The following is a 235,375-nucleotide window of genomic DNA, read 5'->3' as shown; positions in this document are numbered from 1 at the left end:
TTAAATTAAATTATGGGGTTTTACGTCCCGAAACCACTTTCTGAGGCACGCCGTAGTGGAGGACTCCGCAAATTTTGACCACCTGGGGTTGTTTAACCTGCACCTAAACACACGGGTGTTTTGGCATTTCGTCCCTATCGAAATGCGGCCGCCGTGGCCGGGATTCGATCCCGCGACCTCGTGCTCAGCAGCCCAACACCATAGCCACTGAGCAACCACGGCGGGTGAAATTATTTTTTAAATTTTTTGTTCAAATGCAAAAGCTGTAATAAGATAAACGGGAAATGAAAAATGGAGGGAACAACTTGCTGCCGCTGGGAGCCGAACCCACACCCTTCGCATTAACTCGGCAAAATAGGTGTTTTTCTAGACTGTGCCAGATTTTTCTTTCTGAAAGAACTGCTGCACTCAATATTTTATGTAATACATTAACAAAAAGCACAATGAAGGCACTTGTCACGCATAATGGTTTCATTAACGAAATGTATGTAAAAAAAAAGAAGATATAAATTGCCAGAATCAAGATTGAGGCATAAGATTGAACAAGGTTTGTAAAGACACGCTTGTGTCCACTAATAAAGATATGTAAAAAATTATTAGATATACAAAATGCATTGCCAATAGGCACCATCTCTGAAAAAAAATCATTTTTTTCGTTGAACAGGTAGGTATTCCGCTACAAAAATTTAGCTCCAAGAGCTGCAGTTGGGCGTGCCGGGCTGAGGCCGCCGATGTTCTAGGTGACTTGTGTCGTCGTCGCTCTCAAAGTCCGACGAAAAGGCCGCATCCTCGGACTCGCTGCTGCGCGATCCGTCGATAAAATCAGCCGCAGACCCAGCGTAATCACGAGATCTGCGATCTTCCGAAGCGCGCACGCGCCGGTTCCTGAGGTGGCTATTTTGTTTCTACTTTGACGATCGCTAGATCTGATTTGACGCCTCCTATAGCTCATCACGCGGCAAGTGTGTCCTAGAGCATCACCAAAAGCGCTAATATTGATGAACTTGACAATGGCAAAGTTGGTTGCTGTACACTCGGACGAGTGATGAAACATGAGTCGCTCGGCATCCCTATAACGGCCGGTGTCAGCAACGCTGGAATGCCAAAGCACCGCAACGCGTCCTCCTTCTGGCGCGAAGATGCACGTTCGCCTCCGCATTAATAAGCAACGATTTGAGTGATTGACGTTCTTTCTCGCTTACATGGTGCCTCAGGCAGCGATAAAAATCAGATTGTGGTGAACGTATTGCCGCGCGAAAAATGCGATGGGCAAGATCGGAGCCGCCTATTCACTCTGGAAGATGGCTTGACCCGAAACCACGGTGGAAGATATCTGCCACCGTGCCCGAAATTAACTAGCTCCCATTCAAGGCATTAAAAAAAACATATATTTATTTCATAGGATCAATCCATACCGGTTAACTTCATACTTCTTTTTTTCACTCTATCTTTATTATTATTATTTTATGTATAATTTCTTTTACCAGGGCATTTTATTACGGAGTAGGTTAGGCAAAGGTCGAATACGTTTCAGGTAATGCCGGGCCGCCGGTATGGCAGAAGTTGTCGGAAATTGAAGTGCATGACTCAACGCAGCTGGTGTTCATGACGCTGTGGAGCACGTGTTATCAGGCGTGCGTGCTGAGCGTATGTACTGGCATGCGCATCTAAACTAGCGCAGCATGTGTTGGAGTGACGCGCGCAGTCAGCTTGTGCGAGTCTGTGCAGACGTGAAAACAAGGATGGAGCCTCAGCCAAACTTTCCGCCGGTGTTCGAAGGTATGTCGAAAACAATCCATTTGGTCCAGGCGCTGGCACCGCAAGTCCACCGCTGCTTTATGCCTATAGTTTTACGAAGCGTTCTTTTTCTCTCTCTATCTCTCTCTATTCGGCTTACCTCCAGTTCCAGGTTGGTTCTATAGCTGTAACGAAAGCAACAGGACAGTGAGAACATTTCGAGTATATATAAGCTATATTTAGAGCACGCTGCGCCGACCACGAAAAAAAATAAATCGAGTAAGGCGACAGTTTGAATGAAGTGACTTCTTCGCAACGAATTTCAAAGCGAGGTACGAGGGGAGCCTGAAAAGTTCGTAGCCCGCCCGTGAAATATTTTTCGCGTGGTCTTGTTTCGAAATGCAGTATGTTATTCAATTATTTGAATGGTTTCATGAGCAACCTGGATTTATTTTGATTTTGTTATTTCAAGTACACCGGTTTAAAGCAAGGTCGAGAAGCTGAAATATGAAAATAGAGAAAGTCGCAAAGCGAGCAGTCATTCAATACCTTTTGAAGAAAGGACTGACACCACCAGAAATTCACAAGGACATGCTGCAGACATTAGGGGACAATGCTCCTTCTTATGCTATGGTGAAAAAGTGTGTTGCCGATTTCAAGCGAGGCCAGACATCAATTGAAGATGCTCCGCGCAGTGGTCGTCCCTCGAAAGCATGCACAGAAGAAGTGTCCAAAAAGTGCAAGCCATTTTAATGGCTGATCGACGTAACACACAGCGGCACATTGCAGAATGTGTGGGCATATCAGTGGAAGGGGTTGGCCATATCCAACACATCTCCTGAACATGCACAAAGTTTCGGCCCAATGGGTGCCCAGACTTTTGACATTTGAGAACAGACGTCTGAGAGAACTTCACTCTGCAAAAAATCTGCAACCGTTTGAAGCTGATATTATTGTTTTTTTTTTCTGTAGAGATTTGTTACAATGGATGAAACTTGGGTGCATTGCTTTCGTCCTGAGTCAAAAGGAGCCTTGAAACTGGGGAAAGATCCCAACTCAAAAATGCAAAAGTGTATCCATCCGCTGGCAAGGTTATCGCATCAGTGTTCTGGGATTGCAAAGCTGTCATTCTCCTGGAATTTCTCCCGAAAGGTCAAACCATCAACGGGGTATACCATGCAGCTCAGATTCGTCGTCTAAGGTCGGCGATTAAGGAAAAACGGCGGGGGATGCTCCGGAAAGGGGAGTTGTTTCACCAGGACAATGCGCCAGTTCACACATCGGCTGTTGCGGTGGCTGCAATTCCCTATTGTGGTTTCCAACTACTTCACCACCCGCCCTACTCTCCTGATTTGGGTCCCTCGGACTACCACCTATTCCCACAGATGAAAAAAAGTACCTTGGTTGAAATCGTTTTTCTTCCGATGCTCTCACGGACGCCGTATAAAAGACTTTTTGGAGGAGCAGGACTAAACGTTCCACCAAAGTGGAATAATGAAACTCCAAGAGCGATGGCATACATGTGTGGCCCTCAAGGGGGACTATGTAGAGAACTGACAGCAAAATTTCGACCCGCGGTCACTACGTCCGGGTCAGGCCACTGTTTGGGATCGCGACACTGGAGCGATCGGATGGGAACTCGGCGCTGACGCCCGTGGTTGTACCTGGGTCGCAAGCCCCAAGGGTAGCGTTGGCCTGGCGGCCTGGGGTACAACTGCAAGCCTCCGAAGGTCCCGGCAAAGCATGAGTCGACAGGTAACAACGAAACAACTTGTTTATTTTAACATCGCAAAGAGTTGGCGGTCAGGTTTGACCGAAGTAGAGAGACGGGAGAGCACTTCACTCAACGGAAGAAATCGGAGCCCTCCTCTGGCGTCCGGGGGCAGCTGTTTTTATACTCTCGCAGTTGAGGGCAAGAAGGAACCCCTCAAAAGACGAGCACGTGAATGTACAATGGGCTAATGGTGACGCACACTGTCGTAGCGACGCCGTAGCACCATGTCGTGGCGCTGCGCACGATCTCGTAGCACCTGGTCGTGGCGCTGCGCAGCACACTGTCGTGGCGCTGCCGGTCGGACACAATGACTGTAACGAGAAGATGGTCCCTGCTTTGGCATCGCCTGTTTCGGGCACAATGACTGGAACGAGATCCCTGCTTTGGCATCGCCTGTTTCGGGCCCAATAACTGGAAGGAGATCCCTGCTTTGGCCTCGCCTGTTTCGGGCACAATGACTGGAACGAAATCCCTAGGCGGTCGCATCGCCGCAGACGCGCCTGGAAACACCTGGCGATGAGTGTTGCGGTGACGACGATCGGGCCAAAATGTCCGCCGCCCCGCCGCCGTCGCGCCGGCAAAACCACGTGTCGCAGGCGAAACGCAACAGACCGCCCCGCCGGGGAAAGGAGATCCCGATGGACAGGGGACTGCATCCGCTGTCCGGAGGGATGTCGCTCGATGATGCTCATAACCGAAGTCGGGCGTCCCTTGACGTTTCTTGAGCGCAGCGCACAGAGAAGGCCTCGTTCTCTCGTTCAGGTTCGCACGGGACACTGCAAAGTGACTTCGGGAGAGTTCACATTTTTGTTCTCGTTCCCGGCAAGCGTTAGAACTACGCTGAAAACTCAACCGCTCAGTCAGCAAGCACGGCACAACCCTCACTAAGCCCTGCCAGGCTCTTTCCCCTTTTTATACCACTGCCTAGTTCCTTACAGTAGTCTAGCATCACTCAGAACGCGTCCACAAATTGAAAAATTGCACTAGAAAGCATATCATCACTTTGAAACACTAAACAAAAGCAATATGTTAAAAAAAATCCTGCCTCAGGAAGAAAAACATCAGTAACAAACAATTTTGAGGCTGATTCCTACGTTAGGGGCTTCGACTTAAGCCATCGGCGTTACCGTTGAGACTCCCCTTTTTGTAACGCACCTCAAAGGAATATTGTTGTAAAGCGAGGCTCCAGCGCAGGAGGCGGCCATTTTTGGGAGAGATGGTCTGCAGCCATTGGAGAGGGCAGTGATCTGTCTCAATGATAAACCTCGAGCCGGCTAGATAGCATGACAATTTCTGAACGGCCCACACGAGACATGCACACTCTTTCTCGGTGGCGCTATACGCCTGCTCACGACTGGTCAGCTTACGACTAGCATACAGGACGGGGTGTTCTACTTCTCCATTTTCCCGTTGGCACAGTACAACGCCCATGCCTCGCTCACTAGCATCGCACTGAACAATGAACCCTTTTGTATAGTCTGGCGATCGTAGCACAGGCTGGCTTGTTAGGGCACTCTTTAGGGCGCTAAAAGCTCTTTCCTTTGTCTCGTCCCAGACGACTGTATGAGGCTCTGTCTTTCTTAGAGCATCCGTCAGGGGAGCCGCGATATCAGAGTACCTAGGGATGTACCTCTGATAGTAGCCGGCGACACCTAAGAACGACCGAATATCGGTCTTTGTGCGCGGTTGCGGAAAGTCTCGCACAGCGGCCACTTTTATTTCAGAGGGGCGGCGACGACCCTGACCAATCACGTGACCGAGGTAGACAACCTCGGCCTGTGCTAACTGGCACTTAGGAGCCTTTACTGTCAAGCCTGCTTCGCGCAGGCGGGTTAGCACTGCCCGCAAGTGTGTCATATGCTCAGACCAGGATGCGGAGAATATCGCTACGTCGTCTAGATACGGTAAAGCGAATTCTTGCTGTCCCCGCAACACTTTATCCATGAGACTTGAAAAACAGTATGGCGCGTTCTTCAAACCAAAACTCAACACTTTAGGACGGAATGTTCCCATTGGTGAAATGAACGCCGCATACCTACTAGCCTCTTCTGTAAGTGGAACCTGCCAATAACCCCTGACAAGATCTAGGGTGGAAATAAACTGAGCGCTACTAACTTTCTCAAGGCGCTCCTCGATGTTAGGGATCGGATAAATTTGATCCTTAGTGATGGAATTAAGCCTGCGGTAGTCGACGCAAGGACGAGGTTCCTTGCCCGGTACCTCAACTAAAATCAAAGGGGAGGTATAATCACTCTCACCTGCCTCAATAACACCGAGCTGTAGCATTTTCTTTGCCTCAGCCTCCATAATATCGCTCTGGCGGGGTGACACCCGATACGCCTTGGATCGTACTGGCTCTGTGGAGGTAAGTTCTATATCATGAGTAAGTACAGAAGTCCTACCAGGCCTCTCAGAGAACAGACCTTGAAACTCTTGTAATAGCTGGTGTAGTTCGGTTTTCTGCTCAGGCGACAGCGGTGCTTTACTGATAAGGTCACTAATGACTTGACCGGTGTCTTCCCTGTTCGTCACTGAGCCTAGTCCCGGAAGCTCGACCGGAAGCTCTTCAGGAACGTTTACCATCATGCACACCACTGCTTCCCTTTGTCTATAAGGTTTGAGCAGATTACAGTGGTAAACTTGCTGTGCTTTCCGCTTTTCTGGCAGACTTACCACGTAGTTAACGTCCGACAGTTTCTGAACAATTCGCGCTGGGCCCTCCCCCTGCACGTCTAGTTTGTTGTTTAGCGATGTGCGCAATATCATGACCTCATCGCCAACCTCAAAACGACGGGCCCTGGCTGTCCGATCATAATAAACCTTGGCCCTCTGCTGGGCCTTTGTCATTGCTTCACCTGACAACTCCTGTGCCCTTCTTAAGCGTTCGAGGAGCTTAAGCACGTACTCCACCACGACTGGGTCGTCGCCCCTACCTTCCCATGATTCTCGAAGCATGCGAAGCGGAGATCGAAGCGAGCGACCGTACACCAGTTCAGCTGGCGAAAACCCCGTAGCCGCATGCGGCGCGGTCCTTAAAGCAAACATCACCCCAGGCAGACACAGCTCCCAGTCAGTTTGATGTTCAAAACACAAGGCTCTCAACACGCGCTTCATGACGGAGTGGAGCTTCTCAACGGAATTCGACTGTGGGTGGTACACTGAGCTGTGTAGCAGCTTTACCCCACACCTTTCGAGAAAAGTTGTCGTCAAAGCGCTAGTAAACACTGTGCCCTGATCTGATTGAATTTCTGCAGGAAAACCAACTCGCGCAAATATGGACAGTAGTGCATTAACTATCTCAACTGAGCTGAGTTCTTTAAGCGGCACTGCTTCAGGGAACTTTGTCGCTGGGCAGATCACAGTCAAAATGTGTCTGTACCCCGTGGCTGTTACCGGCAGAGGCCCCACTGTATCAATAACGAGCCGTCTAAAAGGCTCCGTAATGATAGGTACCAATTTCAACGGCGCCCTCGATTTGTCCCCTGGTTTGCCCACCCGCTGACAAGTGTCACATGTCCTCACGAAATGGTCTGCGTCCCGAAAACACCCTGGCCAATAGTACTCTTGCAAGAGACGGTCCTTAGTTTTCTTAACTCCTAGGTGTCCGGACCACGAACCCCCATGTGACAAGCGCAACAGATCCTGACGATAGCATTGAGGCACGACCAGCTGATCGAACTCCACTCCTCGGCGGTCTAGATACTTCCGGTACAGGACTCCACCTCTTTCCACAAAACGCGCAGTTTTCCTGGCGATACCTTCTTTGACATTGCAGCGCACGTTTTCCAGGCTGCCATCCTTTTTTTGCTCGGCTATCAAAGCCGACCGGCTGACTTTTAGCAACCTATCAAGTCCGTCTGACGTAGGCGCGATGAGCAAATCAGTAGATAGCTCTTCTAACTTTCCCGCGTCGGGATTTTCCTCTCCAGTATCTGGCGCCTTCAACGCTACAGACTCAATTTTATTCTGTTCGGGCGTGCTCTGAATATCAGCTTGCTGCGCCTCTGACCCTTTTTCGTTGTTTGATAACGTCGGCCCCGCAACTACCGCCTTTGCAGCGAGCTCCCGAACCTTCGATCTGGTTAAGGCCTGAACACTAGCTTCACCAAACAAAAGCCCCTTCTCGCGCAGGAGGTGATCGGACCTGTTTGAAAATAGGTACGGGTACTGGGGTGGCAGCATAGATGACACTGCCGCCTCTGTCTCAAGCGCTCCGAAAGGTCCTTCAATAAGCACCTTTGCTACTGGCAGACACACGCTATGAGCTTCCACGGCTTGCTTGATCCATGCGCACTCGCCCGTGAACATATGGGGTTCTACGTAAGACGGGTGAACTACATCCATCGTAGCTGCGGAATCGCGAAGCACTCGGCACTCTTTCCCGTTTACGAGGAGGTCTCGCATGTAAGGCTCAAGAAGCTTCATGTTCTCGTCAGTGCTGCCTATTGAAAAAAACACAACTTTTGGTGTTGTTTCCGGACACTGCGCCGAAAAGTGACCCGGCTTCTGGCACGTATAACACAAGCGCGCTCGCCTCATCTCGAACCGCTTTCTGCGTTTGGCTGCCGCCGTCTCTTTACGTTTGGTCGGATTGCTTTCACTCGCATCCTCACTACGCGTGTCCCCCTTAAATCTCATGGGCGTGAACCTTGGCCTCTCAGACTTGGAGCCAAATTCACCCTTTTGACCGTCCTTAGCTCCGCGAGCTCGACGCGTCACAAACTCCTCGGCTAGCTCAGCGGCTCTAGCCACCGTACTCACGTCTGGCCTATCCAAGACCCAGTATCGCACGTTCTCCGGTAACCGACTATAAAACTGTTCTAGCCCGAAACACTGCAGAACTTTATCGTGGTCACCAAACGCTTTCTCTTCTTTGAGCCACTCCTGCATGTTCGACATAAGCCTATACGCAAACTCTGTATATGACTCACTTCTGCCTTTCTCATTTTCCCGAAACTTCCGACGGAACGCCTCCGCAGACAGCCGGTACTTTTTTAGCAGACTCGATTTTACTTTGTCGAAATCCTCTGCTTCCTCTCTATCCAAGCGAGCGACTACGTCGGCCGCCTCGCCGGGTAACAAAGTGAGCAAGCGCTGTGGCCACGTTTCCCGAGAGAACCCCTGCTTCTCGCACGTTCGCTCAAAGTTAACCAGGAACAAACCAATGTCCTCTCCAAGCTTAAACGGCCGCATCAGGTCAGTCATTTTGAACAATACGCGTTCTCCTGCACCGTGTGCCTGACTTCCATTACGAGCGCGTTCCATCTCTACCTCGAGACGCTTCATTTCCAAAGCGTGTTCGCGCTCTTCTTTTTCTTTCTGCTCTTTAAGTTCGCGCTCCTGTCTTTTTGACCTCTCCTCAATAGTCTCAAGGCATTCCGACAGCTCGTCATCCTCAGCCTCTAACTCAAGAATAGCCGTTATCAGTTCCGGTTTTCTTAGTTTGTCTGAGACATCCAGACCCAACTCTCTTGCAAGCTCCAACAATTTCGGTTTGCGCAACGACTTCAAATCCATGGCTGCTCTGAATGCTGCTTTCTCTACTGCTTACTATTGTCTTGCCGCAAACTAACCCGGCAGCAACGACAACCACAATTACCAGCTCTGTTTCTGACACTAACAAAAAGCCTGGCAAAGCTCAGTAGAAGAAAGTCCCGCACTCACCAAACCTCGCAGGCAGGAATTCCGCGCAGTCGTTCCGCTGCAGGCAACCAGTCGTCACACAGGGCTCGTTGCACTGCTCCCGGATCGTCGTTGAGCTGCTCAGCATACTGTCAACTGCATCGCTTTGCTGCTGGCCTCCGTTGTCGCTGTCTCACCGCTGGCAGACAGATGTTTGAAGTCGTAGGCGATCTCACCGCTGGCAACCAGATGTTTGGGATCGCGACACTGGAGCGATCGGATGGGAACTCGGCGCTGACGCCCGTGGTTGTACCTGGGTCGCAAGCCCCAAGGGTAGCGTTGGCCTGGCGGCCTGGGGTACAACTGCAAGCCTCCGAAGGTCCCGGCAAAGCATGAGTCGACAGGTAACAACGAAACAACTTGTTTATTTTAACATCGCAAAGAGTTGGCGGTCAGGTTTGACCGAAGTAGAGAGACGGGAGAGCACTTCACTCAACGGAAGAAATCGGAGCCCTCCTCTGGCGTCCGGGGGCAGCTGTTTTTATACTCTCGCAGTTGAGGGCAAGAAGGAACCCCTCAAAAGACGAGCACGTGAATGTACAATGGGCTAATGGTGACGCACACTGTCGTAGCGACGCCGTAGCACCATGTCGTGGCGCTGCGCACGATCTCGTAGCACCTGGTCGTGGCGCTGCGCAGCACACTGTCGTGGCGCTGCCGGTCGGACACAATGACTGTAACGAGAAGATGGTCCCTGCTTTGGCATCGCCTGTTTCGGGCACAATGACTGGAACGAGATCCCTGCTTTGGCATCGCCTGTTTCGGGCCCAATAACTGGAAGGAGATCCCTGCTTTGGCCTCGCCTGTTTCGGGCACAATGACTGGAACGAAATCCCTAGGCGGTCGCATCGCCGCAGACGCGCCTGGAAACACCTGGCGATGAGTGTTGCGGTGACGACGATCGGGCCAAAATGTCCGCCGCCCCGCCGCCGTCGCGCCGGCAAAACCACGTGTCGCAGGCGAAACGCAACACCACGAACTTTTCAGGCACCCCTCGTACCAGCCGCACGCACACACGCACACTCGCAGAAGCATGCACGAAAAGGAGAGACGGGAATGGAGTAGTCTAGGCTTTTGATCAAGCCACTTGTAAGGGTAAAGTTGTGTTCACGCGGCTCAACGGATGGTAAATAGGAACTCGAAATAAGTCTATAGCCTGCTAGATTTATTTATTTCAAAACTTCATCCGCATTACTTTCGGGCGAAATTGCGTACATTGGCCGAGAGAATAAAAGGCCAAAGTTCACCTTCGTGAAAAAAAGAAAATACAGCATGGGGTTTTACATGCCAATACCACGATCTGATTAAGATGCACGCCGTAGAGGGGGACCCTGAATTAATTTTGACCAACCGGGGTTCTTTAACGTGCACCTAAATCTAAGCACACGAGTGTTCTTGCATTTCGCCCCCTTCGAAATGCGGCCGCCGTGGCCGGGATTTGATCCTGCGACCTCGTGCTTCGCAGCGCAACACCTTCTTGAATATTACGTCCAAAGGCGGAGCCGACGACGTCTGTCTGACATCAGTGAATTTCAAGGCGTATCCGGGACTCCTTTTGCGCAGGTAAGTCCAAGAAATGTATCAGGTTGAGCCTTTGTTCACACATTAGAACGTACTTCTTTGATTAGCAAACAATTTTCTATCTGCCTTTCATCAACTGCCAAAATTTACGACGTCACGGTTGTGATGATTTCAATGTCGCGTCGCCACTTTATGTTTAGCGTTTCTTTCTGGCTTTACCAAGCTTCTGCTAGCTTAACCACAATTACAGGAATTCCATTCATAGCAATATGGCTGAGCTCAATATTTCTGTTTAGTGTCCCCTAAGGCAATATATACATCGCATACGCTGAACAGAGAAAGCCGACGTGGGCCCTATTGGAGAGGGCAGCTTAGTTTTGTGAACCACCTTCACAAGTATGCCTCGACTCTGCCACCTCCTCCCCTATTTGGTGCGTTTGTTCGATGAATTTCAAGACACGTCATACGTTTTGTGCGTATGTTTGGCGTTCAATGCCGGAAGTCTATCGGCAACGGACTTGTATTCGACTATCTTGACATTTACTTTATGGATTTACGGAAGGGAATGATGCAGAAATATGCTTAACGTATACACAGCTACTCTCGTAAGCGGAGAGGCGGTGAGCAACAGATGGCCATGCCACATGCATGCCCGCGAAGTCGACGGCGAAAACTAATAACTCTTTCGCCTGACGACGACAACAACGAACGCACAGATCGGCGCGCAGTTTGTTTTCTTGCGTAATAGGCGGCCGTGACACCTCTCTCCGCGAGGTATATACGCCGGCTACGTATAGGTATAATATGCGCGCGGTGCCAAGGCGGTCTTCTTTCCGGAAATCGCCACGGAGGAAGCGCGAAAAGCTCGTGGCGAAGAAAAAAAAAAAACAAAACAAACAAAGCACGGCTTTCTCGCGTAAGAAACGAGACAGCGCCGTGATGATGGACGAGCGCTGTTGTTGACGCTTTGGTCCGCGATCGACGTATCATTGGCGCCACGCGCACAACCGCGATGACTCGCACACGCTCTTCATCGCGTCCCGCTGAGAGTATATGTAGAGGCATGCAGGCGCATCGTCTCGGCCGTGACGGAAAGTCTGTTGACGCCGATAACTTCCGATCTTATCTATTTTATTTTTTTTTATTTAGTACATACTGCGCACCTTTGGGTCCAAGCAGAGGGGCAATAGAATGCATACAAACAAAAGAGAACAAATTAGGAACAAGCAAATACAAATTTATACAATTTTTAGTTACACTGTGTCTGTAAACTGTCGTTCCAGTCTGATATTGTTCTGGGAAAAAAAGAAAATTTAAACGTGTCAGTTCGAGCGTAATAGGGTGTTAGTGAGTCCGGATGATGCTGTCTTGTGTGCCGTGTTATTGCAGGCATTATGTAAGTCTATGGTTTAATTTCAAGCCTGTTGTTGAGAAGGGAAAGGAATTCAAGCCTTAGCAGCTATCGGCGTGATTCAAGAGTGGGCATGGAATTTTCTGTCATAATTTTGGAGGGAGAGTCCAGTCTTGCGAATTTGTTAAATATAGAACTAACTGCATTTCTTTGTATTTTTTCAAGACGCACGATATTTGATTTAATGTAAGGATCCCATGATATGCATGCATACTCTAACTTTGGTCTAATAAATGTAAAACAATACAGTAATTTCCCATTAGGAGGGGCATTTTTCTGTTTGTGTCTTAGCAAACAGAGTTTGCGGAAAGCAGAAGAACAAATATCATTAATCTGCTTGTTCCATGACAATGTGGAAGTCAAAGTAACACCTAAGTATATGTAATTGTTAGTTTCACGCATAGCTGAAGAACCTAGCGTATAAGAAAAAGTTAGTGGGTTTTTTTACGAGTAATACGAAGAAATACGGATTTATCAGCGTTAATAAACATACCCCATTCATTACACCACTTCAATATATTATTTCAATTCTTTTCGAGGACATTCTGATCATTCTGACAAGTTATATCACTGTAAAAAATACAATCATCGGCAACCAGTCTAATTTGCACACCAGGAGTTATGGTTTTAACACTGTCATTTATATACATTAAAAACAGTAAAGGCCCCAAGACACTACCTTGGGGCACCCCTGATGTGACTGGGAGAGGGGCCGAGCTGTGTTCACCACTTGTAACGGACTGAGTGCGTTTGCTCAGCTAAGCGATAATCCAGTTTATCAAAATGTCAGGTATGCCAATAATTCTAAGTTTGAAGATTAATTTGTCGTGCGGAACCTTATCGAAGGCTTTTCTGAAATCTAAAAATATTACATCTATTTGGCCATTATTGTCTAGATATAAAGCAAACGAATGAACCACTGATACCAATTGCGTTACAGTCGAATAACCCTTTCTGAAGCCATGATGAAACTCCGTGAGCACATTGTTTTCAGCCAAGAATTTTTTTATATAGTTTGCCACGATGTGCTTCAAGAGCTTGCAGCATTGTGATGTCAGAGAAATGGGACGATCATTTTGTAATCCTAATCGATCTCCTTTTTTTAAATATTGGAACAACTCGGGCCATTCTCCATTCATCGGGCAGTTGTGCCGACAGCACAGAATCAGAAAAAATTCGTACAAGAATGCTGGCAATAAGTTCAGGATAACGTTTTAGAAAGATGTTTAGAATTTCGTCAGGGCCACAAGAAGCTTTGGTTTTCAGGTTTACCAACATGTTGACAATTCCAGCATAAGAAATAGACTCCACACCATTTCAGGGCATCAAGGCCAATCGCAGTGACGCAGGCCACCATGTACCTTGAGGGTATGTTTAGTAATTTACGTGATATACTGTTTGTCGTTCGGTAACATGCGGGTCGCCGGTGCTTTAGGAGCTTGGGGAAGCATTTCGGTTCAGAGACCGAGCTGTCGCTGAGTAAAGCAGCTACATATATGGCAGCGATAAACTGTACGGCTCGAGCTCTCCTATATACAATCGATGCCTGGAGGATGAATCTGGCTATATAGGAGACAGATTATGCTGATTCAGAAGAGACGGAGATCGATAACCAACTCCCGTTGCATGCATGCCCTGACAGCTTGAATTGCCAAGACTGGCCTAGTCGAATCAAATCGAGGGTCTGACAATAAAGCCTTAAGTTCTCGCTTACGATATTAGGAAATTAGTAGGGCGGGAAAGGAGGGCGAACGGGTCATGCTTTTTCGCAAGTGAAATGACAAAAGTCGGCCCACATCTTCACCACCTACGAATAGGCTATATGGCAGAACTGTGGCGTAATTTTGTATTTGCATTTCCGTTCAGCCCAAGCAGTTTCGCTGATTATGCGCCAAACGTCTGTCCGTCGCCGTGTTATCACGCTAGGAGCGAACCAAGCTTCGTACTTACTAGCTGAAAGTCAAAACTATCAATTTTACCCTGTTGGCCGGCAGCAAACCGACCAGAAAATAAAGTGCATCGGTCGAGCTGGTTGTCGAGTACTCAACATTATACTTTGTGGGGATCTCAACCGTACTCTTGGGACAAAGGAACGACGATACAGTAGTGCAAAAAATCACAAGGAAATTTATGGTACTTTTCATACACTAATGCTTGCTAGCCGATTCACAACGCACAGAACATGCCGATTGGCGCGCGACAAATCTATGAAGTCCGACTCACCGCGACCGGACAGCGAGCGAATTTGTTCGCCCCGAGCTGGATACCAACGGCTGGTCGCTCGCATGCACGGTCGCGAGTGCTGGCGCGTTCGAACGATCATGTTCGTCCATTCCGGTGTAGGCCTCGCAAAACGGTCTCACAGAAGCACACGCGAGGAACGTCCGCGCCGCTTGCCGAGCCCGAGCCCGAGGGAAGCGTCTACTCCCTGTCGCGCCCAACTAACCCCGCCGGTAGGTGGCGTTGGGGGTGACTAGTGACAAAGACTTGTGTCACAAGTCACAAGCAAGAGGAAAATATGAAATCAGGAAAGAAACAATTTATGATAACTCAGAGGGAAGCTCATTACTTTTCGAAAGGAGATCGGTATGCCTTAGAACACGCACCTATAAAGCGAGATATAAGAAGGAAGAAGAAGCATGTGCTTGCTGCGGGGAAGCTAGGGAAACTATGGAGCATGTTTTATGTGAAGACGTCTACCCAGTGGTCGATTTAGGCACCACTGGCCTCCTTGAAGCCCTTGGGTTCAGGGAGAGCAGTGGAAAAGTAAACATGTCTGCAATAGGGATTAGTTAGAGGCGATTGGAGGACTGGTGGAAGAAAAGTAGGGAAACGACAAAAAAAAAAACGGAGACGTGCAAAAGCATAGTTCGCAATAGGGGATCAGAAAATTTGGGTGTGGTAGTTCGTAGTGTTTTCTTTTTTTATTGGTTAACCCAGGTAGGACATTAGGCAGTATAATAGCAAGAGCTTGGTGGCGCAACCCACCGCCCCGTTCCAAAGAGGACGCTCATGACATCCATCCATCCATCCATCCATCCATCCTCCTCTCCCGCAGCCGCCACAGGGGGAGAGCGCGGTGAGGGAAGAGCAAGGCGTTCCATCCCGGGCGCTCCAATTCAGCATTAAACCCCATAGCACTCGCGCGAAAGCACGCTCCCTTTGCATAGGCGCCTTCGTATCGGCGGTGAAAATGCGACCACCGACCACGGGAACGGACGAAAGTCAAAGAAAGCTCGTCGCGTAAAAAAAAAGAAAAAAAAGAACGACAGAATTATTTCACGTCAGTATACTCCTTTAATTCCCTCACTCATAATCACTGCTCACTTTCGTCTACTGTGCCCTCCCCGCAAGTTTTTGCCCGAGAGCGGGTTAGCACGTCACTGTGCCTGCCGACGCGTCAATGCAGAGGAGCTGATAAAGCAGAAAGGGCGCACGAGAAGTCACCAAAAGCCGTGACGTATTCTATACCTTTGAAATGTGGGAAAAAGTATATAGGGGAAACTGGAAGATGCACAAACGAAAGACAAAAAGAACATACACTTAACGTCGAGCAGGCGAGCAGGAATTTAGGCACCCACGTCAGTAGTAGTAGTATAAGCTTTTATTAAAAAAAAAGAAAATCACACTCAGGTCCAGTGGGTGGGTCCCTCAGTCCCAGGGCCCCACTGGCGATCGCGGCACGCCGGGCTTGGTCAAGAAGGGCCAGTTGGTCCTCCCGCTCCGTGCTGGCTAGCCACACCTCCCACTGCCTACTGTTGGAGTTTTGCCCCATAAGGGGTGATTGGATTTCTTGTGGCCGACTCTGGCACGACCATGTGATATGGTCAAGAGATGGCCGCCCTCCGCACCAAGGGCAAGTGTTGGGATACCGGGTGGGGTGTATGTGGTGTAGTAGGAGTAGGTGTGGGTATGTACGTCAGGGATTGCCCTTCCAAAGCTTGTGCCGCAGAATTCAAAGGCTGTGAAGTGCTGGGAAAACACAATGACCAGCTGGTTCGGGAGATTATTGAGGCAGCCGAGATTGCCAGACTTCGTGACCAATTTGTTAGCACGCCGTCCTTGTTGTCAACAACAACAACAACAACAACAACAACAAACTTTTGCACGTGCAATAACTTTCTTGGGTGCGCAGAAGTGCGTTTGTCACGTGGTGTGCAATGACGTGTCTGTCACACGTGTGATTCCTGTGGGCAAATGTACAAGATGCCGTGTTTCTTTCAAATAAGCGTTGTTGAAAGTCAGCGCTCGTGATGTCGCCTTCTCGTTTCGTGTCCCCGTCTACGTTTTGCGCTGTCAACACCAGGTCCGAGTGCTGCGCCTTCCCCGGCGTATCACTTCGCCCGTTCTCTTCCGGTTTCCCTTCCTCTTTCGTTCGTATACACGTCAGAGGTATCGGACGGACAGCTCGTCTGTTCCGCGTTGCGCCTCTTTCCCGTGGCACGCCATCCCTCCTCCTTTTCCTCCACCATGTGACGCCCGCCTCTCTCGTTTCCTTCCCCCCTTTTCCTTTTGTTTTCACCGGAGCCAAGTTTAGAGCCTCGAGAGAGGCATACTGAGGGCCTGGGCTCCCATCAGAAATAGTTCTCCCCGCGCACACACACGAGGCAGAGCTGCTCGCGTGTGTTGCGTTTATTGCTCGGCCGCGAACGGCTCGCGCGCGCGTTCGCGCTGTCGCACTGCGACGGCCTCGCACGCGGACTGGCGCGGTCTAGATCACGAACTAGGCAACGGGTTACTGCACCACGGATTAGACCACTCCACTGACCCACGGCGGTGGCACCATGGCCGGCATCTACGCCGTGAGTGGCCATCCCGAACAATCCATGTCGTAATTGAGCTGTGTCTTTAGCGTGTGCCTTGCCGAGAACGCCACTGAGCGTTCCTGCTTTTGTTTCGACGCATCTGGTGCTCTTTTTCTAGACTACAGATATTTTTTTCTTTAACCATCACCTTTGACAGGTACCTACTCCTTCAACTCAATTACTCGAATATTCGCGCATTACTTGCACGAGAAATCGAAGTGCATGATTGAATGATTACCGAGATTTCTCTAGGTTTCGATCTAATGGCCTTACGGCAGACATTGCAATCCACGAATTGTAGCCGGTGAGTACGAGTGCCGTATCCACTGTGAATGAATTCTGAGGATGGCGCGAGTTTCGAGATATTCGTTCCCAAAGTGTGCGACGAAATACATCGGCGTTCCAGTAAACGAGAAGAAAAGGGTTTAACCTATGGGGGCCCGATTTTTATCGGTCATATCATAAGAAGCCAACAAGCTCTCACTGCGAAGGTGCGAAGGTGTGATGCGAAGGTTATGGGATCGTACCCCACCTGCGGCAAGTTGTTTCTTCATCCACTTTCATTTCCATTAATTTATCGTTTCTCTATTTCATTTATTAAGCTCAAGTAATTTCCACTATGTTGTCCTTGGTGTCAGTGTTTGTTGGCTTCTTATGATTGGCGTTCCAGACATTTTAGTGCTTACTACTGCCATACGGAGCTGTTCCTTCCGTCAACCAGTAGTTGCTGCTTACAGCGGGCTGTGTCGCGCCAATATGGCGCACCCGCGTATGGTTAGAACACCGTCCGAGGAGTTCGAGCATAACGTTAAACCCTTGCTATCGTTGTCAATGCTTCGCCCTTCGGGCGAAACTGCCAATTTATTAAAACTTATTTTGCTGATAGGTTAGCTTTGAAATCCCCCGAAACGATGTGTTCGGTTAGTTAATTAGTGACCTTTACGTATTTCTTTATGCACATCGCCGTTAAATATACAATATCGGAAAATAAAGAGGAAACACTATTATGCCATGCGCTACACCATCGTCAAAAAAAATTGCTATTCCTTCTTCGAGCAGTTATATATATATATATATATATATATATATATATATATATATATATATATATATATATATATATATATATAGTCTAAAGGAATTGGAAATCCCACAGGTAACGCCGGAAGAAGTAAAGAAAGCCTTGGGAGCTATGCAAAGGGGGAAGGCAGCTGGGGAGGATCAGGTAACAGCAGATTTGTTGAAGAAACTAGCCACCCTGTATACGCAATGCCTCATGACTTCGAGCGTACCGGAATCTTGGAAAAACGCTAACATAATCCTAATCCATAAGAAAGGGGACTCCAAAGACTTGAAAAATTATAGACCGATCAGCTTACTGTCCGTTGCCTACAAAGTATTTACTAAGGTAATTGCAAATAGAATCAGGAACACTTTAGACTTCCGTCAACCAAAGGACCAGGCAGGATTCCGTAAAGGCTACTCAACAATAGACCATATTCACACTATCAATCAGGTGATAGAATAGTGTGCGGAATATAACCAACCTTTATATATAGCTTTCATTGATTACGAGAAAGCGTTTGATTCAGTCGAAACCTCAGCAGTCATGGAGGCATTGCGGAATCAGGGTGTAGACGAGCCGTATGCAAAAATACTGAAAGATATCTATAGCGGCTCCACAGCCACCGTAGTCCTACATAAAGAAAGCAACAAAATCCCAATAAAGAAAGGCGTCAGGCAGGGAGACACGTTCTCTCCTATGCTATTCACAGCGTGTTTACAGGAGGTATTCAGAGACCTGGATTGGAGAGAATTGGGGATAAGAGTTAATGGAGAATACCTTAGTAACTTGTGATTCGCTGATGATATTGCCTTGCTTAGTAACTCAGGGGACCAACTGCAATGCATGCTCACTGACCTGGAGAGGCAAAGCCGAAGAGTGGGTCTAAAAATTAATCTGCAGAAAATTAAAGTAATGTTTAACAGACTCGGAAGAGAACAGCAGTTTACGACAGGTAGCGAGGCACTGGAAGTGGTAAGGGAATACATCTACTTAGGGCAGGTAGTGACCGCGGGTCCGGATCATGAGACTGAAATAATCAGAAGAATAAGAATGGGCTAAGGTGCGTTTGGCAGACATTCTCAGATCATGAACAGCAGATTGCCATTGTCCCTCAAGACAAAAGGGCATAACAGCTGTATCTTACCAGTGCTCACGTACGGGGCAGAAACCTGGATGCTTACGAAAAGGGTTCTACTTAAATTGAGGACGACGCAACGAGCTATGGAAGGAAGAATGATGGGTGTAACGTTAAGGGATAATAAAAATGCAGATTGGGTGAGGGAACAAACACGAGTTACTGACATCTTAGTTGAAATCAAGAAAAATAAATGGGCATGGACAGGACATGTAATGAGGAGGGAAGATAACCGATGGTCATTAAGGGTTACGGACGGGATTCCAAGGGAAGGGAAGCGTAGCAGGGGGCGGCAGAAAGTTGGGTGGGCGGATGAGATTAAGAAGTTTGCAGGGACAACATGGTCACAGTTAGTACATGACCGGGGTAGTTGGAGAAGTATGGGAGAGGCCTTTGCCCTGCAGTGGGTGTGACCAGGCTGATTATTATTATTATTATTATTATTATTATTATTATTATTATTATTATTATTATTATTATTATTATTATTATTATTATTATTATTATTATTATTATTATTATTATTATTATTATTATTATAGGGAGAGAAACTTTATTTGCCAGAAAGAGATTTTAAGGAGTGTGGTCGGAGCCCCCCCCCCCCCCGCTCCCCCCATGTCCAGGGCCCCACTGGCCTCTGCCGCCTGCCTGAGCTGGCTAATTAAAGACTTTTGTCCGGCCAAGTCGGAACGAGCGAGTTGTGCCTGCCATTGCTCCACTGTGCCGTTGATATTTAGCCTATGAGGGTGCTTAGTGCACTCCCAGGTTACATGTATTATAGGGTGGGTGTGCTCCGCACCAAGGGCAGTTGGCCCTATCCCGAGTGGGGCACATGGCGTTTAGCAATTTTAGATGGGGGAGTATACCCCAGTCTGTATTTGGCGCCAATCGGCGGCCTCTTCCCCGCTAAGTTGTGGGTGAGGCGGCGGATATGTTCTCTGGATTCCGCGCTCATGAGCTTAGGATGTCTTTGGCATTTAAATTAATGGGATTTTGAGAGGGATTGTGCGAGTGGTTGGGGTTAGAAGAGGCTGCCATCGCTGGGTTAGCACACCCTCGGGCTAACGCGTTAGCCTGTCCGTTCCCTTGTACCCCGGCGTGTTCCGGACACCAGAGTGGGCGATGACGGTGGTTGAAATATTTGGCAATTATCGCGAAGCTAGCCGCAATCACGTGCCCCTTGAGAAACCTGTGACATGTCTCCCTGGAGTCCGTGGCCACAACCGTGTCGCTTTGCGAACGCTCTGCGTGAGCGAGGGCGATCGCCACTGCTGAGATTTCGGCCGAAGTGGGGGAACCCGCCGTGGCCGACGCGGTTATTTGCTGCTGGCAGATCGCGTTCACGACTGCCAGGGCGTGCCTTTTTATAATTTCAGTAGAATGGACTCTGCTTCCCTAGAAGTACTATACTTAGCAAGCATACTAGGTCCTTTATCTTCTTCAAAGTAACGTCTAGGTTGAAGTTGTTTTCCACGTTAATTAATTAATTAATTAATTAATTAATTAATTAATTTAAAATACCCTCAAGATCAAAATGCATTAGAGACCGGTGCGGTTACAGAAAATATTTACTGAAGTTTACAGAAAACGTTTCAGAATTTTTGTTAAACATACATGGCTTAATTCAATACTGCTCGCCTATTGTTTCGCAATTGCAACATATGGCCTAAAGTGAATATTTAAGTATTTATTTATTAAATATTGTGTCTACATAACTGCCAGCTGCGATTCCTCATGCAGGTGTACGTTTAGCCTCTTCCAGAAATACACCTGAAAAGTTCGAAAAACGCTGTCACAGGTGGCTAAAGAAACAAAAAAGTGTGGTATTTTTTTAATACATATACGATATTCAATGTATCGCGTGACTATGTCAGTCGGCGTAGGTGCGCGCCCGCGTACGTGTGCTGTTGTGTGTTAAAAAAAGAAAAAAAATTACATTTCTGTTTTCTGGCTGGACAGGATTTAAAATGTGCACCGCAAAACACACTGCAGGACCATCACAGGTCCTCTGGTTTAGGCTCTCTGTGTCATCTATTTTCAATTAATCTGGCGTGTCTCAGTTTTACATCAAGATGATATAAGCCGCCCAAGTTTAGTGGTTGCCGCTTTATTTTCAGCGAGAACGCCAGAAGTGAGGTCCATGAAGGGTTTCGCGAAGTAAACGAATAAATAAAAGGACGCAGTGATTCCTATATATATGCCGCTGCCATGACGAGGCGTGAGAGCGCGATAACCCCTCCCCCCCCTACCTTTGAGCGTTATGAAACCACAGTTGCACGAAGCGAAGTACGCGGGGTTTTTTCCTGTTTGCTTTTCACCATGCATGCACGTCTTATTGCGACAGCGTGTTAGAGGCGGTCCACGTACTTCTCGTTCCTTTCAATACTCCACTTCGTCTTTACACCCTTTCTTCAATTTCTTAGTACGCGTGTTACGGTTACGACTGCGACTTGACTCTAGCCTTTACCCGGCCGTGCAGTAGCTGTCGGCGAGGTCGCGTGGGGCTTCGTGTCGACTTCGTGACGTTACGAGTTTATTTTCCCGGGGATTATCTCTCGCGACGGTCGCGGTATGATTACCGAAATGTGCCACCGCAACGTCGGCATCATTCTAATTTCAAAAAGTGGAGAGCTATAGCAGTGGCGATATAAGTGTATTTTGTGACCAGACCTCTCTAGCTGGAAATCTAACTTCTTAGGGGAATGTTATAGTGACTGTTTGCAGCCACTTTCTGGCAAATGATCTTGTTGCCTGGCCAAGGTTCTTCTTGCAGGGCTTTTCGAGAGCAACCGAGACACTGTTGTGGCATTGCGACAGATTACTTCATGTAGGAGAGAGCCCCGCCCTGTTACCTACCTCGAGCAGCAACGAAGGCGTATTCACGGCGGCCCCATCTCGGTGGGGGAGAAATGCAAAAACAACCGTATATTTAGATTTAGGTGCACGTTAAAGAACCCCAGGTGGTCAAAATTTCCAGAGTCCCCCACTACGGCGTGCCTCATAATGAGATCGTGGTTTTGGCACGTAAAACCCCATAACTTAATTTTTTAACCAAGGCGTATTCTTATCAACGCAGTGATGATTTGTGCATTATTCATAATCATCATCATCATCAGCCTGGTTACGCCCACTGCAGGGCAAAGGCCTCTCCCATACTTCTCCTACACTTCTCCAACTACCCGGTCATGTACTAACTGTGACTATGTTGTCCCTGCAAACTTCTTAATCTCATCCGCCCACCTAACTTTCTGCCGCCCCCTGCTACGCTTCCCTTCCCTTGGAATCCCGTCCGTAACCCTTAATGACCATCGGTTATCTTCCCTCCTCATTACATGTCCTGCCCATGCCCATTTATTTTTCTGGATTTCAACTAAGATGTCATTAAGTCGCATTTGTTCCCTCACCCAATCTGCTCTTATCCCTTAACGTTACACCCACCATTCTTCTTTCCATAGCTCATTGCATTAATAATAATAATAATAATAATATTTGGGGTTTTACGTGCCAAAACCACTTTCTGATTATGAGGCACGCCGTAGTGGAGGACTCCGGAAATTTTGACTAATTGGGGTTCTTTAACGCGCACCTAAATCGAAGTACACGGGTGTTTTCGCATTTCGTCCCCATCGAAATGCGGCCGCCGTGGCCGGGATTCCATCTCGAGCCCTCATGCTTAGCAGCGCAACACCATAGCCACTAAGCAACCACGGCGGTTGAAATATCGTTTGAACAGGTTGTTTTAGTTGTAAACTACCATCGCATGTATGAAGAATGTAGATATCCATAAAAACGGAGTTCTCATTGAGCTCCAGAATTACGGCTATTACTGGAAACTCAATTTACTTGTATAACTCCCCAGTAATATCTTATTATCAGAAAAGGCGTAGTTGTTGATATTCAAGCCAGAGAGAAGTTGACAGGACGATGAAGGTTGGAATTAAGTGGTCTACAGTGGTCGAATAAGGAACGTCGCTGGACCCAACGTTTAGACAAGTGAACTTGCCATCGTTAGGGCAGCAGCTCTTTGAAGTTGTTGATGTAGTCACATGATAGAAAAATATAGTCGAGGAAGGAACCTGATTTTCTTGTAAGTATGCTTCCTGTTTTCAGCGTATTATTGTAACATAAGTACCGGTGATGCAGAATTTTCTACCTCGTGCTGTAGCATAGAGCGAGCCTTTAGGGAAACAAACATTTAAGGAGAGCTTCGGGGCGGTGCCGCCTCAGGCTTTGCGCGAGATTATGTGCCGGTACTTTGAATTTCCCGCTCAAGCGATCATTGCACCTTCTCCAAACACTCGCAAAAGCTCGAGCTACCATCTCCCACGCGTTGTACGAGTGCAGTCGGCCGTTGTGTAGTAGCACGCTCCATCTCTTCAACAGCAGCGTCAGGCACGCCTGAGCTGTTCTACGACTTTACAAGGAATTTTTGAGCGAAAAAGGCAAAAAAAAAAGCGGTGCCTACGCGCGCGCACCATCCGACCGGAGGATCGCAGACGACGCCGCGAACAGCAGGACGCGCGACGCGCCGCTTCGTACGAGCCGTCTCCGGATTGGCGATGCCGGCTTCCCGGAAGTGACGACCCCGGCGTACCGGCTTCCCGTTCTCAGCTGACAAGCAACAGCGGGCAACAGCGCGGCGCGCGCCTCGCGCTCGGCTCTCACACAGTCGGTGGTCGAGCTTACGCGGAGGACGTATGTGTGCGTGCAACGTGTGTGTGGTCTCTGTGGTGAAGTTGACAGTGTCTGCTTTGTCGGCGGCCTGTTCCTGAGCCGCCTCGCCCGTGCGAACAAGTGAACGGCACCGATGTGACCTCCCGTCTCCCTCTTTTTTTTTATTTCGTGGAGGACCCGATACCGGAGGTGGCGAACATGCGAGCCGAAGACATCATGGCCGAGGAACAGCTCCTCAACGGCCGAAGCATGCTCGGATTTGAACACACTCTTGTAAGTAAACCAGTTCCAAATCCCCGCGATGCGGCGGCTGTCCTGCCTGCCTTGTTCGTTGTTGAGCAGAACGAGCGCAATACCTCTCGGAATGGAAACCTACAGGCGAGGGAGTTTTCTTTGATGCCAACCGCGTTTGGAAGTTAGTCGAAGAGAAATATCTTTCCTTGTGCGCGTCGCTGGGTGCCTGATATGTCTGTAGTGTGACGCTATCAACTTTCGAAAATAAGATAAGAGCAACCTCGGTTACGCAAGCGGCGTTCCTTGAGGCGTGCGCGATGATCACGATGTCCGGTTGTGTGCCGGCGACTTTCGTTGAAAGTGCGGAGGGCCCTGGACGGTTGCTTTCAACGCACGTGCTTGCACGGATTTGACGGCGGTGCTTATTATGGGCAATGCTTCTTTTCTTTTTTTTTTTTTTTTGCGGCAGCGCAGATCGCCGAAGTTTCGTCGATCAGCTGTCGCGTTACCTGACTCGGGTATTGTGTCTCAAATAGGAAGGCGACGCTCGGCGAGCTGCGATCGGCCAATGGATCGGCACATGAAACGGTACTGCTCGTATTGTGTATGAGTGCCTACCTTTGCTGGCGTCGATATTTGACAACCCTTCATTACAGGAGCGCTCGGTTCCCGTTGATAACGGCGATATATGGGTCAGAACTGGATTAGTGTTCGGCGGATTACTTTAGAGCAGCGGCATGCGTTCGTTGTTTTCTTTTTCATTTGCTTCTTCTGGCCGTGCGAGATTCGAACGATTTGACAGTGTACGCAAAATAATGGGTCTGACAGTCGAATGACTTCCTTTTCGCCACACTGCAGAAAGTTTACGAGCAGGCTCGCGTTTGTTCCTTTTCAGGCCAAAATAGAAAAAAAAAATGGAACGGGTTATCTTTAAACTGGGCGCGTTGCTGTTTTGGTGGTACTGTACTGTGTCATTAGCGTTATCCACAAGCAACTCGCATGAGAAGTCATGGTGCTGTCGGTTGGAATGGACATCAGAATGAAATGGTGTACTTATTTGGTTCAATACATGTATTGCCATGCGCGATAAAGGTAGATGGGAGGGTCCCACATGGTTCCTTCTGTAATATTGATATATCTGTCAAAGAAAATAATGCGTTAAATGTCCATTAGTTCTGCCATCCGTAGCTGTCACTTAGGCGAGCGGTCAAACTAATGCCGCGATATAGGTGGAAAACTGAGCGGCTTAATTGCATAACGCATACCTTGCGTTTCATCAGCGCCACGGACAGCAGTGGTGGAGTTGTGGAACTCGCAACATCATCTATACCTATAAGGCAGTTGTTCCTTTCCCGGCTTCCTTTCCGAAGATATTTTTGTCGCGCAACTGCTTTGTTTATCCAGAGTACACGATGGGGGCCTGCAGCGTGCCGTAGCGTTTTTTGCTATTTTAGAAACTGTCGCGGACTGCTTGGTATTCTGACTGCGTAGAAATGCCTGCCAATGCGGCTCAGTTGTACATACGTGTGGCTTGCGCAAGTGACGCACTCTCTCTCGGCAGCACTAATTTTTGCACTCGCGGTGGACAGTATTTTTTTTTTCGACCAGCGCTGGAATATTGCTCTAGCTATGACGTATAGTACGGCATCCGTCAGAACTCGATTTATTTATTTTGCCCTCGCGCTACATACGTATGCATTATACAGATTGGAGGGGCGATAAGATATGCATACACAAAATGAAACAGGTAAGTTGTTACTTAACGTGGTAACATGGGAATAAACAATCAATATGAAGGAAATATACAGAATGATACACGGACAACCGAAAAATGCAGCCGAAAAGAAAAAGAAAGACGCTGCACGATAGTTACAGACCAGCTAATCAAAAAGAGAGTTAATAGTGCATTCTTGAAGCGAATTGGGTCACCGATGGCTAGGCACAGACCCTGGAACCTTGTTCTAATCTTTCGAGGTCATCGGTAAAAATGACAGTGAGTGTGTAACCGTGTAACTTTTGTGTGCATGTGCTGACATTCTGAGGATGATTAAGACGGGCAGACATAAACAGTGTGGGACAAATACACACGGAAGACAGGTAAGGGTTGGGGTAGCATAGCTTGTGGTAAAGGCATATGCGAGAGTGTATTGAATTTTTTTTCTTTAAAAAAATGCAATCGCAAATTTTTGCGGCCGAGCAACCTTCAGCGCCCCAACAAGCAGGGATCTGCAGTGTGTTGTACAGACAAGTGGAAGGGGCATTATTGAATGTAAATGCACGGATAATTGACAGGGCGACGAATCTGCGTCGTTATGTCCAGCCCCTATCATTTATTTCGTAAACAGCACGAACTTGAAGAAAGCGAGTTTCAAACGGTTTTGTTTTCGCAGGACTCCTCATCTGCGCGTGGTGCGCTGGGACGTACATTCTTCCTTGAAGCTTTCCTTGGAGTGTGCTGATAGATAGATATAGAAAAAAAGGAAATCTTTGTTCGCTAGTGGTATATTGCCAGGTCTGAAACTCCTCTTGCACTTAATGACCTACAGGAAACGTTAAGAACGTGCGATGAATGCTGCGAATTCCTCGTCTGTAGGCGTATTTTCGCAGTTATGTGATTAAGCAGGTGACTCGTAATTAGCGTTTTGTATCGGACATTGTAGAATCAATTTTTACGAACTCATCTACGCTTTGCCGCGCCTCTTCAGTCTTCCGTATGTACAGGAGCGATATTAAAAGACCCGCGCAGTCGAGAGAATACAGATAGGTTAAAACCTTGCAGGTAGGGAGTATAGACCTGCAATATGTTACTAACCGGACCCTTAAACGTTGCATTAACAAAATTTGTTCCTGGGATAGTTAGTTCATGCTTAGCAACTGAATACTGGTAAGCGCAATTTCAAGACGGAACACAAGATAGACACAGAAACACAGGACAAGCGCTAACAAGCAACTAAACTTTATTCTGAAGACTTCGCTTACTTAAGTACACAGTAGACCAGGATTGCAGACCTAATACTGCAAGGAAAAGGACTAATGCCTTTTACAAGCGGATAAAGACGTCGAATTTGTGGTAACGGGGGGGGGGGGGGGGGGCAACAGCTACGTTTGTCAAAAAAGCTGCTGAGGCTTTAAGCAAGAATTTCGCACCTGCAAGAGCGAGTATGTCCAAGGTGAAGACAAAAGTTGTTTCCTTGTGTCAGCATATGGAACTTTGTAGGTTGGCGAAGTCTGTTATCGACTGTAAGCCTTCGTCACTTACTCTATTTTTTCAGCCTTAAAACGCATAAATTGGATACGCATTTTAGGAGCATTGTAAGTGAGATGGGTACCTGGCGGCAGCAGCTCAGCCATTTTTTGTTAAAACACCTAAATGCTCTTGTCATTGATGACCCATACGATATTAGAAATTCTACAGAAGTATCAATTTTTTTTGTTCACTTGATTCTTGTAGGTTCGCGTTCTCCATAGATATTAAAGACCTGTTTTACTCAGTACTACATGCGGTCTTGTTGCCTGCGGTGCGGTCTTGGATAAAAGAAAATGATGAGATGGCTTTTAAAAATTCTGCAGGGATTTCTGTTGTAAATTTTGCAGTTTTACTGGTTTTTTGCCTATGCTCAACTTTTGCTTCTTTTGACAACGATGTGTATATCTAGCGGAAGGGCATTTGTATTGGATCGTGTGTTGCCCCTGTTCTTTGTAATATTGTTTTAGCTTCCATTGACCGCGACTTGAATAACCTTTTAGACACCGAGAAGGTACTACGAGTTTTTAGATATGTAGATGACTTTCTCGTGATTTTAAACACTAATACCTTCCACACGAGTACCTGCACTGCTGACGAAATTTTAAGCCTCTTTAGACTGCGTGGAAAAGTCTTTACTCACGAGCTTCTTGACAATGACACCTTGCACTTTTTAGATATTAACATGTTTTTTTAGTGTGCTTCACATTTGCTGGAAATACTCTCCGCGAGATCTTAGAGAACTCTTGCCCTTTTATTCATCACATAGTAAGGGGATAAAACGAGCTATCGCAACACAATGTCTTGGGTCGGTGCTGGCGAAGTCTTGTGCTGACTTGACTCAGGATAGCTTCAATTTCCAGATTGAGCGCCTACAGGCGGCTGGCTTCCCTCGTTCAGTTTTGACAGCTGTGTCCTAGACCCTACTTCAGAAACTGAAGGGTAGAAAAATGCCTTGGGGGGTGGGGGGGGGCCGGTTATACGAACAAGAAAGCCGGAAGTGGTGCACTACGCTCACAGGGTTGCGCACAACCAGTAGAATGGGTCAAAAAAGGTACGTCGTGCCTATTGTGTTTCCTGCGCCACGAAAATTTGCTGGGTTGTGTCCACGCATTTCGGAACCTCAAAGGAAACCGGCCTGTGGAAAGAAGGATACCATGCCATACGTCACATGCGCCATTGGCGTTGTGCACGAGATCCCGCTAGAGTGCGGAAAGGTATATGTCGGACAAACCGGCCGCTGCGTCGACGATCGGGTGCGGGAACATGAGCACTCTGTAGCTAACAAAGCTTCTTTTCATTCGCCTATGCATTGTAGGTCCTGTCCCTATGAGCCAATTCTTTTCGGTATTCGAATTCTAGGCAGGAGTGGCAATGCTTTTGCCGGAGAAATCATGGAGGCATATCATATAAGAAAGAAAAAAAAAGTGCCTGTACTACCGATACGTCGGTTGTTTTGCGTAGCAAAGAAAAGCAGTCTTTAGAAATGGTGCTGTAATCTATACGCTCCTTGATATGATGAGTTGGTTGGCTTCATGGGCAGTGCGCTTGTGCGATCCTGGCCTGCTGTGTACTTAAGTAGACGAAGTCTTCAGAATAAGATGTCGTTGCGAGTTCTTGTCCTGTGCTTCTGTGTTTACCTTCTGTGCCGTCTTGGAATTGCGCTTACCAGTGTTCAGTTGATAAGCTTAAACGTTGCGTTGTGAAATCCTAAAGCCCACGATTAACGAAGTTGTATGGAACCTTGGATTGAGTTAGGAAATTTTGAGGGGTCGTTGAGTGAGATATTCTCAAGACGCTGTTCTTGGTGTACCCGTATGCCTACTGATAGTTCGCGCATCATCTGGTCGTTTTTTTTTTTTAATTTCAATCATAGCTGCATCTTTTATGGCATGGTCACTGTGGCTATATATACATACAATGGTGTGCCGCTGAACAGACGGTAGTGCGCGAACTTTCCGGGCACGTTCTGGAGGCGTCCTCGCGGTTCCTCTTCCGCTATTTCGACCCTTCCATCCCGGTCGTTGCAGCTCTTCCACATGCTCTCCTTGAACCGCGCGACTCGTGCGAGTTTGAGCGCCTATCAGTCATCGCACGCGGTGATTGTCTCAGCGGATATCAGTGCAGCGCGTCATCGTTCATGGGCTGTCGTCAGTTTCAGAGCAAACCCGATGGCCTTCGTTTCCAGCGGCGGATCATCTTGGCCGCGAAGGGCTGCTGGCCTTGCGTTTGCGATATGTGTGTGCGTATTTGTAACTTTTTGTGATGATTTGACGAGAATAGCGCGATAGAAGGAGAAAAAAAAAAAGACGGAGAGTGGAGGGAGTCAGCGGATGGATAAATCAATGGCCGTTTGTCAGTGGAGAAATTAGAGCATGCAAAAAAAAAAAAAAAAATGTGATAGGCGTCTTACATGCCAAAACCAAGATATGATTATGAGGCATGCTTTAGTGGGGGACTCGATAGTAATTTTGACCACCTGGGGTTCTTTGACGTGCACCCGACGCACGGTACACGGGCGTTCTTGCATTTCGCCCCCGTCGAAAAAAAATTAGGGCGTGGTTGCTTTCGCGGCATTCGCGTTGTCGTGCACTGCAGGGGAGCGGGTAAACTTAAAAATAAAAATAAAATCCTGAGATGGACGGGGGAGAGGGAGTCACGTCTTTACATGACAGTAAGAGCACGGAAAAGGCTATCGGATGTAGTAAATTGTGTTTATATTGACATCATGCCCTGTCTGATGATAGTCAACATATGCGTTTCGATGTTGAAGGCTCCTACTCCTACGATGTTGAATGCTCCTACTTAACGACGGATGTGTTTGACGTCGCAGATGTATAGAAGTGGCCTATAGTGACGCACACCTTTAATTTGTATCGTGGCCGAATATCTGTATGCCAGTGTCAAAACTGCAAAAAAAAGGGGGAAAGAAAGCTTATTTGATGCTTCGACTTTATTCGATGCGCCGGTAAGTGCGCCTACAAGTATTTCCTGCGGCCAGACGCAATATTTTGCGACATGGTCCTTTATCGAGATTTCTTTCTTTCTTTTGGGATTTCTTCATATTGCATTACATTTATTTATTTATTTATTTATTTATTTAATACTGCCAGGCGCCATTTGGTAGCCAAGGCAGGAGTGGGGTTTTGGGTTTTCGGGTTTTGGATTTGTTGGGGTTGCGAGGTATACTCCACGCTCTCTCGGTAATGAACGGCTTCAGCTGCGTCGTGCTCCAAAAGCAGCGTTTGACATTTCCATCCTACGGAACGATAAAACGAAAAAGAAAAGTAAGCAGAAAGAAGAAAAAGACAAGAAAAAGAGGGAGGCGAGTACGACGAGATAGCGAGAGAGCAGCCGCACACGAGGACGATACGCTCCACTTACACGGATTCTGTCTGTCCCGCGTGCTCCGCCGACCCCCGTTTCGCGAGCTCTTTCTGCACGGGCACTGCTTCTCTAGATGCGTGCATGTGCTTTACATATCGCGCTGTCGTCTGCGGACGTCTGCTTTTTAGGCCTAATCGAGCTTCGCATTCGCGCGTGTGCGGATAATTTTTTTGCTTTCCTCCTTGTGCAGTATGCGAACATACACGCAAAGTATAGGAGAACGAGGTGCAAAGTCGGCAGAGTTGGCTAAGTATCGCAATGAAAGATAGCGCGACGCAGCCATACAGGGTGTTTTTGATTAGCGTTTTTTTTTTTTAGATTATACATATTCTTTTTTTTTTTTTTTTTTTTACAGGAAGAGTGTGAGCATAGCGAACGTGTCGTTTTTGCAGGGGAGTTCGTAGGCGAGTCGAACATACCTTGCGTGTAATACCGCGAGTTTCAGAGGAAGAATAAACAAAAATTTGTTAAATCACATTTCTTTTTGTTAGAGTCTAAGGGGAAGTTGTTTATAGGGAAAAAATGGAGGCAGTTACGTTTTAGTCCACCCCATTTTTTTATTTTATATTTTAATCTTGAATATCGCCCCGAATTCCAAGCATTTATCATTGGATTTCGTCGCTCCATCCTGGCAATATCGAAACCGTGCGCGCCCCTCTCCCATATACGTCATGTACTGAAACGCGCCGTGACGAAGTTTGAATGATGACATGTCGCGGCAAATTCCGATACGACACGTCGCGGTACATGCTTGCCACACAAGACGTGCCCCTTCAGCCGCGACTGGCCTCGACGTTGTCGTGCTCGCCGTTCCGGCTTGTTTCCGTCTGAAATGACACCGGGCCTGCCTTTCCTGCAGCGCACCCGGCGTGCTCGGTTCCGTTACTTGCCTGAATTGAGCGTTGAAGTTTGATGATGGATATCTCGAATTAGGTGCGATTTTCAATATTTTCAGAAAATTGGGATGCATTAAAATGTGAATGCCTCCAAATTTGCCATATATGCCCACAAGGTACTAAAGGAAAAGTTAATTCACGAGTTTCTGTTACTTATTTTTCTGGAACTCGCGTTGTTAGCGGCAAAGTATGTACCCCTCGCCAATCAACTTCTCTGTAATATATATATATATATATATATATATATATATATATATATATATTACAGAGAAGTTGATTGGCGAGGGGGACATACTTTGCATATATGTATACGACAGAAAAGCTGAGAGGTTGGCCTGAACTACTGTTTTCAAACCTGGTACTCAGCGTTGGGGAAGGGGAACAAAAGGAACAGGAGAAAGTGAATATGGTGATGATATGATATGAAAAGGCACAATAAAAGTTCGGTGTCTAGAAAAACCCACAATGGGCTTCATGTTTTGATAAAGGGGTATTTTGGCCCTGGGCCTAAAAACAGGCCTTCATGAAAGTGGCCGGTTGTCGATGCTTGCCAAATATTTCTCCACTGATTGTCTTTCTCGCGAATACTGTGATATATGGCTACTGATAAAGCACGCGGTCTGTATAGTCTCCGGCACGCGCACTTCTCACAATCCAGCCTGACCGCACGGCCAATAAGATGACAATAACGTCGTGTAAAGGCCACTTTCGCTGCATTCATAGACTTTCATTAAGAATGTATATATTGTAAGAAAACAAAAGAAAAAAAATGAGGGAAAGAAAAGTTGTATACCCAGCCTCAAGAAACTATAGCGCAGACACGAAATTTCTCGCGTATGCATCTGCATAGTCGCCCTTTGCGTTACATGCTTTCTGGTCATAGCACGTCTGCTCGTTTCTTCAATTCAGTTCAAGAAACTTGGGACGGGGAGTGGCGGATTTCTTTTCGAGACAAACCTGACCTAAACCGTGGAGCGTGTGTGTCATTTGTTGATTAGAGATTTCAGTATAATTGCAGTCGCTGATCAAATATTGATGGGTTGGTTGACACGCCGAAACCTCGTATGCCAGTAACGCCGTGGTTATACAGGTGAGCACGCGGGTTCGCGCGCAATTGATACGCATAGTTCGTTTCTTGACAAGCCACTAAACTTATAGGGCTAAGAAGAGGCCTGCACGATTTTGAGCCGTGACGTCATGCGTGAAGGCCAAAAGTCCATTTAAAGCTATTGAAATTACAACAAAAGCTACGCCCACAAAACCGCGCTATACTTGCCCTCTACGACTCCGATGTTGAAGGAAGTTCATTGTTACCGTGAGGCCGCAGTATTAAATGAGCGAACGACCTTGCAGGCGCATCTGTACAAATTCGCTAAGTTGGACGAAGGTATACGTTTGCCACTGCATTCGTTGGTTGTCGCCGAATGTATCAAGAGAGAGGGACCGCGCTGAGTGTCGGTCGCCGTCGATGCCCCATGTTCGAGGCAACGCGGCCTCGGAACATATTGGCTGGCGCTATTCCAGCGTGCCGTCGACCATGTCGTGCCGAATGCTCTGGGTCTCGTCAGATCACCGAAACCTAGCAAGTGTTGATAAAACTCCATCAGTCCTTGCGTGAAGACACCGCCTGGGAAATCGGATGGTTCAGGCATATTGCGCTCTGGCCAGAAGGACGCGTTGCGGCTGTTTCAACGTCAAGTGCTGTGGTTACCATGCACTTGGACGTCGACGGCAAAAAAAGAGAAAATAAAGAAAATAAAGCAAAAATAAAGATTTTGAACAGCAACAGACGCGCGCTGGTGTCATGGCTTGCATGCTTCAACTTGAGAGGCGTAGCCTTGCCGGATTCAGGGCAGCGTTCGAGCGCGTACGGCATGCGCGCGGGTGAACGCTTATAACGTCTCCTATACATGAACAGGTTCCACCACTCGCTATATAGGCAATGTAGTCTGGTGTTGCTGTCTGGAGGGCAAGCTTGAGCGCGTGGTGACGAATACATAAATCATCATCATCATCATCATCATCATCATCATCATCATCATCAGCCTAGTTACGCCCACTGCAGGGCAAAGGCCTCTCCCATACTTCTCCAACTACCCCGGTCATGTACTAATTGTGGCCATATTGTCCCTGCAAACGTCTTAATGTCATCCGCCCGCCTAACTTTCTGCCGCCCCCTGCTACGCATCCCTTCCCTTGGAATCCAGTCCGTAACCCTTAGTGACCATCGGTTATCTTCCCTCCTCATTACATGTCCGGCCCATGCCCATTTCTTTTTCTTGATTTCAACTAAGATGTCGTTTACCCGCGTTTGTTGCCTCACCCAATCTGCTCTTTTCTTATCCCTTAACGTTACACCCATCATTCTTCTTTCCATAGCTCGTTGCGTTCAGGCACGCTTTATACTCTAGGAGTTCGTTTCGCTCCCATTCCTTTCTTATCTCCGTCCAATCACTGCTGGCCGATCCCGGTGGTAACGCGTAGCTGGAGTACACTGCGCCTCCCGGACCGCTGACAAAGCGCGAAAAGGAATGGCAATGGGATAGATCGTTACATTATCCCGGTCCAGCGGTACGATCCTATAACGGCTCGCAAAGCGAATCGATCGCTTGCCCTCGCGCGCTGTGCATATAGGTAAGAACCGCATTTTTGCTGGCGAAAACCCCATCCTGACGAATTATGCGCTAGGCCAAGCGAACGGTTCGCTTTCCGAATCGTAATAAGATCGCGCTACTCACTCGTCCGCTTCGAGCGAGGTAGCCGTGGCGGGAGCATGCTTCCATTCATACGAGCAAACACGAGCGCATTCCGGCGTGACGTCATTGCTCAGAGCGCTTGGCAGAGCGCAGTGCGGGTCAACACCTCGCGAGGCACGAACGCGAGCTGAAGCGGTTCGGTTCCACGTGGTTGAGCGGAACAAGAATCCGCGGAGACGTATAAGCGTGTTCTTCCGCTGCAGCCACAGGATCGGCATGCGTGTACTCGAGCAAAAAAAAAGCACGGTTCCCCAACTGCGTGCTGCTCAAACTTTTTTTTTTTGTTCCTTGTTCTTCGGAGTCGGCCGAGCCGTTCAGCGCGCTCGCGAACCCGTGGCGCGTTTTCCTTTGTGGGCAACAAACATCGGTTTGTCGTCCGCGTAACGAGCCCGTCAGCCGCCGCTTTCGGTCGCTGGCACGTCGCCATGCTGTCTATGAGCGCCGCATACCGGCACCGTCGCCCGGCTTCCTTTTCGTCTGTCTGACAGCGCAGGCTGCGCCGCCATGCAAATGAAAGCTCGTCTCCTTGCCCCTCGAAGGTGCGCTGTACCAAAGAACTGTGCCTGTCTTCACATAGACGCTTATAATATAGTGTTTGCGCTTTTTAACGGTTCGTAAAAGCAAGCGCCGGTCAAACGCTTTAGCGAACATGTAAGTGCGGCAATGAAGGCAGCCGGCCGGCTAACGACAGAAACTCTTCGCGGACGATATAATCTTTGTGAGCTCTGCCTCTGACTTGTCCGCGCTTGGCATTACTTGGCCGTGTGCTGTCTTGCGATGACGAGGGACCACTCCAGCCGTACCGTCTGGTTTGCGTCTTCTATACTCAAGTTTTCGTCGTTGTATATTTTCGTTATCTTGCTGTTTCTCTTTCTAAATAATTTTTTTTTGTTCCTCGAGTGCCCTTATTGCTTCTTTTCCTATTTTGAAGTTAGCTTTAAGCTCTACCGCCATAGCTAAGTTGGAGCGAGCGCTCTTAATCCGCACTCATTCCGGTAAGGTTACTTGTTCTGCACACGGAACCTTCATGTCGCGTGCATATTCTTTGTTATGCGGAAACTAAAGAGAAATAGTTAATTACTTGAATATTCGATCGAATTTACTGCAAACTTTACATTCTTACTGCGAGCGGAGGCTCATGAGCTGCAGCAAGGACGTGTAAAGCCAATCATTGATTCAACCAAGTAACCATCAGTCAATAATTCGATCGATGAAGCGAATAATGAATGGCCCCGAGGTCCCCACCTAGAAGTTCTGCACTAGCTCTACGTGAAGTTACCGATATTGGCCTCATGTGATCGAAGCAAGCTAACTGTTTATGGATGAGATATGAACAATAATTCCACCTGCCGACTTCCGTTTGTTCCGGCCCTCTTGCCCCTGAAGAAAAAAGAAAATTAAAAAAATAAAAGAACGACAGAGAGACAGAATTTGGTCCGGATGCGCTAAATTACCATGAAATCCTTTAAGACACTGCGACGACGCCATAGCCCTCTCAGTTCTGGGCATCAAAGCGGAAAGGCGACGTTTGACTTTAGTTTTCACGGCTGATAACAAGCTACTTCGTGTTAAATAAACGCAGAAAAATAACTTCCAAAGGTAATCTGCCAGTTTCGACCGAACACTTCTCTTTACCTTTTTTTCGTATTTGAAAGGAAACAAACGAATGGGATTCAGTACTATTCGTCTTTGTTTTACTTTAGCGTTGAACTACAAAAAATTATGCCGGAGTAGACCATTCAGCTGGAGAACAGCTTCGCTATTATCATTATGCGAAGTTCGTACTGACACAATCGTAGTAACCGCTGACTCGGATATCGGTGAGATAGATATATGTCTAGAGAGCATCTTAAGGGATCCTCAAGATGTCTGCTTGGCGGCACGCCTATAGCACGCTACCCATGATGCATAGGATGAAATGAGAAGCACAGAGCACGTCATAAGTGCACCGCACACACAGAACACGTCACAGCACTTAACATACAAACTAACGTATCTCGTTCATACCAGTGTCTCCAAGGAAGGTCCAATTGTGCCTTCGTTGCCCGAGATGCGGGGCCGGTCCTTGGCTAACCGATATATATATATATATATATATATATATATATATATATATATATATATATATATATATATATATATATATATTATTGCGTCTCTGCCGTGTACAATGTTTCCCTCGTCTAAAGCGGGGAAGGCGTAGAAAAAAATAAAAACTAAACCAGAGAGAAATCGAAGGTAAATAGATACACTAAGGTAGACACATTATTAATTTATCGGAAGGCACGCACGACGTATACGTTGTCAAAGCTGAGGGGTCGTTATGAGCCGCTTCGCCAAACAGGCGTGGATCGCGACAGGCGTGACGGACAAGTACGTAGGCGTGGCTGCTTAGGCGTTATATCCCATCACCTGCCGAACGAAGGGCTGCCAAGCGTCACCTGTGGAGACAATTTAATTTGAGACCCATGAGAGGGGGTACATCGCTTCACGCCCCTGTATCGCACGTGCTCTAAAGACGTGTCATATTTAGCTTGCGTAACTTATTGTACGGTCTAAAAAACGTCGTCATGTACGGAAATCAGGGTAAACGAAAAATGAAACGCAAGCGCGGACTACGACAGATCGAAATTCAGCGGTCCTAGTTCGGTAATTAGGTTAAATCTAGAAGTTCGCTTGAACGGAGCTCAATAAACTGTTCGCTCAAATGAAAGTTCAGTTAAGAGAAACTAAATGCGCCTGGCATCACCACTAAGATGCTATACTCACATAATTTCTGACAGAAAAGAGCCGCAATATCTTTTTTTTTTTGCGTACATTACATTACAGTTTGATGATTTGGATAGTTCGCTGAGGCGACGTTCGATGTAGTAGTACTTCACTATACATGTGCACATATGCAAGTTTGATGGTCTAGATGTTCGCAGGCGCGCCTCTGCGCGTGAGTTCTGCTGGCCTTTTCTTATAGCCTCGAACGCCTTCCGTGACCTCTTTGCCACATTCGTATTTCCGAAGTGCAAATTCAGATTTATTTATTTATTTATTTATTTATTTATTTATTTATTTATTTATTTATTTATCACTTGATTAAAGTACTGAAATACCTGCAACGATCAAATGCTCAACGCTTTCGCATGTACGGTATACTCGATTTTCGATCCGTCTTTTGGGACAAAGACCATTGGCAAGTTTCGAAGGCTGACGATTTACCTTCAGCCGTGGCAGGTAAGTTCAGGTGTTCACCACGAGCAAGACGGCTACGCTGTCCGCGACAGAAGCTGCACCCCACCTCCTCGTCATTTTTATTAACGTTGTCCAGTATAGGCCAGTGAATGGAGAGGGGGACATGGGGCGTAACATAGAACGACACAGCGGCGCGTAATATAGCGCTCTGCTAGTATTTTCAATTCGTATTCCTAAATAAGAGCTAATTTAGGGCCGTCGCGAGAAACGTGGCGCGCGGTACGGGCGTCTTGTGCAGCACCTATACAGCCACGAACGAAAGCTCTCCGAACGATGGCGAGACCGATACAAGCGCGTATGCACTTCAGTCAGTATACGGGCCCGATGGTGGCGTCACAGTACTCTACTACTAGATAGCTTTAGAGTAGGGGACGCAAGCGGCTTGCGTGGGTCTGCGCATGCGCAGCACCATCGCTTCTAGTTCTTGCGTACGCAAGCCGCTTGCGTCCCCTACTCTAAAGCTATAGTGCGTCCCTGCGCGCGCGCGCGTATATTGTGCGTGTTGCCCTGATGCCTGCGCAGTTTCGCTGGGATCGCCTTGGAACAGGTTTCGTTTTTTCTTTTTTCTTTCCTTGCCCATCTCCTTTCGCTTTCCCCGCCTTCGTGCCGTTTCCTCGGGCCGTAACGGCCGCGCCGGGCGCCTTGAGTGACCGACGCAGGCTCGAGTACATTGACGAGCGAACGATGGGAGTCCCGCTCAGTTCCGTCGGTGCGCCTTCGTATGCATGCGCTGTAATGTTCGCAGCAGTGCATCCGCGCCGTGCAGCCAGGGACTTTCACTCTCTCTACGGCGACGGAAATCGAGGGCGCCCGTTGGTGACGGCGATCGCCGCCTATTTTCCGTCTCTGCTATGTTGGTGTGTCTGCTTGTGGGTTTGCGTGCGCGCAGTCTGCATTATGGCGTTGGAGGGAATGTCGTTAGGGATGCGGACGGCAGCAATGACTGGAGGCCAAGGACCGTCATTCCAGAAAGACGGAGGGAGAAAAGAAAATATGTTAGTGTTTCCTTTTTTTGCTCACCGTGACGTATGCATATATATGCTCCGATAGAGCACTTCTCGCTTAAGAGGAATATCCTGGATTCGTCACCTAGCGCTGTTTATATATGTATAGTTCAAGTCTCGATCGAAGACGGCGTGATGTTTTTCAGCTGAAGTCTCCGCACGTGCAGTTCTAATTTGCAAATTGTTAATGCTGTAGCAACTTTTGTAGATTGTCGTGGCAGGTTGTGTTTTACAAGCACTACAACATCCGTGAACGTTTTCATGCACATTACATGCAAAGGCCAGTACGTTGTGGCGAGTGGCGGATGGGGGGATCGAATTGAATATAGGAGGCGCGGACGTGCACTTCATCACCAGCCTGTTCTTATGTCCACGTATAGGACGAAGGCCTCTCCCAGAGATTTTCCGATTACCCCTGTCTTGCGCTAGCCGATTCTAACTTGCGCCTGCAAACTTCCTAATTTCTCTTGCGCTATGACTCTGGTTTGCATGATTTAGTTTCCATGGCTGCGTTGTTTGACTCGCGTGCGCTTTGTGCGCGTTTTGCGAGCACCTCGCGTTCCCCAGCTCACTGCAGTGTCGCCGAGCTCAGCAGGCGTCTTTCGATATATACTGTATAGTCACTCAGCGCTCTACTGGTCTTCGAAGATCACTCGATCCCTCTCAAAGCTGGGATCCAGCGCACGCTGACAGCGACAACGTGCAGTTCGAAGAGAGACAGCAGGTCTACATAGCATGCGCATTGGCACTAGCTGGCGTGGGAAGCGCAATGCTTCCCGCAGTCGTCGGGCCAGAGGACTAAACGGCAGTATTCTTTTCCGGCGTCACATCGCCGCAGTCGTCGGGGTGTTCATTTCACATCGCACGATAACACGATCTCTCTCTCTCTCTCTCTCTCTCTCTCTCTCTCTCTCTCTCTCTCTCTCTCTCTCTCTCTCTCTCTCTCTCTCTCTCTCTCTCTCTCTCTCTCTCTCTCTCTCTCTCATGTATATATATATATATATATATATACACACACACACACACACACACACACACACACACACACACACACACACACACACACACACACACACACACACACACACACAAGGGTAAAAAGGGACGCCGACCAAAAACATTAAACGAAAAGAAACCAAGACGTTTCGGCTCCCATGCGGAGGCCTTGTATAGTTCAAGTCTCGAAGATGGCGTTCCACGTGTTTGGCGCGTTACTCCTCCGGTACTCGTGTACGCAAATGCGACTGCGCGCAATATATAATAGTGCGTGTATGCACGCGATTCGCGGTTGGCTACACCACTACGCCCGCGCGCCGGGAGCGTAACACGATCGCGCGCTAGCTCGGCATCGGCGTGGCGGCGGCACCGTGCTCTTCGCCGCCGCCTCCCCCCGTCGTTGGGCAGGAGCGAGAGCTCTCGCATTGCCGGCCGTGCAGCGTCGAGCGTCGCACGTACAGTCCTGTATATAGGACAGAGTAGCATGCCAGCGGTTATATAGGCGCCGGCAAAATTCTCTGTTTTTCTAATAAAGAGCCCTCTCTCTCTCTCTGTATATAGGCGCGCGCATTACGGTGCTTCGCGCGAGTGCTTATATACGCACTCACCTCCACTGCTTACTCAACGGGCACTTCGTCGTCGGGGTTTGTTGGACGCGGCGTCTTTCTCCTCCTTTCTGTCTCCGCATAAATTGAAGCGATCGTCGTTAAAAACAAGGCGGCCTTGGCAATGGGATACACAGTTCAAGAAGGGCGTGTATAGAGCGCATGAAAAGAAAAGTGAAGAAAAAATGAAATAATGTTAATGAGAAGTGCACTTCGAATTCTAAATCATCTTATGCCGTGGTGGTTCGTTATGCCGATCGATGCTTTACATCATTTGCTATGTATGTTTGGTAATATTTGGGACTGAAATGGAGATGGGGATATTTTCATGGGCATTGTTCATTTGTTTATTTAGTTAGAAGAAGAAAAGAAGGGAGAACTGTGTGATGCATAGTTGTGCTGCTAAGGTCGAATTATCCCAAAGGCCTGATTAACTAACGGCGGAAAAATGAACGAATTCACATCTCTTTTATTGCTCGAGGTAGTCTTCACGCTGCCTGTTTGCTTCTTGCTCTGGAATCGCGACGCAACCAGCTAGCAACCGGTGAAGACCTGAACGAAAGTCACGCGGCGCTGTATAGTTGCCCCGCGTAAAGTGTTCTGCTGAGTATGGGGTCGTGACACGACACGAAAACGGCGGGATTGAATGGCTTCGCGAGTGGACGCTCGGAGCTATCGCAGTAAAAACTAAAAAGAAATCATTTTCAATTTCATTTAAGGCACTTGCGCCTTCTGAATAGCTTCTGTTTTCAAGATTTGAGTAACAGTTGTGCGCAAAATCAATTGGCGCCGGTGGGGGTCAAATGTGGTCTAACCAACCAAAGCAACCTGCTTTCGCGTTCGAACCAGATCAGTTTTCCTTCCATACCATAGTATGGTTTCTCGCCGGGACTTTTCAGCGTGTCCGAAGTAAGCGGGAAGTCGAGTTAACCGAGATTTGATAAATGAGCCTAGCTGTGCAGTAAAATTCAGACGTCCTACAGTTTCTGAGAAACACAGCAACCAGTAGACTGGAAACTGTACTTTCGAGTTTGTCAGTTTTTGAGTTCATCTTCTGGCCATTGCCAGGATCGGGCCCTCATCGGCACGGATGGTACGAAATCGATAGAATCGCACGAAAAGAACCATTACAAAACGTTCACCTTGATACGATTTTTTTTAAAGGTTGTGTTGTTTCGTTTCGCTCTGGCAAGGCGCCCTCCGTGGCCCTGTTTTCGCGTGGACGCGCTCCTCAGAAATCTGCGTTTAGTGCTGGCTAAGCGTTGCCATAAAAGCTGCGTGTTTGTGCGCGGGGCGGGCAAGACTTTGGCACACAGAGACGTCACTGTTATTCGAGAAGCTCGTAACCCCGCGCTGTTGCGTCTCTCCGTAATCGTATATCGCGGGCGATCTTGCCGCCGAGGAAAGGGCGAAGGCCTGGCATGCGCGACTGCGTGCCGCGCATCGCTACAGCGCGCCGCTCCCTTTTTTTGTTTCTCGCCTTGCAGTCCGGACGCGCACGGTTGCGACAGCCTGCGAAACAGATCACGGCCGGGAACGCGACCGGAAGCACGTGCGTGTATTAAAGCGAAAGCTTCACTGGCCGCGAACTTGCGATTTTGCCGTGGCCGTGCTCCGAGGAGGCACGTGACGTCACGCTGAGTTCCTCGTCGTTGCGTTCGCCTCCGCTCGCTTCGCCAGCTGCGTCGCATGCCTGATAGCATGTCGGAGGATTGAAACGGAGAGCTCGCGTGCGCCGCAACCACAGTTGAGCTGGCAGTATGGACGGCGACAATTCTGATAAGCAGGAGGAGGCCTGGAATCGACATCGGAACGAGATAAGAGGAAACGAATCGCCCAGGAAACAGACGAACAGAGCGCCGAACGAGTGGCTAAACGCCGCAACATAGCTAGACAACCAGACTAACCTGGACTTGCAATCAAGATTAACCAAGGCTACCCATGCTATGCCTTGGCTTTCGCAACGCATATCCTGGCATAGCCGAGCTAAGCCACTGCACAATGCGGGTTACATAGCGGCAATCGCGGTTGGGGAGACGCGTGGCTTCCACGAAATGCGGCTGATAGTGAGGCCGCGTGTTCGCAGATACTGCGGCAACCGCGAATTCGATGCAATATGTGCGAAATGACTGAATATTGCCGTGCACGTGGCAGGCGCTCCCAAACGTCTCTAGTGCAGCAAAGGCTGTCGCGTCAGCCAATTAACACGACGATAGCTGGCTGCGCGCTTCTGAAGAAAGTGGGAGGACGACTGTGCGCCGTTGGTCCTGCCGTGAAGCTTCCACTCGGTCGATGTCGCGCAAAGGGTGATCAGCAGTGAGCAGTGGATGAGCGCTCACATAGCTAAATCTCAGTTCTGGTTTGGCTGAAGCAACCCGCATCTTTCGTTGATCTGCGTGGAGTTGCGGAGATGGAGCATATTTGGTACACGTTGGCTCTCGAGGCGACGCAAACGACGAGGCAACACACAAATTTTGATTTGGTATAACGTAAAATATTGGGCTATGTAGTTGCACAGTTCTGCGTGATTTGGTTCCGCAGTGCTGGTTCCTGTCTGTTCTTCGGCTTTATCCTCGTCGCGAAATTACGCTGTTATACTTCAAAATAAATTCTGCACCAGGACGTATGTGTATACCAGTACAAATACTTTAAAAAAGCAAACGTGGTCGCTAGTAACACACCATGGTTATTTCATGGTTTATTAATGCGAAAGCAATATACGTCCCTCGAGGCAGAAAAGCCGGCGTTGTCAGCAGCAAGTGGTACCAAGAATAAAACAAGTAGTAATTATGGGTAACTTATGCGATTTAAGTGAACTATAGTGAAGTAAGGTGAATTAAAGTAATATCAATTTAGAGTAAAGTGAATTAAGGTGAAGTAAAGTGAATGAAGGTGACCTATAAGAAGAGTCCAAGGTGGATTAGGGTTGGTATATAATAGAGCTGGGTGGATTAAGGTGCATTAAGATTAACTGAGAGTTGTGAAGGAAACGTGACAAGGTATATGCCACGTATCATGGACGTAACTAATTATTTAGAGAAGTCTTTATGCTTTCGCATTCAAATCACGTAAGGACACTTAATTAAGTGACTGTCATTTCTTTTTTTTTATGCCCACGCTTTATTTCTCGTTCCACTCTTTGTTCTAGCCGCTCACTATACAGTGAAGCCCCGCACCGAGTCTAATTGAACGGGTCATAAAGGATGAATAGTAAGCAAGGTGACAGTGGTGACGCGTATTCTAAGGCGTTGTGGTTGGCGTCGTAGCGAATGACGGCCGTCTTTACTATAACGCGCGGAGCTAGCTCTCTGTGGTGTTATGGACGTCTGCGGTCACATTTTCAGGCGCCCCCGTTCACGATGGTTTCACATATCACCTCTGCTTAGGAGGACACACGATACCGTCCACCGTTCGCGTAACAATAGCCGTCAGCTCCAAGAAAAAAAAAAGTAATAAAGACGCGTTTTGCATTACAACGCGACGACGGCGTTCATTGTTACGCGATGGCCTTGAATGTTAGGTTTATTACAGCGTATAACGTGGCAGAGGAATGCGTAGGAAGGAATGAGATCGCGTTACGGTTGGTGCCTTTTGTTTTTACTTTACACTGTCAGCACAGGCGCCAGTGCCAGTCGCGTCGAAGGTGAGTGCTTTCCAGTTCAATTTGAGAAGTGCATAGGCGCAGAACGGCTGCCGGCCTGTGGCCTTCTACACCCACTGGCTGAAATGGACGAAAAAGACAACGTAATTTGGTCTAGCGAAGATGCTGCATTTTGGTGCCGTGCATTCAGAGATACACACAGTGTGTGTGTGTGTGTGTGTGTGTGTGTGTGTGTGTGTGTGTGTGTGTGTGTGTGTGTGTGTGTGTGTGTGTGTGTGTGTGTGTGTGTGTGTGTGTGTGTGTGTGTGTGTGTGTGTGTGTGTGTGTGTGTGTGTGTGTGTGTGTGTGTGTGTGTGTGTGTGTGTGTGTGTGTGTGTGTTTAGCTGCACCAATATTTTGAAAGATTGCCTATGGCAGATAGCCTCGAGCGTACCGGAATCTTGGAATAACGCTAACATAATCCTAATCCATAAGAAAGGGGACGCCAAAGACTTGAAAAAATTATAGACCGATCAGCTTACTGCCCGTTGCCTACAAAGTATTTGCTAAGGTAATCGCAAATATAATCAGGAATACCTTAGACTTCTGTCAACCAAAGGACCAGGCAGGATTCCGTAAACGCTACTCAACAATAGACAATATTCACACTATCAATCAGGTGATAGTGAAATGTGCGGAATATAGCTTTCATTGATTATAAGAAAGCGTTTGATTCAGTCGAAACCTCAGCAGTCATGGAGGCATTACGGAATCAGGGTGTAGACGAGGCATATGTAAAAATACTGAAAGATATCTATAGCGGCTCCATAGCCACCGTAGTCCTCCATAAAGAAAGCAACAAAATCCCAATGAAGAAAGGCGTCAGGCAGGGAGATACGATCTCTCCGATGCTATTCACAGCGTGTTTACAGAATGTATTCAGAGACCTGCATTGGGAAGAATTGGGGATAAGAGTTAATGGAGAATACCATAGTAACTTACGGTTCGCTGATGATATTGGCTTGCTTAGTAACTCAGGGGATCAATTGCACTGCATGCTCACTGACCTGGACATGCGAAGCAGAAGGGTGGGTCTAACAATTAATCTGCAGAAAACTAAAGTAATGTTTAACAGTCTCTGAAGGGAACAGCAGTTTACGATAGGTAGCGAGGCACTGGAAGTGGTAAGGGAAAACATCTACTTAGGGCAGGTAGTGACCACGGATCCGGATCATGAGACTGAAATAATCAGAAGAATAAGAATGGGCTAAGGTGCGTTTGACAGACATTCTCAGATCATGAACAGCAGATTGCCATTGTCCCTCAAAACAAAAGTGTATAACATCTGTGTCTTACCAGTGCTCACGTACGGGGCAGGAACCTGGAGGCTTACGAAAAGTGTTCTACTTAAATTGAGGACGACGCAACGAGCTATGGAAAGAAGAATGATGGGTGTAACGTTAAGGGATAAGAAAAGAGCAGATTGGGTGAGGGAACAAACGCGAGTTAATGACATCTTAGTTGAAATCAAGAAAAAGAAATGGGCATGGGCAGGACATGTAATGAGGAGGGAAGATAACCGATGGTCATTAAGGGTTACGGACTGGATTCCAAGAGAAGGAAAGCGTAGCAGGGGGCGGCAGAAAGTTAGGTGGGCGGATGATATTAAGTTTGCAGGGACAACATGGCCACAATTAGTACATGATCGGGGTAGTTGGAGAAGTATGGGAGAGGCCTTTGCCTTGCAGTGGGCGTAACCAGGCTAATGATGATGATGATGATGATGATGATGGTGATGGCAGACAGCACAATTCTAATCCTTGATCTAAATTACTCGGTGAAGCGGCCATTACTTCTACGAGACACCACGATGTTGAATTGAATAATTAACGTAATTACGCAAATCAAATTTTCATTGATTAATTTACACCACATATTTCCATCTACGAATTATAGCCGCTGAGTTCGCACGGCGTATCCACTTGGAACGAATTCTTTGGATAGCACCAGTTCCGAGATATTAATTTTCAAAGTGTCCGTCGAAATGCATTGGTGTATGGATCGGGCAGCTAGCATACCAGACAGCGTTCGCCAGACACTGGAGATTAGCCCCCTACCGAGAAACATGGACCCGAATCTCCACGCCGCCAGAAGGCAGGCACGAACAGATTGCGTGGAACGAAACCTAGCCACACTAGAAAATACAGTATACACAGGCGCGCCCGTATACCCATGGGATTGCAACACTAGAATGTTTAGAGTCGCGGTAGCAGTGGTAGACTGGACTACAAGGGAGAACCAATTAGCTGCGCGACCCTGAGAAACTGCACGGTAACGGAGGGGGGAAAAGTCGCCGTAGCTCTAGCGGCGGCTGAAGGTTACCGCAGGAACAAATCTCTGATAATTCTAACAGACTCCAAAGCAACATGTAGGAACTACATACAAGGCAGAGTTAGTAAGGAAGCACTGAGAATCCTCCTCGAAACAGAGCCTCCTAACAAAAACATCAAACATAGGATCTTCTGGATACCGGAACACACCGGGATAGAGGGCAACTCAAGGGTGGACAGCATAGTTCGCAAACTCACGCACCGAGCAGGGCAGTCGGAAACCCTAGAGGCCCCCTTAACGATGGAGCCGGCGTATGCAGAAATACTTAACCACTACAGAGGAAGGCGACTTAAATACCCCCCACCCTACACATCGCTCACACAACACAAGGCAGTCAGCTGGCGAAGACTGCAAGCAGGTACGTTCTTCAACCTGCACACACTACACAAAATGTTCCCTACCCAGTACAGGGATACATGTCCGTGGTGCGGTGCAACCCCCACGTTATACCACATCACGTGGGAATGCAAGCGTAATTTCGCATTCCATAAAGTAAATAACCCAAGTGCGGAACAATGGGAGGGTCTGCTCACCAGCAGCGAGCTCGCAGCCCAACGGGCAATTTGTGCAGCACGCCTGCGAGGCAGCAAGACTCAGCGGTGCCCTGGAATAGGGGCGCCGACCTTGTGAAGCGGCCAGGACTCAAGACATGAAGACACCGGCCCACCGCCAATCTCTCTGAGATATAGAGCAATAAAGTTTTTCCATTCCATTCCATTCACTTACTTTTGTGCTTCAATACATAAAATAGCGGTGCTATCTGCCATAGGCAATCTTTAAAAAAATTGGTGCAGCTAAAAGAAAATAATAATAAACACCCTGTATAATATCGAGCTGGAATCACATGGATCTTATTCCATGCGTATTTCATGTGCGACGATGGGCACTCACTCTGCAGGGGTCGGGAACTGCACAGTCATGAGGCGAGAAAGGTGTGCGCTGGCGTTGGCGCCGAAGATGCGTCGGAAACACGTTCCCGTCCTCATGGTGTAGGCCGCAGCTACGCGCAACGTACTTTCGACGCATCTTCACCCTGACCTATACGTCGGTCGTCGCTGACGCGTCCATTTCGCTCTGCGCGACGCGTAATTTCGGCAGCAACGTCCGTCGCGGGCGCGGTTACTAGCTAAGAACGCTAACTAACGGCGCGCCATTAAGAGCGCGGTCATCTGGCAGCGTGAAACGGGCGTCCGACGCTACGACGCCACGCCGTAAAGACGTCGGAAATACGCCTAATGTGGTTGCTGCGTTGTACTTTACGGCGTGCATCACTGGCAGCAGTCACGAGGCGCCAAGTGAAGCTGAGTCGATCAAAGGAAAGTAACACGAATTCAGAAGTAGCGAAAGAAAAGAAACTAATTATATTAATACCTTAGGTCACACGCCATACGTACATATTTAGTGATATCAGGAAAAATGAAGCAAACAGAACACGTCTTGCGCATCGTCTACGTCGCAAGTGCGCAGCGTAATCGTTGCTGCGTATTCGGTCGCTAAACTTCATGGCAAATCTTTCCGTAGTTCCAAAGCTGAGTCGTCATGCCAGTTATGTATACGCACTGGCGAACGCATAGGCGCACGCCGTAGGCATTGTTTCGTTTTGGCTTGTTCGCGTTTTCATTCAGTTTATATGCCCGATACTATGTGTATACCCCGTTGCTTGTATGCGCGCGCAAATTGGTTGTAGCGCGATTTCTGCAAGCGCTGATCGCGGCTGGAATAATGTATGGGCGAGGAAATGGCGCCGGCTGCCAAACTCGTGTGCTGCGGCGCTTGCCATTCAGCGGCTGCAGTCCACGAGCAGCGCGCCTGTTTTTCCTCGTCCGTCTTTGTCCGGTGGTTTTTAGTCGGCTGCGCTTCTTCGTTTTTTGATTCCTATTGCCCGGCGATGGCCCGTTCGTATGCGCGCCCGTCTGCTGCGTGGCCTTGATCAAAAAGAAGTTCGCTTTTCCTCTGCCACTCTGTGAAACCGCGTCTTGCGGCGTCTTGTTGTGATGCAGCTTGCATATGCGCGGTATCTATGCTGTACGGTTTACCTTTACGATTTAGGTGTCTCTGGCGAGATTTGGTTTTCCCGGGATCTAGTCGTTTAATAAACATTGAGAAACTACATTTAGAGGGACACGGAAGAGCAACAGTAGATCAAAATTCATCCTCAAGGTATTACTTAAGAACTATGCATTTCTTTCTTTTACTTTTTTTGCGTAAGAAATTTTCGTTACGGAGGGAGACCATAGAAGTTGAAGTTTTCCTCTTTAAATTTGCATCCGTATCGCTCGGCTGGTTGCGCGAAACGTCACGGATTTCGACGTATTTTACGGTATCCGCGGGCTGTTCTTGTGCAAAAAACATTCTTAGAATTGGCCACGCCAGTTTGTGGTGAACGGCGCTGACGGCAGTACAAGGAGGACAGAACGCACGAGTGACAGGAACCATTTGCTCGGTTGATTATTTCTTTTCTTTTGTTTTTAAATACCTCGGTGTAATTCTCGTTTATCGAGAAACATTATGTAGTTCCGGAGCAGGGTTGGTAAGGCTGTCAAAATTCGTGGCGACGTGGTGACCTGTGTATATAGTTCGGGAACATTAAAATGGCGTCGCCACCTGCCTTGCGTATTTGTTTTTTTTTTCCCGGTCTACCGAACCTCCTCTCGCGCTAAGACTGACTTATTTTAGTATTCAAATTACGTCATTTACCTAGGCATGCCTGACTTATTATTCCTTTTAAGTGCCTCTTTAACATGTGAATTGCATGCCGGCACGGTTCTCCTTAAGGTTCATGCGTGGCTTTTTGTTGAACGAGCAAAGTGTGCGAGGTTCACGAAAGCGTTGCAAGTGAGAGGAGCCAAAGGAAAAAGGAAGAGGGCTGTGCACTTCGACTTTAGGCTGCTTATCTCCAACCTCGCAGTATAGTTAGCATGCAGTCGACGTCACTTTACGGCGCGCGTGTTTCTTGGCTTTCCGAGGCACGTGCTCAATGGATAGCGTCTATAAGTGCGGTGAAGTTATTCGCGTATCATCCATCATCGACCTATTTTAAGCCCAGTGCAGGACGAAGGCACCTTCCAGCGATCTCCACTTACTCCTATCCTGCGCGTTAAACTATTAACCCATCCTACACGGTCGAACTTCCTTATCGCGCTCCACCTGCATAATATTAATTCGGCCGCCCTCGGAACGTTCGTTTTCCTTCCCCTGGCATTTATTTTGCGGCTCGAATGCGCTACCGATTGTCTGTTGCGTACATCGCGTAACTTGTTCAACTCCGATTTTTCCTCTTAATCTCGCATTATCCACCTATAATCACTAATCAGTACCATCTCCCTATGCGCGGTTCCGACAGAACCGAGACATCCGCGTGGTGTTTTGGAGCTTCTTTTCCTCGTGTTACTACACAGGCGCCCACTGGCACGCTTGCGTGCCGTGATCTGGTAAGCAGCTTGCGGCATGCAGGCCTCCCCAAAGACACTCCGTTTCAGACCGTGACGTCGCCGCGGAGCGTGAAGCCTCGCGTACGCAGTTTCAGCTGCAACGTTACTACTTAGTCTAGTAGCGTTGGTTCAGCTTGCTCGCAATTCGCCTCGGCGACTCCGTCTCATGCCGAGGCGGAGTGCGGTTACATTGATCGCCGATGCGAAGTGAGACTTTGGAATAACATCATGCTAAGCGGAGCGAAATGGCAATTGGGGACGCGTGTTGTATCCTATGCCGTTAAGTTCAACGCTGCGCAATTTTTCAACACAGGACAGTTACTTTTCGGGCTTGTTCGTACACGGTAACTATTTGGAACGAAAAACAGCGTAATGCTGATGCACCAACGGGACAGCAAAGGATTGCGTAATGCGGATGCAGCAACGGGAGCAAAGGACAGCAAAGCAGTTGCTGCTTTCTTGTCCCGTTCACGTGCTCTGTTTCCATTCTCTAGTGGTTGTGGGTTAGTGCTCCTTTGAGAAGGAGCTTGGTAAAGTCTATAGCACGTCGCGAAGAGCTGTTCTGCGCAGGCGATCAAGACGCCGACGGGCATATAGTGTAACGCGCGCCGCACGCACTATCTGTTTTCTTCGCGAAAAGGCTTTTCGGGCTAAGTCGAGTGGCACGCGCATCTCTTCAGCCCCGTTTCCTGCGGCCCGTCTAAGACCTTCTTATCGGTGCCACTGTGCCTACAAACCTATTTGTTTGCGCTTGCCTGCGTGCCTGCTCGCGCATAGATAGCGCCCGTTCCTTCTCCTTTCCGGTGGTCCTCTGTGCTGCGAGTGTTGACCAGCCACAACAAAAACAACGGCAAAGACTCTTCAGCGCTCGGCCTCGTGCGCGACGTCACTGCAGCTGCGGTGGCTGCAGCAGGGCTTCTCTGGTTCCCACTGCGCGAGGTCGACGGGGCGTCTCTTTGTCGTTGTTGTTGTTGTGTCGTCGTCGTCTGTGCGGGCTAGATGCAGACCCACCGCGAACGTGGGTCTGGTTGACCTCCCTACCTTTCTTTCCTTCTTTTCCTCCTCCTCCAACTTACCGCGGTAGCTTAGCGACTATATATGGCACTGAGCCGCTAAGCTCGACGCGTCACGGGTTCGATCGCGGACGCGGCGGCCGGATTTTGATGGGATCGAAATGCAAAAACCGTCGTGTCCTGTTGTGCCCGGCGGCCGTTCAGAGGAGGGGGAGCGGGAAGTGGGGGAGGGGGGCTGCCACCGCGGCGACATGCAGTTGTCACGCTTCATGCTACGATTCTTCACACCTCTCAGCCGCACAGACTGGCACGACCACGCCGGAATCGGTGTCAGCGGACGTTCCCCCTCTTTCCCTGTTTGCGCCGAGTGAGTTGAGGGTGTTTCCGACCAAGTTCCCTTCGGAGGAAAAGGGCAGCCGACCTCCTGACGCCATCGGTGGCCCGACGCCGCGGGATTGGTCTCCTGACGCCGGATTGGTGGAAACCATAAACAATGATGACGCAGGCATAAAAAGTGGATCCAGACGGCACTGAGGGGGAGGAGGACGCTCGCAAACAATGTGACATTTGGACATGCTAAGAGGCTACCATAGTGCGCTCCGATAGTTAGAGCCGTTTTGTAAATCTCAACCATGTATACCTTTGTTGAATATATTCCGTTTTCTTCATTCTCTTGAACGTCGCTCGGAACCATTTCTCCCGGCTCCTGGCACGGCACCATCCATAGAAGCTTCTTTGGCCGCACGGAACCCCGACTTCACAACAGTGATAGGCAGCGGTGAGATTGACCTCACAGAACTTGGGACATGCAAACCTCACAACAGTGCCTTGATATAGGTGCACGTTAAAGAACCCCAGATGTTCAAAACTAATTGAAAGTCCCGCTGTACGACGTGCTTCATAAATCAGATCGTGATAGTGGCATGCAACGCCCCAGAATTTTACTTAGCTTTTATTAAATTGCGCCTAACTATAGTGCGCAATTTGCTAGACTTTCCCTCTTCCCCAAGTTTACTGTAATTGTACTGCCCTCGATTTTCTTTAATATACTTTTTTATCTGTTTCGATCTCATGTATGATTGCTAGGATCGACGTCAGCCCTACGCATGCCTGTCTGTCTGCTACCAAGGGAAAGCACCATGTCGTCATCGCCATCTTCATCATTATCATCATCATCGCCACCATCATCCTCTCCATCACGTATCGCGTTGGCTGAAGCTGCCGTAGGCGCGTAGATCAAGGGGCGTTATATAGTGTAATCGGCATTGTTCTTCCCTCGACTGCTACAGCGGCGGCATGTTACCACCGCATTGCGCATCGTCGGGGTCAGTGACATCATTTCCTCTCGGCGGCTTGACGAGTCATTCCGTGCGCCTTGCTTGCGTTTCCCCCTCCGGTTTGTTTACGTCTTCCTGAGTCATTATTCTGGTGGTCCGAGATGCCGTGCAGCATAAGTGCGCCTGCGGAGAGCTGGAAGCGGGCTTCATGTGAGGTTACCATGCGGGATGAGGATGATGGGATCGTGGTGGGAACCAAGGCGGGAACCAAGGCTCCGCTTTATGCAAGGTCTCTCTCTCTCTCTCTCTCTCTCTCTCTCTCTCTCTCTCTCTCTCTCTATATATATATATATATATATATATATATATATATATATATATATATATATATATATATATATATATATATATATCACACACTGCAGTTGCTCCCATTTCTTCCGCTCTGTATATATAGCCAGCCAACAAGGTCAAGCAAGCCAACAAAGTCTGTATGCACGATCTGATTAACGAGAATGCGCGCGTTGCTGGCGAGCAAGGCGCTTTGTGTAAGAAATAAATAAACAGCCTTGTAAAACGAGGCGGTCTCGTCCGTCGTTCGAGTATTGCGCGCAGCACGCGGGCAGCTTTTCTTTTGTCGTATTTGTCTCCTCTCGCACTGCGAGCTACGCGATCACCTGACGTTTCCGTCGCTCTGAAACTGAAGCCCCCCCCCCCACGGCGACAGTCGAGCAGTGGCGAGGAAGTGGCCCGGCTCTGCGTACGCCAGAGCTGCTCTTCCGTTGTCACGCTCCGGTCGTGACGTAAACAGGAGTGCGGAGTCACGGCGCGAGGTTGTGCTTGGCACAGCGTGAAGTTTGGGCGAATCATCATGTTTTTCCAGTTTCGTTTTCTTTCTTTATTCCTTTTTTTTTTAATGTGCAGAAAACCCTTGCGTGAGGTGCGTAGCTGGCCTTGCGTGGGGAGACCGGGAGAAAAAAAAATACCTGAAAGGCAATGCATGCGCAGTAACTGACGAAAAAGAAACGCACGTGGCTGGTGCGACGTGCATTCCGTTAATTATACGTTATAAACCTTGGAAAAAAAAGATGAGAAAAAAAAAATGTCTAGTCGAGTTCAGGTTTCGCGCTTGCGCAGTGTCGCAGTCCCTGTACTCTTTGGTAGCACCGATGCGTTCTTGCGTTTGCCTGTAGTGACCATGGCGATGTCTACTGTCAAGGACGAGAGAGAGAGAGAGAGAGAGAGAGAGAGAGAGAGAGAGAGAGGACATTTTGCACCGTCCGGCGCTCGCCTGTGGTCGGTCAGCTCCTCACCGAACACATTTCTAACGTGTTTAGTGAGCACCGGCAGGAGGATGCCAGTTACATGCATGGTGTGTTGGAGTGAGCCTGTCCGTTCATGATCGCGGCTGGATGTTGGGGGTATGATGGAGGGTGCTGACTGCAGTGTTGGGATGAAGAGGGGGGGAGCATTGCCTTGGGTATGGACCGGTAATCTTGATACGTCGCTGCCCGACCCGCCATGGTGGCGTAGTGGCTTTGGCGTTGCGCTGCTAATCGCGCGGCCGCGGAATACCGTGCATTGGGTGCAAGTTAAAGAACCCCTAGTGGTCATTAAGTTAACCCGGTGCCCCCTCAGTCCCCCCCTCGCCCCATCCCATCTCTTCCACTGCGGTGTGCCTCGTTGTATACCATATTGTCAAAGTGTTAATAACAGGGTACGCAAGAAGGGAGAGGTCGAACTCGGTGGGAGGTTTTATCTTGGGAGCAGCCAGAACTGGCCCTGTATACGTAAACGCTGGTGATGCGCTGGTGGCGCGCCTGGCCGACCGGCACTTCTTCCTCGTTGTACGCTGGAGATTCGCATGGCTGACCGGTGGTTCTCCTTCGCCACAATATTGTCATGGTTTTGGCACGGAAAGAAACACACAATCTTTTATACTTCGCTAAGGGCTTTGTGATGTTCGCCCGGTGCCGTTGGCACAGGTCCCCGTGGCGTTCTTTTCACACAACTCCCGTGGGCGCGCCAGATCCCCTGAAAGAGGCTGATTGCCACCGACATTAGCGCGCGAAGCCGCCGGGTGAAATATGACGCTTCGTGTCCACGTGTGGTATCTGGGGTTTCCCGCCGCTAACAGATTATTTCTTTCATCGTCGCCGGTGTGTGGGCGGTATAGCAGTGCCGCAAGAGGCAGCGGCGTCGGCGAGCGGCCGCAGAAAGCCCGCTCGTTAATGTGCTCGCCGAAGCGTTAAGCTTGCGCCGTACGCTTTCACTCGTTGAGGAGCTCTTTTACAGCCTCGGCGGGGAACTTTCTATAACGGGCCTCTGTGTTGCAGAGAAGCTGGCCACTTTCGGTTAACACGAGCGTGTCACGTGCCCTTCACAACGAAAGCGGACCGAGTTGAACATCTTGTCGTCAGAGGGCTGCGCGTCTCATCCTATGTGTACAGCCATTTTTTAGACAGCGCTCTCAGACTTATCGGGTAGTCGAAAGCTATACAAGCCGCGTGGGTTCTCACATTGAGGCACTGAAGTATTTCCTATCAGAAAAGAGCCTCACAATGTCCGCTGAAGCGCAATACGGTAACGTGGCAAACGACGCAGGTTCCCTTTTGCGTGATTTTGTGATAATGCCGACTATCTGCCGGTCCTTCTTGTCCGGTCTAGACTGCTTTGAGCCGGCTGTGCATGGCCTCTGTTGGCGTCGTCACCATCAGTACCCGCTTCCGTATTTCGCGCCTTACTGGCGTGAAGCGAAACTTACTCATTCGTATGTGCGAGTGTGTTGCTCAGTGCGCAGGCACACGAAGTCGGGAAGTCTGCTGTCTGAGCAGTGTGGTGCAACGAGCAGTTTACGTATATTCGCTGTTAAGTGTTCTGTGTCTACTAGGTCCGGGAAAAATGTATCGATTCTATTCGAACGCTATTTGTTGTTTTTTTCCGCTATTCGTCGCTGCGTGCCGCTCACGTTATCACCGCGATCGGCCGGCTGTGAACGATGAACGATAAGAAAAACACACACACACACACACACAATCGAGCAAAAGGAATCCTTACACTATACCAGCCTATATTTTCGGTGGCTGAAAAATAGCGTAACAAAGTAGGTTTCGAACCACTTGTTAGGGCTGTTGCGAACTTTTGTTGCCATTGATTTTATTGTTTGTTTATATTGTTCCGTGTCTCTTCTCTTTCTTTTTTGACTCACATCCCATCCAATTCTTTAGCAAGGAGTTCAACTGCCTCTCAGGAGTCGTATGATTCGCTAGTTGTAAGCATTCGATTCTGGCACCAAAAAATTTGCGGATGACCGTGGCGCCACTTCTTGACCTCTCCCTCTTTCTGCTTTGCCGGATGTTTGCGCGCTAACGCCGCTTGCATACATATACGGCGGTACGTATGCGAGTGAGTTTCGGAAAGGGGCCTCTGGGCCGTGCTACGCTGGTAGCGGCGGCGGCGGCACATCTCGAAGCACTATACTTTCGATCGCCTCGCGTATTCACCATACGCCCCGAGCCGTCGAAGACCGCCCCCTTATCGCCGGCATTGGAGGGCGAGCGCCCGCGGCAATCACGCCAGCATGGGCAAGGACGAAAACACGCTGGCTTGCGCGGGCTCCACGCGCGCGTGTCCTTTTCTTTCTTTCGTATTTATGTTGCATTGCGTATACAGGGACCACTTAGTTGCCCATGGAAAGTGCGAGTGCCAGTCGCCCCACTCTAATGGACTTTCATGGTAGGGAGCGTGGCAAATAAAGCGCGTCTCTCGCATTTCGCGCGCCTCAGTAATGTACTATACGTGAAGAGAAGACCCTTTTGTGTCTTCGCTCCGTCGTTAGTACCTTGGGACTTCGTGATTCGATAGCAAGGAGTGTCCATTGGAAGTAGCGTAGGGTGTTTTCGAGACGATTTATAGTTCAGTAAGCGGCCCCTTCTGCCGTGTTTTCGACGTGGCGCTTTTTCGCCTTTGTCTGCGTTACTGGCGGTTTTATCCACTTTCTATAGTGCCGGCATACGTACAGGGTCGTCCACTCTTGTAGGCTGAACACGGCTCAGCGTGGCATCGCTCCGCGGAGCGCCATTTCGTCCGGCGCGGCCGACGGATGGTAACTCATCGTGGCCGCGTTCGACCGACACGCGGGCCGGCGGCTTCCCCACGACGGCACCATCATGCCTTGTCCGCGGCCAGCGTTCCCTTGCCGGTATTCATAGTTAGGTTTTACCACTCAGCCTAACCTCCCCCTTCGCCCTAAAAAAAAGAAAGGAAAACCATAAATCAGTTCTTCATACGCACCAAATTTATCCGCTGCCCATATCTATGGCGTAATGCCAAGACCATGTGTCGCTTTCGGACGTGTATCCCTCAGTTAACAAGATATTATATTTTAGCGAGAATATGCATAAGACCTTCTCAGAAAAAAAGGCGAGCAGACAGACATCAATACAAGTTTATTTAGACAACGAAAATATAGTTGTCAAGGTAATTGACGAAAACGCAAACCAATGACTGACAGAGCGTAAAAAACCCTTCCCACCAGCTGACACACCACTCAGTTCCTTTCACAGGCAGGTTACAGGAACTGGAAGCGAAGAACCACTTAATTAGCCGGCAAGCCGTGATGTAAGCTAAATAGACACGTCGATTATTATTTTTGAATTTTAACCACCGATTCAAAATGGACAGAGACGACATTCGGATTCTGCGTGCATGGACTCCAGGGAATTAAAAAAAGAAGAAAGAAGAAGAAGACGTCCGCGCCACCTATTTTAAATCAGCTTATCAATGTTATCAAAGGATTGATCGACTACTCATTTAAATCAGAATGCGACTTCCCGCGACACGTATATGCGACAATGGCTGACACCGCTTCCGCAATTTTGCATAAAGTAGGACAAAAAGAAAATGAGTTGCATCTTTTTATTTGACGTAGAAAGATGAAAATGGCACGTAAGATTACTCCCAAATCAGCTGCTATGCCGGAGAGAGCAGTTCCCTACATCACTTAAAGTGATCCGTGCGCAGTTACGAGCGACAACAACACGATAATAAGAGAGCCGCGGAGCAGCGGATGTCACTCTTTCGTTGTACTCTTTTTTGCCCTCCTTAATGATAGTATCGATGACAAACATGAGCAAGTGTACATGCACGACTGAACAATCCCTGTCCAATTTTCAGTGGAATTTATGACGTGCGTCGGCCATTTTCTTAAGTCAGTCAACCTGTTTCGTTTAGCATCAAGAGATGCGCGAAACGGTGCGCTAGGCTCATCACGTCATCACACCAATCGTGAAAAGCGCTACTGATGGGTTTCTCCGGGTGCACTGCTGTGACAGCTGTGACGGTAAAATAATATGGCCCCAGCCTAATAAAGAGCGCGCGAAAGATAACTTTGTTTTGTTACCCTCATCACTTAGAAGGAAAAAAAAAACAGTGCGAAGTCGTTTATGCGCCGAGAAGCTTGTTTCTATCCATGCAAATTGCCTAAGCAAGCTGTTCGCAAGCTGTAGACAAAACCAGTCGGAAAATACTTCAGTGAGTGAAGCGCGCTTTTTCGTGAAGCCACCCCAGTCGCCTGCGTTTGGTAAAGTATGCTCTCAGCAGAGCTAGAGCGGCGCGCTCCAGCGCTGTAGCAGACGACGCGAAGCGCCCTTAGCTGCACAGAACCATCTGTGAATCTAAGAATAAGAAGAAGTAGAAGAAAAGACGCCTGCCTTGGGCGAGCTAGCAGATACCACTACCCAAATTCGAACCAAGTTTGCCATGCTACAGCCCCACGTCATTCTCAAGACTATATAGTATCCACGCCACCGCGTCAGGTTGAGCCACAACCTCGCCTTGGCCTCCTTGCTGTAGCCTGGAAGTGTTATTTTGGTTCAATCGGAACCGGTTCCTGAACCGGAACTGCCGGAACCATGTTTTCTTCGTCGACATTTTGCTCATACGTTTGGTGCGGTCGCTCGGCGCGAACGTTTTTAGCTGCACCGACAATCGGGTACAACTTTAGAAGGCATTTGCCCCTCAAATGCGGATGCCCACGAGCCTCCACCAATGGGCGCGCACTCTAGACTGACGTCATGAGCCGGACAGCCGGTGACGCCGCCAACGGAGAACATGGTAACCCACGCTTTGAGCTGGGCCGAGTCGCGTATGCTGGACTATTTCTTTAGTCGCGGAGGCAATCGGCTATATACCGCTCTTTGATCATCTGGGCGGGGCCTGTCCTGCCTTCTTAAGTTGCACCCGACTGTAGTCGCCCTAACAGCTTCAATGTAGAAGACGTGGAGTTTCACTTCTTCGTGTTGCTCGTTTGATTGTTCGTTTCCGACTTTTTATTGCTTTTCAAGTCTGTCGCGCACGCTCTCTATTCCGAGACGAAAACGCGTGCTATTACTGGAGAAGTGCGCAGTTAAGAACTACTTGCGGATTCAAGGAACTCATTCTCTTTAAGCTTAACTGCTTCGAGCGTCGCGCGATTACTTTTGTCTATCGATTTGGTCTCTCGCTGCCGTCGGCTAGCGTTTTGGCTACCGCAGCTGGTAGAGTGTCAGCCCCGGACAGAGACGATAATCCCAGGCTCGTCTTCCGGAACTAGTACGAATTATTTGACAACGAAGTACCAAGTCTTGGTGTTCCTTTTTCGAGGTGAACGATTGCTCTCTCTGTAGCATTGCGCTACACTGGGAGCCACGTGCCAATGTTTTTGCTTTTGTTTCTTTCTCGCGAATTGCAGTAGTGTTGAGTAAGTTGTAGGCGCCACCTTGCGCGGCCGTTGTGTAGTGAAGCGAACTCTTTTACGCGAGCGCCCTATGTTGTAACGGAAGCGCGTGAAAGCTGACACGATACGGCGCCACGGATCACTGCTCTATCTGTGTTTCGCCTGCGGGACACAGGCTGTATCTCTTCATTTCGCAGTTAGCTGTCTCTTTAGCGCCGTCAACACATTTGCTACCCGTGACACAGCTCAGGCTCAACATCGCGGAAAGCGCCAAGTGTGCTGTGGAGGCGCTCAGGCCTTCTGTCGAGCGGTTGTGTGACGACAAGCGGCGTAAAATTAATGCTCGAGTTAGTATACGTTCTTGCAGTGCCGATCGTAGCACATCATTGATTGATTTAGTAAAATTGTGTGAGCGAGTGAAGTAAGAAAGGAACAAATGAATCAGCGACTTCTTAGTAAATAAATAGATAAATCAATAAGCAGCTAACCAACGGATCACGATGATATTATGCGAATCGAATAGCATAAGCGAGACGTTAAGGAAATAAGAAGGAAGCAAGGGGGCCTTCTGTCTTGTCTTTAGCGACTCTGTTAATTGACTTGTTCGTCACGGAGAAGCGCGACACCCGTGGCGACACCCGTCCTTCTGCTCCTGCCGTCGCTAATTGAATGGGAGGACGTCGCCTTTGCCGCTATGTTGTGGGGAGGCTATCGGGCGCTACACACTGCACTCGCACGCATCGTGTCGAGGGCACGAATACCTCAACGAGTGCCGTCTCTGCTCGTACGGTGTGTGTGCTTCTTTCTCGCTGAAGCAGTTACCGAGGTGAGGAGGCACCTCGATCGAGGCTTTGTTGATCGACGGGAGTACGTTGCCGCGCAGCCGAGTGAGCTGTCCGTTATCTCCCGAGCGGAAGGCTGGCTGCGCTTGCACGGAGCGGAAGTGACTCCTATACCCGCTGCTGCCTGTGCCGCTTCCGTCGACATACATCGTGCAACGGGCGCGTACCGTTGCCAGGAAGGTGCGACAACGTTCGGCTCCGAGTTCGGTAGACAATGCGAGCGAATCGCGAGATAAGCGGAATACCGCAAAGGACGTCTCCGTGTCTAGAAATGGTGGCGAAACGCGCCCGCGGTTACCCCCGTCCACACACCGCGATTCTCGAGAATTAGCGAAGCGAAAGACTGTTCTTCCCGTTTTCCGTCATCTTGTGTACGGATCACCACGATCCACTCTTCGAGATGAGTGACTCGGATGAAATGGTAGTGCGATAAATAAGCGCGGTATAGCGGATGTGGCACCCTATATAATGCTTACAACAGGGTGGAACAGCCGCCGTTTTGGAGAAACTGCCCGATCGAGAACGCTGTCACGGAAATGCGCGCAGCCCTATATACGCTGTCAGGATTGGGGGCTCAATCCCATCGCTCGTGATCCGTTGTCAAGATTGGAATCCGGCATGAATTCGAAGGTAGCTGGCCCATGCCGTCGTCTAAATTATCCACGCTGAGGACGTTGATGAAGGGAAGGACTGCTTCTCATCGAGAACAATGAATATGGGTTTATTTAGAGTATTTACATGCAGTTCATCAGTCTAGCATGACTGCGAGAGAAAGTACGTCAGTCTAACACGACTGCTTGAGAGAGTATCTCAGTCTAACATGACTGCTTAAGAAAGTGTGTCGAACATCCGCACAACAGCAGTTTTTAAACACTCGGTCCTCCCGCGATACAAGGTGACGCGAACATTCGTTTAGTCCTCGTGAACTAGCCGCCTCTCCGCGGGACGGTTTACCCACACACATGCACACACACACGTGTTCACGGTCCGAAACCGACACCACACGAATTTCGTAGAACTCGGAGCCCCCCGAGTAGCGTGCCCGGGTAGCACATTGTCTTGCGTCTTGGTCGGCGCGTGGGAAGGAGCCCACGATGACGTTCCCGCGGCAACTCCCCCGCCCGTAGCAGATCAGGTCCGCGTTGTCGTGTTGAGCACAAAGCCTGCTTCGTCAAACTCCTTCAGTCACAACGGCGACGAGGCTAGAGCGTAACGGTGGCAGTTTCAGCACAAAGCCTGCTTCGTCAAACGCATCCTAGCTGAAGCGACGGAGAGTGGAGGACGTGCGTATTGTTCCCGACACAAAGTCGACTTATTCACGCCGTGGCTAGAGGTTGGCGGCGGCATTCCAAGATGAGGTTGCCACCGCTGGTGTAAATGGCTGGCAAACTTGCACTGCAGCTGGCCGTTCTTAACAACGGTCGTGCATTCGCTCGGCCACTTCAGGGCCTCTGCGTTACAGCGTCGTTCGTCTTCTCAGCCTTTCATACCGCAGAAGCGCGAAGTGGACTAGTCGGTCGATGTTACTAGCGAAGGCAAATAAGTACAAGAGAAGCCATAGAGTGAGAAGAACAAAGAAACACAGGGCGAGCGCTTTCAGTGTCGCATTATCCTGAAAGACTGTATGCAGTCGATCGTGAGCGGCGAATTGTCTGCGGTGATCATCTGCCTCGACAAGTACGCAGTTGTACGGTCCTCGTTTCGCTGAGGCCTTTGATCTTTACGGGCGTCATTTACCCTTCGGCTCACGTTTCCCACTCGGCGCGCCATGGTATACCACGTGAAATCGTCCAAGAGTACTTCCGAGGTCGTCACCAAATATGCATCCGTCAAAGTGGCAGCATGTCCGGAAAGGGGGGGGGGGGTGTTGGAGAAAGAAAGAAAGGCGAAGCCAGACAACTGAGCGGGCCTCGACAGGCACTCGGAGCCGACGTAGCTCCACTCTGTGTTCGCCCGATGCGCTGCGCACATCTTTCGCCGCCATTACCTAATGAGCTGGGGTTTTCAATGACGGCACTGTCTAGATACCAGTGTCGCCCCATCTGTCATCGGCTGTCTCAAGCAGCACCAAGTTGCAAAATTGGCGGCAGCCGAGCGTCTGCCTTTCGGAGAGCGTCACCTAGTCTTACTTTTCTCTTTTAATCACCCTTAGTGCCTTCGTGTGCTGCAGATACAAGCGTAGTAGTTTTTCTTCTTTCTTACCGGAAAGAGGTAAACAGACACGCGTTGCCTGTTGTTTGGAAGGTATTGTTCTCCTCGTTGCTTTGCGTTTCATCGTCGAGCATATACCCTCTCTTGCCGTATACGGTTGGCTTCGGATCTCCTGCCTGTCTTTTTCATCCAATCAACTTATCACAGATGTATACTGGTTTCGGATGTGCTGCCTATGGAACTTTGTTGCAGTTTTCGGATGCTTTCGACGGACCTTTTTTTCTTTCTTTAATTCAGCTCCAGGAACGCGACCAGTCGCAGGTAGCCTGACGCTATAGTCACTGTGCAGTATGCAGTAGCAAGGTTGATCTTACTCCATCCGCCATAGATTTTTCTCAGCAGCAATAATTCGCCAAGAAAACCACGGCTCTAGCTCTTGAGCCACGGCAAGCTCAACTCCTCCTTGCCTGCTGGGCTGAGGAGGACAGCGTTATATGTAGGCACGGCAAACGACGAGAAAGTGCAGGGCACAACGTCCCGTCATGTCTCGCGCTGTTTGCGTCGTCATTGTACGATAGCCCGAATTTCAAGTTCTAGTTCCGCTAACCCCGCTTGGTGGCGTGCCTCTCCTAACACGCAAGTGCAGCTGGACTGCGGATCCCTGCAAACCGAGCAGAGACACCAACAAAGTATAGGGGTTTTGGCGACATGGGGCTGCATTTTCACGGTTCACCGGGGTCCAGGGCTTTCAATTCGGGACACTCAAATTGCGGCGTATTGTCGGATTCGCCATCCGTAGTCATCTCCGACTGACTCAAAAACGTCGACGGGCCGGAATTCGACGCCCCGGCGTGGTCTTGGCTCCTCACTTGTCTTCGTCGTGCAAGTGCTTTCTCCGTGACCGTGGCCAAAGTAGGATCTGTAGGAGCTGCGGTCCGGCACCCCCCGTCCAGGGGCTGTGCTCGCCTGCCCCCGCGGCGGAGCCTCCGGCGGTGGTTCCATGCGGCAGCGGACGCCGCCGTCGCGTTCAACGCGCGGTCCGCGAGCGCCCCGCTGTGGGTCTTCCCTTGGCGGCGGCGGCGGCGGGGGGTGCGCGCGGAGGAAACTGGTTTTTCCTGCAGTGTTGTCGCCGCCGTCTGGCTCCCCCTGCCCCCGCGGCGCGCAGCCCTTGGCAGCGGGCGGGCTCCCGCCGGCTGCTCGGTCAAAGCCGCCGGTCTTTTGTCTCGCTGTCCGACTGCGCCGGTCGGCCGTGCCGTTGACGCCGTCGCTGCGAACACTTTCGCTCTCGCCCCGCTGGCACGCGAGATGTGGCGCGCGGGCGCACGCGATGCTTCGATTCGCGAGGAGGAGGACGCCGGTTGTTCGTCTTTTGACGCCCGCGCGAACTGCGCCCCACTGCTCATCGCTACGGCTCGGTGTCGATAGCTGTCGTTGTCGGGGGACGCCGCGTGCCTTGTACTTTGGTTTGTAGTCGGTCGATCGTAGCTCACGACTGCCTGCTTGCAGGTTTGGCGCCCACGAATGCGTCCCTGTGGTAAATGTGTTAAAGGTCGAAGCTCGGAGTGAGCGCGCCGTGCGTGTTGGTGATTGCGAGTGTGCTTCAATTGACTATACCCAGTATAGGAAAAGCTTCCCCGTTTAAATCTTTATGTGCGCAAACCAACATTCTCGCGTGCGCTCGATATTTCCAGGTGTACCTCTATCTTTACTTTATTTTATCTTTCTAGTAATCTGACCATCTTCTTCCTGGGCCTGACTTCTCCCTTCGGCCTATACCTTACAAAATAACGTCTAGAAGACTATACGCTGGCTGAAGTCTCTGTTTTCCAATAAAATGCTATCTCCCTCTTTTATCGTACGCAATTGCGCGGAATTCATGCGCAGTCCGTGTCATTTTCGTACCTTACAGAATTGTTGGAATCCGGATCGTAGCACCAGTGCAGCTATACTTGTTGCAACCCCGTTCACATCTAAAACGCACCTGTGCGTGTATATTCTACCACGTCCGTTGGACTGAACAAGTGAACTAGATTATGCTACACAGCCACTGGAGCTACGCTGGGACGGTAGCTGCGCTCATATGTGGCCTTTCGCCTGATCCGTAAAGATATAGCCGAGCTTCGTCCCGCACCTGCAGGAGCGAACATAAACGAGCTGTTGCTGCTGCTGGTGGTTCCTCATTTGCGTACACGGCAAAAGCTCACGCTTGAGCTCTGTGCGGTGAGCGCGGAGAGGATACCCAAAAACAAGCCGCTTGGTTTATTCCCTTTTCGGCGACGTACTTAGTGGTCCATCAACTGTAGCTCACGCCTGGCACTCTCTTTTTGGACCATGCATATTACACAATTGAGGTTCCAGGAATTTATACGGTATTCGTCCACGCGACCAAGAAGGCACGTCATCATCTAGGATAAGCGTGGTAGTGAGGTAGCAAATTTGTACAGACCGTACGTCTATATACCTATAGCGCCTGTGTAGCTCTAAGACGATCGATCAATCAATCAATCAATCAATCAATCAATCAATCAATCAATCAATCAATCAATCAATCAATCGCGGCAACGTAGCCTTCATTGGAGCCTTAATTTGTGCGACTCTAGTCTGACTGACTTTTGACCGTTGCCTTCCATCACTCTGCAAGGAACACGTGTCGGGAGCGCCCGCTGAGACCACCGCCGCCAAGCCCTCTTGCGTCACCGCACGTACGCGGTCCTCCCCCTCCATCCAGGGAATTACGCCACGGCTGACGACGTTCTTAGGCGCGCGTAAAAGTGCGCAAGCGCGCTGCCACGTCTCCGCCGCCGCCGCCGCAACGCTATAGCGTGCACGCTGACGCTCTTTTTTTCTTCTGGGAAGCGGCTGCCGCAAGACGTGGGGGGTGCGTACCGTGCACCTTGGCGAAAGAGGATTGCGCCGAAGGCCTTGTCGTGCGTGCCTATTCGTCCGACGATGCCGTCTTGCACGCCGTGGTGGAAGCCTTTTCGGAACGGTCTCATCTCTGCAGTCGCGCACGCACGCCGGTGATCCACCGTGCCACAGACGCCACAATGTCGTCTTGATCACGAGTGTTGCGAGGTATCTTGGTGGGTGTACTCTCCCCCTTTACACAATGCCTATAGGGGCGTGTAAGGTGTCCTTAAATAAGTAAATAAATAAATAAATATACAATGGGCGGCGGCTGAACAGCATTTGTTGATGACGAATGGTTAGGCTCCACTCACACTGCGAGTAGCGCAAAAGACGGACGAGCTGTAGAAGACGACACGGACAGCGTCTGGAATGTGTAGTCCTTTTGGTCAGCCTTGTGTCGGCATGCTTTTAGCAGTGTGGAATTTCCGAACCCTTTTTACATGTTGCCAATTTTGACAGGTGGGCCCAAGGATGCGCCTGATGAGTTTATGGGGCTGGGCCATGATGACCCGTCTCTCAAGGGTGACCGCCTTGTATACGTATGCAGCTTCTGGTGAGGATCGGAATGTGGTAGCGCAATGATTATGCACGCTATTCTTGTTGCTGCAAAGCTTAAAGGGATACAGAATAAAAATCGAAGAATATAGAGAAAGCCCCACAATTGGATTCCTAAGACACGATTGCTACAGTATATAGTCATTATTCGGGTTATTTTTGAGCGGATGGCTTTATTTTTGACGCTCTATGAGCGGCCACCGCGTCACTCGAAAAGCGCTCCCGACAGCAAGCCGGCGGATCTGACGTCACACCTACCCTCAGCAGCCGCGGAGCGAACTGACCGGCTGCGCAGTTTTGTATCCTCGCGCTGCGCAGTGCAAAATGCAAAGTTCAAGTGAGAGTGAAAGAACGAGTGGAGATTATGACTCCGACTTGGATGAGCGGCCTACAGAACGACCACGAACGATAAAGGCGTATGCCTACGATCCGTCCGCGTCGTCAAGCGAAATTGACGACGACCCGTCGCAGCAGTCCCCCTCCGCGGTGCCAGGGGAGTCTGGACAGTGGTGTTTACACTGTGCATGCCATGTACACGCGTTCGCCTCGAGAGATTAGGGGCGGCATCATAGGTGGAAACCAGCAGATATAAACACGGTTCCTGCGGCTCGGATCGCAAGCTCGCACCTGTCACGAATGAGTTAGCGAGACGAGATGCGCATGCCTCATTGACAGTGTTGCATTCGTGGCGGTGCGCCCAGCGTGATTCACTCACGCAAACGCTTTGCCATGTTTGGTTTCAACAGAGCGAGGACGCTTATGCCTCAGGCTATGCAATGTCAGGCGACGTAAGGAAATTACTCTGCGTTCTGCGCAAAACGGCTTACCCCGCCCGCTTGGTTGTATATGTTATGGGTAGCTGGTAGTGCGTAAAACGTGAAAGCTACCAATGCACAATACAAGTGCCGTGAGTACACAATGTACAAAAAAAAACGCAGAAATTGTTGAATATTGACGCGTGTAGACCTCCCTATACCTACGCCATTGGCGCAGGTGTGGCCGGCGGTCGGCTGCCGATTCTCGCGCGGCAGGTGCTTGATGCGCGTAAGTAGCTGTTATTGAGAATAGATGCGATGGAGCAACGGGTGAGGATTGAAGCCAGGCATGTGCAGTGACTGAAATGCGCCTCTGTAAGCAGGGAGCGTCTTGTTATTCACGGAGTGAACGAGTAAATGCGCAGTGGTTTCAGCGTCCCGTTGTTGCATCGCAGCAGAGCACTCTTTCCCTTCGTGCAAACGAGATGGCGCCACCAGTCTCATGGCGGCGATTTTTTTTTTGTCATCTGTTGCTTCAGACGATGCAGATTTCGATTAATTCTGGCAGAATTGACTAAACATCTGGCTCAGAACGTCGTACAAACGACTAATTACGGTCAAACGGCACCTGTGCGCAAAACTACAGCGTGAACAAGCCAGCAGTTCACGGGAGAAGCATTCATGAAAGGTACGCGAGAAAAAAAGACTACCGCTGCCTGCCGTTTTCACATGCGCACAGCACACCCTCGGCATTCTGCGGCGTTGACACGGCTGCTCCACACATCAAACCACAAATTCACGAGATGAAAGACGAGGTTTTCGAACAGCTCACACGAGGAAGCGCTGCGAATAGGACGGTCGAACAAAGAAAGCGAGTTGGCGCAAACGTCAACTCGCCTCTTCGCACGTCCAGTGCGGACGATCGCTCGCAATGGGCCTCGAGGCTGCTCGAGGTGGGTAAGCGTGACGCGATATCCGGTTTTGCCGGAGCTTTCGGAGGAGGCCGGTAGGTGCTGCGGTTTGAGAAATATTCACTAAAATAATTACTTTTCGCTCACTTCTCCTCGGAAAGAGTGTTGTTTTGGTCGCTCTCGGTGCGACAGCTATCACTGGAGACAGAAATCTCAGCGGAATATTTTTTATTCACTATCCCTTTAATGACTGAAGCGCTTCAACTCTGACGCACTCCACCCACGGACGCACACTCTTTAGTGGTTATTCCTTCCTCGGAGCACTCATGCAAGTCAACACGTCGGCGAACTTGTGACGTGAATCGAAGCTTTGTTTCAGCGATGGCTCCCCGTTTTCGTCCTGCCGTACTTGCCTGCTCAGCTGGACTTTGCGGACACTTCACCAAGGCTGCTTCTCTTTTGCTCGTCGATGTGCACTCGTGTGCCAGAATTTGTGCTTGTGTAGGAGCACATGGGTCGCCTACATTAGAAGCCGGCTGCACGTGCGTAGACGATGTATTACGCAATTACGTGGCCATCACTTACTTATACGTGGTGATAAATAAATGGGAAACCTAAATGTCTGAGGGGATCCTTTCCTGTGCTTCGGCGATAAAAGGTGGACGGTTCACCGTTATGTTTTACAAAATCAGTTCTATTTGCTGTCTAGAGTGAACAATGTTAGAAATTCAAAAGGGATATCTTCTCGGTGATTATGTTGCAGTGTCGTTGAAAAAGAGTGAACTCTACTCAGACTCGCGATAGGTCATACACTTAAAATAATATGTTCTTTAGAAAGAGCCCTTAATCGACTGACCACTGTAACCTCTTGCTGACAGAACTACATGTTTAGCATCGGTCTTGTGAATTGCTGTCTCGAAAGTTCACTAAGACAGCCAAACTACATGTTCTATACATAATCAAGAGAAACATACATACATGTTAAAATATTGTCGCTATAGCGCAGCTTTTCCCTACTTTCATTGGTATACGTGCTTCTAAATTTTGAGGCGCTACGGCTCGCGTGCTCGCCGAGTCGGACCAGTGCCCAGTCTTGGCCACCAGTCCTTTCATACTTGCGGCGCTATCTCCGATTGCTTCAGAATGCGCAAAATCTCCGTCACGACGAAAGAGTCTTTACATGAACTGCGGCGGTACACTTCCTTGTTTCTTCACGTTGCTAACAAGCTCCAGCTATTTGCAGGCGTTTGCGAATCGTCGTGGGCGCACAAAATTACCTATAGCGTCAGTGTTTTGGCGCGTTTGTCTTCGTATAATGCGTACACGCGGTCCTCGTTCTGTCAGCCGACCTGCAGATGCTGCCCTTGCGGATATGCGATTGAAAAAAAAAAAAAAAAAGCGAACTGGCTTCCTGCCATCGCGTCGTTCGCGTCACGACCGCTTGCGGCGTCCTCGAACGATCTCGCGAGCCAAAGTGCACGCCTCCGTAAGGTGAAGGATTCATTGCGCGCAGCTTTGGCAACGCCGACCGACAGTGCCTGTGTATGCAAATCAGCGCGAGCGCGTTCAAGGAAAGGGAGCGCGCCGCCGGCCTGCGGCGCCAAAGGCGCGCGCGCGCGCGCGCAGTCGGCTTTTTGACGACTGCGGCGGTTACGCGCGCGTGCGTTTAGTTGCCGCCGCGCTCCCGGTTTCGGGACGCCGCGCGGAAAAAAACGCGTGAAGAGCGGCGGGGCGCCGAGTCCTCGGCGTGGCAGAGACACGTGTCGCGCGGTGGCTTGCGTCATCACTGCTGGAGGAAGAATCCGGGTCGATTGGGCGCTTTGTATACGGCGCCGACCTGAGGCAAGTGAGCCTCGTCCCCGCTCGCGGCTCGTGCACGCTGGACCCTAGCATCCTGCACCGTGGCCTCACCCGGTGTGTCATTCGTATGTATGCGGTACTCGGCGCGGCTGAAGGTGTGCATGACGACGCAGAATGCGTGCCCGTCGCGCTCTTGTATATCAGTCTTTGATCGAGACATCGATGCTGTGGCTCCCGCAGCGTGTGCAAAGGGGCGTGCCTGCGCGAACTCGCTTTTCGTGACTGTTTGAAAGCGCTCTGCCGGAAAGTGGCCGCAGAATTCGACCAAGAAGAGAAGGTGACGCGGCTACTCGGGGCACTCCGGAAACCCCGAAGAATGAGGTTGCCCGTGCGTTGGCGACCGCGATCACGACCAGCCCTGCTCACATTTTCTCCTTCCTTGCCAAACTACGCATCGGCCATGACGGGAAAGGAAAGAGTCAACCAAGTTTCGACGCTATAGAGAAGGCAAGGTCTGACTGGCAACATGGTGGTTGAAATGATTCGATGATTAATGCTGATTATATATATCTCTATTCTGTCTCTTTTTCATGTTCTTTATTCACTCATTTCGTATCTTATTCTATCGTGTTTCACGCGCAATTACATCGGCCTTGTCCTCTTTAGCGTCAACGATTGCCCATTTTTATAGCGAAGCTGTCTATGGCTAGGATCATGTGTTTTTTTCCGCGGCGTAACGTCGATAGAAAAATATCATCATCTATGGCTCATACCCCCAAATGCAATGGCTCATACCCCTGTAAGGCAGAGGCTATAAGTACTCAGCAAAGTGAAATGAAATGTGCTTTATCGAACAGATTCGCCTACATCGAAAGGACCCTACAGCCGATGGTAGGCCACCCGACGTTTGCGCCCCTCTTCGCGCATCATCCACCCAACCAGGGAGCCCCGTACACGGCAACGCAATCATGGCCGCCAACGCAACACCAGCAGCAGCAGGTGTAACCGCGTGGCAGTGGAACTGTCGCGGCTTCGGAAGGAAGAAGGCAGTCATCCAACAGCACATCGTACATGCCGCGCGCAAGCCAGACGTTATACTACTACAAGAGACACTAACCGACGCACCGTCCCTCCCCGGCTACAGAGTGCACAAGGGACCGCCCGACGGCAGAGGCCTGTGCACCCTGGTCAGGAAGGGACTCACGTTCGTCGAACATGAGCTGCAAAGCAATCTCAAGATCGAGCACACACTGACCGAAATCATCCCTGGCAAGAAGAGAAAAGGAAGCATATTTCTGCTCAACGTCTACAGCAAGCCATCTCAGAGAAAACAGAGATTCAAGACATTACTGCACAGAGCCAGCACCGCAGCGGGCCGTAACACCCTGATCGCGTGCGGAGACTTCAACGCGATGAACCCTGCCTGGGGCTACAACAAGTACACAGCAAAGGGCCGCGACCTGTACCAAGACGCCACGGAACTCGACTTTACCCTCATCACGGACCCGACACATCCGACGAGAATCGGTAACTCCGTGTCCCGGGACACCACTCCAGACCTCACGTTCGTCAAGAACGACATCCGGGGCGCGATCACATGGAGAAACACGGGGATCGACCTAGGCAGCGACCACACCATCGTGGAAATCGGCATACCGGAACACAACGACACCAGCGTCAAAACACACAGATGGATAGACTGGGATGCCTTTCGAGACGCCAGAAGCCAGAAGAGCGACGGTGACGACGAGATCGAAGACATCGACTCGTGGACGGCCGAAATCACCAAGAGCGTACGCGACGCGACCAAAGAGATTGAAACGGGCGCGGAGATCGACAAAGTAGACAGCCGGCTTGCGCATCTCATCGAGGCCAAACAGTCGATACTAAATCGCTGGAGGAAACAACGGCTTAACCGAAGACTGAGAAAGAAGGTGGCGGAGCTGAACCGAGCGATCGAGGATCACTGCCGCGCTCTCTGCATGCAACAGTGGAACGAGATCTGCAACGCGGCAGACGGGCAGATGCAAAGCGGGAAGACGTGGAACCTACTGCGGCACCTGCTCGACGAAACGAAGACCAAGTCGCACCAAAGGGACAGACTCGCCAAGCTCATACATCGGGCGGTCTCAGCACACGGCGTCGACGAAGTCACCAGGCGCATTAACGACAAATACCTGCCGACTACACCTACCGAACAACACGCGCCGTACAGCGGCCTGCCTAACGCGAACCTCGATCGTGACATCGACGTCGAGGAGGTACGCGCGGCCCTGCACGACCTCAACAGCCGGTCGGCAGCCGGCCCGGACCTCGTCACGAACAAGGCGCTCAAGAACCTCGATGACGGCTCGATTGAAAAGCTCGCACAATACTACAAGTGCTGGAGAGCGGGAGCGCTGCCAAAGCTGTGGAAGACAGCTAAGACCATCCTGATCCCCAAGCCGGGGAAGCCGCCGGACACGGATAACCTCCGGCCCATCTCGCTCACGTCCTGCGTGGGCAAGGTGTTGGAGCACGTCCTGCTCAACAGGTGGCAAGACTACCTGGAACGAGAAGGGCTGTACCCGGCCACTTTGATCGGCTTCAGACAGCATCTCAGCACGCAGGACGCGATGCTGCAGCTCAAACACCAAATCATCGATGATGGCGGCAGCGCCCGCGACAACAAAGCCATCCTAGGGCTCGACCTGCAGAGCGCCTTCGATAAGGTGAAACACTCGGCGATTCTGTCCCAAGTCTCCAAGCTCAACATGGGGGAAAGATCCTACAACTACATCAAGGACTTCCTCACGGACAGGACTGTCGAGCTACGAGCAGGCGACCTACAGACGCAAGAGAAGAAGCTCGGGAGCACCGGAAAACCACAGGGATCGGTCATTTCGCCAATGCTGTTCAACCTGGTAATGATCGGAGTGGCCGAAAAGCTCGGGTGCATCGAAGACGTCAGGCACACCATCTACGCGGACGATATCACGATATGGGTGACCGGTGGCAGCGACGCCCACATCGAGGGCGCGCTGCAAGCCGCCGTCGACGCAATAGAAGACCAGCTGGAAGGCACCGGACTGAGATGTTCGCCGAGCAAATCGGAGCTTCTCATACTCCCACCTACCAAATACAGCAGAGGCAAGACTAGACAACGCGAAAACGAAAAAATCAGAATCGTGACCAAATCCGGCAACGTAATCCCCGAGGTCGGCAAAATTAGGATCCTAGGCATGGTCATCGAAAAGCACGGAAGGAACGGCGAAACCATCACCCGTCTCAAGGCAAAAACAGCCAACGCGATTCGACTCCTCAAACGAGTCACTTCCAGAAAGGCTGGCATGAGAGAGGAGAGCCTAATTAGGCTCGTCCAATCTTTCATCATCGGCCACGTCGCGTACGTTGCAGCCTACCACAGATGGCTGCAACACGAACGAAACAAAATCAACGTGCTCATCAGAAGAGCGTACAAGACAGCGCTGGGCCTGTTCGAGTCCACAAGCACGGCCCGCTTGTTACAACTCGGGCTACACAATACGCTCGACGAAATAGCCGAAGCGCAACGGACCTCTCAACTGGAGCGGCTGTCCATGACCAAAGCCGGGAGGAAGATACTGGACGATCTGGGAATAAGACGCTCGAACGAGGTGGAGATGAAGCTCCCCGTCCCCGAAGAGGTCCGACGCCAGACCAGAATCGACCCCATACCGAGGAACATGAATCCCGAGTTCAACAAGGGAAGAAGAGCGGCGAGGGCCAAGGCTCTCATCGACCAGCATGCCAACGACGAACACGCGCGGTACGTGGACGCGGCCGAATACCAACGGAACGCCTTCGCAGCGGTCGTCATAGAGGCGTCAACCGGCGCCACGAGGACGGCAGCGAGCGTGAGAAGCACCGAAGCGGAGCAAGCGGAGGAGGTAGCCATCGCCCTGGCCATCGCCGACGCAGACTGCCACACGGTGCTGAGTGACTCAAGACAGGCGGTGCGAAACTTCGCCAAAGGGCGAATCTGCAGGGAGGCTGAGCGCGTACTGCGAGCGGTAAAACTAGACGAACGAAAAGTACGACTCAAGTGGTTCCCGGCGCACGCGGGCGACGCGTCGGAACGCAATGAGAACCATAACGAGACGGCACACGCCGCGGCGCGAGCGCTAACCAACCGCGCCCCGGCGACAGACCGTCCGACATGGTTCGGAACCAAGGACCGCATGACGGATTACAATGAAATCACGAAGGCCTACCGCTTGGCTCGCAGGACTCTTCCACTCCCGCACCCGAGACTGAGTCGAGCGGAGGCGGTAGTACTGAGACAGCTCCAGACCGGATCGCTACCGAGCCCGAAACTGTTAAATCGCATGTACCCCGAGACATATCCGACAGATATGTGCAGAGTCTGCCGGAGGGGGACCGCAGACTACACGCACATCTTGTGGGACTGCATTAAATATCCAGAAGACGCTAACTCAAGAACACTCCCACCGCGGCTCGAGGCAGCCGCGAAGAGCTACGACCGAGACGATCAGCTCTGGGCCGTCCAGCAGGTCCTCGAGGCGCTCGAAAGGCACGGACCCAGCGAGCCGGCAACGGCGAGCGGAGACCCGCGCCGAGTAACGGCACCTTCGAGGATGACGTAGGCCCTCGTCGGGGCGCGCGAGCGCCCAACTGCAGGCATGAATAAAGTTTCTCCAATCCAATCCAATTATTGGAATCACGCGTACAACATACAGAACAGCATACGTTTCAATGAAAAACAAGCTCAAAACAAGCATCCGAACCACATAATTGATGATAAGGCGCTCCGGCGCCTACATTCAACGAGAAGCACGTAGCGCCCCCCCCCCATCCCCCCGGTAATTTTCCGGTAAATATTACTGTTGCGCAAGCTGCCGCGGCGACGGTAGCATACGAAGCAGGGAGTGACGTAACTACACTTTCGTACGTAAAAGAACAACCTGCCTAGCAACTGATTTGTGTCGTGACAGCGCTATGCGAAGGCCACATATAGTGAGGACTCCTGAAGAGCAGCGTGCATACGAGGCGCAGCGAATGTGTCTTCTCTCTGGTCCACTCTTTGTAGGTGCACGAAGTAGCGGCGCAAGCCAAGTCGCAGGCCGTCGAAACGTCTTAGGCTAATAATTAGGCTAAGTGCATATGAATGTCGCCACGTGAATAATTTAAACCCATGTCTCAATGGCTTCGCTGTCCAACTATCTTCACAGTGGGGATTGTAGGCCATTTTTTTTTTCAAGAGGCCAAGTGGGCCGATCCCCGAGATAGTGTAGTCTGTTGTACTATGTAGTTAATTTTCGATTATATTGCTGCTAATTACACCCGCACCATTGGTTGTACCTACTTTGCGACTAATTCCCGCTTCTTGTGGGCACCGCCAAAGCCGCATTTTATATATTATACGATTGGCTTGCGGTCAAGTGAACTCGCCCCATTTCCCAAAGGTGTGCCAAAAGGCGGCTTTGCCTCACCATGTATGTAATTACGGCGGTGCACCCTTTACAGGATTATGGTGCAATGTGGTTAATATTCGTGTATATTGGTACTCATTACGTCTGTACCGTTAACGTTACCTATTCTGCGACTAATTATCGCTTCTTGTTTCGTGTAGGCCTTCATTTTGATATATCTTGCGACTCGCTACGATGGTCTGGAGGCGCGATAGGGCCGTTTATTTTTTCTGGAACTGGTTACAAGATACGCGGACCCCAAATACGCCAAAGCCGTATGAAGTCAGCTAAGACCTTGTATCCGAAACGTAAGCAAGAGAGACGCAAGCAATTGCCATTCAAGATACCCTTCGACAATATCCCCCAGTACTAAAAAAAAATTCCAAGGAGTGCGCAGGTCATCGTGCAAAAAACACGCAACGGCTTCGCTTTCACGGCAGATGTGGCGCAGAAATGGCGCACATACCTAAGGAAACAAACGTATGAGACCAACGCCTATGAGGAGCCAGAAATTACAACTGAGGTCAAATCCCATCACTGCAACGCGGTAGCGGCACTCAACGTTCCACGCCCGCTCTGGACCTGCCACGGGTGGGAAGAGACGCGCCGGCGCCAAGCGGGTGCAGTGCGCTCTTTGATCGCCCCGCCAGCTGCAACGGCTTGCGCCTCACTCCGGTCGCTGTGGTTCTTCACCCTGTATGGAAGCGAATATTTATGGTAAGATCTAAGGCATCGTACCTAGAAAAGGCCCAAGGCGCCACTTTTTCTAATTAAAAAAGTTGATCAATAAATTAATACTTACCTACGTAGTGAATTATGTATACAATTAATTTGTGTCATATGTCACTTTCTAGTGGCCGTACAAGAGCACTCAGAGCTGCTATATAAGCGTGCTTTCGCGAGGGCACTTTTGAAGCAGTTCTGAGTGTTCCTGTTCGCCCACGGAAAAGCGCTGCTATACACTCTGTTGGTATAGACGTTTCCATTGGGGGGGGAGGTGATCGGTGAGAGTGAGAGCCTCCTCTCTGTACTGTTGCGCGCGAGTACAAAAGCCCGCGCTGCAGATTCTGCAGCGCTTTTGCGGGGAGCTCACGCGTAATTATAACAGTCCAGAGGGCATATTATACCGACGCACAGAGAGATCTCGATGGCTGCCGCGGAACAATTGCACGAAATCGGCGGACGCGACGGAGGCCCATGCTTGCGCCACGCCGTGGTAAGCGGCGGTCTATCTACATAGTCGAATCATCTGCAAACTGTTCCCCCAGCTCGTTGGTTATAGCGAAGAAAATTGCACAATGTGTAGTGAAGCGTTTGCATATATTTAAGGCACTGGCAAACCAGACTCGTAGGACTTGCGAAGAGTGCACTGTGTGAACTCTCCTGTACATATAGCTTCGTTGTCTTTGGTGTGTGTGTGCTTCTCGGATCGGCATTCATCTGCGAAGGCTTTTTGATGACGACGATGTTGATTTATTCGCATGTCCTTTAAAACGGGGCGGGAATCATGGCGAACGGGGCTTTTTTGGATCGGGAAATCAGTGACACCTATCGGATAAATCCACGCACCGCAGCTGTTGGTGGTGTGCGGGCTTAAATCGCTTGTGTGCGCCGCAGAAGTGCGATTTGTGCGTGCACGTATATAGCTTCTATGCGCATCTCCGTGTAGACCTCACGCACAGTGGCTTCTTCTACAAACGACTGCGGCGTCTCGCAAGGATGCCGGCGTTATATGTACGAGGCCGCGCGCATGCGCTCGCAACGGTTGCCGCGAGGACTCTCATTCACGGTCGTCCAACGCAATGTTGACAGCCAGCGACTGTGATGTTCGATGCGTCGTTCGGAGACTTTCTGAGCGAGGGAGATGGAGGTGCGTCTGGCAAGTCGACAAAACACGGGGATGCTTAATTACTCTGCTGGCACCTGTGACCCCCCCGCTCTTGCTGAAGACACGTCACGCCTCTGTGTCCGAGATAGAGGCGCTTTCTGTTATGACGAGATGAAAGAGTCTGCATTACGCCACGGGGCTTCTGTTTGCAGCGCGGCCCTCCCCTCTTCGCTTTCATTCCTCTTCGTTCGAGCTCGGTGTTGTGTTGACGGTCCCTGGCGCGTGACGCTTGTCGCGGCTGTCCGTAGTCCATGGAGCGCGGGACAGTGAGTTCTGGTAGAGACGTCGGTGCGCTGTCTCTTCTAATCTTTTTGTATACCTGTTCGAGACGCTATTCCCGTACGCGAGCGCTGAGGTCCGCTTAATTACACGACGTAGCCTAAGAGGGCGTGTGCCGTACTCGCCGCTTGCGTCGGTGGCCTTCAGTTGCCACCGTATAATTTGCTCGCAAAGTAACCCGCGCTGCGGCGTACGCATCGGGGACATTGAAGTCATTGGAGGCACCCTAGCGAGGTGTAGCCGTACACGCGCAACAATAGAGCTTTTTAGTGGCTGCATGGCCGCGGCCGCTCGATGGAAACTCACAGGTGCAGGCACGAGATCGCAGGCTCGGCTACCGGCCGCGGCGGCCATGCTACTGTCATTGTGAGCAAACGTGAATGCGAGCTGACCCGTTTGATACTCGAGGCTGGACAGATTTCGGCCTTTAGTGTACATAGCCATGCATTAGCAATCCACGTGTAGCACTGTTAAACAAGAAGCTATATTTTCTCAGTATAGGGCTGTGCGAATATTCGAAATTTCGAGTACGAATAGAATATACTCCTTGCGATTCGATTCGTATTCGAAATGAAGCCGACCATCTGTCCTAATGTCATAATGCATCGAGCGTCATGGCGTTGAAATCTTGTACAATTCGTTGCCTGTACCGTCTGATGCTTCCTGTAAACTGAAACCAAAATTGGGGGCCGAATTCACAAAGATTTTTGTTCGTAAAAGCTATTTGTCATACATTGGCTGACCGCCGTTGCTAATAATATGTCAAGCATTGTCCTTCGCTGACGTCGGTTCTTAAGAACTGTTTTAGCGTAGGAACGTTTTTGTGAAATCGGGTCTTGGTTTGTAGAAAGTAATAAACCTTATAGCAAATTATTTCGGGTGCTGTGGTGCTTGCCAGTACCTCTTTTGGGGTTTGAATGGTTTTAATCTTCAGATATACGAAAAAAAAAAAAAGAAATCGGAAACATTACCTGAGTACACATTTAACGTTCTTTGCCCGCACAGAACACTTTTGCGGCGCGGCGCCTTCGCGCTCCTGGAACCCGAAGAACGACCGTCGCAGGAAAAAAAAGAAAAGAAAAGAAAAAAAGACAGCCTCGATCCATGCGACTGCTTCCTCCGTTTGCGATCCTCTGCTGATTGCAGCGAGCGAGCAGCCATCAATTGGCCATGGATGCCGCTTGTTTGCGTCGATTAACCTTCTGCTGTGCTCGCGCTGCTGCGACGGTCGATCGTCTCGCATCTGCTGGGATGGGGGTTATAGCTTGCTCTGAAGCTGACGCATCAACGTCGTGGGCTCAGCGGACTGTTCTTCCTCCGGCCTATGCCCCACTGGCGCCGTCGCGGAAGACGACCGTCGAGGCAAGGATGAAAAAAAAAAAAAAAAGAGCGAACACCGCGGTCGTTCTGTCTGTGTTCACAGCGGGCCCGACTGGGGCGGTCGAACAGGAAAATGAACCCTTTTCACGTCTGCTGTGTACCCGCTGTTTACGTGATTACACTTCCGTCAACAGTGGCGAAAGCGAACTGCTGCTGCCGGTGGTCAGCCCCTGGAATGCGGCTGCCGGGCGCCTTCTTTCTTTCTTTCTTTCTTTCTTACTACTTTCCGTCTGTCCCTCGTTCCCTTCATGTCCACAATGCACTATAGCTTCTCCCCCGCCTCGTCCAGTAATCATGACTTCTCTCTGTGACCTGCTTGTGTTGTGTAAGCGCACCATATAATGATCGACGCAGTGAACCCTTCTCTCTCACAACTCGAAGGCACTCCGCGGCTTGGTCCGAGTCATGCGTGGTGGAAATGACGGGAAAAAATCGGGACCCATTATGGCTGAAGGCAGATTTGTTCTCGGCGGAAACCTGCTGGAAGCATCTTGGCCAAACACTTCGCGAACGCACACACCCAGCTATTCTGGCCACTTGGCGATAGCGGCGAGCGGTTTCTGCTCGCAAACACGCAGTCTATATAGCTGGCTGCGCACCAGATTTGCGAACGCGGGTAGAGGCGACGCGATGTTTGCATCGTTCGTTTGTGTTGTACTGTGGAGTACAACGCAAACACGCTTTTCACAAACACGGCACAGACTTCTCGTCAACAGTTAGTTTCCATCTACAAGATTTTCCTTTTTCATAACTTGCAAAGGTTTTTACTGGTGACTAGTAACAACCAAGCGTGTTTCAGGGCTAAATATGGTCTTGCTGCAGAGGTTGAAAGCAGCGCTCCACTTTACATGTAGAGAAAGTATAAGCTTGCTTCAAGAAATAAATGCAGCACTGGTGATCAAATAGGCTATTGTATGCTTGGTGTTGCGTGCATTTGGATGCCAAGCGTGTTGTTGAGATCATAAAGCTCTGCGCCGAACAACTCAAGGGCACGAACCTGTCTGCTCGCTTCAGTTCCTTGTTTTCCACGGGCCACCCGGCTTGCGTTTTTTTTTTTTTTGCTTCTTGTTTTCGATTAAAGCTGTCTGTTCTCGCCTCCGCCTCGTACGTTTCGTCTCTGTTTCCTGCATTCGTTGGGCTGTGACTCTCTCCGTCGACGGTTTGTGTTTTCACTCCGCCGCTCATCGCTTTACCGTTTTGTTTTCTTTCTTTCCCCTTTATTTTTTCTTTCCCCGCGCGAATGTGACGGAAGGTGACTACAAAGTACATCGCGGACTTTACTCCGGTGAATATATTCGTTTTCATTAAGAACACTACTCGAGAGGTAATCATGTTTGGAAATCACTGAAGAAGCGAAAAAGGGCAAAAAAAGTGAAATAGGGGGCCATTGTCAGGGGTGACAAGTACAAATGAAGAAGTGAGTGCACCTAACCAGTTTACATGTGCACTGTACTTCACTACACCAACCCGCACGTCACGTCAGTTCGTCATTTCTCCATTCACACATCACTGCACTTCACCGCACCGACGCTCACATCACGTAAATCGCCAAGTCTGAACAACGCGTCAATGTCAACAACAGCACCACTCACAAGGCATTGTATTCTGCGAGTGCTCGTAGAAGATTCCTTCACGCAGGAAGCTCCAAACACTATGAGCAACATGATGCGCCCAAACATGATTACCTCTCGAGTGTTCTTAACGAAAACGGCCATATTCACCAGAGTACGCGATGTCCCTCTCGTTCACCTTCCGTCACCTTCGCGCAGGGAAACAAAAAAAGAAAAAAAAAAGAAAAAAGAAAAACAAAGAAAACGAACAAAAAAAAAGCGTAACGCGATGAGCAGCGAAGTGAAAACACGGACCGTCGCTGGAGAGCCACAGCCCAACGAGCGCCGGAAACACAGACGAAACGTATGAGACAGAGGCGACAACAGACAGCCTCAATTGAAAACAACTAAAGAAAAATGCAAGCCGCATGGCCCGGAGAAAACAAAGAACTAAGGCGAGCAGACAGGTTCGTGCCCTTGAGTTTGCCCGTATGTGGTACGGGCAAAAAGACCAGGGCCCGTATTTGCAAAGAAGCTTTTATGCGAGAACTGTTTGTACATATATGACCAGTTTCCGAGCAGCTACCGATGTTGTACATATATTTAGCGAGGGCGGCGACCCAATGGCAAACGAGCCTTACGGACGAGAGGCTTTGTGAAATCGACCTTACTTGCGACTACGTTGACACTTGTGTGCTTCGCTATTCACCACTTTAACTGAGACAACACCTTTGCAAGATAACTTTTGAAAGCTTGGCCATAGACATTCACCTTGCCTCCCGAGAAAATTCGCGTCTTTAAGGTTTGCCCGTCGATTTTGCTTGCGCAGAATACAGGCCACCGCATCTTCGTTATGCGTCGCCGCGTCGCTCAGCAGCTTGTCCATATAGCGAGGCCAATCCCGAAGTGCAGTGCATTCGTAGGCCTAGGCTGATCGCGCAGGCAGTGCACGATTCAGGGCTTCTGGTGCGTATAGCGATTCTCCTATGGTATACCACGGTAAGGAAAGCACAGTGGAGAGAGAAGCTGTGCGGTGATTGTTTTACGGGTATTTTTGTGCGTTCTGCACGCGTCCTTGGGAGAGTCGTGCACGTGTCTGTATCAAACTCACGGGCCGTAAGCTGTTCACCGCGGCGTGGCATTGTTGCTGGCCTCGCCGCGTCTGGCAATAACCCTAGTGTTATACGGGGCAGCCGACGCAGATAAGCTAATGTGGACACGCGCGTATGCATGCGCCCAGCATACGGAGCTGAGTTCACAGCCTTTATTCACGCTTGTTTTTCTTTTTTTCACGGCCTTACGCTCGTCCTCCTCCATTTTTATTTCTCTTCACTCTTTTATTCCCCTTACCCCTTCCCTGTGCAGTACTACTGTTGAGGTCACCTCCTAAGCGAGAGACAGTTACGGTACTGCACTTATATTTTCTTTTTCCCACTTCAAAGTCACTTACTACTAGCCTTTACTGGCTGCTGGCTTTTAGAGGCCGCCTCAAATGGAAAGCGCGGTTTTACGTTGATGAATATGTGTCATATGTGTGTCAAAATGAGCCAGTAAGGCAGCTAATTCACCAAAGTTTCGCTAATTGTAACTCGTCAATGAAAGTTTATTCTACCTACAAGTGAGGAAATTTGAGCGATTTTTGTTGGCACACCACTACTTTCGAGGCAAAGCGAACCGTCGCCCTGTATGCATGAAATAGCTGAGCTGTTGTCGTTGTTACCGCTGCCGTTATTATTCAAAAGGCGACGAGAGGCTGCGAAAATTGGCTAGCGGCGAGCATGCTATCCCAGTGTGATAAAATAAAGACATCTGCTGATAAAGGAAAATCACAAATTAAAAATGAAAGAACAACTAAGTGTTGACGTCATGTATGTTACACACATGCATTGCAGAATTATTTGATCATAAGTATGGAGAACTGTCGAATGCATGCATATTTGTGAATGTAGTAGCTACACGTGAATGGACGGCAACGTTCTCTTTTAGTGAGCCTACTTGGGTCAAGACTCAAGAGCCGCGCATCTCTGTCATTTCCCGAATGCAACGTCGTGTCTCTCGTCAAACGAGAGGCGTGAGCTATGGTCTGGTTGATCGAGGCTTGCCTCTTGTCAACAAATATTCGAAAACTCCTTAACGTGTCGGTCGATGACTGCGCGATTGACAAAACTTAACATTAGGAAATTCAAATAAAAAAGAAACTGTGGCCGAAGGTTGTGTTAAGGTACGTTAAAAGACATATTTCTGTAAAACGAACCGAACAAAAATTTGAGTAGATGCACCGTTCCTTGCGCAAAGTGCGTGGCTGCACTGTTTTCGTCTGATGGGCCCTTATTTTGCCACGTTTTGATCACCGCTGCCATAGGAACGATTTGAGTAGCATGAGCGTAAGAAGTTTCAGCCAACGTTGCTATAAGTAACGTTGGCTTTAGCACGGCTTAGCATTAATCGCGTTCGTCGGGCATCCACCTAAGTGTATTCTTCTTTTTTTTGTTATCATCATCATCATCATCATCATCAGCCTGGTTACACCCACTGCAGGGCAAAGGCCTCTCCCATACTTCTCCGACTACCCCGGTCATGTACTAATTGTGGCCATGTTGTCCCTGCAGACTTCTTAATCTCGTCCGCTCACCTAACCTTCTGCCGCCCCCCGCTACGCTTCCCTTCCCTTGGAATCCAGTCCGTAAAGGCCGATCCACACGACGGACCAAATTGCTCTTTTGGACCGCGGTCCGCGCATCACGTGATAGGACGTCACCAGTTCGTGCGTACCGCCGTTCGCCCGCGCTAGACCGCGGCCCTCGCGGTCCAACAAATCGCCGAGGCTTTTCCCGCTTCCGTTTTGGCGGCGGACCGCATGCAAACCGCAGCGATCTTGGCTTAGCCAACGAATGTTGTCCGGCAACAGAGTGTCTTCAGCCAAATCCAATCTAGTTTTCGGCTCAGCAAAAGCCAGTCAAGCCAGTCGTTTCATGTTCGCCGTTCCGCCTACACGTTCGTGCAGCAGATATATTTTTTAAACACTGAGTCCTGTTGGAGTGACGAGGAGGTTTTTTTCATTTTGTATACCTCGTTGAGCAGTTCCCGGCTTTGTGGGACTCGAGCCGGTATGATAACAATGATAACACTCTGGCCGAGAGTGTAGCTGGTTGATCCGCTCTGCCGTCTGCTATGGCGGTCCGCCGTGTGGATGTGCTCTGCGCCGGACCGGACCGCGGTGGGCCGTGACGTCGCATCACGTGACCGAGCGGCCCGCGGACTTGGTCCGTCGTGTGGATCGGCCTTAACCCTTAATGACGATCGGTTATCTTCCCTCCTCATTACATGTCCTGCCCATGCCCGTTTATATACATTCAAGTGGGCGCTTTGCTCTTTTCATAAGTCAGAGGTGTTGCGCGCGCTACGTCGGTAGGTGTCGAAGATGACGCTTTCACGGGGGAGTAATGAGTAAGAAGAGTGTGCAGCCAAAACTTGTGAGTACTTTGGGCAAACTTGTCTCGAGCCCCTTTTGACGTATTGTCGTTAGACGGAAACTCGCATTTTCAGCCACTTTGGTGCACGCGCACGCCTTAAGGACTGGTGGCGAAAGTTGCGCCGGCGTGGCTTTAACGACATCACGACAGCATCGTCTCGCGGCGATAACCTTTGCAGTGCTACAGAAAAGGCGATGAAGCGTGTCTTTATGGACCTGTTGCACATCAGCGAACGCGCCGAGTCTTCGAGGCTAATGGCAGCCTTTTCTCTCTCGTGGGCGTATTTAATGATTCGCAAGTGGCAGTTCCGTGCCTTCATAGGCGTGTGCGTAGCGGAGATGAAGCATCGACAACGACGCCGTTGACGTGGATGGTCTTCCGCGCTCGCTCGGCTGTAGAGCGAAAGCTATTGTGATGCTGCAGCGAAGGCTATGCCCTGGTTCTGCTGTCCTTGCCGTTTTTTCTTTCTATTTTTTTTTCGGATACTCAGCGGCATGTGCATGTTATTCTGAAATTCGTGCGTCTTCTCTTTGGCCGATTTAAAAGCCATCCAAGTGAACAGGATGCGTATACTTGCGACGCTGACCGTGAAGTTTATCGTAACGGCCTGTGCACTTGTTCTCACTGCGCGCTTCTTCGAATCTCATGGCGACGCATGTATCATTCGCATTCGTATACCAATGCGGCGTATGCGAGCAAATACAAGTAGCTGACTCGGGTTGGCGTCGCATCAGCCTCGGCGCAGAGGCTTCTGGGGCGCGATTCACACCTACATGGAACCTCGTTTCCTGTGCATCATTATATGTAGTTAAACCCCGCGCTCGCGCTTGTGTATATGAGCATGGGGCCTCACGGACTTAGAACCGCACAGGGCGGGTAATACGTAAAACCCGACAAAAGCGAGTCGATCCAAGCTTGCCGGGCAGAATTACACGCGTGCAAACGCGTCAGATCGTCGGGTCGATCGAGTGTTTGTCGCGTTGGGCTGGGTCAACTCGCCTGCATATGCTAAATCGATACCGATGCTCTTGGAACATTGCGTATAATACAAAACGGCGCTGAGTTCGGTCGCGTCGGACTTCCGTTGTATCGAGGGAACCAGGCGAAGTTCCGTCCGCACGCACGTTCTTTTGTCTTGCCTCGATGCAAATTGCACCGCTTGAATTACCGACGAATTCACGCGAACAAATATTCGTGCAGGGCTGCTCCAGCCCGACCTCTGACTCGACTCGTTGGCGGAGGGGCGCAAACCTGCCTGAACTGTTGCGCGAAGCGCACGTACCTCTGCTATCGCCAGCGCTGGCAAATGGACGCTCGCGTTGCCCCTGCAGCTCTTCAGCAGAGAGCGTCACGACAACGCACGCGGGACTCTCGTTGGAAACGTGTGCATGGCTGAAGCGCGAAGAGGGTCGACGTGTCGAGTGTTTGGTCTCGCATGGCCCCCGCCGAGTGCTCGTGCGAACCCAGCCCGGGCATCGATAAACCTGCAGCGTTCGTGTGTGCAAGCGTGTAGCTCGAGCACCTTGCGGTGCTGCCGCGAATGCCCGCGGATAAAAGGAAACTGCTCTTCTAGCAGTCCGCGACTCCCGTGAGCTCGAGCGTGCACCTGCAAATCTCGAGTGGTCGTCGGCCGTACATGCAGAGGCGTGAGATATACAATGGTCTGAAGTGGGGGGGGGGGGGGGGGGGGGGTAGGCGCGACGACGACGGTGGACGAAGAAGGAACACACATACACGCACACACAGGGCGCCCTGTTTGTGTGTGTGCGTGCGTGTGTGCGTGTGTGTGCGTGTGTGTGTGTGTGTGTGTGTTATGCTTAGCCAACACGCCCAACTATCCATCCTAACGTCATACAGAATGGGGTAGGGGGAGCGAGCGATACGGACGGTGCGCTGACGCGCGATATCGCTCTGCTCCCGAGGCGCAAAAGGCGTGTCCCCTTCCTTCCTCTAGCCTTGCATGTAGCTGTCCGCGACCCCAGGGGGAAAAAGAACAAGAAAGAAAAATAGAAGAGAAGAATAGTGCGTTGCCGTGGATTATACGGAGCAGCGGCCGGTCGTTGTCGGCGCTCAACCACCGATAACGCTACACGGCGGCACCCTTGTTACAACGGCTTGTCACCGCGACGGCCGCCACCGCTCGATGCGGCATGGAGGAGCCCTCTCGAGAAGAGAGGACGTGCGGCGCGGGTTGCGGACGGCGTGCAGTGGTTTTATGGTTCCCCCCGCATCTGCGCCTCTGCCATACCGTCTCCAGCGATACGCGGTCCGCACTCTATGCATGCTGCGGACAGCGTAAACACACGCGCACACACACACACACACACACACACACACACACATATGATGTGCCGGGTCTCAAGGACGTAAGCGTCTGTCGCATCCTTCTGGAAGAAGGAATAGTAGGAGTATGCGCTATGAACCGGTAACGGGTCGGTTGCCTGTGCACGACGCGAATGACCGGCTTTCAACCAGCGTGCGGTGCGGCGGCTCTGCCTGCGTGTCGATGGCGGTTCCGTCACAGAGGTCACCCCGAGGGGAATCGCCGGGCGACCTTGGCTTCGTTTCGATGCGCGGGCGATAAAAAGGAACCCGCCCGTTTCCTAGCTCGCGCTCCCTGACGCCCGCCCCGCGTACTTCCTCGCACATTTCGCGATTTCCGCTCAGGGAGCTCACTCGTTGTGCTGCGGTGGCCCCGCGCGACGGCCCGAAGGAGATAAAGCGGCGCTGTTAACCGCTATACTGTGGACGGCGTCGCGCAGTTGTTGACCCCCTTTCTGCGCGTGAGCAGTGCGCCGCAGTGGTCGCTCTATAGCCGGCCAAATGCTCGCATCTATGTTGTTTGGCATTGCTACTGGCTTTGCTTAGCTGTGGCCATGTGTACGTGAGAGAGGGAGAACGGAGGGATAGAGCAAAGCCACTGAGTCTAGATGGCGTTGGATAGAGACGAAATAAATGAGATAGATAGATAGATAGATAGATAGATAGATAGATAGATAGATAGATAGATAGATAGATAGATAGATAGATAGATAGAGAGAGAAAACATTTGCCGTATCTTCTGAACTACAGACCGTGGTCTATATAAGGGGACGGCCTACATATATAAATTCATCTTCTAAGGCCGTGCGCCCGTGCAAATAAAAATAATTTAAAAAAGGCTTATTTGCTCGCGCCTGAACCTGTTTAGCTTGCTAAAGGACATAGTGAAATCAGGTAATGCTCTAATACATGTTGTCTAATAAAGGACTGTCTTACGGCTTACCGACTGTATACTAGCAACGTAAAATAAAAAAAAGAAGCTTAATTTTAGCCGAAGTTAGTCCTTGGAGGCCATACACAAGCGCGGACTAAGTGAGAACATTTTATTTTAACCCGAATTTTCCCATGAGGATTAGCTAGCTGCGATAGTCCAGAAACATAGCCTAGCTGTCTCTCGCGATGCTCGGTCCGTGTGTACCGTAACTATGAGGAAAGGCAGGAAAGTCAACCAAGTCATTTTTGACATGCTACACTGCGGGAGAAGACAAGTGGAGAGGTAAGGGGTTCGTAATTTTGCGAGGGAGGTGTTTTCCGCGAATTAATTGAGGCACCATCTTATCTGCGACATTACGTTCGACGGAGAATCCCGCTTGCTGAATTCCAGATGTCTACGAATGTCGTGAGCGGAATGGGACTCCAACTGATATCTTGAGCCTACAGCCTCAGCGTACGACGGGGTTCTGTAAATTTGAGTACTTTTTTCTCAGCTACTGCGGTGCCGGTCAGCTTTGAGATACCTTGCATACATTAATTTGGCGTCGGCGGTATCTCAGTGCAAACGTTCTTCACATACGTTGTTCATGTATGCTGTTACGGCGGAACGAAATGCGAACGGGAAGAAACGAGGTAGAACGCACCTCGCGCTTAGTTAATTGAAATTGGCATGTGTGGTCATAGTCTAACGGGATCCAGTAGGTGTGCTGTAGCCCAGCAACTAAGCGTCTGTGAATGAATCGCACTATAGCGTCCCACATACACCGGCGACTTTCGACAAAGACGTGTGCGCCTTCTATAGTATATTCTTCTCGTGCCCGCGTTTCATTCACCAGCGTATGTCCCGGCGTGACGGCACATATGCATATTAATTTTTTGTGCTCGTCCGCTTCTACGAGTAGACCAGCTGATCGGCTAGAATTGTGCTGTCTGCCACAGGCAATTTAAAAAAAAAAATGAAAGTGTTATTGAGACACCCTGTATATACTTCCTGTGACAGTTTAGATTCTGGAGGACCAGCGCTTAGACGAAGCGCAAAGAAGAAGAAGAAAAAAAAAGATTCCACCTCCATTCCGCTCTGTGAAAGTGGGACGTACAGAGAAGCTGGTGCAGACCACCCAAGCACCGCCACCACCACGAGCGACGCACTTCACGCGCGCACGCACGTGTGCGAAAGTGCAGTATACATCCTGGTTCTTGCCTTGTTGCCTTATTGAACCAAGGTAATGTTTAAAGGTTTATTGAGTCGGTAAATGCGTAAAGTTCGACTTACACACAAGCTGCGGACGTGATAGCTTCGGATTGTTATTTCAATACACGAGAAAACATAAATCTGTTACGCGGAAACTGAAAGACAAAGCCCTTTTCCAGCTGCCGTTCGAGGTCTGTGTGAGTGGCCGCGGCCGCTGGGTGGCTTTACCCTTAACAGCATAGTGCTAACGTGGACACAGCGTGGACACAGAATGGAGGAAGAGGTCAAGAAAGTTGGCAACCAAGTACAGGCTAATTGAAAGTGTAAATAGACAACCAGGAATCATCAGAAAGAAAGTGGGGAAAAACAGAGACAGTGAATTGTATGCAAAGAATGAAGACAAAAAAAGTCCATGGAGATTTGCAAGAGTATGAAGAAAGAAATTAGGAGAGAAAGTCTGTACGATGACACGAGCGGAAGTGCCTTGCTACTTGAGGCCCGAGCTGGTTGCCTAAGAACAAAAACATACCGGAGCAGATATTCGCAACTCGATGAGGCGTGTGTATGCTGGAGCGAAAATCCGGAGGCCACTCGGCACATCATAATGAAATGCGAAGGGATTCGCCCAGTGAGATCCGTAGGTAACGTACAGCTTCCAGAAGTGCTTGGATTTGAAATGGGCGGAAGCATCAACCAGTCAGCAGTCGTGAGAAGCAAGAGACGATTGCAGTACTGATGAAAAAAAAAAAAAAAGCAGGGAAGAGATTGATACGACCGGATCCATTACACGCATAGGCGGCGCTACAAGGTAGATAGAGTAGTTTTGAGGAAGAGAAAAAATATTAAAGAGATGTATGCAAACATGTTAGAATTAAAAGCGTGTATAGCATACCTGAGTAACGCAAGCAGGCTATGTGACCATTTGTGACCACCCTGTTTCGAAGGGGATGCCACTAAGTCATCATCATCATACATCGTCATTCTTGTACTCCCTCCGCCTAGCGCAAGTGCGTTATTGAAGCAATTGAATTCCTCAAAGTAAAATGAGTCAGAAAATTCGTAAAGTACTCACACGCAACCTGAAGACATGATAACGTCTGGTTGTAATTCGAACTACACTAGAAAACACAATTCTGTTACGCGGAAACTCAAACCCGAGGCCTTCCAGCTGCCGTTTGTTTTGGGCCCTGCGCCTGTGCAAGTGCGTTATTGAACTAATCGAATTTCTCAAAGTGAAAAATGTCAGAAAGTTCGTAAAGTACGACTTACACACAACCTTCAGGCATGATAGCGTCTGATTGTAATTCGAATGTGCGAGAGAAAACATAATTCTGTCGCGCGGGAACTCAACACAAACCCCCTTTTCCAGCTGCCGTTTGTTTAGGTGAGCACGCTTCGAAACATTGCCGACCGAATAGACAGCTTCGCTGTAAAAGAGAGACATACACATTGTGCTGCGTTTATTTTTCTTTCTGCTTCGTCTAAGCACCGGCCTTCCAAAACCTGACCCATGTTACACCAGCCGGCCCAAGTTTCCTTATCGAATTCAATGTGCCAGATTTTGTGGCGGCGATGGTCGGTAGTGATCTACGAGTCGTTCACATCTGTTCGCATTACTATAATAGAACCGACGCCTCGTGTGCGTGCGCACTCTGCAATCGTTCTCTTCGGTTATTATAAGCTCGCGTTGTTGTAATTGATTGCCTGTCTTTGACGCGGCGTCTTGTGGACTTCTTCACGAAACGTTAGACCAACATTCCCTCAGGGTGGCACGTGAGCACGATAACGTCACAACCTTTCATTATTAGTATAAGTGAATGCATGCATGTATGTGTGTCATAGTATTCGCGCTTCCACTGCCTGCATTGCAGAATCTAGGTGCGTGCCTTTTGGATTTTCACAAGCGCGCGGGGAAAGCGGGTATACTCGTATATTACTTGCGAGTCAATGCTCGCGCGTGTTTACAGTCATTCAGTGCGAATTGTGACGGTTCCCCGGGAAGCTATATATATCTACGTCTGAAAGTGGCGCCGCAATGAAGCGGACGGATGTTATTCTAACGCGCGATATCGGTACGTCGTCTTTGTTCGAACGATAACCAGTGTAATTGTTAATGGGTGGAAGAAGGGCAACGCTAAGATGGCGACCTTACAATGTAACTGGTGGGGGACAAGTCTCACTGCAAAATTTCGAAGTCCTATAGCAAAAGCATGCATGGCTACCGGCCTCGGTGGTCGGGCGTTCAACACTGCTCGAAGGGCTGCGCGTGCTCGCAGGCTCGCCGACACCACCCTCGGACGGCGCCGTGCCAGCTGGTCTTCTTTCAACTACGACCGCTGACCCTCGCAATGACCGCTCTCACCGTGGGTAAGTAGGTGGACGCAACATTTGCACGCCGACGGCCTACAGCATCGCCGTAGCGCTGCAGTGTGGCGATCCTCATTTACCTGTATAAAGCCACGCAGCAGCGTCGTAGCTTAAGAGCTGGGCGTTTCCATTCCGAGAGGTACATACAATGTGTATACGTGATGTATGCGTCCGCTGTCGCGCTTAACCCGAGAACGCGTTTTGAGCGCTGTTTCATTTGTCCTGCAGAGCTTCAGAGTAACATTCCATTGCACATTGCGTACCCCCTTGTCTCCTGTTCGCGTGCAGCCTCCGATACTTTCTGTTCATAGGCTGCATTCGTCGAACGATGCAGCTAAAAGCAGTGTCTTGATTTTTTCGGGTGTAAGTATTACGACACCTTCTTGTTACGCGCACATATAGGCTTGGAAGCGTTTTGTGTTCTTGTATTTTGTCTCTGCAACCTCAAAAGACCACTACAGTATGACGTGTAACAATATCTAAATCTTGTTATACCCTTGAAACCCCAAACATGTGGTCGAAATTAATGAAGTTCTTGCTTTCCTCTTTTTTTTTTTTAAAGAAATGTTATGTTATTATCTTTATTTATTTATTTCTTATTTTTATATCTTTCGTGTGTTAGCCCTGTCCCAAGAAGTAAAAATAGACATAGACATACGCTTCCAAAAGATACAGAAGAAAGGAAATACACTGGAGGTTGCAGCGTATGGGACGTATTATCGATACGAGGCTTAGATGTCAGTGTGGGCCTTGGATTTTTCCGTGCTTGCTTGACGCAATTTGTTCTTTACAGTCCAATTGGGCTCCTTCCCGAGTGAAAAAAAAAAAAAAAAAGGAAACTCCAGCTTTTCATTCGAGATTCTTCGATCTCTCGCGCTCCTCTTCAGGGCACCGATTTAGTATCCCAGTTTTTCTTTTTTTTTTTTCCCTGGACGAGCAGTTGTGCTTACCACTACCCTCCCTCCCTCCTCGACGCTTGCCCTTCGTCGCAGATGTTTGGCCAGTACAAGGAGGACCTAGGGGCCTTCGCCAAATCCGAGGCGCTTCGGCTGAAGCAATTAGAGAAGCTGCGCAAGAAGGAGGAGAAGCTCGACCAGAAGGAACTCAAGCCGTACCGGCCGGAGTGGCAGCGAAAGTGCTTCGGTGAGTGCAGCGCATGCGTGCTACCGTTTCCTATATGCTTCTGCTTTTTTTTTTTTGTATACGTTGTGTGCATTTGTTGTTGCTTTTTGTTGTTCGCGAAAGTAACACCTCACGATGTGTTTGTAAAACATGGTGGCTCACTCTCGCTCTCTCTCTCGGAGACAGTAATGCGTTATTGCTTTCGAAAAGAAAACTCAGCCAGGGCGACTTCCGGGATTCCTCCGTGCATGAGAATGCTTAGCCCGCGGAAATCAGTGATACGGTGCGGTGACGCGAATGGTGCCACGGCGAGGCGCGAAATTCAAGCTCAAATAGCACATAGCACGTGCTGTATACATGTGGCGTATACGTGCCATTGCAAAAATCGCTTTCCTGTAGACCTGTTTGAATTCGGCGTTGCGCGATGGTGCCACGAGGGCTGCCGCTAACGTCTGCACATGTAGTGTTCCGCTGTTGCGCAAATGATGATGTATATACGGACACGCTAAAAGCATCTCTTGCCTCCAAAGTGGAGCAGCAGCGCAAAAAAAAAAAAAAAAATTGGCAAGGGTTTAAAAATAGCGCCTATACAGGGGAGAGAAATAGGCAGAAAACGAGCGCTAACGTGCAAATATTTTTTTTGTTTGGCGTAGTCAGTTTTATACCAATTTTCGAGCAGGTCTAACACTTGTCCAGAAATACTGCTTTCTTTCTTGCTTCGCGGTCCACCGCCTGAAGCGCTCTATAGACATGCAGGCGTGGGGATGCGTGTCGTACGAATTATACCAAAAAATTGGAAAAAGAAACAAAGAAACAAAAGAAAAAAGGAATGCTTAGGAGGAGACCGACTTAGTGTCGTGATGGCGCGTATAATAATACAGGATTGGGACGCAGATCCGCCCGACGCGGCTCCAAGGACACCTTGCCGATGCGTTATAGTGCGCGCCCTACAGATATATATACGGCCTTGTGTGTATACACGGCTGCGGGCTGTTCGCGACTTGCAGTGTGACGCGGGAAAATCGCACGGAAGCGTCCTTGATCGGATGCATGCACGGAACACTATACACTCGCGAGGAAAAAAACGCCGTGTAGCACTCGCGGGCGGTATATATAGTACGCTTTCTGCACGCAATAACGCCTGTCGGTGACAGCGGTCGTCCTTGCCTCTCATTATCTGTTAATGCAATTGACGGTTTACCAACCGAGTCACCTTCAGTGATCGCTGCTGCTTCAATGATAAGCCTAGTGTCATCATTAGGATGCCCTAGCTAAGATACTGGTTTTTTCACACAGCGGAATACAGCCGCATTGTGCGCAATGTACACCTAGAAACCCTTCCCGCCCTTTGTGCGCTTTATTGCTATCTTCTTGTAACCTAACATTGAGACAGCTACCCGTCTGCCCTATATAAGTAAGACCTACCGCATTTCAGGGGTATCTGTATACTTTTTCCTATGATTGATATTGCAAGACCTATCTTCCTTAGCAACAGGATTAGTTCTGACGCAAAGCTGTGCAAGTTATTTTTCGAGCAGGGAAAACAACATCGATAGCTGCTCTTTGTCCTATTTTCTAAGGTTAGTGGGAGATCCTATGAACGTAAGGGATAACAGCTGTGCTGTTTCTTCGATCATGTACCTGAGGCTCAATGCTGTGAGGATCAGTGTTTAACTTACTATACGCAAGTTCTCCGAGACTGAGACAAGAAAGTTGCTAGGGTACCCTGCCACCCTCAACCGAGCGATCTGCGAACTGAAACTAGGTTCTATCAAATGATAACAGGATTTTGTTAGTGCATTATGCAAGCAAGCATGAACGATACCTCTCTTAACCAGTTTTGAATGGGCGGATGCATAGCATAATAGAGGCTTATTGGCCCGCGGCTCATACTTCCAGCATACATGTTGCCGGGCAAACAGATAAAGAACTTACTTTTCTGAGGTCGCACGTCCGTGCTCGTTCATCTCAAGGAGGCGGTCATGGTTCCTCGCCTCTCACCTTGGAAACGCACAGAGAGGCAGTGTAATCGAATGCTTTGGCAATGCGACCGAGTTTCCGCGACAAAAGTTTACAATAGGGATATAGCTTCCCCATATACGTTAGTTTCCTGCAAAACTTACAAGGGGAAACCCTGGCGCTGGTGTCGACGGAAGCTGCAGGTATATGGCGCTTCTGCCATCGTGGGAATTGCGGGTGTGGCGCATGGATTTGCCTGAACTTCGTCCCTTTGTATTCTAACGGCTTTGTGACTTTGCAGACTGATCTTTCTTTATTTAAAGAAAATATTGCGTTATAGAAATTCGACTATTCGCGACAATTACGCATGAGAGCAGGTACTAGTGGCCTTGCTGTGTTTAGAATTTAAAAAGAAATCTATGAGTGCTTGGCAATTTAGATAGAAAAATTCAGCGGGGATGTAGCGGTAAATTCGAAAGAAATGCGGTGGACTTACGTCGCACCCCTTCGAGATCTCGCCACATCGCAGTGCTGTTCAGGAGCTCTCTCTCTCTCTCTCTCTCTCTCTCTCTCTATATATATATATATATATATATATATATATATATATATATATATATATATATATATTCTTTCTCACAATCCTAATGCTAACGCATTTAGAAAGCGTATAAGATTGCAAGAATCCTTGAAGCTTCAAGCAAGAAGATTAGACAAAGCCATGTCTCTTGTATAGGGTAACGTTCGCAGCGCCAGAGTTCGCTCTAGTAATCTTTGTGGCAAACTCTATGCTCGATTTAACGAGGAAAATTTTTCGGTAAAGTATAGATTGAACTGGGGGGGGGGGGCGCAGTGCCAGGATACTTCTCGTCGGAGAATTTTCGGACCGAACCGTTACGTGAACCAAATTGTTTTCTTTTTCTCTCTTTATTGTCTCTGCATTCCACTAAATAATAATGTCAAGTCGAGTTGTGCTGCTAAATTACACTTCTACACCCCAAGCTTCTTCTCTTAGCGTAAGCAGAGGCTCGGTGTGCCTGAAAAGGACGCAAGAGCGATCGATAGACTAGTGGCGACGTCGCCGTCGAGTTCCCGCACCAGCTGTCGTGACGTCGCGGATTTCGATGGCATCTGCTCATGCCGGTCTCACTATAAATGTTTTTCGCTTAACGAGGAGCCTACGTTGCATTCTGTAAATACCAAAGGCTCAACCGCGTAGCAAGTTTCGAGATACTATCCTGCCACCAAAACCTCTACGAAAAGAATATGAAATCAGTGACGTCAAACTGTGACGTGCCGCTACGGAAGAGTTTCGGCGCGAAATTTAGGAAAGGGAACTTTGGCTTTAAATTTCTCCACTGTAGTAATCGACCTTCTTTTTTTCTTCTGAGAAACGAATGAAAAGTAAGTTTCGATAGATTTGTTTACCCGTGTTTACTGATTCAGTGTTGCTCGCGCATGCTTTGCCAGGCGTTATACCGCCCCTGCTTTGAGTCAAAGTCCCTCAGTGAGGCTGACACATAACCACAGATAGCGCCGATGGAGGCGACGTGTGGACGTATAGCGTCGATGAGTTGTGTGTGTGCGTGTGCAAACCTGTACAAACAGCATTTTCCTTCGTGTCATCAGTGTATGAATGCAATTTACGAACTCTAAACGGAGCTCGTTACGTACTGGGAGCTGCGGCAGTGCAGCATACCAACCCTGTCCCGTACGCTTACGTCGACTAAGCGAGAGCTCTGTTCTCGGTGAATGCGTAGGGACTCGAGCTCGTCGATTAGCACCAATCAGTCATTTTACGTTGAGTGCAAGTTTTTCTTTACCGCCCCCTTTACCGTAGCGCGTGCAGCATTGGGACACGTTGCGCCGTCGGCGGGTGGCCCAACTCCGCGCGAGGGGCCCGCATCAAGCGGAACGCGAGGCGACGGAGCGTGACGCGCCCGCGCCGGCTTGCGTTTCGCCGCCACCGGCGGAGACGCAACACCGGTGGCCGCGTTTATTCGGTTCGGTTTTAGGGGCTGCCCGTGCCCTTACTTACGCCACCCCCCCTTTTCACACGCACGTGCACGCGCGAGGTGAACGCAGAGCAACGTATCGCGCGCTCGTTCGGGGTCGCGCGCAGCCGACGAAGCGTGCACTGCCGGTGCGAGGGCCCACGGACAGGCGGCGGTGTCCCCCGGCGGGATGGGAGGTTCCGCATCCGGAGCCGGCCGCGGTGTGTGTCTCCGCATCGACGCTAAGCGAACACCCTGTCAGTGGCGACGGAAGGCCGGGGCCACACTTAGGTTTAATCAGTGACGCCACCACAAATGGACTTGTCGTTGCCGTCACAATACATTGAACATAGAGCGAAAGAGAGAGAAAGAGAATTAAGAAGAGAACGTTGTTTAGTTCCATAAAGTAACAGTCCACGGGACAGGACAAACGGAACTAGCTGACGTGCTCTGATTAGCTATAACGTGTACCGACCAAACAAAGTCAACCTTCTTTCTTTCTTTCTTTCTTTCTTTCTTTCTTTCTTTCTTTCTTTCTTTCTTTCTTTCTTTAAATGCAGGACGTCTGCAACAAAAATGTGTTCGTGTTCATTCATGTGCATGATATCTGTCGTTTGAACGTAAGCTAACGTGTTGGTCTTAAAGGGACACTAACGGCAAATATTAAGTCAAGCTAAAGTGATGGACTAGTGCTCGAGAATCTCTAAGGCGTCAATATTATCGCGAACGGAGCCTTAATAACCGAGAAATTGAGGTAAATGCAGGACATGATTAGAGACTTCCCCGAGATATTCAAGTACTTGCCCGATGACGAAAGCAGTCCTTGTTAAATTCTGTCGCTAGTACTCGACCACTGGTTACAAAAACGTCAATGTATTGCATTATAAGACGAAATGAAATGCTACTTGTCCACTTCTATTTCATTTTTAGAAAAAATAACTATAGGAAATAGCCTTGACAACGACGCGGCTGGTCTAAAGGTTTCGTTTTCGCTCGACTCTGCGCCGCCCACGTTTTCGCGTTTCAATACTTTCCTGATCGCGTAGCGCTGCGCTGGTTTTGCTGGCTCGTAAACTCACACTAACTGCAAGCGGCAGAGAATCCAACTCTCCCCCGGTTGGGTGGCGGGAGATTTGAATTTCGAGAAAGTAATTCGGACCCTTCAGATGAAATTTTCTCGTAAACTAAGTCTTTTCTTGGTACGAAACAAGCATTGCGTTGTTTCTGGAACGGTATTTATACTGTCCACGGGGACTTAGTATTTGCCTTTAGTGTCCCTTTAAGTTTGGCGCGTGCTTGTCATGCATCATTAAAACTTCTTTCTGCATGGGCGAGTTGGTGCATACTTGACATGAAAACTGTTTACAGCGCAAACACATGCAACCACAAAGTATAAGGGACAGGACACAAGCGCTTGTGTCCTGTCCCTTATACTTTGTGGTTGCATGTGTTTGCGCTGTAAACAGTTTTCTTGTCATGCATCGCCGGGTACGCTATTTGTTGTGCGCCCGGAACCTTAGTCTGCGGAGCTGCATAAAGCTGTACGAGTAGATAACGCTGTGTCACTTTGCCATAGAGGGAAGGGCTCGCGGCGCACTCTTCTTTTTCTCCCTCACGGCTCTATTCCACCATCGCGCACACCAGCCTAATTTGTTGCTTTGCCTTTCTGTATATTAATCTCCACATGGGTGCTCTTGAATTCCGCTGCCTCCTGGGTCCCAGCTCTCGCCTCGTTTATTTGGTGCTGAAGAACTTTATTGCGTGTCACAATACGCCGAGTATTTTACATTTCGATTTCAAAAAAAAAAAGAAGAAAAAAAACATACACCCCATGAAACTCCCACATTCAACAACATCACACGAAACAATTGGGATCTTGCTTATAAAAACCCATGGCGTTCACTTATGTGGTATTATCGAATAAGAGAGTTACGGGTCATATGCGTGTTGCCGACAGGGATGGCTTGAATGCGGCAGCCGCAAACGTCATCTATGCATTCAAACTTTTGCTTGTACGTAACATTTTCTCCCGGAGCGTCCAGCCGAGACGTAGCCCCAGAGGTTGGCTAATGAGGTCGGGCGGCGCGCGCTGGCGGCTGCCACAATAGCCGGAACGAAGCGGCAACGCCAGCGGCAGCCTCCCTGCGGCCGTGGAATGCGCTTTTTTTTTAAATCTTTCTTTTTTTTCTCACAGCGGCAACGCTGCGGCAGGATGCGCATTCTCTCGGCGTGCGCGCACATTGCTTTTTCTTTTTTTTTTTTTCCGCTGCCACCTGCATGCTGCTTGCCGCTGCTTGCCGCTGATGCTTCGTACGCCTGATAGCAAGGTTGCGCCTGCTCTGAAATGGCTCACAGTTTCAGAAACATTGCCTTACTCTTTTTTTTTTTTTAGTAACGAATTATGATGGGACTGTCAATAAATTCGTCCCACTCCCATGATTAAATTCCAAGGCACTGCAGACTCCATTGAGAGTGTCAAGGAAGTACGATGATCCTTGATCAGTTATCTCCTAGTTACTGCTCGTAATTGAGGCGTAATCAAATATCGATTTAGCGTACAGTTAGTCATGTCGCGCTTTTTCATTAAAAAAATGATTTGACTCATTGACTTAGGGCACGTGCACGAGTTAATTATTGGCTACAGGCATATTACGAATGTCGAAAAAGTATTCCTTGGCCATTGCCATCGGAACGCGGCACATCCTGTCAAACATGGTAGCGTCTTCAGTGAAGCAGTCGTGTTTAGCAATACTCTGCAGAATGAAGTGAAATAGAGCCACACTGCGTAAGGATAGTGTTTAGTTGACCCGCAGCACCATGTCCGTGTTCCTTTCCTTTTATTTTTTTTTTCTTCGGCCACTATATGGGGCAGAAGCGGCAAAAGTAACTCGCGTACACCGCGAATAAAGTGGTTATGACTCTGGGCTGGTATAATGTAAGTATTCCTTTCGCTCGATGTTATTCCTTTATTGTCACCAACCAATAACAGATTTCCGATCCTTGTGATAAGGTATAGGCGGAGCGTCTCTAGGACCACCGACAAAGCATGAAAAAGAATGGCATTGGAATATAATCGTTAAGTTATTGCGACTCTACTCTCTACAGAAAAAAAAAATTCTTATTAATAATTCTGTCAATGAAATTTACAGTTCTACAGCTGAACCTAACTTTTCCTTTATTGTGTAACATCAGTCACGTTTGGAAGTTTTCTTTGTGCCGACTGACCCGCACTGCTTCTCTCTCACTCTCTCTCGATGTCCTTCCTTCCCGCAGACTTCTTGTCCAGCATCTGGAAACACACGTTCGCCCGCCTCGGCGAGGACTGGGTCTTCCTCATCCTCCTCGGCGTCATCTCGTCGCTCATCAGTTTCTCCATGGACTACGGTATCTCCATGTTCCTCAAGAGTACGTTGCCGCCTTCTTCTTCTTACGCCCTACCACGATCTGCACGTATTAGCGGCGTCACTACCAGCTCTGTTATTCTAGTATGCGTTTCCGGTAGTACGTGAATGGTCACAATACGATTGATAAAAGCTATGTACGCTGTCTTCGAATTAGCTGTTGTTGAACTTGAAATGTAGAAAATTATGAAGGGTAAGGGGAGGAGAGCCACGTGTCTGCTCCTAAGTTCACGTGCTGTAGATCACGTGACGCCTTAGGGCGAAAAATGGTGTTCCACAGCCGCCCCCGCCATAGGTCCTATATAGCGCTGGCTAACACTCCCAAGGCTGGCACGTCTGGTACACATAAATACCCAATATAGTGGTTGGATTGGTGGCCGTCACCGTAGCACGATTGGTAGTGCAACGCACGAATAACGCGGAGGTTGTGGGTTTGGCTCCCACCGGCTACAAGTCATCTTTTCGTTCTTTGATTTTCCATTTTCCTCATTATTTTCTGCGTCTCAATTTCGACCACAGCTAATTAATCATATGCCTTAAGTTCTTACGCTCAGCAGTATTTCTGAAATAAATAAATAAATAATATGTTGACTTTATATTGTCGTGATCTACTTCACCTTGAGGCTTGTACTCCGAAGCTCTAATGCAGCCTTGTCTGTGTGAGGTGAATAGCACTGAATAAAGTAGAGCGATAGCGACCATAACAATTCAAAACAAAAAACAGACTCACAGTGTATTGGCTTTCGCAAGCAAATGCTGCTCAGAGTTGTATTTCCTTTTGTTTGACGCGATATATGATGATGACGGGTGCTACGAGTCTTCCCATGGGTGGGCCTTTGTCCACTTCATTAGTTTCTTTATTTCGTCCACTAAAATACAGTCAGAACTCGACATTGAGCTATTTTTAGTCAAGCGGAGCTCGACATTGTTTTCAACTCTTTAGCGTTTTTTTTTTTTTCTTGCGCGAGTGTGGGAGTGCGTATGTGCATTGTGCAACGTGTATGTAATTTAGTGACTTTCTTTCGCGTCCATTTTTTTTTCTCTTCCCAGCAAGAAGATGGCTACACAGAGATCTGACGGACAATTTAATATTAAAATACGTTGTTTGGGTCTTCTTCCCAGTATTATTAATATTATTCTCATCTGGATTTGCTCACACCGTAGCGCCGCAAGCAATAGGTACGTATGCAAAGGGAGCTTAGCGTGCAGATGACCTGAGTTATCTGAAGTTTTTTTCTTTTTTTTGCGTGCGACGTCTTTTATTTCCTTTTTATCTTTCGTTTGGTTTTGAAGCTGAACGTTTTAAAGACACTGTCTAGTGGGAGTACCAAGCCCCCGCATATATAAAAGTACAGCACGCTTCTCTAACATAGGCGTAAACGTTTTACTGTATACCGGAAGCACCGATGGTCGCGACATCTGATCAACATTAATTCATTAGAAACGTTCTTCTATTACATTAATCCTTTGTTCGAAAAAATAAATAAATATAAACGACTAATGTCGTGATCATTGCGTCTCTAGGGGCATATCTGCGTGTGAAGTGGGAGGTATTCGGTCACTTCAATTGAGAATTTTAGCCTATTGCAGTTTTCTGGATATCTGTTCACTGAAGATGTGGACGGGAGCATCAGCATTTGTGGAGGTGGCTTTTTCAGCTTCAAAACGTCAGAAACATCCTCGTGCTTCATGCTGTTCTCGACAAAAGAGAGAGAGAGAGAGAGTAACTATTCATGCATAGCTATGCTACTGCCCATGCGTTTGTGTCAGCAGTTAAGCAGCACATAGGCTCTCATTGCAGTAATAGTTTGATGCGCTCCGGTTGAATTCAGCGTCACAACACCTCACTACCAGCGCTGTTATTCTAGTATGCGTTTCTAGTAGTCCGTGAATGGTCACAATACAAATAATAAAACTTCTGTACGCTGTGTTCGAACACAGCGTCGTAAAACGTCCCTACAGAAGCGCGGCTTCTCGTGAATTTACGGCTTCCAATATTCTGACATATTTCTGCATTAGCATGTATGTGCTAAAGGAAGGCTAAAATGAAACACTATAGCCTAACTCCGTTCAGTGCAGCGAATGCCAGGACTCGTACCAGCCAATCGGTAACTATAGGGCCGGCTGCGGGTTTTGATAAGGGAGGAGAGCTCGTCTGTTGTGCGCCGCTGATCCTTCCGTGAAGCTTACATTCAGACGGCGTCGCGGGAAAGGCCAGTCACAAGTGGATAATGGAAGAGCTTCTGATTCTTCATTCTGGTTGGGTGACGAGACCCATAGATGTCGCTTCACTCGAGCGGCAGAGTATCAATGAGCCTAAACTGGTAGATCGCTCTCGCAGAGCGTTTTCTGTATTTCTTCAGCGAAGAAAGAGGAAATAGGATCTTGGGGAAGTCGAAGAACCGAGTACGTCTGCGTGAGCTAGTGTATAAGCCATCCTTCTCGTCGCAGGCTCCGGTATACCCGAGATGAAGACCATCCTTCGCGGAGTCGTACTTAAGGAGTACCTCACCTTCAGGGCCCTGGTGGCCAAGATCATCGGCCTCACCTGCACCCTCGGAAGCGGGCTGCCGCTCGGGAAAGAGGTGAGCCAGTTCTCGCGGTGCCTGCGGCTTTGCCTCCGAGATCGCGCGCCGCTCTGTGTACGCGCTCGCCAATCTTGTCTGTAGAGCTGACGCAACGAAACGGATGTAGAAGGCACATGATATACTACACACGGCGCTCATGTACGTACATACATTTTGTGTCCGTGTCGTTGTGCCAGGGCTTCAATAAATTAGAAGATGATTTACTAACAAGCCTTGGAGGTCTGTTTACGTTAACCACCACATTGGAGCCTTTAACATAAACACTCAGTAAGTAACCAGAAGCGCGGCCAATGGCGCCGAGCTAATGACGACTGTGGGAGATGTTCTTTCGTTCAAAGCAAGCCGAACAGACTCTTTTAAAAAAACGTTGTTGACTTTCTCACAAAGCGGAATGCCCAAGATATCTCGATGATGCTCATCATTAAAGCCTCAAATAAGTGCTAAACGCATGTTAATTGTTTACTGTATGCCAAGCGATTTCGTGTAACCCACATGCACAGTTCGAAAAGCTAATTTTGCTAGGAGCACTGACATTTCCAGATTAACTACTTGTTGACATATGATGCATTGCAGAGAAGCGTGATGCAATTGCGAAAAAGCTACCTTGCCGTTTATGACAGGGTGTATGAAGGCTTTTCTTTGGTCTCCCCTTCGCTAAGAAATTCACAAGAGTCGCTTACTGATGGAGTTGTTACTTAATCTATAAATGGTGAAGACTCAACACAAGACGAAGACGTACACGCGGTACGCGCTGAACTTAACAACGCACTTTATTTACTTGAAACGGGTCCTTAAGTCGAGAGAAGCGCATACGTTTTCTTGAGTAGTATTTTTTTGACAGGCTCCAACCGTAGCCTTCCCTAGATTCGGGGTGCTATTGTGGACATCTTCAGATTCCGCCATGTTGGTTAAGTTTCCCATGTTGGCGCTTTCAGCCAATGAGAGACGGCGTAGCTGGCTTGTTATCCAATGAGAGCTTACGAGATGGCGAATTTGACAATATGCCGTAATTTGACAATGTCCAGAGTAGTATCCTGGGCTGCTGCTGCTGCTGCTGTGAATTGATCGCAGTGACTCAGCAACGTGCATTAAGGCGCTAACAACTTAGTTTTTTTTTTTACCTTTTTCTTTTTCTAATGAGCTGCTTGCCTTCGTCGAAGCGACGTTGAAGGGCTTTACGTTGCAGTTTGTTACTGGGCTCGTGTGACTCATTCAAGCGTAAGTCGCGCCTGATTGCGCACTTTCACAATTGCATTCTCCATGGGGCAGCCAGTGCGTAACGCAACAGAAAGAAAATACAAGGAATGTGTGGGAAGACGGCGGGGAGGGAAATGCTGCAGTGGTAATTACAGTATGAGTATTTCCTGCATTGGGGCATGACGTGAGTTGTAAAATGTGTCCACCTTTTGTGAGCATTGTTCGTAGCTACGTTATTAAAATCTGTCCCAAATTTATCAAGCATACGTATGAACCAAACCAAAGCAAACCAAAGCAACAATATGAAGTTGTTGCTACGTGGCGGACCAAGCCTTTCGTTGATTTTGCTGCACGGAATCAAGACGGCCTATTGACCCTTTCTTTTCACGGCAATCCCGTGGGCGCTGCCATGTTTGATCACGGGGTGACGCGTCCATTGCTTGCCTCAGCTGCCTCCGTTGCCCCTGTGTTTACAAGGGATGTACATGACGCCAGTGCGGCTCTGCGAACCTCTGTTTCGGCGGATATCGTAGACGCTGACTGGGCCGACGACGCGCGAATCTTTGGCTACAGCTTCAAATGACATGTAAGCGCCTTCGCAGCTTATTACGCTTTGTACAAACGGTGCGAGCAGCGTATACGGTGCTTCTAATAAAAGCGGGGCTTAAAATGTATTCCAAGTTATCCTAACTTTCGTCTTATGAATTTAACCAGTATCATTGTGTTTAGCTCTCCGTTCTTTATTTGCAAACACCTTGAAGCAGCAGCTTGTCATGTTTCTGATTCAGTAAAGTTCCTCGGTGCGATCACTATTCGATTTCTTATTTTCCGCCTAAATGCTCGCATGTGCGCTCAATTGCAGCAGATTTGTGTTGTTGCTGCACACAAAACTTTGGACGTAGATCTTCTGTGGTTTGTAATAGCTTGTAGCAAAGACGTATTATCGCTAGTCACTCGCTTACTGTGCACGCGGTTACGAAACGTTCAACTTCAAACATTAGTGTGCTGTTGGTGTAGCAGCCGTCAACCATGATTTGGCGCATTAGTTCAAGTGTGCGCCCGTTCACCTATTCTTGATACGTTAGCGATGGAGTGGGCGTAAGTTTGCGTGTGAGTTGGAGTGGATGTGTGTAGATAACGTGCGAGAAACTTACTATATGCCAGGAAGCGGCGTTAATCCATTTAATTGTCACCGTGCAAGTCCTTTTCTTGGAGGTTAGCGCTACAACGTTGGCGGATGAGTGAAATCTTTCTTCATCCTTGAGGGAAGCCGCACATCGCGAAGAGTTGGCAGCGCAGGAGTCCCTATGTAGCAGCGGGTCGTGAAGTTAGACATTCAGGCTCATACCATTCCTTAATATGCCAGTCACAATGTTTGCAGCCAACTACTGCGCACGCCTTCACTCCACCGCTCCATATTTTGCAGCATGAATGGAGCACAATGCGTTAACTAAAACCCAGTTGCATTTCCGACAGCTGATCGCACAGAAGCAGGGCTGAAGAGGTAATGGTTTCGTATTCGTGCGCTTTCGCTGAGGCAACGTTCGGCGCGCCGCCCCAAGCGCCATCTCGTTTCTCTAGAGTAAACTACTTCGCGAAAAGGGTCAATAGGCTGTGTGCTCAGTAGTGAGGGCCAAATGTTGCAAATTTCCGTTTGCTGACAATGAACCAAATGACGAGAGGAAAAAAAATGGTTTCCAGTCCACGCTGTGAAGACGTTTGGACAGCGAAGCTGAAAATGACAACTAGAACAAATACACATTGCAACGTAGGTTGAAATTATTCACGAGGCGACATCCACATGCACTTATCCTAATTATTGGCCTAAGACGTTCCGACGACCTGCGACCAATTGGCTTGCGCCGCTACTTCGTGCACCTACAGAGAGTGGACCAGAGAGAAAAGAAATTCGCCGCGCCTCGTATGCACGCTGCTCTTCAGGAGTCCTCAATATACGTGGCCCTCTCATCGCACTTTCACAACACAAATCACTTGCTAGGCAGGTTGTTCTTTTACGTACGAAAGTGTAGTTACGTCACTCCCTGTTTCGTATGCTATAGTCAAGCTGCCGTTGCCGTGGCAGCCTGCGCAACAGTAATATTTGCCGGGAAATGTATGTGTGAACAGCAACGTGCTTCACTTTGAATGTATGCGCAGGAGCGCCTTATCATCAATTATGTGGTTCGGATGCTTGTTTTCAGTTTGTTCTTCATTGAAACGTATGCTGTTTTGTATGTTGTATGTGCGTGATTCCAAAGAATGTGTGCACTGTTCGCTTCACTTTGCTGAGTGCTTGTAGCCTCTGCCTTACGGGGGTATGTGCAATAGAATTTGGGGGTACGAGCCGTTGATGATGATGATTTTTTGTCGACGTTACGCAATGAAGAAATCCCGGGATCCTAGCCATAGACAGCTTAGCTGTAAAATAACCATTATCTATTATACTAACTATGAAGGCCGAGTTTCGTCGACGGGAGAGTTCGGGTTTTCGTAGCCTATTTCCAAGTTATTTGCCGATACCCGCTCGTTGCGTGAGACTCAAGTGAATCTCATGAAATAAGGGAAGTATAAACGTATGCCTTAATAAAAAAAAAAAGAAAGAAGAAAAGGAGAAGAAATAGAAAAATGAGCTTGCGCAGCACATAGCAGATGTTATACATGCTCCATGCATATCATCCACGGATGTTACGCCTGAAAGATGCCTTCATTTTTATGACGACACTCATCGCACATACCGTGCTAATTGAGTGCACGTTAAAGAATCCCGTGTGGACGAAGTCAGTCCCACGCCCTCAGCCCCTCTGGCGTCTCTCATAACCTGTGAATTCATTTTGGATGGAACCCTGTAATTCCATTCTTCAGTCCGTCATATAAGCAATATACTAGGAAAATAATGGGCGCGGCGCCAGTTTGGGCCGAGGGAACTGGCCGTCTGGCGCTCGTTCTTGCGCCTTTGTTGTTTAAGTTGAAAGTGCAGCGTTGTTTTACCCCGTGGTAATTCATTCATGCCTCGACCTCTGTTGCCTGCAGGGACCATTTGTGCACATATCAAGTATGATAGCCATGTCTCTTAGTCGCATCGTGGCCTCCTTCAAGGGCATCTACGAGGTGAGTAGTCGCCGTATACTTTGCTGTGCTCTGTTCGCTCGGGCCATGTCCTCCGAGATCGATGCGCTGGGTGTCTTAGAGGCCGTGCTTGAGCGCGCTGCGTTCCTGCGGCGCGCTACATGCGGCGCCACGAAGGAAAAAAAACGAACCGTGGCGGGCACTCAACCGCGCCAAGTACGCCCACCATTGCAAGCGAAATGCATTTCTATGTAGGAAATTCGTGCAAGACACTCGAAAAAATTTATTTAGGTCAAGTAACTGTGTAAGGCACCAAAGACTAAGTAAAAAACGAGACGAAAAGAGGTAACCGAGGGGGCCCAATTTTTATTAGTCATATCGTAAGAAGCCAACAAACACTGACACCAAGGACAACATAGGGGAAATTACTTGTGCTTAATAAAGAAACGATAAATTAATGGGAATGAAAGTGGATGAAAAAATAACTTGCCGCAGGTGGGAGAACGATCCCACTACCTTCGCATTTCGCGTGCGATGCTCTACAATTGAGCTACCGCGGCGCCGTTTCGCCGTCCAGTTTCTTGGGTATTTATGTTTTTCTAGTGGAACCCTGGGAGTGTTAGCCAGCGCCGCCTCTCATAGACCTTGGCGGCGGATGTGGAACATCCTTTCTGCCGCAGGCGTCACGAAAACGTGATCTTTTTGGGTGAAGGCAACCGGTCAATAAACCCACACATGCTACGTCTCGTTTCTTCATTAAGCACAAGTAATTTACCCTATTTTGTCCTTGGTGTCAGTGTTTGTTGGCTTCTTATAAAAAGACTAGGTAAAGTAATTTGTTACAGTTGTGAAATAATTCCATGATTCAGGTTTATGTGCTATTGAAAACAAAGTAAAGCCAACTTTTGCAAATAATAATAATAATAATAATAATAATAATAATAATAATAATAACAACGCTCAGTTAGCTCACAAGAGCCTCTATTTCTTTCACATGTGGCTGCGACCATCAACTTTTAAGAAATTTGGAAGTAGTTTTGTAGTTCCTTCAGATACAATACATTCAGATACCTGAATATGTATTGAACTCAGCTTAGCCAATACCTGCCTTGAAATGTATTCGAAAGACAGCAAGTCGCTCGAACAAGCTTAAGTTACATGAATATCTACGTAAGTCCTAAGTAACGTGTCACCCTAATTATGGACGCGGCAGCACTCTTCTCCTTCTCCCCTTTGTGAGGTCGCATTTTTTTTTTCATAATATGACTTGAACCACTGTGCCAAACCACATGCACGAGTTATAATTACTGGATGCAGGCCCCCCATTCCCGTCCAAACGTGGTGACGTCTTCTGTAAAGTGGTCGTGTGTAGCGATGTTGTGCTCTCTTACGGGAGTAACGTGGGGTAAGCAGAGGGATCAATTGACCTGCAGCTCAGTGCGTTAGCTGCAGCGTAAATGTGTGAACGGAGACTTCAGGGCACATTCTGCTAGCTCGAAGGGTTTTCTGCACGCCCATTTCACGACTTGACCGCCACGAAACGCGCACGTTCGGCGCTAGCAGATACAGAGAGAGAGGGACGATAGTGCCTGGCATGCCGCGAAGAAGTGAGGGAGTTGGTGGAGGCAGAGAGGGTTCTGGCGCAGAGACGTTAGTTGGCCGCGCCAAATGCATTGCAATATGGGAGAGTCGCGACGTTGCTGTCCATCTTGTTCCGTGACCGTGACACCGAGTCGACTTCCTGTCCGGCCATGCTGGGTGACTGCTCGCTGTGGGAGCGGGCGTAGTTCAAGTCGGGAAACGGAGGGCGTTCCGGCGTGACCCATAATTCAATATCTCTGTCGAGCAAGCAAGTTGAAACACAAATACAGAGGCCGTGGCCGATATAGCCCTCAACTGTTATTTATTCACTGGGCTTGCTGCTGATTGCCATGTAGTCCCGTAGAGATTACGTGCGGCATACGCTCTTGCAAAGGGCGAGACGCGTCTCCACGATCGTACTTTTGTAAGTGCGAGTCGGCTGCGACATCGCGCGTTGTTTAGAAGGCGCTAATATTTAATGAGTATTGTCTCTTCGTAATTTCGCCATGCCGCTGGTGCCTCTCAATAACCACTCCCGAACGTAGCAGCAGCTGGCGATCCCTAGCGAAATACGATGCTTTGGGTCAATTACTATTTTCTTTGGGCCTTAGTGCGGTATAAAATGGATGTGTTGCGAGCAATCGAAACATCTTATCACTGCTGTTAGTGCTTGACCGTATGCCCACTAATATCGAGGCAGTACATAAAAGGAGTGTCCCGCATCTTAAATGAGAAATAACCGATTAAGGGGAGGGAAGAGAAAACTTTACCATTGCTCGACAACGCGTCCAGAACGACCTGTAAGCTGGTCAAGATGTCTGTGACGGCTACAGAACTCACAATAGAGTCACGAATGTGGATCCACTCATTGCTGAGCAGATGTATTGCGCTAGATAACTGCTGGGTGATCGCTATATGTTTATTGTTCTAAGTGCCATGAAAACGTGTAATAAGAAGCCAACAAACAAAGAGACCGAGGACAACACAGGGGAAATTACTTGTACTTACTAATTGAAATAAAGAAATTATAAATTAATGGAACTGAAAGAGGATGAAAAAACAAAGGATGTTCCACATCCACCGTCAAGGTTTGTGAGTGGTGGCGCTGGCTAACACTTCCAGGGTTAGTTGTAGCAGTAACACATAAATAGCCCAGAAAGTGGATGGGAAGACGGCGCCGGCGGTAGCTCGATTGGTAGAGCATCGCACGCGTAATGCGAAAGATGTGGGATTGTTCCCCACTGGCGGCGAGTTGTTCTTTCATCCACATTAAGTGCCATTAATTGCTAATTTCTTTATTTCAATTAGTAAGTACAAGTAATTTGCCCCGTGTTGTCCTTGGTGTCTTTGTTTGTTGGCTTCTTATGATTAATACAAAATCGTGCCCCTCGGTTAACCCCCTTTCTTCTCGTTAATGAAAACATGTACAAATACGGCCGCATTTGTACCCCCTTCGGACCTTCATGAAAGCGACGAGGGATTCTTACGCTTATACGTGCCAACATCTGCAGTGTTGTGGCCAGTGAAAACGTAATCAGCTCTTGCAGGAGTAATCAGCCGAGCGGGACAGTTGTTAAAGGATGCCTTGTGATTTAGTGCGCTTAAACGATAAGCGTTAATATCTTGAACTAACAAGGACGTCTGTGGTTCGCGAGAGAGGGCGACACTCCCAATCTACGTGATCAGTCGCATCGCCGATGTGATCTCAGCCTCACCTCGTTCGCTCCCTTCACAGATGGCGCAGGGTAAGTGAAAAGGGTTGATTTACAGTTGACTCACAGTGAATCTGTGTATGTGATAAGTGTTTTCGTGGGTGCGTCATTATTTGGTGAATATCTGAGTGCATGATTCATCTGTCGAGCGACTTCAGACTGGGCATCACAGATCGCTTTCTTCGTTTTAAGTGAAGTTCATGAAATATCGCGGCAAGCGAACGAGTGCTTTGGTATGTAACTAACGTCCCTCTCACTGCACCATTATTTAGTGAACGCGTTGCTGATTCATCCTTTCTAACTGTCGAGCAACTGCGCAGTGGCGTCGCGGTTTGTTTCTGTTCGTTTCGTACGAATCGAACCATGATGTTGTTACTTTTGTGTTGGCGTCTTTTTGTTCATGTTCACTTTGGTTTTGTTTCGTTTTCTTTATAAATTTTGATTTCCGTTCACTCCCTCTTTTGTTCTCCCTCCCTTTTCTTCCACGTGCTCCCCCTCTTCCCCCGCCGACCCCTCGTTGTCCTCGCCCACCTGGTCCCCAGAACGAGTCCCGGACGAGCGAGATGCTCGCCGCAGCCTGCGCCGTGGGCGTCGCCTGCACCTTCGCAGCTCCGCTGGGCGGTACGGCACTCCCATGTTGGTCGAGCGCACCTCGGAGTTCATTCTGAGTCACTCCCGGGGCCATCATGTTCGTGATCGATCGCTTTCGGGGTTAACGTTCGCTTGCGCATGGCGCGTCGTACGTGCAGCCTCATGCTTCGCTGGAGCTACGGGCGCCTTGTCAATGCAAGCACCTAAGCGGAAACTGCGTGACGTTAAAGTGAACTTTGAAAAAAAGAAGCGACCGCTGATGGGGCGCAGTGTTACAAACCATTCCTCATTAGTATCTCTACGCACCTGAGAGAGGGAAGGAAGGGCAACAAGGTTAACCAAGGCCTCGTCCGTTTGGCCACCTCACACGGGGGTAAAAGGAAAGGGAGGAAGAAATGTAAGGCGGAGATTGAAAGAAGAGGAGCCACTGTGCACGCACCCGCAGATGAATGTTCACTCTCAAGCGGTCGTCTATGGTCTCGAAAAATGTATACATCTCCTTAAGAGGAAGCTCTAGCTTGGGCCGATCTCCGATGCCGTCTATATAAATTAATGTAAAACGCAGAAACCTTTTTTAAGATAACCACTGGGCTGATTTAATTGAAGTTTATTGCATTCGAGAGACAAGATTAAATTCTTATGACTATTGGAAGCAGAATTCTGATTTAGGGCCTGAATTTCTAAATGGAATTTTTAGGAATTGGTAAGCTTTAAAAATACGAAAGCATGAAGTTTACACATTCGTAGCTTTGCACCGAAAGCAGTTATCGCAGTTCTGTGAATTGCATGCGTTACAGCATCCAAAGCGGACAAATTTAGTATATCAATGTATATGTTATGTGAACATTTTACATTGTTTACAAGAGTTTTGCGAATGCTCTACTCACATATTATTGGTTTTCTTCAGAACCATGTATAATACATCAATTTTGTCCGCGTTAGATCTACTATTAAACGCCAATTAAAGAATAGTGATATCATTTCTTTTATTGCTAAGTTACAGAGTTGTAACTTTGATTGTTTCGATTTCTAGAAATTTTGCGATTTTCAACAACATTAATTAAATGTTTGACGAGCTAAATCAAAATTTCGCTGCGAGCAGTCACTAGATTCTAAATTTTTTTTATTTTAAATGCAAGAAGCCTCATTAAATTTAGTGCAGGGGTTGACGAGAAAAACTATTTCTCCCTGAGCTAAAGCCCCTGAGCTAAATCTTCCTCTTAAGCAAGTCCTGAGATATCCCTATACGCCAGTCTCCGCACGGAGCAACGTATACATATGTAACAGAATGAGCAACTGAACACCATACAGAGGAGAAAACACAACGAAAACTGCAAAGAATTCATGGCGCACTGAGCGCCAAGGTCATTTCCTCGTCTCCGTTGGCATACCGAGAGACATCATTGAGATGTTACCGAGGGAAATAGCTGATAAAACACGTTTGAAAGACGCTCTTCGGCACCCGTACTATTATTTGGCTCGTTTTAAGCCTCGGCCGTGTAACTGCGCAAAGCTTGCGACGAAAGTGTGAGATTTCACGAAGAGTTTACAAGTGCCGTAGTCCCGTAGTCACTTAGAGGCGCGCAAGCGCACCTGCAAGTGAAACGGCAATAATACGATTTGTCAAAGATAGTGCCGAGTGTACGTGCCGATTGTGGGTAACGCCAAAGGCTGTACAAATCCCTACGCAGTGCAGCGAAGGTGGCAGAGTGCCCCTGCGGAACGAAAATGTCGAAGTATTCATACGTTTAGGAACGTACATCCCTACATTTGGAAACGCTGCCAGAAGGTGTCCCATACCTTCCGCTATAACCGCGTGTTCCAGCTACTTTCTCATCTATCTGCAGTTAAGCAACAATCATCTACAATCTTCAGCTGGGTTAGCCAAACGACGCGCACAGGAAGTGAGATATCCGAAAGCGGTCGGTCGAGAATACGGCCCCAGTTGAGGAATGTTCCATAGTCCTCACGTTCTACGAATCGTTTCAATGTTGAGGCCAAAGTTTGGAAGTCATGGCGCCGAGTACGTACCGGTGGTTGCACCTCCATTTTATGGAGAAAAAAAAGAATAATTTAACAGGCACCCCCAAATTTCTGTGCACAAGCGCGAGCGCCAGAGACGTCTGTGTTTGTCTGCGGTTCGCTGATAGTTTCCGCATGCGGCGCCTGTGGCTTCCAAAAGTTGGTCGCAACAGATGATCGAAATTTCAAGCGGAACTTCGTAACTTGAATTAAACGAGCAGCTAGCTCAGACTAGTTGGTCCTGCACCTTGACGCGAATGAACTCTGGCGTGAATGGACGCACTCAACGATACAGGCGGCGAGATGGGCCGATACCACTAATGCTAGCAAACCAGGGTTGCTCTTTTAGTCGTTGCCTGTCGTCCTAGACCTTGTCTTTTCGCGCCGATCTTCATACACGTCACGGTTCGTAACTGAAGTTTCGCCTCGCTGTCCCTGCCTTGCTGTCTGCTTTCTTTCTTTTGTGTTGTTTATATGTTCTCTTTCCTTTTTGTAAATCATACAGTGAGTTGAGCTCCCTCTTTCGACACAAAGACGTCCGCCATGCTGCAAGAGAGCTTGTGGCTTGTTTTCACTGGCGACACTGTTCTCTTCGCTCTTGACTCCGCCTCATTGCCCTCGACAGTTTTTTCACGTTGCTGGCGAAACCGATAATCTTAAATTCTGTTCCGCGCGCTTAATCTAGCACACGTATACACTACCCCAAAGCAAACGGCGCAAAACATATGTGCTTGGCGTGTCCCCAGCCACGGTTCCGTCCTTTTTGAATGTTCCTAGGCCACTTCGCTCCCGAAAATGGCTGCCGATCGCTGTACCGTGCTGTGGGAGCTCTATGCCACGCTCCGCGCTTCTCACTTTCCATAGCGTATGCGTACGGAGAGCGTTAAAACATGGCCGCAACAGCGCGGCCAGCAGGCAGCTGTAAACCGCAGTAACGATTGACCCAGAAACTTTTGATGGCGGAGTAAATCATTAGGCCGTATCTACCTGTGCGGCGCTGTGCTGCGAAATATACGACCCTGTCGTATATTTCGGGTCTTGCTTCCGCACTGCAATGTATCGCATCATTCACTGAAATTCTCGCTTGGCTTGTGGTGTTACCTCTACCGCTGGCTTATCTGTAGCTGGTTCCTAGACCATATGTGTTTTCAGCGTTTAAGCGTTGTCTCGAGTTATTTGCGGCGATCAGAGTATCGTTTAACGGTGATGTGTTGTTTTTCTTCTTTTTTTTTTATTCAATCAAAAAGTGAACGTAGAAAGTATTTCGGCGATACTTCAATCGTCGTCGATGTAACGTGAGGCACTTGAGCTGCGCTCAACAACGATAACTTTTCGTTCTTATCACAGAAGTGAGTTCTTGTCTCTGTGGTGATGCTTTACACTACTGACTGACGCAGGAATAGCGGTCAGTAGTGTAATCAGTAGTGGATCAGTAGTGTAATCAGTAGTGCATGTGTCAGCCCATAGCGAAATGATGTTTAAAAAAAGAAAACAAGAAAAGGTTAATGCCAAATAAGATAAGGCTCGCGTCAAATAGTAATCGACTGTACATTCATCTAAAATGTCTCGCTGCTATTGTCCCCTGGCGTGCTTTCTTTTGCGAAAAGTTTTCAGTCCAGGAGTTTGTGACGTATAGTGCGAATCATGCGGAAGGTGAATGTTCTCACTTTCGGTGTGCCAAGAACATCACGTGAGTGTCTGTGCAAGGCTCGAAATGCATGTGCTGCTTCGGCCTCGCGCGCCCAATCGCCGGGAAGCTTTTGACAAAAGAATGCTTATCTCCTCCTGTATTTAAAATGGTTTGCCATCTCTGTGCTCTCCCTTTTGCTTCTAGTCCACTCTTTCTTTCACGTTCTCTCGAGAAAAAAAGAAAGAAAACGATAACAAACCTTGCAGGAGTGCTGTTTAGCATCGAGGTAACCTCGGTGTTCTTCGCGGTGCGCAACTACTGGCGCGGGTTCTTCGCCGCCGCCTGCGGCGCCCTCGTCTGGCAACTGCTTGGAGTCTGGCTCAAGGAGCAAGGTGCGCACTGCTTTTATATACGCTCGTACTGTGTCGGAAGGGAGAAACGGTTGTCGAACAAAAGAAAGCCTCGCAAGCCTATACGCGTTTGATGTGCTTATTGCTTCCACTACTAGCAGCAGGAAAAAAAAGAAAACGCATTGCACAGGACTTGAGTAAAGGACAGACAACGTAGCCGGATAACTACCGGATGTTTATTTTTTTTTTTCAAGATTCTTTTTCTCCGTCGCGCTTTTTTTTTTTTTTTCACGCTGTAGGGAAAACTCAGTTTGGAGCAAGTGTTTCGACCAAGGAAAACTTGTCTGCCCGTTGTCTTTTTGACGCGGTAGCTCAGCTGAGTGGCTATGGCGTTGCACAAGGCCACTAGTTCAAGCACAAGCCTGAGCACAAAGTCACGGATTCGATCCCGGCCGCTGCAGCTGCATTTAGATGGGGGCAAAATGCAGAAAAACGCTGGTGGTGTACTGCGATTCACGTGAACGTTAAAGAGCCTTAGGAGGTCAGAATTTATTCGGACTTCTGTTCACTACGCCGTGCCTCGTAATCGGATCGGGGTTTTGGCACGTAAAACGCCAGAATTTAATCGAAGTCTTAAACGTCGGCCGTAGGCTGAGGCTTCTCCCTTGATCGGTCACACTGGTTATCACTTCTAGACTCTTGTATTCCTGCGAACCCGTTGTTTCGTTTGTATCAGCAGAGCTAGGTCCGGGACAAGTTTTGCAGGACCGCCGGTGTGACTGGTTTGCTGGGCGTTTCGCTGCCGGTGTTACGAGGTGGCAGGTTGGATTCCCGGCTCCGGCACCCACATTTCGAGAGGGAGTGTAATGCAGAAATGTTCGTGTGTGTGTATCTTCGGGGGTGCATACTAAAGAGCCCCAGATGGCAACAATTTAACTTTCCATAGTTGGCATGCCATGTGAGCGAAACTGCGTAACACGCGCAACAACGTTCGCCTGAACTGCGTGGCAGTGCGACCCTAGTGTAGTGCACACTCGCTTGTTGCTAAGGAAGATTTCTTTCTTTTTTTTTTTGCGTAACGAAACATTTCGCGTCCGCGCCTGAGCAAACGAGTTGTCGGTGCGGCTCGCTCGATACGTCTGTTCTGAATAGCTGAATAGGCAACTCACGCACTCGCAATTTCAGGTGTGCAAATTGGAAGAAACTTAACTGTTTTTTTATTACCTATTTAAGTCACTCAGGCGTTGCGGCATAGGCCGGCTGGCTTCCAAAGCAAACAACGTGCGCCCTATGCCAGAAGGACATCGGAGCGGACTAGTTGGCCCTTCGAAACAACTGTTTTTTTTTTTTTTTTCCAGAGCGCAGTCGATAAACGAACGGTGAATTAACGAAACACACAGCAGAACACGAGCACTACGGCTGTGTGTGCCTGTGCATGTGTCGTCTAAAAGCAGGAGCACGCATCTTGCCCCGGATTTTAAAGTTTCTTGCTTGCAGAATTGATGAGTTCGTGGCAGTTCGAAAGCCCTTGGCGGCTGACAGCTTCGTGAAGCAAGCGTGCGCCTTATGACTCGCGTGTACTGTGGAAACGATGTGATTGCAGTGGAAACGACGCAAAGCATTGGAAGAGACGGAAGGAGCCTTTTAGCTCCAATTGCCGACTGTAGCAGCGTAGATTCTGCGCGCCTGCGCCACAGGGAGGGCCCACACCCGCCTGTCTCTTTCATAGCTGGATGCTTCCGAGACCATAAGCAAAGCTCGATCGCGCCACGCGCTCTTGCGTGGTTGAGAATATACACATGTATATAACGCAGCATCACAGTTGTCAGCCTCACAATACGCTCGTTGTTGCGTGCTGTGGTATGCATCCGAATGAATTCGCCCACTGCGACCTTTGCCGAGCGTGACGTACTCGCATGCGTTCTCGCGTCAGCAGCTCGTATCTGGCTGCGCGTGACGACGACCCTGCAGCGCGGTGAGTGCTTGTAAAACCGGCCGTGCGCACCGTTGCGGGGAAGCGTAGCGGAAAAACCGAGCCGTTTCTCGCTGCGTCTTATTTTCTCTGTTAGCTTCGTATACCGTCGTGCCGAGCGCATTGCGTTGCTATTATACGCGCGTTTTGTTTGACAGTTGGAAAATGCGGGTAACGCGTCGTGAGGCTTGTCCCTTCGTCGATGTCGACAAGGCGGCGCCGCACACTGCGCTCGCGAAATACGTAGTTTCCGGTGTAAAGTGCGCTAAGAGGGAAATGGCTTTACGTCATTTTCGAATGCCAGTGAACGGTGAATGAGCTGTAGCTGCCGCGCAGGCGGCTCTCTCGCGTAATCGATCTTGCAGTTCGATTTCTTTAGCGAAGGAACAAGCTTTTTAAATTGGATTGGTGGCCCCTAATCTCTACCAGCCGTGTTGCTTGACGTAGGGCTCCAGTTTCAAAGAACGCAGCAATATATATGTGTATATGTATATCCGAACCGCATTAACAACTCAAAAGCAACGGTATACGTGCAGGTCCATGACGTGGGGCAGCAAAGAACCGATCTATAGCTGTACCGTGATCATAATTAAGAGTTAATACTGTAATCAGGCACGCAAACCGCGCTTGGCTTTTCTTGGGAGTTTTGCCACTCGTGTGGGTTGTGAGTTGTGTCGACGACACCGTGTCTACGAAACCAAAACCAATGGCAGTATGGAAATTTGACTTAGTGACATAAGTTCGCGTCAAATGCTTCAGAATTTCTGAATACTCAATTGTTTGTTGAGGCGGATTCGGAACAGTATGATGTTCGATCGCATTTTTGAAAAAAAGAAAATATTTGCAGAAACCTGGTTCGCTAGCTTTTCCGCGCAAAATTCGAGTATGAATTAAGGTAGGCTTCAACCCCGGTTTATGGCCTATATAGGGTGTCCCAGCCAGCATTAACCAAGCTGTTCAAAAGGGGAAAAGAAAGAGAAAAAAAAATGACAAGAATTACCGTGCAAGATATTATGTTAAAACCTGAAGTGCTCGGTCGACAGGCCGCTGACCGCAGGTCTTATAAGCGTATCATGAATTTCTTTTATATATTTCTTTTATTTGAATAGCTTGACTAACGTGAGCGCTTCGCTGTTGAATGCTCTGCCAACCGCACTACATGTTCACATTTCAGGAGCAGCGTGATAGAAACGACTCCACGCGTCATGTATAGGTGTTCCGCTTGCGAGGAGGTACTGAAATTCGTTACGGAACAGCTTATGGGGGAGTTTCGTGATCACTTATCGCGAGTACTTGAAGACTAGTTGAAATGTTGAATCATGTCAAAGCTTATTATTTTTTTCTGGCACAAATGACGCGGTAGTAGAGAGTACCTGATACTTTTCTCGCCTGACAAACCTGTCTCTGTGCATAAAGCAAAAATCTTCATCGTAGTTTAATGACGATGCAACCTCGCTATAACGATAATAACTTGGTTATGGTACGCATTTTTTGCTTATAGATTCCAGGTTGCTTTAATATATATCTCGCACCTCGGACATGAACTTTCTGGACGGGTTCTTATGCTATCTCATTGATTGATTGATTGATTGACTGATTGATTGATTGATTGATTGATTGATTGATTGATTGATTGATTGATTGATTGATTGATTGATTGGGTCCTTAATTGCCAAATTGATGGGAACATACATCACCACGAAGTTAGTGTTTCCTTTTTTTTTACACCTTTCAGATACTATAACGGCAGTATTCAGGACAAACTTCCGAATGGACTTTCCCTTTGATCTCATCGAACTAGTCGTTTACGCTGTGATGGGGTAAGTCTTGACCACCCGTCAGCGTATCAATTTAGCGCCTCCCGCTGGCGTTGTTCTCACGAAGTTTGTTTATTGTGTGCTATTATTTTTGCCCAATGATGATGTCTTTTCAGGGCCGCCTGTGGAGTGCTGGGCGCCACGTTCGTCTACATGCACAAGAGGGTTGTGCTGTTCAACCGAAAACACAAGCGCATGAGCGCTTTCCTGCAGAGGAAGTACGTATTGCACTCACGCTCAGGCCTGACCTCACCGCCTCGCCTTGTGTTGTTGGAGTGAGCCAGTTGTTGTCGTACGAAAGCGATAGTTAATGGTGATCCTCAGTTCGTTGCCTCCTTTAATATACAACGATGTCAGATCGCAGGCGCTGAGTATATATGCGTAAGCGACCGGGCTATTCTCCGTGACTTGCACGTGACGTCACAGATGCCATATTGAAGCCACATTCGCAGCTTCGACTGCGCTGCAGGTGATAAGACGGAAATAAGAAGATCAGGGGCAGAATTCACAAAGCTTTTCGATATCGTTAGCGCTGTTTACCATTGGTCAGCTGCTTTTGCTCCTTTCGCGCAATCTTTTCATGAAAACGGGCCCAAATTACGACTCAGCCGATTAGCGCGCCAGTAGCAGGCAGTTCCTAATTATAGAGGAGGCAACTAGGCGCATGTATACGCAATATATACGTATTTGTGTCAGTGACACTGTTCTTGTGCACAAACCGAACTTTATATTTTGTGCGTGTGACCGTTAATGATGCTCCTTAACTACTAAATTTCCTTATTACTCCATCATGGCTACAGTGCTCACGTCAAATGCGAGCGTTCCGTCAACGCGGTAATACATAGCCTCAGAGACGCGTGCCGTCCGATCTCGGAGGTCATGCGACGTAGAAACTCTTACAGTTGAAGGAAAAGTGGCACAACAGGGTTGTTTTGCGCGCATAATTTCAACGAATAAAATTTTACTTATTAGCTTTCTATAATAACGATTTTAGTGGCATGTTATGATTGCAGAATTGAAGTCAGCCAGTACTTTCTTCGCTGTACGAAAAAAAAAAAAACATTCAATGGTGCATACCGATGAACCGTACACTTGTGCAAGGCATGGTGAAAACATATACTGCAATGGTTACAAAGATAAACCGAGGAACCGTATCTCCTTTTCAGATAGCGACACTAAAGACTTGCTCACGCACCTTTTCTGTAATTTTGCAATTTCGTAGGCTTCCACAAGGGAGATTGTGGAAGCCTACGAAACAGCAAAATTACAGGAAAGGTGCGTGAGCAAGCCTTCAGTGTCGCTATCTGAAAAGGAGATACGGTTCCTCGGTTTATCTTTGTGACCATTGCAGTATATGTTTTCACCATGCCTTGCACACATGTGCGGTTCATCGATATGCACCACGGCATGTTTTTGTTTTGTTTTTTTTCTGTCACGTTTGTTTCCGCTCGTACAGTATATATACATCGATGCGTGCGAAAAATAAAATTTATAGTTACAAGTGAAGCGCAGTCTCTGTGTATATGTTTCTTTCTACGTCCTCGTTGAGTCGCGCATATACACTCTATCATGAAATACTCGTGCTTGTCTCTACGAAGCACTAATGCGCGTAACCTTCTTCCTTCCTTCCTTCCTTCCTTCCTTTTTTAGGTGAACGTAACCTAAAAAAAATAACGGGTGGTTTCGTTTTCTTTTTCAGCCGGTTTCTATACCCGCTGATCATTACTGTATTCATATCATCGGCCACGTTTCCCGAGGGCCTCGGACAATTCATGGCTGCAGAGGTGAGACTGCACTCTATAAATGTGTTTTGAAGTAGGAGTGGTAATGCAGCGCGGAATGAAAATAAAAGTAAATTCACCGACGATTACGATACTCCCAAATGCGACATTTGAGCGCAGTTCTACAGGTGTTTTCATTTCGCGATATATTGGCTGGCGCGGATCATCTGGAGATCATAAGAGGCAGCGCGTGGTGACGCGTAGGCGCGATTCACAGCAGCCACCGCAGACAGACCTCCCAGACGACGCGCGCTGCTCTAGCGCCATCTCGTAGCCATCATCGCCGCACTATGACCTCACGTTTTTCTAATCGCCGCGTTACGGCCTCACCTTTCCGCCTGACGGCTCCACTGCACCCTCCTCCGCTTTCCTCCTCGCGTCTTTCACCCCCACTGCGCTCCGCGTTCGCGCTTTCATTCTTCGCTGCGCTCGTGCGCTGGGTTACGCCGACGTTCGCCACAGGAACGGGCGCTTGAGCTGCGCTCTAAACGGGTGAAAAGAGAGGACGGGAGGGGGCGGGGGGGGGGGAGATGGTCGTGTGCTGCAGAAAGGAAGTCGCACGTACGGGCGCGATTCTTAGTGAAAGTCGTCGCGGTCGTAGTCCAGCTGGATATTCGGTAGTGGTATTTTTGATCCGTGTGAATCCAGCGCTATCACCTTACTTAGTCCAGCTGTCTGGGCTAGTTTGCATGTTTAATGTCGGCCAACAGCAGCGGCCCATACTGTCGGGCGTAGTTATTGCGGTGTAAAAGTCCAGCTCTCTTCCAAAACTGTCTGTTAACATTGTTTATCAGTTTTACCAACCTCCTATTGACTTTACTGGCATCCTTTTTTGCATTTACAATCTCATGACACTCGTTCATACAGTGCCATAATTAACTCTACTTAATTATTTTCTTCTAAAGAGAGTTCTCAATACGATGTATTTAGAAATTGAAGTCGCGATTTTCTTTAGACAGTTTTCAATACAATTTCTTTTCAATTGAAGTTGCTTTCATTCTGGTGTGCGGCGTTTACCTGAATGTTGCGAGTGAACCGTAGCTGCACGCACGGACGTTTTTCTTCGTTGCTTTTTAGCTTTTCTGAGTTATTTCAATGCCACTGTCACTTTAATGTCGGCATTCCAGCTGCGCGAAGCCTGCTTGCCGAGTTTTCTATTGCCGTGTTGTACCACCAGGTGGGCGCAGGTGGACTCTACACAACCAAGCCGACGTCATCGTAAAATGTCTTACGGGTTTGCGGTGACAGTTGTTCCAACTGTTACCGCGATGCCTTTGCGAAATCGTGACATCTATCGGTAATGGACAGTGAATCGCTTTGACATTTTTATTCCTCCTATAGCAGAAAATAGCAAATAAACACTTAAAATGCTGCAAAGGGCGTTTATGGAGGAGGCACTGCGCCGTACGCGAGTCTTTGAGTGGTTTGATCGCTTCCAAGAGTAGAAATGCGCGTTAAAGGCCATCCTTATTTCGGCCGACCTTCAACCAGTCGTGCTCTACGAGATTGAAAGACCACGGAGTGGCTGCAGAGTGGAATTTCAATGTAGAATTAAGCATGAGGCACAAAGGACAAAAGAAAAAAAAAAAGACAAGAGAGAGAACATTTGTTTGAATTTGCGCCAAAGTATGAAAAATCGCATTGACAGTGACGGTCAATCACTCAAGAACTTTATTGAGGTCCTGAGGAGGTTTAAGCCGTTGGAGATCGCACGCGGGGAGCTCCTTGGGCCGAAACCGTAGGCGACGCCCAAGTCGGGACGGGAACGTGGTGACGCTCCGCCAGTTCTTGGGCCCTCTGGACGGCCTTGAGTTGGAGTTTGAGGTCCGGGCTTTTGAGCGCTTCTTCCCATTCGGGCTCACTGGAGAGATGGCCCTCTGGTAACGCGGTACATAGCCAAAGCATGTGCGAGAGTAAGCAATAAAGTTGTGGGCAGTCTGGGCAATTTGCCGGTATTTCTGAGTTGTAGTGACTTAGTAACCCTCGTGATGGATACGAGTCCGTTTGCAACATTCGAAACGCGGCTGCCTGCGCACGTTCGGGTTTGACGTGCGGGAGTGGGTATTTCATTCCGCCTTTTCGATAGTGTAAGGTGATTTCTTGGTAAGTGAGTGGCGGGTCATTAAACTGAATGTCCAGCCCCTCGGAGGCCGTGGGACCGTCGCGGCGGCAAAGTTCTCGCGCACGGTCGCGCGTGACAATGACAATTAAAGACCATTTTTCTGTCACCTCGGGTGACGAAAGCTGGTGTATGGGTATGACTCCGAAACAAAGCAAGTTTCTAGACAGTTGAATACGTCTTCTTCACCAAGACGGAAAAAAAGCGACACGTGGCTTTTGTGGAGATGATGATAACTTCTTTTTTTTTTCTTTTGTGTTTGTGGAGTGGTGCAGCGGGAATTTGTTCCTCCAGGACAGGCTGCCAATTAAAAATTTTACTTTGAGTTATTAATGCGATTAAGAGACTATGTGCCATGTGCGAGGAGTGGAACGTGCAAAATCGTGGAATGCGACTGACTGGTTTCTACATCACGAACGCGCCGCAACTCACACTGATTTGGCTATGTATTTAGCCTTTCAGGGATGGGCCGGCGTTCCTTACGCATTCTATTCATTAGACCGAACTTTCTCTGATTTTGTTTTGTTGTTTCTTTAGGAAACAGAAATTTCTATAAAGAAAGGGGGTTTACCACGTGCACTAGGTGAAGACAACTTCGCAGGGGCCACTCAACAGCATATTAAGCCTGAGAAGCTCCGAAGTTGCTTCGAACGGTGGGAGAAAAGGTTTGCCAAGTGTATTGACTCCGTTAGAAACTATATTGAAGGAACCTAAGTGCTTTTTTTCCTAAATGAAAAAAGTGTGTTTCTCTCGAACGCAATCCAGTTTTCCTTGGGTCCCTCCCCGTACACTCAGTACACCCTTTAGTACTGACCGAGGTATACCGAAGTACAATTCGAGGTTCGTAGTATACCTTTGGCGAACGCCCGAGTGGCTGTCATTCGATTTCGCCTCTCCCTGATGTTGCGCTATATATACGACATATCCTGCGAAATGTCATTGCGCCCTGCAGTTTGGCTGCTGGTGGTATGGTGGTGATGGCGACCGAATAACTACCTTACACCCCCCTTGCGCTCTTTTCTAAAGCGCGGCAGCGGCGGGCTCCAGACAGCGCTTGCGCCCACCGGATCCAACCGGTTAGCGAGAGCGTGCTTATATATATAACGCGTCCGCTCGCGTATACGGGTTGACCCCAACTGCATATGTATGGAGGATATAACTCCCCGCGGCCGCTGTTTGGCGCGCTCCGCACGGGATGCAGTTGGCGGAAGGGTCTGGAAAGTTGCGCAAGTAGCGGGATACATAATCTATCATTCTAAGAACATCGAATAAAACTTTGAAAGGCTCGCTCATTCCAGCACTATAGGGAAGGAGGGGGGGGGGGAAGAGGATCGTGGGGCACGATGCGAGCGTCGTCGTAAATAGAGAGTGAAAGCGGCGTGGTATTCGTTGCTCTCCTGCCAGGTTATTGGCCATTTCTGCTACGACCCCCTTGTAGAAAAAGACTTTTACATCTTTGAGGTCCTTTAATATCTCACTATCTAGCAAAAACCTGTTGCGCTTCTGCCGTCTGAGCTCACGTAAAGCGCTGCTGACAGGAAGGTGCACCGGTCGCAAAATGCTTGACATCTGCACACACGTACTACGTGGCAAAAGTATAGCTCAAAAAATCTTAACAGTCCCAGCGTGTACGTGAATGCGACAAAGTCTGGTCGAGTGGACTTGTTGGGCCGTAAACCTATCATCGGGTAAGGCTGAGTTGGCGTCTAAGCGAACTCGGTCAACCCACCTGCAAGAGGTGGGTTGACTCGCCCAACACGCTTGGCAAGATGCAGTTAAACGCGGTCGCGTCGAGATGGGTCAGCTCGACTTGCGACTCGACGCGGTCACATCGATTAAACGAAGCGAGTGTTAGTTCGATGCAGTTTGGCCGAGTGCATACGAGAGGCCTACGTGGCATGCACTCGGTGTAGATTTTTTCGCGGGATGTGTGCGCTTGAGCAACCTGCACCACAGCGAATACGGCGCCGCTGTTTTTGAATGACATATGCATTTGTGGTGATGAGGCGCGCCTTCGTTTCCCAGCCTGGCGACTACCGAAGGCAGCCTGGCGCCGGCGTATATAGCTTGGTTGATAAGGTGTGGCTGCAGAGTGCTGTGCGTGTGACAAGGGGTTCGAGGACATCGCTTATATATGGCAACTCGTGCGCCAAAGTCGGGCTGTCTACAGCCAACCGGCGGCGCGCCTCCTGTACATGGCAAAAATATACGTGGGAGCGTTAAAATATACGCTCACTGCCGCACTGTTCGTTTATTGCAGCTTCATCCTTTCTTTTCTTTTTAGTGGCACGAGCATCGGGTGACACTCTTGTTTCTTGCGCTGCACTTCCGTTTCACTTCCTGAGACGACCGGGGACGAAATTCAAAATAGATCAGAAAAAAGAAAACAGGAAAAAAAAGCGCAGTACAAAGTTCATGGGCTTTTGTTATGGATATGATATCAGAACATAACTTCAGTTACAAGTTGAGTTACTGAAGTGTCTGAAATAACTACATTCATTAGGAATCACTGATTACCTCACACCAGAGCACAGAATCGTAGACGTTAGACTCTCTACGTGAGCACGACTTGGCGAAATTCCTGGAAACCCGGAAGTAGAAAGCGGAAGTAATGACGTCACACAAGAAGGTGGCATGATGGCTAAGCGGCTAAATAAAGGAAAACAGTTGCCTGGCATAGACTGAGCATCTGCCTAGCAGAGCGGATGCGACGTCACTCCCTCCTATCTCGCTTCTCTCCCGGCACTCACCTACTCGCTCGCTTGCTCGCAAAAGCTGCGCGCGCGCTCGTTAAATGCTCTGACGTCAGCAGTGGAGAGAGCGCGTAAGGTGCGCTTCGAGCGCCGCTTGCCATGGGGCTACGCCCCGCTAGGCGGCGCGCGCTGCGCTTCCTCCTCGCCCGCATATCGTGCCAGGGGAAAGACGTTCTCTCGTTTAACCTAAAGAACAACGCCGAGGCGCGGGTGTCACTAAAAAAAAAAAAAAATCTAAGTCAAACTTCAGAGTCGCCTATCACTTTTTATTTTTAAGGGGGGGGGGGGGCATTCTGTTCTTTAAGCGATACGAGTGGCTTTTAATTTTGGGGAAATGAAAGTAAATAAAAGCGTAGTATAACGCCTCTGTGAAAACCAAAATTGGAAGCTTATGCATTATTCGCGGTTACCGGTTGTCAAACTCTGGTACCAGAGTTTTAATCTACAGGAGAAATTACATTGTAGCAGCAATTTTCTTAGAATTGTTTTCTTTACTCTTTGTTACGTACCGCGGTAGCCCAGTGGCTGAGCTCGAGATCGTGCGTTTGATCCCGGTCGCGGCGGTCGCATTCCGATGTGGGCGTCGAACGCTGTACTATAAGAGCAGGTATCAGCCAATCTCCGATTGGAGCGGAATGCGAAATCGCGGTTTCGCCCAAAAGGCGAAGCATTTATAGCGATAGCAAAGTAGTAGACAGCTACATGAAGTAAGGTTCGTAGTTTTGTCGGCCGTCTCAGTTGCAGTCAACGTTCACTTACTAATTAAATTGGCAAGCATGGGGTTACGCGCGCACTGGAAAGCATGAACAAATCTCACTCGATGACCGCGAACACTCGTCACATCGCTGGTGTGACGAAGAGCGCAACCAGAGTGGAGTGAACGTATCGTGCTGTCTCGCTTCAACGCGTCTCCGAAATTTGACATTACACGTGTTCCAGCACCATGATTACGAAAAGACAGCGCACATGAAGGCTCCAGCCATCTCTGCTCATGTTTCGCCAGCTCAGCTCTGCTCATGATATTTCGCCCGAAAGGCGAAGCATCGATTGATATAGCAAATTATTAGACAGCTATACGCAGTACGCTTAATAGTTTTATTAGCTGTTAATAGTTTTATTAGCTGTAAAAACGCTGTAAACCTTCGCTTCCTAACAAAATTAACAAGCACGAAGTCAATCGCGCACAGGCTTACACAGTGAGATTAACACATCTCGCTCGATGACCGCGGACATCCGCTGTCAGAACGCTGGCGTGATGAGCGAATTCCTCTTAGTGCAGCCTCTCGCATAAACGCGAACTATAGGCGCGCGAGAACACAGCGCACACGAAGCCATCAGCTATCTCGGGTGGGTTAGTGTTCGAACCCACTGCAGATTACCTAGGAGATAGGACGCGCCCGACCGCGCCATGGGCAGCCATGGCCGGGGTGGAAGCAGAGATGGGCGCACATCTCTCCACCCCTTTTGCGCGCGCGCGTAAAGTCGGCGCGCACCCAACCCGCCTGCCTCCCTTGCGCGCGCGAGGAGACGCCGCCGCACCAAGCCATCACCCTTTTCGACTCACCCTCGCAAGCTTTCCCTCGTACCTACAGCATACGGCGTGCGTCCGCGATGTTATCGCACTTGCACTTTATACCGAACATCACGGCGACGCCGATGCCAGAAATTCGCCTGGAGTGTTCATATAGTTGCTAACGCAATAAAACCAGAACGACAGGTAGTCGACGCAGCTCACTTTCTGAGAAGTGCTATGCATGTGTTAGCCATGCCAATGTCAGTATCCGTGAAATGTCGTTTAGAATGTGAATTTGTACGTCGCCTGTATGTAGATGCCTAGTTTGACGTATACACGCTCTAAACATTTCGAAACCCCGCTCTAGTGTACGTTGTATGCGTGCGCCTCTGCCTTGTCGTGCTGCTGTATTACACTGGCTTCTGTTCAAGAGCTTCAGTGTATATACAGATGATTACGCGTGCTTTCACAGCTAACAACGCACGAGGCGGTGCACGACCTGTTCACAAATTTCACGTGGACCTCGAGTGACCTGGGCGTTGACGAACACATGGTGGTCAACCACTGGGGCACCACCAAGGGCCGCGTCTTCCTCACGCTCAGCCTGTTCATCTTCATGAACCTGTGGATGACCGCGTTGGCCGCCACCATACCCGTGCCGCTGGGCCTCTTCATACCCGTCTTCAAGATGGGTGAGCACGGCTGCCTTGCATGCGCCTGCACGTGGCGGGATCTGTTGCTTAAAACGAAAAGAAAGAAATATGGCACTTACTATAAGCTGGAGTATACAAATCGGCCATAACGATTGTGGAACGAGGCGCCTCGGTGTGTTCTTGCGAACAGTGTACGTGAAGGAATGACCGAGCTGTCGCGTAGCGTAGACCTGAGGAATTTGGCAGGAAGTGCTTGCGAGTTCCCAAAACACAATGTGGCTGCTTTCGGCGTCGCTGGCAGGCAAGGCCCGTGCGTCTGGGTTTTCTTTGCGGACATCAGTAACGTGTGCATACTATATCACGTAACCTTATTGCTTTTGCGTGCGTATTTCGTTCATTTCGCAGCCGGTGTGCCGTGTATAATCTCACCTTATGTTTCAATCTTATCATTTGTAGTCCCTGCTATATCTTACCGGTATGCCCGTGCGTTATGTGTTACGAAAATATTTGCCTGGATGCGTTGAGGGCGGCATCTTTTCGTCGTACACGCTCGTCGTTCTATGCCACCGACTCATAAAATGGCGTCCGCTCAACGGCCTTTTTCAGGCGCCGCTTTCGGCAGGCTCGTTGGAGAAACGATGGCTGTCCTTTTTCCGGAAGGTATACGCATGGGCGACAACATCAACAAGGTCATCCCTGGCGGCTATGCTGTCGCAGGTAAGAGTCACCGTGTCACCGCCACCCATGGCAGAAAGGTTGGCTGAGCGCTTGGCGTTCGGGAAGATAGCGTAGCAAAACGCAGTGTACACCTTGCGGTTTCGCTTGCGCTTTTTCGTGGGTATGTCGCTGGAGTAGAAGCCTTTAGCTCTCGGCCAACTCCGATGTCGCCTATTCAAATGCTTGTAAAACACAGAAGTGCTTCTATCAGACAACAACAGGACCAATTTGAGTAAACTTTGTTGCGTTTGAAAGAGTAATTTCGATTATATAGTGACTGTATAGAAAGCAGAATTTTGATTTAGGGCCTTGTTGTTTTGGCAAACATTGCTTAGGAATAGTCAGATTAACAAAAAAAAATGAAGCACGAAGTTTAGAAATCCGTACCTGTGCACCAAAAACAGATATCTCAGTTCTATAAACTGCATCCGTTAGAACACTTAAAGGGCCCCTCACCAGGTCTGGCCGTATTCAGCTGACAAGCGCAGAGCATACATTGCGTGATAATGATCGTGTCTGCAAAGAAGTACATCGCTACGCGTCGCGGAAAGGTCTGAAATTTCATACCGAACGCCGTTTTTCCATCTCCTCGCGATAATCGCGCTCCAAGCCGGAAGGTGACGTACTCGCATCCCTGCGCCTACGCACTCGAGCCCGCAGTGTGACGTCGCTCGTGGTGACACGTGACTTCGAGAATTATTCAAGGCGCCATCTGTTATTTGTGTGATCTGTTGCTTGAATTGACGAGTTGATGTTTAGAGAAATTATAAAACACGCAAACGTATTGTCTGCGTGTTTTTTTGCTTTACTCGCACCGAAGCGAGAGGTATATGCTTCGTATATGCTTGTTCCCACGGTTGTGCGGTCACGTGCGCAGGCACCGAAACTATGCATTTTCTACCGTGTTCCTGTCATGCTCTGCGATCCACTTTTTCTGCCTCAGTATTCGTGTGGTACTGAATTATACCGCTAGTCATATGCCCTTGTGAACTGCGCGCTAAATCATGCGCTGCGCGAAACGATAATAGCTGGCGCGCAACGCCGCCAGCGAAAGTGCGCATCGCCGAAAAAAAAAAAACGAGAAAAAAAGTGAAGGCGGGACCCGTGACGTATGTCACGCGGTCCTCGAGGTCCGGCATGGGAGAACGCAGGGAAGGAATTTCGCTTGCGGAAGCTATAGACGGGGCGAGTGTCTCGCGATGCAGCGGAGCTCGCCTTTGAAGTCGCGGGTTCGCGGCACTGAAATATTTCTATCTCGGCTATTAATGGAGCCGACTTCAAAAACTTTTGCGGCAGAACGCTTCCTAGAAGGACACGTAACAACATCCAGCTTATAACCAAAATTTTCTATGGGGCCTGGTGAGGGACGCTTTAAAGCGAACAAATTTGATCAATGAATGCGCACTTTACGTATAATTTTTACAGTGTTTACGAGGGCTTGACAAGAGGTCCTACTCACAAATCAGTGGTATATTTCAAAGCGATTGTTGTATTTGTTTCGCCGTCCCTCCGTTAATTGGTGCTTCGTCTGACCTAGCTGTCTAGACCAGTCTCGGCTTTGACGCTGTCTCGTTCTCTTCGCCCTTACAGGCGCCGCAGCCATGGCCGGGGCCGCCACACGTACCATATCGACCGCTGTCATCGCGTTCGAGATGACGGGACAGATGTCGCACATACTCCCAGTCATGGTCAGTTTGCATACGTTTCTTGCTCCGCAGTTGGGTGACATCGGGCTCGTGAAGCACGTTTTAACTGTTAAAAGTAAACGCGTGCCGTGGTCGAAGCACGTGCGTTGTCCCGATGGCCTGTTTCACCTGGTATATGACCCAGCTATACGCACTTGTGTGAGCTGACAGTCGACAGTAAAGATCACCGTGTAAGAGCACTATGTAAGGTCGTCCTGACCCTTGTGGCGCTGAGTGCCGGCGTTGTCAGCAAGAGGTTCCGCTCCACTCCCGCTGCGCATGGCTGCGGCACAGTTGTAAGAGAAGTGCGCGCTAAAGACGAGTTCAACTGACACTGCGCGCAGAGAAAGTGACAAAGGGAGCTCATTGCGTTCAGCTTTTCGCGCCATGCAGTGCCGCGACAAGGTGGCAGCGCGCTTTTCTACGTTTGGTGCAGGCGCGCAACGCTTGAGTGAGCAAGAACGTAGCTGAGCAGGGCGAGCATCAAGGGGCAGGAAATTCGCAGTTTCATAAACGCTACCGATTGCGCTCAACACTTCCTGAATGTCCTCGGGGAAGGTTATCTTTTTGGACGATCGTATACGAGCAACAATGCTTAAGGAACTTTTGAAGACATTTTGGCCGCATTTCTCCTATAGTGTCCATCACCTGACGAGTGAATGGTGGGGGTGCCATCATAAACGCACTGTCACAAAGGTACACTTCGATAGCGATGTGTTTGCACATCGCCTTGCGCCGTGTTAAAGCCAGCGTTCTGTTCTATTTCAGATAGCGGTGCTGATTGCGAACGCTGTGTCCCAGATGCTTCAGCCTTCAGTGTATGATTTGATCATCAAACTGAAGAAGCTGCCATACCTACCGCCTATCCTGTCTACGTCTTCCGAGTGAGTTTTGTTGGTTACATTGACGCAGCTCTACCGTCAAAGGTGCCTGTAGAATTGGAAGCTTACAGCGGCGCAAGCGGTGTTTATGATGATCTTTGCATCATTATTGTTGGTAGATGCTGACCGTCCTGTAAAGCTGTAACGCAGTCAGAAAGGTATGCGGAGCGCTCACTAACTTGAGTTATCGGCACCTCCTGTGTGGGGTACGTAGGATTTTCGCTTTTGCATAACATCGCCGAAAAATCAGCAGGTCCCGGGTCTTGAACGCGCACCCGCGCGGCAAACCTTGCGGAACGATTGGCGAAGGGATCATCGTGATACCGCTTCCCGCAGATGTGCTATTCGCCGGTCCGCTGTCATGTCGCGTGCAGCGAAACACACGTGTGCATCTCCCTTTTGTCTGCTCGGTGATCGCCGTTACACAGGGCCCACAGCATCTACGTGGAGGACATCATGGTGCGCGACGTGGTCTTCATCTGGCAGGGCGCCACCTACAAGGACCTCAAACACCTGCTGCGCACCAACAAGCGCCTGAACTGTTTTCCGCTCGTCGAGTCGCCCGGTGAGTGGCGTGTGCCTGTAGTCCCAGCGCGCGCTCCAACTCGCAGCTTTCGACGTCGCGCTCATATTGTAGCGAATTGCCTGACCTTCTATAGCGGAACATATGTGCGGCTGTGTATGAACCCTGAGAAAGAAACATTCGCAGCCAGCAGCAGCAGCCACAAGCATGGGTGGATGTACTTATATGTATACCGCTACACTGACAGGCTGTCCCAGCTAACTTTAGCCAGAGTTTAAAAATATGCGAATGCCACGTAGCTGGACAGAACCAAGGTAATGTTGTTTGCCGTCGCTTCTAGATACTCATATTTCTTCATTTAACCTAATTAGATCATTTTACTTAATTAATTGATCAACTTCTCAAATATAAGATGAAAAGTGTCAATGAGAAAATTGTAGAGCGACATGAAAAACTCCGGATACAGCTTTCTGCTGCTCATTGCGTGCTACATCGAAGTGTTTCTCCGAGCGTGAAAGAAGCCCGTGAATACACGAAAAATTGCCGCGCGACTGGCCGCCCGAGGCACTATTTGAGGATATTTGGGGTTCATCGATTAATCAATTAGGAAGAACTGTTTAATTAGGTAGAATGAAAAAAATAATAATCCGTGTATCTCCAAGCGACCGCGAGTAACATTCCCTTAGTTCTGTCCAGCTACGTGGCATTCGCATATTTTTAAACTCTCGCTAAAGTTAGCTGTGACACCTTGTATATATTCTTGTAAACATGCATGTCTTTAATAATCTCTGAAATTTACGTGAGCTCTTCTTTTTGAACATACAGAAACCTTGTTCTTGGTCTCACTCTGGCACATGCGCGCACGTATGAGCGAGTGCGAGCATATAAAATGAGCGATCTGCCCCCGACTTGCGCAGCTATACCGATGGCTGTCCGTGCAAGATGGACACATTGGTGTGAATGCATAGTGTGCGGGTGCGTGTTGCGTCGGTTGCACGTTCGTTGTGATGATTGCAAATAAACGCTTATTTACAAAATAGTTCCACCTCCTCTGGTGAGGCCTAAGTTGAGGGCTATATATGTTGCAGAAATCCGCATAAGTGTCTCGCGCCACTGCGGTCCGGTTCACGAGCCGTCGCTGAGAGACAGCACAGAAGATCATGCGAATGTTTTTCTTTGCTTTCTGTTATTGCGATAGCAATTATTGGGACACTCCAGGCGAATGTTCGGCGTGGCCTTGATGTTTCGTATACTGTACAAGTGCTATAAGATCATATCGCGCCGTGTGCTGTGGGTGCGAGGGTGAGACGAGAAGGATGGCGGTTTGATGCGCGCCGTCTTCCCGCGCGCCCAATTTTGGTCATGTGACGAAACGCGCGCAAGAGGAGGGGGCGGAGTGAGCGCGCGGTAACGTGATCACGAGCGCTCCAGGGGGCCAGGTGACGTCTCCTGCACTGGCTGTCCTTGCCCTAAGCGCATAGGCAGCCCGCGTGCCCTGTCTTGGAGGTAATCTGCGACGGGTGCAAAGCTTGGGCGAGGCGAGATGGCTGGTGGCATCACGTGTGCTGTCTTTCCGCGCGCCTACTGTTGTAGGCCGTGTAATCTCAAGTATCAGAGATACGTTGAAGCGAGAGGTACCACAATGTGTTCGCCCCCTCTGCCTGCGCTCTTTGTCACGTCAGTGTTGTGACAGCGAGTGCTCGCGGTCATCGAGTGACATCATGTTTTCCTGTGCGGCGCGTGACACTACGCTTCTTAATTTCATTAGTAAGTGAGTATAAAGCTACGAACCTTGTGCAGCTGTATAATATTTTGCTGTTGCTGTCACTGCTTCGCCTTTCGGGTGAAATCGTGACTTTTTTTTTTTTTGTCACTAGAACACAAGTGCCGCGGGCACCGAGTCGCAAAATTTAGCTGCCGTATTTTGGCCCATTGGAAACAAATTATATCTCTTAGATAAGTGGCTGAACCGCAACAGTACGAACGAGAAAAAAACAAGATCTGCTAGGCATCAACGATTCCTTCGACTCGGGTACCATTTACTACACGAGCGCAATGAGCTCTCACCGCTGACAGCGCTATCTTTTCAGTGGCAACTTCTTTGGGGTGCGCAGATGTCGTCTTCGTTCGTTACAGTATTAATATGGCCTCCGAAGAGTACGCACGGACGTCACATCTCTCCGGATCATGGTAGTTCACAAAGCTCCGAGCGAAACTCTCGACGAAACTCTCGGCAAAACTCTCGATCTAATTGCTCGATAGCTCTATTGATATCACATTAGGATCTCAGCTGCCCACATCCGCGCAGGGGCCTCCCGATATCACTGGCAATGGCGGGCGAGCGCTTTCTTTTTATTCGCCGTGTGGTGACAGCGAGGAGGTAGTTTGAGGACGACGACAGAGGTATGACGACGACAGCGTAAGGGATGTAGAGCGGATGGGGAAAATCCATTCTCGAGTTTTTAGCTGCTTGCTTTCGAGTAAAATTATTCTGTCGCACTTGTGCAGACTCCATGATCCTACTGGGCTCTATTCCTCGGCTGGAGCTTCTGCGGCTGATGGAGCTGCAGCTGGGCCGCTGGCGGCGGCTCCAGGAGGTGGCCCGGCGCCGGTCCATGGACCTCACTTCGCGGAAGAGCCCCATGGAGCAGCGTCGACAATCGCGCTTCGAGGTCGTCCCCGTCACCAACAGCGGAAGGGTTCGTCAACCCCTTTATCCATTGCTTCCCGATACTTTCGCGCCTTATTTGTAAATAAGCTTATTTTCTCTTGCACCGCTCTGCCGCCGTGTGCGCTTCGCCGCGTGGTGCACGTGCGTACGGTGAAGCCTGCTTGCCGGTGCCAATAATGATGAATGCGGACAACAAAACACGCAATATGAAAACGGACTCGAACGAGTGCCTCAGTGCCACACTTCCCACTAAATAACTATCAACGAGTAGGGCAATTATTTATTCTACTCGAATGCCGTGTACATTCAAACTTCCTTGCCTCGCTGCATTGAAATTCACTAGCTGGCTCAGTATGAAAGTTTTACAGCGTCATCGTTAAGAGGACTTTGGGCGCGCTTCTTTATTGACCTGTCCGGGTTCACCTCTATCGTGGTAGGTTCACGTGGCAGCGTCAGATTTTAAAGGGGCCCTGCAACGCTTTCGAGAAAGTTTGTTGGCTAGCACCGATAGCAGCATCACGATCGACGCAACGATACTGGGCGGTTCCTGAGGCGGACGTAACGTCAGTGAGTGGCACTATGACCATTGGTTGAAATTGGAGTGCGGGTCGAGATTCCGATCCAAAGAAGCGTTGGGCTGCTGTTTCCTCACTGCCGACGACAATGGCAGATTCGCACCGCGTGTCGGTCTACTTTCTGAGGATTCCGGTCTGGAGAACTTGGGTTTCCGACTGCATCTGCAGCTGATTCCCTGTGCACGTACGTGCCACCCGAATTCCAAACCACTCTGGCGCTTCCCGCATCCACCTCACCGCTCTATCCGTTGCCGTGCGCCGGCGTTCATGTGAGGAACCGTTGGGCGACTCGGGACAATAGGAGAGGGCTGCACGCCCTCTCCTATTGCACGCCCTGGTGACGGTAGGCGGCAAGACCGAGAGGGGCACGTGGACACGCACTTCGTAACACAGCCGAGGCATTGCTTGTGGTGCACTGAAAAAAAATTATGTATAAGAAACAGGAAAAGCTGGATATGTAGTACAAGACAGTGTAATATAATCTCAACTTAAAGGCAGAAATCGGTCAAGAGGCAAACATGAGAGTAAAACATATGAGCATCAAAATAGAAAAATATTTTGTATTTTGATGTCATGTCACGTCATGTAAACATGTTGTGTTGGCGGAGCTAAATGAAAAGCCCACAATGAAATATATGGAATTGCACAAGTTTGGGCAGGGCACACAGAGCACTAGTCGATGTTAGCTTTTGACAGGAAGACTAATTATGAACACGTTTCTACAAAAATAAATAACCTGATGGTATTTCTGTCTCACTTCAAGGGCTGTAAAATTATTCACATGCAACACACACTTATAGTCAAAGTAAACAGGGGCCTCATAAACGAATACTGACAGTACTCTGTACTGGGGAAAAGGATGGGGAAGGAAAAGAGGCTACATTGCTGCAGACAGCAGAGTTTTCATGATGTTTCTAACAGTTTTTGTGTAAACGTCTGCACACTTGAGTAATCTCAGTGGAGACATCGGAATTAGCTACAGATTGCATTTGAAAATCTTTGCTGGCCTTTAGAGATTTGCTATCCGCTGGTGCTGCTCTTGACGTATTTCACTGAGTTTGCATATAAGTTCTCTCTGCTGAAGTTCTGCTCAATAAGTTCGTTGGTTTCATTGCATACCTGTAGAATTGTTTGCAACGTTAGCTTTTTTTCTTCTGAATGTAGAAGAGAACCCTTATAACAGATGAGAATTTGCTTTCAAAATCTGTTTCTTTACTCAAGTGCTTTGAAATAGCATACAATGGACTGCCACTATGTAAGGAAGGTTATACTTTTCTTGGACCATCCCCACACTGCCGCTTTTTGTGCCAATTACATCATGATGTGTTTTACAGCAAAACTTTAGTATGCTTCTTTCTTTTTCTCATTATTATTGCAGCCTTCCCCAAAATCTTCACCACCTCCTTCTCCTCCGTTGACACCAAAGTCACCTAAAAAGTCAATCCTCAAAGATTATGGCATGCAGTCTCCATACTCAACAATAACATCTCAAGGTATGCACGTCATAAGAACTTTATGTATGCACTTTTTGGGTTATGTTAAAAAAAAATCAGTCTGAATTTTTTTGTTGAGGAAAGTTCAGAATGTATATAGGAGTAGAGGGATGGGGGAGGAGGGCAACGTTCACGAGGCCATTAAAATCGGCGAGTAAATTACAGAAATAAATTTGGATAAGCATTGTCAGGAGAAATATATATTTTTTTTAGTGGCTGTTGGATCCACATATTACTAATGATATTGCCGGCTTTGTCTCTTAACGCATCATTAGTAATATGGATGAGATAGTTCAAGTGGCTGAGGAGTTCTATAGAGATTTATACAGTACCAGTGGTACCCACGACGATAATGGAAGAGAGAATAGTCTAGAGGAATTCGAAATCCCACAGGTAACGCCGGAAGAAGTAAAGAAAGCCTTGGGAGCTATGCAAAGGGGGGAGGCAGCTGTGGAGGATCAGGTAACAGCAGATTTGTTGAAGGATGGTGGGCAGATTGTTCTAGAGAAACTGGCCACCCTGTATACGCAATGCCTCATGACTTCGAGCGTACCGGAATCTTGGAAAAACGCTAACATAATACTAATCCATAAGAAAGAGGACACCAAAAACTTGAAAAATTATAGACCGATCAGCTTACTGTCCATTGCATACAAAGTATTTACTAAGGTAATTGCAGATAGAATCAGGAACACCTTCGACTTCCGTCAACCAAAGGGCCAGGCAGGATTCCGTAAAGGCTGTTCAACAATAGACCATATTCACACTATCAATCAGGTGATAGAAAAATGTGCGGAGTATAACCAACCTTTATATATAGCTTTCATTGATTACGAGAAAGCGTTTGATTCAGTCGAAACCTCAGCGGTCATGGAGGCATTGCGGAATCAGGGTGTAGACGAGCCGTATGTAAAAATACTGAAAGATATTCATTGCAGCTCCACAGCCACCATAGTCCTCCATAAAGAAAGAAACAAAATCCCAATAAAGAAAGGCGTCAGGCAGGGAGATACCATCTCTTCAATGCTATTCACAGCGTGTTTACAGGAGGTATTCAGAGACCTGGATTGGGAAGAATTGGGGATAAGGGTTAACGGAGAATACCTTAGTAACTTGCGATTCGCTGATGATATTGCCTTGCTTAGTAACTCAGGGGACCAACTGCAATGCATGCTCACTGACCTGGAGAGGCAAAGCCGAAGGGTGGGTCTAAAAATTAATCTGCAGAAAACTAAAGTAATGTTTAACAGTCTCGGAAGAGAACAGCAGTTTACGATAGGTAGTGAGGCACTGGAAATGGTAAAGAAATACATCTACTTAGGACAGGTAGTGACCGCGGATCCGGATCATGAGACTGAAATAATCAGAAGAATAAGAATGGGCTGGGGTGCGTTTGGCAGGCATTCCCAGATCATGAACAGCAGATTGCCATTATCCCTCAAGAGAAAAGTTTATAACAGCTGTGTCTTACCAGCACTCACGTACGGGGCAGAAACCTGGAGGCTTACGAAATGGGTTCTACTTAAATTGAGAAAGACGCAACGAGCTATGGAAAGAAGAATGATAGGTGTAACGTTAAGGGATAAGAAAAGGGCAGATTGGGTGAGGGAACAAACGTGAGTTAATGATATCTTAGTTGAAATCAAGAAAAAGAAATGGGCATGGGCAGGACACGTAATGAGGAGGGAAGATAACCGATGGTCATTAAGGGTCACGGAATGGATTCCAAGGGAAGGGAAGCGTAGCAGAGGGCGGCAGAAAGTTAGGTGGGTGGATGAGATTAAGAAGTTTGCAGGGACAACATGGCCACAATTAGTACATGACCGGGGTAGTTGGAGAAGTATGGGAGAGGCCTTTGCCCTGCAGTGGGCGTAACCAGGCTGCTGCTGCTGCTGCTGATGATGATGATGATGGATCCACAAATGTTACATGCATTCATGCCATGAGGTTAATGCTCAATTGGCAGTCCGCTTGTAGTGGTGTGTATTTATTCTACTTTGAGAAATTTTGTATTGCCAAATTGTGTTGTCGCAGCTCCTGACAGTTGCAAGGCTTGGCAGTACCAGCTGTTATGGGTCGCAGGTTGCTTACAGTTCATCAGCCAACTAAAATTTTTAGATTAGTGTATTGCCATGCATTAAGTGATCCTTGTTCTACGTTGTTGATGCCTCAAGTCTCTCCTATGGAAGGTGAAGGGGGGAGAGAAGGGCAGAGGGTGGAAATAATTAATTTGCATAAGGGATCCCTCAAAAAGATATTTCATATGTTTGCACATTTCAATATTTAAATATTCATATAATAAATATTACATGAACATGTGATTAATTGTGATGAGTTAGTTCAACTATCTGTTGTCAAACTGATGAAGCTTTTCATTAATTTTCAGATTCAAGGCTGAGGCAAGCATTTGAAGTAATATTTAGGAAGTCATTGACTCTCCAAGATGTAAATCCTGATAAAGTAAGTAAAGTTCAAACATAAAAAACATTCTGCAGGCTTGATTGCTTAGCACTTTTGTTGCATTGTTGTAAATTAGTGAAAACTCCATATATAATCAGAGCCCTGGTGCACTACTAAAGGCAATTTTGTGGCTATGATACAGGGAACCCCTTTAATAACACGACTTAAAACACTTGGTTTTTAACCTTTGTTTGCCTCTTCCTTCGACTTTTCCACTGCTGCTGTAGCTGTTTTGTGCGCCATGTCGGGAGGTGATTCAGAGCGTGCATATACATAGCAGGAGCAGGAAATGCTACGCAAGTATCTCGTGTGGAGCTTCACACCACGTTGCATGTGTACAGTGCCCTTTGGAACTCCCTGGGCACCACCACAATACCCTTTTGACAGCAGTGATTAAACATGACTCCCTGCAAAAGCATTGCGGAAACTGCAGTGGTTACCTTTCTAATAATGTACAACTGTCCAGAGGGGATGAAGATAGAATTGTAGAAAGAAGCCGGAAGAGCAGGCAGAGAATGGGTAGAACCGACATAGCCACGAAACAAGTGAATGACAGCCTTGTCATACTTCGCTCGCAGTTCCTATACATGTAGGGAGGGGGGGAGAGAGAAAAGGCGACGTGAGAACACGAGGGAACGGTACTGCTGGATACTACAAAAGCTGCAGACAAACTGAATAAATTTAAATGCAAGATGCAGTATGGTACATTTCTGCTATTTCTGAAAAATAAACAACATGTATATTTGTCAAGCGGACAACCGATGCATGGTATGCAGACTCAAAGACGCATTAAAGAACCGTAGCGTCTAGGCAACACTACAGAAGCGGTCGCACGTCAAGTCAACACTTCTGTGCCCACCATGACAGCTTTGCGACTATGGCATTGGTTGAGGTCGCATGTCCGATCCCAACAACGGCAGCTGCATTTAAAAGGAGGGAAGCAAAATACAAAAAGGCTTCTATATTCTGATTTAGGTGCTCGCCAAAGAGCCCTAGTCGGCCAAAATTAACTTGCAGTCCACCACTACAACGTGTGTCATAATCATGATTGTAGTTTTGGCACATACAGCCCCCTAGTTCAATTAAATTTTAACACTGCTGCCAAGATGAGATGTGCCATGTGAGGCAATGACAACGCTAACCTCCTCGGAGGTTGTTAACAATCGTGCATAAGAATGCGTCAAGCTACCACGTCTTGCTGTGTGTTCTGTGTACAAAGCACACAAACAACAGTGGTGCGCGCAAACATTTACCATCAACTCGCCGCTCTCGTGTTCCACTAAACGCTGACGAAATTAAACATTTGCCGTATAACATCACTGCTGATTATCGTTAATCAAAGCAAACAGCACAGAAAGGTTTGCTTACTTCGATTCCCACAGTGCATTGGATCTGCATAATTTGGGTTGTGGTTGTGTAACACCAAAAATTGCCTAACCGATGGCCTATGTACGACTGCACGATAAAGACTGATGGATGGTTCATCATGACCAATACATGTATTTGTTCTTGCATTTCTGTATGTTTTGTAAAGCCTTTCTTGTAAGCCTTTTGTATTGGTTTCATAAATGATTGGCTGTGAATAATGAATGTTCATGCTTTTAGCTACAAGCATAACAATCTATAGCATTAATACCTAACTTTTTTGCTGTTACGATGTGTCGTGGCTCTCTGACCACAGCTTTTAGCCCAGATATTTTGGAAAATACAATGGATTGGGATTTGATCTGAAAATGACTTTAAACTTCTAAAAGCATTGCTGCACAAATGAAAAAAAAAAAATGCAACCCTGGCATGCTAGCATTCAGGAATGAGACCTCGTGTTGTATGTGAGATTTTTCGGTAGTGTGCTGATGTCAGCAACCAATAAATGTGCATGATTTAAACTTGTTCTTTTCCATTTGAACAGCCAATTTATTAATAATGTAATTTTAACTGCTCTTTATATTTAGAAGTGCCACCATGCTTTCTTTTTGGACAGGATGCCAGCTTGCCCAACACTCCCACAAGCACAAAAAGGGTACAGCTGGTGAGTTGCTCAAATTTTCATAATGCACTAGTAACAATAATTTTTAACGCCCAAGCATCATATGGCTTATGAGGAGGAAAATCCTGCATTGACATAGGCATGACCAAAGTCATTCAACGCTTGACGTTCAATAGGAATCGAACCCATGACCTTTGGTGCCACTTAAGGCGAAGTTTTTTAAGGTATAGTTAATTAAGATATAGTTAATTAACGAACTCTAACCCACAGCCCTTAGTGGGAGTTGAACCCACGATTTTTACTTTAATTAAGGTGAACTTAATTAAGGTATGTATAGTTAATTAAGGCAGAGTTCATTAGGGCACTCGAACCCTCGACCTTTGGTTGGAGTTGAACCCATGACCTTACATTTTTCTCGCCTTGTGACGAACACCGTTGGTCACGTGACGTTGCGGCACTTCTGCTGACATGGCTGCTTGAGTCACGTGGTCGTAAGCAATGCTTTCGCATTCATCCACGTAAGGATAACTAAGTGCCCCTTGAATTTTTTTTTTCTTCCTAGAATGACCAGTTATGTTGACAAAGAGTACAACTTTTTCAAAAGAAAATAGTCCTCGTTCCTACACTTCCTTTTTCATTCCTTCAATATAATCTGTTTTGCAAATACCAGGTGCAAAAGGTATTTCAGAACATAGTGCCCACTTCAGTAACAGCAATGACTTTTGAAACAGGATGAATTATCTGTTCTAAATTTTTTACATTCTTTCTTTTATTGCTGTTTTCAAGGTCTGTTCAATAAAACTGTCTTCAGCCTCAATAACTGCCTGAATTCGACTTCAATATTGACTGTATGCTTAGATCAGATAATGTTTGTGTTGGGGCCAGTGCTTCCACAATAGCAGCCTTTGGTGAGTCCTTAGCATTGCATGGCTGTTTATTAGCCTCCCTCTCAGTGACACCCCCATGCATAGCAGCGTGGCAGATTTGAATATTGGAAAGCAGGATACCACATTGAAGGCAATGTGGCCGCAGACATTCGCAACCAACCATTCTTCGGTTATGGAGCCCCTGTGGAAGGAAGCAGGGGAGTATTATGTAAGTGTACGTCTACCTAGTGGACTGCCCATTATGGCTGCTGCTGATTGGCTGGCACAGTACGAGTGAGAAGGAGGCCGACTGGGGGAACCTGCTTTGCTCTTAATTGTACCCCAGCCCATCCAATGAGCACTTCGGGAGCAGCCGAAATGGTCAGTCCACTAGGTGGACAATTACAGAATATGTATCTCTCCAGATCTGTTACTTGGGAGTGATACCTGACGGCCTTGGGTACAGCAAACCTGCCCTAGCAAAAATTCTAATACAAAAACCAGTAGCCTATGAGGTTACTGACACTAATATAGTCTATTATGTCTATTAGTGTATTAGTCTAATAGATGTATTGGTGCATTGGTCTATTAGTCTGATAGGTCTATCGGCGTATTAGTCTAATAGGCCTATTAGTGTATTAGTCTAATAGGTCTATTGGTGTGAAATAAAATGTTGCAATGCAGCAGATACAGAATGACAAACAGGCATAATTGCTAGAAGCATTTATTAGCACAGCGTGTATTTTTACAGATTCCTCTTTCGAGGTCTTCGTCAGGTCAGCAATTTTGATTTCCAAAGCTTTTACTCCAGTACTTCGACCAGAGAACGTCCTTTTGAGGAAGAGGTTAAGAAAACTTGGGCAGAAACATACACACATATAGAAACATTTAAAAGCAAGGGTGCTAGTTCTATCACTAAATGTTTAAGCTGGCAATATTTGCTTCTAAATTGGAATAATATGGCCCAGCAATTTCAAAACTAATTTTAGGACAAAGTGTGATATGCTTAGCCCAGCATGTTTATTATGATGAAAAATGATGTCACCTCACACGACAGAACAATTAGAAAGCACATAAAATGAACATAAGATGTTCTGTATGTTACATCGAAACTGTAGGCAGATATCAAACAACTCTAGGCATAAATCTTTCACAGTATTGTAGGAAACAGGCTCGTCATTGCTGCTATGCATACAACAATCGGCCCAACGACGCTTTACTGAAGTACATCCACCATTGGGATAAAAAGGAAATGTTTATGCTAAAAGTAGAATAATTACCGCCAAGTGGTAGAATCGGCACCGGGGAAAACGCATCATGTTGATGCACGCTGATAGATCCACAAGCACGCGAAGCACAGGGGTAAAACCAGTTGCCTTCCGTTGTTTTGAAGTCGCACAACATCCATAGATGAAACTAACGAAATATAATACTGCACGAATAAGATTACGCAGGCGCCAACACCTCGGGTTCCTTAAAAACACATAGTTCATTCACTAAAAATCATGCATGCCTAGCCTTGGCATGGCTACAGTACACTGCAACATGGCAGTCGCCAATGCACACGCGTGCTGTGCGCAACTACGGCTGACTATGGTCTACAGACTACCGCGACACTGCCTCGTTCGTTCTGCCTTTTTTTTCCGTGGCGAAGTATTTGCTGTGCTGTAAACACCAGCTGTTTCCTCAACGACTCATCGCGACAAGGCCAAACAGAGGCCTAGTTATGAGACGTTGCCAGTGCAGCAACATTGGCAAGACTGGCTTTCGTATATGCCGCTGAGAGATAGGGGCCAGTTTCACTAGCTTAGTGCAATGAAACTAATGCAAACGTGCAAATGCAGTGTGCTGCATGTTTTGTGCAGCAGAATTCTTAATGATTCAGCGATTAATTAGAGACACCTCTCTATGCAAACGGTCCCCAATACAGTCAAATTTTTCATAAACTTTCACCCTCGCATTAAACAAGCAGCAAACAAGGGCAATGTAATTCAACAATGCATGTTGCATAGCAGACCAGCAACAATCTGTATAAGGTCAATAGGATGTATTAGTCTAATAGAGAAACTAGTAGGCATGCAACACTGTTTGTATAAGACTAATATGTCTAGTACACAGGACCTATTGGTCTTATAGGTCAATCAGTACAACTAATAGAAATTTCTATTGGTCTAATATAGAACTGTATTAGACTAATACAAACTTCCCTTAGAATTTTTGCTAGGGTGGCTGTTTGTCAAGGATTGATGGTGGGGTAATACGCACTCTCCGAACAGGAGGGGATGGGGCGACAACAAACCCACCCCGCGTGCGTTATTGAAGGTTCGACTGCTGACCGGCGATAAGGTCCACGCCTGATCGACCGTGAACCAGAGGCATGAGACGGGAGGCGGCGTACAACACACACATTCAATTTAATAAGATAAAATCATGCGCGAGACATACTCGAAAAAAGAACATACAAATTACCAAGCAGTGGGGCCTAGTTCGCGGAAGGCGTGCGGGTCACACAACGCACGCCCTGACGCCACTCGCGCGACACTAAGCCCACCACGTGGGAGCCCCTAAGACTCGCGAAAAAACAAATAAAATACGCGACACAAATACAAAACATACACGACAATAAATGCGGCCAAGACTAAACTAACAGGACATATAAGAATCAGCACTCGATGGATAATTAAACGAAAGATTAAACGCGATTACAAAAATACAGTCCGGCGGAAAGTTCTGAGAGCGGGCTGGAACACGAGGCTTATCTGGGGCGTGCTTGCCGAGGTCCCGATCTGAAGAGCGTCGGGCTGCTGCAACCTCGCTGCCGAAGATCCTGACGGACTTGCACCGTCTGTCGCTCGGCCGGCGAAGACTTCGGCCTGGAGATCTCAGCCTGCCGACCACATCTTCAGCTGTCCCCCGGTGCCCGACCAACCTGCTCCGTCTTCCAAGCCGCTCTGCCGGTCGCCAAGCCGCCTCGTCCCTCCGCCGCGCTCAGGCGACACACGTGACCAAACCGGTCTGGCGAGCTCGGGACAATGGGAAGCTCTCTTCCCTATCGCCGTTCAAGCGGCGTTGCTGCTGCTGCGGCAATGGCGGCCACCCTGAGAGGGGCGCGGGCATGCACTCTGTGACACTGTTGGCTCTGCCACCTGAAGCTGCTCTGCAAAGACCATCATCGGTTTATCAAGATTCTTACTCATTATGGCCTCCACCTGCCGGAGAAACAACCGTCCAAATAATGTCTGACCACTTGGCAGGGCTTATTTCTCTTTGTCACCGATGGCAATCGACCATGAGCTCTTGTCTCACCCCATAAACAGGATTTTGCCACATTTGAGAATGTAGTTATCTCCAAGTCACTGTAGCAGGCGTGTAAGGCAATGAGGACTGAATGCGACTTCATATTCCATGTCAGATTAGAAGCTGCTTTCCTTTAATGAATGTGCTAGATAGGTGGCAGGAGGGTTGGTGAAGATGAAGTTAAGCACTTTGGTAGATATAGGAGAATGTTATTCTCTATAGAAACTCAAAGCCATGTCCTCAAATACTTTTTGCACCTTGTATGTTACCAACGTTGTTTATATAACGCTCAATAATATGTAAATTAGGGCATGGGAGTTATGGCAGTGTGCACAGAATAATTATTGCATTGTATGAAAATAGCATTGTCTTATTGGTACGTTTTGTAATTGTTTTCTTTTTCTTTCGTTTATTTTTTTTAATTGCAGCCCCGTGAAAGGATCATTGACATGTCACCTGAAGAGGTCAGTTGCAAAAAATCCATTTTGGAGAAGCTTATCACAATGAATTTGTATCTAATTTGTTTCACTATAACATGTCGGAGTCTATATATCAGTGCTATTTGAATTATTTGTTCACATTATGTGTACATTCCCAGCATGTGAAGCCATGTTTACTAAGATTTCATATGCTCATTTTGTCATATTATAAAATAAAGCAACCTGTCTGTTCACAATTGCACATTGACTTAAAGGGACCTTGAAATGATTTTGACGATTTTCTACAAACATACTGAGTCGTTAGAGTAAGTCCTCCTGATCATTAATTTATACATCTAAGTGCTCCGCATAAAGTGTGTAATTTATTATAAGGTTTTAAAAATGTACATCGCTGCCAATCGCAGCACACTTCTCGGCAGAATTTTCAGCCGCCCATACCCATATGACGTAAATCACCCAATTGACATCAGTGAGGCGAGCTATCCGATTGGCTGCCCAGGGCGTGTCATCAATAATTTTTCCACCTTTATGGTGAACAAATGATGTTCATAATAATTGGAATGTTAGCTAACTTGTTTCTATAAAAAGAAAGTAACAGAAAGAGAATTCACAAGAACAATTTCTCACTACGCTTAAGCACTTCCAGCACACAGTAAGTGTCGTCTGCTTGTGTTACAATGTGCTCCATTTTGACAAGAGCTCCGTGGTCAGAGTCGGTCCCAGTCTTTTTGTGAGCACTATAATTCGACTTTGTCGCATTGTGGACTGCAAACCTAGCAACTGGCAATATGTCAAGCTGCGACGTCGTGTCCCTCTACACGGCAGCAGATGAGCGGACTGGCTGCAGTGCATCGGACTCCCGCTATCCGATCGGTGCCAGGATTTGCGTGTTTGCGGCCATCACTTTACACCGGAAGATTACTAACGCAGTAGTGTTTCACGAGTCCGGTATTAGGGTAAATGCAAGTGCAAGGGGACAGGGCCTGGCCATTTGACTGTGTCGTTTTACGGGATGAGCAGAAGCACAAATGTGAATGGTCTGCACAGTGGAGCCACCTGGTGGTACAGAGCTCAACCACACACCAACACACACTGCTTCGATAGCTCTTGCTTGTGATCGACTGCCAAGCAGCTGGCGGAGAGTTTGGAGAGGCTTTGCACGCTTGCTCCTAGAGAACCGGAAGTCGACGACACGTGTTATCATGACGCAGAGCTAGTGAAGGCGGAGCTTAGCCCCGATCACTCGGCGAATGAGTTGAGGAGAAAATGCATGACTATGGAGGAGGGTAACTTGTAATCGTCCGTAGCTCTCTTAATATGAGACATTTCACTCAACTTGTTGTACAAATGATTAACTTTAGCTGTACTCTACGCGTCTACAAAATTTTTCTGAACCGTTTCAGGGGCCCAATTAAGAGAACATTAATCTAAAATTGAAATTCACTTCATTGTCCTTTCGATAATTATTTTGTGCACATGTTGCACTTGAGAAATTGAAGTCAGTCTCAAAGCATTTCCACTTAGCACCAGTTTGAAAATGTCCATCCTTAAACTTGCAGGAAGTCGTATTGCATGCAACTTTTTCCCACAAAGCATTTTTAATCACTATGGACAAAATTGTCAAATACCAATATATTTTGCTACTGATTTCGAGATTAAATATTTTGAAGTTTGTGCTATCTCAAGGTCCCTACTAACTGTATATACATTTAGCACTGAGCAGCTTCACAGCCACAACAGTGTTTGCTCTGTGTGATTGGTTTACTGCATACTTGTGCCATTGTATTGTCCACTGCTGGCCGCTTAATTTTAGCTGCTATCAACAGACAGTTCTATCTGTGTAGAGTTCTTGCTGCAGAGTTTATATTATCCGTCTGGTTAGGCTACTTTTCTTACTTCTGAGCAGTTCACTTAGCATAGTCAAAGGATTGTATAGTTACAGATCATCCATAGTGACTTTGTTTTCAGCTTTAGAGAAGTAGCTGTCTTAGGTTGTTAGGACAGCAATTGCTGAATAGATGTGTGAAATGGGGGAAGTTTGCAGATTCAAGTTTTTTTTACTTATGTGAGTACATGTGGTTAATAGTTAGCAACAGACATCACGAGCCAACTGTCCTGCCAATCTAGATTTACACATGTGTGGAAGTGGAGCCTTTGCATTGGAATCCATAGCTTTAAAATTTTCTTTACTTGGCTCCTTTGACATTTGTGCCATGTGTTACTGGCTCTGCAACGGCCTGGCTTTCAAGTTGAAAGGGAATACATACTGCTATTTTATTTGAGTTTTTTTTATCCCAGTGATATATAGTTCACACTAAAATTTCCATTGGCACAGCCTGTTATACATTGATAGCACAGGCAGGGTTCTGTATGCTTAGAGTACAATATATAATCGTAGCTCAGTATAGTTTACTTGCTTCCGAGCTACTTAATGATCATGAACATCAGGGACCTGCGCCAAGGCATCTCATATAGCACTGACAGCAGTCATCATCAGTGCTTTCACCATGGCTCTTTCAAAAATGCTCACAATGACTGAAGATGCCGAGCATAAAACAATGGTAGTTATGCATTGTACACTGAAGCAGTTTTTATAATTAGAAGCACATGCTCAGTTACCACTATGTGAGTTTGTGCACATTGCAGTCGGCTTCACAATTTGTTTTAGCTTGCTTTTCTACTGACCACTCCGTTTGTCTTGTCCAGCAACTGTCATGGGAAGAGGAGCAGCTAGCCCAGCCCATCGACTATGCACATTGTCACATTGACCCTGCACCCTTCCAACTGGTCGAGAGGACCACACTTCTGAAGGTATGCCTACAGATGCACGAAAGTTACTTTGTTGTGAAAAACAGAGAGAGAGAGAGAGATGTGAAACCAAGGGGTTTGAATTTTTTGCTAGTCACATTTACATGAGGGCAAGAAACATAGGGGAAATTACCTGTGGTTTTCACTGAAATGATAAGATGCAGTAGAGGGAAATGAAAGTGGACGACAAAACAACTTGCCGCCGGTGGGAGTCAGACCCACACCTTCCGCGTTATGTGTGTCTGATGCTGTACCAATTGAGCTATGGCAATGGCGGTTCTCCCATCCACTGTCTTGGGTTAGAGTGACCTAGAATTGGAGAGTGCCCGGATCGAGGTTCCAAAAGTGAAGCCAAACGACCGTAACGCTGCTGGGGCGCTGCGATTGGTAGCACTCACACGGCGTGGTGCAGAGGTTCAACATCTGCTTCCCACGCAAAAGACCGGGGTTCGAATCTCAGCAAGGGGTAGTGTTTTTCTTTCTTTTTAATACTTCATGCATTGATGTTTACATTATTTATATTGCTGCTTAATGCTTGCTTCCATTGCTATCTAATGCAACAAAGAGTCAACCATAACATGCAGGAATGACAACGATATAATTTTTTTGAACGTTGAATGATAATTCCCTCACGGGAATGAACAAAACTATCCGAACCAAAGCGTGGCCTCCGAAACCTGTACGCATATACAAGCCTGCCGACGCCGGCTCGACGGGCTCCGCTTGCTTCGCTGGCTGTGCTTCCTGAAGCCATCGACGCAAAAGGGAGAAACGGGCTGTAAAAAATTAAATTATGGGGTTTTACGTGCCAAAACCACTTTCTGATTATGAGGCATGCCGTAATGGAGGACTCCGGAAATTTCGACCACCTGGGGTTATTTAACGTGTACCTAAATCTAAGTACACGGGTGTTCTCGCACTTTGCCCCCATCGAAATGCGGCCGCCGTGGCCGGGATTCGATCCCGCGACCTCGTGCTCAGCAGCCCAACACCATAGCCACTGAGCAACCACGGTGGGTGAGAAATGGGCTGTAGTAGCCGATGTTTGCTTATCGCGAAACGGCGCAGGTTCGAATACTGCATATGCTGTGTGAACGCGTGTATACATATGCTTAATGCACCCCAAGAGATAATTACAAAGAAGGCGCCAAATAAAACAAAAAACGAAGGAAGGAGACACGAGACAACCACGTAGGCGCACTAACAACTTGTTAGTGCGCCTACGTGGTTGTCTCGTGTCTCCTTCCTTCGTCTTTTGTTTTATTTGGCGCCTTCTTTGTAATTATGTATAACCAACTCGCCCACCAGCACGTGCTCAGTGGCCAAGAGAGAAGTCTCCCATCGCTGATGGTATACAAGAAGCATGCACTCCTGTAAATATTTTGAAAAGTCAAAGTACTATGGGTCCATAAAGAAGGCTGTTCAAGAAGAGTAGTCTTCGCTGTTAATTAATTAAACCTACCTCTATGCACAAATCTTATTTACATGCACTTCGCTCATGAACACCACCATGTCCACTGTTTTGTTTACAATTATCAAGAATGAAAGCACAGGCAAAATATCACTTCTTTAGCAGTATTGCGTCGATGGCTTCGGAAAACACAGCCAGCGAAGCCTGTCGAGCCAGCGTCGGCAGGCTTGTGTATGCGTACAGGTCTCTGAGGCCACGCTTTGGTTGGGATAGTTTTGTTCATTCCCGTGAGAGAATTATCATTCAACGTTCAACAAAATTATATTGTTGTCATTCCTGCATGTTATGGTTGACTCTTTGTTGCATTAGATAGCTACGGAAGCAAGCATTAAGCAGCCGTATAAATGATGTACACATCAATGCATGAAGTATTAAAAAAAGAAGAAAAAACACTACCTCTTGCTGAGATTCGAACCCCGGCCTTTTGCGTGGGAAGCAGACATTCTACCTCTGCACCGCGCCACGTGAGTGCTACCGATCGCAGCGCCCCCAGCGACGTTATGGTTGTTTGGCTTCACTTTGAATGCATTGAAAGAGCGGCTGTTCCGGACACTCTCCATGTTCTAGTACACTCTTTATTCTTTATTCTTTATTCATCAATTACCCCGCAGCGCCCGAAGGCGTTGCAGCAGGGGGGTTACAACATGGAATAAAATACATCTTCGTTCACACAATGCACTTGCTTTTCAGTCAGCCTATTCCACTGTTTAATTGTTCGAACAAAAAATGAGTTGGCATACATGTTCGTCTTGGCAGGGTACTCGAGGATTTTGCAACTATGATCAGTTCGTTTTGAAATGTAATGAGGTTTGTGTAAGTAAATTTCCCTATTAATTCCTGTTTTATTGTAGTAAATTGAATATAGAAATTTTAATCTCAGTTTATTGCGGCGGGCAGAAAGCGATTCCCATCCTAGCTCAGCCTTCATTGCAGTGCAGCTCTCCTTTCTTCCGTACCGCCCCAAGACGAACCTGGCAGCACGGTTTTGTATTTTTTCCAGAGCGGCAATGAAGGTTACCTCGTGGGGGTCCCACACAACACAGCCATATTCTAAGAGTGGTCGAACACAAGTTGTATATGCCATACGTTTTAAATTCGCATGTGAACATCGCAGGTTTCTCTGAATGAAATTCAAAGCTTTACCAGCTTTGGCTATGATACTTTCTACCTGTGGTTTCCACGAACATTCAGACGACAGTAGCACACCTAAATACTTATACGTACTGCCTTGCTTCAATAGTACATTGTTCAGATGATACTGTGACTGAATTGGTTTCTTCTTTTTAGTAAATGAGAGATGTACACACTTTGTTATGTTCAAAGTCATTTTCCATTTAGTACACCAATCATGAATGATTGTTAGGTCGTTCTGAAGTTCGATTGTATCATTGTGATGGGAAATTTTTTTGTACACTACACAGTCATCCGCAAACAACCGTATGGAAGATGAAATTCCGGCAGAGATATCATTAATGTACACCAAAAATAATAACGGACCCAGAACGGAGCCCTGTGGGACTCCTGACGTAACATTTGCATATTCGGAGCATTTTCCATTCAGTATTACACATTGCCTTCTTTGTGAAAGGTAACATTCAATCCATTTAAAAACAGTTGCATCAATGTGTAGGGTATTAAGTTTAAACAATAAGAGTGAATGTGATACCGTGTCGAAGGCTTTCCGAAAATCCAGGAACACACCGTCTACCTGTCCTCCTGCATCTACGCTGGATATTATGTCATGATAAAACTCAACTAGTTGTGTTGTGCAAGATAGTCCCCTACGAAATCCATGCTGCTCGTTAATTAGTACCTTATGCTTATTTAGATGATTTAGTATTTGTTTGTATAATATATGTTCAAGTATTTTACACGGGATAGACGTAAGTGATATTGGCCTGTAGTTACCAACGTCTTTCTTGGACCCACCTTTATGTATCGGAACAACGTGTGCAATTTTCCAGTCATGGGGTAAAATACCTGTCGATAAAGATTTTTCAAAAATTAAATAAAGGTACATAGAAATCGGCCCCGCGCAACGTTTGAGTACACGTGGAGAAATACCATCCGGACCACTAGATTTACTCTCATCAATATCTTTCAATAGTTTTTCAATTCCATTAATACTAAGCTCAACAGGAAGCATAGGCGAAATATTAGTTGTAGGTTGATGAATATGACAGGTGTGGTTGGGTAAGAATACCGAATGAAAGAAGTTGTTTAGGCAGGCAGCTTTATCTTCGTCTTCCATAATTATCCTACCGTTATAATTTAACTCCTGTATTCCGAAGGAATCTGATCCACACTGTTTTAAGTGCTTCCAAAACATTTTAGGGTTTGATTTCATTTTGTTGCTCAGCTCGTTGAAGTAGTCATCTTTAGCTTTTCCTATTTTTAGCTTATATTCGCGGGTAATCGTATGTAGTTTTGTAAAATGAGCAGCTGGTTTGCTTTTCTTGAATGCGTTAAATGCCCTCATCCTTTTCTTGATAAGCTTTAGTATATGTGTTGTCACCCATGGCTGTTTGCGCTTTTTAAGCCGTGAAGAATCAACATTGGGGATATGTACACTTACCAGCTCGAGTAACATATCTTTAAAATTGTCCCACATATCGTGCACATTACGCTCCTCAGATAAGCACTCGAAAACAGAAAAGAAATTACGAAGTTTCTCAGAAATTGCATCGTAGTAACCCTTCTCATAAAAGTAGACCCTCCTAGTCGTGGATAACTTCGCACGGTTCTTTTCTTTATGGATAACGGCAACAACAGCCAGATGGTCGCTAATTGGGTGTTTGAGTATGTCTTGGGTGTTTGAGTATGTCTACAAGAAATGGTCCTGGTTGTGTCGCCAGTGCCACTCGTGGGCATGGTGGCTGACATTTATTATGAAGGAAATGCAGAGAAGCCTGCCGGCAACATGTAGCTCTGTGAATGCAAAAGGGGAAGAAAGGACAAGGAGGGAGAGAAATTATCATAGTGATAGCCGCAATAATTATGTTGCTTACGCCTTTGCACTTCAAGTGCGAGGGCTTTCCCTAGAGTCTAAAGGTTAGTCCACTGTCATGTAACAACTTCATGACTGCCCTTGGCCCTTAGTTGGTGTTGGTAGTTTGGTGAATGTCTGCAGGATAACTGTTTCAGACAAAAGTAAGTTGTTCGAGTCTGTGAAATGGTGTTGCCAGTGTTTTCTTCTTCTTGCCTACCGTGGGTTGAAGCACGTCTCTTAGTCTCTAGCAACTCCGCAGTCTGGGCTATGGTGTGGTAATGGGTAGGAAAGAGAAAACAGTAGAAAAGTTGGAAGTTCTGTCAGCTTTGTCAGGTAACTTTGCAAAGCTACAATTATATAGTACTTGAATATTGAACTTCTCTGTTTCCATACTTGAACGAGCTTCATGTAATACAGCTGCCTGAAGACGTCCTTGGAACACAAAAGACATGAAATAACTGAATTTTTTTTTAACCCAGCTGAGCAGCCAGGAGTTGTTGGAGCACAAAATGCTTGTTCTATATTCTCTGACAGGATGCACACTTCACAGTACGAGCTGTCTGTACAGTCAAGAAGGCACACATAGTAGCAAGTAAGGAACATGTAACCGCAGAACACTTTCTGTCTGAACTTGCAAAGTAAACTTACAGAGGTGCATTTTTGTGCTTGTATACTTTATATTAATTTTTATCTACCGTAACAGAATTCTTCATTACAGATGTCCAAACGGTTTTCAGAACACCGAAATTCCTTTCAGCTTGGGTGCACGGTGTGGAATCGGTACACTGCAGTGCTTATTTATGCTGCAGTAAATTTCAGCAATTCTGCAGCTTCTTTGTTAAAAAATTTTTTTTATCAACCTTTAGTATGTACATGCCAATCTACATTTAGTGTTCCTTTTTCCTTCTTCAAGGTGCACTCCATATTCTCAATGCTTGGCCTCCAACATGCTTATGTCACCGCCATAGGACGTCTCATAGGAGTGGTGGCTCTCAAAGAGGTGGGTTGCGCACTGTTACCGGCATGCATGTTCCAGGTTTTAAACATGCACCGTTTGTGTAAGCACACACAAAAAAAAGAGTTTCTGTGAGCATTGCGTTCTGTGCTATTTAAAGACCCCTTCAAACTCCTTTTATAAGAGCACCAAAATTTCTCGAAAATGAAATTGCTGAACCAAGGCCACAAGGTTTGTGGTTCAAGTTCGTCCTTGGAAACCAGTACTACAAATGATATGTGAACATTTTAAAGTGAAGTTTTCTTTGCCAACACCCCCCCCCCCCCCAGCCCCCTCCCAGTTTCCTGACTGTTCGTTGATCATGTTGTAGTAAACTGTGTTAGTAAACTGGGCTGATTCTGGAGACGGTGTAATACTAGGGTCCTTTTAAGTTTTGTGTTTATGCAGTATTAAATTGGTATAATCTCAGAGATGGTGTAATCAAAATTGGGCCTATCCTGGAGACTGTGTAGTCAAAGGTGGTGACTTGGTGGGCTGATTCTCACACTAGTACACAACTTGCAGCTGTCTTATATCTTGTGGTTTGTCTCTTTTGTGCACATAAATTGACTAATGTAAGCAAAGGTGGACAATTGTTTGCATTCACTAAATTATCATTCTTCACCACTCTTCTTGCTCTAGTTTAGGCCAGTTGCTAAGAACATTAAACAATTTATGTATTCCGAGGGTATAATTATCTTTTTATATGCGATAGTGGGTTCTCTGCCATTGCGAGAAAATATGTATTTGGCCCCAACATGCATGACCGCATATTCTGATGAAAGCATGTTTATTTCGCATATTCAAAACTTTCGTCAGCACTTTCTTGAACTGTTCTGCCCTTGGGCTTTGCCAAATGTGCATAATCAAATTTACTACTGTCAGATTGTAAAAGGCTTGTCAGATTATAGAAGACTGTGCCAATTTGCTATTCTGCTTGAAACATGCGAGATAGCATTTGTGCATGGTTATTGAAAACAAAATACCAAAAGTGTTATTAAGTCACCTAGCTGTGTTTTTATTTAAAAAAAAAAGAAAGCTAATAGCACAGACTTAATAAGACGATGAAAGCAGATGATGAAGGATGAACATTGCCTCACCTATGAGCTGTCGGTAAAATATGATTGTTCCTGAAAAATCTTCCTTTATTTTTATTTTTTCTTGAAAAGTTGAGGAAAGCCATTGAGAAGATGAACAGTGGTGGCTTCTCTAAGCCAGCCGGTGCACCAGGAAGTGAGCTGCCCAATGGGACAGCTGCAGGTGCTGAAGCACCATCCGAGACACAGTCAGAGTCGGAAGATGCTGCCGAGTCCTCGTCCAAGACAACACGGCAGAAGAAGTCTACCAAGAAATCAGAAAACAAAGGATCGCCCGTCTGACCCTCAGAATGCCCCTGCGAAGCAAGGAGCATGAATGTTTGTCAAGTACTCTAGACATTTGCACCTTTATACCAAATCGCATCGTTCGTATTGCTGTATTCTCTCAGAGGCTACGGTGATTGTGCTGATGATAGCCCCCGCCGTGACAAAAGGCTGTGTTGAGAGCAAAGGGTGCCTGAATGAGAGCACTGACTTATGTGTTTCGATCTTCCACGCTGTAATTTAAGGCATAATTTGTGAAGCTGTCATTTTTTTTTAAGATGACGATAGAAGGATGAGTGTGTTTTACACAAGGAACACTTGGTTGACAGGTGATTTTAATTGTGCTAGTTGCTGAGCGTAGGCTTGTGTTGTTAGTCCCCGTGTTCATTGGTTATTTGTTGCTACACATCTAATTCATTAAAACAATTTCATTTTACACCTAATTGCACCATCATATTTGCAGTTTTAGATGTATTTTACTGAGATAAGCAAAACGACTGGAACTTAAATCGTTTTGGTCTCTTTTTCTTTATCGTAAACAAGCATTCATCTTTACAGATGAGCATGCAAGGATGTTTTGTTCTGAAGAAGATAAGGATTTTCTAGTAGTGAGTGCAGAATGTGATTTAATTTCTCATTACAGTGCTTACTGTAAGAAACAGCTTCAATCCGTTGTGTGCTGTTTTTGTAGACTCTAAATCGGTTACTATCTTCCATTGTTTCTTTTTTATGTGCTGACCATTCACACATTGCTGTTGTAAGATATTGCTGCATATCTCTCCACTATTCCTCGTTTGTTTTATTATCATCCCTGTGTCTAGAACTGAAAATTCACATGGGAAATAATCCAAGCCAGATCGCATGGTTCGGACTGCAATACACCAAACAAAAAGGTGGCAATAACACATGTTGAAAGATGTTGAGGTGTCTGTCTCTGAAACATCTGTCGACAACATCTGTCTGGTTGGCTTCCTGCTTTTATTTTGTTGTGAATTTGCTACCTGACCACGTGGGATGTTTCCTAGCCGTTGATTTATTATATAGGTGAGATGAAATATAGGAAGACAAAGAAAGTGGACACTTTGTCCTGTTTTCACGTGAGGCATTTTTTTGCAGCCTGGTTTTGAAATAGAGTGCACAGAGTGTATGGTTCACCGGTGTCCAGGATGCTCAAACAGGACTTGTCAAGTCTGCTCATAGGATGTGTGTGTTTTGCGTGTGCACGGATGCTGCCTTCTGTCAGCAGTTGCTGTGAAAGTGATTCTCCTTGTTGCTCATTTGTGTGCGAGAGTTCATTGTTGTTGCACCATGTTCACATTCAAGTTATTAGTATACCTTGTTGTTTCCTTTTGTTTTCCTGGCATTGAGTGTGCATGTGAGAATGCAGGCAGAAGATAGTATCCAGGGGGGCTATTCTACAAGCGTCCGCCGCGTGGACATGCCCACTTTGTCTGCTTCTGAAGTGCCGATTGGCTGGGGGCATCTATCTCTTTGTGACACCTACCCCAGCCCAGCCAACCAGAACTCCATCAGCAGACGAAATGGACATGTCCACTAAGTGGACACTTGCAGAATACCCCTCCAGTGCAAGAAGCAGTCTTCCCAAAGGGGCACTTTGCTCTGGTTACTGCCCTCTTATTTTTTATATGCATGTTTTTATACTAGAATGTGCATTATTATTCAATGCAGTGCATAGCGCTGCAGCTTGAAGGAAGAAATGCTTTTCTAGGAGTGATATAGCTTGTTGTGAGGGGTGCCTTCTCACAATGCTGTCAATAAAAGTCACAAGAGCAGAGCATTTATTAGTCATTTACTTTATCCTCTCCTTGAACACCCACAATATCAGTTGAACTGATACAATTTCTTCCTGAACACATGAATGTACAGTTGTTGTTGATACCACAGGTTACCAAAGTACATTTTGTGAAATCCAGCCACACAGGTCACATTTCTGGCTCGTTTGGCTGAATCAAATTCAGTATTGTCATGACACTGCTTTGACTATTCCTGTCTAGCAGATGCAGCTGTTAATTGAGCTTCAGGATTTTTTTAGTGCGCAGTTTATACGTCACCTTAATTTGTTTTTAATTATGGGGTTTTAGATACCAAAACCATGCTCTGGTTACAAGGCATGCCATAGTGGGGGACTACAGAATAGTTTGGACCACCTGGGGTTCTTCAACGTACGCCTAAATCTATGTACACGTGTGTTTTCATATTTCTTCCCCATTGAAATGCAGCCGCTGTGGCCGGGATTCGATCCTGCGACATCCTGCTTAGTAGCCCAACACCACAGCCACTAAGCAATCACAGCGGGTTATAAATTACCTGTTGTGGTAGATAGCGGCTATGGTATATTGCACTGCAGACCTAACAACCGCATTTCAATAGGGCCAAAATACAAAAACACTTGAGTACTTAATTTAGGTGCATATCAAAGAAGCCCAGGTAGCCAAATTAATCTATGGCATGCCTCATAATCAGATTGTGGTTTTGGCATGTAAAAGCCCAAAATATTTCATTTTATGTATATAAATTTTAGGTGAAATAATTTTCAAACATGTTCATACATGACATGCTATCGGTAGGACTGTTACGAAAACAAAGTAGAGTTATTTTTAGTTCTTAGACGCACAATGTTCGATTTAAAGAAGACATTTGTTTAGTGACGTACTTGGTTACAAGTATGACTTCTTCAAGTTAAGTTACAACTGTGCAGCAAGAGACTTGAAACTTATGTAAGCGGCTCTCAGACACATATTCATGCCCAGTTTAAATGAAACCAGATTCGGTAATGTGTGCATTGCTTTCATTACTGATAATCCCATTCGTAGATGTTTGATTCAGTCGAATATTTTATTGCTGGAAGAGAGAGTTCAAGGAAGTGGCCCTGGGTAGGAGGGAGGTTGTAACACACCACAATCTTCAGCAGTAAAAAGTTTTAGGAAGAAATAACATGCACAAAAAAGACACTGTACTGACAACTCAGGTTTACTGTAGCAGTACAGCTGTGGGCTGGAAAGAAGGCAAAAAATAATTCTTGTTAAATCTATGGCATGTGCAGGTCAACCCAAAGTATGACCAAATTAATCTTGCTCCTTCAATATACCAATTGATGACATGCTGCAGGGTACACATAGGTCCTTGAAAACCCTTGAAATTGAAAAGTATGTTTTCAAGACCCTTGAAAGTACTGGAATTGCTTTTGTCTCTTGAAAACCCTGGAATTTCTTGACCCAGTACAGCACGACTTCATCGCAGTCACACCCTCTTGTGCTTTATCCCGTCTCCCTTCCACTCCTTCTCTGACTACGCTGTCAGATGGATTCTTGTTTCAAAAGAGTGGAAAAGAGATGGGAGAAAGGCGTGTGAGGCTGGCGATGCGACGAAATCCTGCCGCATTGGGTGCGCAATACAAAAACGGGTGCGGCAGCTCGCTTTTTCTTTTTCACGTGATCACGCTTTGCCTTTCAAGGCGACTGTACTTATTTGCATAAAAGGTCCGATTTCAATATGACGAAGTAAAGTGCCAATTTTACCAGCTTCGGTATCTCAAAGTTAGCTACAGTGTTTTGAAAGCGTTGTTATAGTAAGAAATTGCTACATGCGATACCACTGTGCAGCCTTTAAAATTGCTTTGACATGGTTTTGAAAGTCCTTAAAGTTCTGTCTCTGAGACCTGTTAGAACCTTGTGCTGCTCCTCGGATATCTATCTATCCCTATTATCTATTATCCTATTATCTATTATCTATTATCTACTTCTACCCCTCAGATACAGGAGAGAGAGGGCTTAGGCGTGGACTTGAGGGTTCCTCGGCACTTTGTGAAGGCTAGCGGGCTTTTCCAAGGCCTGGAAATATGGGCGCTCATGGTGTTCTGGAGGGCTATTAATTATTATTTATGGCGCAAACAGGTTCTGAGAAATTGCAGAATTTGATTGCATCTTTTGCTGTGAGGTGCACCAATATACCCTAGCCCAGCCCCCTTGTCACATCTCGTGACACGGACCGAAGCTTGGAGAGAGGAGATGCCTCTCTTGTTTACATCTTGTTTAGATTTTGGGTAATAAAAGACAGTGTGCTGCGTGGCAAAGTAGCTCTGTCTGCCGGCAGGCAATATTCAAGTTCTAAAAGAAAACATTTATTGCAGCTGTTTAGGTGATGATACCAGCTACTGTTGTGTGCCACCTGCTTATTTTCTTCTTCGTTTCACAGTGGTTGGAGGTGTGCACTGTAACGATTCTGGTGACTAATGCTGTTTCATAGGCTTTGTATGTACAGAGTTTCAAGCGAATTGTTGTTCTGAAGTCGGTCCCTACTTCATTAATGTCTACATTCTGCAATCACCAACAGCACACACTTGAAATTTCTCTTTTATGACTAATACCTGATATGATGTCTGATAGTTCTAGTTACTTTTTAATTGTAGATGTGTGAAAAACATATGCGCAGCTTGCACTAGTGGTGCAAGGCTGGAGTCAACAGCAGAGCTTGTGATCACCTAGCTTTTACATGGCTTGCCTAAATTGTCTGTAGGTGTTGCGAGGTTTTGCAGGCTTGACGCTGGAAGCTTTCCAGCAGTCGCAGGCTGAGATCGCTTTCTCGGCGATGTCGAGCATTCAGGCGCCGCCTCTCGCGTTCCCTGGACTGTCGCAGGTGCTCTCGCAGGTGGTTGCTAGGCAACACGAGATGGCGCACAGCTGGGCTGAGCTTTCTGGTAATGCTCCACGGTTGAACTAAAAGGACCGTGCCGTGATCGCGATCACGGCACAGTCCTTCATCTTCCTCTTCAGTCGGCACATACACAGGGGCGTGTCTGCTTCATTACAGCTTAAACAGCTCCGCTGTTAAAACTCCACCAGGTAATCTGGAAGGAATATGAGGGGTCCAATTCACATACCTTTTTGTACGTAAGTGCTGAAGCTGGCTATCGGCCGGCCAACTTTGTTTATGATATGAACAACTTGAGTAGTGGTGGAAATGTTTTCTTACGGGAAATTCTTGTGTAAGAAGTATTTGCGACTACAGGCCCTGATTAATTAAGCTCTTCCGTAGATTTTGTGTGAGGTAAAGATTTCAGAATACAGACAATAATCCCACTACTGGGCAGTAAGGGCGTGTTTCTGTATTGTGTTCAGAAATAGTTTCCCAAGTAGTCTTTTAGACTTCCATTGCTGCTGAGCTCGTAAAGGACATTTTTATCGTGTATTTCTAGTTTGAGTCACATTGATTTGTTTCTCTGCAGCAATGTTTTCATGAGTAGTGATGTAAGGTGCAGGCAGTGGAATATATGTCTGTGTTTATATAAATATATATAAATATATATAAATATATAAATATATAAATATATAGATATATAAATATATAAATATATAAATATATAAATATATAAATGTATGTAAAAGCAACTTAGTATGATCAGCAAGAAGGTTGAGGCAGATGCAAGGCAACCATTCATTGTAGTATGAAGCGATCAGAAACAGGAGGCATATATTTTTATTAAATTCTCAGCTAAACTGTTTGTTCACTTCTATGCATCAAAATAGATCTTGAGAGTTTTAGCGATGCTACCTCAGTAGCAGCCATAAATGATAACATAGTAATCTGTGAAATTCCACCCTGCCATGTTCTCGATGAAAGTGGTAACCCTATGGCTAGATGATTTTCAAGTCAAAAATACTGTAACCTAGAATCTCTCTATGTATAAGGGGCTAACATAGACTCATCAATCAGAAACATTTTAATCCTTGAAGAAGCATAGCAACAGAGTGAGAACTTTTTGTTGTTTTTAGCACGTATATCCTGCCACTCAGGTCTAGCACCCTCTTCAAGGTATTTTCTTGGACTTCTAAGGAATTTGAATAGTGGCCTCGCCTCTTGAATGTCTCTGTAATAATTTTTTGAAGCAATAATGCAAAACAATGCAGTGTCACACATTTCTGTTCGCTATTCAATGCAGTCCCAGTGTCATGCTTTTCACCTTGTGAGAGCTTGCTTCAACATGACTGATTAGTTCCGCTTTGTGCCATCAATAGCACCACCTGTTCCGTTAAAAGCTGCAGCACATGAGGACCATACCAGGCATTGTGCATTGGTACTCAACTTGTATTCTTAACAGTTTCATACAATCCATCCAACCGTCACAACTGCATGCAGCCATCTGGTGAAATTGTTTAAAATAAAATAAATATTGAGAGCAGAAAATATCAATTCCTGCATTGTTTAAATAACATAGCTGCATGCATACATGATAGGGCGCCTTTTTCAGGACATCTCCTGTAGTATGCGTTATCTCAGAGAATACGCATGTATATGCAATAATGAAATATGAATTAATTTTTCTCCGAGTCGCTGCTTCTGACCAGAACTGTACTACACCACACTTCATGGTATAGGAAAATGTTCCTTGATGGAATTTGTACTGTATTTTAACATAATCATTTTGGAGTCTCTGGAGCCTCCTTTGTTGAATTCAGAGGTCTAAGCATCACAGCTGACTCTAACTTGCATGGTTAACAACTTTTCTTTTGATAACCAAATAACTAATACTTAAAACTTACATATGCAAAGTGCTAGCTGTCGGTGACGTCTCGTTTGGTAGGTAAATGATCATTATTTGAGACACTAGAAAACTAAAACACAGCTGTCCATTTTGTTGTAATGAGGAGCTGTAGGAGCTCCTCATTTGTGCATTAATGTCGAGTACACATGGAAGTAGTGGTGGCCATCATGCAGGCATCGTGCTTCATGACCATGGTTATAAACATGGTGCGTACATTGCCCTACAACCTTGTTCTGGAGAAGCCAAGCCGATCATCAACTGCTTGTTCAATTGTGAAGGGATGCACAGGATTCTCCTTGCTCCTCTGTAGTTCTTGATCTTCCTGTGAAAGGTAATATTCTAGTTAAAAAGCAGAATACTGCACATTGGATTTTATTTGTATGCATACTACACAAGGAGAAAATCCATGGAGCAACCCAAGTGGTGCATTACATCGTGGAAAAACAGGGCTACTTTACATGGTCAAAGAAGAAATACATACATCGGACACTGACTCACAGCGACACTTTTATTTTGGATATATATAATGTATGTCGCACACTTATCATCAGTTACAAACAATGCTGAAGTAAACACACCCCCTGCATTCGTAAAGCTTCCTAAGGTAACATGCACATACCATGAAAACGATTACCACTTATCAAGAAACGCTATCTCTTTCTGAGTTCAAGTTTTTCTGTCATGCATCTATGACAACTCACCTAAATGTCAGCTCTCATGTGGTACATTACAACACTAATCCCATGCCTACTGATTCTCATGCAATATATACATACCTCTTTTTTTTGTCTTTTTAGCATGGTATTCTGTGTTGTCAAAGTGTAGCACGCACTAGGCACCATGGACTAGGTAAGCTCTACGACTTCGTCTTAACAATCTGTGCAGTGCAATGAAAACTATGGGTCATGTCAGCCAACACGAATAGAGAACCATGCAGAAGAAGGGTTCCTCCATCGTCTATATCCAATCTTCCTCTGCATGACACCAACTGAATGGAAGCTTTAATAGTGCATAATGAATGAGCCATTCTCCTTTTTCAGAACATGCAGCTGGCTATCGCTACTGATTGGCTGACAAGAGTGTTAGGCTTTACTGCATTGCAGTGTTGGTGAGGTGGGGTATATAGATTAAACATGTATGTTGCTGAAGTTGTTACCAGAAATATTATATGAGTGTGCACAACATTGGTACTCGCTGTATTTTGCATTAATTTTTCAGATATCAGGTGCCCCTGCACATGTACACAAAGACATGTTCATATAGTTGACAATAGGTATTAGAGCAGAACATCTATGGGAATCTTACCAAATCATCATCCTCAAGCATGTACACTTTTCTCCAGATCCTCACAAAGGCGTCACTCGTGAGGGACACATGCTTTTTAGCACTCCTTCCACCACCTGCATGCAAGGACAATTGTATTTCATAACAACACAATGGCTGCCATTTGCCATTGTTCTAAATGCTCCAAAGTGTGACGAGAGGCTCTGGTCATGTGCCACATATATTTAATAAATTCCGAGGTTTTATGTGCCAAAACCACAATATAATTCTGAGGCGCACTGGAGTGGTGTACTCCAGGTTAATTGTGACTACCTGGGGTTCTTTAATGTGCATCTAACGCACGATACACAGGTGTTTTTGCATTTCATCCCCATCAAAATGCAGTCTCCCTAGCCTGGATTTGATCCCACGCCCTCAGGCTTAGCATCGCAACGCCGAAGCCACTATGCCACTTAGGCGGGTATGCACCACATCTAGTTTGGGGTTAGTGGCAAAAGCCAGAGTGTTGGCAGCAAAGTTAGAACACACCAGTGTGCGGCTGGGTGCAGAGCGACAGTTCAAAGGAAGCATTTCATTCGTAAGCAAAAACTTGTATATGACACCACCAAAAGAAAGCCTTTTCATGCTGCCATGTGAAACACTCTTGCATGAAGGAAGGAAAGAACTAGGAGGGAGCATCACAGGATAATATCATTGCCTGAATAAGTCAGCCCAGCACAGGATCATGTCACTGTAAGTAGTGTCTTCTACTGCCATGCTCAGCTAGCTTGTGGTCTTCTGAAAAGGCAATGGATGTGACATCAAGGTGCAGCTGCCACAGGATTGCACATTGCGTTGAAGACAATAAACGTTTTGACCCTTTTTGCGGTGATCCCATAGGCACTGCCATGTTTGATCATGTGGTGACGCGTCCATGCTTGCCTCAACTGCCTCCATTGCCTTCGCATTTAAAATGGAAGTGTTTGACACCAGTACGAATTAGTAGCAAACTGCTGTTTCGGGAGATATCGTAGACGGTGACTGGGTAGACGTCACGAAGCTTTGGCCACAGCTTCAGAGAACATGCAGAAGCGCTTTTGGAGCTGCTTAAGCTATGTCCAACCGGCATGATCAGCGTGGCTAACTAAAAAAAAAAAAAAAATCTAAAAGCAGGGCTAACTATGTATTCCAAGCTATACAAACTTTCCGCTCATGAATTGAATCAGGATTCGTGAGCTTTGCCCTTCTTTATTTGGCAAATATTTTGAAGCAGCGGCTTGTCATGTTTCTTTTTTCAGTAAGGTTTTTCGGTGCCGCCACTATCTGATTATTTCCTGCCTAATCGCTCGTGGGCGGGCTCAGTTCCAATGGATTTGGTGTTGCTGCACACAAGGCTTGAAGTGTAGCTGTTTCGTACATTGTTATACCTTGTAGCAAAGCTGTATTATTGCTAGTAACTCACTTACTCTTGTGGACTGTTACAAAACATTCAGCTTCGACCATTCGTGCGCAATTGGTGTAGTCCGTTATTCATTGTGTGTATATAGTGCGCATATATTCAAATGTGCGCCCATTATTCTTGTCATGCTGGTGACAGAGTGGGCATAAGTTTCCATGCCATTTGGGGTAGATGTGTGCAAATACCGTGTGCAAAACTTAATAATGACAGAAAGTGGCACTACTCCCTTTTGTCATTGTTTAACGAGTGGTACTCACTCTTGCCGACATTCTGGGGTTGAAGCCCTTTCTTTCAAGGTTAGCGATGCAAGGTTAGCGATGCAAAAGTGCGCGGGACAGCACACTTGTTTTGAGTGAGTGTTTCGTGCAACTTATATGGTCCGTGGAACTATATTAACCTTAATTACTGTGTACATAATTGTCTAATACTTCGCTATTGCTGTCAATTAATGTTTAGCCTATCCAGCGAAACTGCGAGTTTCTTTTAGAGCGCAGCTTCGGCGCCCGTTCCTGCGGCGAGCGTCGGCGTAGCCGTACGAACGAGCACAGCGAAGGATGAAAGAGCGAACGCGCAGCGCAGCGGCGGATGAGCGTGAGGAGAGCGTGAGGAGGAAAGTGGAGGAGGGTATGGCGAAAGCGTGAGAAGAAAAGCGTAGTGCCGCGCAAGGCGCGCATTGCGGTGACGATGGCTGCGAGATGGCGCCAGAATAGCGCGCGTCGTCTGGGGGGTCTGTCTGCGGCTGCTGCTGGCGCTCACGTGTCACCCACGCGCTGCCTCTCGCGGACTCCCGATTAACGAGGCGGTCGCGCCACACTTCGCTCCGTTTGCAACGTGCCGCACGAGACAGATTGTCCGCGCCAGCCAATATATCGCGAAATGAAAACGCGTATAGAGCTGCGCTCGAATTTCGCGTTAGGGAGTATACCGTAATCGTCGGCGAATTTTTTTTTTATCTTTGTAATCATGTGAAGTCCCGAGCTAGTGGACTGCGTACCAGTAAGCCAGCTGATGGTGAGGCCGATGAAGATGGTGGCCAACGTTGACAACATGCCGCTCCAGAAGCTTGACAGTCGGTAGACGAAAAACACGGTCGCCTCTTGCTCACTCCTATGTCATGGGAAAGGGAGAGAATGAGTTATAAAGAGAGCCAGCCGACAAGTGAAAATACAGACCGACAACCAGTGCCGACAACCCTGTACCCGTATTGGCTTTCCGCCACCATCGTATTAAGGATATTAAAGGCTGGGGCCTCTGGGGATGTACCTTTATAACAAGCCCTGACCTTAACTATAACTCAGCTAGATGGGAAGCGGTACTGCGCAATCCACTCCTGGCTGTGAGCAACGTTGGGCCGTCCAGCAGGCCCACGATGCGGTTAGCAGGCTAAACCTGTCGGTCCCGACGTGGGAGCGGCCCGCGACGTGCTAATACTCGTTCTGCAGGAGTGAAAAATAAAAGTTATCCAATCAATGCCAGTGCCTTCACGAGTTTAGCGCATTTCGATTTGGCCACCTCGACAAGCTCAATCGTTGCAATTAGTGGCGATTGTGCGAGTTCGCAGCGTCTTCTGCACTTCGAAAGGTATAGATTGCTCTGAAATTTAACGCGATGAAGGCGTATAAAGCGTAATGTACAAAGCCGCAAGAACGCCTGAATGCACAAGCACAAAGACCAGACAAATTCATGTACTTCCCATCATTCCCACGGTGGGTCAACGACTGCAGCGCCAGAGTTCCCTCTAGTATATTGTAAGAAACTCTACGGTCCACACGTCCCTTCAAGATGGAGGCGGAAAGCCATTGTTATTTATTTATTTATTTATTTATTTATTTATTTATTTATTTATTTATTTATTTATTTATTACAGATACCTACAGCGCCCGAGTTGGGCGTTATCGTAGGGGGGTTAATTACAAACATAAGGGTCAAGTTCGCGAACAACGGCATCATATCGTCTGTGGTATTAAAAATACAATAATCTAATTAGTAAAGAAAGACAACACATCCAATACTAACAACATCCGATTATAAAATTTGTTACACAATGCATAAAATGGCACACTGGAAATATTGTCTAAAACAGATTCATGTAAAGTTCTCTATGGTAGATGAAAAATTGGGTGCAGACACTACCTCATCCAGCTAGGAGCAAATTCCACTCTGCAATTGTTCGCGGAAAGAATGAAAACTTAAATACATTAATACGACTTTGGTAGGCCCTTATTTTCTTGGGATTGTCGCGTCTTTTAAACTGATAATGAGGTGGTTTTAAATATATGTTCTTATCGATTCCTGTGTTACCGCTGTAATTGTTGTGTAAAAGCTTTAACCTAATTATTTTTCTGCGTGTGGACAGCAACTTCCACCCTAGATTTTCCCTGGTTTGCGAACCTCCAATTTTGTAGTCAGATGCCCGTGACGAATCTTGCAGCCCTTTTCTGAACACGCTCTAACTTATCTTCAAGAACTTTTGTGAAGGGGTCCCATGCTGCGCAAGCGTATTCTAACTCCGGCCTAATATTTGTAAGATACAAAGCTTCCTTCAATCGTTTTGGCGCATACTTGAAGTTCCTCTGGCAAAGGTGCAAAAGGCTTTAGCGCTTGTTGTGTCAATGTGGGATGTCCAGGCTAATCCCACAGTTAAAGTGACGCCCAGGTATTTGACTTCACATTCACGTTAGCACATTCAGTGAGACGTGGCTAATTTTTGCAAAACTGGATTTTTTTTGTTGCTTTGTTGACGTGTGTATGTGTTTTCTCCCGGCGTGCGCTCGAAGCCAATTGACCTATACCGCCCTTAATTCTGGTCGCCACTCGTTAAGGCGCTGCTCACTTACACGACATTCCCAACGCAAGCCGCGGAACCATTGCGACAAAAATCGTAATACCTCGCAGCCCTTACCTTTCGCTTACACTTGATTTTCTCGTGAGTCAACATATCGATTGCCCTCGTTTGTCAGAGTGCTTGATACTCTTTTACCATATGTATCTGTATTCGTGGTTCTAAACAAGATTGCCATTGTTATTATTGAATGACATATTTTAGCCATCCCTTCATTACGCTGGAACTAACTGCTAGGTCAGTACCACTTTTCCCTGTCCACGAAAACGAGCGGTTTTATTTAGGATCATTATGCCTTAACACTATATATACCGGCCTTTCCTTTGTGGGAGTTTAAAACTCGCGTTGCTTTTTGGTAGCACCCATATGTGGGTTATAAAAAGAATTGCTGATACAAGGACAGGCCTTGTCACAGTACTGCGGACTTGCTAACTTTCACCTCTGCTTTACGTTCTCCCCTTAGGCTATTCAAAGAAAGCGCTAATTTCTCTGGAAACCTAATGTCGGGGCCCGGAGCCTGTCGATGTCAGCTTGTGATTCAATGAGTTAGGGCGTATTATATTATGGGGGACTATACGGGACATCATGGAGTGACAACGCCGCTAATGCTCACGGTATCGGCAGGGTAGCATTGGCGCCGAAGTTCTCCGTGCCGGGACAGCGGTCCAGTGAGCTGGGCATCCTGAGCGGCTTTGGACCGTGCAGCAGCCGTCCGGTCACGGCCCACGCCTGGAATGTCAGGGTCAGCGCGGTGGCTACGGATGCACCCTGCACGCGCATGCACCATACGTTAGCAACCGTTAACACGTGGGAAAGGTCGGTTAACACTAACGAGCACAAATATTCGAGCTTTGTATTGTCAAATTAGCAAATGCCGAAATATCCTCACTGCAACAAATGTCCGCCGTCAAGCGCACAAACATTTCTATTATTTTATTTTTTTGTACGCGAACCTTTTTTAATGTCTGCCCACCCGGAGTTTGGCGTGGCTCCTCGGGCGGTTTCTCGTCCAGTAAACTGGCCCGATTGATCGCGGAAACTGTGTAACTCAGCTCCGACCCGGCAGTACAACTCTGGGCCGTCGAGCGGGCCAAACAGGTCGCCGAGAGCCAGGGACTCGTGGCCACCTATCTAGTGCGACCAACAACCCACCATCTTCCAACCATCTACCGATGAACAAAGTCTTCCATCCATCCATCGCGGTCGCGCGGTCGCGTGGCCGCTTGGGAGGGAGAGGGTGGGTGAAGCTGAGCATATAAATACCAGAATGTCGTGGGAGTCTGTAGCATCTGCCAAGATACCGAATTAAGCCCGCTTCACATGGTGCGAATTCGCAGTTGCGGCAGAATGGGCCGTCGTGCGTGCGATTTTGCCATGTTCGGAGCGCTGACGATCTCTGCGAAAACGCACATGCGGCAAGGACAAGGAACCAATAACAACATGGATTAGACACGCCACTGTGACCTTCCTACTTAATTTATTTTTGTTTTGATGAAGTAACACATTCAAACACAAAGAACGTTCACGAAAACAGTTATTAAGTTGGTTTACTTTGTTCTTTATCGAAGCGAACTAACGCCAGGAATAATTAATCCTCCGCCAGGTGCTTGCAAATGCGGAAATCGCAGCTGCCGCGCTCGGTGCATGTGAAACGGGAATGCGAAGTATGCATTTGCGGAAGTCGCAGCTGCGATAAACGCAGTGTAAAATCGCACCATGTGGACCGGGCCTTATAGGCGCCAAAAGGAAACGTCTTACCGATCACGCACGCATTCGCTGTACTCCAAATGACATGCACGGTTCCTTTCCTTTAGTTGGAAATAAAATAAAGTTCCGCGCATCAAATGTCGTTCTGCATAGTATGGATAATTGAAGCGCTTCAAGAAATCCTCACTTAATGTAGATGGCAACGATAAAGTGTGCGTTGCTCTTTCTTTCTTTCCTTTCTTCATTTATTACTACCTGATCGCTTATGCCAACCTACGAGCAGGAAAGCGGCACATAAACCAGCGATCTTGTTTGGGCCCCTTTACACCATGCATGGTCGTTTCGATGGCGGGCCAGTCGTGGTGAGAGATAGGAATAGCTTAATTGGCGCTAGCCTACTTGCTAACCCTCTTCGTGGGTTTTCTGTCATGATGGAAGGGATCACCATCATCAAGCCTACCCGCGCAGAGCACGCAGACTGAAGCGAGGAAGAAGAAGAACAGTCAACGGTCGTGCCGGGCCTCGTCTCAGAACGGTAAGAGTGACCAGCCGTTGAGATGCGCATATCATTCGTTTTTTTCCCTCAACTGTGCACTTATTTCTGTCGACGTCTGTGCCTGCTTGAGTAGGGAACTCAAAAAACACGTCGAGTGCTATTCGGTTGCAGGCGAAGTGGCTTATGCACTGCAATTGCAGTGGAGTGCTGGCAAGATGCAATTGCTTTGTACGGGAGTGGGTGACTGTCTCTGCATATACTCAGCGAGGCAGTACGTATACGTTTACTTCGATGAAGGTGACACCTATAGGTACACCTGCTGTGGATGCTCGCGCAGTTTGCAGCGGGCCACTCGACCACTTTAGACAAGTGTGATTCACACGGTATACTTCGTTGGAAGGAATCCACGAGAACTCTAGAAAATTTAGTTGAGCAGGGGACAGGTACAGCTACTCCAGTAAAAGAAATTTCAGCACGCTGTTTTACTCTGTGAAACACAGTGGGGTCGACGTACGCGTTATCACATTGAGCAAATTACATCAAGTTGGAAAACGACTTCGAGAACAGTACGTGACGCTGTACACGCGTGGTCGACATGATGACACACCTCACCCGTTTTTCTCCGGTTTCGTTAAAAAAAAAAAGAAAAAAAAATGGCCGCTGTAGAAATGGCCCCGCGTATAAAGCAGTAAACAAAATGGTCCCGAAGACCATAGACAGCTGCGAAAACTGCTGTAATGAAATGCCACAGGACAATAATAACACAGCGCATCGTCATGCGAAATATATAACCATATACAAATGACTGCGCGACGGTGGCACTTGTGCACAGTTTGCTTTCCTGTCATCGCTAATTCAGCTGTCGCCAATTAAAGAAATAGAACATACTTGGGTTTTACGTACCAATACCACGATCTGATTATGAGGCGCCCCGTAGGGAGCTCTTGCCCATCGGTGCGTTGCCATAGCTACCGCGACGGGTATCTCGCCAACTTTGCCGCCGCCGAGTTCTTTGCTTCAGGGCAAGAGTTCCCCAGTTCCGTGTTACACACAGACATCCTAAAGATGTTTGATGGGTGTTCCCCCCTATGTTGAAAAGATCCTAGGGGTGTTCCTAAAATGTCCTACCCTAATCTGCATGGAGAAAACCTCCTATGCGAAAAACCGAAAGATGTCCCACGGAGTTCGCGGCCGGGTCTTTTTCGGATGTTGTCTGGATGCGGGATGGAGGTTATGTCGCAGGCTCGGGACGTAAAATGGATGTCATTTGTCATGCTTGTTCTAGGCACATATGGTGACCTTTGCATGCAAATGAGTGGAGCTATGAAACTTGCACAGTTTTATTGCAACTTGTCATCGGGCTGCGTAAGTGCATGAATTTTGCGAACAGTCATCAGGCCCCAATAAGAGATAAACATCCTACCACGACCACCGCCGCACTACCACTGGGACTGCTAGTGAGGCGAGAACGGGGAAATAATCGGCACAATCCGGCCAAATTTGCGTGTTACGTTACTGACAGAGAGAAAATGCGACGTTTGTAATTTGTACAGGAGTAATTGGCCTTCAAGGTGTGCATATATACACTTCATATGCTCCAATATATGGCCCATCAGCGTTTTTGTTTTAGTCGCGAAAATAAGAACTACGGAGTGCACAACGTATTGGGCTGTTTTGTGCGCTTTTCAAATGTACTTGCTGCCGGCCAACTCTGCCAACACATCCAGAGAATGTCAGGATTTCTTTCGGACGTCCGCAGGATGTTGTGCGTTGTCTGGGATACTTTTACTTAGGGACAGCTTTTCCTACAAATCATTTTCCCAGGGGCCATTTCTTCCGGGGACGACGTTTACGGGGACAGTTCCTTTTTTTTTTTTTTGTCGGGACATTTTTGCCTACACTGGCTTTTGTCGCCATTTGAATGCATTCACGGAATAAATTAGTACTCGCCGCTCTAAATTCGCTTTCGGAAGAGAATAAGCTGAGCCAGCAGGAACGGAGAGAACTCTCAACGTTGCCAGAGAAGCAACACGGCATTACGATAGACTATGCATACAGGCTTCAGCAGAAGGCACGTGGTACAATCCACGTCCAATCCGACATACGCACCACCAGCCAATAACCGCATTTACCAAATTTTCGACAGGTTTTAAGTATGGACCGCGTCGTACATCGTACTGGGAGCCATGTCGAGCATGTCGTGCCTAATAATCGCATCCACGGCCTCCGAAATTGAGCGGCGCGTACGGGTCCAGTTGGAGATCTCGGAGGCTTATTGCCGACAGCAACAAAAAAAGAAAGAAAGAAGCTACGCCAAAGCAAGAAAAGAGAACGCCTGGATTGCATCGCAATGTAGCAAAACTTATAATGCAAAAAAAAAAAAATTTATTAAAAAAAAAAAAAAAGTTGGGCCCGTCCGGGATTTGAACCCGGGACCTCTCGCACCCAAAGCGAGAATCATACCCCTAGACCAACGGGCCGCTGTACAGAGCCGTCGTAAAAGCTTTACCGACCGGTACATACACCTCTGCGTGCCACCTTTACAGCAGAGAATGTTCACGAAACACGCTGGCCGAACTGGCTGAAACATAGGTGCGCTACAGTGCTGACTTGTTTAGTTGCTGTTCTTGCCATTCGTGTATTTAACACGGCACACGCAATAACATGCTACTGCACACAAGGTTATGATGGCTGCTAGATAACCAAATTTTTCGCTTATTTTTCGTACTTCGCGGTACAGCCACAGCGTCGGCACTCGGTGTGTACATACTACAAAGTCCTTTTGCCGCAGAATGCCAATGTTCTGGCCATTTACCCCGCGTTTCTCGCTCATAGCGGGAACCGCCTGAGACACACACAGAAAGCTTTTACGTGAAGCTTTTTTTACACACGCAGAAACTCGACGTGGTCTTTCCGCCATGTGGACATGCGAGACTAAAGTTGGCATCACCTGCCTGGTCGTGATTTGCGGGGTGAGTGCGAAGACAGTAATGACGGCAAAGAACTGTTGCAACCACAGCCTCCTGTAAAAATATCGGTGATGCCTCCAATACTCAAAAAGTATGTTTACAGGAGTCTATGGTCGCACTTCCGATGTTAGCGGCTGCTAATGTTATTGCTGTTGCGTTTGGAACTTCTTGCAGAGCGTGAACTCAGTGGCCTTCGCAGCGGCCATCCTGCAGTGGGAAGGTGAGTTCTGTGCAAACTGCGCAATGACATTGTTAAAAAAAAAAAAAAAATTCTGGCAGCGGTGGGATTCGAACCCACGCCCCCGAAGAGACTGGTGCCTTAAACCAGCGCCTTAGACCGCTCGGCCACGCTACCGATGGCCTGCCGTGTGGATAAAGTGCTACAAATAACTGCAAACATCCGAAAGCATTTGTCTTTTTTTTTTTGAATTGTGTGTGTGTTTTTTTATGTTGTTGTGTTCACCAGTATGTCCGGTGTTCGCAAAACCTCGGCAAGTTTTAGCATCAAGTAAATTCCAATGTTTCACAAACGAGTGATCATGAGCTCTTAATCGGTCTCTGCTTTCGGGAACAGAGAGCTTGCAGAATATGCTTGGTGTCGCTGTTTAACTCTACGTAATTAAGGTGATACACAGCCCCTTTATATATACTTAGCTTAAGCTGGATGTTGTTAGCTTAAGCTGGAGTGCATGTTATTCTGTGGCCTTCGAAACGTTACCGATCTGATGGCGGAGGTCATTCTAGTACAAACACGTCTCTGAAGCATTCTGAAGTCCCCACTTGCCTACGAAACGAGCTTATGAGGTATTTTTGACATGTTTATTTGTTTACGCACTTCGTCCTGAAAGAGAAAGAGAAAAAAAAAAGTCCTGCGTTCGCTTTCCTCGTGTGGCTTAACAAGCTGGTTTCGTACTACCTCGGCGTATATTTAGCGCGGTTTTTAAACATATATTAAACAATGCAAATTATGTGCAACTCCAGTAAATGACGTCAGCACCACTGGTAAATCCATCAGGGCCCCCTCGAGACACAACAGCCGACAGTATTAAGCACGCAGCTCAAAACTCAATACCTCCCGTCCTCTAGAGGATATATCCTGGATTATCCTGAATAAAGACGCCCGAAGGTAAGAGTGGTTTCGCTAGAATACACATGTATCGAAGCGCACGTGCTGTACTTTACCGGAGTTACGAGTTCACGCAATGCCCGTAAGAGTGCAGTATGTGTAGAAGGATCTTTTCATACCATTTTCGGAAGATTTATTGTTCTGGCTTGATGCTATAGTATTTTACGAACATCTTCATTGTTAATAATAACAATAATATTTGGGGTTTTACGTGCCAAAACCACTTTCTGATTATGAGGCACGCCGTAGTGGAGGACTACGGAAATTTTGACCACCTGGGGTTCTTTAACGTGCACCTAAATCTAAGCACACGGGTGTTTTCGCATTTCGCCCCCATCGAAATGCGGCCGCCGTGGCCGGGATTCGATCCCGCGACCTCGTGCTCAGCAGCCCAACACCATAGCCACTGAGCAACCACGGCGGGTGTCTTCATTGTTATTTTCGTTCTTAACAATTCAGTGAACAACCTATACGGTTCCTTTCTTTCTGCGCACATCTCTTCCCCGCAGAAATGGTGGTGTCTCTCAGTTTCGGAGTCATCTTTTTCGGGGTCAGCATATTCTTCTTGATGCTGCTCTTCTCCATCCTGGTGACCGTAAGTCGATGGCTTCGTTGTCTCCTCTATCACATGAGTGTGAAGCAGTTGGCACATGTTGCCGTGGAGTGCTTGCAGGACAGCTTTTAATGCTCATACATAATCATCCTCGCTGAATCACTTTTGTTACTTTGGACGTCCCAGTAGGTGTAGTTCGCGGTAAAGCCCCTCCATCCACGCGCCACCGACTGCAATGGAGGGGCTTTAGTTCGCGGTATTGTGGCATCTGTTTTCGTTGCGTATATCTATAGAAGCATACCAATGTTGAGACAGATATTGCAAAAGGAAAGAAGTAACCTAAATAAAAATTTTGCTTACTACAGTAGGTGATGCTTAACTGCCTCTCCTAAATCCAGTTCATTTCAATAGAATACTTTCAATAAACGCAGAACAAGACAATTTCTCCGTTGCCAAGCACAGGAACACCTGAGGTGAAGCTTCCCCGTGGTTTGCCAGTCAGAAGCACTGATCATGTCCTGTCTTCATTGTTCTATGTTCTTTGACTTTAAACTTGCACCTGTCGTGTGCTTTAAGCGTGGTTTTGCTTTAAGTTAGCTACTCATATAGACTTGCAGTGGGTCGAGTTTCACGTAACATATGGGAAACAGAGCAGCTGCTTAACTCATAACGCCGGCTCTTGATTTCGTTTGCTCTCGAAAGGACAACCAGAAGGGCATGAAGCTAATGACGCACGCATGCAAGACGCGGCCCATCCTCCTGCTGATCTTCCTGGGCCTTTTCAACGCCGAGGTATGGGATCCCGCTAACACACCCAGCTAAACGTGAAAGTGAAATTGCTGAAACAGTAAAGCAAATGAAGCGTATACAGCACAGCAACCTGGCGCGATGTGTTTCTGTGTTCATGTACGTTAGCCGCAAGTTAACACTTCACATTGCTCTCCTTCGCTCCGCCGTTGCTTTGTGTGTCGACAGTCCGTGAAGAGTGACTGTCACCGCTATAACTGGAGAATAGGCATCCTCACTTTTTGTGAAGTGGGCTGCAGATGAAAGAAAGGCATTGGCAGAATGACGGTGCAGTACTGAAGGTATGATTTAAGTGCGTTTGTACTTTTTAGGTGAACAAGATATGCTTATCATGACGCTAACGAGATGAAATGCGCATATCATTAGTCACCTGACTAAACCTGAGCACAGAGAAGCAGATAAGGAGCACAGCTAATTATCAATGAATACTGTATAGCTTCTACATTCCTTCTACTTGACAGATAGAAGTGGCTGACATGACATGTGCACTTACCGCAGATATCTATTAACGAAATATTGTCCCACAGGCCTTCATACCACACAGAAGCTGCTACGAGTACTTGGATAAGCGTAAACACCAACACTGCTCCCTTGTGCGCGAGCACACACACTCTCTCCAGCACCTGGAAACTGCATGCGCCCAAACAACGCCCTCTTTATTCGTCAGCATGGCACTCAGTCACACTCTTGTCAAGAGCACCTGAATGACTCTGGTGCTCTTTGCTACAGTCTCTCTCTCCCCCTAACTTGCGGTCCACATACTGAATAGAAAGCGTGAGCTTATGACCCGCGTTTAAATGAGAGAAGTGTTATATGGTTCAGTTCTCGATACGAAAGATCTGCAGACAAAAACTTTGAAGACGTCGGTGACGCATCCCGTTTGTACGTGCAAGGCACGAACAGTCGTATAACATGTTCTAATCCAAACTAAGGAATTAAGGAAACTAAGGAACTAAGGATGTCCACGATGACATAAAATGAAAACTACATGGACGAAAAAAAAAAAGAAAAAGAAAAAAGACGAAGAGACACAAACAGGACAATCGTTCTTCGTCTCCGTTTTTTTAAGTCCTAATTATACCAGTATGTCTGACCAACTAGTTCATGCAAACAAAGGCTATGCTATGGTTTGTCCACTCCTTTTTATGTGCACGATCTGTACGCGCACGGAAGAAACAGGCAAAAAAGTGTTGAATATAGAAATAGCTAAAGCGAAATCATTCCCCAAGGACCTACAAATACAAAGGCTTGGGGTACTCAATGAGCAAGGTTTCATGTTCGATTTCTTGCGGAGCAATGGGGAGGCGGAGGGAGGAGGACGAGGAGGAGGAGGGGGCTTGATTCGATAGAGTGTGAATGTAAACAGCGTCACGGTAGCGATACGTGAAAGTGAGGTATTTGTATAGGCAACATTTAATGTTATGTGCAGCGGCAAGGCGGCAATCTTCACTGCGCCGTAAAAAAAATAAAAAAAAGCAAGCCTGTAAAGTTCTAGTATTCACCAAGTATCCGTCTGTGAGCTGGCCTTATGCATGCGTGCTTTATAAGTTTAAACAAATTCATATATCACAATGGCGGCGTATTGTTGGCACTATACGCCCTCGCACTCAGCATTTGGGGATCGTGGGCACTTGTCCGTTTTCGCTCTTATCATGTTGCTATCGTGCATACGCACGAGCAACACAACGGTTGTGGATATGAAGAGAGATTGTGGCAAGGCGGTGACGGCCACCACATGGCGCTTAAAGATTTCTTATTTTCGCTGAGATCCGTGACATTTCGATCATCACGAGTGGAGAATTATTTTCCATCACGTGCCTTCGAAGAAAATCAGGGACATATTGTGCTGCTTTACAGGGCAGAATCACGCAGGGATTAGATTTCAGTTTGAACTCCCATCCGTATCGTATCGGATGGGAGTGATCCGCCTAAAGGCGTGCTGATGTGTTGAGCTCGGCACAGCTGCTATATATACCATCATTCTCGCGTATGATGGCGGAACTTTGATAAATAAAGCGCGGATGCAGAAACGCCTTTGTGTGTTGAAAATTGGGTCTTTAAAGAGACACTAAAGCGAAACAATCAGTTTAGACTAATGAAGCATTGTTTGAGAACCCTGCAGGCAGTCATTAAAAAAAAAATTGTTTGATTATTAGATGTGAAAACGAAGGTCCAAGTATCAGTATTTGAATTTCGCGCCTAAACCCCAGCGCCGGTACGTCAGCGTGACGTCAGAGATTCCGAAGTATGTTTTCGCATTTGGGCCGCGTTGGCTGAATAAAGGTTCCTGAAACTTGCCATGTTTAATATTTGGTTCCCTTAGAACACAAAGTAGTCAATCTGTACCGCTATATTAATTAGTAGGCCCTATAAGATGCCATCAAAATCCGAGACGTCACAGCCCCCAGGTGCGGGAACTTGAGTAGGCGTCGCCACCCGTACTTCGTTCTTGCGCTTTTTCTGGCTTACCGAACGTCTTATCGTTGTAAGCGTGGTGGTTTCGGTGTTGTAGAACGGTAATTTACTGATGCAGAAGAAATAATTTTTTCACTTTAGGTAAAGTGAAAAAATTATTTCTTCTGCATCAGTAAATTAAAGGGACACTAGTGTCCCTTTAATAGATGTACGGCACGCTTCAGTGTCCCTTACAGGCAAGGTGTGACAAATCAATCAATCAATCAATCAATCAATCAATCAATCAATCAATCAATCAATCAATCAATCAATCAATCAATCAATCAAGCAATCAATCAATCAATCAATCAATCAATCAATCAATCAATCAATCAATCAATTTATCTGCAGTTATCACTGGTTCGAGTAGAAGCTCTCTTCTATTGTCATCGCTGAAGGGATGGCGAAAATGGTGGCGCCGAGGATACCAAGGGAATAAAATTTCGCCAACACATTAATTGATTTTGTTGTAGCGTGATCCCGCCGTCTCGAGCACGAAGTTAATGCTATATCTTTTTTTTCTTCTTTTTTTTTCCTTTTCTTTTTTAAGCTGCCGTGGTGGTGTAGTGGCTTTCGCGTTGCGCTGCTATTCCCGAGGGCGGGGGATGCCGCGGCGGCCACATTTCGAAGGGGGCGAAATGCAAAAACGCCCGTGCACCCTGCATCGGGTGCACTTTGAAGAACCCCAGGTGGTCGAAATTAATGCGGGGTCCTCCAGTTACGGCGGGCCTCGTGATCAGATCGCGGTCGTGGCACGTAAAACCCGAGAATCTAGTTTTGAAGAAATAACCAATGCTACATCCTTGCACCGACCACGTTGCAGCTGCGTGGCTTGATCCAGGTCAAGTACGAGAGGTCCGCCATGGCGACGCCGACGCACCTCACGATTCCTCCACCGGGCCCCGTATTGGTGAGCGCGATGATGACGCGCTATCACTTCAGGCCCCCAGCGCCCGTTTAAGTGCAATGACTCTGGGCAAATTTGCTCAGAGTTACCGCATTTCTCGGAAGATGTTCTTAAGCAAATATAAGGTTACTGTTATGGTTTATGTTAAAACTGTATTTCAGCAAACCACTTCTGCGGAAGTTACAAGGTAGAGGTCTTCCATGGACCTTCCGGAAGGAAGGCTCATGAAAGGGAAAAAAGCGTTACCCACCCGGCCGTAGCACGTTGCTATATACAAGCCAATTGTATTTCAGCGGGTGTATGCAGCAGTGGTCATTCGCAAGTCCCTTAGAAATTTCTATCTTTCTCAGAACGTGTGTTCGTAAAAGAAGAAAGAAAGAAGTTTATTGTTATGATTTACGTTGAGATGAGCTTCAAAGCAGGTATTTCATGTAACCAAGTGCGTTCGCTTTCTTGATGCACGTGATCAGCATGACACCGTGTATGTCCCAGCTAGCGGTTAGCCAAACTGTTCAATGGAAACGAAGATTTAAGAAACACGGTGCCAGATACCATTATAAGACGTGCGGTGTTCGGCCGGGTTTTAAAAGTGTATTTTGCACCATGTTCCTTTAAACCTTTTCCTTCCTTTTCTCTCTTTTTTTTTTCTTCGTTGATGAGCTTCGTTCTGCTTGCTGCGCTATACATACTGTTCCTATGAAGGATAAAAGAGAGACAGACACACATGTGCGCAAACTTTCAACGGTTTCCTGACCAGTTAACAGTTAACAGTCCTAGCTAACCTTAGCTGAGACACCCTATATACTCTTTGGAGACGAACAAGAACCCGACAGTTCGCTTCATGTGACGGGAATTTTGAACAAAGATCACCTATAGTAATATTTTTATTTATGCGCATTGTCCCTGTTCTTTACATTTCCGTATTACTGATGGAAGTGTAGCACTGCCACCCCAGTTGAACCCGGAAAACAAGGTATGCCGCTCGCAAGCCCGATAAGTATAGTCTCGGCTCAGGAAGGTTCACATTATAGTGTATGGAAGCAACCTACATCTTCTCGTGCTTGCTTCTTCTTTTTTCCGCAGAAAATAAAGCTGTACGGGTTCGAAACGTTGCAACATATTTGTCTCCCCCTGATGGCGTATACACACACAATTTCTTAAGGGAGAACGACAACCGCACTGTCTCTTAAGGTGTATGTATACTTATCTGTGTGTCTGGGTGGTCTAAGAAAGCCGAGCACTGCGACGAAGCGGGAGGAGACCGTGGGTCGAAAGGGCCACAGTGCAATCTTTTCCGGAAATGATACATACGCCCCTGAAATGAACACACCACTTCTCTTTTCTTTTCTCTCTCTCTCTCTCTATCTCTGGAAAAGAAAAGACGCAGTTACTTTTTCCTTGTGTTGTCTGTGGCCTGCCCGTGGGTTAGATGTTGCTGACAAGACCCCGTGTTCTCTTCCTTTTCCAGCGACAATCGTACAAGCTGATCGCCGAGAGCAACGCTGCCGCCCAGGTACGCATTCAATACGGGACCGAGTGGCAAATTATTTATGTATTAGCATCACAAACATCAAAGCACCGATATGTACCTGTCTGCTGACGTTTTAACATATTGCTTTGTCTGGTTGTCCCATGGTATTTCGGGCCCGTGTATGCCATTTGCTATTTAAGTTTGATAGCTAATCTTCCACCGAAAGGGCCAAGTATAAAAAAAAGCAAAAGCGCGTTAGCCCCCCCCCCCCCTCCTTTTTTTTTTTTCAGTGCTGAAGTCACTTTTCAACGACAACTGCGTGTCCTACGCGTGCCTAAAATCAGCATGACGACCCAAGTGTATCAAAACACCTTGAATCGAACTAGCCGGTTACACATAGCCAATCAAAGCATTTAACGGCGCCAAAGGACGGGGAAGAGACGACTGTTGCGAACGCAAGTAAATAAGCGAGCAATTGTGAATGGCACCAGGTCTTGTACCTGTCTCGTCCAGGTCTTCTTGCGCCGTTCAAGAGCTTTCGTTCCTTACAAGCTGAGCTGTCGAAACTTGCCATCTTGAAAACGCGCAAGCGACAGCATGAAATAAAGGAGAGCGAGAGAGAACACAACCTTTGGCGCTTGTCTTGTCGCTCGCGCTGTTTAAGATGCGCTTAGTGGCCTAAATTGCTACAACGTTCGACCTCACGTTTGTTCAGGCGGTTGCTGCATAGATTACAGGTATTCTCCGTGTAGAGTCTCTAGAACACATACTGGTGTAGGTACGGGAAATGTAATGTGGGTATGTACAGGAAGCGGCAGTTCAACACGTGCGGGAATGATTCTTTCATTTTAACAATGCTTGTTAAAGAAACACTAAAGAGAAACACGTAATTGTTGTGTCCTCCAAGTATACGTGTGGCATTATGGATCTCTCTCTCTCTCTCTCTCTCTCTCTCTCTCTCTCTCTCTCTCTCTCTCTCTCTCTCTCTCTCTCTCTCTCTCTCTCTCTCCGAAATTCAGCGTCATAGAAAGGGAGCCGCCGGCTTGAACCGCACGATGTTGCTTCGACAAGTGGTAAGCGAGAAAGCAAGCGTATGTGCAAGCGCCTTGCTATAACAGCCCAATGGCAGCGGGACCGACATGCGTCCAAGCCTCCCTTCAACCCACTTTCCTCTCGCCCTCGCTGCCGGTGACGCGACATCGCCGCCACCGCGCCTCTCGGCCATGTAATCGACGAAAATCGCGGATATTGCACGGCGGGCAAAGAAGAGTCGTCCTAGTGCAACACGCACCAACTGGGTCTTGTCGCGGTGCTGTACGCATGCGTGGGCGCGCAGCCGCTGCATGCATGCACGCAGTGCAGGCGAATATGGGAAAGGTCTGTGCAAGCATCAATGAAAGTTTTTCACCACCACCATCTGTACAAGCATGCGATACGAGCCGAACCCGTATCGTGTGTCTCCTACGAAACTAGCGCGCGAAATCGCGTACTTCGTAAAAGAGAGAGACAATTTATTTTTTTAGAGAGAAGGGGCTTAACCTCCTCCACATACTCGTGAGACTCTTTGTACGTGTGATATATGTTCTAACGGAAACAGATAAAAAAAATAGCCGACGCGTTGAAGCTTATTATTCGTTCTTTCATCACGGCGGGTACCAGATGGTCGAAAAGCCTGCGCAGCCCGTTCGCTAATTAACTAACAGTGGTTTATTACCTTTCTTAATGACGGCTTCTAATGGCAATGCTGCAATGCTGTATAGTATTGGAGGAGGACGCCGCAAGAGGCTAAATCAATTTACGCGGTTAAAAAAAAAAAAACGTCATCCATTGTTGCAGCATTCGTCGATAAATATTCTTCTTTCGGCCCTATAACGAAACTGGGCGCATTAAGATCGTCCGAAGAACCGCCCACGCGATGTTTCCCGCCTCGTTTGGTGTCTTTAACGTCAACGCGTTGACCTCCTGTGCGTGCCTCTGATCATCGTATCTCGCGAAGGTCGTTTCTCGTCGACCACTTTTCTGCTTCGATGCGCAAAACAGCGTTTTCTTAAAAAAGACGCAAGTGGAACGCCAATGCGTTTCGTCGGACACGTTGAAAATTCAAATCTCGAAACTGGTGCAGTCCTGAGAATTCGTACCAAGTGGATACGCCTTGCGAAATCGCCGGCCATAATTAGGTATGTGCCGTAACTTAATACAATAAAAAGTTAGTCAGGGTAATTACGTTACCTATTAGGCGTTTCGATTTCTCGTAGAAGTAATGGGCACCTCGTCGAGTAATTTAAATCAAGGATTGGAATTGTGCTATCTGCCAAAGGCAATATTTGTTTTAAATTTTGACCTTTTAAAGAAAGCGCCCGGTACATCTACAGAAATACTCAATAAGTTTTTCATTTTCGTCTGTTAGGGTTAATAGACTTCTAAAGTTTCTAGGCGGGTTGCTTGTGGAAAACCTTTGTCCGCAGGCTGTCTATGAAGGTTGTGTAGACTACAGCGAAGCGCCTGTAATATTTCAACGAAATATATGAAAAAATACTCTTTGACTATTATCTTTTTCTCGAAAATTTCGGCAAAGATGTTTCGAAAAACGCTGCACCCTCAGCTTTCTATAAAGGCGGTACGTGTCAAATTTCGTTTCGTGTAAAAGTAAAATAAAACTGAACTGAACTTATCTGTCAATAGCACAACCGGCTCAGCCAGCAGATCTATACGCACCAAGTGTGTGGACGGCTCGCCGCCTAAACAAAAAGAGCGACTGACGGTGTCTAACACGTGCTATTTGTTCTCTGCTCTCGCTATTCAAATATTATTAATAAAGTTGTTTTACTCTCTCTCTCTCTCTTCTGCAGTCCGACGAGGATGAGAACGGGGATGAAGTGAGTACTCTCAACACTTCTCACTGTCGGAGATAGGTGAATGCAATTCTTTTAAAAATCTTATGGGAAAGCTTTATATAATTGTGCAGGTGCTTCATCTTTTTCTCGATTTTAAGAGCGTGTGAGAGGTAGACGTGGAATCGGCGGTGGGGAGAGTGAAAACTAAATACACTATACTAATGGGCGACTTTAATGCCAAGGTAGGCAAGAAGCAGGCTGGAGACAAGGCAGTGGGGGAATATGGCATAGGCACTAGGAATAGCAGGGGAGAGTTATTAGTAGAGTTTGCGGAACAGAATAATATGAGGATAATGAATACCTTCTTCCGCAAGCGGGATAGCCGAAAGTGGACGTGGAGGAGCCCGAACGGCGAGACTAGAAATGAAATAGACTGCATACTCTGCGCTAACCCTGGCATCATACAAGATGTGGACGTGCTCAGCAAGGTGCGCTGCAGTGACCACAGGATGGTAAGAACTCGAATTAGCCTAGACCTGAGGAGGGAACGGAAGAAACTGGTACATACGAAGCCGATCAATGAGTTAGCGGTAAGAGGGAAAATAGAGGAATTACAGATCAAGCTACAGAACAGGTATTCAGCTTTAACTAAGGAAGAGGACCTTAGTGTTGAAGCAATGAACGACAATCTTGTGGGCATCATTAAGGAGTGTGCAATGGAAGTCGGTGGTAACTCCGTTAGGCAGGATACCAGCAAACTATCGCAGGAGACGAAAGATCTGATCAAGAAACGCCAATGTATGAAAGCATCTAACCCTACAGCTAGAATAGAACTGGCAGAACTTTCGAAGTTAATCAACAAGCGTAAGACAGCTGACATAAGGAAGTATAATATGGATAGAATTGAACATGCTCTCAGGAGCGGAGGAAGCCTAAAAACAGTGAAGAAGAAACTAGGAATTGGCAAGAATCAGATGTATGCGTTAAGAGACAAAGCCGGCAATGTCATTACTAATATGGATGAGATAGTTCAAGTGGCTGAGGAGTTCTATAGAGATTTATACAGTACCAGTGGCACCCACGACGATAATAGAAGAGAAAATAGTCTAGAGGAATTCGAAATCCCGAAGGTAACGCCGGAAGAAGTAAAGAAAGCCTTAGGAGATATGCAAAGGGGGAAGGCAGCTGGGGAGGATCAGGTAACAGCAGATTTGTTGAGGGATGTTGGACAGATTGTTCTAGAGAAACTGGCCACCTTGTATACGCAATGCCTCATGACCTCGAGCGTACCGGAATCTTGGAAGAACGCTAACATAATCCTAATCCATAAGAAAGGGGACGCCAAAGACTTGAAAAATTATAGACCGATCAGCTTACTGTCCGTTGCCTACAAAGTATTTACTAAGGTAATCGTTAATAGAATCAGGAACACCTTAGACTTCTGTCAACCAAAGGACCAGGCAGGATTCCGTAAAGGCTACTCAACAATAGACCATATTCACACTATCAATCAAGTGATAGAGAAATGTGCAGAATATAACCAACCCTTATATATAGCTTTCATTGATTACGAGAAAGCGTTTGATTCAGTCGAAACCTCAGCAGTCATGGAGGCATTACGGAATCAGGGTGTAGATGAGCCATATGTAAAAATACTGGAAGATATCTATAGCGGCTCCACAGCCACCGTAGTCCTCCATAAAGCAAGCAACAAAATCTCAATAAAGAAAGGCGTCAGACAGGGAGATACGATGTCTACAATGCTATTCACAGCGTGTTTACAGGAGCTATTCAGAGACCTGGATTGGGAAGAATTGGGAATAAAAGTTAATGGAGAATACCTTAGTAACTTGCGATTCGCTGATGATATTACCTTGCTTAGTAACTCAGGGGACCAATTGCAATGCATGCTCACTGACCTGGAGAGGCAAAGCAGAAGAGTGGGTCTAAAAATTAATATGCAGAAAACTAAAGTAATGCTTAACAGTCTCGGGAGAGAACAGCAATTTACAATAGGCAGCGAGGCACTGGAAGTCGTAAGGGAATACATCTACTTAGGGCAGGTAGTGATGGCGGATCCGGATCATGAGACGGAAATAATCAGAAGAATAAGAATGGGCTGGAGTGTGTTTGGCAGGCACTCCCAAATCATGAACAGCAGGTTGCCGTTATCCCTCAAGAGAAAAGTATATAATAGCTGTGTCTTACCAGTACTCACCTACGGGGCAGAAACCTGGAGGCTTACGAAAAGGGTTCTAATCAAATTGAGGACGACACAACGAGCTATGGAAAGAAGAATGATAGGTGTAACGTTAAGGGATAAGAAAAGAGCAGATTGGGTGAGGGAACAAACGCGAGTTAATGAAATCTTAGTTGAAATCAAGAAAAAGAAATGGGCATGGGCAGGACATGTAATGAGGAGGGAAGATAACCGATGGTCATTAAGGTTTACGGACTGGATCCCAAGGGAAGGGAAGCGTAGCAGGGGGCGGCAGAAAGTTAGGTGGGCGGATGAGATTAAGAAGTTTGCAGGGACGGCATGGCCACAATTAGTACATGACCGGGGTTGTTGGAGAAGTATGGGAGAGGCCTTTGCCCTGCAGTGGGCGTAACCAGGCTGATGATGATGAGAGGTAGTCAAAGGAGAGCGGTTATTTAAATCCAAAAGCACCTTGCCGCTTTTCTCCGATCGGTGTTTCTAGACTGGGAAACAATGAAAACGAGCAGTGAGAAAAAAAAATCATGCCATTGAAATTATGGAAAAGCACGCTGACACATTGCGTAACTCTTTTTGAAGGACAATTTGAACCTATTGCGCCACAGCATGCACTGCTGGAACTTACGATTCTTATTTTCTCTTTGCTGTGACAGGCCGTCATTAGATTGGACCCGGTAAGTTTACTATAGGTATACAGCCAGCCGCTGTAAGCCAGAAAAAAATTGACGCGCCTATTAGGTATACGGTTTTCTCTGTTCACTTCTTTGCCCCTGGAAATCGTTCTTACTATCATTGTTTTGCGGTTATATAGCGAGACAGCATTCGTGTACTTTGTAAAGAAAACTTTTTTTTTCTCGCAGAACTCTCCGGCATAGTTTCGCGGAGATTAATCTGCAGGCAAATTTGGCGTTAGTCAGCAGACAATTAACATATTCGCGTTTACGCGACAGCGTGCGAAGGTGTGGTCGGAAAGGAAGGTCTTATGCTTCATCTGGCGCTCATACGAATATTGAAACGTCGCAAGGTTACGAAAAAAGGCTTGCAGGACCAGGCTGTGCCATACGTCGATAACTTGGAACACTGTTTCAACCCTAAAGTAAATTGCAGGACCACCTTACGCGCACTCGTAAAGTGGTCGAAAGAGGGCTGCTCAGAATTAACATTGAACGCCTGAGGTTATTCACCGTGCTATCTCGGCGCACGAGCACATCTCAGCTCCGCCCACAGCAGCTTGGAATCGAACCCTCGACCTCGTTCTAATTAAGCGTGCTGCCATAGCCGTTGACCAAGCGCGGCGCTTATGTCATTGTTTCGAGCAGCGAGCCAAGCTTTTGATAACATTCTCGTGATCTCCGTGGATAGCATTCCGTGCTGTCGGTCGCTGAATTCATCGAGGTCAGAGGTATGCTTATCAGTGCTCGTTGTTTCTTTCGACACCGGGGCTGACGCGGCGCTATACCGTAAAACCACAAGTTCACGCCCACACTCGAAAGATAGCCTAGATTTCACCCGCGTCCCAGTTGTTTATCTCAAGTACCGATAGACCACCGCCAAATGAAAAGATTTATTCGAGGCCGAGAGCGTGTAAAAGACGTTTGGGCGGATACCTGGTAAGCTGAGGTGACGTCAACTAGCACATCCGACGCTGTGGTGCCGTCGTTCAGCTTTCCTATAGCATTGTGCTTCTGACCACGAGTTCTAGGCATTCTGATTGGGCAAAATGAGAAAGGTCGTATTACAGTGTCGGTTCGTGCACATATAAAGAACTCTGCACACGTTGGGATAGAGTGAACAGGAGGAAGGGGAAAAGTGCAAATTAGGTTACGGTGAAGCTCGTGCAAATAATGCGCCAGTGGACTGCCCAATTCTTTCCGAGAATTCAGCAACACTTCTGTATCTCAAAAAACCTGATTCCATGATTCTTTCATCATTTCGCTGTGTCTGTGCGGGGAGGGTGGGGGCTAAAATTAATTCAGCGCCCTCGGCTCTCACCAAAGCACCTCTCGTTGTATAACTACACGCCACATTTCGGATGGGTCAGTCTAAGTCGAACAGTCACCATCAGCCTCATCGATCAGACAACATTAAAACACAGCAAAACGAAAACTATACGAAAAACGTTCATGATTGCATGTTTTCAAGACGTTCTGTATAAACGTCAGTGTAGTTTGGCCATTGTATTCGTGAGCAAAGGGCCAAGGTAGGCTGTACGTTGAAAATGAAATCCATTAACTGAAGTTATAAAACATAATAGGGAGCGAGGCGTTTGATGCCTTTAAATGCATCACGGGCGATTCACGACAATGATCAGTCTTGAATCCTTGGACACTTGTTCTGGTCGTACAATGCTACAATACTTAACTTGTGCCATCGGAAGATAGCTCAAACCTTCTTGTCGGTATGGTGAACGCCAATTTGGTTTTTCATGGCAAACTCGTGGGGGGTGACGACATAATAAACGAATCTCGTAAAACACTATCCTATAATTTGCGTTTTCCGCGTGTACATGACCACATAGTCCATTAATATGTCGTCGCTGAAACGCATTGAATGTAAATGATAATGGCGAACGAATCGTAATCGTAGTGATATTTCTGACACATTGTATTGTGCGTTTCGATGATTCCAGGATGTTATCTTGTACCTGTCCATCGGGCTGTTCATCTGCAACGCCATCATAGACGTAAGCACGTTTTCATGCCCAGAATAACGCCCGTGTATTATATATATAAGTTAACAGCAAAGGCGGTAACGGTACATTTGCACGATATACATCAGCGCACCTCATCACCACAAGCACTAGAGAAAACAGTGACGTTTGTAACGTGCAGCATACATCTAAGGCAGTTGGTGACTAGACCTGCGCTGCGAAATTGTTAAGACATTTGCCAAATGTGCCAGAAAAGAAAAGAAAAAGAAGGCGCTGGCTGATACAGATGTTTGAGTGTTTGCCGTCGCCGCCAGTATGTGGTGGCCATGTAAAGGGTTCTCTTCCGTTCTTTTTTTCCCTCTTTTTTTGACAGCAATGATTCGTATAATATGAACTTTTCAAATAGCTGGATGTATACATATACTGCAAACACTTGGTACAGCGTCAGTCTTGCTAATGTATAGATTTCTGAGTTCAGGCGGGCTGTGAACATCTTGTGGACGCAATGTAACTTGACAATAAATTCAAAACTTTCGGCCTATTCTACAGCGTTACTTGTATTACAGCGAAGCTTTTAGTTCAACTAGAAGCTAGAAAAAACTAGAGAAACCAGAAAATGTTGCATGCGCGTTTTCACAATGTCCCGAACGAACTGGATGATTAAACGAGTTTGTATTTAGAGGGAATGGATTGCGTATTAGGGGTGATGTCCAGGTAAATATTCAAGTGTGAGGACAAATCAGGAGCTAAATGAAAATTGTCAGACCCCCGTTATTGCGTCTTTAGAGGCGTTATATGGGACGCTTAGACGGTTTTTCCAAATGCTCCGAGAGAACTAAATGTGGCGGCAATTCTATATTTAAGTATATTTTGCTGTTATTTGTGAAGTGCACTAAAAGCTGGAAATGTGTGAGAAAAATATGCTGTTGGGGGGAAAATAATTACTGAACACTCGTTTTCTCCGTTTTCTTGCTTTACCCGAGGCGCGTGGATTATCTTTCCGGCCTCCTCGATGAAATAAAGGAACCACGTTGTTTATGTTTCGTTGGAATAGGAAGCATGCTGCTGGTGAGGTACGATAGCAGTTTTAACTGTGTAGAGTGAATACAGCATTTGTAGGAGATTACTTATATATAAGCATTCCAGAACATTGCAAGAATATTTCACGAACCGCGCAGTAATCTTTCCCGAAGTCCTGAAAAACCTCAACGTGCCGCAAAGTTGAAATTGCAAGGATAAAGGGAAATTCTATGGGGGGATGTGTGTATAAGGTATCAGGAGCTTCGCTTAATTGCGGTCTTTGTGAAAAATTTCTTAAGCAAGTGCTCGAAAACGTTGCACAGCTACTATCCTAATTTTTCCTAGTATTAAGCGAACTGTATATGACATCAAATTCAAATTCGGTGAAAAGGGGGGCTTAGTAAGGAGTAACGTGTGATGAAACATTAACGGCTCTTGTTTAATTATTATCTTTCCAAATAATGACTTAATCCTCGTTATATCCCTATTTTCTTGCGTTATACGAGCTATAGGTGCCTGCGGTGTCCTCGGTCACGTTAACGAGCCGCCTTGTTAATTTTTCTTTTTGTGAAAATTGGCGCCAGGTTATAGATTATGTGTAGAAAAAAAGTCCATATTGTGTGGGCTTGTTACGGCCTTTGCAGTAAATTTCTCATGCGACTTATAAGTTTGTTTTAAGAACGGCGTAGATTTCATCTGATTACTGTTATAACTATCGGCAACCCAGGTCAAATTTGCTTAAAATGGCGGGGACATGGCTGATACGCTCGCGAACTTAAAATTGCATGGGTTAAAGGTTTGTGTGTGGGTGAGTCAGTCCCTCAGAAATATGTTATGCAGTACCTGCGCGCTGCCCCTTCAAAAGTGTTACATTCGGTTGTAAACAAACTCTATCCCCATACATGCTGCGTAATGATTCGGCATTCTTCGTTCCAGACCTTTGTCATCAGGAGGCTCGGCCTGTACACTTCCAAGATGGGACCACTCCCGCTCCAAACTTCTGGATCGCAACCGGCACAAAGTTCCGGGTCCCGTGGCCAACAATAAAAAAAAAAGAAAGTAATGGAAACATTGCGGCAGACACGAGCCAACTTGGGCATATTTTGTTGCTATAGGCCTCGAGGGCCACCGCAGGAGAGACCGGCGCTGCTATTGACATGACATTGAAGTCCTAATCGTAGAATTATAAATAACGCGTTTCATTCCCAAAATAACAATATAGTTGGTCACTCTTGCGGCACGGTTTATTTCTCGGTGCCGCGGTGCCGGATTTATTTGACCGAGGCCTGTGAGAATTCTCACGTGTGCCCCAAAACGCAGCGGCAGCGAGGCGCTTGGTCGCTAACGTCACTGAAAGCGAAATATGCTGATCGTTAGATTCGAGCAAGTGATGCACACAGGGCTTGTAGCGTGCTCCTTGGCATGACATCAGCCAGAATACACGGCGGAAGCCCAGATTGGGGCGACGCAAATATAAGCGGTTGAAGGTTAAGTGCCGCGTATTATAACAGACTAGTGATAAATAATCGTATCGCGATATTTCTGGCGAAAGTGGCCAGCCACCCTCGCCACGACGAATGCTTTGAACAGTGATGTTATTGCGGCAAAAGTTCATATAGCTACTTTTAGAAAGATCGTGCTAACTGAATAACTAATATGAAATCATCAGGTCGCTCGCTTCCTAAACACCTTCGCTGTCCTATACACACCAGACTGGTATATACGAGCCAGGTTGTCTTGCAGCCAAGACGCCACACGCGCAATGCTTAAAACACGCGAACATTCGGACTTAAACATGGCTGAACCGCTGTGGATGCCCAACACTTCGCAGCCGGAATCACGTAATGTCGCTTACTACGTCACGGATAGATTCCAGCAGAAGACGCGAAGGTATGTCCTGAAGTCAGTATGTGTTCGACCCATGCGGTGAGTTAGTGTGATATTTTTAGAGCGCGCCTGGCGAGCGTCGGCGTCGGAGAGCGAAAGATGAAAGCGGACGCGGAGCGCAGGGGGAAGGGGGGATAAATGATGCGAAGAGAAAAGTGGAGAGGAGAGTGCAGCGCCACTAGGAGGAGGAAAGCGGAGGAGGGTTTGGCGAAAACGGTGAGGTGGAAAGCGGAGTGCCGGCACTAACAGGTATCTCAGGCGGCGGCGGACGCGCGGCGCCGCCGCCGCCTGAGAATGCGCACCGCGCGAGCCACGTGTTCCCGTGTTAATAACGCTTTCTTTCTGAGCAATGAGCGACGCAACCGGTTCAAATGCTTCGTCTGCTGTTGCTGCTTAACGAGCCACCCGATCAGAGATTCAGCGTCGCCCTGTTCCTTCCCATAATCGGATTCTTTGCCATAAGTAGGGGGTATTGCAATCGTCGGTGAAATAACCCTTTCCTGCACAGTAATCTGCATTGCTTGTACTAGCGTAAAAAATTGCGGCATAGGAGTCCAGTGAGGCTGCTGTTTGAGCAGCTTTTTCTTCCTGTCTCAGCTCCTTTGTGACTCTAATATAACATTTTTGAACGTTCATTGTCTTTTGTATGGAAAATGTGTGCTAAATAAAAATGCTTGTCTCTGTCTACTTCACATTTATTTTCATGTGAACTACTAAAGTTAAACTTGAAGTTCTTAAAGCATAAATAAAGAAGAAAGGCCGGACAAACCACTCGTCCTGAACCACGCCTGTAATATTGAACACTTAAGTAAAGATTAACGTGACCAGAATCGTCGGGCGCCAAAGCGGGACCAAATGGGGAGGGTGATGGGAGTCGGAAATGGAAACGGGATTGAGAGTATTCATTCTACGTTTCGTAATGTGAAGGGAAACACTTCCAAGCAATCCAGTAAATTTGCACTTGCGTTTAGGCATTATTCCACGCGCTTCCAACACATGCGTGGCAAGCAAGCAAGACGACACGAAGACGACGTGGCATTGGCTTGGCTGCGGCACTCGTTATATCCAACGCTTTCGGTAGCAAAAAAAAAAAAAAAAGAATTCGGTATTACTTTAATATTGGATGTCCGCATTTCTAGAATGTTCTTATCCGAATCGGTTCAAAAGTTTCGCAATTCGAAGGCCTATATACCCGTTAGATACCGTCGCACGTGCCATTGCTGGTGTGCTATTCCTGCTATTCCACGACCCATTGCGACAACGCCAGAGAAACTGGAAATCGCTCTGCACGCCTTTCTTGGCATCTCCACAGAAGCTGGCACATGTACGGTTGCCCACGCTCACTCCTTGTACTCAGAGTGCCGTCCCGCACCAAGAAGATTGTCGTCACGAAAGAGCACAGGTGTAAAACTGGAAGGCAAAAATTCGTCAGCTGTTTTACAGCTGTTCTCTCTCTCCCCCCCCACACACACACCCACACCTTCCCACTCCACTATATCTTTTATTTCCTCTTTTCATTTGTGCGCCCGTGTGCGTGTGGGCACGTTTGTGTGGACGCGTGCGTGCGTACCATTTCAAGATTATCTTCGTTAACAATCACTGACGTATTCGCATATCAAAATAACGAGCCCGATCGGTAACTGCTGCCGTTATACTTGGCATGTATAATGTAACGATTCTATTCCGTACACTGCCCTTCTCGCGCTTCTGTAGTGGTCCTTGCGACACTCCGCCTACGTAAGCGGCGGATCACAAGAAAGTAATAGAATGAAGGAAAAGGGAGGCGTTGCGTTTATACTGTCACGTTATAGCCGACACCGTTAGAGGCAACATTGCTATAACTGCTCCGCTAAGAGCGTAAAGTTACCAATCCGGATGATCCCCGAGGTTCTGCGTACGTAGCTTGCAGTTCTTCTAATTCAAAGAGACGCACATAAAGTACAATATGAAATAAAACGGAGTGGGGGATTCTAGAAGTCGGTGAAGGGTCACTGAAATCATATAGGGGAATGGTGCTGCAAGTGCGCAGGAACAACAACCACAACGTAACTGCTGTAAGGTCACAGAAGTGCGTCAGTGGCCTCCAGATATTGTTGAGTGCATAATTCATTTGCAGTCAGTTGCTACTGCTTTTTGTTCAAGTATCTTGAAATCTGTCGGGGACGGTAGCTATAGCACGAGATGAAATGCGACTCAAGTAAACCACTTTCCGTAGCCCTTTCCCTAAGGCAGGGTTAATCACCCCCGCCATTCCAATCTAGATAAATATAGCTATAGAGAACTACATAGGTATCTTTCCACCTCTCAGGGTTTCAGTTGTACCGTTTCTCGTGGTAGCGTGGCCGAGCGGTCTAAGGCGCTGGTTTAAGGCACCAGTCTCTTCGGGGGCGTGGGTTCGAATCCCACCGCTGCCAGATTTTTCTTTTTTTTTTGTTTGTGGTGCTTTACGACGTCATTAAGTCCAGGTTCGTTCAAAAAGGCAAATATGCAGTGAGTCCGCTCTTAAAGGAGACACATTTATTACTGCAGTAACAAAACCAATATAACTGGAGCCGTTTTTCCCCTCCATAAAGAAAGAGGAGGCTGTTATATAATCAACAGGTTGTACATTTATACATTTAAAGAATGCCCGTGGCATTAATGATTGCAGAATACTAAATGCGTGCTCCCTTTAACAATGGACTACACTGTACAGTGGATACATGTCCTTCGTACGCTGTCAGCAAACTGAAATTCTGCAGCTGTCATGGAAGGGTACGTACTTCGCCCGGGCCTCGTCGGAAATTTTCGAAAGACATTTAGTAATGGTCGCGTTTAAAACACGGCGTCTATGACATTTGCCTGGCTCTCGCAATCGCCTTCGGCACATGCAGCCAGCAATAGCATAACCTCTGAGATCTGTTTATGTTAACCAGAGACAGCCGCAAATGAGGCTCGGATGTCGACACTAAATGAAACGAAACGAAATGTATCGGGGGCAATAGTGCAAGGAGCCGAACTACCCGTTCCCCAATTTGAGGGTCTCTCCCATTTGTTCGAACAGGGCCCTAGAGCGACATTTGTAACGTGGCGCGCGCCCAAGCACGCACGCGCGCACGCACGCACGCACGCACGCACGCACACAACCACACAACCACAAACACACACACACACACACACACAGACACACACAGACACACACACACACACTACCACACACGCACGCACATCTTCCTTGATGATCTTCAAGTTAATCTTGATAACAACGTTCAAATTGGTACCATCTTTTTAAACTACTCTAAAGCTTTTGACAAAGTGCCTCATAACCGCTTAGTAATAAAATTGTCCAGATTGAACATAGATCCTCACGTAGTACAATGGATAAAAGAATTTCTTACTAATCGTTCCCAGTTCGTCCTTGTCAATAACTTTTCCTCCAAACCCCTCCCTATCACTTCAGGCGTCCCTCAGGGCTCAGTCTTGGGACCGCTTCATTTTCTAATATACATTAACGATCTTCCACTGCATGTATCTTGTCGTATTCGCATGTTCGCTGACAACTGTGTGATTTATCGTACTGCGACTAACATCTCTGACCAAGCATCTCTCCAAAATGACCTTAATAACGTGCAAAACTGGTGCAAATGTTGGTAAATGGCCTTGAACCCTAACAAGTGCAAATAGATTTCGATTTCCCGCCTACGTAATCCTTATCTCTCTACTTACACAATCGCAAACGTCCCAGTGGAATCAGTTCTAGCCTATAAGTACTTAGGCTTAACTCCTTCCCATGACCTTTCCTGGAATGCGGATGCGATTAACGTAATTTCATCAGCGAACAAGACCCTTGGGTTCATGAAACATCGCCTTCGTCATGCTTTACAGCATGTCAAACTACTCGCATACAAATCATTTGTCAGACCACGACTTGAATATGCCGCCTCCATCTGGAACCCTCATCAAACATATATCATCAATGCACTCGAGTCAGTTCAGAATCGTGCGACTAGGTTCATGCATTCTTCATATTCATATAACATCAGCACGTAAATCTTAAAGGCAGAATCTAGCTTCACATCTCTTGCTTTTCGTCGTCGTATCGCCACGCCTTCTTTCTATCACAAATTTTTTACAGCTCGCTAAGCCGCCAACCTTACGCCACGCCATCATCATCACTCATGTCACAGCGCACCAGCCATCAACTGCAAGCTTCTGGTCCTCGAACACGAACTGTCACTTCTCAAGCTTCATTTTTTCCTCGAGCTGCCAAAGACTGGAACGACCTACCCTTCAATGTCGCTGCCATCACCATGTCATTAAGAAATTCTGGAAAATGTTCAAACTTGTACTTCACCGACACACCTGCCTTGTGTATACTAGTTAACCACCCCTTATGCAATACCCCGAATGGGGTCTCTAGGGCAATAAAACGAATATATATATATATATATATATATCATAAGAAGCCAACAAACACCAAGGACAACATAGGGGAAATTACTTGTGCTTAAGAAATGAAATAAAGAAACGATAAATTAATGGAAATTAAAGTGGATGAAAAAATAACTTGCCGCAGGTGGGAACCGAACCCACAACCTTCGCATTTCACGTGCGATGCTCTACCAATTGAGCTAACGCGGCGCCGTTACCCATCCACTTTCTTCGCTATTTATGTGTCCTAGTAGAATCCTGGGAGTGTTAGCCAGCGCCACCACTCACAGACCTTGGCGGCGGACGTGAAACATCCTTTTTGCTGCAGGCGTCACGAAAACGTGATCTTTTTAGGTGAAGGCAACTGGTCAATAAACCCACACATGCTACCTGAAGGTATCAATGTGGCCGGATTCGAGACCCTCGTTATGTAATAAACGAGAAGAAAGGGGGTTAACCGAGGGGCCCGATTTTCATTAGTCATATCATATCATATCATATCATATCATATCATAGCAGCCAAAGTTGCGAAATGCGAAGGTTGTGGGTTCGGTTCCCACCTGCAGCAAGTTGTTTTTTCATCCACTTTAATTTCCATTAATTTATCGTTGCTTCATTTCGTTTATTAAGCACAAGTAATTTCCCCTATTTTGCCCTTGGTGTCAGTGTTGGTTGGCTTCTTATGATATGACTAATAAAAATCTGGCCCCTCGGTTGACACCCTTTCTTCTTGTTTATATATATATATATATATATATATATATATATATATATATATATATATATATATATATATATATATATATATATATATGATCAGCAGTCAAGTTGAAGATCTTGTTCTCGTCGTACTTTGGAGAACACACTATTGCCACAGCTTCAGGCAACATGAGCTGGTAACTGCAGTGGGTGTGCAGATCTACACTGGACATGAAAGCAGTCTGTGTCGGGTGGGTGTGCACCCATCCGACCGTGTCAAGGCCCAGCTGGTCTTGGTATTCAAGCACTTCTTCTTCACTTTCCGTGAAGCAAGAATCTGCATTTCCAGACTGCTTCGGTACCAAGAGATGGCTGATATTCAGCTGATTCCTTGAAAGCTTTCCTGCCAGAATAGCACATGTCTCAATATTCTTCTCAGTGTTTTGTCGAGACAAGTGAAGAAACTTGGAAAAAAAGGCCTCCTGGCACCACAACAGTTCGTAGCCCCTGAATGCCAAGATAGTAGGGCTCTGGGCTGAGCAATGGCAAAGGCTTTGTGCTCCGATCCACAGCTGGAATTGCCCTTCTTACGACATCCACAGGTGCCAAAGGAGGAGCAGAGGGCTTCGAAGCCCTAGGAGGAATGTCTGGCACTTCAAAGTCGCTATATATATATATATATATATATATATATATATATATATATATATATATATATATATATATATATATATATATATATATATATATATATATATATATATATATATATATATGCGCGCGTGTGTGTGCGTGTGTGAACGAGTAGAAAGGAAATCGAGGGCCGTGATTTTCTATGAGTCAAATCATAATAAGCCAACAAAAATGCCCCTATGTTGTCCTTGGTGTCATTGTTTGTTGACTTCTTGTAATACGACTATATATATAAGGATGAGCGCCCCTTGCACTTACCTTACCGTTGGCCCACGGAAACGCCAAGGCCAAAACGAAGAGACCGATGAAGGGGCCAGACGCACTGCTGTGCACTACCATGATGAGCTTTCCGTCGTTGGGAAAAAAAAAAGGATGTGGAAATAAGTTACACACTTACGAACGACATCCTTGACCGTTTTATCGAGGACTCGACAAATAACGTGGACTACTAGAATGACCACGGAAAGCGTATTTCCAAGCATTATACTGTATGCGAGCACTACGTTTAAGTTCATCTCAAACATGTTCACATCTAAGCGGACTAGATTATCACAGAAGGTACAGAATGATTGTGGTTCACTAACAAAATGTGACCTTCTTCGCCTTTGCCATAAGAGTTAACAGCGAATGCTGTGTGCAAAATGTTTTTTTTTTCTTGTCGTAGTACGTATTTATTGATTTACAAGCGCCATGTAACTTTGCCCGTTATCTGATGTACTGGGATTTTTAAAATTTCTTATGTTTCAAGTAGCAAGTCAACAAAATCATTAACGTCCTATGTTTTACTTATTTGACTTTCACATATGTGTATTAAAATGAGATGGTCGCAGGCAATTAATGTGTCAGTTGGCCATAATGTCACGACTATGGAAGTTGTAACTTCAAGCTATTCCAAACTGTTTCGATCCATTTCTGCAATCAGCTCTCCATGGTTGGTCAAAACTTTATTGCGCCACCCCCGCTTCACCTGTCTGTCACGCGACGTCACGAAAACCGCGAGAACTCCCCATCTAATATGACGTGTACACAGCCATTTCCTATCGAATGCAACGCCACTTTATTGCAGTTTAAACATTCATCCTCTTCATCAGCTCTTTCAGTTAAAATTAACAATCGGGATCCATAAGTTATTTCGTAATATTGCACACATAGATGGCTGTGTTATTGAAACTTTTGTAAATACTAACACTACTAGGTTCTCTGTACTCGATAATCGTCTTTTGCCTAAAGTGCGCACAAACTATGGTAAGTTCACTACCACATTTGCGGGAATAAAACTATGGAATTCTATTCCACATAGCATTAAATCATCCCCCACAGAGCACATATTCAAGAATCAGGTTAAGAAATACTTTATGCAGCAACTCTCTTTATCCTAACCACTGACTTTTGTGAATGTAATCATAATTGACTTAGCTATTATACTACATGTTATATTACTCATATTTTTATTGTATTGTACATTTGCATTGCTTGTTCACTACAGAAGTCTTCTTCGAAATTTTTTGTCTTACTAAACAGTTTTGAATTCTTCTTTTTTCGCGCTGTTTCTTATTTAGTCTGTAATGCCACCGTAACCAATGCTTGATCTGTATTGTCTTTTTAAATTATTTTTTCATGTATGGGAGTCCCCCTGACAGTTTGTAACTTTGGGACTCCCTGTGTAGTGCTCATTTTGCATACAATTCTTGTAAATCTGACATCGTTGATGAATAAACTTGAAACTTGATTATGCGTGAATAGGCCGAACAAAAGAAAAGCGTTTTTTTCCGGATATACGTCTTTTTCGCCATTAGCCTTCCGCGATTGGTCAAAATATTTTCAGGCTGAGCCCACTTCTGTTTGTCATGCGACGTCGCAAGATCTCGATAACTCACTAAGTCAAAGTTACGTGTACGCAAAAAGAAAGACGCATTAATATGCCGAGTGAAAAAACTGAAAAACTGAAACTGAAACTGAATCTGAGCAAAACTGAATTTTCTGTCGGAATAGCCAGAGACTGCCCCTTTCCGAAAGGAATAGAGGATGTCTATCCACCGATTGCTCTGGCACTGGCTGCTCGGAGCTTCCGCGGATAATAAATCCATTCGGATTTATTAGCGTATAATAAAGCTTTTTTTTTTTTGTAGCAGTATAATGTTGTCGAGCCCTTTCGGCATGTATACGACATCGTTCTGCCAACGCTTGTTCGCCTAGGATCCATTTTAGGCGGCATTCTTAACTTTTCGTTGCACACCTCCGTGATTTTCGATCAGCCACAGTAAGCTAAGCAAGGGAAAGCGGGCCAATCGCACATGCCGCCACCACCTTCCTCATACGGTTATCTACTTTCACTGCGCTATCTCGGCCCCACCGAAACACCCTCCAGTATACTGCCTGCTTCTTGCCACTCTTCAGCCAATTCGATAAGAAAACCTGTCAAGTTAGGCAATGCTATTCACTCTGAAAGGAAACAAAAGTTACCCCCTGTAAATGACGAGAGTGTTTGATTGGGCGGCTCAAACAACAATGAAGGTCGCTGCCCAATCCTTGCGTGGGCGGTTACGTAAATTTGACGTCAGGAGATCGGAATAAAAATGGATTGGAATAGATTTACGATATAGGGCCCCATTTGCAGGCTCTCCTCATTATTCCTGGTACGTCGCGGTATGAAAGAAAGCATGGAGAAAACGTTCAAACAGACATTGCTTGACACGTGCGTGCGAGAAATTAGTTTACTAAGCTTCATTATGATGTACTGTGATGTGTGGTGTAGATATGCGATCATCTTCGCGGTAAAGTTGACCTTGCACTTATGCGTAATACCTGTCGCATAAAAAAATACGACGTACATGCAATGTCTCGCTCAACAATACGTTGATTTAGGCAAGCCGTCCTTTCGCACGCGTTCCTGTTGTCTTCGTTCTCAGTGCGTTTTATGAACACTGTCTCACTCCAAACTTCGGAAGTTTTGAGCCATTAGGGACGCACAGTCTATTGCACTGCATTTGTAGCGTGGCGAACCTAACCTTAAACGGACGACAAAACTACGTTGACTCGCGAGAAGTAACAGTCACATTACACGTTACAAACAATGACGCTTCATCGCATGTACACCGGGGCGGTAAGGTGGTGTGTGCGCGACGATTCTCAAGCATAAGTTGTATTCTTAGGCAACGGTTTGATCTTTGCAGTGAAAGCTACGTGCGAAGAACGTAGAATAAAGTCTTACAGTATTCACACTGCAGCATGCAATTTATTTGTTTCTTTTCGGCCGCCGAAAAAAAAAATCAGCTTTGGGCATTGCTCGTGAACCTTCGAAAGAATGCTAGGACATCAAAACGCTTTATGAGGTATGAACGCGAAAGCATTGAGTTCCAATTGAACGCCGCTGGGCGGTCCTTCGAGTTTCGCGCTGCGAGTAATGTACCATAACGGGACGTGCTGCCCGAGCCAGCAAACAGCAGCAGCCGGCGGTGCCAACGCCCCATGCCACCGAAGTCCTGCGCGACGGGAGACCGAGGAAGCAGCAGCGGCCACCAAGGCCGGCAGGCGCATGCAGCAGCTAAACCCAGTTGGGGTGAGAGAGAGAAAGATACGGACCGCGCCTCGGTTTCCGTGAGCCCGCACGCTCGAGTCATGCGACTCCCTCGGCGACAACCCGTCTCGCCCCGCGGCGTCGCGTCGCCGTATCTGCTCCTTCGAGGCGCGCTGGTGACGTGGCGTCGCGGCGATGCCCTCTCCCCTCACGCAACACTGTTTTGCCCGATCTGCTCCGTCGAGGCACGCTCGTGGCTTGGCGTCGCAGGCAACGGGAATTCAGGTGCCGTTTCGCTGCTACAGACGCTGGCTTTTTGGCTCAGTTGGCCATTTGATGCTTTCCCATCAGAAGTGGGAATCATGTGAGGGGATGGACGATTGGAAACTTTATCTATTATAGAAGGAGCCGATAAATTAGGGAGCCAGGGCTCCGCTGTTGAACTTTCCCGGGCACTTCTGGAAGAAGTCCACTAGGTAGCGTTGGCCGGGCTGTGCCGTGGCGAGAATGAGCACAGCATAACCAATGGCGCAGCATGACCAACGGCACCTTGTCGACTACGTGAAAGTTTGTATAAAGGCTGGTTGGTTCTTCATCGCAAAACCGAAGTTCCTTGCTTAGTTCACAAGGTACAATGTCGGGAGAGATGGGGCGCTATAACGTAAGACTATTCCAAACTTTTCTATTCCAATTCTGCAATCAGCCCTCCGCGATCGGTCGAAAAACTATTTGGACCACCCCCACTTCACCTGTCTGTCACGCAATGTCACGAAAACCGCGATAGCTCCCCATCTGATATGACGTGTACACACTGACTATGCATAATTTGACCTAACAAAAGAGAAATAGTTATTTTTCATTCGACGACTTTTCGCCATTAGCCCTCGGCTATTGGTCAAAAGTTTTCGGGCTGCGCCCACTTCACCTGCCTGTCACGCGACGTCACAAAACGGCAAAAACTCACCTCGTCAAAGTGACGTGTACGCGGTGAAGATGCATTAGTGTGTCGAACAAAACTGAATTTTCTTCTGAATAGCCGCAGGCTGCCCCGTTCCGATAGGAATAAAATATGACTGCCGCCGATCGCTGAGGCACTGGCTACTCGCACCTGCCGGAGAGCATGGGTTTATTTGCCTGCAATAAAACTCCTTGCGTGGCCGTGTAACGTTTCGAAGAACTTTCGGCACGTTTACGACCTCGTTATGCAAACTCTTCTTTGCTGAGGATCCGTTTTAGCGTCATTCTTAAGCTTCCGTTGCATGCCGCCGCGATTGTCGACGAGCCACCGCAAGCCAAGTAAGAGAAAGCGGACCAATCGCAGACGGCGGCACCACCCTCCTCATCCGGTTATCTATTTTCAGTGCACTAGCTCAGCCCCACCGAATCCCTCTTCACTTGAGCGTGCTCCTCGCCTCTTGTGAGCCAAATATATAAGACAAGGCGCTCAGTGCAGGCAATATGTTATTCGTTTTTCAAACAAACAGAAGTGACCTCCTATGAAGGAGGAGAGCGTTTGATTGGTTTGTTCAGACAACCCTGCGGGTGACTGCCCGATGTTGCGTCGGCGGTTACGCAAATTTGACGTCAGGAGATTGGAATAAAAACATGCTGGAATAGTTTTACGTTATACGGCCCATGATCACATACATACGACAATGCGCATCATCCTTGTGTGCGTGCGTGCTTGCTTGGGCGCTCGCGCGTGTGTGTGTGTGCGTGTGTGTAGTGACAGTCTTTCATATATCGCTATGCCGTGTTAAAGCCAGCTTCGAACTACAACTTACACGAATGGCGGAGCTGATGTAGGGAACAGCGATCGCCAGTCCAGTCATCAGGGCACCGAAGAAAAACGCTGCGAGCATCAAGAAGAGAGACCACGAACATATACTTGCCCAGCCCGCACTACACGCCCACTCTCCATTTGATTTCAGTGGTGCTTAGGCAACGTTGAAACATACATCGAACTAATTTTGTAGCTTCGTCTCTGGCAGGTTAACTATAGTCAGCCGTCCCGTCCAAGCATACGACCTCTTATTGCTATCAATTCGTTTTCGCATTTCATACACAAGAAGTGCAGGACTTGGTAAAAAAACTTGCCATGTGCAGTATACGATTGCCCCCTTGACGGGATTCCTTTAACCGTTATATTCCTCGCTCAGTTCTTGCCAACTAGCGATTTATAACATAAGGGGCAGAAACTTTGAGGTTAGCAAAGAAGCTTGAGAAGCTAAGATATGCTAACGAGCGATGGAACGAAAAATGACAGGTATAACGTTAAGAGACAGGAAGACAGCGATCTGGATTAGAGAGCAAACGGGGTATCCGATGTTCTAGTTGTGATTAAGAGGAAGAAATTGAGAGTACTGTAGAAAACAAGGTGCTATGAAGAACTGATGGAATTTTCAGGCATAAAGATGGCGTCAGTAGATGCAAGACGCATAATTGGAGATTGATGGGAGAGGCCTTAGTCTAGCAGTGGACATATAATAGTATGACGATAGATATTATTATTATTATTATTATTATTATTATTATTATTATTAGTAGTAGTAGTAGTAGTAGTAGCAGTAGTAGTATTCTAAACACGAATAGTAGTGTGGGCTGTGTACCGCAGAGAAAAAAAATAATTGTGCGATAGGAAAAGAAAATATAATGAGAAAGTTTACAGTATCACGCACGTCATAAGAAAAAAAATAATGTAGCGACAACCAGTAGCAAAGTTCACAATACAGATCTTCATCATATGAAAAAAGGTCGTAGTTCGCAGGTCACTAATGGCATGCGCGTATTCGCGTGATGTGGCGTTCTTGACAGGAAAATATGGAGCGCGGAGAGAGAGAGAGAGAGAGAGAGAGAGAGAGAGAGAGAGAGAGAGAGAGAGAGAGAGAGAGAGAGGGGGGGGGGGACAGGCAAGGCAGGGAGGTCAACCAGAAGAGCACCTGGTTTGATACCCTACACTGGGGGGGGGGGAAGGGGAATAGAAAGAGGAAAAAAGGGGGAGAGTATAAGCACTGAGTGTGACTGGGAAGGACACTATACACAGGGACACTATAAACGATCTCTTAAGCAGGTGCACTTCAAGTATTGCACTAGTGCACGAATCGCTTTCCGTGCCAGTAACGGGCGTGGCCACGGTCCTAGTATCTTTGACTCGGTGAACGGTCTCGAGTCCAGTCGGCGTAAAGTTGCCCGCAGAGAGAGGCGCTGTGCATCGTAGCGAGGGCAGGTGTTCGATGGTTTCCTCGCACCCCACAGGAGTCGCGCATCGGGCTCTCGGCCATTCCCAAACGATAGGAGTATGCGTTCGTGGCTGTTTTTTACCCGCCGTGGTTGCTCAGTGGCTATGGTGTTGGGCTGCTGAGCACGAGGTCGCGGGATCGAATCCCGGCCACGGCGGCCGCATTTCGATGGGGGCGAAATGCGAAAACACCCGTGTGCTTAGATTTAGGTGCACGTTAAAGAACCCCAGGTGGTCAAAATTTCCGGAGTCCTCCACTACGGCGTGCCTCATAATCAGAAAGTGGTTTTGGCACGTAAAACCCCAAATATTATTATTATTATGCGTTCGTGAACGCATCAGTCCCAAGGAGGGTAAAATGTTTAAGAGTCCAGTCTTTAAATGAACCTAACGTGTGCCCAGTAGCGTCTATGCGCGGCAGGACCTAATTCGCTCTATATTCTTTTGTTTTTTTCATTTCGTGTTACCGATGCACTCACCTATTGACTTGATGGTTATGTTTGAGCACTGGTCATTCATGACTATAAACGGCGAGAGGATGTCCACGAAGGCAGACGCAGCCAAGGAGTTGATGGCCGACGAGACCGTGCTGAAAGGACGCAAGTCGACAGTGCTTCATTGCGAGTTCAAGTAGTCGGCGAAAGCGCGTTCGAAAGCACACGTGCGAAAGTAACGAAGAAAATAGTGCGTGTGGAATAATGCAACACATAAATACCTCAAAGTTGCGCTAACGACACCGGCGAGGAAAAGGCCCGTCATGCCTGGAAATGCGGACAGCCTTTGGTTGATGTAGTAAGGGATGATCTGGAACAGCGACAAAACATCTTTTCAGGCGCATCGATACAGTACAAGAGTTTAAAGAAAGTTGATGTATAGATACGTTATAACCTAATAGTTCCTTTTTGCATATAGTAATGTTACAAGAAAAAAAATAGCAAAAGGTAACGGGACCGTAACAACAGCATGAAACTGCGCCCATCTTGTAGTGTGCGTCCATCGTGCGCGAATAGCAGCAGAGCTGTAGGCTCACTCTATGGCACTATTCAAAGCACAGACGTGAGTAGATTATTTTTATTCTCACTAAATAGTTCGCATGGCGATAGGGCGAAGCAGGTCGTTGCAAGCAGGTGTTCATTGCTAATAAAGATCGAAAAGGCTTGCTGTGTTATAGATATTCTCGGTTTTTCGAAGGAGAGAGTGAGAGAGAGAGAGAAAATAAAAAAGTAAAATTCACGCTCACATGTAAATTACACGCGTCTGTGAGTTTTCTCGTCCGATCTATGCTAGCCACAGTTAAGCAGTAAGCACAAATTTCTTTTGCGGTGGCTAAGGTTATGGGCGTGAATTAAGAGTGCTTCGCATGACATATAGTTGCGTGGTAATAAATGCACTACGTTCGCTTATTGTAGCGAAGGCACACTTACAATGTAAATACACAGACACACTTCTCTTTGTAATTGTAGCTTCGCATTGCAATATGTGGTTAAGCGAACGCCAGCTAGCCCAACAACAAGTCCTGCAGAATGCACTACGCGTTTCCCCTATTTAAGAAGCTCGCAGCCACGGTGAGGAGTCTGTGGTTAATCGTAAGCGGGAAAGCGCCTAATAGTTTTCTTCTCTTGAAATGACCACAGGTAAGCACGGAGAGGTCAGGAACAAAACGTATGGCTGCGTTAGGCAGCTTTGTCTCGTGCCGTAATCACTACTGGTAAAAAGAAAAAAAAATGCGGAGAGCCTTCGCGTCGCGAGGCAGGCCTAGTGTCGGGCGAGGCGAACGCAAGGAGCCAGCGCCGCCGAGCAAGCAGTGCGATCAGGTGTCCCTGCCAATGCTTGTTCCCGCGCTTTTTTTTTTTCTTTTAGCACGTGGGTATCCATCTTTAATCATCCATCTTTCGCCGCGGCGGTATGTTTCCCTTTATATATGCTCTAATAGTCATTCATATCTCGCACATTCGGCCTGAAGCAAGTGTTCGAAAGTTTCGGATATGCAATTCCCTGATCAAATACGAAGAACTGGAGTGTAATATTTGTAACCGGAGGTATAAATAATTCACACGCAGCCGGAGAATGGATTGAAACAAGATGCGCCACAGCCTTCCCACCTGCTCAATGTTCTTGATAGCTCCGGAGAGAAGCGGGTCGCAATCTCTGTACCAGTACACCAGTGCCATGGCAACGGTAGCCAGCAGGAATGTGGAGATGACAAGAAGAGCGCTGCCCAGGACCGCCGTCCTGCTCGGAAAGGTGGGGACAAGTGATATAAATGTAAAGTGTCTTCAGGCCCTGCCATAGCCATGTTCGCCTGGCCTTGTGCAAAAAATTGTGCCACGCCCACACGCCAAAATTATTTAGTTGTCGTGAAAATGAAACTGTGAAATGTAATTTGACCAAACAGCTTATTTATGCATGAACATTATAAACAAGCATGCACGTCAGGTATCGCATGACTAAGTAAGTATGGCTAAGTACACGAATAACGTTTGCTTTAACAAAGTGCATTCATTAGCATTAGTGCGAATCGGCAGTCAAGGGCTGACTGCAATGCCCGTAAGTCGCATTATTCAGTGGGCGCTTCTTTTATTGGGTTAAAGCAACGGCTACACTGCAGAAGAAAAATGCGACTAGATATCCAGGGTCGTTGTCCGGGTAGAGATAATTACTGTTCAGAATTGCAAACAAGCTTCTCACGTACACTGCTTCACACGAGATTAGTTGGCGTACCTCTGAGCTTCCCTTAGGGACCTTGCCGAAGCGTATCGTTGCACCACCATTTGGTCCATGCCCATCCGATAGGCGTGTCCCGCAAGCAAGCCCACAGCGCACGACCACACGTTCTCGTCCTTAGTGAAGTCCAAGTCCGTCCTGCAGGAAGCTAGACCGATTGTTAAACGGTCGGTTTCGCATTCGTAAGGAGAACTAGCATTCAAGTGCACAACTGACGAGAATTTCTACATCACGAACTTGACCCAAAAATGACTGCAAAGCCCACCCAGTGCGGGAGTCAAATGTATTGCGAAACATATTGCAGGCAGTTGGCTATCTAGCATCGTTTGGAAAACGGGGCCGTTGGCGTTGCTCTCCGTTTTGTAATGTATATGGGACAACAAGTAAAACAATGCAAAACGCGTGGATACACCGCTCCTAAAAGTGCACGATATGTGTACATGCTTGCAAGTGCATGTTTCAACGCGATAGCGCCACACTGGTCTAAATTCGGCCTTCGGGGACGTAAGAGGTATGTACTCGGTGTGAGCAACTGGTGGAGCGACGGAGTGAGGAAGGAGGAGCGGTGGAGTCGTGTGACGTTGAGAAGCACGTCACAAGAATACGTAGGCCATGCATGCGTAGGCCCGCTGGATTGCGTCACTTTCTTTTGAGGCGGTTGTCATAACGCGATAGCGACCGTTCACATACATACATTTAACATATGTGTGCGCGGTTATACAGCGATAAATATCGTCTTTGTGCAGTGAGGTTGATAATGAAAGCTGTATGTTCCGTAGCGATAGCTGCAGTGGATGTTATCATAATTGAGCAACAAACAAAATGCGGTCAAAGGCGATAGACGAGAACAAGAAGGCGACAACGTGAGCGCTTCTAGCAACTGAAAGCTTATCAATGAACAAACAGATAATAAAGCCAAAAGAACTACGTGGTAACAAAAAGAGAAAGAAAACAAAAAAACTATGAGTTAGTGAAGGCGTGCTTAATGAGTGCCTCTCTCTGCGTTGCGTAAAACATCAGAAGGCTAGGCTTTATCACCGGCTTATCACCGGCTTTTTGAATAAAGAACGCTTAGGCCAGTTCACGTGCCGTCCTTGCTCTGGTCTTTCGTCTTTAGCGCTCCTTTATTTATCATGCAAAACGAACTCTCCCAGCGGTCTACCGTTCTTAAAAAAGCGGCCATTGTGCTGTTCTATTTCGTTTGACCTTAGGTGACGATGACCCGACAGAGATTAGCTCTCAAGAGTCTACGAGGTTCTCTCGCGGTCAATGACTGAATTGATAAAGTCCGCGTGAAGAGTACTTCATATGCATTTTTAGTTTCCTCTTTGTTCCCATGATCTTTTCTTGCTTGTGTTGTTCTTGCAGTCTTTCTTTTAAAATCTGTTTTCTCTGTGATCTACAGACTTTCGCAGCTAGTGTTTTGCTATTTCGTTATAAACACTTTCCAGTGTCTTGTACTTTTCATTATGTTTCTTGTTTTTGTGCCTATTAGCTATACTCTTCTTCTATCCCTAGTCTTGCCGGCAACATTGTAAGACACATATCGTGGAATTCAACAGGCAATTAAGCGCGAAAGTACATACAGGAAGGATACAACATAATGCAACACAACCGATGTGCTTGTGTTGAAAAAATCCCGCTTGATTCTAGAAAAACGTGAGTCAACTTGCTCGAAAGGGTTTTGGCGCGACCTAGTTGGTACGGATCATTCATTTTAAACAGCAAAAAAAAAAAAAAAAAAAAACACACACGGACAAGTGAAGAACACAGAACCAGCACTGGTGTAGTGCTCTTCCTTGTCCGCGTGTTTTTTGGCGCTGTTTAAAATGAATAAACTTGCTCAATATCAGAAGCATTTTACTATGCCCATTCGCAGCGGAGTCGACTATTAGGGGACCGCTGACAAAGGAGCAGTTTAGCATAAAATTTCCGATTATCGTTTTCATCTCCACTTCACCCATTTGCCAGGTTTACGCGCCCAATAGCTAAGCGGCTCTCCGGGCACGGACGGCGTGGTTTAGGTGGACACTCTATGCTATTCTTCTTAGTAGCGACCGAAAAGCAACACCCGCTTTAGGTGTTAATACAAAGTTTTACAATAGGGTACCCAAGGCCGCAACCAAGCGTTGGGAGAAGCAAGCTCTATTGCGGACCCTTCACGTTCTTCTGTGCTCGCTTTGCTTTTTTTTTTTTGTGAGCCCGACAGGTTGCCTTCCCCAACGCTTGGGCCCCGTAATCTAAACTTCTCTAATGAATAACCACAAGCTAGCGCGCGCAAAGCTGTCATTGACCCGTGCGGTAAAGGTAACGTATACTAATAAACATACGATAAGAGGGAAACTAGAGGAATTCCGGATCAAGCTACAGAACAGGTATTCGGCTTTAACTCAGGAAGAGGACCTTAGTGTTGAAGCAATGAACGACTATCTCATGGGCATCATTAAGGAGTGCGCAATAGAAGTCGATGGTAACGCCGTTAGACAGGAAACCAGTAAGCTATCGCAGGAGACGAAAGATCTGATCAAGAAACGCCAATGTATGAAAGCCTCTAACCCTACAGATAGAATAGAACTGGCAGAACTTTCTAAGTTAATCAACAAGCGTAAGACAGCGGACATCAGGAACTATAATATGGATAGAATTGAACAGGCTCTCAGGAACGGAGGAAGCCTAAAAACAGTGAAGAAGAAACTAGGAATAAACAAGAATCAGATGTGTGCGTTAAGAGACAAAGCCGGCAATATCGTTACTAATATGGATGAGATAGTTCAAGTGGCTGAGGAGTTCTATAGAGATTTATACAGTACCAGTGGCACCCACGACGATAGTGGAAGAGAGAATAGCCTAGAGGAATTCGAAATCCCACAGGTAACGCCAGAATAAGTAAAGAAAGCCTTAGGAGCTATGCAAAGGGGGAAGGCAGCTGGGGAGGATCAGGTAACAGCAGATTTGTTGAAGGATGGTGGTCAGATTGTTCTAGAGAAACTGGCCACCCTGTATACGCAATGCCTCATAACCTCGAGCGTACCGGAATCTTGGAAGAACGCTAACATAATCCTAATCCATAAAAGAAAGGGGACGCCAAAGACTTGAAAAATTATAGACCGATCAGCTCACTGTCCGTTGCCTACAAAGTATTTACTAAGGTAATCGCAAATAGAATCAGGAACACCTTAGACTTCTGTCAACCAAAGGACCAGGCAGGATTCCGTAAAGGCTACTCAACAATAGACCATATTCACACTATCAATCAAGTGATAGAGAAATGTGCAGAATATAACCAACCCTTATATATAGCTTTCATTGATTACGAGAAAGCGTTTGATTCAGTCGAAACCTCAGCAGTAATGGAGGCATTACGGAATCAGGGTGTAGATGAGCCATATGTAAAGATACTGGAAGATATCTATAGCGGCTCCACAGCCACCGTAGTCCTCCACAAAGAAAGCAACAAAATCCCTATAAAGAAAGGCGTCAGACAGGGAGATACGATATCTCCAATGCTATTCACAGCATGTTTACAGGAGGTATTCAGAGGCCTGGAGTGGGAAGAATTGGGGATAAAAGTTGATGGAGAATACCTTAGCAACTTGCGATTCGCTGATGATATTGCCTTGCTTAGTAACTCAGGAGACCAATTGCAATGCATGCTCACTGACCTGGAGAGGCAAAGTAGAAGGGTGGGTCTGAAAATTAATCTGCAGAAAACTAAAGTATTGTTTAACAGTCTCGGAAGAGAACAGCAGTTTACGATAGGTAGCGAAGCACTGGAAGTGGTAAGGGAATGCATCTACTTAGGGCAGGTAGTGACCACGGATCCGGATCATGAGACTGAAATAACCAGAAGAATAAGAATGGGCTGGGGTGCGTTTGGCAGGCATTCTCAAATCATGAACAGCAGGTTGCCACTATCCCTCAAAAGGAAAGTGTATAACAGCTGTGTGTTACCAGTACTCACATATGGGGCAGAAACCTGGAGGCTTACGAAAAGGGTTCTGCTGAAATTGAGGACGACGCAACGAGCTATGGAAAGAAGAATGATGGGTGTGACGTTAAGGGATAAGAAAAGAGCAGATTGGGTGAGGCAACAAACGCGGGTAAACGACATCTTAGTTGAAATCAAGAAAAAGAAATGGGCATGGGCCGGACATGTAATGAGGAGGGAAGATAACCGATGGTCACTAAGGGTTACGGACTGGATTCCAAGGGAAGGGATGCGTAGCAGGGGGCGGCAGAAAGTTAGGTGGGCGGATGACATTAAGACGTTTGCAGGGACAACATGGCCACAATTAGTACATGACCGGGGTAGTTGGAGAAGTATGGGAGAGGCCTTTGCCCTGCAGTGGGCGTAACTAGGCTGATGATGATGATGATGAATGGGTAGCAAGAAACGTTCGCTTTCTCCCACAGGTGGTATACACAACCAAGTGGTATTGTGACGTAAATAGAAGAAAACTGACTGTAACAAGTAGGGCTTCATGTCGATGTCGCTGAAGGGGCGCAGGTGACTGGAAGCCGGGTTGTGGACCGAGTCGTAGAGGATAGTGCCCAGGATGGTCAGTGGGCAGACAAGGATGAGAATGCCCTGCACGCAGTCCGTCCACACAACTCCCCGCATGCCTCCCTGGAAGACAGGGAAGACGACGCGTTCATTGATTGATGAGCTGATTGATTCTGTCTATCAAAAAAAAAAAAAAATCCGACAGCGCCCATCTCACGATGAATGCCGATGTTAACACGATTATCATTGAAGCAATGTAGCAACACTGTGTAGCCGACTCCTTCAATTTTCTGTTACTGACATCGTGTTGTCTCCTCTGTTGCTTAACGCTCCTCGCTCGTCCCATTTTGTTCACATCACTTCATTCCGCACACTCGGCTGCTCTTGGCGCCGACTTTTTCACTCGTCTATTGCTGACTTCAATTTTCTGTTGCCGACATCTCCACTTCTTGCCTCCCGTTCACCTTGTTTATCCGGGCACCTATCCAGTCGCGCATACCCATTCTGTAGGATCGGTCAAGAATGTTCACATACCTATGTCACATGCCCAGTTGCGCATATCCAATGACCCAAGTTTTCTATTACTGCCCATGCCCAGTGGTACATACCAGTGGCCCAAGTAGGCATGAAAGAGGTTATATACGGTCATACCGAATAGAAGTGCGTGGACTTGCCAAAGGATGATAATCGCATCGATCGCATAAAGATAGCCACGCGCCTGCCCATAATTCATCTGCGATTCAGGAAATAGTGCCCTTACAGGTGCCACCAGTGCGAAGTGTAGCAATAATGAGCTCGGCGCGCTCACGCATCGCACCTTCTTTGCGTAGCAAACGATCTCTCTTCTCTCTCTCTCTCTCTCTCTTTAGGGAATCGCCTGAATCATTTGAGCTTTCGGGTCCGGTGTGCAGGATTGGCGCTTTGTGTGCTGACGAAATGAAAGATCACATCACAAAGAGGTTTAAAGAGGGGTTAGGAGAGAGATTTCTTTAGCTACTGTCCAGGGTACCTCACTGGAACACTTGACGCTGTATTCGTGACCTATTAGGTGACGTTGGTCCTGCGCAGGAGATTTCCGTCACCATCTGTAACAACTTCTCCCTCTACTCTGCGCCCACGCCTGCTATTAACATTCTTTCGTCTGCTCGTACTAGCAGGCTTTTACAAGGAGCAACGAATGGATAAAAGGCCGGCTTGCGTTACATTGAACATTTTGGCCCCTGTGCACTCAGCAGCTAAGGTACCACGAGCAGTAACCTGACAACACGCTTTATAGAGTCAGAAGCTCTGCCGGTGTCCTTTCTGTGGGATCTGCTACAAGAGACCGCACTGACCAAGGCGCAGAATAGATTGTGTATCCTGGCGGGCGGTGATCAAATGAGGCGATTATCACAGCTTATTACGATGGCCGGCTCCCTGGAAGCTCCACCACAAAAGTGTGTGCGACCACTTATTTCCCGAGTGCTCCGACGCATCTGAAGCGTAGCCCGAGCCGACCATTACTTCTGTGGCGGAAAGACAGCTATTCTGGCTGTTCTGCGATGGTCGGCTAAGTCTATCGTCTCCTTTACTAGGGTACAGCAGTGATCATAGTGCCTATAGAGAGATGCTTCTTCTTTTCGATCAACCTGTTGCTCCGCCGCCGCCCTCTCCACCTCTCAAGAAGGGACGGTCAGCCTGTTGCTTCGCTGCTACTGTTTGTTTCCTCGAATGCTGGGTTGACAAGCCAGCTAGAGTGTATAGGTGGGACTCTACGGCAACTTCAGCCCCTCTGATTGGCCTTACATCGCGTAACCAAATTTCCTAGTCTAGGGACCTGGGGAAGGCCAATATGCCCAAGACATCTGTACACAGTCTTGAACAATCGTAAAAATTCTTCTTCTTCCCCCACCATGTGACTCTTCATAGGCAAGCCACTCTCGGCACAAAGAGACGGATGACGCTGTGTGCAAACGACCCTTCCAAGGACGCCCCACTTGCAGCGCATCCAGCGACTGGCTAGCTGTGCTTGGATAGTCCCAATTCTAAGATCGAGCTGGTGTGTTTCTTCTCCACTCGCGTGCTATTGGCATACGCTGCGAAAATAAAGTATAAATGGCTAGCAATTAAGTCCACCTTGAAATGTTGGATGATCTGCAGAGTTTAAAAAGAATTATGCGTCATTCCAGACATTCACCGTGAAAAGAAAACCAAGGGACATTTAATATGAAGAATAACACTTACCAGAGCTGTATACAGTGTTCCCGCTGCACCGATAGCCAAGGAACAGTAGATCAGCGGCATGTGGAAAACTGCGGGTGAAGCGAAGGAGTTATGTGCTTTGACGTTGTAAGCTTTGACCCTTAGCAGCTGCCCGCCCAGAATGCTTCTTTTTTTTTGACGACTCAGTCTTCAGCGATCCCCTCGGCCCAACCTTTCTTTTTGTTGTGATCAGCATGCAGTTATGAGCAATAGGAACTGGCCGATTGTGCTCGTTTATTCGTTGTTCATCTGTTAATTCGTTCGTTCAACACGCATCAATTTAGGTGTAGCAGGTGAAAAATACAAATACATTAACGAAGCAGTTAAGGGCGCTAAAATGGCGGCACGATGACAATACAAATGACTGCGGTATGATGTCGACTACGACGGCAACGACGGCACATTTACATATGACGACCGCACTTCGTAAACTGAGATCTAGGACAGCGATGACGTAGGACTTACAGGATCACGTAAATTGATTTGATTGAATAATGGATTTGAATGGCGCAAGGGCCCGTTCTGGCCGAAGAGCGCCAACAAAATCACGTATATAGAGTCCATGAACACGCCAACGGATCGAGGGTCTCAAAACAGCTGTTCGAGGTTATTGAGTTAAAAGGCATCTCACCAGGCCCCGCCGGAAATTTTCGTTGTATACTTCGGGATTAATTTTACAAGCGGCGTTCGAATATAAGATTCCCGAATCGAATCTAATTCAAGTATAGGAGAAAAGCGACCTCCGAATATTCAATCGAGATATCGAATATGTTCTGATTTCAAACAAAGTGACATATGAAGCTTAGAATTCGTCTGTTAAATAAAGACAAAAAATCAGAGAAATATTATTTATATATTTATTTGATACGTACGCGTAATGCCGTTGCATTCCCGGGGAGTTAAAACGCTTGTGAATGCGAAACAACTGCTTTCAGTTAGCTGGAGCGCCATGACAACGACAGTAATGGTGAAAGATGTACGTGCATTGTTGTGTTTGTCGAATGAGCGAAGTGTGATACCACAGTAGCTGATATTCCTTTTTAGTGATGTCATTTATATAATGCTCTTTGTCTGACTTCTGTCTTTGACATAATTCTTTTTTTTTTTTTTTTGCATCTTGTACCACCATTCTTTCAGGTTTCCGTTTTAGTTTCTGTTCCTGTTCTTTTTGCAACGCAAATGCACCAATACTGAGGCGTACAGCTGTTCTTGGGCACTTTCAGAAATAAATGAAATGAAATAAAATAAAATAATTATTCAAATTAAATAAAAAAATATTTATTCGAAATTGTGTGCACAATGTCAGGAGCACGGATAACAATCACCAATGAAAGGGCTTGACTTGTTCTGTGGCTCCCACAACAGGTGCCCACATTCGCATAAAAAAGCGCGCCTAAAGCAATTTAAAACAACTTGGCAGGACTGCTTCAAACATGCAAAAAGGAAGACTGGCAACATCTCTACACGTAATAAACACAAAAGAAAGAATTCTTAGCAGATATACAGCATGACAAAACAAACTAGTACACAAAACACTCTCCCTTGCTTCAATTCAGGTTAGAGCGGCACCGCAAGCAAAAACAAAGTAAAAACAAGTTGAGCATAAATTTAAAGGTGCAAAGAATACCACAGAAAAAAAAAAATAACGCGGTGAGACTGGCCAAATAATAAAACAAAATGCCTTGCTTAAATCAAGACTACAAATTCGAACATAGGCTGCCTAAAAGTGGGAAATTTCTATTGAATGACACCAAATTACTGAGCAGAAGTTACATTTCCCGTGCGTTTGCTCAAAAGGCGATACCTCGCCGCAACAACCGTGGTTTTGCTGAAGCAAAATCACCTGAACAGTCATCGCTTCCAATCGACCTCTCTAAATCGAAACTCTCGGGTGCTGTGCGCTGTCTCAGATATTTGAGCAGAAACGAAGGCTATTCGACAATTTCGATAGTTGCGAGTAGCGCGTTCACGAATCGAATACAATTTTAATAGCAAGAACCATTTTATTCGTATACGCAATTTCGAACATTCGCACCCCACTAATCTTAAATTATGGAGTTTTACGTGCCAAGACCACTTTCTGATTATGAGGCACGCCGTATTGGAGGACTCCGGAAGTTTAGACCAACTGGGGTTCACTAACGTGTACCTAAATCTGAGTACATGGGTCTTTTCGCATTTTACCCCCATCGAAACTCGGCCGCCGTGGCCGGGATTCGATCTCGCGACCTTGTGCTCAGCAGCCTAACACCATAGCCACTCATCAACCACGGCGGGTCCACTAACCTTAATAAACATGTACTTGAAGAATCACGAACAAATACTCACATGTGGATATTGCCACTGCGGCTGCAAATATGCTGACGGCGCCTTGGATTTCCTGAAGAACAAAAATCCGCAGCGGGTGTTTCAGAACACTGGAACTTCTTTTGTGTAGTGGATGTCGTGCGAATGATGTAGTCTCAAGCGTGAACACATATTGAAGGCCGCTAGGAGCGCCTTCTCTATGAGAGGCGCCACCACGCCGCCACTAGACGCTGAACTGAGCTATATAGGAGCATTCCAGCGTCTGTGGTGGCGTCTATATATGGCCGGGGTTATTGAGCCACAGTTTGAGCCGCTAGCACAAATTTCCCAGCCGGCCACGATGACGTACGAAAGCTTGAGGTGATAACGTTGTCTATCAATAATTGCTTGGGATACTTGTCAACATGGACCCTGCTGCAAGGAACACAGAAGAACTAAATTAACCAGACGAGACGTTTCGTTCTGCTGATGCATCTTTCGCGCCATTGTGAGCCTTAAAGGTGCTTTAGGTGGCGGCCCATCAACTCAAGTACTTGTAGACACCCATTTATTTATGCTCTTGCTTATTTTGTGCGCTTGTTGGGTTTTGTGTTAACGTGCGGAATGCTTTTTTTCGTTTCGCCTCGTTTTTTTTTGTCTGTTCTATACGTGTGTGTTCTTGTTCGAACGACTTCCCGATTATCTTTAAATATTCACAGATGTCCTTCGAATGAAATACGATGTATATTTCACATACCGCATCCAGCCCCATCAACAACTGCATAGCCAGCAGCCATTGATGTTACACTGAATTATGTGTGAGAAGTATTAGCTGCATCGGAGATTGCGATCCTTATCGCGCTTTCCTTAGCATACTACAGAGAAGTGATGCCAATGACCCAGTTGTGCGTAGCAATATGCCGACTCTACCTATAAAATTACATATTGTGGATCCTTCATTGGCCAATGGATACCTTCGCTCGTAGGCATCGCCGAAAATGAATAGGCTCATCGGCTGGCTTCTACTTCGTAACGCTGGCTTGCTGATTCGTCGGCACCTCCTCAAGAAGCATGTTCACCGGCGTGTCGCAAATGGAGCGGGTGCTGCCTCGTGTTGGCATTCCAGTCTTGCCTCGTCGTGTTAGAGCACTATACTACTCAAGCTGAGCGCTGGTTGCGCACTGGTGTGTGAATGTTTACGCCGACAACGGACGTGTGGACATCCGCCGTGTGCGTGTTGGGAATCTTGCGAGACGTTTGAGCACCTCACATTCGAGTGTTCTGGATTCCTTGTGGTGCGAGCGCCGCTACCATAAGGGACTACAGTCTACTTGGCCTGCGGTGTGCCACCATCGCTGCCACCATTCCCTAACCTGCTGCTGACAGCAACACTGGTGCCGTAATCTGGATCTTGAGCTCAAAAACCAGATATTCATAGTTGACGCGTCAAAAATAATACATTTCGATACTTTGAAGCTCAGACCAGTGGCGCTATATGCGTAAAGCTATTCCAAACTTTTCTATTTCAATTCTGCAATCAGCCCTCCACGATTGGTAAAAAAAAATTTTGAGACACCGCCCACTGCGAGTGCCGGTCACGCGACGTCACGAAAACCGTGAAAACGCCCCAACTGATACGATATGTACACACTGATTATGATGGATTAGACCAAACGAAACAAAAATAATAATTTCTCATTCGACACCTTTTTCGCCATTAATGAAAAAGGCGTCCCTTGACCAATTGCTATTTGTAAAACTTTTTCGGGCTGTGTCCACTTTGCCTGTATGTCACAAGACGTCACAAAACCGCGAAAACTTATCGCGTCAAAGTGACGTGCATGCGTTAAAGACGCAATATGCCGCACAAAACTGAATTTCTTTTTCTGATGGCCGGAGGCTGCCCCGTTCCGAAAGCAATAGAACATGGCGGCCCGCCGATCGCTGTGGCAATTAATGGTTACTCGGAGCTGCCGGGGAGCATGGGTTGAGATGCGTTGATATATATATATATATATATATATATATATATATATATATATATATATATATATATATATCAAATTTTGCGTGGCATTTAACTCTACTTTGCTGAAGGTCCGTTTTAGGAGCATTTCTAACCTTCCCTTGGGATTTTTGGTTTTTCGGCCAGCCAGCGCAAGCTAAGTAAGGGGAAGCGGGCCAATCACAGACGCTGGAACCAGCCTCCTCAACCGATTTTCTACTTTCACTGTGCTGGCTCGGCCCCACCGAAACTCTCTCCACTTAAGCGTGCTCATCGCCTCTTCTCAGCCATTTAGATAAGAAAGTCTCTGTCTTTCCAATCTGTTAAGAAGGATGACCAGCGAAGCTGTGTATGTGGGCCCCATAATGGCGAACTGCACCTCCGGCGCGGGTCAGCCCGGCATCGGACTATCTTCGGTATCGGCGCACATATGGGTAGTGCTTAACGCCTGCTTCACCTCCGCCGCGGGTCGGCCCGGTATCGCACTATCTCCGGGATCGGCCCACGTATAGAGAGTACTTCATGCCTGCTTCACCTCCGTCGCGGGTCGGCCCTGCATTAATTAATGACGACGACGAACGCGGGAGCACTGGCAAGAGCGCGTTCGCGCGGTGTAGCGCGCGAACGCGCTCCTCGGCGCTACAGCGCTATAGCGCTATGGCGCCCCTCGGCTCTATAGCGCCGAGGGGCGTCAACGAGCCAGCTGTGGAAGAAGACGACGACGCTGGAGCCAATCCTGATGGTGATAGCTTTGTGTTAACAAGCGGACACGATCCTGGGGAAAGTAGCCCTTAACAGCTTCGCTTTAAAATTTTTCAATGTAGGCAACGCTGTTCGCTTTGAAAGCAAAAGAAAGTGACATTCTACAAACAAGAAGTGCGTTTGACTGGGCTTTTCAAACAACGCTGCGGGTTACCGTCCGGTGCTTGCGTCGGTGGCTACCTAAATTTGACGTCAGGAGATCGGAATAAAAACAGATTGGAATAGCTTTGCGTTATAGGGCCCCAGAAAAGTGGAGGCCCTGTTGTGTATGAGAAACAATAAGACTCACGCCTTAACCTATAGCTTGAAGCTCCCATAATGCCTAATGGCACGTCTGTACACTACTATACGGAGCCCTCCGGTACTTGTGCAATGTTGTGTTTTCAGTACTATATGTGCCTTAAAGTAATTCATCTACGTAGGAAATCAGTATGACACGTACAGTGAGGAAGAAGTAGACGACGCAGGCCGCAATTCCAACTTCGTTGCCGAACCGCAGCCTGATGTACTGGAAAAGAGAGCAGAGGTGAGTCGGAAACAGGATACTATGAAGATTGTAGCCTGCTTATGAGAAGTTTTAGTTATACGCATTACCAATTACAGAATATAGGAAAACTGGATACGGAAACGGGAACAACAGCGCTGGTGGCGCCAGGTGACGCTTATTGCAAGAATTATTTAGCTTGCCCGTACTTGCATACTTTACAGAATATTGGAACGCCGATGGTGCGAACGGAAGCAACAGCGTATGTACATAGTGACATCTTGTGGTGCTCTCTTCAATCGCGTTTTTGTTGCTAGTCATCCCGTCAAAGAAAACAGACAGCACACATTCGTGATTGTATACACGTGCACGTAGATTCGTAATTGTGTGTGAACTGCATACGTATACGGAGGAGAGGCTAAATATTATTTCAATGGCGGGCTTCATTTTACTTCCCTGCTCCCGTAAAGCTATAGGGAGCGACGCACCAAGTCGGAACTTAGCACTGATAACAGTCTGAGTATGCGATAGCACACTTAGATTGTTGTATCTTGACAGGCGCGTCGCTTGCGTTACGGGCGATCTTATCACACACGATCTTCACGTAATAATCTGTTTTAGCTTGACCCCTTTTGTTGCACTCGCTCAAAGTACAAAGGAACCAAAATTTCGAGGAAAAAAGAATTCTCCGTAGTGGTATCAGAATTACATACTAAAATGACACCTCAGGTACAGCGAAGGCCGGTGGAGTAACCATAAAGCTACAATCATGCAATTATTCGCCTAAAGGCCCAACCATAAGAATCAAGTTTCCGATGGCTTGTCAGCGCCGGCCACGTTGGCCGGCTTTCACGTTTTGATTTTCACGTTTTGATTTTCACGTTTTGATTTTCACGTTTAGCCAATAGAGCGTCGGCGCTGTGATCTGTCCGTTCGATTTTTTAATTTTATGCTGAGTACTCTGAAGTGCACGACCTGTTTCCTGGGTGCGCTTTGATGCTGGAGATTACAAGATTTTGCACCCAGTGCGTCCTTTACCTGATAGACGGAGGTGACTCCGAGCCGCCGCACCAAGGGGATGACCACGTGCGCGATGAACGGCAGCAGAACGACCACCGGTATCGAGCCCCACATCATGTGCATTCCGTACGCGTAGAAGTGCGACGTGAGGCCCACCAGTCCCGTGGCGGTCACCATAGAGGCGAGCACGGACAGCGCCAGCGGCAGCATCGCTATGCTGCGGCCTCCGAGGAACTCTTCGTCCGCCAGGCTCCTGCTGCGGACGCCCGGAGTGCGAGCGGACTCGCCGCTGCGGAACTTTCTCAGCGCAAAGTAGACGCCCGTGCCGAGGCTGGCGGCCACGAACACGCCGAACACGGCGTACTCGATGCCCTGTTGCTGGCCTGGAGTCATCTCCGGTCTCCGTGCCCGGCCAACTGTTATACGAAATCAGTAATGAAAAGACACACACACGCACGCGCACGCGCACGCGCACACACACACACACACACACAAACACACACACACACACACACACACACACACACACACACACACACACACACACACACACACACACACACACACACACACACACACACGCACGCGCACACGCACACACACACACACATACACACAATGTTCTTACGCTCCAGTTCGCAAGAGAACATGACCGCCAAAAGTGATTTTGGACATCATCATTTATTTCACACATGGGGTTCCGACTTTGGTGTTACATAAAGGGGGAGCAGTCAACAGAAAACAAAAGGGAACACGCCTTTTTTTAGCAAAAATCTCATCTTTTTCTTGTGTAAGCGTAGTTGCAAATGTAGAGCCATAAAAAATTTCCGCAGGAACCACCTCAGTATGACTGTCGACGTAAATGAGATTAGCATTGAAGCAATGCAGCAGTACTGCCACCGCGGTGGCCATAGGCTGGCATGAGGCGTGCGCTGCAACCAGGCTCCTCTTTTGCGACTTTCTCTGGACACGCTGCTCCATCTAGCGCCGCCGCCGTGAAGTCCTTGCGTGGCGCGCGCGCGAATATATATTCAGATAGGGTTCTCTGAATATTTATATCCCGGGTTCGATTGCACCCAGCAATTGAATGACTTCTTTTTTTTTTGTCTTTGGAGAGTGGCACGTACCGAGTAATTCAAGTTGGCATCAGAGAGGTCCATTGAAGAATGCCACATGCCCAATGTCACATACGCAGTGACCCAAGTTGTACCGACGGTCGGTTTCGAACAGTTTCGTCAGCACAACAGCCCGATGCGCTACCTATTAGACCATGAACTAGGAATGCTAATCGCATTAGAAAATAACAGTCTCGCCACAAGGCGAAACATATTTATATGGCGAAGAATATTGTAAGCGATAGGAAGGTTTAGCGTTACTTTCAAGCGGCGTCGCGATACCTTGGCAACGCTACGGAGCCGGCGTGGACGGCGCGAACACGCCTGGAATGTCCGTATAATCGTTATCACAATAAAACGAAATGCCCGCCACAACAGCGTTCTGACAGCCGTTTTTCATGGTTATAGCGGAATCAATAACAGCGGAAGCATAAAGATGTAAATTTAAACAAAGGATATTTGACCCATCCACTAACGTATACATATATAGGTATACCTAGTTAGTAGTTCCCTAAATTTTCTAGCGTCACGCTCAACAATTAGTTCTGGTAGAATGTTCCGGGCTTCGATGACATCAGGGAGGAATGATTTGTTAAATACGTTGCTTTTCTACAAAGGGGCATTCAAGGCTCATTGAAATAAATATGCAATGTGATGTGCGCGCGCTCGCGCGTGCGTGTCTAATGAGTATTTCACATATTGACATATGGTGAACTTACGTTGACATATGTTAGATGGCGCTTTTGGTTCAGGTGCTTTTGATACGCTAAGGGCTGATGTCATACGTTTCAAATGCAATGCATAGGTTTATGAGAGAGAGGGCCTAGTCACTCTTATCCGCCGCGGTGGATGAGTGGCTATATGGCGTTGTGCTGTCGAGCACGAGGTCGCGGGTGCGGTCCCTGCCCCAGCGGATGCATTCCGACGGGGGAATAATGCAAGAACTCTCATGTACCGCTTATTGGGTGCACGTCTGCGGAACCCAGGTGGTCAAAATAATCCAGAGCCCTCAATTACGGCTTCCATCACAACATGCTGTTCAGTACCGTGGCGTTAAACGTCCAAATCAACTTTTATTAAGGCGTAGTTAGGTATACTGCCGCGTTTTGCCCACAGGCTAAGTCTGCAAATTTTCACGCGCAAATAAATTTCGATAAATGGCGAAGGCTGCCGCAACCGTTTATAAACAGCACTTACGAGCGAAAAGCTTTGCAACTTCGGGGCCCCGAGTCACTGGATACTTCAGACGGCGAGTGGAACACATATGGACCAGACAGCTTGTCATGTACATGGCTTGCAGATGGGCACAATTGTCTCGGGTTTGATCACAACCGCTTCGGTATTATGATCGGTACCGCACGATGATCAGATACGCACGCGTTAAAGCCGCACTAAAGAACTTTGCGAACCAACTTAGACTTGTAAATTATTCTTGCGAAATCCAGGTCACATATTTCTTTGACGGGACATTGTCGATTTCTAGCGGAGAAAGTGAAGGCCAAGTGCAACTTTTATTTTGCGCCGAAACCGCATTTATATTGCTCATCCTTCTGGCGCCACGAATTTCCAGCATTTGTGCCACGTTTGCATCCCGTTTTTAATATATTTTTTTATGAACTTGCAAGAATGAGTGTATGGTTTATTTTGAACGCAATATAAGCTTTTAACGACGGGCGTTGCGAGGAGCAGCATCGGTCGCAAGCACATTTGTGTCACTCCCGGAATGTCGCTGTTTATTCCGAAAATTTTTTCCGGGGACGCATCCTTTTTTTTTCATTTTTTTGATTTGCTGTTAGCTATGTTCTCCTGTTCTCGCTACATGTTGTTTCTCTTACCCCCCTCACGCAATGCTCCTGTTGGAGCCTGTGAGGTATGTGAATGAATGAATGAATGAATGAATGAATGAATGAATGAATGAATGAATGAATGAATGAATGAATGAATGAATGAATGAATAAATAAATAATAGGGAAGGCACACCCCACTGTGCTGTTCGTCGCCAACGGACAGAAATTTCGACGCTTCTATCTACCAAGCAGGCACGGAAACGCTATGAGTTTTGTCGCACGTGAACGAGTGTACCTTGAACGGGCCCTGGCCGGGCGCGGTGATGCAGGCGAGGGCCCGGGCTTGACACTGGCATCGTCCGCGTCTTCTCGTTGTTCCTGTTGTTACCGTTGCGCTGTGAACCCGCAAACTTGAACAAGCTTAGCTACGTTAAAATTATGACAGCCCTAAGTATTTGGTTGCCATTATATTCAGTGCCGCACGCGCATAATTAATCTCATTAGACACAGCGAAAACAATATATACAGCCAATACTGCGAGTTAGTCTGAAATCGCGGTTGTCGGAAACAAACGCGTTTTGTTTCTTACACGTGCGATCAATGTGACAAAAATACATAGACACATTGCAAAGTATAATGAACTTTTAGAAAAGTTTTCATATTTGTTTTGATGACAAGAACCACGCATAGTCACTGCTGTGAAATCCTAGGCGAATGTGGTTGAAGCGTAATGACGCTTTTTGTTTGAAAATGCCAGTCTGTAGATAACCTTGTCGGTTTCTGATTGTCGACTAAGTAATCCTTTCTACAAGACGACTTCAGCCGGTTGTGTAAAATGTTTGTTTTGAGCCGTCTGTGGCCTGCACTGCTAAACCCCAAATCTTGGGAAAAGGGCGCGCATTCGACGCCACACTGATTTGCTGACTCTTTACATACGCCGCCTTTGGCATTAAGTGCCAGCGATAATAAATAAAACAGTGTAGAAGCAGTCGCACGACGTTCAGAGTTAATTAATGCATCGCACATTTCAAGAGGCCATCGAACTTCAACGGCACGCTGCATTGTTCATATATTGCAGGCCGCCTGTGCTGTCAGCGTTGATTTGTGGCATAAACGTGTGTTGCACTTTTGTCCGCTGTCGGTCATTAAAAGGTGTTAAGAAAATGTCACCCACAATAATGTCACGCCGCGGTTTCAGAGCTAGGCGCGCGAATGGAGTGCATGTTCGTATTGACGGCCTGTCTGTACAACCGTGTTGGCAGTCGCTGATAGCCTCGGTATAAGAAGCAGGAAGTAGAGAACGCTCAAATTATCAAACTTCGTGTCGCCTGCGACAGGAAAACTCTGTGTATGCCATAATGTCTTCTACCTTGACCTTCATACACTCACAACCACACCAACTGAAATGCATTACTCTCAGCGACTCTCATACGTCTTAGAGCATCATAACTTCACAAGCGTGAATAAAGGTGATCAGACTATAGCATATAAAGTACAAAAGATATCTGCAAAGGCGATAGACTTTCATCCCAAGATTTTATTTCAGTGGATTTTTTTAGTCCCTCTGGCATTTCAGGCAGTACAGTCACCGACAGTTGAGTACACGTGACGCATAACGAATATGAGGAAAATACCAATCTGACAAAGTGATGAACTTCACAGTTTTCGTCAAAGTTCAGGCCGAATGTAACGAAATAGTTGGTTTGAAAACGATGGTCGAAACTGTGTTCCATTTAATATTAATCGAAAAATACCATTCAATATTCCTTCGACGGTGAGCTCTGATGCCGACATAGTACTAAACAGTTTAAGTCTACACTGCAGGCGCTGCGCGCAGAAAGCGTTTCTTTACATCAAATAGGCGTAGACGAAATTTCTGTGCCCTTGCTTAACATCAGAATATATCTTAGCGTCTCTTGTTACGCTGCAGTATTAATGCTACGCATCGAAAAAGAAAGACAAAAATAACTAAGGCATAAATTGCGCGCTCTGGACAAAAGGCCCTTTTTCAGAGGAAAAAAAATATTAGGGCCATGCTTAAAAATCGACAGTCACTTCAGTATTCCTATGTATTCCAGCGGCGCTGCTACGAGGGTGTACAGTGCTTGTCGAGTAAAGAACGGTGATGACATGGTGTATGCGCAGAAAAGTACGGCACATATTAAGCAACATTTGAGGCTTCTATACCTCTTGCTTCACAGTGGAATATACTCATTCTGGGGCATTGCCCGAGAACGAGCACACAAACTTGTGGCACATAGCGAATGACTAAATCAAAGAAAATAAAGAAAATCAAAGAATCCATCAAGTACAGAGCCCCATGGCATTGATAGATCGACGTGCTTCATGAAAAGCGTCTGTTTGTTTCCTGCTCTCGTCATGCAACGGCTATACAAATCTTCTCGCAGTTACTTTAATCGGCTCACATATAACATTTGTATATATATATATATGTCCAAAAATATATCCGCCGGGATACTAGCCACCAGCCACGCCAAACGCGTGGGGGGGGGGGGGGGTGAGTAGGCTGAGGATGAAGGAACTCTGAGGTCTTATCGGCCAAAACCACGATTCGATTATGAGGCGCGCCGTAGTAAGGGACTCCGGATCATTTTTGACCACCAGGGGGGGTCTTTAACGTGCGCGCAACGCACGAGAAACGGGCGTCTTTGCATTTCGCCACGATCGAAATGCGGCCCCCGTGACCGGGATTTGATCCCGCGACCTCTTGCACAGGAGCGCAACACCATATATCCGCTAAGCCACCACAGCGGGTGGGCAGGTAAAACATCGACACGGTCATTGAGGCGGATGAAGATCCATACCTGATTGAAACGGGAATCTCTTCGTGCCTGTACAGCGATGAAGATGCGTTCCGCTGGGCAGCCGTCAAAATTGCGCGTTGTTCAAACAGAGCTGTAATCTCACACTCGCAGCTTCCTAAAAGACGCGATTCTCCTTACACGTCCCATTCGAGCGCGCCCGTGTCTTTGTATCGTGGCTATACACGAGCCTGAGCTCCCGACCTTTGGTGCGGTGTTGAGCAAGAGGGCGGCGAAAGAACGCGAAGAGGACGAGAAAATACCGCTGCGTGCGAGAGGCGAAAGCGCGCCCTGCTCTTATCGGCGTTTTCTCTGGGCTTCGAATGCGCCAGGGAAAACGTGCGCACACGTAGTACAACGTGCGAACGCGGTGGTGTACGTTCGATCGTGTCGCCTGCATCGTTATCGACCCGCGCAATCGTGGCTGCGGACGTCATCTCCTTTGATAAACGAGCGCTGGACAAAGACGAACTTTTCTTTTCTGGAGTATGCGATTGATAGCTGCGCCATTGAAGCAAGGGGTAACGCCTTTACACCTTTCCAACTTACGTGATGGCGAAATTACGGGTGCCGTTCACCGAAACTCAACGCATTTATATAGTTGTAGCTGTTTCTTGAGATACAAAGTCTTCCTGGCGTTCGCTCCGCCTGAGGTACATTTATGATCCTTTTTCTTCCTCTTATCACTGGATAAGAAGGTTGGTGAAATATAAGATAGCCACGTAAGGGCCCGAGTCCTCACACAATTCTTACTTTCGGTGAAGCACAAGGGTTCATACACGCTACAGGCTACACTGCACATTCGATGCTGTCCATGGGCGCAGGGCTCTGGCTCCGCAGCGAATAAGTCCGTTCGTCTTTAAGGCACGCGCAATCTGTTCACAAATGTGCTACGTGTTCGAGCTGCTGCGCAGACCTTGCCTATTCATTCTAGCAACGTACCGCGTTCTAAATCGTGAGAATGGCTACACCATCACTCCAAATGTACAGATTACCGTGACGCACTGCTTTTATTGCCAAATATGGAAGTCTGATGGGCCTACTCGGAGCGGTAAAAAGGTGCGGGCGGGAAGGTGGGGGGGGGGGGGGGGGGGGGGGGGGAGGGCTGGTGGATTATTGGTCTCTCTTTTGACAAGGTACCCCTCAGTAAAGAGGACCAGTCGTATACAAACCACGAACTTTGGCCAAGGCGCCATCCTGTGATCGAGTGGAAATTTGGTGGATCCTAAAATGTGTAATTGTATACCTTATTCATGTCAAGAAAATCAACTTTCAGTATAAACTCAACTTTCCAGTCAATTACCGTCTGAAAAAGCCCCTTCATCGCCCTCACAGACCTTGGGTTCCCCCCTTTGAAAGAAAAGATCAATCAATCAATCAATCAATCAATCAATCAATCAATCAATCAATCAATCAATCAATCAATCAATCAATCAATCAATCAATCAAGGATAAAATATATAAAGAAAAATGCTTTTATACAAACAGCCAAAGACTCTGTAAGTCTTGTGTCTTCTTTTTATTTATTTATTTTAGTGTGTGTTTTGCCTCTGGCCCGAATGAATATCCCTTCGTATGTGAGAATGGTTCATAGGAACGGGCGTGGGGCAGTCTGTAACAAATGAAATTGCAGCGAAGGACGCCTCCATCCGTTGGCCTAGGACAAGTATAGTTCAACAAGGCTGATTCTTGGGCTAGTTGGTACGGTTGTCCTGTGTCTCTGTCACGTTCTTGTCTTTTTGAATTGCACTAAAGGCTTTGTCATTAAGAAGAAAGTATAGTTCGAATGAAAATGCCACTCCTAAGTCAGTGCTTGCTCGACTTAAAGTCGAACGTAATTAGGTGGCTTACCCACTACAATACCTTGAACGGGATGTCCCGTTCAAGGTATAGGTTCAAAACCCAGCTGGAAGATGTGTAATATTCCATAGCTTCCAGCTGAGTTTTCGAAGCTTTAGCAGCTTTGCATCGTTTGCTGATATGCCTTCTGGTGTATGCAGCCAAAAATTGTGCGCCGTGCAATTGTGCATTGTGCTAAACTGTATCGTGCGCTGAGTTGCCATCACGCATAGGACATTCGTCAAATAACTTTTATCTTTAACAACTCGCATCGCAACAAGTTGAACGGCCAGTATTTATTGTACAGTACTACCTATACCTAATGAACCAGCTTGATATGCATTCTTCAAATATTCTGTATCCTCCAGAACTCTCCTCATAGCCTGCAGTGTTCTAGGGCTAGGATTAGTTAAGAGCATATAGCCAAGAGTTGTTCGACATGTAGCTAAATTGATACTGATCGTCGCGCTGATAATTAGTGTTCTAAGGGACGCTTTGTGTAGTTTGATATACCAGGTGATCTTTTTTAGTTGTTTTTGTTTTTGTTGTTTTAGACTATGCAGAATTTAGATAATCGCATGGGGCGGGTAGCCTAATTGTAGTCATTGAGCTGGATTGCTCAATGGCAGACATTACTAGCGTGATAAATCCAAATGAATAATCCAATAAGTAGTAAAGATTTACTAGTTAAGTTTTTAACTATTTACTTTACGGCACATATTACAATTTACTTTTGTAGCTGGTGCGTTCGCAAGACATTTCCATTTGAAACGATATGGCGGGGTGACACAGTAGTCTCGAGATATTCATTCGCATAGTGTGTTACGAAATACATTGGTGTTCCAGCTATTTTTGTGCTTCAATGCATAAAACGGCGTTTTGATAAAAAGGGTAAGCGCAAAAGCGTAACAAATGTGCATTTTTACCGCAATTTTGATGGCTCATAACTAGAAAACGGTGCCATCTTCAGAATTCGTTCCCAGTGGATATGTCTTGCAAACTCCCCGGCTACAGTTGATAAATCGCAATATATCCTGTAATGCAATTAGCTAAAAAAAAAAGCTCGGCGCGCATTCACACCTGCGGTTGACAGCCACAAGGCACGCGACCGACCGCGACTGGCGACCAAGGAGAGACTGACGGCGACCGATGTTCACAACGGCTAGTGCGATCTGCCCGCCGCCAAACGGAAATGCCTCGCGACTGACGCCCTTCATGTCTGCTCGCACCGCCACTTCAGATAGATAAGCGTAAGCAATAGATTAATCTATCGATAAGCGATAGATTACGACCCCCTACATTTGCGGCGCTGTTTAGATTAAGCAGCTTTGTGCATTGCACTTTGTGCTCCAGTCGCACGACTGAAAAACCGAGCAGCGAGCGACTGACCTAAAATCGTCGCTTTTTTTTTTTGACCAAAGCGACCATTTGCGACCCCGCACTTGCGACCGGTCGCTGGGGGATTAACTTGGTTGCGCCACCTCTGTGAGTCGCCGGTGTGAATAAGCCCTTCAATAGTGATTTCTCTGCAGTGATTCAATTATGCATTTTGACTTTTCGTGTAAGTCATGTCCGCCTTTTCGAGTAATCCATCTCAATGGCTAGAAGTTGCCACTGACAATTAAAGAAAATCCTGTGTTGTGAGGTAGGTGACCCTAATCTTTGACTTAAGTGTCTCTTAGTGGCACTCGCATCTCGGCGTTGGTGTTCGTTCGGTTAGGCTAAATCCCCTTAAACTTCGTAAAGTAGCGACACTCTCCTCCTCCGCCTTCGCTCCTCCTCGTTTCTCCTCTCTTTCACGCTCCCTTCTCGACCGTGGCGCCGCCTACACTGCTCGAGCGTAGCAACGGCGCCAACATGCGCTCCTGGCCACTCCCTAGACGCTTCTCGAGTAAAAATGGCGCGGTCGCACGGCGCGACGGCCCACGTGATGCTATTAGGCCAATAGCGACGCGGCGTCGGCCTCGGCCAGAGCGAGCGAGGAGGAGGCGGCATTCTTCAAAGCGTGCCGCTACTTTACGAAGTTTAAAGGGAAGCTGAAACGGTTTTCAATTTCCATGAATTGCTGGGATAGGGAAGAACAGACCTAATAATTTACGGTTACGAAATTTTTTTTCTTCGTTTTGTTAATCTAAGGGGCGGAAATCGCTTTCTAAATCACCCCCGTGGACACGCCCCCATCGCTTCCCGGAGCGCCGGGTGAGGTAGTTGCCAGAGGAGAGAACCGGCGAGAGTGACGTCATTCGCGGGGACCGAGCTGCCGGACCGGCGTGCTGGCATGTGCTGGCATGCATCTTTCCGTCCTGCGCTTTACTGAACGACGCTACGAGAGATCTGCCGCCGCCGCCGCTCACGTTTGTTTTCTTTTGCGATTTTCGCAAACTTCTTTCGTGAAGCTGCCCGTCGCGGCAGCTTCACGTGCATGCTCGCGCGAGCAAACGCCGCTGGCACGCTGCGAAGCATAGACGGAAACGTGCGCAGTAATAAACTTTGGTGACCGGACTTCGTGCGTAGCTACCACAGCGCTGCACCTGAGGTATGAAATGGAGTATAGGATTACCTAGTGACATTCGACATACGGTTGCAGTTATCGTGTTTACCACACGGCGGTGCTAAAACTGCCTAATATCTTTATGTCAACACTAGCATGGAGCACGCATACCGATTCTTGATCGAGCCACAATCGCAAAGTCGTCGAACCATAGTATGAATATTGCACATATAATACCTCTGGCCATCTCTGGATGTGTATGATAAGCTACTTCCGTGACTGTACCTCGCAGCACTGCATGTGCGCGCTTTGAAACGCGGCACTTATGTTCGCAATCGTGTATCAACACTCAAAAAACCACGGGACTTTAGACAAGCAGCGGCAAGGTGCTTGACATCGCGGAATTTCACCCGCGTTTACAATCTAATGAGTGGTTAGTGCTTCGGCATTATTCCAGCAGCAAGTTCCCAGTGACACATTAGCGCATTTTTTCTCCCGTCATTGGAACGTGCAGCTACATGAAAAAAGAACGTACGTACCAGCTAAGATTTCCAACGCGCGAGAAGGTGCACAAATCGCTCTCGATGTTGGCACGCTCAACATCGTCGTTGCCGCCGTTGCCGCCATCGTTGTCCGTATCGGCTGTCGGTTCGAACATGTACGGCGAAAATACAAGCTGTCCGAGACGGCGAGAACGTTGCATAATGCTTACAACTCAGCTATGAAGCCAGAACAGAACAGCGTGCTACGCTCTGAAACGGCGGCGCCGACCGGCGACTCCCGCGAGTGACGTCACAGCGGTCCCGACCAATCACGGGGAACAGCGGCGTTCGCGCGATGCTATGAGGCGCTGGTGCGCGTTTTCTTGAAAAAACAGCCGCTTGCATTTGTTTCCGCCCTTCTTTAACCAGATATTCGTGTTCAGGGGACTCAAAACTGTAGAATGCCGCAGAGAACTCATTTTTGTCGAAAAGTGTTTCAGCTTCCCTTTAAGGGGCTTTAGGTGAGCGAGCGTACGTCTTTCCCCTGGCACGATATGCGGGCGAGGAGCGAAAGAGGGTGAGGAGGAAGCGCAGCGCGCGCCACATGGTGGTGCGTAGCTCCATAGCGAGCCGCACACGAAGCGCACGTTACGCGCCTTCTCCGGTGCTGACGTCAGAGCATCTAACGACCGCGCGCGCGCTGCTGTTGCAAGCAAGCGAGCGAGCACATGCGCGCCGGGAGAGGATAAGCGAGAGAGGAGGGAGCGACGCCACAACACCTCTCCTAGGCACATGTTGTCTATGCCAGGCAACTATTTTCCATTAATTAGCCGGTTAAATATCATGCCACCTTGTTGCGCGTCGTCATTAGTGGTGTCATTACTTCTGCTTTCTACTTCCGGGTTTCCAGGCGTTTCGCCAAAGTCGTGCTCGCGTAGCGGGTCTCTAAAGTTTACGATACCAGTCTGTGCTTTGGTGTGCTGTAATCAGTGATTTCTACCTTAATTCTGATTATTCCAGACACTTCAGTGACTCAAATTGCAACTAAACTTATGCTCTGATATGATATCTATAATGAAACCTGTGAATGTTGTGCTGTACTATTTTTTCTATCTCTTTCTGATTTATTTTGAATTTCGTCCCCCCATCGTCACAGGAGGTGAACCAGAGGTGCTGCGCATGAAACAAGAGTGCCACTCTGTCACTCGGTGCTAGTGCCACTAAAAGAAAGAAAGAAAGAACATATGAATGAAGACGCCTGGTATAAACGTTCTACGTACGTTTTGAGTGTCTTTTCTCGTCGGTGGCGTCACTCTCACACTGAAGCTTTTGCTAAAGGTTGCCGTATGAAAAGGGAGCACGTATTGCGACGGGGGCGGCAACTATTAGGGTGCGCCGGGCGATGTTGCCGACGCGTTGACTTGCAGAGCTTTCAGAAGCCCCGTGAACAATCAGTCCGACGAACGACGCGAGTTTGCAGCGGCACAAAATCGACCGTCAGAAACGTTCACCACACGAACGTATAGCACACCCTTCATTTTTCCATGCGCTGCAGTTGAAACTAGCTCGACGTGGCGTCGAATGTGGTTCAGCAGTCTGTCTCACAGCAGCCTGCATGCTTCTCCGCCTCGATCGTCGCGTTCATGTACATGTCGCATTCCTGCGGCGTATTAGTTGCATTGCCCTCACGAGGTGAACGTTTTGACTCCAGAATGCGCCGAGCAAAGGTGGCAAGGTGCCCTATCGCAAGCTGTCTTCACGCCAGCTGTTTTTTTATAGACTCCCTAAGCAGGATTTCCACTCCGCGCGACGGCGCAGTTTTGCGGAGCGTTTCACAAGGCATGCTTCCCGAGGAGTGGTTAAATACCTATAGTCGAGCGCCTCTGCAACAAACGTCTCTACACGACAAAATGACCTGTGTGACGAAGTGCTGCGAGCTGTGCGCAGCGCAACCTTTACAACGAAGCGACCAGTATAACGAATGATTTTGGAGGCTCCAAGCACTTCGTTATGGAGGCGTTCGACTGTACTCCGTTTCGTACTTAGCGTGGGACGCTGTGGAGTCTACCTAAGAAGTTCCGTCAACAAAATCTATCGTTGCTTGCGTTTCATGGTCAAGCTTCGTGGTCGCGAAAGAAAAATCAGGAAAGAAAAACAACGAAGCGCAAAATGATCTAAAAACAGCGTGTTAACAACCGTATAGCACTACTTTGTTCATTCTTTAAGGAGTAAACTTTTCTTTTTCATTTGTAACTGAGCCTAAAAGAAGAACAACATCACGTAATTACAACAAGAAGTCTTACTAACTTATACAGCGTGGCACCCTACATATGTTGAAAAGGAGTATAGAAACGTCGCATTTGTTTTTCGAGCACGTAGGTCACGTGGCAGGTGACTGCGATTATCCGCGCATCCTCCTGCGCGTGCGGCTCCGCAAAGTCGGAAGCAAAATGGCTCAAAGTGAAACCAGCTGAGGACTTACGAGAACACACGAGCTCGTTAAACGCTGTTTAAGCCCCAACCACACACAAACGTCAGCACGCGCTATCACGCGCCGCGCTGCCATTGGTGTCGCATCGCAACCGACTGAAGAAAAAGGCACGCGTCCACATGGTGAGCGTGCTACGGCTCGCTGCTGTGCGTTTGTTAGCCACGGCACAGTGTTGCTATAGGCACAGAAGAATGGCAATCGAACAAAATAATTTATAACTTAATATCTATTTTCCCTAACAGGGCCCGATGGTAGCAGGGCCCTATACTATAAAGGCTTCCATTATAGTGTAGGGCCCTGCTAGTGGTTCAACAAATCCCATCGGGACACCGTCCGAAAAGCACGTGTGTTCGAAGCAAAATGCGCGCTCTGGACACCGAAGAAACCTCATTCCCAAAGTGACGGATTGCAACGCTCACGCGGGGTCACATCACGTGGGCAGGTCACTTCCTGCGCGCTCCCGAGAAACCGGCAGTGCTAGGTTCCGGCGCTGTCACGGGCAGTGATATACAAGTAGCGGGTAAGGGACGGCAAGGGACTAAGGACTAAGCGTAAGGGACTAAGCTCTAGCTTATACATTGATAATACAGCGCAGTACCCTAAAAATGCGTTGAAAAAAAATAAGAATAAATTGTAAAAGGTGTAGGATTTTAGGGACATACCTTTCTGTTTTTCACTTTTTTTGTTCTTTCACCAAAATGATTTGATAATGCTTTATTTCTTTTTGTTATACATAAAAATGTTTTAAATAGTTTGTGTTATACTACAGAAAATTTTACTTCCTTTCTGGCTAAAGTTTCCTAGACGAAAGAATGGAAATATTAGTTAGAGAAATGGGGGAGTTTTTACGTACATCGTTCAGCAGGGCTTTTCATTTAATTTCTTCGGTGTCCTATGGGTTGGTTTCTTTCTCTCTTTTTGCGTATATATATATATATATATATATATATATATATATATATATATATATATATATATATATATATATATATATATATATATATATATATATATATATATATATATATATATATATATATATGGTGTTCCAGCTAACTTGGACCAAGATTTTGAGAAAACCTATGCGTTCTTCAGAACAGAAATCGCGTGGATGTTGTTAGCGTTTATCTAAACTTACAGTACCATCTTTTGCTCGTTTTTCAGTAATTAGCCGAGATAAATTAATTAACTTTTTAAATGTAGCTTGAAACGTTCAGGCGTCAATAGGAATGTTGTGGAGTTTCACAAATACTGCCCCACCCAGGTACGTGGATGTTGCCCTGCCCAGTGGGCAGGTGGAAGTACTTGCCTAACCCAGGTACTTCCAACGAGATAGACTTAGCGTAGCCGTTTTTATTCGGCAGAAACGAAAGCCCGCGGAGTTAAAAAAAGATGTCACGTCACGTAGTGAGTGAGTGAAGAAACTTCATTGCAGGTCCGGCATGCAGTGAGTGAGTGAAGAAACTTCATTGCAGGTCCGGCGAGGACGGACTAGTCCCACCCGGCTAGTCCCACGTCGAGATCGGCAGGTCTAGCGCACCGGCCCGGTCGCGGGCACGCCGGACAGCCAGGATTTGCTTGTCCATAGAGCGGGGCTAAGCAAAAGCGAGTCCCACTCCTCCTTGATGAACTTGGGGTATGTCGACCCGCACTCCCAGAGCATGTTCGTTAAAGTGGAGATCTGCCCTCAGGACGGGCAGGCGTCGTGGCGATACACGTCGGGTTATAAGGCTCGTTGAGAACGGACAGACACGGATATGTGCTGCTCTGCAGAAGTCTAAGCGGAACGGCTTGCGCCCTATTCAACTTGGGGTGAGGGGGTGGAAAGACCCTTCCGGACGTGTAGAAATATATAATAATCTCGTTGTGAGTAGCGGGAGCGTCCCTGTGGCATAGGAGGAGGGGAGTCGGCGCTCCTTACAGAGGAAGCGCGGTTGGTGAGGTCACGCGCAGCCTCGTGAGCAGACTCATTGAGGTTCGGGGGAGGACCCTCGACAGGCCCTACGTGAGCGGGAAACCAGAAGATTGAATGATGCGTGAGAGCATGTGAACACGAGCTGCTAAGAAGACGAGCAGCTTGCTTGGCGTCGCAACCCTTTTGAAAAGCCCTAACTGCCGTTTTCGAATCGCTATAGATCTCGGACCCACGACCGTCTAGCAGGGCGAGGGCGATCGCTGCTAGCTCGGCGACTCCGTGATCTGAAGTGCGTATGGAGGCGCTGTTGGAAATCTTGCCGCTGGAGTCGGCCACAACGACGGCAAAGGTCTTCCCATCGCTGTACTCCGCGGCGTCGACGAAGCTTGCTCTAATGTCTCGTTGCTTGATCTGTCAGGATGGCTGCTACTCTGGCCTTGCGTCTGCCCTCGTTGTGGACGGGATGGACGTTTCGGGGCACAGGGGCCACTTCGAACTTGTCTCGGATGCACCTAGGGATCGGGGTACTGACCACGGGGAATCCCGCAGGATGTTAACCCAGCTCTTCGAGGATGCGTTTACCTGCCGCTGTGGTGCTCAGGCGAGTGAGTTGCGCGCGTTTCTGAGCTTCGGCAATCTCCTCGGCAGTTTTATGCACCCCCAGCTTGAGGAGATCTTCGGTATGGGTCCTGATGGGTAGCCCAAGAGCCCTCTTGACTACTTTGTGGATGAGAGCGTTGAGCTGTCTCGTTCCGCTCTGAGCCAGTTGTGCATAGAAATCGTGTACGTGAAGTCGCATAGTACGAAGGCAATGATCAGCCTGAGGAGACTGCTTTGCTTCATGCCTCGGTGCCGGTTTGCAATTCTGCGAACGAAGCGGAAAGCGTTGTCCGTCTTTGCGATGACCTTGCGGAGAGCCGTTCCGTTCCTGCCGTTGAATTCGACAAACTTACATGCCCAGGACCCGAATAACGTCGACCCTGGGTATCACTCCCCCCCCCCCCCCCCCGTCACAAGTGCGAAGACTGATGCTGCTTTCGGAGACTGGCTTTTAATCTTTGGGTCTGCCTCCCTTCTCTTTTCTGTAAAGCAGAAGCTCCGACTTGAAGGGGGGGCATCGAAGTCTGGTGGGGCGGAGATACTCCTCGATCACGTCGATCGCCTCCTGCATGGCTTCTTCGACTCTGCCCTCAAAGCCACCGGAGCCCCATAAGGTGATGTCAGCGTAGATGGTGTGCTTGACGTCATCGACGCATGCCAACCTCTCGGACAGACCAATCACGTGACTGCGCGCTCAGTGCGCCCGAATGCGCCGCCATTACAGCGCTCTCATGAGTGATTCGTAAAAAAATCGCCAGCGCCGCGCCTTCCCTTCACTTACGAGAAAGGGCTTCAACCTTTGCTCGGCTCTGACATGGCTACTAGATAGCGCCAGAGTAGCGCACGTCGTGACAGAGTAGCGAACAGACAGTGACAATACAGGGCCAGTAAATACCTCGCGTAAAAGAATATACACACCTTGGTATATCGATAAACGAAGGCAATAGATATATGGAAACACACGAAAAAACAATAACAGTAAAGGGAAAGAGAAATGCGGCCATAATGAAACACAGAGCGCTATGGGGATACAATAGGTACGAGGTGCTCCGGGGTATGTGGAAAGGTGTAATTGTTCCAGGACTTACATTTGGAAATGCGGTTGTTTGCTTGAAATCAGGGGTACAATCAGGACTCAATGACAACCGAAGGTCAGTGGGACGCCTCGCATTGGGCGCTCAGGGGAAGGCTACAAATGAAGCTGTGCAGGGTTCAAGCTGTGCAGGGCTGAAGCTGTGCACGGTTGAAGCTGTGCAGGGCTGAAGCTGTGAAGGGCTGGACAAGTATTGCAGTGAGGGAAGCTCAGAGTAAAATTAATTATGAAGAACGACTGAGGAATATGGAAGAAGTAAAATTAATTATGAAGAACGACTGAGGAATATGGAAGATAGTAAATGGGCTGGGAGAGTGTTCAGGTATTTGTACAGGAATAACATTGATTCACAGTGGAGGAAAAGAACTAGGAAGCTTGCCAGCAAATATGCGGCCTGTATGGTGAGCAATACAGCAACAAAGAATGTCAAGCGGAAAGTCAGAGAGGCTGAGATAATCTCATGGGTGGCGGCAATGGAAAAGAAACAATTTATGATAACTCAAACAGAAGCTCACTACTTTCTGAAGCGAGATCAGGATGCCTTAGAACACGCACTTATAAAGCGAGATATAAGAAAGAAGAAGACGCATGTGCTTGCTACGGTAAAGCTAGGGAAACGATGAAGCATGTTTTACTAGGATGTGATGATATCTGCCCAGCGGTCGCTTTAGGAATCACTGGCCTCCTTGAAGGCCTTGGGTTCGGCGAGAGCAGGGGGAAAGTAAACATGCCCGCAATAGAAATTAGTAAGAGGCGATTCGAAGAGTGGTGGAAGAAAAATAGGGAAACGACAAACGACGCAGGCTTACAAAAACAAAGTTCACAATAGGGGTTCAGAAACTTTGCTTATGGGAATTCATCATGGGGCTTTTTCTATGTTTCTTTCTTTTTTTTTCTTTTTTTAACCTAGATAGGCAGTATAATAGCGAGAGCTTGGTGGCGCAACCCACCGCGCTGTTACAAAGGGGACGCTCATAAGAGCCATCCATCCATCCATCCATCTTCTCTATGGAAACAAGGCGCTGCACAGTGAAGCTCTGTCTGAAGTGGCTGCTGCGAATCGCGCCCTCTTGTCACGAATATCAAAGCAGTCACGCCACACGTCTCTCCATTTGCAACGTGCCGCACGAGACAGATTGTTCGCACCGGGAAATGAAATATATCGGGGAATGAAAACACATATACAGTGGAGCTCAAATTTCGCATTAGGTAGTATGAATTTCAACGGTGAATTTCTTTTTTATTTGCACCGCTGCAAGTTGCTTGTTAGTGAATGCATTAGGCAGCAGCCGGCCTTCACAAAACATGACGATGCACTGCATGACTCTGCACTCGAGAGAACTACGTCTGTCGCATATTCAGGACGTCCCCAAACACCAACGACTCCCTTTTCAAGCCATAAAGCTTTGTTTTATTGGCATCATGCTAAGGTACACACGGGGCAAATATAATGCCCTTCATGTAAAGTCCCGTCAGGGTACCCTTGCGGTGCAAATCAAATCAATGCAACATTTCTTTTCCTGTAACACCGCTACGTTCGGCATACATGTACGGCTTTAAGTACTGACTCACGGTGGAACGTCTAAAACTGAGTTTTGCATGGAGCCCCCTCGTCGAATGCTGTATTTACGCATCTTGGTTGGGTCGGCTCCTGTGCAAGAAACCAAAGAAGCATGGCCAGCTCGCTATGCTAGTTACGGTTTTTCTTTTTTAGTCACCGCACGTCTGTATAGAGATTTGCATTGAAAATGAAACAAAGCTGTGCAAGACTCCTGAGCTCTACGCTTCCCCTCGCCCCAATCTTTCAGCCTCAGCTGTTCGCCGAAGGACCTGGCTTGATGTTTGTACCTCTGAAGAACCAGGTATCTTAATTTACGATTTTGCTTATTCCGTATCATGTACATCGTTTCATGCATCCGGTGATCGGCCGCTGCTTGCTGCTTGCTTGCTTGCCTAATGACAATGTTCTGGTGACAGCTAGCAGAGGCATGTAGCGTCATTATCTATAAATGCTAATAATACTCATGTTCGGTACCGGTCGTGATGCCTCCTTTCCTGCAAATATTTTACTGTTGTTTCGTTTACTTATTTATTTATAAGCACCTAGACACTATGGAAGTCGTCATCGCCGAGGCACCGTACGGCTGCGCCGAAGGGGAAAATACCTGCTTGTAAAAGGTATCGCTCGAAAAGGTTGAGCCATAAAAACATTTCCAGGTGTTCCAGAAAGTTGCAGCATACATACCGTTACTGTTGTACCTCTGCTGCTTCGACCGTGCCAGGCGCGCATGCGCGGCACGGGTTGCTTCACCCACGTGCTGCTTGCACATGACATAGAAGTTATAACGGTGAAGGCCATTCGGGTGTACGCCGTGCTTGAACATTCTGCTGGCTTTTAGCCTAGCGTACGCTTCTGGAATACTAGCAGGCTGGTCGACAGCCCTCTAAAAGAACACCACGAATGGATATTTCTAACAAATATAGCCGGGTGTATTGCACTTCTAGGATTGCAGATAGGCCAGCATTGTGACGTGAGCACAGATTTCGTGAGCTATAGC

General features: G+C 47.3%; 3 protein-coding genes, 4 non-coding genes and 1 pseudogene across 13 annotated transcripts; 3 read left to right on the top strand and 5 right to left on the bottom strand.

The window, feature by feature from the left end:
• The first annotated feature begins 1,708 nt into the window (after positions 1-1,708).
• On the top strand, positions 1,709-154,172 carry ClC-a (chloride channel protein 2). 3 transcript variants are annotated; one of them, XM_075681263.1, is made up of 26 exons: positions 1,709-1,779; positions 10,659-10,756; positions 23,980-24,078; positions 90,328-90,478; positions 97,684-97,815; positions 98,862-98,990; positions 100,263-100,396; positions 104,627-104,704; positions 108,498-108,576; positions 112,465-112,590; positions 116,256-116,340; positions 116,454-116,555; positions 118,037-118,121; positions 124,976-125,195; positions 125,763-125,873; positions 127,464-127,561; positions 128,327-128,442; positions 128,868-129,004; positions 131,471-131,661; positions 133,587-133,701; positions 136,088-136,161; positions 138,143-138,190; positions 142,740-142,775; positions 145,458-145,562; positions 150,933-151,019; positions 152,183-154,172. In XM_075681263.1, the coding sequence occupies exons 1-26, from the start codon at positions 1,743-1,745 to the stop codon at positions 152,390-152,392; spliced, it is 2,883 nt and encodes a 960-aa protein (XP_075537378.1). In that variant the 5' UTR covers positions 1,709-1,742; the 3' UTR covers positions 152,393-154,172. The 3 variants fall into 3 exon arrangements, with proteins under 3 accessions (XP_075537378.1, XP_075537379.1, XP_075537380.1); XM_075681264.1 differs by lacking the exons at positions 1,709-1,779; positions 10,659-10,756 and adding an exon at positions 16,745-16,927; XM_075681265.1 differs by lacking the exons at positions 1,709-1,779; positions 10,659-10,756; positions 23,980-24,078 and adding an exon at positions 89,245-89,335.
• Positions 154,173-156,493: 2,321 nt separating this feature from the next.
• On the bottom strand, positions 156,494-228,394 carry LOC142572280 (sodium-coupled monocarboxylate transporter 2-like). Of its 4 annotated transcripts, none has more exons than XM_075681268.1 (17): positions 227,999-228,394; positions 216,201-216,598; positions 215,121-215,186; positions 211,954-212,005; positions 209,608-209,675; positions 207,344-207,507; positions 202,878-203,018; positions 202,259-202,388; positions 200,872-200,960; positions 200,636-200,745; positions 198,703-198,770; positions 193,660-193,746; positions 165,114-165,268; positions 162,653-162,765; positions 160,242-160,336; positions 159,164-159,258; positions 156,494-157,241 (listed from the first exon to the last, which is right to left on the bottom strand). In XM_075681268.1, the coding sequence occupies exons 2-17, from the start codon at positions 216,573-216,575 to the stop codon at positions 157,199-157,201; spliced, it is 1,851 nt and encodes a 616-aa protein (XP_075537383.1). In that variant the 5' UTR covers positions 216,576-216,598; positions 227,999-228,394; the 3' UTR covers positions 156,494-157,198. The 4 variants fall into 4 exon arrangements, with proteins under 4 accessions (XP_075537383.1, XP_075537382.1, XP_075537381.1 ...); XM_075681267.1 differs by lacking the exon at positions 227,999-228,394 and adding an exon at positions 226,776-226,910 and having other exon boundaries at positions 159,151-159,258; XM_075681266.1 differs by lacking the exon at positions 227,999-228,394 and adding an exon at positions 226,776-226,910.
• On the top strand, positions 166,352-188,403 carry LOC142572278 (uncharacterized). Of its 2 annotated transcripts, XM_075681261.1 has the most exons (12): positions 166,352-166,742; positions 169,599-169,675; positions 169,847-169,892; positions 171,308-171,393; positions 172,054-172,143; positions 175,436-175,522; positions 176,988-177,032; positions 178,010-178,063; positions 179,840-179,866; positions 182,696-182,716; positions 184,672-184,725; positions 186,649-188,402. In XM_075681261.1, the coding sequence occupies exons 2-12, from the start codon at positions 169,622-169,624 to the stop codon at positions 186,757-186,759; spliced, it is 675 nt and encodes a 224-aa protein (XP_075537376.1). In that variant the 5' UTR covers positions 166,352-166,742; positions 169,599-169,621; the 3' UTR covers positions 186,760-188,402. The 2 variants fall into 2 exon arrangements, with proteins under 2 accessions (XP_075537376.1, XP_075537377.1); XM_075681262.1 differs by lacking the exons at positions 166,352-166,742; positions 169,599-169,675; positions 169,847-169,892 and adding an exon at positions 170,155-170,296 and having other exon boundaries at positions 186,649-188,403.
• On the bottom strand, positions 169,112-169,183 carry TRNAP-UGG (transfer RNA proline (anticodon UGG)). The gene has a single exon. It is a non-coding gene; the product is annotated as a tRNA-Pro (tRNA).
• Positions 169,946-170,027, bottom strand: TRNAL-AAG (transfer RNA leucine (anticodon AAG)). Its single transcript has one exon. It is a non-coding gene; the product is annotated as a tRNA-Leu (tRNA).
• Positions 189,932-190,013, top strand: TRNAL-AAG (transfer RNA leucine (anticodon AAG)). The gene has a single exon. It is a non-coding gene; the product is annotated as a tRNA-Leu (tRNA).
• On the bottom strand, positions 192,147-192,219 carry TRNAS-UGA (transfer RNA serine (anticodon UGA)). The gene has a single exon. It is a non-coding gene; the product is annotated as a tRNA-Ser (tRNA).
• LOC142573336 (STAM-binding protein-like) lies at positions 192,825-193,374 on the bottom strand (annotated as a pseudogene).
• Positions 228,395-235,375: the final 6,981 nt, after the last annotated feature.

This window comes from Dermacentor variabilis, chromosome 2 (genome assembly GCF_050947875.1).
Source record: "Dermacentor variabilis isolate Ectoservices chromosome 2, ASM5094787v1, whole genome shotgun sequence".
In the NCBI taxonomy this organism is placed as follows: Eukaryota; Metazoa; Arthropoda; class Arachnida; order Ixodida; family Ixodidae; genus Dermacentor; species Dermacentor variabilis.
This window is presented reverse-complemented; position numbering and strand designations above follow the sequence as displayed.

What these genes read in the sequence shown, in the direction of transcription:
- LOC142572278 (XM_075681261.1), top strand. Translation starts at nt 169,622, where the DNA reads ATGTGGACATGCGAGACTAAAGTTGGCATCACCTGCCTGGTCGTGATT. An exon ending in GGCCATCCTGCAGTGGGAAG is followed by an intron (nt 169,893 to 171,307) that starts GTGAGTTCTGTG and finishes TCTTCCCCGCAG; the next exon opens with AAATGGTGGTGTCTCTCAGT. An exon ending in TGGGCCTTTTCAACGCCGAG is followed by an intron (nt 172,144 to 175,435) that starts GTATGGGATCCC and finishes ACCACGTTGCAG; the next exon opens with CTGCGTGGCTTGATCCAGGT.
- LOC142572280 (XM_075681266.1), bottom strand. Translation starts at nt 226,863, where the DNA reads ATGGCGGCAACGGCGGCAACGACGATGTTGAGCGTGCCAACATCGAGA. An exon ending in CGCAGTGGCAATATCCACAT is followed by an intron (nt 209,676 to 211,953) that starts GTGAGTATTTGT and finishes CTTCACCCGCAG; the next exon opens with TTTTCCACATGCCGCTGATC. An exon ending in ATGAAGCCCTACTTGTTACA is followed by an intron (nt 203,019 to 207,343) that starts GTCAGTTTTCTT and finishes AGCTTCCTGCAG; the next exon opens with GACGGACTTGGACTTCACTA.
- ClC-a (XM_075681263.1), top strand. Translation starts at nt 1,743, where the DNA reads ATGGAGCCTCAGCCAAACTTTCCGCCGGTGTTCGAAG. An exon ending in TCGGATTTGAACACACTCTT is followed by an intron (nt 24,079 to 90,327) that starts GTAAGTAAACCA and finishes CCTTCGTCGCAG; the next exon opens with ATGTTTGGCCAGTACAAGGA. An exon ending in GTCGTTTACGCTGTGATGGG is followed by an intron (nt 116,341 to 116,453) that starts GTAAGTCTTGAC and finishes ATGTCTTTTCAG; the next exon opens with GGCCGCCTGTGGAGTGCTGG.